Source organism: Populus trichocarpa, chromosome 11 (assembly GCF_000002775.5).
Source record: "Populus trichocarpa isolate Nisqually-1 chromosome 11, P.trichocarpa_v4.1, whole genome shotgun sequence".
Classification (NCBI taxonomy): domain Eukaryota; kingdom Viridiplantae; phylum Streptophyta; class Magnoliopsida; order Malpighiales; family Salicaceae; genus Populus; species Populus trichocarpa.
In genome coordinates this window covers 3,257,355-3,517,110 of record NC_037295.2, presented here as the reverse complement: position 1 = coordinate 3,517,110, position 259,756 = coordinate 3,257,355, and the positions used below count along the sequence as shown (strand labels likewise).

The 259,756-nt window shown below is 33.3% G+C and overlaps 27 protein-coding genes, 2 long non-coding RNA genes, 2 other non-coding genes and 1 pseudogene across 46 annotated transcripts; 18 read left to right on the top strand and 14 right to left on the bottom strand.

The window, feature by feature from the left end:
• Positions 1–1,340: 1,340 nt before the first annotated feature.
• On the bottom strand, positions 1,341–2,260 carry LOC7485581 (uncharacterized). The gene has a single exon (XM_002317198.4). It carries the CDS (start codon positions 2,110–2,112, stop codon positions 1,684–1,686), a length of 429 nt encoding a protein of 142 aa, XP_002317234.2. The 5' UTR covers positions 2,113–2,260; the 3' UTR covers positions 1,341–1,683.
• A 3,523-nt stretch (positions 2,261–5,783) lies between these two features.
• LOC7495258 (PAP-specific phosphatase HAL2-like) lies at positions 5,784–8,972 on the bottom strand. The gene is made up of 3 exons (XM_002317199.4): positions 8,277–8,972; positions 6,508–7,195; positions 5,784–6,348 (listed from the first exon to the last, which is right to left on the bottom strand). Exons 1-3 carry the CDS (start codon positions 8,683–8,685, stop codon positions 6,045–6,047), a joined length of 1,401 nt encoding a protein of 466 aa, XP_002317235.3. The 5' UTR covers positions 8,686–8,972; the 3' UTR covers positions 5,784–6,044.
• A 15,161-nt stretch (positions 8,973–24,133) lies between these two features.
• LOC18102975 (internal alternative NAD(P)H-ubiquinone oxidoreductase A1, mitochondrial) lies at positions 24,134–28,846 on the bottom strand. Of its 2 annotated transcripts, none has more exons than XM_006377243.3 (9): positions 28,457–28,846; positions 26,616–27,290; positions 26,274–26,487; positions 25,728–25,888; positions 25,564–25,629; positions 25,316–25,479; positions 25,111–25,225; positions 24,716–24,892; positions 24,134–24,538 (listed from the first exon to the last, which is right to left on the bottom strand). In XM_006377243.3, the coding sequence occupies exons 2-9, from the start codon at positions 27,201–27,203 to the stop codon at positions 24,383–24,385; spliced, it is 1,641 nt and encodes a 546-aa protein (XP_006377305.3). In that variant the 5' UTR covers positions 27,204–27,290; positions 28,457–28,846; the 3' UTR covers positions 24,134–24,382. The 2 variants fall into 2 exon arrangements, with proteins under 2 accessions (XP_006377305.3, XP_024436698.2); XM_024580930.2 differs by having other exon boundaries at positions 28,659–28,846.
• An 8,829-nt stretch (positions 28,847–37,675) lies between these two features.
• LOC7495260 (endonuclease 1) lies at positions 37,676–40,283 on the bottom strand. The gene is made up of 9 exons (XM_002317201.4): positions 40,141–40,283; positions 39,236–39,416; positions 39,059–39,151; positions 38,926–38,981; positions 38,757–38,840; positions 38,512–38,607; positions 38,351–38,415; positions 38,155–38,228; positions 37,676–38,028 (listed from the first exon to the last, which is right to left on the bottom strand). Exons 1-9 carry the CDS (start codon positions 40,273–40,275, stop codon positions 37,904–37,906), a joined length of 909 nt encoding a protein of 302 aa, XP_002317237.3. The 5' UTR covers positions 40,276–40,283; the 3' UTR covers positions 37,676–37,903.
• A 65-nt stretch (positions 40,284–40,348) lies between these two features.
• Positions 40,349–45,116, bottom strand: LOC7495261 (endonuclease 4). Of its 3 annotated transcripts, none has more exons than XM_002317202.4 (10): positions 45,109–45,116; positions 44,637–44,752; positions 43,695–43,869; positions 43,420–43,530; positions 43,257–43,312; positions 42,749–42,832; positions 42,110–42,202; positions 41,756–41,823; positions 41,394–41,467; positions 40,349–40,829 (listed from the first exon to the last, which is right to left on the bottom strand). In XM_002317202.4, the coding sequence occupies exons 2-10, from the start codon at positions 44,748–44,750 to the stop codon at positions 40,711–40,713; spliced, it is 894 nt and encodes a 297-aa protein (XP_002317238.3). In that variant the 5' UTR covers positions 44,751–44,752; positions 45,109–45,116; the 3' UTR covers positions 40,349–40,710. The 3 variants fall into 3 exon arrangements, with proteins under 3 accessions (XP_002317238.3, XP_024436917.2, XP_024436916.2); XM_024581149.2 differs by lacking the exon at positions 45,109–45,116 and adding an exon at positions 44,924–45,073; XM_024581148.2 differs by lacking the exon at positions 45,109–45,116 and adding an exon at positions 44,887–45,063.
• A 3,466-nt stretch (positions 45,117–48,582) lies between these two features.
• On the top strand, positions 48,583–52,583 carry LOC112323349 (uncharacterized). The gene is made up of 2 exons (XR_002976781.2): positions 48,583–50,380; positions 52,042–52,583. It is a non-coding gene; the product is annotated as an uncharacterized LOC112323349 (long non-coding RNA).
• LOC7495262 (beta-galactosidase 6) lies at positions 51,881–61,098 on the bottom strand. Of its 2 annotated transcripts, XM_024581146.2 has the most exons (20): positions 60,789–61,098; positions 60,604–60,692; positions 60,393–60,488; positions 60,047–60,159; positions 59,666–59,732; positions 59,464–59,556; positions 59,024–59,167; positions 58,809–58,897; positions 58,577–58,682; positions 58,362–58,449; positions 57,813–57,931; positions 57,046–57,210; positions 56,642–56,841; positions 56,182–56,276; positions 55,605–55,714; positions 54,800–54,907; positions 54,406–54,516; positions 53,585–53,796; positions 52,999–53,326; positions 51,881–52,250 (listed from the first exon to the last, which is right to left on the bottom strand). In XM_024581146.2, the coding sequence occupies exons 1-20, from the start codon at positions 60,796–60,798 to the stop codon at positions 52,140–52,142; spliced, it is 2,454 nt and encodes an 817-aa protein (XP_024436914.2). In that variant the 5' UTR covers positions 60,799–61,098; the 3' UTR covers positions 51,881–52,139. The 2 variants fall into 2 exon arrangements, with proteins under 2 accessions (XP_024436914.2, XP_002317239.2); XM_002317203.4 differs by having other exon boundaries at positions 60,604–61,098.
• A 3,615-nt stretch (positions 61,099–64,713) lies between these two features.
• LOC7495263 (uncharacterized) lies at positions 64,714–68,093 on the top strand. 2 transcript variants are annotated; one of them, XM_002316613.4, is made up of 5 exons: positions 64,714–64,884; positions 65,784–66,076; positions 66,169–66,291; positions 66,420–66,710; positions 67,672–68,093. In XM_002316613.4, the coding sequence occupies exons 2-5, from the start codon at positions 65,813–65,815 to the stop codon at positions 67,873–67,875; spliced, it is 882 nt and encodes a 293-aa protein (XP_002316649.3). In that variant the 5' UTR covers positions 64,714–64,884; positions 65,784–65,812; the 3' UTR covers positions 67,876–68,093. The 2 variants fall into 2 exon arrangements, with proteins under 2 accessions (XP_002316649.3, XP_024467562.2); XM_024611794.2 differs by lacking the exon at positions 64,714–64,884 and adding an exon at positions 64,939–64,960.
• Positions 68,094–71,732: 3,639 nt separating this feature from the next.
• On the top strand, positions 71,733–76,892 carry LOC7485584 (ADP-ribosylation factor GTPase-activating protein AGD5). 2 transcript variants are annotated; one of them, XM_002316614.4, is made up of 11 exons: positions 71,733–71,997; positions 73,000–73,058; positions 73,233–73,323; positions 73,468–73,522; positions 73,614–73,704; positions 73,788–74,067; positions 74,665–74,881; positions 74,991–75,130; positions 75,598–75,834; positions 75,915–75,973; positions 76,570–76,892. In XM_002316614.4, exons 1-11 carry the CDS (start codon positions 71,947–71,949, stop codon positions 76,718–76,720), a joined length of 1,431 nt encoding a protein of 476 aa, XP_002316650.3. In that variant the 5' UTR covers positions 71,733–71,946; the 3' UTR covers positions 76,721–76,892. The 2 variants fall into 2 exon arrangements, with proteins under 2 accessions (XP_002316650.3, XP_024437490.2); XM_024581722.2 differs by having other exon boundaries at positions 73,000–73,062.
• Positions 76,893–87,004: 10,112 nt separating this feature from the next.
• On the top strand, positions 87,005–88,856 carry LOC7485586 (uncharacterized). Its single transcript, XM_006377241.3, has 2 exons — positions 87,005–87,791; positions 88,206–88,856. Exons 1-2 carry the CDS (start codon positions 87,146–87,148, stop codon positions 88,622–88,624), a joined length of 1,065 nt encoding a protein of 354 aa, XP_006377303.2. The 5' UTR covers positions 87,005–87,145; the 3' UTR covers positions 88,625–88,856.
• Positions 88,857–89,305: 449 nt separating this feature from the next.
• On the bottom strand, positions 89,306–91,891 carry LOC7495264 (uncharacterized; annotated as a pseudogene).
• A 2,120-nt stretch (positions 91,892–94,011) lies between these two features.
• On the top strand, positions 94,012–95,877 carry LOC7495265 (vacuolar protein sorting-associated protein 28 homolog 1). 3 transcript variants are annotated; one of them, XM_024581708.2, is made up of 2 exons: positions 94,012–94,165; positions 94,883–95,877. In XM_024581708.2, exon 2 carries the CDS (start codon positions 95,011–95,013, stop codon positions 95,638–95,640), a length of 630 nt encoding a protein of 209 aa, XP_024437476.1. In that variant the 5' UTR covers positions 94,012–94,165; positions 94,883–95,010; the 3' UTR covers positions 95,641–95,877. The 3 variants fall into 3 exon arrangements, with proteins under 3 accessions (XP_024437476.1, XP_002316653.1, XP_024437477.1); XM_002316617.4 differs by having other exon boundaries at positions 94,022–94,161; XM_024581709.2 differs by having other exon boundaries at positions 94,113–94,283.
• A 697-nt stretch (positions 95,878–96,574) lies between these two features.
• Positions 96,575–98,804, bottom strand: LOC7485588 (syntaxin-124). The gene has a single exon (XM_002317205.3). The coding sequence runs from the start codon at positions 97,890–97,892 to the stop codon at positions 96,984–96,986; it is 909 nt and encodes a 302-aa protein (XP_002317241.1). The 5' UTR covers positions 97,893–98,804; the 3' UTR covers positions 96,575–96,983.
• Positions 98,805–98,891: 87 nt separating this feature from the next.
• LOC18102973 (B3 domain-containing protein Os07g0563300) lies at positions 98,892–108,254 on the bottom strand. The gene is made up of 14 exons (XM_024581707.2): positions 107,859–108,254; positions 106,813–106,894; positions 106,593–106,691; positions 106,028–106,343; positions 105,582–105,903; positions 105,227–105,323; positions 104,415–104,589; positions 104,022–104,101; positions 102,895–102,942; positions 102,545–102,802; positions 101,532–101,581; positions 100,772–100,885; positions 100,303–100,373; positions 98,892–100,057 (listed from the first exon to the last, which is right to left on the bottom strand). Exons 1-14 carry the CDS (start codon positions 108,062–108,064, stop codon positions 99,282–99,284), a joined length of 2,694 nt encoding a protein of 897 aa, XP_024437475.2. The 5' UTR covers positions 108,065–108,254; the 3' UTR covers positions 98,892–99,281.
• A 12,376-nt stretch (positions 108,255–120,630) lies between these two features.
• On the bottom strand, positions 120,631–125,460 carry LOC7495267 (sphingosine kinase 1). Of its 3 annotated transcripts, XM_002317207.4 has the most exons (10): positions 125,043–125,460; positions 124,833–124,955; positions 124,454–124,554; positions 124,240–124,312; positions 123,664–123,750; positions 123,465–123,542; positions 123,236–123,306; positions 122,337–122,633; positions 121,312–121,434; positions 120,631–121,017 (listed from the first exon to the last, which is right to left on the bottom strand). In XM_002317207.4, exons 1-10 carry the CDS (start codon positions 125,374–125,376, stop codon positions 120,820–120,822), a joined length of 1,485 nt encoding a protein of 494 aa, XP_002317243.1. In that variant the 5' UTR covers positions 125,377–125,460; the 3' UTR covers positions 120,631–120,819. The 3 variants fall into 3 exon arrangements, with proteins under 3 accessions (XP_002317243.1, XP_024467334.1, XP_052301661.1); XM_024611566.2 differs by lacking the exon at positions 125,043–125,460 and having other exon boundaries at positions 124,240–124,315; positions 124,833–124,861; XM_052445701.1 differs by lacking the exons at positions 124,454–124,554; positions 125,043–125,460 and having other exon boundaries at positions 124,833–124,958.
• A 3,165-nt stretch (positions 125,461–128,625) lies between these two features.
• Positions 128,626–131,567, top strand: LOC7495268 (ribosomal RNA-processing protein 17). Its single transcript, XM_002316618.4, has 4 exons — positions 128,626–128,846; positions 128,987–129,092; positions 130,601–130,712; positions 131,107–131,567. The coding sequence occupies exons 1-4, from the start codon at positions 128,725–128,727 to the stop codon at positions 131,355–131,357; spliced, it is 591 nt and encodes a 196-aa protein (XP_002316654.1). The 5' UTR covers positions 128,626–128,724; the 3' UTR covers positions 131,358–131,567.
• A 5,884-nt stretch (positions 131,568–137,451) lies between these two features.
• On the top strand, positions 137,452–141,603 carry LOC7485589 (calmodulin-binding protein 60 B). Its single transcript, XM_002316619.4, has 8 exons — positions 137,452–137,861; positions 138,299–138,374; positions 138,519–138,577; positions 138,749–139,242; positions 139,364–139,524; positions 139,604–139,807; positions 139,937–140,174; positions 140,418–141,603. The coding sequence occupies exons 1-8, from the start codon at positions 137,734–137,736 to the stop codon at positions 140,969–140,971; spliced, it is 1,914 nt and encodes a 637-aa protein (XP_002316655.1). The 5' UTR covers positions 137,452–137,733; the 3' UTR covers positions 140,972–141,603.
• Positions 141,604–142,138: 535 nt separating this feature from the next.
• Positions 142,139–145,923, top strand: LOC7485590 (calmodulin-binding protein 60 B). The gene is made up of 8 exons (XM_002316620.4): positions 142,139–142,359; positions 142,808–142,883; positions 143,040–143,098; positions 143,459–143,952; positions 144,071–144,231; positions 144,312–144,515; positions 144,680–144,917; positions 145,115–145,923. Exons 1-8 carry the CDS (start codon positions 142,238–142,240, stop codon positions 145,636–145,638), a joined length of 1,878 nt encoding a protein of 625 aa, XP_002316656.2. The 5' UTR covers positions 142,139–142,237; the 3' UTR covers positions 145,639–145,923.
• A 1,218-nt stretch (positions 145,924–147,141) lies between these two features.
• On the bottom strand, positions 147,142–147,213 carry TRNAD-GUC (transfer RNA aspartic acid (anticodon GUC)). Its single transcript has one exon. It is a non-coding gene; the product is annotated as a tRNA-Asp (tRNA).
• Positions 147,214–147,746: 533 nt separating this feature from the next.
• Positions 147,747–147,818, bottom strand: TRNAD-GUC (transfer RNA aspartic acid (anticodon GUC)). The gene has a single exon. It is a non-coding gene; the product is annotated as a tRNA-Asp (tRNA).
• A 1,676-nt stretch (positions 147,819–149,494) lies between these two features.
• On the top strand, positions 149,495–166,794 carry LOC7485591 (ABC transporter C family member 12). Of its 6 annotated transcripts, none has more exons than XM_024581410.2 (26): positions 149,495–150,019; positions 150,246–150,427; positions 151,153–151,192; positions 152,014–152,170; positions 152,347–152,461; positions 152,542–152,622; positions 153,281–153,305; positions 153,702–153,758; positions 154,111–154,176; positions 155,723–155,797; positions 155,966–156,073; positions 157,225–157,359; positions 159,202–159,308; positions 159,400–159,493; positions 160,169–160,336; positions 160,978–161,118; positions 161,382–161,582; positions 161,728–161,826; positions 161,913–162,065; positions 162,393–162,775; positions 163,367–163,547; positions 163,751–164,074; positions 164,605–165,361; positions 165,588–165,709; positions 166,084–166,326; positions 166,546–166,794. In XM_024581410.2, exons 1-26 carry the CDS (start codon positions 149,684–149,686, stop codon positions 166,696–166,698), a joined length of 4,503 nt encoding a protein of 1,500 aa, XP_024437178.2. In that variant the 5' UTR covers positions 149,495–149,683; the 3' UTR covers positions 166,699–166,794. The 6 variants fall into 6 exon arrangements, with proteins under 6 accessions (XP_024437178.2, XP_024437177.2, XP_024437176.2 ...); XM_024581409.2 differs by having other exon boundaries at positions 152,533–152,622; XM_024581408.2 differs by having other exon boundaries at positions 152,533–152,622; positions 153,702–153,791.
• A 1,213-nt stretch (positions 166,795–168,007) lies between these two features.
• LOC7485592 (uncharacterized) lies at positions 168,008–172,002 on the top strand. The gene is made up of 14 exons (XM_002316622.4): positions 168,008–168,270; positions 168,384–168,446; positions 168,552–168,607; positions 168,764–168,844; positions 168,942–169,015; positions 169,308–169,390; positions 169,531–169,637; positions 169,726–169,868; positions 169,948–169,995; positions 170,389–170,441; positions 170,805–170,889; positions 171,005–171,071; positions 171,176–171,286; positions 171,616–172,002. The coding sequence occupies exons 1-14, from the start codon at positions 168,074–168,076 to the stop codon at positions 171,738–171,740; spliced, it is 1,293 nt and encodes a 430-aa protein (XP_002316658.3). The 5' UTR covers positions 168,008–168,073; the 3' UTR covers positions 171,741–172,002.
• Positions 172,003–176,368: 4,366 nt separating this feature from the next.
• Positions 176,369–178,582, top strand: LOC7485593 (putative FBD-associated F-box protein At1g61330). The gene is made up of 3 exons (XM_002316623.4): positions 176,369–177,622; positions 177,743–177,907; positions 178,020–178,582. Exons 1-3 carry the CDS (start codon positions 176,651–176,653, stop codon positions 178,368–178,370), a joined length of 1,488 nt encoding a protein of 495 aa, XP_002316659.2. The 5' UTR covers positions 176,369–176,650; the 3' UTR covers positions 178,371–178,582.
• Positions 178,583–185,641: 7,059 nt separating this feature from the next.
• On the top strand, positions 185,642–187,091 carry LOC7485594 (F-box protein At1g61340). Its single transcript, XM_024611867.2, has 4 exons — positions 185,642–185,755; positions 185,872–186,180; positions 186,310–186,384; positions 186,483–187,091. Exons 2-4 carry the CDS (start codon positions 185,920–185,922, stop codon positions 186,714–186,716), a joined length of 570 nt encoding a protein of 189 aa, XP_024467635.2. The 5' UTR covers positions 185,642–185,755; positions 185,872–185,919; the 3' UTR covers positions 186,717–187,091.
• A 1,869-nt stretch (positions 187,092–188,960) lies between these two features.
• Positions 188,961–191,791, top strand: LOC127903961 (uncharacterized). The gene is made up of 3 exons (XR_008056751.1): positions 188,961–189,558; positions 189,647–190,601; positions 190,871–191,791. It is a non-coding gene; the product is annotated as an uncharacterized LOC127903961 (long non-coding RNA).
• Positions 191,792–193,732: 1,941 nt separating this feature from the next.
• LOC7485596 (uncharacterized) lies at positions 193,733–194,488 on the top strand. Its single transcript, XM_002316626.4, has one exon. The coding sequence runs from the start codon at positions 193,733–193,735 to the stop codon at positions 194,486–194,488; it is 756 nt and encodes a 251-aa protein (XP_002316662.4).
• A 4,216-nt stretch (positions 194,489–198,704) lies between these two features.
• On the top strand, positions 198,705–207,890 carry LOC7485597 (external alternative NAD(P)H-ubiquinone oxidoreductase B2, mitochondrial). Its single transcript, XM_002316627.4, has 10 exons — positions 198,705–199,100; positions 199,677–199,944; positions 200,152–200,358; positions 200,501–200,751; positions 201,086–201,308; positions 201,430–201,534; positions 206,464–206,736; positions 206,828–206,949; positions 207,253–207,372; positions 207,464–207,890. The coding sequence occupies exons 1-10, from the start codon at positions 199,012–199,014 to the stop codon at positions 207,549–207,551; spliced, it is 1,746 nt and encodes a 581-aa protein (XP_002316663.1). The 5' UTR covers positions 198,705–199,011; the 3' UTR covers positions 207,552–207,890.
• A 14,642-nt stretch (positions 207,891–222,532) lies between these two features.
• LOC7485598 (protein TRANSPORT INHIBITOR RESPONSE 1) lies at positions 222,533–228,788 on the top strand. The gene is made up of 4 exons (XM_002316628.4): positions 222,533–223,459; positions 225,444–225,936; positions 226,859–227,632; positions 228,072–228,788. Exons 1-3 carry the CDS (start codon positions 222,960–222,962, stop codon positions 227,621–227,623), a joined length of 1,758 nt encoding a protein of 585 aa, XP_002316664.3. The 5' UTR covers positions 222,533–222,959; the 3' UTR covers positions 227,624–227,632; positions 228,072–228,788.
• A 4,708-nt stretch (positions 228,789–233,496) lies between these two features.
• Positions 233,497–235,685, top strand: LOC7485599 (vacuolar protein 8). Its single transcript, XM_002316629.4, has one exon. The coding sequence runs from the start codon at positions 233,946–233,948 to the stop codon at positions 235,617–235,619; it is 1,674 nt and encodes a 557-aa protein (XP_002316665.1). The 5' UTR covers positions 233,497–233,945; the 3' UTR covers positions 235,620–235,685.
• Positions 235,686–242,103: 6,418 nt separating this feature from the next.
• On the bottom strand, positions 242,104–243,130 carry LOC7485600 (putative pectinesterase 52). Its single transcript, XM_052445398.1, has 3 exons — positions 242,954–243,130; positions 242,357–242,583; positions 242,104–242,263 (listed from the first exon to the last, which is right to left on the bottom strand). The coding sequence occupies exons 1-3, from the start codon at positions 243,128–243,130 to the stop codon at positions 242,104–242,106; spliced, it is 564 nt and encodes a 187-aa protein (XP_052301358.1).
• Positions 243,131–246,594: 3,464 nt separating this feature from the next.
• Positions 246,595–249,538, top strand: LOC7495269 (sugar carrier protein C). The gene is made up of 4 exons (XM_002316630.4): positions 246,595–246,946; positions 247,136–247,455; positions 248,120–248,749; positions 248,855–249,538. The coding sequence occupies exons 1-4, from the start codon at positions 246,814–246,816 to the stop codon at positions 249,335–249,337; spliced, it is 1,566 nt and encodes a 521-aa protein (XP_002316666.3). The 5' UTR covers positions 246,595–246,813; the 3' UTR covers positions 249,338–249,538.
• A 5,704-nt stretch (positions 249,539–255,242) lies between these two features.
• On the bottom strand, positions 255,243–258,544 carry LOC7495270 (vesicle-associated protein 4-2). Its single transcript, XM_002317210.4, has 7 exons — positions 258,030–258,544; positions 257,407–257,477; positions 256,924–257,005; positions 256,684–256,802; positions 255,904–255,981; positions 255,649–255,768; positions 255,243–255,573 (listed from the first exon to the last, which is right to left on the bottom strand). The coding sequence occupies exons 1-7, from the start codon at positions 258,370–258,372 to the stop codon at positions 255,514–255,516; spliced, it is 873 nt and encodes a 290-aa protein (XP_002317246.3). The 5' UTR covers positions 258,373–258,544; the 3' UTR covers positions 255,243–255,513.
• Positions 258,545–259,756: the final 1,212 nt, after the last annotated feature.

Sequence of the window (259,756 nt, the reverse complement as noted above, 5' to 3'; positions counted from 1 at the left end):
CGAACCACCTCTATTTACAAAAAATTTACATTAATTTTTGTTTTTTTTTTAAGAATTGCCATAGGTTGTTAAAAATATTTTTTTAACATAACATAAAAATACAATATAAATTTGAATTGTGAAATCATAAACAATTTTTTAACTAATTATATAATATTAATAATTCTAATCAAAAAATTAAATTACATTAAAATCTGATAAAATAAGTCAACAATATTATAATCAATAAGTGATCTAAATATAATGAGAGAGATAAATAGTATTAATTAATAAATTAATGATATGAAAAAATAAAAAGTCTCAAAATAAAATTTCTCAATACAGGGGAATCACTAAAAAGTAGAAAGTATACATAAACCTAGTGACAACCTAGTTGTTTCCATCACAATAAGTTTTGATAGACCCCTTTTAGATTGCAAACTAATGAGTTTAAATTAATTATAAATTTAATAATGAAATAAACCCTTAAATAATATCTAATACGCTAAAAAAAATTCAAATTAAAAATAATTATTTAAAATTAAATAAAAAAAAAGTCTTCATATTAACAATAAGAACATGTAGCTCGAATCTCTAATTTTTGTATATTCCTAACAAATTTAAGTTATGATTTCAAACATGTCGTTCTTTCTCAGATAAATTATTAAGATATATATTTGGAAGGTTTTATATATTTAGTTTCTATCCCAACTTTAATCGAAATAAAATTCTATCAGTAGCTCTAGATATATCACAATCAGTACATAAAGATATTGATAACATATTTAACAATATTAGTTTACTAAGTTTGACCCTTTAAATTATTATGTTCCTCAACTTCATTTGACTTAAAAATTTATTGTAATATATTTTCATGTATATAATATTTCTCTATAAAATTTTAATTTTATTCAATATATAATTTAAAAAATATACTCAATCTCACCAAACTAATTTATAAATATTTTAAAATTTAAACCTAACTTCGTTCATATCATAAATTTAATAAATTTGTAAAATTAAACTGAGTTTAAAAGTAAAATTTAATTTGACTAGTTTTAAGTTTTTAATAAGATACATAATTTAGATACATAATTTTATAAGTTAACTCAATTTTAACAACCTAGTTCATCATTTTTTTTACTTCGGTAAGAAATTAACCCAGAGCCTAGTTTACAGAAAAACAAAGCAAAGATTTGACGAGAGGAGTGGCCTCTGCAAACAACCAACATCTGCTACCACTTCTCTCTCTATTTAAAATCTTCTCAGAGCCAGAATGGCAGATGGAACGCAATGAAGAGCTCATATCTCTACCATGTAAAAGTCTCACGCGGCATGCCATCACCATACCTAGAAAGTCGTGCAGAAACTTATGCCTTTCATTAAATAAACGGACCCCATTACAGATACTCAAGACACCACCAAAATCTTTGCTAATTTTGGAAGTCGTGCAGAAATCCATGCCTTCCATTTAAACTGATACACAAGACACCACCAGCGCTCATGGACTAAATCCATCCAAAGATAGGGAGGATCAAGCAAAATCTTACGTCTCATAAACCCATATATATATCACTCCATGTTATTTAATATAAGTATATTCAACATAACACGCCATGGTTACATACTTGATCACTAATAATAATAGAACTATTACTGGCTACTGGCTGCCATGCCATAATCCATTTCTTCTTCAGCTTCCTCTTAGCAATAAGCAACACACTTCTTCTTACAGTCTATGGTGCACCCACCACCTCCTCCTCCTCCTCCATAACCCTTCCCTGACCGGCTATAGGAGGTGAAACACTTGGCAGGACATGTCAGCTTCTTCTTATAACACGGTCCTTTCTCTTTGCACACCACGCTGGGCTTTATAACGCCACCTTTAGAGCTCCCTCCCTTTGGACCACCAAACCCGCCTCCATACCCACCGCCAACGTTACCCCAACCATAATCAAACCCGGGTATACCGGATCCGGATCCAAAGACCCCACCGTCATTCCCGCTAGCTTTGTTGTTTTGGTTGATGGGTTTTCCTTTTGTGGACGTTTTTGGGTCGGGTCGGGTTTCTGTGAACAGTGAACATGAAACAAGCAAAAGAGCCAAAAGAAAGAAGATTGTTAAGGTTTTCATTTTTGCAAATGACAGGTTGTTTTTGAGAGTGTGATAAGGTGAGAAGAGAGCGCGAAGGAATATTTAAAGGTAAAGCATGCATTTATTAGGGGTGGAGGGTAGTTAAGAAGGAGAAGGCCTCCATGAGTCGAGTAGGTCGGCTGCAATTATGGCACTTGCATTTGTCATCTCTCAATGCTTGTGATATATAATGTTAATTTTTTAAAATTATTTTTTATTTAAAAATATATTAAAGTATTTTCTTTATATAATATATTATAATAATTATATTTTAAAAAAACACCAGAATTCATAGCTACAACACCACTCTTAATAGCTATAATTTTGATAGCTACAACACTGTTAAATGGAATGAATGTGGTGAACTTCCAATCTGCAAATTCATTGAAAAAAAAGACGAAGCTCACACGTAAAGATCGCAATCATAGATCGCATGCATTATCCATACACACTCCAATTCGGTGCACGAGTCCAGATAATGGATTAAGTCAAATGATGTGCACCTGGTCTATCATTGTATCACGCTGGATCCTGTGTATGAAATTGTTCAGGCATTAAATTGAAGGCTGCATTAGACCCACAGAGCCATAGATATTCAAAGTTTTAGCTCTTTTTTTTTCCGGAATTCGGGAAACGAGTCCAAGAAATGCGTCTACTTTTTGAAGAACAGTTTGATTTTGTATGTACTGCCAAGGCAGAAGATTAAGATACATAACCTGAGGACCCATGTAATACTGTGTCCATTAACTAGGGTATGCGTCAAGCAAGTAGCGAGACAAGAGAAGCTGGAGCATTTAAAGGGAGGGCCGACCACTGATCTAGTTTTGACGTCTTGATCAAATCCATACAGACATGCCTGTTAGTACTTAAATCACATCCTTCAATTTCTCTGCACATGAAACCTAACTACATTTACATCAATTTTGAACCAAGAACCAACCATCCTCCACTAGAAACTTCCCAGAGTCAAAATTTATTTTGCTTTAGATCTTGGCTGGGGCTGTTCTTGGCAATTAAGACACCATTGACTTCTGGCTTGATTGCTGCAGTTGATTTTACCAGTAGCCTTATTAATTATACTTGGTGGAAAAAATCAGCGGGCTTAAGGATCTCCTGTCCCATCTTATCACCGCCAGCCCACCTACTGGAGATTTGCATATATTGTTATATGGTATGTGTGATTTTTTTTTTTTTATTAAAATGGTGTCCGGTTAGTTAAATTAATTTTATTGATTTTAAAATTAATAATGATGTAAATCTTTAATGATTTAAAAATGACTCGAACTCATGATTATTAAAAAATAAACTCAAGATCTGATCAGTTAAGTTACATTTCAAGATCATGTAAATTTTTAATGATCTTGAAATGACTTGAACTCATAAACATTAAAAAAAACAAATTCAAGATCTGATCAGTTAAGATACACTTCAAAATTATGGTATGTTTGATTTGGTGTTGGTATTGCATGCCAAAACTATCAACTTCCCAAGCTGTGTCATGGTTCATATATGGTGAAATCACCTAACTTCCATTTTCATGACGTCGATAGCTTCTTCTTCTTCTTTTTTAAGCCCTTTTGCTTGGACAATTTCCATGGTGGGATACTGGACAATTCAAGGAAGAGTAACAAATGGGGTTGCTCATAGGCCTTTTCTGGAGGAAAATAACGGTCCCTAATTTGTCAAAACCAGTACCCAATCGTTCCTTTTTCCTGCCAATATTACAGGAAGGCAAGCACTAAAAATTGAAGAAATGTACAGAACTGGTTTCGTTTCTATCTAGCCAGCTCAGAGCCACTAATGGTCCTGCCCCACAAGATTGATTGTAAGATGATACAGAATGGACTGAAAGTCAATATTAGGATCCGAATTTAATAGGATCATGCTTTCTTTAAGGCCTGTTTTAGACTTCTTTTTTTTCTTTTTTTGGTAAAATAGTGACGTCGGTTTCATTTTAGTGCCAGGTATCAGACTAGCTACATCAGGGATAAATTTGTCAATTAGCATGTAAAATGCACGCAAATGACAAAATAACGTAAAGCAATTTTTATTGGTGGTAAAATAACATAATTTTGAATGTGATGGTTAAAAACCGCTATATAATTTTAATTGATATCGTGGTTTATAATAACAAAATTTATTTAAATTCAAGATTAACCAATAAATTTATTTATTAAACTAGTCGATCAGTTCGTAAGAAAAATCATAAAACTATCAAAATTATCAAAAGCAAAGCCCCAGGACGAGGTTCTTGAAATCTGAAGATCCGATGGTTGAAGTAGCAATTTCATTGCTATTTTTTCGAAAAAAACCTTTGGAAACCTCTTTAAAAACTTGAGCGCGATTCAATAGTTGAATAAAAAGTTATAACCCTTTTGAGTCATCATTCTGGTTTGCGCGTAACTAGACCTCTTCCCAGACCCAGATCTGTTTCATTAGCTCATAAATGCATATATTAGACCATTTATATGATCTGTCTGGGAGTAAATACTCATTTAGTTATAACAAACTCACACCTGATTGCTCAAAATTACCCGTGAAAACTACTGTATAAACAATAACTTTTTAAGATTTTAATTAAAATCTATTTTTTCATCTATAAATTGGACAAAGATGTATATTTTTACTCAAAATATATTTTAAAAAAAAATCATTAAATAATCAATTGATTATATAACTATATTTAACCGGCTAGTAGTCGTCATGATTAGAAATAGTAATATTCAGTTAAATATCGATAAAATAAAAATAAGACTATTTTACTAAAAAAAATAAAATTCAAATGATATTATACTGTGATAATAATAATAAAAAAAAAATCCGAGGATTCAAAAGCCTGAGTAGTTTTCCATTTTGGTGGACCAACACCCAATGGTGTGCTTTTACAGGACCTTCAGGCCAGACTGCGGGATCAAGAATTGCTTGGACTTGAATGCCTATTAAAATCAGCTATTAGTCATCGTGTAACAGTATAAAGCCTACTTCTGCAGGTTTGGCTCACAAAATAAATGGATTTGTAATTAATTATATTATCATCTAGGATTCATATCCAAACAGAAGAAGTATAACGCCTGTGTTGCTGAAAAATCCATTACCAATGTGAATTCCACTATTTTTTAAGATCTCTTCTGATTTCTGACCTCAAATGTTCAAGCAGTAGACCCATGTCAACGTGTTTGCCATCCTACATGGGCAGGACGAAGAGAGGAGTGGCAATAACACAGAGCAAGTAACCAAGTTGGTTTGAGTGGTGACAGATAACAGAGAGATGGTATTGGACTTTTAATCTTGTAAGATCTCAAAATCGGCTGAAACCAGCTACAACCTCATGCATGTCTAGGATTTCAGGGCCTTTTTTCTTTTTAGGTTTACACTTGAATTATATTATAGTGAATTGTCTTTGAAAGCTAACCATCTGGGCTTTGGCTCACTTTCCAGTTATATCTGCATATGCAACCCAGAGCCACAATTCAAAATGGGATGGCTATCTGCCCCTGGGCCTGGGAGGCTTTTGGTCTCCTAACGTTGTGAAAAACTAATAGATGTGGTTGCCCTTAATCATCCATGCAATTTGTATCCGGTTGCAAGTCACATGGGAGCTCACTGTATATTTTATCATGTTAGCTCGAACTGTGAGAAGTCAGGAAATTTTCATGTTAATGTTTCGAAAAGAACTTGAACACCATCATTTATTTATATTCTTGCAAATTGCTGACGGGAGCATAGATTTGAAAGCATTCTTTACAATGGAGGTTTTTGTTTTTTACCCTACAGTCTGCATACAGAACAGAACCTCACAAGGGCGTTACAGATGCTAGCTGGTCTCTATGATCCTTTATATAACAAGAATAGGAATGTTAATAAACCAATCATTTCCCCATCCTGTCTAGTAACCTTATTTGCATGTATTTATATCATATGCAACAAAAGCCTTACAAACTAGAGGAGTTCCAGCTAGCATCCACAGCCCTGATAATCTTTTCATGTAATTTGGCTCCAGCACAAGCAATTATTCCCCGATCAAGACCTTCCAAGTACATACCTTTTGAGAAGTCCAGTGGACGTCCTCCAGCATCAGTAACCACACCACCGGCCTCTTGAATGATAATAACACCGGCTGCATGATCCCAAATCTTCTCCTTGTAGCCAGCCCTGGCGAACTTCATGAAAATCTCAGCATCTCCACGAGCTATCGCGGCATATTTCACCATACTGTACACTCGCAATGGTTGTTTCCTGCATTAAGAAAATAATGCATGAACTCACATGTAGATTAAATCTCAATATTCAATGAAGAATTGAGGAAATTTAAAAGTCAAAGCTGAACTTTGCTATCATTTTCATGGATGGCAACAGAAAAATTTAAAGTAAAGGAGGAATTAAAAGCATATGCACCTAAGCCCAACGCTGTGAGCTAGTCCTGCTGTGAAGGAGTGGCTTGAATTTGCCTTCTCAACTGGTTCACAGAAGGTTGCCAGTGCTGGATTTTCAATAGTGGATACTTTGACTGGCGTTGCAGAGTTTGGCCACACTAGCTTCTTATGTCCTTGTATTAGAGGTTGCATCCAGGCTTCACCACTGCCTCTTCTTGTATAAATCACACAGCCTTTATCCCAAGATTCTGATGTTGGTGGGGTCAACTTAGAAATAATTCTATGATAGCGATGGTGATAACTGAGCCATTCTTTCCTCATTGGGTAGTTGGGGCAACCGAGAACTCCAAGAACAACTTCGCCATCCTCTATCAAAGCTAAAGCAACAGCATATTGATCTCCACGAACAAATCCCAATGTACCATCAACAGGGTCAAGTGCCCAAAACCTTCCATTAGGGCCCCCTGTTGAGTTGCAACGACTGATTGCTTCAAGAACCTCTGAACTGCCAAGGGATGTTCCTGGAGCTTTAAGACCAAAACGAGGTGCTTCAGCTAGACAATCATTCACAGTCTGAACTACAGCTTCTAATAGGCCAGCTGAATCAGCTTTGGAGAGATTCTGAACATCTTCCTCGGCAATAATCGCCACATTCCTACTCCCTAAGGTCTCAGACAGTATCCAGCTGACAGTAGCTTGGACGCTCCAATCTATTCACATGACAATACCAAAAGAAGCAGACAATTAGATCAAACCGCTGTTCAGTATCAGCTATATCAGAATAAAGAAAATCGACATGACTTGTATGTGTCAAAGAGTGACTGGGAAGCCACAGCAAAAGTGCATATTTACATGTACATATGCTTGTATTGTAGATAACTACAACAAGCTACAAAGATTTTCTACCTACAAGCCAGGGTTCTTAGGTGGGAAGAAAGATTCTGAAGATATATGGTATTTTAATCGGAGCCTTGTTGAACAGTAATTTTCTTTTCAAACATGACACCGAGTGGTTACTATCCTTTTGCAGAGGAAACAGGAACATTCTGGGATAAACAACAAGCCGAGGGTTTCAATGTTGCCTCTTTGAATAGTTTGCAAAGCAAAATCAAGCTTTCATTGTTTTTGCACCAAGATAGACTGCCTGTTTTGCAGGGAAAACAGTAAAATGCTTTCATTTATCTCTGGAAGGTATTAAAAGAAATCTTGGATGGATGGAAGATGCAGCTTATTGGCAGAAGATTTGCAACTTTTTGGGTACATAAAGCAAGAAAAACTGAGACCTGATCAACTGATTGGCAAATTCAGGGGAAGCCCACATTTCCAAGTTCCATGTGGCAGGCAGCAAACCAGCCCACGTTGAAGTCACTCATTTTAGCACCAACTTGAACTATTCTTATTGCTTCCCCCACCATATTTGGTGACATTCTACAGTTCTCCTTCCCACCCAAAATTAACAATAAGACAATAAGGAATAGCTATATGCTTATGTCACTTCACTATCAGCAACAAATGTCTCTTTCACATCATGATTGTAGCTCTATTATCACCACAATAAGTTAAGAAATAGATTAATCATAAACTAATTGCACATTATATATGAACAAATTGAATCACGGAGTCCAATTCTAAACTCAAATTCAGGATTCTGGAATCTGCTGTGAAGAAGCAAAATTCACCAGCCAATACTAATTCCAGACCAAAAGAAAATAATAATAATAAAAAAAACAAGAACCCATTTCACAAAACAAAACGATGAACAAACAGCCATGATACTAAATTAGTATATACCTGCAATAGTAACTGGAGAATTGTCATCCTTGGCTTGTACCTGACTAGTAGTTTTAGAAATCAAACTTTCCTGCACTTTCTGACAAAGAAAACAAGCCATCTGCACAGCCCTTACAGCAATATCCAATTCATTTGAATACTTTCCAGGTTCTAGAGTAGAAAAGCCCATGTCTTTAGTGTCCTCCATTACAAAAGAAGAAGAAGAAGAAGAAAGACAGTATCTTTGGCTGCTGTTTCTCTTGTTTAAAGAAAGGGAAGCAATGTAGAGAGAATTGTTTTGATGGGTTTTATTAATCAAGTTAAAAAAACCTCCTCTTCCTACATGGATTGTTGTTGTTGTAGCAGTAGTTTTTAGTCCTCCCAAGGTATGTGGGAATTTGGTAGCCAAGCTTGAGCAATTTAAAGGCATATCAGTTTTAATGGGTTTGATGACTCTGATACCACTCTCTCTCTCTCACTGTCTCCCAGTCTCTGTGGCTTTGTGGGATATGATTACGATGATAAATGCTCTGTGCAGCATGATATAAAAAAAGAGGAGGTTGGCTAAGAGAAGGTGACAAGCTGATAAAATTGACCCAGGCAGTCAGTCAAGCAGTTGGCTTGGCTTCCCAGATCTCTCTCTCATCTCTGGTACAGAACTAAAGATTTCGGAGAGTATTTGAGGCAATGATGAAGAGGTCTCCCATTATTTGGTACTGGTGGGTATTTTTATACTTTGATGATAAGGAAGTGTTTGGCTTTATATTAGTTTGTGTGGTTGTTGTTTGAAAAAATTGTTTCATAAAAATCATTTTTAATTAAGCTTGATTTTATAAAATAAATATTTAGTTAAAACTGTAATTTAAATTAAAGTTAAATAAAAAATTAATTTAGTATGTTTGGTTAAAAATGTCTTTTCATATTGAGGTTTGGTAATAAAATAACTAAAAAGAATATTTATTAATATTGTTGGTTTTTTAATTAAAATAAAAAGATTTAATTATTATTACATCATAAAATGAATAATTCTTTATGAAAAGATTGTTCTTTTATTATCTTATTAAATTATTTGTAATTCCATCGTGTATAAAATTCATCCGGGAAGTCCTGTGGGATCCATGATTTTCTAAGCGTGCAACAATATCAGGTAAAAAATCATCATGAACAAAATTGAGATTGTTATCAAATTATGCAAATGCCACATCTTCTTGTAATATCCTTTTAATGTAATTATATAGTGTCTATAATGCAACTACAATCTGAATTTGCGTTTTGTATAGATAAACAGACATGTTTTGTAAAATTCTCAACCTCTATTTCCATACTCCAAAAAAACATTTTATCACATTATATAGTACTGAGTGTGCATGATTAAATACTTTATCCCGACCTCTTGGTTGTCTACGACGTCTAAAATCTTGTAAGTGACACATCTAATCTTTATATAAATCTAAATACACATACTTATTAGGATATCTAACATCAACCAAATAATATTTACTTGCAATTAAAAACAACTTGCTAAAATTACCATAAAATCAGTAAATTAAAATGCATATTATTATCATTATATTAGATGTGGTTCAATTTCTATCATATAACTACATTATGATGATTTTGAAAATTTTATATTGCTATTATCAATAACCTTAAAAAAAGTATGTGTATCGTATGTATTGTTTTCTCATTCTGCCCAAATAATCGTGAACTGCAATTCAAAACTACAAACAACCATTATGTTTTATGTTGGTATATATTTTCTTTCAATAAATGAAATTTGATTTTTAGTTGATATGCAAGCATGCACATTGAAAACAAACAAAACTTTTACAAAATAACTAAGAAAAAAAAATAGAAATAAAAACAATGTGTACCAATTTTTTAAAAAATCATAAATTTGGATTGAAAGATGAAATTGAAAACCAATAAATATTTTTCAAAAGGACCAAGGAAGAAAAATTAGAAATAAAAAAGGACTAGGGTTTAAATAACAACAACAAAAAGGGGCTAAATTGTAATTTTTAGGGGATGAGAGAAAAAAAAAAAGGGAAAAAAAGAGAAATGTCCACGGGTGACAAAGGAGAGAACGCAGCGACTCTTCCAACGACACGATAAAATGATATTCTTGGCCACTAGGAGGTGCTCCATCAGTACGCGGACGCATCCCACGCGCTAGTGTGTGCCCCACACATGCCTATTCCTTTTTTTCTTTTTTTTATGTTTAGTCAAATACCAAATTTTCCGAGTTGCCACGGTAATAATAACATAAAAAAATCATTGTGAAAAGATAAAAAAAACTTTCATTACACCAATTTTATATTTTTTTCTTTTAAAGACATTTCGGTCGTTTCACTGTGCTTTTGATTTTTTATTATTTTTATATTTGATCAAATAGAAAACTATACCTCATCTTATATGATAATACCAAAAAAAACATTGTAAAAATACCAAACTGCCTCTTGATATCATTTTAAATTTTTTTGCATTTGAATATATTTTGATTATTTCATCATTTTTTTAAAATTTAAAAAGATTTATTTATTCCTAATTAATTTAATAATAACTAATAGAACTTATAAAAATACCCTAATGCTCCTAATAGTTAATTTTAAATTTTGTAGATATAAAAATCAAAATCATCATTACATTGTTAGTTAACTTAAAAATTGACTTGGGTCAACAATGAAGTGAGTTTAAAATTGTTTTTACATTATATTATTATTATTATTGGTTTTAAAAGGAAGTTTAGCTTTTGTTAGTATTTCTTATTTATTTTTTAATTTGATGAGACAATAATAATATCTTTTATATTAGTTTAATATTTGTTTTTAAAAAAACTTTATAGGATGACGGAAAATGATCTCAAGCTCGAGGAATTGGTTTGTGGTCATCCTTACGTAATATGAGAAGGAAAATTCCTAGTCTAGTGGAGTTCATGGCCATGAGCTTTGTATTTACAAACTAAATAAACAAAAAATAATAAATAAAATAAGAGAAAATAAGACTCTTCTTCCTCTCTTTTTTTTACAAAAGTTGTGGTTTTTAAAAGTTAAAAATTATAGTTTTTTTTTCTAAAAAATAACACATGGAAAAAAGTCACGATATTAACTTTTAAAATATTTAAAAATATTTTAAATTATTGCCGCAATCATAATCAATTATGAGTGATGGCTTATTGGAGAAAAATTACTAAATCTAACTTATCATCAACCCACGCCAACAAATGATGGGTGTCACTTAACTATATATGTTGAGTGGATTCAATTAATTAAGTTGAGCTTATCTAACTTTTTTTGTTGCTCTCTTTGAAGAACACTCCGTCGGCAAGCAACAATCACTAGGCAGCATGGAGAACTCAGTTGGCAAGCAACCATCACAAGGCAGCATCGAGCTATGGTGATGATTTGATTAAAAAAAAAAACACTTTTGTGGCCATTACTGATGAAATATCCTAGATTTCAATCTCTAGAGTCCCTCTTTGGTAATGTATTGATGCTATAAAATAATGTATTATTTGGAGAGCTTTGAAAACATATATATATTTTTTTTTAATTAATGTGAGTGTTCGGGTCAGCTTGCGTGCATTTCGACTAATCTCACGGGCCCTGAAGTTAACGATTATGTAAGCCTCCAGTGACTCTGAGGTTTGTGAGATTTAAATTGGTGACCTCTAAAAAGCAAACCTAAAGTCTGACCAGTTGAGCTGCACCCCTTAGAGTTAAGAGGAAACATATCTTGTATACCCAAGCCATGGTTAATGTTCTTGACATGTGAATTATTTTTTATATAGAGATGTGCATAAAAATATAAAATAAATATATTTAAGATAAAATTTTAAAATGAATTTATATATTTCTTATCTGTATTAATATTCCTCTATCCAGATAATAATCAGTTTTAAATACAGAAATCTAATATTAATTGCTTGTGTCGACAACATCTAGGTCATCAGTACCTTTATACATATGAGTTCATCAAGACGTTATACTGAGCTCATCGACACATTAATTATTATATGCATACAGAAACGTAACGCATAGGGTCATACAAAAAATCTTGGGAATGCTTGTGGGCATGTTCTCAAAGTGCTTCTACTTCTTGGATTCATCTAAATGATTCTTTCTTTAATCAGTATATATATTTTTATGTTCTAAAAGTGTTTTAAAAAAATAATTTTTTTTATATTTTTAGATTATTTTAATGTATTGATGTCAAAAATAATTTTTAAAATATATAAAAATATTATTTTAATAAATTTCCGGGCGAAAAACACATTGAAAAACAACTATTACCGACCACCAGCATATCTTTCCGTTAATTAGAATCACACATTCACACCATAATCAATCTATCTAAAACTTCGACATGATATGATATTTTATATCAATTGTCACAAATGGGTAGAACTCAATGTCATGGTTTTACACCCTTGGCTATATATGATGATTCCTTGCGCTGCCTGCTTTGATTGGGAAATGAACTGAGACGTTAACCGCTGCAGTTCACAAATGCGGTGGCATGGAATTTGTGTCAAAATAACAGTAGAATGTGTGTTGGCCATGTTCTTACTGTTCTTGGATCTATCAGGCCCTGCCCCATGGGAGAGTCTCGAACAAGACTCTTCACGGGACGTGTAAGCTGCCATCCTAATCGTCTTTACATTAACAGGAAATCTTGACGATCGTGTCTGTGAAGATCTTGACAAGGCCTTGTGAATTCGTTACCAGACGCTTTTAAAACAGTCGGGAGGTGCCTCTGCTCAGCCTTTCGTTTGCCTGACATCATGCATGGAGAGTGCGCGTCAAGATCTCTGGTATTTCACGATAGAATATTCTTCTGCAGAAGAGATAACGAAGAAGAAGATAGGAAATATATGATAATCTTAAAATGAATTAATATGTTTTCAAAATAAAAATACATGAAAACATGTACTTGTTTTGTTTCTATCTCTTTTATTTTATAGAACGCATCCAAGAGCAAAAACAATGGAATAACGATTTTTTTTATTATTATTTTTTATTAATATAGGTGTTCGGACTAATTTGCGTATATATCGACTAATCCCACGAGTTCTAAAGTTAACGACCATGTAAGCCTTTAATGATTATCATATTAACAATTATAGAGTTCAAATCTGAGTTTTTACTACTGCACCACCTACTAAATGATTGGATTCTATACAATCTCGCCTTATCTGTTAATCAATTGCCTTCTTTAAAAAACATAATAAATATTTTATTTTCATTCAATTTGGTTATGATTCCTGATAAACCAATGAAACGATCAGTGGATGAGTCGTCGTGGACTTGCTATTATTATTTTGTTAATCGCCATGGCTGCTGCTTCTTGCTTCTTCTCAGTCACCTGTATTGACCAAGAGATCAAATTAAATTGTTGTCGGTCAAAATATGAGAATATCATGATTCCATTATTATATACTCTTGTTCATCTTATTCATGGGCTTTTAAGAAAAAAAAGCCCATAAAAGGGTTGGGTACAAACTCATAAACTAGTTGTTATTTCAGCCCAAATGAGCTAGCCCAAATGCTTTCCATCTTTAAGATATTTAGTAAATTAAATATTAAAACTTGCCTAAGGTGATCACGAGATAGAACTTAGAAGGGTTACTGAGTTACATTGAATCTCTTAATTAGATCATATTAAAAAATACAAACATCTTTTTTTTTTATTGATTTTATATAACATTTGATAGTGAAACTTTTTTTTATAAAAAAATATTATTGATTAAATCAATTATATAAGAATGTTTTAATTTATATATTTAAATTAAAAAATATTATTGGGAAATTGTGTTTAGATGTTTTTAATTTTTTAAAAATATGAAATTGATGTTTTTAAAATATTTTTTGAATTAAAAAAATCTTAAAAAACAATTTAATATATTTTTAAATAAAAAATAATTTTAAAAAATATCTTTGCTGCAGAAATCTTGATCGTGATCTTGAAAAATCTCTCAACTTTTGAGAAGGTTGTAGCTTATCCTAGTTTACACTGACAAAGTTGTCAACATGGTCATGATTAATCATCCAAAAATATAAAATATAAAAAAGGGGAGCTGTGGATTGCTGAAAATGGTCTGCGGGGCGCGCACACAGTAACTTATCGACTACAGAAGTTATGCCATGTTCATAGCTGAAAAGCTCTAGTTGATGGCTTATGTTACATTCTACTCTTTCACATGCTGAAAAGCATGTAGTGCTTTTCTATCCATGATCCCTCGTACAATGAATGGTTCTCAAGTGCTTGAATCTGGGCTTTAGTAAGAAACTTTTCCAACTTATAATCATCACTGGAGATGTATATAGTAATTTTAAATCAAAATACTCGGTAACATTTAAAAGATATTAACGAAATGAATTTAAAAATACAAATTAAAGTCACAAATGGTGATAAGATCAAGAAATATATGTATCATCCAAAACTAATAACCGATTTACTTGCTTTTAGATGATGCGTATGATGCACTCTAGTTATTGTTAAAGATTTTTTTTGATATCGTTAAATTTGTCTTGTTGAGATTTTTTATTTTTTAGTTTAGCGTGAATGTCCGGGCCAGTTTGTGCGCATCTCGACTAATCCCACGAGCCCTGAAATTAACGACCATGTAAACTTTCAGTGGCCATCATATGAGCAACCACAAGGTTCGAACCTGAGACCACAGAAAAGCAAACCTCTTGGTCCCAAATTAACGTCTTATTGAGATCTTTTTAATTGTACTTTAGATATTGTTATCAAAGTTTATATCTACTTTAAGAATTTTATTTTTTTGTTTTTTTTATCTCATCGGGATTTGTAATAATTTATTTTAATTTTTTTTATTAATATAAATATTCAAACCAAATTCTACATATCTCAAATAATTTCACATACCCTTAAATCAACCAACGAACATATAAGCCTAGTGCAATTATTGGATTCATACAATGCTTTGGTGGACAAATAACTACAGTGAAACCTCATGGCTTAATATTTGAAAGAAAAAGTCTTGATTCAGTGTATTTCTTAACTCTTTCTCAGCACATTATTGCAAGTGTCAGCAAATGTATCGTCAGCCAATGCTCACCATTTTAAGGGAAAACTAGAAATACACCCTTCACTTATGAGGGAAGTTTCGATTCGGTCCCTTTTCTACGGATTGCACCAATACTACCCTCAACCCATCAAAATTGTGCCAATCTCTTCCCTCTATTAGCTGGGCGTTAATGTTTACTGTTAAAACATGCATAAAAATTCAATGAGTTAAACCTCCTCCAATTTTTATGATTGTTAATCTTTTAGTTTTGATTGCAATGTGTGTTAAAAATATTAATTCCTGATCTATATATATATATATATATAAAGCTTTTAAGACCATTATTGCTTTTTGGCAGTTGAAACATTTTTTTTTAAATAATTCTATTAGATAACATTGGAAAATTTTGAAAAATCCTTGTATTTTTAATATTGAAAATGTAACCCATTATAATTAGATCACTTTTAAAAAATCTTCGTATTTTTTCTCTTGGGCATGCCACCCATTACAATGAGACCACTTCTGAAAAATCCTCGTATTTTTCATACTATCGGGCAGGTCACCTGGAACAATTTGACCACTTTAAAAAAAATATTTGGATGGTTTTTCTTAACAAGTTAGGTCATCTTTTAAATGATTAATTTCTTGATTTCAACACTTTTAAAAAATCATCGTACTTTTTTTCTTGGGCATGTCACTCATTACAGTGAGATCATTTCTGAAAAATCCTCGTATTTTTCATACTATCGGGCATGTCACCTAAAATAATTTGACTACTTAAAAAAAAATATTTAGATAATTTTTCTTAATAAGTGAGGTCATCTTTTAAATGATTAATTTCTTAATTTCAACATCTTCATGTGAAGATCGTCTCTCAATCTACTATAATCCCAGTTTTCAAGATTCCTGAAGAAGCAAAAATTCTTTTTGTGGTCGCTCTTTATATCAAAATAAAAGATTTTAATTTTCAAAACTGTCTTTGCTTTTGGTTTTTTAACGAAATACATATTTATCTTGTATTCGTCAACAAACACAATGATGAAGTATAAAGTTGTGCCATGATGAATTTCATGGTGAAAACAAGACGGGAAATTAAAACTAAATAGTTGAAAAGGAGACAAGTGTAACAAAAATTTAATTAATCTCCATTGATGTAATCTGCAAGAGCAAATAAGCAATCGGGAAGAGAGAGAGGATGAACAATTAAGACAGTGACACTCTGGTGATGGCCACCAATGGCCACGATGGCTTCGAAGCCCTAGCCAATGCAAACAAAACACCAACGTGAACCATATGCAAACATGTCTTAAAAAATAATGTCATCTTGCACTAAAACCATTCAAGGCTCTTGCTTTACCAACATTATTATATAATAAAAAAAAAAGTAGCATCTTCTTGTATAATGACCATCCTGTCCCTGCCAAACCTTGCAGATTTTGTATAATTGTGATCTTAAGCATGGTCAAAATTGTGAACAAAGTAATGGGGAGTCTTTAGCTGTAGCAAATAGTAAAGGGCATTTTCACCAGACCAATCTCTATATAAACCAAACCGTCAAAGACTAAAAACTAAGCCAATCTCCAATTAAGCCAAGCACACTTTAATTACACTCCCAAGCCTCAACAACTTCTCTCTTCTTCTCTTACAGTTTCAATCTCTCAGGAGAAGAAGGAAGGCCTAGCATATAGAGATGGCAGCTAGTGGCAGGAGCGTGATGATCAATGGTGGAAGTTACTCACAACAGAGGTTCTATGGCCGTATGATCCCCAAGAGAGGTCAAGTTAAGGTGGCGATAGTACTGGGTTTGGCCCATACTTTTGCTGCAATTTTTTCTCCCCGCAAGACATGTGGTGCTTTCCGGCTAGCTCACTAGTCACTAGACCATGGAAGGCTCGGAAACTTGGCTCGAGTTCAGTGACTCGTTAGAAATGAACAAATTTTTTTTTTATCGTTTTTGTTCATGTATTCTATGAGGTTAATTACTAGTGTTTCTTCCATTGTACAGAGATTTTGTTCTACTAATTAATCTCAGATGAACTTCTTGAGTCTACTTTGATTCTTTAGTCTCTGATGTTGCTTTGTGATGGGCAAGATTTTGTAGCAAATCGTTAATTCCCATTATTAGCAAGTAATTAAATTTGTGGTTGAGAGATTTATTAATTTTGCCCAGATCAATGGTTCAACCAACGAGGGTGGAGTTTTCTTTGCATAAACAAGTCAAGACAATTTTGTGAACTTAAAATCTGTTGAGTAATTAATTATTATGGAAAGGTTATATTTGAGAACTTCACTCTTTTTTTTTTCTTTTTTTTTTAAGTTGATGAGTATGGAAGTTTTTGTTAAAATCAAAGTTATTAAACCCATTTTAATACTTTAATCACATGTTAATATATGTAAATAAAAAAGCATTGATGTTTCAATATTATTTTTTAAAATATATTTAAAAGTTAAATTGAGTTTTAAACATGTTATAAGTTGATTTTTCGATTGAATCGAGTTAACTTTCACTTGAAAAATAACATATTCATTTAAAAAAAACTAAAATTCAATTATATGTTTGTAGCTTTCTAATAAAAAATCTTATAATTACTTGGCCAATTAGGAACCCTGGATTCAGGTTTCGTTTTAAATTAAACTGTATAAAAGTTAATTTGATATAATTTAATCGAATTAGTAGATTAATTTGAACCTCTGTTAACCTGATTAAAACCCAATTTGATTTAAAAAAAAATCAAAACTATATCATTTTATTTGTTTTAAAATTTTTTAAATGATATTGTTTTGAACTATTTTAAATTGATTAGAATCAATTTAAATTAACTTAATCAACTCAAATTAACCTAATTAATTGATCATAGAAATGGATTGGATCATGACTCATATGGGGTTAAATAACTTTAACACGATGCCTAAAGGCTCCTGTATTATAAAATTTGAAGAAGACAAAATGTCAAGTAAATGTTAATGTCATACTTGAAATATCTACATAATCTATGAGGTGCCGATGCATAAACCTTGGAGGCTACTTGACCCATTAAGTTATTAAAACAGCAAATCATGATGTAAGCTCTTACCGAATGATCAAGAATAGTTATTCCTGCGTGCACAAAATTATCAATGCTTGATTTTCTAGGGTTCTGTCAAGCATGCTATAAAGTAAGCAGAAGATGCATCCCCTGATTTCAAACAAAGTATTTATCTCAATAAATTATTCAATTTCAAATCCCATCTGACTAGAACCAAATCTATTCCCTGCCCTAACAAAATCTGACACAATTAAAATAATTCTGTCCAAGAATTACAGGAAGTTCATTGAATCCAGAGGCCTTCTCCACTTGCAAGATTCAGATTCGATGAATGGTGTTAATTATACTAATTTAGTGTAGTACGCATTAGTTGTTTTTCTTTTTGTTTTTTTTATTGATGTGGGTGTTTGAGTTAGTTTATGCGCATCTCGACTAATCCTACGAGTGTTGAATTTAAGGACCATAGAAATCTCCAGTGACCCTAAGGTTTGTAAGACTTGAATTAATAATATTTATAGAACAAATCTAGAATCTAATTAATTAAATTAAACCACTGATATAGCTTATTTAATTTCTGTAAGCATGGCGGCCATGGACCTGGCATCGTCTTTTAAATATATTTCTTTTGGATTTCTTCGATTCTCCCTATGAAAAGAAATATGGTGCTGACCTTGAAATATTTCTTTCAATGAGAAAAATATTGACTGTGATAGCTTCCACGAATTAAATTATTGATCTGTGCTGAGAAAAGAAAAGAAAATATCCTTTATGTTCATGAAAGGTTGCCTGTGCGACGCGGCGGGTTGCCTTTTAAACATCAGAGAAGTTTTTTTGAAGTAGTTATTTAACGTAAATAAAAAGAACACATGCGGATGTTATTTTTTAAATATTAAAACAACTATATATAAATTCATGGATTCTGTTTGATTTAATTACTTTATTTTTTAAATTATATCTTTAATTAATCATATAATAATAAAGATAGAAGCTCTATAGTAAAGTTATTGAAGCTGCTTTTAAAAAAAAATATGATAAGCCATATAAAAATGTACTTTTTTAAATTGAGAGAACCTTATAAAAAATAAATTAACAACCATAAATTCATAAATCTTAATCGTCACAGTATTTGAAAGTTGACATTGAAAAGAAAAAAATTTAATGATTTAAGGCAAAAGAAGAAGAGTCTATTTGAGAGTGTGGTTGCGGTTATTTTTTAAAGTGTTTTTCACTCGGAAATGCATTAAAATGATATTTTTTTTATTTTTTAAAAATTAGTTTTGATATCAGCGCATCAAAATGATTTGAATAAACACTAAAAAAATATTAATTTGAAGCAAAGAAAAAAATTAAAAAAAATTAATTTTTTTTTAAAATGCTTTTAAAACACAAAAATAAACAGGGTCAAAGAAGAAAAAACAATTTTTAAAAAACAAAAGGGATGCTATTTTTTTAAACAAAATTATTTAATTTTTTAGCTTTTTTAAGTTCAAATCTTAATGTCACATGAAGATAATATATTGTTTTTTTTTTTCTAAATACATCAAATTAATATAGAATATGCGAAATTAAAATTATAAATTGATATAAAAATACGAATAAAAAAATAAATAAATAAAGAAAATTTGATAGAAGATATAAATCTATGTATTATTGAACGGGGCGTGGAATCAGCTTTGGAGAAAGAGAGAAGAAAAAAGAAAAAAGGCGACATGAAGCACCGTGGGACCCGGGGGACATGACAGCACGATGGCTTTTCATATCGTTTAAGCAACAACACAATGGGGCACGTGATTTTTATTATTCAACCTTAACTTTTGATCTTATCATCCTTCTTTTAACCCATACTTTATCCTTATTTTACGAAAACACCATCATCTTGTCCTCTCGGTTGTTTCTCTCTCCATGTTGAAGACGACAAACCTGCCATTAAATAATAATTAGTGTTCACCTAGAGTTTTTATCCTGTCGAGACTTGGGTTATCGGGTTTTACCCGGATTATCAGGTTTTAATTAAGTTATTAAATTAATTTTAATATTTTTATAAATTAAAATGACATTGTTTTGGTTAAAAAAAAAATAATCAACGGGTTACAACTGAGTCAACCCGTCGAATCATCCAAGTTTTTAACTTTTTTTATTTTTTTTTAAATTCAGCTTAATTTTAGTCTCGGATTAATCAAATCCAGGTCAATTCACGCATTTTAAAACTATGGTTCATTTTCAGGGATGAACCATTCGATTGTTAGATTTCAAAACATCTCCCTTGATTTACAAGCTAACTTCGAAACCTAACCAAACTATAAATTATTATCATCAAGTGAACTACCAATTTAGGCGATTGAATATTTCATTAAGAAAATTAGTCATATTCACTTAACAAGTTGTCGCTATTTTCTAATAAAGATAGATGCTGAAATCAAGGTTTAACCCATGATTGTTAATGCGTTTGGAAATGTAATATATAATGTTTTTAAAAAATAATTTTCAATTAAAATAATATTTTGTTATATGACCACATCATCAAAACTATAAAAAAACACTTTAAAAATTTAATTTAATATTTTTTAAATAAAATATAATTTAAAAAACAGTAGCTACCCTACCAAACATTAGTTGAATACAAAGGGTATTACTACTGGGATTGCTTGGAGAAGAATTATAACCAAAACTCTCATGGAAGAGGTATTTAGTATTAAAAAAATTGAAGAAAAATCCCAACTAAAACTCTCATACTATCTCTCTTGACTAGGTTAGATGGAATTTGAACAAATCAAGGTGTTATCTCTTTTTATTGATATGAACACTTAAAGCTCTTGAAGATGAATCTATAATTATGGTTGCATTTTAGATTCCAATATTAAAGTATTGTATTCAAATTCATTCAATCATTATCTTCAAATTAATTGACTAGAGTTATTTGGGACGGTGGTCAAGTTCATGGATTCAAACGAGGAAGACAATGGGCAAAGCTATGCAAACACACCCAAGCAAAACCAGCTGCTTTATAAGTCAACCCCCCCCCAAAAAAAAACATTAAGGCAATGTTTGATTATATGAATTAAAGTATTTTTTTAATGATTTTAATATATTGATATTAAAAAAATATATTTTTTAATTATTTGTTTTTGGTTAAAATACCATGCACCCCAGGTATTAACAAAAACACTAAGAATGTACAACTGGCACTATCAAGAATTGTACAACTGGCACTATCAAGGGATTCAAAAACAATGTCCATACCCTGTAATTTCATGCAATGACCAAGGGCATTAATCAACAAAAACCTTAATATAACCCCAGAGAGGTGACCTTCGATTCATCACGCAAACTCGAGCACTCTCACCTCTCGAACATTGGTTCTACCTCGACTGCTGCCTCTATTGCAAGAAAGGTTTGATCTTTCTCAAAGAAAGAAAGAACGATGGCAGGTGCCAGAAGGCTTATGAGCTACAACGGTGGGAAAGTTTCCAGGGGTTTTGTTAGCCGTCCGATTCCGAAGAGGGGGCAGCTTAAGGTGGCTATAGTGGTGGGGTTTGCTCACTGTTTTGCTTCTTTCTTCTCTCACAATACCAGTCGTCGAGCTGCTTCTCATATCTAAAAGGTTGGATGCCCCGAAACTGGTCTTCTGGATGATTTTTTTAGTCCCGAGTCAGGTAGAAGAAAAGATTGTACTTTATAGCTTTTATTTTTAGCTAAATTTTGTACTAATTTGACGCTTTGTACATAAAAGACTCGGATCTTTTTCATCTCTGCTTGTTGGATTTCTCTTCTTTTTAATGCTTCAGAAATTTTTCCCCACTTACTGTGTCGTCTCAGTGCTTAACTTGTACTAGTTGCTTTGAAGATGGTAACGATTTTGACTGTTCCTGCCATTTGGTGAGGGCTGGATTCATTGAATTGGATTAGTACATAAGTGATAGACGCCACAGTTTAGAGCTAAATTGAAAATCCAAACTATAATTACACACACAACAATTCCCACCTTCTATTTCCCTTCATACCACTTCACAACAGTGTTTTGAAGTGGGCAAATTTGTGGGGGCTGAGTTTGCTATTTATTCCCACTTAACCTTACTTTGATTCGCATCCTGGAAAGCCCACATCCGACTCTGATCTATAATGATCAAGTTGACAGCATGCATTATTTTGAGTTCCCGAATGATGCTTACTATATGGGTTGGAAGCTATAATTAAGATCACCGATTGATTTATTTATGGCAGAAGTTGAATGAAAAGGTTAAAAGAACCATGTTGCTTCAGGCACGGTAATTGATCCTGTTCTCGAATCTGCATCATCCATATTACTCAGCAATATCAACACAACCAGCCCGTTTAAGCTACCTGGGCAATGTCTCGAGCCTATCTTGCTTACAAAAGATTCCAAGTTTTCTGGTATATAGCAAGAGAAAAAACTAACCGGTATTTAAATTCATTCATTAATTAAGAGGTATTTTTCGTAGAAAAAGATCCAATTAGAGAACATAATCTTATTTTTCCAAAAGGCAATATGAATGGATGTTTTTCAATTGCATTTTCACCTGAAAAATAGCCATTGGACCGGGTTTAAAAATTATAGAATATATTATTATTGTGCTTGGTTGGGTTAATTTAGAATTGAGGTTGTCTAAAAATAAAACAATTGACAAACATTTACAAGATCAAATCAACAAAAAAAAAAAAAAGAAGAAGATTGAAAAAAAAAAGTATTATCGAGAATTTTTTAAGTCTAATTGAAATGATTGCAGAATTTAATTTGATTACGCAGGAACATGCTCGAAGAGTTTAATATGAAAAATCTGAAATCACTATTTAGGACACAACATGCAAAATAAATGGATAGAAATATTAGCATCTAATGTAAAAAATGCAATATTAAAAAAATTAAAAAAGTAAAATACTTTTCAATTATACTTAATTGTTTGTACCCGTGATAAGTCACCCAGATCAAACGACTCTTATTTTAAGATGTGTAGATACATCGGCAAATCTAAAAAAAATAAAGTAATTATTTTCTAGAGTTTTTGAATATACACGAGGGATGCTTAGATTTCTGTTAAAGAAAGTGAAATGGAAATAGAACTGGTATTTCATGAAAAACATACGATTCATAGAACTAGAAATTTTGATGACATTGTTGATGATCACATAGTATTAGCGGCTGAAGAATCTTTTCGAATTAATTATTGGTAAATCAAGTAATTTCTTCAATTCAAAATAAGTTTAAACAATTCACTGCATATACAAAGTTGTTCGGTTTTTTATTTGTTATGAGAAGTTAAAAAGTTTAAGGGTGGAAACGCGGTGCAAATCATGTTTCGTCAAATTTTGAATTTTGTTTTTGTTTAAAATGAATTTTTTTTTCAAGTTCTCAGATCGTTTTGATATGTTAATGTCAAAAATAATTTTTTTTTATTTTGATATATTTTTAAACAAAAAACTTATTTGCTACCGTAATCCCAAGTAAGTAATCCCAAGTAAGGATACTTTAAAAAAAAACATGTTTGGTTCTTGAAAATAGTTTGAAGTATGACATATATTCTGATATTAATGGTCTAGATGTGCTCTCAGAACTAAAAATGTTAAAAGAAATTTTACAAACAAAAACTAGTTCTGCACTTGAAATACTAGATTATATAATTAAATTAATTTTTTTTTTCCAAATACTTGTATTACTAATAGAATTTTATTGATAATACCTATAACAGTTACAACAGCTGAAAGAAGTTTTTGGAAATTAAAATTAATTAAATCTTATTTAAGAAGAACAATATTACAAGAAAAACTAGATGAATTAACTATATTACCTATAGATAAGGATCTATTAGTAAAGCTTGATTTTAAAAATTTGATCAGAAATATTATAGTTTCGCTCAAAACTCCATTCACCTTAAACATACTCAGAATATATGAACATTAAATTGAATAAAATCAAAGGAAATGAGAGGTTTTAAGGAAAAACATATAGAGAGCCTCAGCTAAAACAAATTTAAGAAACTCAACACTACGTCTCAGCAATGCCAGTGTTGAGTCTAGTCGTGTAAAACCACCGTATCCTATCCTATCCTATCCTATCCTATCCTGGAATTGTCTCTGCCAAAAACCAGGGTGGTTGCCCAGTTCACTGCCACGTAAAACCGGTTCCTCCAGCTGACCACACGCGTAAGGTAAGCTGAGCGCCAAATCAACCAGCTAACAAATCCAGCATGTGATAAACCTTTTGCATCCTGCCATAGATAAAACGAAGGTTTCATCAGCTGATGACAGAGGTAAAATTAGCTAGAAGAGAACTGCTAAGCAATAGAGGGCCACAAGTGGTCCAAATTTACAGGGGCGACTGTGCTTAGTGCCCATTTGCTCTGGAGGCATGGCAGTAAAAATTGTTTTGCAAGATCTCAGGGTACCTTGGATTGGCGTAGATCAACTAGCGCCTTGTAACGACCTACTGATGCCATGCTTCCAAGATGCTGGTAGACAAAAGGATCACCAAGAGGGATATCTTTTGCACTTAAAGCCTTGCCTCCATGCTTTCCAATCTTGTTAAACAGCTCCAAAAGATATTTCCCTTGCCTTTCTGCAACCTGCAAATGAATTGTGAATTTTATGAGCTTACAGCTGCTTGTCCTTGAGCAGCTTAATTCTGAATAACTACATAGAAAAGGGAAAAAAGAAACTGTCTCCTTAATTGCCCATTTCACAATCACCAAAAGTATGCAACGATTTTAGATTAGCTGGACTACTGTGACAAAACAGTGGAAGATGGATGTGTCAGAGAGGTAAACTAGCTAGAGGGTCTGACCTGAGCTAAAGCTGGAAGCACTGGTCTCCCTGAATTTTCAAGAAAACCAGCACAGTCTCCAAGTGCAAACACATCTTCTACAGACGGGACTCGCAACCATTCATCAATACCAATCCTGTGTCAATAAGATTAGTCAGCAAGACCTTCCAAATATAGGAATTGCAAGAAAGTAGAAAATTTTCAAATGAAATTGCTGTTTTAATACCTTCCACCAGGGGACTTGGGAAGGTCTAATGACTTCACAAACTGAGAGGGACCAACACCAGTAGACCAGACCAAAAGACCATAAGGAACATTAGTCCCGTCATTAAGAACTATGTTTTTGGGGTGCACCTCTTTCACTACTCCTCGCATAAAACCGACACCAGACTGAAAAAAACTCCAGAATGTCACAAGCAGTTCATAAGAGAAATTGTTCAACTACAAGAGAGACTCGAGTACAAACAAAATTACCTTGGTCAAATGATTTGTTGCATATTGCCGCAGGCTAACATCAAAGGATGACAGGATCTCATTTGCCTGTTTAAGAAAGGAAAAAAAGGCAAAACCAAAATGTTAGCAATTTAATATCTCTATGCAGAGTTATTTGTAAGCAAGTAAAGAAGCATGTACATTACCTCTATGAGGGTGACTTTAACATAATCCTTAACATGAGTATACCGGTCCCGAACATCTCTCATGATAAAATCACTCAATTCACCACTAAATTCCACACCAGTAGGACCACCTCCAATAACTACACAATGTAAAAGCCGTTTCTTTTCTTCTTCAGGTATGCCTGCAATAATATAACTGGAATAAGTCTTTCAATTTTTTTTTAAATGATGAATTAACAGCATGGAGCTGCCTGACTGAGCAAATAAGCCAACTTCAGACACAAAAGCAGAGCTTCTTTTTGCCTGGGAAGTTGGCTGGAATAGAACCATATCTAATGAGCATAAATCTAGATTCTCTTGTTAAAACCGGGAGCCAAAATTCAAGAAATGGTTCCCTGGAGTTGTTCTTGGATCAAAGAATGAGCAAATACTTAAAATATTGGACAAAAAGGAACAGCTTTGATCATTTCTTCTTCTTCTTCTTCTTCTTAATTCTATACAAACTCTGAACAAAGGCATCAGAGTTTGAAATGGAAAACAAACTTTATAATTAAAAGCAGAACTCACCTGGATTTTCAGAGAGCATAAGATTCAAGAGAAGCTTTTTCCTTATTTCTTGAGCGTGATTTACTTCTCTAAGAAAAAACGCATGTTCCTTTACCCCTTTGATACCAAAAGTCAGAGGCTCGGATCCAGCAGCAATGACAAGCTTGTCATATGCAACTTTAAACTGGTAAGGTTCATGTGGCAGTCCACCATTGCTGATTGTCTCACAGTACACCTGATCACATGAAAGTAACATCTAATTTAAGTACTTTCACATGGAAAGCAACTTACATTGGATTGGCAATTGCATATCCAATCAAAATACTATTTGAATTTGCATTAGAGGGAAAATGTAAGACTCACTTCATGCTTGTCTGTGTCAACGCCAAAACAGGAAGCCATATAAAAGTATGAGTCGGGACTTGTTGCCAACGCGGATTGTATCCGATTAACAGGCTCAACCACAGAGCGAAACTCAAGTGTTCCAACACAAGTTGAAGCCAGCAAAGGTGTGAACACCATGTGATTCCTTGGAGATACGCAAACAATGTCATAAATTTTGGTGTCAAGTCCTTTCATGAATCGACAAGCAGCCCATCCAGTACCAAGGACAACTACCCTTGGCTTTTCACCAGGCTTTGTTGCTTCAAGCCCTGGATACCTTGGTTCATCATATTCGGATTCTGACTCCTCCACAATCCTCTCTGCAGTTGCAGATTGATACCGTGGAGTTACCCTGATTCCCCTGCTCTGCATATTCACGTGATTAATCTTCCTGAAGCTGGAAATGTACGAAAAATCACTGGCAGCTTTGGCATTTTTAAGGGAAGGTAAGGGACCTCTATGGATAGATACTCCTTCACATAATAACACATCCCCTTCACTTGAGTAACTGCCAAAGGTACCTCCTGTTCTTCTCAAGCCACTTCTAGCAACCCTTGCAAATGCCATGTCAATAAAGTATCAGTCTAGAAACAAGAGCTGATACCCTCAACCACTCAATTCAAGATCAAATATAGGAACTTTTTCTTATTGAACCTGCAATAAAATTGAGAGAAATGAGCTAAGCAAACAGCACATATATGTGTATTCTTGAAGGAAGAGCTCAATGTACGTTTATATAGAGAAAGCCAATCCAAATACTCCAAATATTGTGGAGGCTAAAGACAACAGATACAACAAGTGGAGTTATGGTCTAAAAGGCATCTAGAAATTTGTTCTCCTTCGATAACGATCCTTTCCATGACTAGTTGACAAGAAAACAAAAGCCAAACTTAGCTTTCCTCATCATTTGATGGCATATACAAAGAGAAACCGTCTAGAGCAATTCTAAACGCAAACTAGCAGCACAATAAGCTGTCATTTCTCGCCTACAACTAAAACAAAGCACATTCTTATTTGTTAACTAGCTAGTTCTAGCTGCCAAATTAACACATGCTACAAATTAGTCCCAAAAAACTACAATCATCTAACTAAGCCTAGCTAATTAATGATTTCAATTATGCAACTTCACAACAGATCACTTCTTAACTTCTAAGGTTCGGAAGCAATTCCCCTTCATTTTGCAAGCTCTTAAACCAAAAGGCAGGAAATATAGTTCCCACCTGAAGAATGCACCATGGGTGAATTACATAACCCAAAAGGCCTAATTATCTTCTAATTTAGATGATAAATCCTCAGTAGCCCAAACTTGAATTATAATCATTCAAGGAACTCTACATTTCTACTTAAGATGGTAACTTCTCCCGATGCATAAAAACGCTTGAAGCAACCAAAGTGGGCGTTGATTTAGCACAAACACATAGATACAACATGATGGCATCGGTATCAGAATATTCGTTAATTTAAAACTAATCCATATTAATTTATTAAGCAGCAGCCATTTGAAGGTGGATTTTTTAATGATCAGTCACAAGATCGAATCACAAACATCAAAACATCAAAAAACTAATTTACAAAACATGTTTAAGCTACTAATTAAAACAACCACAAAAACTCATATAGAAATTTGAAACTTTAAGAGAAAAAAAGAATTGAACTTCCACAGATCTTGAAACAAAGTTAAGCACAAGAACTAAAACCCACCAATAGTAACGCATTCCTAACACAAGCAATGACGTATGCCATGATCAGTTACCATACTCAAAATAAACAAGGACCAAGAACAAAAATAGAAACATTAAAAAAGAGGAAAAAAACATTACTTTCTTAAAAAAAAACACAAACTTTTCTCGAGTTCTGGCTTGAACTGTACCCAAGATTTCTGTTTTCGTTTTTTAAGACAAAGTTGCTGTCTCTTTAGTAATAATGAAACACTAAACAAGAACCAACTTAACAACAAAAACAGATTTCAAGTGTTTTATGTCTTGTTTGAGGGAAGAGAAAGAGAGGAAGAAATCAACTCACGTCAAGGAATGTGTGTGGGAAGAGAGAGAAGAGAGGGCTAGAAGAAACTAAGGAGCCGACTTGAGTTGCAAGAAAAATGTATGACTATTATTTAAAACAGCAAAAGCGGAGTCCGAGGAAGGAAGCAAAGCCGAATCATCATGTCTTCTGTTTTCGTATATTCTTATTTTGTGCGCTGGTAACGAGCAACATAGAAAAAAAAAAACATCATGGAAATTGTTCGAGAAATGTTGCAACAGTAAAAAGAGAACGTTCTACAAAACGACTTGTTATTTGGCCCCTTTTTTTCGCGTTTTGGTGTGGTTCCCGTTTCGGAAGGACAATTACGTCCCTGCAGTTGTCTGCATGTGTTTCGTGTGGGTGGCTGAAGGGCATAGTTGTCAAACCAAACTTGAAAAAAAATCTAAATTATTTTTATTAAAAAAATATTATTTAATTAAAAAAATTAGATTTAATTGAGTCAGTGTGTTTAGATGCAGTTTGATTATTTTAATTAGATTCTTTTCAAGTTAATTATGTTTTACTAGTTTAATATATTTTTTAATTTAATTTTAATTACAAACCAAATTAGATTTTAAATAACAAGTTTCTCAGATTAATTTAGTATACTAGCTGAGTAAGTTTAACAATTAGAAATGTGTTTGAAATTATGATAAAAATTATTTTTTATTAGAAAATATGTAAAAATAATATTTTTTATATTTTTAAAAATTTATTTTTGATATTGATATATTAAAAAAAATTAAAAATACTGAAAAAAATCAATTTTTTTTTTAAAAAATCTAATTTGTTTTGAAAAAGACGACTGAACCGGGAAAAAAAAAACAACGTAAAGGGTGCGTAAAACCCTTGTTTGACTAAGGTTCAGAAAGGCTGTTAGCGAGAGTAGAGTTAATGGCGTACAGTTGGGTTGATGGTTTAAACCTCCAATCAAATCTTCCACTTTTTTGGAAATTGAAAACAAAGTCAATGGAAAGGAAACATATGATGGGGACCACAGCCCCCAAGAATCTGGAAGGGAGTTTTCGTGTAAAAGTGTTAGGCTCACGTGTCCAACAAGGTCTGCTTCCTTATTGGTCTTGATGCTGTCGCAGAGTAGTAGTAGTCTCCCATGATTCAGGATCAGGACTTGCAGCATCTTTGCTGATGCTGATTTTGATTTTTCAAACTGCGAATTAGCACCGTCAATTAGCAATACCACAGGTCACACGTTTTGAAATTGTCGGGCACTCTGGCAGGGAAATATCTCATATTCACCGTAACATGTTTATTTTTATATTTTAAAAATTTTTTAAAAAAATTAATTTTTTATATTTTAGATCGTTTTAATGTGCTGATATTAAATATAAATTTTAAAATTTTAAAAATATTATTTTTAAATAAAAAATATTTTAAAAAATAAACCCTAATATAATATTAACGTGCTAGTCACATGGCATTGGCTTGAGAGAGTAGAGAATGATGTATTGGCTTAAGTAAACCTAAATTGAACACGACCTAGAATAGTAGAAGCCTCCCATGCTCCAGGACTTGGCGGCATTCTTGCTGATGCTGATTTTGACTTTTCAAACTGTGAATTAGCACCGTCAATTAGCATGACCACAGGTCACACGTTTTCAACTGGCACTCTGGCCGGGAAATATCTCAGAAAGTCTGGTCAAATCCACTGTTGCGTGATTTTTTTTGTTTTTTTTTTAAATATATTTTTTTATCGTTTTGTATGTTAATATAAAAAATAAATTTAAAAATAATATTATTTTAAATAAAAATATCTTAAAAAACAAGAGATACTATAAGACCGAACACAAATCTTAACAAGCACATGTCATTTACTTGACGGAGTAGAGAATGATGCATGGCATAAGTAAACCTAACTTGAACACGACCACCTGGTGTGCCCTCCAGACACAGACAGACACAGGCGAAGTTTGTCTACCTGCCCAGTGCTAATTGGTTCGTTCTTTTTGAACCTTTGAAATTGTTCGATTACTGACTAGGTCCAGATAACACAAGTCTATTCATTTTCAAGAAGTGTATAAAATTTCACAATTTTCTCTCGGGAAGTATGTTTTTTGTTTTGTATTTTAAAAGTAATTTTAAAAAAATTAAATTTTTTTATTTTTTTTGTTTTAAATTAATATTTTTTTTGTTTTTAAATTATTTTAATGTCTTGATGTTAAAAATAATTTTTTAAAATAAAAAAAATTATTTTAATATATTTTCAAATAAAAAACAATCATAATTACAATTTCAAACATGCTATAAATCCTATGGTCAATGAGTTGTATAGGACTAGGATAGGTGTTTCTCAAGCTCCAAGAATTATCAAGAAAATCCTAAATCGAAAAAGTCTGGAATAGATTCTTAAATTCTATTATTATAATCTCTAATGAAAAATCTAAAAAAGAAATTAAAAGAAATTGTTTCGTGTCAAACTCTTCTATTTAAAAAGAACTCGTCTTAATTTGAGTTCAAGGTTAAAAAAAAAAAAATATTTAATTCCTAATGAATATATATTTTGATTATAGCATCATTATTGGCTTATGCATGTATTAAAATAGTTGAGACTTGCTTGTTCTCGAATCTGTATACCTCTTTTTAGTTGATAATCTTAGTGCTCCAACCTTTATATGGAGTGGAATCCTTAGATAATCTTCTTTCGCAGTAGATAATCTTCATATCAAAATACTAAAGTTGTTTGGTATTTGAGTTGTGAACCATAACACCTTGATTGGTAAAGAATTTTATTATTTAAATTTAGATTCTAATATAAAAGATTGATATCCATCACAGTGTGTTTCTATCATTTTCAATGTTTGGATTATAGTTTTAAAACATAGTTCGGTTTGGCAGATTGACCCGGGACTTGGCTGACCCGGGACTGGAACTGGGCCGAGTTTAAAAAAAAATAAAGGAAGTAAAAACCCGGGTAACCCAGCGAGTTGACCCGGTAAGATCCGGTTAAAAATCCAGTTGCAAACCGTTACTTATTTTTTTAAACTAAAACAATGTCATTTTAATTTATAAAAAAAAATAGAATTGACCCGGTGACTCAATTAAAATCTAATAACCTGAGCCTTGAGCACGGTCGATCACCAGACCGGATTTAAAAACTCTAGGTTGGATGCTCCTCCCCTTAGATTTGAGTTGTGAACCATAACACTTGGTTGGTAAATTTAGCTAGATTCTAACGTAAATATGGTGGGAATCCCTCTTTGAGTAGCATTGTGCCATTTTGGGAATTGGACACCTAGTACTTTATATGCCATCCTGGGGTATTTGAAGTGATTTATGTGCTTTTTAATTTATTTATTTTTATTTTCATGAAGAAGTTGAAATCTTAAATGAATTTTTTTCTTTGGTAGAAGAATCTTCATGATAGAACTTGTCAACAAGTAAGTATATATCTTTAACATTGAATAATTTATAGCTATTTCTAAGATGTAAAGTTGTGCTCAATTTAAGAAGCCCAATCGCCTGCTCATTGAATCTATTATTTAGCTCTTGCAATTGCTGATCAATGATAACTATAAATATATCAACTCGGTAGTGATACTCAACTGTTACTGTTTTTTTTTACGATGAGATCGTCCCACACTAGAAAAACAAGCATCCATATCAGGAACTTCAATGTCTTGATGCTTACAAAATGATGTCACTTCTTCTAAAAGAGTTTCCCAACCATCATCTCTTAACTTTTGAATTAAAGTCTTTGTGGTAACCACCAAATGTATAGCATTTAAAATGTCTTGAGATTTTTGTTGCAAGGCTTGACAAAGCACATCAGTAATTCCCAAAACATTCTTCATTATATGTAAGATGAATGCAAAATCAAATGATATTAGCAACTTAAATGAAAAGGTCGCATCACCACGTTAAGAATAAGTAGATCCATCTAAAACAATGTTTTCAAGAACCAAGCAAGTTGCCATATACATTTTTATCAAACTGCAAATTAATTTGAAGTGCGAACTCCATCTACTATCTCCAGGTCGTTGCAAACCACCTACTTGATTAACTCTTTTACCTGTTTCAATCTCACCAATATCTACTAGATGTTCAATTGTACCTGCTTGAAAAGCTCGTAATTCATCATTACGCTTGCAAGAAGCACTAACAATGTTTAATAATAAAAATCAAATTCTGAAAGAAAGTGTGAACATCATATATTTCTCTAGCTGCAGCAATAAGAGCCAATTATAATTTATGAGCTAAACAATGTAGATAATATGCATAAGGGCAATCATTAATGAATAAAGCTTGCAAACCATTCCACTCTCCACGCATATTACTAGCACCATCATACCCTTGGCCCTTAATATTTTGAACATCAAGATTGTGATGAGATAAAACAAAGGAAATCTCTTCTTTAAGAGTTGAAACAGTTGTATCTTTAACATGAACTATATCCAAAAATCGTTCTCGTATAAATCTACTTCTATCAACAAACCTAATAACAAGGGCCATTTGCTCTCTTCTGGATTCATCTCGAGCTTCATCAACAATTAAATAAAATCTTGCATCACCAATCTCATGACGAATTGAAGACTGAACATTTCTAACAAAGATATGTAAAATTTCTTTTGAATTTGATGTGAGGTGTATTTTGCATTTTGTGAAGCATTACCTAAAACAAGAGCTCCTACTTGCTCATTGTAAGATGCTAAAAGTTCTATCATTTCAAGAAAATTACCTCGGTTTTTTTATTCTGGACGTTCATCATGCCCTCTAAAAGCACATGCTTCAAATATGAGCCAACGAACAATATCTATTGAAGCTTTAATACGCAATCGATTATTTATAATTTCTTGAGTAGTTTGTCTCTTAACTACCTTCTCGATATGACATGACTGATTTTTTAAATTTTCCAAGCACCTGGTAGCAAATCTGTGAGCTGAATTTAGACATTTTCTCATATGAGTCAAAAAAGCACACCGTTCCCCATCATTAACTTTCTTCCAACAATTGAATCCTTTAACAGTAAATGTGTCTGATCCTAGCTTTCCAGATGACTTACTTGAAAATAGATAGTAAGGGAAACAAAATACAATATTTTTCTCTGAATATTCAAGCCATTGATAACTTTTGAATCAATGAGATTGAAACTGACGAGGATGTTTTTCATCAGTCAGCGGATATTTAGACATCAAAGGTTGATATGGCCCCAAATTAATATATACCCTTCGAATTTTATCTTGTTGACTAACCAGGTATTCCTAAATTTGAGGATGATTGTCTGGATCTCTAATTAAATGAGCAATGTTGATTTTAGTAAGAGGTGGTTCACTAGTCAATGCAGGTTCTTCGTAAACTGAAGTACATTGGTGCTGCTCAACCATAACTTCAACATTACACATTAGAGTTGTTTCACTAGGCTGTGAGTTATCAATATTTTTTCTCTTTTTCTCAAAAAAAGAATCAATTCTTCTTATTTTGTTCATGGTTCAACCTAAAATCAAAACATATATCGTGAGAAAAAATTGGTAATTTTGGTGGCTTTGCTAAAAACAAAACATAAAAAAAATTCAAGCATAATCAAAACAAACCTATAAAATATATCAAATTAGTTAGGAAAAAAAAACATCACTATAACAAGAATTCAAATTTTTTTTTGGTAAAACTAGCAGATCTGAGAAAACAAAAAGAAAAAATAGCAGAATTATATATATATATATAAAACATAATCAAATTCTTAACAAACATCCCAAAACAAAACACAAATAAATTTTAAATTTGGGTTATCATTAACCAATTACCTTGTTTTGTTGGATGAAAGATGAATTAATTGGTGGGTTTGCTGTCTGCTTTAGCTTTTCCACTTACTATTTGTAATCCTATGTCTATTTTTTAACTTTTATGTTACGGTTCTAAAAAGTAACGGCAAAGTCTTATAACTTTATGTTCTTCTTGCCACGTAAATAGAAGTTTTAAAGTGATCCTATATTCTTTAGCAAATATATTTACTATAGGAAGGGCCCACCTATTTAAAATAAAAAAACATTACATCTTCCCACGTTTAAACACTAGGTAATATAACAAATTGAAATGTTTTGCAAGGGCTCGTACCCCTGCTTGCTCTCCTTTAATTTCGCCCCTATTGGTGACATAGATGACAAGAAAAGCACTTCAGGCTATGTATTTATGATGGGGGCGTGAACAATTTCATGATCATTTAAAAAACAACCAATAATGACCTTATCTATCATAGAAGCTGAACTAGTGGTCATTACTTCATATGTCTCACAAGCAATTTGGTTAAAAAAGTTATTTAAGGTATTATATTTGAATAAAAAAGGTCATATTATTATGCATTTTGATAACATGTCCATTATAAAGCTTGCAAAGAATCTAATCTTTCATGGCAGAAGTAAACACAATGATGTACATTATCATTTTTTACATAATCTTTACAAAGAAAATGTAATAAATATGGTTCATTGTCAAAGTGAGGACCAAATCACTCAAGTCAGTAGTGTTTAAAAAGTTGAGAAGTATACTTGGAGTGATTACTATAAAATATATTTAGGAATTAGATGTTAATTTTACTAATTTAAGGGAGAGTGGTAAAAATAATATTACTGCTATGGTCAAGGAATGATAAACTATTCTTTATGAAGCAAACCAACTTTGTTGTTCTTGTGAAATCATTCTCCAGAAAACCTAATCTTTAAGAAGTTGTTTCTGTTTGTTTACTTGTTTTTAGAAACATATCAGTTTATTATATAATGTATTAGACTTGGGATAGTAACTTCTTATTTCCTAGTTTAAATTGCTTTCTTTATAAGCTTATGATGTCTATTTAATAGGTATCATTTATTTGAATAAGGTAAGAGATTTTTGAAGAAATCTGATCTGTTATTTCTGTAATACATTATTTTGAAATTTTACATTAACACTTTGTTATGTTAGCTTATTGTTGGCTTGATCATGATAAATTTGGAAGTGGAAAGGCCTGCGACATAGCAAAGTGTTTTATGTGGTAAATATTGAAAAAAATCCATTTATTTTAAACTTATTTTAACTAAATAATGTGTACGATGATAAGCATGATGATGATGATCATTGTTGATTATATATATCCACCACCCACGTCAACAATCGGGTTGTAAATGATTTTAAGTTAAATTTAACAATATTCATTACCTATTAAATAAAATAATTATCTAAAAAAACCCACACACTCAATAATATTCAAGTTTAGATTAAATTGTGCTTAGTTATTAAGTTAAAAAAAACTTAAATGTATGGGATGAGTACTATTAAGTCGACAATGTGCAGTCTCTCACATTTCAGTGTGAATATATTGTTCAATTATTTTTCTTTCAATTTGGTCCTTTAATTTATTTTTTTGTGTGATGACATCTTTTTTGGGCCAAATTCAAGGGTAGTTGAATCAAATTTCTTGACTAAAGATAAAACTAAAAGACAGGGAATCAAAGTAGAAAATGCACCATAAATGGATAATGATTTTAAAGTTTACACAAAAAGTTTAATTTAGCCCTCAATTTAGTTTTGGTATAAAATTTTATTTTTGTTATTTTTAGTTCTTTTGAGAAAGGAGAGAGAGAGGTCGTCAGATTTCTACGATAGAGAGAGAAAGATATTGTTTATACATATTTAGGCCACCAAAACAGTTGATATTTGTGTCAAATAGTTTCATTTGATGATGAGAGTTCATATTAGATGTTTTGTTATCTTTAAAGTTCATGAAAAATAAAACTGAGCTCGGGAAGATTTTTGTTTTTGGGTTGATTTCTGTTTTTTCGATGTTTTTTGGGTTTTTGTTTTAAGGTCATTAATAGATTTATCATGATTTCTAAGGTGTTTTCTATATGTTTTGGGTAAAAATTAGGTTGAAACTCAATTTTTTTGCTAAAAAACCTTAGGCTCTGATTTTTTGCCACCATAGTGGCCAAATCTAGATAAATCTGATGATGTGTTGTCTACCTCAGCAAGCAACATGTTTTCAATTTTTTTTAAAAAGAAATTGTGTCGTCCTCACTAGATGCAACAAAAAATGGATCCTAGTGTGCAAGCCTTAACAAAATGGGCCAAACAGACTGACCAAACCCAACAATGCTTGGCTTTTTGCTTTATTTATTTTTTATATTTTTTAGATTAATGTGTTTTTGTAATTATTCTTTTATTTATATTTAAATTAGAATCACTTCTTTCTTTTATTTTATTTGTAGAGCCTTTTTTAAATGATAGTTTTTTTATTTTGTATATATTTAATTTTTGAAGAGATTTTTCTTATTTATCTATAATTTGTTTTTTATCTTCTGTATAGGTAAACTTTATTTTTTCAAATATATATTATTTTAATTTTCAGATAGTATTTCTAATATGTTCAGCCTTGCATGATATTTTTTTTCCTTCTATTTTACTAAATCAATTTAATGCGTGTCTATTTGATTGAATAAAAAATTTAGCAAATATAACGAGGTAAATGTTCCGTCTTGTGAGATGAAATATCTTGATTTACATATATTTCTTGATTTTTTTAATTTTAGTTTTATTTATTTTTTAATACATATAATTATCGATATATTTGATCATATGTTATATAAATCTTTTAATTTTTTACAGAAACGCATTAGAAAAACCGATATATATAATTGTTTTTTTTTTTTTTGAAAAAAATATATAGCCCGCAACCAAACGTGTCACATGAGCTATAATGGGTTATAATGGGTGATATCCAACTAATTGACGAAAAGGCCCAGTCACTAATCACATCAACAGCACTCTACTCTGCTTGCAAGGGTGACCAGATCGGGGTAAGAAAATAATAGATTTGGGGTCAGAGTTGTAACTAATTAATGACTTCTCAATACTTGATCATGACCATCAAGTTATACCATGAACAGAACATTTGATTGGTAAAACAACGTAGTAAAATCTTTGTTTTTGTCCTGGAATCTTCAAGGAATTTAGGAAAAGCAATGAATGAACTTTGAGTTTTAAGATTATGCAGTGTACCAGCTAGGAAAAGGGAAAGGAAATTGAGAAGAATCTGAGAAGAGAACAGTTTTCACTTACTTTATCACGAATTACAAAATGACAGTAAATCTGGCTGTGGCTTTTATACAGCAGAGTTAAACCATAGCAGCCTAATTAACAACCTTATAAATTAAGACCAGGATCATACATATGACGCTTGTAGAGACATTAGTTACAGTAACAACAAATACTACAGTCGTTTCCAAGTCCTGTGCTGGTTAGTAGGGTTTTTTTTTTTTTTTTTATGTTGGTGATGCAAACCCTTCTTCGGGATCCCCAAAAATCCGATTCAAGAACATGGCTAAACGAACTCCACCTTGAGCAATGCGTTTCATGACAATTGGCATCCTCGAATCGAAGTAATCATCTATGATCATGCAACATATTTTCAAGTGTTAAACTTCAACCACACTCTTTAAATCTGAATATTTTGGATTTTATCAGATTAACATTAGTGTGCAATGTTGTCTTTAGGTGATATGTACGTACGTACCTGCTAGAGTTACACCTTCCTTGACGCCTTTGTAACCCCATTTGCAAGCCATGTTTATGCTCTCTGTGGCATACCTACACACGTAAAAGGCAAGCATGATTAACAAATCTAACTACGTAACCTAATGAGAAATCCCAGTTATTTACATGTTGTGTTTTGAAAGAAACATGTAGATGTCTAGAATTAGAGAACTCACTTGTCTGGACATGAAAGGAGATCATCACAATCTTTCCATGATGCTACATCGTCAAACCATATTCCCTGTGTAACATGGCAGCAATATATAACAGTTAGTTGAAGAGAACCAGATGTTTAATGTATACATGAAGGTGAAGTGAATAGGCTAATTGGTCTTACATCAGTGAAGTTCCCCTCTATGGCTTCTTGCAAGAGAACCATGTCATTGTCATAGAAATCTTTTAGAGCTGTAAGAATAATCTCCCTGTCCCATACCTAGATAAGCAAATTCAAATTCAGTCATTCATAAGAAGAAGGAAAAAGAAAAAGGACACTGCCCCTGCAATATTATTTGTACAGGAAAACTGCCACTGCAATACACAGGATAAGCTGAGGCTACAAGGATGGTCATTGATGGTACTCACATGGTGAAGATTAGATTTGTGCCTGAACCATCGCAGTTCAACGGTGTTTCCTCCTTCATCACTAGTGAATCCAACATGCATTGGCTGTAAAAACAAGAAGAAACTCATTGAATTATGATAAAAGAAAGATAAGACGTGCAGCACCGGAACTGTCTATATATATATATACCTGATGAATATCTCCCATGAAGTGGGACAAGAATAACAAGGCTTCTGTCAAATTATCTGCAAAGTTAATAAAACCATGTAAATCTCAGGACTCCAACAGTAAAATCATAATCCTGGAATGTGGAATTCCTTACATCGACGATCTGCAGTGCCGTCCCTATAGTGCAAAAGCTGAGAGGTAAAATTTTGGATGGCACCATCAACACAAGCATCTTTCACACAATCCCCTAACACAAAGTAACAAATTAGTTACAACAGTATACTAACGACTGAAAATAATAGTGATAATTATGAGGTACAAAATAGCTTACTCGAATAATCAAATGTGCAGGCTTTGTCTGGTGTGTCAATGAAGTGAAGTGGGCTAGTCCACCTGTATCTATACCAATGACGGATTTGGTCAGGCCATATGCAGAGTGCCGATAAGTCGCCATTGAGGTTGTGGGGCAACAAGTTTTCTACAGCATGTGCTGCCTCAGGCCCTAAAAGATTCTGCTAATTGAAAGGTGACTTTTAGTCATGAAAGTTCAGCTGTGAGTAAACAAGAGGACTCATAGTCTTGTTGCAAAATAAAAACGCATCTCCTGACCGTTTCTTTAAGGCACAGTAAGCTCGCTTATCCATCATGTAACAATTTTTTGATTTTTCATACTTTGATGTACCTTTCTTAAACGGGTATTGTGTGAGCTGAAAGACATTTGTAAATACCTTACGGTTTTATTTCAGGCAAGAAAGGCCATATTTAGGTCACTAACAAACACAATTTAAAACTTGTAAGAATTAACTAGTAAATGGGGGAAGCAAATTTCAGGACTGCAATCATGATTTCACGGGTTTGTTGCTTGAGCAAGCTAGCATTTAGGCGTATGATGCACAGCTCCCAGATGCCAGCCAATCTAACTGGTTAAGTCCCTATAATTCCGGCTCACAGGCCTTCATTGGATCCATTGTTCTGTGTTCAAGGTGGAAGAGGACCAAAATCACAAATAAACAGACTGTTGATATCCAGAAAATGGTTTGAATTAACACACGGGAAAGGGTAGAGAACTTGTAAGAATTATAGTAACAAATTCAATTTATTGGTTGTTATCTCATGATGATAAATATTCGCCTCTAATGATGATTTATCTTCCTTGATTTTTGATAGAATTTTAAACACATTTCACACCTAAGACCTTCGGACCTACTTCCTAGAAGAAAGGATACGATATATTACCTGTGCAATCCGACAAGTTATTATATGACCCTCCTTGCTCCATCCCAGAGCTCCTGGCAATGAAATGGAAGCTAAACCCGCAAAAAATATAAATGCAAGAGCACACAATCTCAGCAAACCTCTAATCCTATCCATATCTTTATTTTTTTCTCAGCTTGAACTGCTTGATGTTTTCTTCCTCCAATATCACAAAACATGAGAAACGAAATGAGCCACTAATTTGAGTTTTGGATACATATATAAAAAGCTTAGAAAAGGTTCGGTTACATTTACACAATAAAGAAAGAAGGGTTCTTATTGAGTACAAGCATTAAATTCCACTCTTGAGTACCCTTCAAGTTGACATTTTCCATGTGCAAGAAGGGCATATTCGGGAATATCCAAGACAATGCGTACCGCATAACAGGAATGAAATCAAGAATTGGTTTAAAAGATTAGTTCGGAGCTTGCTCAACAGAGCTGACAATGAGTAAAGTATTACGCATAAGGTAAGTTCGTGCTATATATAAATTGGAGCGGTGGTCCCCGCTCTGTGTAAGCAACTGAAGATGCTTCTTTCTCTCTTTATCTTCATGCTTGAGCAATTTTCACGTAAGAAGCAAAAATGCGGTTCAGGGTGGCAGCTAACCGAATGCCCCCTTGGGCTAGTCTCTTTTCCACAACGGGCAGCCGGGAAAGAAAGTAATCATCTGCAGCGCAAAAGATCAAGGATTAAAAACTATTCTTAACAGAGTGCGGCTGAAATTCAGGTAGTTTATGACGTGAGAAAACAGTCTATTTGTTAAAAAACTTGCTGGATTGAGTTTGCCGCAGTCCACATGCATAACATGCTGGATTGAACTGGGCATGTGCATGGTTAAATACATGAGAAGCATGGTCCAAACGTCCATACGATATTGTGTTGACTACAAAGACCTTTGCATTGTCCAATCAAATATTGGAAGGTCTGATTTTGCGGCTTTGAGCATAGAGATAAAATGATTCATGGGATAAAATGACACGTAAAAAAACACAAATATATAGCATTTTCAAGGTTAGTTGTGATAACAAAAATGGCATTTCCCCCCTTACTTGGAATAAAATAAAACCAATATCAACAACCTACAGGGCACGCTTTGCACCAGTAGGAAGCAGGCAAGACTCATGAGAATAAGCTTTACATGAGTCACATTTTAATCATATGCAAGGCTACCCTGATCTAGCTTCTGTAACAAGAATCTAAAATTTATTGATTGTTTGATTGAAGAGAATACCTTCCAGAGTGCTTCCAGGCGAGGCATTCTTGTATGCAAACTTGCATGCCAAACTAATGCTTTCAGAAGCATAGCTGCACAATTTGAAGGGAAAAGGATCAAGCCATTAGTTACCAACTCCTTGCAACTGATGGATGAAGTGAATTTATTCCCCGAATGCAATGAAAAACTTGCATCTTGAGCAATCAAGTCTAACTCTGTATGGGAGAATTGACATGCTTATGTGTTTCAGCAGTTTCAAACGAGTAAAGCTTTCACCATTCCGAAAATAGCCCTTTCAGTGCATGGTTGATTGCACTATTACAATTTACATGTCTGCCATTACGCAGATGAAGCATGCAAGGGAAAAGGAATATACTTACGGGTTTGGACAGACTGTGTGGTTGTGTGCACAATGCTCCCATAGTGGTTGTTGATTGGACCAATTTTCCTATCAACAATGAAATAAAGCAATCAAAAAAAGCTTCTCACTAAAAAAAATGGCAAATAAATAAAGCAAAAGCAAAATCCAAGAGCATGCACTCGCACAAAATAAAAATTTGTGAAGCAACAAATTCATATCCCCAAGTTATAACTTTCATGTGATTTATATAGAACAATTCAGAACAATAAAAGAAGCAGATATATCGAGTACTGTCCTTCAACACTACTGATACCAATGTACATACTATTTTCCAATTATAAATCAGAGAAATAGGTTAGAAGGAAAAGTATACTGTTATATTATTCTGAATGGCCCGTATCATGGTCGCAAGATCTGAACTGTAGAATGTCTTCAAGGCTGATTCAATAATCATGTTGTCCCATACCTGAGAGAGACAATAACAATATTGAAACTGATATAGGAGACTATATAATGCTAATGACATCCAAAAACACATGGGAAAGAGCATTTGTTGTTCCAGAAACATATAAACGATGACCATTATTTGGAAACCATATTTGGTGAAGAGAACAAAATGAGCATAAAAGAAGGTCATGTCAAAGTAATTTGATGGTCATTAAAGTCCACGATGCTTTTCTATTTAGATCAAAAGAAATCAGTTGCCTTGACTGCATTGCTATATATTGCTTGTTGACAGACCAACTTGGATACTCTCAAATTCTTGAGAACATGATGAATCATGTTTAAACTTGATTTTTTACATAGTTTTCAGATATATAATTAGCAAGGTACTTGAATTTATGCTAAAATATAATTATTGATTTGAATTTAAACACGATTCATCATGTTCTCAAGAACATGAGAGGATCCAAATCCATTCCATGCACATTAACTGTCTCAAAACATTCTCTTTGTTTATAAGGGAATCATCCTCCACGTGTGTAGATTAACACACTACAGAAAAGCTTACATGGTGCAGGTTTGACTTCCTACGGTACCAATGGACTTGTATTGTGTTTCCTCCCAAATCTCCAAGGAAACCTACATGCAGGGGCTGTCATCACAAAACAAGTTCTGAAATCAGGTCAGTAGACAAGTGAGTCAAGTTAAATGGCTCTGCAGCCAATAGATGAGCATTACTAAACATCATCACATATAAACCACAACAAATAAAGTATTTACTAATATCACAGAAGCACTCCAAAGGAGTAGAGACCCAAATAAGGCACTGTCCAGTTATGTACTAAAAAGAAAGCCTTCAGAAACAAATACTTCCTGTTCAATGATGACAGGTTTCTATTCCAAGGTTTCCTTTTAGTTCTTCAGCGTTGCATGTCCATAGAAGCAATTCCAGAGAAAGAATTTAAGATTTCTAATTATATATGCAGAACAATCCAGTTACCATGCTAATTAAGATTTAGCACCCTATGTGCTGTATTAAAGTTGTGAAGTCTTAGCAATAGGCAACAGGAGCAGACCTGGTGTACATCTCCAATAAAATGTGATAAAAACATAAGTGCCTCCGTCAAATTGTCTGCACAACCAACATAGGAATAGTCTGCATATCATACTTTGCAAAAGGAAATGTCATGATATATAGCACTTGCATGTGCCAAATTCAATGATATAATGCTTGCTTACAGTTTGACTCTGAATTGGAATTCTGATATAACGATAAAAGTTGGTTCGTGTAGTTATAAATTGCTCCAGTAACACATCTATCTTTACGTCCAGAAGAGTCATGACAATCCCCTGAAAGAAAGCTGGAGAACATTAAAAGGGCTAATATCTGTCTCTATATCCCAGCAAAGTGGAAAGCATGAATGCAACTCAACAAAAAAACTACCATTGAATTTACATAATAGTGCAAACAATATTTAGCTGAACCAAAGAATAGAAGGGGCAACCGAACTTACTAAAGTATTCATAGTTACACCTGAAATCTGGCGTATCAACATAGTGTAAAGCACTACTCCAGTGATAGTGGAATCGGATCTCATCAGGCCAAGAACAAACATTTGCAAGATCACCTTCAGCAGACTCTGGAAGCAATTCCTTCACTGCAGCTAGAGCTTCTGCAGTTAGATACCCCTAAAGAATCAAAAGTGCTTCATCAGATAGGATTAACAATTGCAATATTCCAGGCAGATTCTGGGCTAGACATTGCTCTACATGGTACTTATTATGTGGTTGCACATTCCCATTATGTACTTTCTATGGGAGCCCGTTTTGCTTTATTTGCAGGATTTTACTATTGGGTGGGTAAAATCACTCATTCAGTCATTATCTTCTAATCATTAACAAAGATACCCTAAAAATACTCACAAAACCTTGATCATTATCGTTGTCCACACATCTCTCGTTTAGATTTAAGTATTTGTGGTCCCACAATATGCGACCAGCAAATGCTAAAATGTATCAACAAGTTCAGGTATACTAGTAGTACTGGAGATTTTTCCTTAATCTCAAAACTCAAGAGTTCAGTTGAATTAAATCTCAATTAAAGTTGTCTAGGACGGGTGGATTAAATTACCAAAAAAACGACTCCTAAACAGGAGCATGTATGCAATCAAGGCTAGTCTAAAAGTCCAAGAAGAATTGGAATATTCGATGAAAGCAATACCAACAGTTAGTAAAACCAAACGTTTTCATTTTCTTAACAGCTATAATTCAAATTCTCAATCAGTCAATCACCCCACATCCAAAATGATAAAAAGAAAACTACCTAAGCAGACCTACAAGCATAGCAAGCAAATTAAGTGAACCCAACAAAGATCAAATTCTGATCACTGAGAGCCAAATACAAAATTGACAACTTAAAAAGTCCAAAATTATAAAGGATAAAGACCAAATCTCACCTCTGCAATTTTGCAAGTAGCATAATGACCTTCCTTTCCCCAACCAAGAATCCCAGTAACAAATTGAAGAAGAACAAGCGCCCTCACAGCCCACAACAGGCCAGACACCCCCATTTCTGTTCAGTCAATAAAGGGTGAGTTTCACTTTCAACTAAACCCCCTTGCTTGGTTTCTGAGAAAATGGAAGAAAGAAGACAGAACAAAAACGGTACAACATTTCAAGGGAAAAGAAACAGCTCAAGTGACCCACATGGATGAAGTTACGTAATACAGTGAAAATGACCCACATGGATTAAGTTGCGTGATTGAGAAGGGATACGGTGAAAGTTTCAAACTCTGAGATTAAAGTTTGTTTTCCTTTCTTTCTTTTTCTCTTGGCATTTTCTCGGAAACAAACAGAAACTAGTTTAAAAGATTAAGAAAAGGAAAATGAGGGAGATAAAAAGGGACTTTGTTTGTGCAACGAACTTACCTAACTGAGAAGTGTTGGAATATTGCCAATTATGTGGCTGCCATTGTCAAAGAAGATGGCTGCAATGGTGGGTTGTTGGTGGCAGCCAACAACCATTGTCTAATGTCAAAGTTTGGCAAGTTTGGCAGCCACCATTGTTGACAAAAGAGCTGGAGGAGCTGCCATGGATGCCTATAAATAGAGGCATATGTTAGAGAGCAAAATGAGAGAGTTAAGAGAAGGAAAGTAGAGCCAAAGATGTGAGAGATGTAGGAGAGAGTGGGCTGCCAAGGCAGCCAGCAGTAGCTGCCATTGCAACACTGAGAAGAGAGAAATAGAGTGAGGTTGAGAGTTGCCAAATAAGGGGATAATTCCTCCTCCTCTATTGTTGTAAATCTTGTACTCTCCCTATATAATGCAATGGCTTCTCCCGTGGATGTAGGCGGTTTGCCGAACCACGTTAAATATTGTGTCAGTGTGCTTAGCCTCCAATGGGCAAATATCAGAACATCACCGGTCGGAATTCCCTACAATTGGTATCAGAGCATATGGTTTGAAGTGGTGTTTGATTTTTGCTCAAAAATGAAAGTTGTCAAAATTATGTTTTGACCATACCACCGTGTAGAGGAGGAAGAGACGAAGCCACTGGTGAAAACGGCGTCAAAATCGGACGTCGGACATGGCCGCACTCTCCATCACTCTCCGGCAAGGCGTCTGCCCACGCGCCCCACGCGTCTTCTTCGCCCGGATGGGTTGACCCGACCCGAATACCAGTTGACCCGACCCACGTGACTGACTCGGATAAAGATGATGTCAGCATGTACAGTAGACATGCCAGGGATGACGTCATCCTGATGTAATTGTGACATCAGCATGTACAGTATCATGCCATGTCAGCGCCCAGTCAGCAGCCACGTCAGCACAGTGGGACCACCTGCCACGTCATCAGCCGCGAGCCGAGCTGAGTTAAGCCGAGCCGAATGGAGCCGAGCCGAGTTGGAGCCGAGCCGCGAGCCGAGGGATAGGATCCAGCGTAGCTGATCCTATGTGCAACTGGATCTGAGATTGAATCTGAGCCGTTTATCAGGCTAGAATTGTTTTGATCAAATCTTAGCCGTCTGAAATGCGATTTGGACGATTTCAGACTTGTTTCTAGCGAATTTGATCGTTCCGGATGCAATGGTGCGGTCCAATCTTTGAGATTTGAGACCAAAAATGGTAGTGGTGAATTATTGAAAGAGATTGCCCGATGAAGAGGCATCTGAAGGTCATCATGGTGGTCGATGGAGATGAAGAAGGAGAAAGTGCACATGTTTGCCCAATTACATGTGCTGAACTACTAAGTGGGGAGAAATTTTAATTGCCTTGAAGGAAGGCAAAATTAGGATACTCTGGACACCCGATCATGTGGACGATTTGAGGTGGAGAGTGGAAATTGATGAAGACCAATCTTGACGAATCTAAGAACTGGTAGTCTCGCCAGATGTTGAGAAATCAGGTATAAAACCGGAATACCCCAGATCACTTGTAAAGGAAAGCCGCAACAAAGCTAGCAAATGGTTGAATATACGAAAAGGCAGTACGGTGGATAGATACGTTCTAAGAAGTTCTGTCTAGGAGATTGGGTTTTAAGCGGGACCAGTGTGACCCCTCCAAATCTTTCCTGGGAACTTGCTTAGTTGAAGGATCATCCACACAGTACTATTTTTGTATATGTAACAGTTTGTAATGAAACTGTTGAAGACTAGCAAGATGACGGCACAAAGGAACAGTTGAGTTCCGTATGTTCAAGGATCTGATGGAGTGGTGATTTCTCCAAAGAAGTTAGATTCGATGACTGTAATTTCTCGAAGGGAGAATTGATGAAGACCCTGATAATGGAAGAGAAATACACAAGGAGATAAAGATTGGCACCCTATTTTGACTTGGATAAATGTTGTGACAGGATGAGCTGCTGTCAAACATAAAAGCAAAGAATAGGGAGAAATCTGGAGAACCGAAATTGCACGAGAGCACACGGAGATTGTGCAGGAGTACCCGAAGGATCCAACGAGGTACTGTAATGAGACAACAGGTGCAAGGAGAAGAAGTGTTCCCAGATGAAGCTCAGAGCAGAGACTGTGTGAAAAAGTTGTACAACAGGAAGTCTCTTGTGCTCTTGATAAAGGCAACAAGCGAGGACCTTTCCAATGCATGCAAGGATGGAAAGATGAGCTGTTGCAGAAGCACCTAATTAAGGGGGTGCGACCGCCGATGAAAGGCGAAGACACCAAAGAGAGTTGGTGTGGGTGGAGCTATCAAGCAGAAAGGCGTAGAAGCTCCAAACATAGAAATCGAGGTGGAGGATTGCGAGGAGTATAACGCAACTCTCTCTTTCTATGTGATCAGTGGCAGTGATCTCTCCCAAGTCCACATGGTGATAGAGAATCTTGGAGCCACTGGAGACATCCCCGATGAAGGAGGATGTGACCGCTTCATAACGGACGGAGACACCTCGGGCAGAAGGTGTAAGGACCATGATATGAGTCCATGTTCAGACCGTCTCATGACGACAGGCGGAGACACCTCCGATGGAAGGTGTGAGGACCATGACATGATTCCAAGTTCAGACCGTCTCATGATGACAGGCGGAGACACCTCGGATGGAAGGTGTGAGGACCATGATATGATTCCAAGTTCAGACCGTCTCATGACGACAGGCGGAGACACCTCGGATGGAAGGTGTAAGGACCATGATATGAGTCCATGTTCAGACCGTCTCATGACGACTGGCGGAGACACCTCCGATGGAAGGTGTGAGGACCATGACATGAGTCCAAGTTCAGACCGTCTCATGACGACAGGCGGAGACACCTCGGATGGAAGGTGTGAGGACCATGATATGAGTCCAAGTTCAGACCGTCTCATGACGATAGGCGGAGACACCTCGGATGGAAGGTGTGAGGGCCATGATAGGAGCCCAATTACAGAATGCCCCAGAGCCAATGTGATGGCTGGATATAAGTGGACAAGTGTATAGCCAATGAAGAGGCTATGATGAGTATGGAGACAAATGCAAGATTGATTTTCATGGATATTGCCCCCATGCTAAAGATCAATGAGCTAGAAGACATTTACCTTGGAAAATAAGTGGATGACTTGTGGAGCATTAAGACGCGACTGCTATGAAGAAGCAGAGGGCATGCGCAGGTTCCGAGAACAAGTTGACTCTTGTCAAGGTGGTGAGCTCGGTGAAGGCATTGTAATACTTAGAGTATCAAGACATATATGGATCAACCTTTAATGGGCTGCCCCCATGGTTTAAGGTGGAGAGCTACCTGGACTCTTGAGACTAAGAGCGGGAGACTCACGGAGAAGTTAGGCGTGGTTCCTAGGGAGGAACAGAGGGCAGACGCAACTCCGGGATGAGTAGACTCTTGGAAGAGTGGTGAGCTCGAGATCACATTAAAATACTCAATGACTGTCGCACTTGGAAATATCCGTTTGAGGGGGTGTTGTAAGCCTTAGTGTAAGGCTTGATAAATCATTCCGGGCCAAGCATGGTTGATATGCTTGAAGGGGGATGTTGTTCTAGAGACAAGCGTTAAACACTCTTCAGATGAGATATGACAAACCATCTGGTTGAAGTGATCATTTGGAGTGAGCAAAGGGGTGCTTGGATGACTCTGGCGATTGAAAGGTTTGGCAAGTACCTGGAAACTTGGCCAAAGACGCTCTCGGAATGGTAAGCTTCGAAGAGCTGCAGGATGCAAGCGTGTGCTGAAGAAGCAAGAGGACAATTGCCCACATAAATGGCAAAGGGGGTGATTGTTGGAATATTGCCAATTATGTGGCTGCCATTGTCAAAGAAGATGGCTGCAATGGTGGGTTGTTGGTGGCAGCCAACAACCATTGTCTAATGTCAAAGTTTGGCAAGTTTGGCAGCCACCATTGTTGACAAAAGAGCTGGAGGAGCTGCCATGGATGCCTATAAATAGAGGCATATGTTAGAGAGCAAAATGAGAGAGTTAAGAGAAGGAAAGTAGAGCCAAAGATGTGAGAGATGTAGGAGAGAGTGGGCTGCCAAGGCAGCCAGCAGTAGCTGCCATTGCAACACTGAGAAGAGAGAAATAGAGTGAGGTTGAGAGTTGCCAAATAAGGGGATAATTCCTCCTCCTCTATTGTTGTAAATCTTGTACTCTCCCTATATAATGCAATGGCTTCTCCCGTGGATGTAGGCGGTTTGCCGAACCACGTTAAATATTGTGTCAGTGTGCTTAGCCTCCAATGGGCAAATATCAGAACATCACCGGTCGGAATTCCCTACAAGAAGGTGATCAATCTGGGCCGGCCTGTGTTGTCCCAATTGCTTGCTTGGGATTATGATGCTTATATTTGATTTTGGATGGTTGCGGTAATATGAGTAACACTAGTTTCTAATGGGGTTGGTTTGGGGAAAGTTACACTATGGTATACTAAGTTTTAATTCTGTTCATTTTGATACATGGACATGTTAAGGCTGTGCCTTAACAAACAAGCAATTTTAGAGAAGAAATTCAGAAGAAGAAGAAGAAGAGATGTTTTATCATTCAAATACTTGCCTTCCATTCTTTACAACAGCTTATATACACCAAGATTCTAATTGACTTAACCACAGCAACTATACTAACTATCATCCTCACGTGTATACTTCTCTGCAGTTGCTTTCCACCCTTTATTCTCCTTATTATTCACATGCTTAGCCCTTTATTTATCACATATCAAATACTTCATTGATGATGTAAGCTGATCATAACAATACTTTTATCTTCAATAGTTTCTTATCCTCAAGAATCTATATTGAATTCTGGAAATCGTTTTGCCAATTCTTCCAGCTCTTCCTATGGCTCCTCTTGGAATATATTTGACCACTGTACCAGACTCATTATTATTGTCTTGTTACCTTTCTTCATCAATTTTCGATCTAGGATTGCTATTGGACTAAATTTGATTCTGCCCTCTTCATCAGTCATGGGATAGATTATAGGCGACCCCTCCAACCTTTTGCATGATCTTATAGGGACCATAAAACCTCGGGTTCCGCTTCTCATTCTTCCTTAGTGCCATACTCAACTGCTTACAAGGTTGAAGCTTTAAGCAGACCAAATCACCAACTTGAAACACCTTTTCAGTTCTGCCCTTATCAGCCATTTACTTCATTCTGTTTCTAGCCTTTTCTAATTATGACTGCAACCATCTATACATGTTCACCCTCCTTCGAATAACTTCATTCATAGCTGCTACTGGAGTTGGTGCAGACGGAGATACCTCTAAGGTAGGTTTCTATTGAGCTGAGTGATAGCTCGAATTGTACCACTATTGAGCTTGAGACAACCAATTATACCACTTGTTTGGATTATGCATGGTCGTACATCTTAGATAGGTTTCTAAGCACTGGTTAACCTTCTCTACCTGACTATTGATTTAAGGATGGAATGATGTGCTCATAAATAACCTCACTCTTAGTAGTTCGAATAGTTCTTTCCACAAAAGACTTGGGAAAACTTTGTCTCTATCAGTTGTCTACATGTTCCAAGAATAACTGAGCAATGTCTTGAGCTGTAAAAGGATGAGTTACAGCCAAGAAATGTTCATATTTTGTGAATCTATCAACAATTACCAGTATAGCATTCTTCCCTATTGACTCTGGCAATCTTTCCACGAAGTTCATTGTTATGTTCTTCCAAATACCTTCTGGTATAGGTAGCGGCTGCAGTAAACCAGGGTAGGGTACTCCTTCCATCTTAGCTTGTTTACGCACATCACAATCTTCCACAAATCCCTTAACTGAGGTTTTCATGCAAGGCTAGAAAAACATTGCTTTAAGCCTCTTGTATGAATTCTGTACACCTGCATTCCCTCCCACTTGAGAGTCATATGTTATACTTACTAGCTTCTCTCTCAGATTTCCTCTGCTACCAATCATAATTCTATTGTTATACCTCAAAACCTCTTCATCATATAAATATTATGGCTAGTTTTTCATGTTAATCAACTTTTTAGTCACAATCTTCTTGAATTGTTCATCATCTTTATATGATTCACTGACTTCATCAATCCTGTGAGAAGTACTCATCCCATCCATAGAGCTTTTGAAATTGCATACATAGAGCTTTTAAAAAATCATCCCATCCAATCAAGTACTCCCGCACCTAAGAGTCCTTCATACCACACCCCTGCCTTGCCATCCAAATAAAGAGAAGACATTTCAACCCACTGTTGAATTGGTATGAAGTTCATTTTGAAGAACTTCTTACATCTCCTTAACCAGCTTCTTGGACTATCTCCATAAAAGGACGTCAATGTGGGTCTCCTCTCTGTAATTCTTGATTTCCAGGATCATCTCTTCTCTGGTTAGTTCTTGTGCAAGGAATTATTCCACCGGTCTCCATGGTTCTTGGATGAGAAAGTATTCCACCAACCTCTAAATTGGTTCTACTTTTTTTTGTCAACTTCTTTGCCTTCTCCGAGAGTCTTGAGTGATGCCGAATTGCCTCTAAATTGCGTTGTTAGTAAAAAATAATCACTTTCCATCAATCGAGTACATGGATTTTAACGTTTCAGTATACCAATTTTTTATTATGCCAATCAAGCACGCTTTTGTTTAGAGAAATTCCCTATAAAATAATATTGTATAATTAGATTAAAAAATAAATATTTTTATTAAGTTGACAAAGAATTATTTTTCAAGTTGTAAGATTAAGTTCATCAAAGACAACGATGCAATCTAAAGTGTTAGATGAAAGTTGTATAAGAAAAGAAACAATAAACGAGGTAAAGATAAGCAATGAACTGAGTATTTGGTACCTTGAAGTTGTATAGTGTTTACATGGCGGCACATATGTGAACTTATATTGCTTGTTTGAGTTTTTAACAAATACAAGATAGTGAAGAAACTGACTGGCTGCTTGAAATGCTTATTTCTGAAATATGCAGGACAATCAAAATCACAGATTTGAAAGACAAGTCTGGAGAGCCAGAGTTGTTATTGGGAAGCCATTATAGTAATCGCCTCCGTCGGAGCAGCATTGGAATCATTCACTGCATAGAGCTTCAACCACGAAGCGTTTTACAACTCCAGGACAGGGGTCACCAAGTTTAGCTGCTGATATAGGAATTGAACATCTTTCATGGCCAATGCAAGCCTGTAATTATCATTCAAACGTGTAATAGATGAAGAGAAGCAGGAGGAAGGTGCTATGAGTAAGATACAACCATTGATGTAGGACAAATTTATTTCACAAGTCCAAAATAGGAAGGTGCTATGATTAATAGTAGAATAGTAACCAAATAACCAGCAATTGCATGGCTCAACGGAAATGGACTCTTAACTAAGAATACGTTGCTATAGAGAATTCCAAGAAGGCATTTGAAGGAAACAGTGACTCATTAAGCCTCAATCCTTCTAACCCCCAAAATAATATCCAGATTTCACATGATACGATAAATTTGATTGAATAAGAGAATGCGCTTAGCAACCCAGTTGTGTATACAATCATTTTATGAGATTGATATCAAATGCACTGTGATTGGAAAACCAAACCCGAGTATGTAACAATTTGGGAGTTGACAAGGCAAGATACAAAACCCAGGATTGTCTCTGTCAGAATGCCATTCTTCAACATTTAATGCAATGCGCAAGAATTGAAATTATCTTTCAGATAACATGCCTCTTAAGTCTTCAACACAATGAGGAGCCAATAGTGGCAATTACTGTTACGATAGCATCTGAAATATGTGACTCATGCAAGCCAAGATTAAATGCTTGGAGAACTGAGACAGAAACTAGACCCAGGTAGCAAACTTGGGGTCATCATAGAATTACACTCAACTCAGCAGGTCCATGTGAGATCCAAGAGTTTTAGATTATGCTGCGAAGTAAGTTTTTGTTACCTTCTTCACAATTGTTAACATGTCAGCATGACAATTCCCTGGAGTGAACGTTCCGCATTTTCCTTCAGGAGTTCCAAAGCTAGCAAAGTTGATACCAGCAATGTGCCATCCATGTTCACAGGTCAGCCGAACTTCTGGACTTTGAGACATGAACTCTAAGTTTGGTTTCCAGGAATCAGCTGGTGGAGGATCATCTTCTGATACAATAGAGCATATATCTTGGCCAGTTCGTGTGAGCAGAGAAATCTGTGAAGGGTCACCTCCAAGTTCTTCATGTAGGACCAGTAGGTTCTCACCAGGATGAACCCAAGTGCGTGGAATATGATACCTGAGCAATGATACCTCTTCTCGTTAAATAGGTTAGAGAGAAATGATAAATTACTTACAAATGATTTCATCATTTGTAATTATGTTTTAGTTATGATGTAACTTGCAAGTGCAATAAAATGAACATTAGATAAAATACATGGAAAAGCATTCGAAGAACAAAAGAATTGAACCTATGATCTTGGTTCTCATACAAGGAATTTATTTTGCTAGTCTTACTGTATTCATATAGAATAAACACTGTGAGTATTACACTTACAGTGTTTGAGCAGGTTGACCACATTTCTTTTGGCATTTAAATGAATTGTAAGCACCTCTGTAATCACAATTGTCGGTGCAACCGGCTGATGGTGATAGATAGGCGGACCAATATCGTCCTATGCTTTGCCCGTTAATCCATGCCTGGCCCTTCCCCATGCTTGCTAGATTCAAGGCTAGGGGACCGTTCCCTTCAGGAGCAAGGATAGTAGCCTAAGAATGAAAGCAAAAACCAAAATAAGGATGCAGTAGTCCGGTGGTGAACTCCTAGGAAAAAGTAACTTCAACAGGTGACTGGAGAGGAGCAGAGCCTGATTTGAAATATGTGCTTTATTTAACTGGCACCTTACAGTTCATTATCGATAGAACTGAACAAAAGTTGTAGCTTGTAAATTCAAGCTCATAATACATAAATTTCCCCTAGCCTGACTCAACTGTTTCACAATTTTTCTTCATCAATAATAGTTTCTCATCACATATCTACAACACAGAAACTTCATTTTCATGATGGGCAAATCAACAAAGTTTTCCAAGAAAAATGACAACGGCAATCTACTTAACAAGAACTGTCAAGGAGTTCAAACATCCATGAATGCTAAACCATAGAGGTGCTTGATATGTGAAAAAGAAGGGAATCATCAAACCTATAAAGCCATAAAAGGGATCGAGAAACAAGAATGATGGCTTAACTGCAGCCAGTGCTAAGTTTGAGAAATATAAGAGAAATCTTTCATCAACCAATTCTTGAAACATATGCATTATACACTTAATCATTAAAAATTAATGAACTAATACCTTTGACGGTTGAATGTATCCACTTACCTTGTACCATATCAAGCTCTTATTAACAGGTAGAGAAGTCCCCTGACTCCACAGTGAACTATTTGCAAGACTGACGTTATCCAGTCCAAGGTATTCCCCTTCAAGTCCCACCTGGAGAGGAGAAAATGTTTAGGGCAGCTAAAGTTGAAATCTTCTTGGTGATTAACAGGAGTGAAGTGTTCTCTTGCATGGAGGGTGGGGGAGTACAGTAATAGGCTGTTCTCAGCGCAAGGGCTTGGTATTTTAATTTCTTTTTCTCAGAAAAAAGACAGTTAACTTGTGATGTCTAGAAATTGAACTTCGTTTGGCAGAGCTTCAAATAGATAGATTACAGAAAACTCTATATAGGACAGAATCTTTCCAAGTCAAGCTGGTATATAAGATGTATTTTAACCTGGTAGGTCCATTTCCCGGAAGAGAGATCTTTCTTGCTCTTGTGCAAGTCAACAAGAAAAACAGAATGAATTCCAGCTCCTTGAACATCAAACCATGGTCCGTAGTTCTGATGCACAGAGAAAACATTAGAGATGCTAGTAACAAGCATCAAAGATAGCTTAAAATAACTAGAGACAGGTTTGTTGCTCCAAGGACCAGGTAGTTTAAATACACGAAGCATCGTATGCTACTAGAGGAGTAGCAAGAGCAGTGAGATTCTATGCATGTTTAAGTGGCTTGTATTGATACTTTGTTAAGAACGTGAAAAAAAAATCATCAATTAACAAAATGGCACACGGACCAGGAATGTAGAATTTTCCCTTGGATTATGAGGGAAAAGGAATGATTTATGAACAAGAGTTGACAAATAACATAAGCAAAAAAATAGTCAGTGAAATAACATAAGCTTAAGGCAGACACTTGAACAGGAAGCATGTGCACGTGCATCTACATGTTGTTATATTAAGGTTGGCAAACTCTTATAAAGCGAAGGAAATCTATGAGGGTAGGCCACCCGCATACAGACCACTAGCCAAGAGATTTTCAAATGGGTCATAGCAGGGCAGAAAGAAGAGCTAAATTGTCCAACACTCGTGGAGTTTATTCCTCGTATGGATTGGGGCAGGAAGACACTGCGAAAAAGTCCAATACTGATTTTGTGCCAATGCATATCGACTTGCAGAGAACATTTAAAACTGATCAGATGGTGCTTGTGTTCACACATCAGTACAATCTACTTGGAAAGTAAATGAATCTGTCATTACCTGTACACCAATCAGCATGCTTAAAACATCCAGTGTGTTATTCCCTTCTTCAAGACTAATTTCCCGAGTGAGTGAGAAGCTTGCATCGTCATGATTGCCATATCCGAAAGCTGAAGTGTATCCAATATGCAATGTGCACCACTTATCATAATAATTCATAGACACAATAGGCAAAGCAGCAACAAATAGCTTTGAAAATTATTTATTAGAATGGCTGATATTGTATCCGCAGGCAATTAGCTAAAATGGGAACCCTGTAATTCAAGATGATTCCATGTGAAATGATATCAATAGATAAGCAATCAGAGAAACTGAAGATGTAAGAATGCTGGCTGAAAATATGATGAAACAGCAGCTAAAAACAGATTAGAGTCATGAAAACTGAAGAAAAAGGGCAAAATGAAGCTTCCAATACAGAAACTAAAACCAATCAAGACAGAAGAAGACTTGCATCCTGAACAAATAATTTAAATCAGCTGGAAAAAAAATCCATAACAAAATCCCAACATGAATTAGCATCATAGAGACAAAAGTCATATATTGCAAAATCAAGTCAGATAGCCACTAGCAAACCTACCTACAAATCTCTTGTTAACAAAAACAAGTGCTGCATGCCCCAAACTCTCAATATTCAATAAGTGTTCTTTGTCTTGTCCAGCTTCCACATAAAGACTGCCAATATGGTGAAGCAAAGCCCGAAGGAGAAGGGAACCCAAAATTAAAGAGTCATGAGAAAAAGTAGGAGTTAGTTTGGGTAAAAGGTTCGTGAAAAAAGGCACCAATCTTCTTCAGAAAAGACTAAATACAGCATAGATTCAAATTATTTCTGAAAGGAAACAGAAACATATTTCAGAGGCCTGCTTAGTTTATTAAATCACTTTCCATCTGAACAAAAAACAAAAAGGTTGGTAGAAACATTTGATTTCGAAAAGAATAAATTTAACTGATCATCCAAGTTTTCCAAGTTAACTAGATGTAATCAATTACTCGTCCGCACAAGAACCAACAATATTAATGATGAAGGCCGAATGAATTACCTGGTTGAGTACCATAGAAAATCACTGGTATCTTTTGTTGTATTAATCTGCTCCAGTAAACCTGGCTTTGTAAAAGAGTTGTTACCCCAAATACCCACTTCCTCTTTATACCAACTCCATGGTGATGCCGCCACTAAATTTCCATCAACAGTGGTGGAGCGGGAAAACAAAGCATCTCCTATATGTCTTTGCGTAACAACCTTCAATACAAAGAAGGATGCGAGAAATGAATTGCTGCGTAATTTAAGCATGTCTTTTGCCTATAAATTTGTATGAATGATTGCTACACTTATCAATACAGTCACATAATCACCACGCAAGATTTTCATTTTCCTATGTACCAGCAAAAGAATTTTGTATTGAAGGTTGTAGTCTTTAGTCATTTATAATCTTTCGATGAGTACCTTAGCCGTGTTGAAAATGACATTCTTGCAATCTGCAAGTATGCTCACAGACCATGCAGGAAGAAAATACGTGTTGCCGTTAAATGTGACATTTGCATCTGAACCACTGTCATAATTGGCAAGAAAGGCTGCACAATCATTGGAATGCTTATAGTAGACATGTGCCTGATGAAACGAAAGAAAAGGGTCAGTGCAAAATGCAGGAAACCAATGAAGAAAGCTTATTAATGGCATCATATAGTGTGAGAATCTTAAAGCATGAGTTCCATAATGCAGTAGGGAAAGGCATGTAGAAAACATAAGCATGTCATTGCTAAAATTGCAATGGGAAGCACTAAAAGCAGGGTTTGTCAACAACTTATCAGCTTTAATATACGCAAATTACTTTATGTTCCTTAATCCTGAATCAAGGACAGCATCTTGGCAACAAAGATTATCCCAACAATGTCTTATATATTGTTTAGTCATCAAATTGACCGAAATATATCAGAAGCTGGTTTCCAAAGAAATGGAGACTTGTGTGGACAACACCAAGCCTGTCATCTAAAACAGTAGAGCATTAACAGAATATGAATTTTCAATGAGGTAGGTAACAAAAGCAGCCATTGGGGTCTATGGAATAAGAATTGAAACTAATTTTCTAAATTAGTGGCAGACAGAAATATATATATATATATATATCGGTGTAAACAAGCTAAATTCAGGGTTTTGAGAAGCTCTGATGATTCAATCTTGATGGAGAAGGTAATGTATCACATCCAGCATACCTCTAACTTGTTGCCTAGCTGCTGGTGAACTGGATCTGAGCTGACCAAATATTCTTCACACTGCTTTATTGCACTGTGCAAATCACGTAAGTGGCCCCACTTTGGCTGTCTAATAAAACCTGCATTAGATAAACAGCCACAAGGTATTCTGTATCAGTTTGAAACTACAGCTTTATCTCGGATAAATATTGCCTTGCAAAGCGCTAAAAAAATTTGATTCTGATATAATTAGACAAGAGATGTAATTAAAAGGATTCTTATCACTGACACAGGTCAACTGCAAAGTATATGCCAATTGACTTAATTCTATCCTAAAATGGTCAGAAACATCATGGTGATGATGCAGATTACAGTGAATTGAAAAGGGTGACCATGAAAATGATTATTGCACAGGACCAATGTATCACGTGTGCAAAGACAATGATAAGATTGCAGCTCAGCAGATTGATTTACTGGTTAAATGGAATAATTTACTTGGGGGTGCATGCATCGACTTAGGGATCTTTTTAAGCTGAGATAAATCAGTATATCCATTATCAAAAAGTTTACCATATTCATCTATCGGGGCATCGTAATCATAGCTTGTTGCAACCAAAGGACCTCCCGCAGTTCGTCCAAAGTTGGTTCCACCAAAATACTGCAAATAAATATCAGCACAGAGGAGAGAAATGGAAATGAGAGTTGCATAACTGTGTTATGACATTAGGTTCACTTATTCAATGTATAAAACAGAATAGGAGAAGCAGAACATGTTACGGCCTAACCATATAATAGTTTTGAAAAGAACCTCCATACTCAAAAAATCGTGCAACAGCAAATGCTAGGTCCTCAACAGGTCGATAAGGAACTGCATAGCCAAATGCAAGAAACCTGCAATATTGAATAGGACATAGGACATCTTATTCTTCAGACTTCTCTGATTAACCAGAACCTTGAATCATTCTTGATGTTCTCTCACAAGGAAACAATTAAGCTAAATCAGCTCTGGATTATTACCATCCACTATAGTTCTCAGTCCACATTTTTGGTTTGGAAGGGGAATTTGGGGTAAACTGGTCACAGTAAAATCCATTGCATGTGTTTATCTGCAATGAAATGATAAACACACGAGCAGGAACAAATAAAAAGCATGTTATAGTCCGAAGTTGCTATAAGCTGTTCAGAATACACCTGCAGAGAACAAAAGGGATTTGTTATCAAATTAATCATACAACTGGATCAGGAGCATCTTCTTGTACGCACATCACCCAAGGTACAGTTGTGTTTAGACTAATAGCAGTTTCTGCAGCCCATTTGACATATAATTCTCCACCAACCCCATATGCCCATTGAACATTTCCATATTCATTCTCAACCTGTTACAGCACACACAGGACATGAAATCAACAAGACTTTCTTGTTGCACAACATAATATAGTGCTGATTTCATAAACAGCAGTGGCTAACTTATATATATGTCAGAGCTTAACAATAGTGCATCCTGAAAGAATTTTCAAATAGCAACCAAGAAAAGATTAAGATCTAAGAAGTGTCAAAAATCTTCACACGCAGCAGGATAATCACAAAGACAGTACATGTCTTTTGTAGTATGAAAACTTATGATTGTAAATTTCTACTATTAATAAATAGAAATAGAATATTGGTCAACCACCTGAGCAAGAATGATTGGTCCTCCTTGTGATGCAAAAAGATTATCATCCTTCATTAGATCGACAATTTTTGTCAGAAAACTCTTCATTGCATTCTGCAGGGACAATGATGCATCATGTAACTTATAGGAAAAGATTAAACTAATCAGCAGCAATAACATTATTACTATTAAATGCATCATCATCATCAAGATAACAATGTACCTTAAATATATCATTACTTGTTCGAAACTGAACCCCAGGAATGAAATGTAACCAAAGTGGGAAACCCCTGTCATAATAAATTAAGGGAACTTAAAAATAATATTGATGCTAAACTAGAAAGAAACTGTCTGAATAATTTTGGAGCAGATTACTTATGATGATGTTTCTTGACAATTATCCTGTATCATGAGGAGCCTTATGGTCATTGTCTATGTAGTGCACAGACATTATGCAGCACATTGATGAAATGCAGCAGCACAAACACGCTTTCAAACTTTCTAATTTGTTAAAATAAATAACGAATAGGGAGGCATACAAAGTGTGGAAACAGAAAAGGAGGAGTGTTAAGACTGAAAGAGGGGAATTGAATCAGAAACAGACCCATAATTCCATTCAGCACAGGCATATGGGCCAATCCTCAGATGAACAAAAAGACCAGCTTCCTGAACCGTTTTCACAAACCGCACTAAATCAAACCGGCCTTCAAAGTAGTACTGTAAAAACCAAAGAAATCATCAACACCCCCGACAAATTAAGACAATAGAATCAATAACCAGTTGTCCCAAATTTCAAAACAATCAACAGGCACACAATTGCTACTAAACAAACACTGAAACATGCATGCAGACGACTGGCTAAAATCATCATTCTGTATAACCGATCACACTTCCTATCCATCTAATAATGCATTAAATTCACCATAAAAACACAAGGGCTAGCACATTACCTGTCCTCTCACAGGCTCATGATAGTTCCAAAACACATAAGTCTCAATCACATCCAGCCCCCCTTCCTTTGATTTCCTAATAATTTCTGGCCACACCTGAAATCCCGTCTCCAACAAACACAATCCATATTATCACACATTACAACGTCATATAACCAACGAAACCAATCAAAACAGAACACATGCAATTGAGATAATACCAAGAACCCACCTCAGGAGTGGTTCGAGGATAATGAATAGAACCAGACTGCAAAACCCTTCTCTTTCCATCAATCACCAGAGCTTTGTGATCATACGTCACTGTAACACACCACACTCTTTCAACCCAAACACATTGAAAAACTAAAACAACAAGCAAAACCAATGCTAAACAAGAATTCTTGCGTCCCATAATACCACTGGTCATAAAACTATGGAACTAGGAGAAGTGAACCACTTTTGCTCCTTAAAGTGATCGAGCAATGTAAAGAGGAACATTATAAAGAAAGGAAGATATAGATTCTGGGTTTTGTTTGTTTCCTTTCATTTGTTTGAATTGAGAAGGAGGAATAAGTAAAGAACGTTTTTTAAGGAGGAGAATCTTGTACGTTCATGATTATCCAAACGGCATTTACAAAGCTTTGTTTTGTCCAGCGATGATTGCGAAAGGAAGAGAGTTTTTTCGAAAGAGGATACAATGTGACGATAGAGAAATTGATGAGAAAGAGACATTTTGGAAGTTGTTGAGTGGTGAAATGCGAGATTGCCCTGTTTCTTGCTTTTGGCAGTTTCGATTGACGGTATGTTATAGCGCCAAAGGCTACGTGGGTTGTCCACCTTCATGATTGTTCAAAAAGTAAGGGGGTGTTTGGCGTATTCTAACTAGAGTTTTTAAAAATTTTGTCACGACTCGAATCTTGGATCCATGACCGGCACATAGCAAGGTTCTACTCCAAGGTTCCATACCTATGTGAACCCAAACTTACACACAAACTTATCCTAACTCAATCAGAGTTCAACGCAGCATTAACAACAAAATCAACTTCATAATATAATTGAATTGTCTTAATACAAAAGTTAATATAATTCATTTTTTTTTGAGCACTAACTAGACATAAAAGAAAGGTACAAAATACAACCAAAGAGCAGGTTCTGAAGGTCCAACAAAATGACCTGCTATCAAGCTATAAGCCTGAAAAGGATAAATAATGAGATGGTGAGTTCAACAACTCAGTGAGTAGATAACGTTCAATATACACACACGAGGTAATACAGCAATGAGAAATATATATACAAGTATGGCTCTAGGTTCTTATAGAAAGGTTTCTCAAATAGGCCATAACAAGAATATCATATGGTAAAGCTCGTCAGAAAATCAAAATGCAATGAGCATGAGGCTCCGTACTGTGGGATGATCAGTCCACACAAGTTGGTGACTCCCCCGACCAACTAGGGTTCAGATACGATGTGCACAAAGACTAACACTACCCTGTTAGCATGGGTATTCTGACTGACATACCATAGGTTCATAATCATAATCAAACAGACATATTCATATCTCAAGGCTCAACTCATGACATCAATCAAATGAGGAGCTATCAATTCAGAATTCAATTCAAAATATATACTGGTTCATATCAAGAATTCAGATTCAACAATTGATCATACTTTATCAAAACAAGGATAATAATCAACATATATATTATCAAGAAGCATGATCCAATTCATATTAACAAATCAAATATTTATAATATTTCTCATGCATATGGAAAATTATCCACTCACCTGACTCGAAAGCAACAAAACTCAAAGCTGATATCGAAGGAAATCCTACTGACGTCCCGCCGGTAGAATATCAGGATTATCTGAATATAAAGGAGACATATTCAAGAATGACTCAAAAGAATATATAACCTATTTAATACACTTATCTAAGGGTGTATTCCATAACCCTAAATGTTTTTGAACTAACTAGTTATCTTTCCTAAAAACCTAACATTTAACGGTTTTCCCGAAATCTAATCCATAATAAAAACAACTAATAAAATTGGCAATAATTCACTAAATAACCCTTAATTATTCATCAAACTAATCTGAAAAAGCTAATATTACAGCTAGGGACTAATCTGGGATTTATCATATTTTTAGGGCCAAATTGTAATTTGTCTAATTGGAGGACCAAACTGAAATTTATCATAAATCCATGAATATACTGAAATTCTGACCATAATTAGTCCTCATTTCTGTCCAGATCATCTCATTATACTCCAAGGACCATTCTGGAATTTTACCAAATTTTTAGGGTCAAATTGTAATTTTATCAAATTGGAGGACCAAATTGAAAGTGTTAAATTCTCTTATCTATACAATAATTCTGTCCATAATTCATATGTTATTCTGTTCAGATTCTCGGAATAGGCTCCAGGGACCAATCTGCAAATTTTCCAAAGTTTGGGGACTAAACTGTAATTTTCCAAAATTGAGGGACCAAACCGAAATTTTGTCATCTTCAACCTCCAACCCAGAATTTTTAACAGAAACCTACTGTTCTTGCCAAATTTCTAACTCAACATTCACCATTTACACAATTCATAACTCAAAATCATCACAATCTTCCATAATCAACTCATTAATCAATTACCCATAACAATCAACCTTATAACATTCAATTTAATTCATCAATTAAACCCAAAACACAAATTTTCAAAACCCTAACATTCATCAAAACTGAAATTAAAGTTCAATAATACACATTTATATACTTAACAACCTAAATCTTATCTTTAAACTTATTCTCTTCAACTCCCTTCTATTTCCCTTCTAATTTTCCTATTTTCTCTTCTTCTTCTTCTTTCTCCCTTCTCTCTCACGGTTTGCTCTCTCAAATATTCAGATCTCTTCTTTTGTTTTTTTTTTTTCTTCTATTTATATATATCATCTCTTTATACAATTACTACAATACCCCTCATTTAATTATACCCACTCTTTAAGCCACCAAGGACTTTGTTGTATTTTCCTAACTCTTTATATTCAAAACATTACAAATTTTGTCTCCAACCATGCAAAAGCCTCCCATGCACAAATATTCCCCGTACAAATCTCCATGCATTTTCTCTCCAGCCATCTCCACATGCAAATCTCTATACATTTTCTCTCCAACCTAGAATGCAACTATAGAATGTCGATACCAAGCATCATATTCCAATTATGGAAATAACATTTCCTAAATTTCTAATATTAGAGAATTCACATACTAAATATCATCATATTCAAATTAAAGAAATAACATTTTCAAAAAGGCAACATTTCCTAAATTTCTAATATAAAAGAATTTGGATGCTAAACCAAACATCATGGTATTCTAATCCACCACACTTGTGATGTGTCGGGTATGGGTCCGAGCTCTAACCATGGTTATAAATTTAACTTTGTGGTTTGTCGAAAGATTTTATAGTGTTAAGAAAATAATTAATAATATTTTATTAGTTATTTTTTAAATATACTTTAAAAAAAGATATAAAGAAGAAAGAGATTGTAAAATTCATAACTCACCAAAAATTATAAAAATATCTCAGTTTAAGATTTTTCTCTCCTACTTGTATCTATTTTTTTCTTTAAAATAAGCTAGAGAATAAATAATAGTATGTTACTAGTTACTTTCTAAGCGTCATAAAATCTCTCGTGATTTGTACTAAATTCTACTTTTTAATATCTTTTTTAATTAAAATAATATTATTTCAAAAAAATTAAATCATACCCTGGGTTGATCCCGAACCTGTGAATCAACTTATAAAATCCACCAAATCTGTGTTTTTAAATGTGTTTAAAACTATTTTTAAATGATTTTTAAAAGTGCGTTTAGCATGAAAAATATTAAATTAATATTTTTTAATGTTTTTAAATGGTTTTGATGCGATAATATTAAGAATAATTAAAAGAATATTTTAATATATTTTAAAACTAAAAAAATATTTTAAAATTTTTCATCACCTCAGTCCCAAATAAAATCTAAATTATGGCTCAACAACCATAGGTTGACTAACAGTTTCGTCTTGGACGATCCACCAGTCCTCTTTAATTCCCAGTTTCCTTTGAAACAGGTCCTTAGCCCTTCTTCACCACAGAAAGATAAAAACAAAAATAGTGAAAACGAAAGAAATCTTTCCCGTTTGTCCCTTTTATCGCAAATCAAATAAACAAGAGAACATGGACTCGCAGGCTGCTAGGTGTCGAGAACTGACTGGAGGCAAAATCTTGATCTTGATTGGCCTTATTTATTACTTCCCATCACGCTCTAAGTTGGTGAAATAATTAAAGAAACAAAACGTGGATTTTTTATAACCGGTCATGTGATCATTCGCTTGGAACAGTGATTTATGGTTTAGTTTAACTACAATCATTGTATCTTCAAAAATATATAGTGGGTTCTCTTACAGTATCCCAGAGAAGCAGGAAAAGAAGACGAAAAAACTCAATCAAGAAAATCTCAGTCTCACTTCATCTTCTTGGTCCTGTAAGTGTTTCTTTTTTCTACGTTAAAGAAACCTCACAAACTTTATATTGTTCAGTTGTCTTAAGATTACACTGAGGTTGGTATCTTCTTGAAATGGTTGCTTTAGTTCTTACTAGAATGTAGCTTATGGTTTGATTAAGAGGATTAGATTGCTGCGGCATCATGGGATTAATCAGTAGTTGCGCTTCATGACATTTTATACCTGCCATTATTGATGACCCTGAAAATGTTAACTTAAAAATGTTGATACATGTGCCTATTTGCATCTGCATATATGTGCATGCGTATGCATTACTGCCACAGTTATATATAGATTGATGAAGTTCCCAATATATCTCTGAATTCATTATCTCAAAAAGAACATACAAGTGAGCCAAACTTTGGTAATTGTGTTGGATTATTGCTTTGTTTTTTAAAGGATTTATTTTCGTGACGGGCTTCATTTGCTCCTAAAATTTTGTTCGTGTATTAGATAGCTGAATTTTTCTTCTGAAACTAGAGGATTGCATTTCGGTTGTGCCATCATTGGCAACTCTGTAACTGTTTACTGTAAATCTTGATACTTGTGTGCCTATTTACATGTGTATATATGCACGGATATGTATGTTACCCTAAGTTTGATGCATCAGTAAAGTTCACACATTTATCATCCACTGATATATATATCCTAAATTGATGTTTTCCAGTTGCAGATCTGAGTGTGCAGTATAGAGGAATAGTTGTTGATTGCTTCTGCTATCACCATTTGCCACCTTGCAATTGTTTAATTTAGAATTTAACTTATTGTTTCTCCTTTTATTATCTGACTTTGATCTGTTAAAGCAGCATTTGCTGCATTTATTCCTACCACTGAGAACTGGTAATAAAGGTTCTGATGATTTGCTGATGTTCTTTTGTAGATTTTTGCTTCTCAATTAGCTGTTTAATTATGGATTTCAGCAATATGGATCGTGGACAGATTACCCTATTAGGGTGCGCGTTCTGTGTGCTGCTTACACTGCTCTTTACAGTGCAGCTCCTATCTCAGCATCTGTTTTACTGGAAAAATCCAAAGGAACAGAAGGCCATAATAATTATTATCCTAATGGCTCCCATATATGCTGTTGATTCCTTTGTGGGTTTGTTGAATTTCCAGGGGAGTGAAGCATTCTTCACGTTTTTGGATTCAGTTAAGGAATGTTACGAGGCCTTGGTGAGTTTTCAATGCAATAATTGTGATTTAACTTTGTTTTGTGGCTCCTTTCGCTTATGACATCAGTTCTAGTTTCTCATTTCTACTTGCAGGTAATTGCCAAGTTCTTGTCATTGTTGTATAGTTACCTGAAAATATCCATTAGCAAAAATATTGTGCCTGATGAGGTCAAAGGAAGAGAAATTCACCATGCCTTCCCAATGACACTTTTTGTGGTATGGAAATGATTTCTGCAGATTCTTTCCCGTTTATAATTTATAATATATAACAGTTACATGAGAGGAATGCTACATTGACTTGTCTATCCAAGTTTTTAAGCACATTACGTTTTTATAAAATGCAGCCTCACACAGTGCGGCTAGACCACCGTAATTTAGTAGTGCTCAAACACTGGACATGGCAATTTGTCATCATTCGCCCAACATGTTCGATCTTGATGATAACTCTGCAAATGCTTGGCATTTACCCCAATTGGTTGAGTTGGACATTCACCATTATCCTCAACATTTCCGTTTCACTGGCTTTGTATTCTCTGCTACTGTTTTACCATGTTTTCGCAAAAGAGTTGGCACCACACAAGCCTCTTGCAAAGTTCTTATGCATCAAAGGGGTTGTCTTCTTTTGCTTTTGGCAGGTAAGTATCCTTCCCGTACTCATTCTGCTTCCTGTTCATCTTTTCTCTCTCCCTCCTGCTTTGATGTGCAAAGGGTGGGTGGGTGTTCTTAAGCCAAAGGTACAAACCAAGCCCTCAAGGGCTCCAAGGGCACAAAAGGAGACCTAACAACCTGAAGCAAACCAACCAAATCTCCCTCATCCCCGATAGGATAGACAAAAGGAGAATATCTAGGTTAATCCGATCAAAGGAATTTTACAATCTTTGAAGATTTTGGCACCTTGTGCAAATATCATTTTCACGACTTATTTAAGAAGAAAATAGGTGGGCCTCTGCAAGTCACTTAAAACAGAGCCATTCTAACGGGAAGCTACTCTATATGCTAGCTAAATCTTTTGCTTTGAGATGGTTCGGATTCAAGTTTTATTGGGATATTTGGTGTGAGTGGTTCAGATTTTAATTGGCTCGAATTTATCAGATTAGTGCTTTCGATATGGATAAGTTACTGAAAAAAGATGGCTGTGGCTTGTTTGCTTGTGCCTTTAAATTTGAGATCAGGGCCATGCATATTTGATTAAATTCCATTTGGAGATTCTTCAAAATCCTTGAAATAGAGCTGTGCAGCATACCTAATGCATTTTGTAGTTTGATGGGCCTATAGAATACCTTCGGGAAACTCATTGTAAATGCTTTTCAAATCACCGCTAATCATTTGGACTGTCTAATCAGAGTTCCAGAACTGAGGAAGTGGGTTAACTTGTTCTCTAGAACAGATCAGGAGGTTATAGCTGTGGCTATAAATGTCTAAATATATGTAGGTTTTTGTGTAGAATGTATGTGCATCTCCAGATCACAGAGGATTGCAACTTCCTTCTGCCTCTCCCTTTCCCTGCTTTATTCATGGTGTCCTTTCATCTGTGTTATTTAATATCACATGGATGCCATCACTTGTCCATGAAGGCCATTTTTTTACCATGTGCAGGGAATAGTGCTTGAGATGCTTGTTTCGATGGGCATCATTCGGCCTAATCATTTTTGGTTAGATGTGGAGCACCTTGAAGAAGCTTATCAGAATGTCTTGGTAATTTTGGAGATGGTTGTCTTCTCTGTTCTCCAACGGTATGCATACAATGTTGCACCTTATAGTGGAGAAGTTGATGCAAAGATGCTTAAGAAAAGAGAATGATATGACCGGAATTCTAGACCATGGAGGGGACATGGCACTACACATGCTAGGAAATGCACTTCCATAGGTCTGCTCTATACTTTTATGGAGTATGAGGTGTCTACCTTTGTTAATTCTATTGCGCCCTTTTTTCTCCCTTTTCTCTCATGGCAGTGTTGCTGTGTTGTCTATTATGGACAAATTTGCTCATTATCAGAAATAAAGTTCTCTTCTGCCTACCACATAAACTAATTCTAGTAAAACGTCGATATTGTATCTGGTCTCACATGCTTTCTTGGTTCTCTTTAATGCAATAAAACTTCGAGACAGTCTGCGAGTAGGTTTGTTTGAAAGCGAGGTTGACAACAGAGATGAAAATGGGCACTTTGATTTATTCAAACTTGTACTATAACAAATTCATTGGGCACCTGGGACTTGCCAGTTTATCTTAATTTCAATGATTGAGCTGTTGAAACTTTTCAGATAGTACAAGATTCTTAGCTGTAGACAGCTTTTCAAAACCAAAATTGGCTTTGATTTCTGAGCTAATACTGGTTGGAAACATTGTGAAGGATTTCTATTTGAGATTGTTGGCACCAAGACGAGCAGTTGGAAAAAGGCTACTGTTGGTCTTCTTCCTTATGAAGGACTTGAATCCTGCCTGCAATACTCGGCAAATATTGGATATAGAATTGCAGTTGAGCTTCCTGCACCATGTCTTGTGACAGACAATTAGACACTTCTTGGAGAACTCCGACCCCTCTTTTTTGGGTTCAGAAAGACAAAAATTACACCTGGAGCTCAAGAAACCTCCATTACAGTGTCATCTGACACAAGTCATCTAACAACTTCCATGGCGTTCAAATTGCCCATCAAGGTGGGGTTCTTCTGAACTTTCAAAGCATATTGTTTATACCATCCAATTATCACAGCACAGCTCTAGTTTTTTTCTCTCGTACAAGTTTTGTCTATGATTGAATATTCTAATCTGAATACTATGGAATGATTGTTCTGTTGAACCAGTACCGATAACATATTATTGTATTTGTAATTGAAGTCAATTCTGAAGTGGCATGATTCCTAACAGCTAGCGATGGTGGCCCAGATAAACCAATTGACTCATGCTCAAGTGTACATTATGCATATGTAAGCTCAAGCTTATCTTAATGAGGGTGGTTTAGTCTGGTTGAGCTTGTGATTTCAGGTCTAGTTGAAGCTGCCTTGACTAATGGCGAAGCCCTAGCTAGTGCTAAGAACATTATGCATCTCAATCATTTTCATTTTCTTCTGTGCTAATTGATGGTAGTTGAACAGAGGTAACAAAATCAAGAAAAAATGGTTTGATAAGGCCTGCGGGCATTGATGGGCAAATATTCAATCAACTTTTTGTGATTCTAAGTTTTGTCCATTTACAAGAACCTTTTTTTTTTCAATTTCTTCACACAGTAAGCTGTAACATACAAATGAAAATCCAGAATGTGATAGCTGACACTAAGATCTTTCTTTCGGCTTTGGGTTTTCAAGAACAGAGCTTGGAAGGGAGCCGGCATCTTGTCCACATAATTCACATTTGCATTATTAATGGAAAATCTAATTAGAATCCAATCAGTAGGATTTGATCTATCTAATGTCCATCAAGGGTTACAATATAATTCTGTAGATCATTAGAGAAAATGGACAATCGCAATTTGTCAAAAAGATGATGATTTCCACTCAACTTTGTGTTGAATGGCTACCAAGGTTGTGGTCCTAGTTGGAAAATAGTGTTTTTGGATTGGTTAGGCCTGTTTTCTTCGTATAAATGGTAGGCATATATGTCCACTCGAGGTTTTTTTTATTTTTAAAATAATATCATATCTTCTATTTTTCAAAGAGTATTTTAAATAGTTTTTTATTTAAAAAAAATATTAAATTAATATTTTTAGATATTTTATTATTATTTTAATATATTAATGTTAAAAATAAAAAAAAAATTATAAAAAAATATTTTAATATATTTTTAATTAAAAATAATTTTAAAAAACACTATACATCATAATAATAGCTATGATTCACCTCGTTTTGATTCTCCATGAGTATGGAGAAAGCTTGATATAATAATATAATGATAAGTTTAATTAAATGCTTAATTACATCTTCCATAATTCTTTCTTTATATTTGTCAATGTGAAGTTGAGAGATTAAGAAGGGTCTAGGCACACCAACCAGGGTAGTTCTTCACCATTCCTGGCATTGGTTTCAACTATCAACAATATTCTCCTACCATTTAATTTAAGTTGGAAAAAAACTAGAATGAAAGCAACCATGAGAAGTTGCTAAGCATGCGCATTCAAAATTTAAAAAAATTGAACACCTATGATTAGGTTGAAATATTTAAAACTCGGTTTTACTTTTAAGAAAAAAATTCTTCAAAACGACATGTTCTTTTATTAATTGGGTCAACTCATCCAACCTCTAACTCGTGTTTTGAGTCGGGTCATGAATCAAGCCAAATTTAATACATGTTTGATGTTATTATGTGTAGTGCTTTTTTAAACTGTTTTTCACTTGAAAATACATCAAAATAATTTTTTTTATTTTTAATAACAGAACATCAAAACCATCATAAAATACTAAAAAAATATCAATTTAATACTTTTTCAAACCAAATATATTTTTAAAATATATCCAAAAACAGTTTTAAGAACAAAAACAGATATTACCTTTAATAACTTTGATCTATGGATCAAAATGAATGATGCTAGGTAGCACCTCCAATCAATGGTGGGGAGAACTAACTCAATACTCCTAATTAAGAAATCAAATTTGATAAAGACTTTAATTTTTCTATTATCAAATAACATGAAAGACCATTATTTTGGAGAGGAGGAGGTTGCTTGCAAGCATGGTTCTTGATCTTTCATTTTGGGCTGTGGCCATGCTGCTATCCAAGAGGAAAATTAAGAAAATTAAAAGGCCAAAAAAATAAATAAAAAATAAATAAAAAGAGAGAGTAAGGATATGGCAATGAAAAAGAAGGAGGAAAAAAAAAATGAAAAACCCCTCCGTGGCGTCTCTTTCATTTTCAACGAGCAAGAATAATTGCGGCGTCAAATTGCCACCCACCCAAAGCTTGAACAAGCCACGTAAAAGAGAGCGGCCACCTCTTGGATAAAATTGTGTTTGGTCCTTTAACAATTGACGTTTTGTCAATTCACCTCCTTAAACCTCTCTACCTTTTGTCAAACTTAAGCCTTTCCTGACCGTTCTCATTTACTAAAAAAGTGTTTGAGAGTGTACTAGCGGCTGCTTTTCAAAGTGTTTTTCGCTGAAAAACACATTAAAATAATATTTTTTTATTTAAAAAAAAAATAATCTTTAATATCAGCGTATCAAAATAATCTGAAACCATAGAAAAAATTAATTTTAAATAAAAAAATTCTCAATTTTTCATAAAACATCATTTGAAACGCAATTTACTTATATAAGTATCAATATAAACTTGGTTAGGAATGGGTGGTGGGTTTTAGGTTTTTCATCCATATCCTATATTCATTGGGTTTGTTCTCGTTGAGTTCATTTGGTTTGGGGATTTTTAATTATTAGTTTTTCATAATTATAATATAATAATTAATAGATTATATAAAAATAAATATTAATTCATGTATATGTTAAATTTTAGCTAGCTCTAATGCGTAGTTGAATATAAATAATAAAAAAAAATCAAATAAAAACTATAAATTCATTGTAAATCATAAGTAAGGCCCACAACTTACAAGGGTCAAATTGTTAAGAAATAAAGTAGAAAGGCTGATTTAGAAACGTACTAGACATTGAGGGATTGTGTCCTCAAAAGTGGTTCGTTCCCATTTAACGCGTGCAAGGACACGCTGGTCTCCATTCAAAAACCGAAGCAAAGAGAAAGAGAGAGAAGATTCCCACTTTGGCTTCTCTTCTTCTTCTTCCATACCTTTTAACTTCCTTTCCCTGTACTGTCGGCCTTTGTTGGATTCTAAGCCGCCATACAAAGAAATTTTCAGTTTTTCTCTGAGAGAAAGAGAAGTATAAGTTTTTGTTTCATTAGAGAGAGAGAGGGAGAGAGAGTGCAAAAACATGAATGAGAAGGCTAATGTTTCGAAAGAACTTAATGCAAAGCACAGAAAGGTCTCTTCTTTAGTTTCTTTTCTCTCTGTGTTGATGTTTTGCTTCTTTTTCTTTGTTCGGTTTGGAATTATAAGCTGTTTCTTAGATAAAGTCTCTGTCTTGTATTTGTTTTTTGATTCATTTTAGTAAAAGTTCATTTGTTTTGCTTATGTTTCACTAGATCTTAGGTGTCTTGGTCAGTTACAGGAAAGGCATAGTTATATTTAATCTGTTTTTTTTCATTGCACTTGTCTGAAATTACGTTCTTCTTCCACAAGTTGAATTGGTTTTTCTTCAAATTATTAACATGGAATGGAATCTGTTTTGAGTTGTCTTGGTTTCTTTTGTATTTGGATTGTTTTTACATTGAATGTTTTGCTAATCATGTATGCTAAAAAATGAGCCTACAAAGGAAGAAACTTTTTTAAAATTCATAACATAGCTGTCGAAGGTTTCTGGTGGTGCGGAGGCTGACTAAAATTAAAGGGTCATGCTGTCTGTAACTAGACAAGTGTTGCTGAGTTGTTGGTTTTTGCACTGTGGATTTTGTGCAATTAACACCTGTGGGGCTGTGTTTCTTTTCTCTTTTTCATTTTTTGTTAGATATCATATCCATGTTGTGTAGTATTTGGAATTAGTTGTAGTTTGCTGTACAGTTGTAGACTCTTATTTTATTGAAGTTGTTAGTGTTCTATCCACCTGCCTCATGCCATTAGCATGGAAGTCAATGATAATTTTTACAAATTAAAATAGTTGATAAAAGTAAGATGCTTACAAATTAATAAAGTCAATGATAATTTTCGAAATATAATGTGGACTGTTCTCTGCAAAATCCAAAGCAAAGCTCTGCGATTGTTGCTTCAACTGTTCTTTCATAGCAGGCATTATGGCCTTACAGATAACTTTCTTGTAATTTCTAGTCTATATGATGTCATTAATTGATTGGATTAATTAACTCGGATTCTGTTTTCTTTAGCTTGTGATTTAAAATGAAATTCACTTTTGTGGTTATTTTGATTGCAGATACTGGAAAGCCTCCTTAAATTACCGGAGAATCGAGAGTGCGCTGACTGCAAAAGCAAGTAGGTATCTAAGCGCAATATATGTTGTGTATAAGAAATAATGCAGGTTTTCAAATTGCTGACCTTTTTCTTGTTACGCCAATGTTCCTATCAGTAACTGGCTTTTTAGTAGTTTACTGCAATGTATGGGTTTGAGGATTTATGATTTGCAATGCTGTCTCATTTTCTATACAGAGGGCCTAGATGGGCTAGTGTGAATCTAGGAATCTTCATATGCATGCAGTGTTCAGGTATCCATAGGAGTCTTGGAGTACACATATCAAAGGTGGAGCATTTTATTCCATTAAAATCATGTATATCTTCTTCTTTTTTCAAGTGAAGAGTGATGACCATCCCGAGATTCAGTTTGCAACTATTCGCACATTCATCTACAATGTGCTTATGCAGCTCCTTTATGACCCTGACACAGGTTAGATCAGCCACTTTAGACACATGGCTTCCAGAGCAGATTGCATTTATCCAATGTAAGCATGATTTTTAATTCTCTAAATTGTTTACCTTTTGATTTTTCCAAGTTGCATCTGAGATCAGGTTTTTGTTTCTTGTTTTCCACAGCTACGGGGAACGAGAGATCAAATAACTACTGGGAAGCAGAGTTGCCTCCTAATTATGACAGAGTTGGAATCGAGAATTTCATTCGAGCAAAGTATGACTTTGTCACACTGCTTTGTCCATATCATTAGTTTTCTACCTGATGTTGAACTTAAGGATGCTTATGTTATATGTTAGATATGAAGAGAAGAGATGGGTTCCTAGGGATGGAAAAGCCAAATCACCTTCGAGGGGGAGTGGAGAGGGGACCTCAATTTATAGACCAGAACCAAGAAGTAGTGGGCATGGCCGAATGAATGGCACTAACCATGGTTCTGAGGAGAGAAGAATTACTCGTCCACCCGTTACAAATGACAGTAGTCCTGCTTCGAGAAGTTCCACTCCGGCGCCTATTAAAGCTTCCACACCACTGCCTGTTAAAGCATCCACTCCAATGCCTGTTAAAGCATCTCAACCGGTAGATACATTTTTGCTTCCTCTTGCCTTTTTTTCGCATGCAACATTCCATTTCCCTTCTCCCTTCCAGTACCATTTTAATTTAAGTATATATATAACCAAACAAAGGAAAATCATAATACACAAATGTCAAAGTATTTATAGCGTGCATATATTTTGCTATGCATGTCCATACTGTTAAAAGTTTTGTACAATAATTAAAATCGATGCAAGTTGTTAAACTGGGGTTGCATTTCTTTTATTATTATTATTTGAGTGCTGAGAATGTAGGGACATTTTGCAGACGTATTGGGAAACAACTATTTTGTCCAATTTCTTGAGATCTCTTGAAAACATGAAAAGATAAAAAAAATTAGGAAGATAATTTGTATTGATTATCAACTGATTATTAGAGTTCTGAACAGTTGATACCATTTGGGGTTTAATTGAAGAACCATTTGATTGTTAGAGGTCTGACCAATCAATTGCAGTAGAGTTAGAGAGGAATGGCTTATCGTGCTTTTCCTTGTGTGTCATCATGTGTGTTTAACATGCATGGTAATGTGTTGCTTTGGCTGCTAGCCCTGCATACAACTAAACTAACAGACTGTGCAAACAGGTGGCACGTGATACCAAACCACAAGAACCTGTGCGGAAGTCAGAACCAGTAGCCCCAAAAGTTGAATTAGAAAAGAAGGAAGAAAGTGCAACCAAAGTTGTAACACCGCCAAAAGTTGATTATGCAACTGAACTTTTTAATTTGCTTTGCATGGATGATTCTAGGGGGAGTAATTCCACGACTCCTGCTCATGATATTGGATGGACCGGTTTAAAAGGTGAGTTTGTGCTCCTAATAATTTTATAAAAGAAATTATTGACATTGAGATGCTCTTTTCCCATTTTTTCCTGGTTTCCCAGTTCCATAATTGTCAAAGAATCTTGCAGCTGCTGAAGCAAAATCAACACCAGAGAGAAGTGGTACATCAAATTTTATTGAAAGCATGACACAACCAAACTCAACTTCACCTCCTTTAGAGAAACCCCTAAAGGATTCAAATAATGATCCTATGAACCTCTTCAACAAGGTATGTATTGTGAAAAAAATGCCTGCATTGAAAATTTTTAGAAGCATGATTAAATGTGGACAGGGTATTGTGGAAGAAAAAAGATTCAATTCAGTGATCATATGATAAAAAGTTGTGAAGAGCTGTGTGTGAGTGTGAGTGTCCATCACAAAGCTATCATGGCAGAGGATTATAAGCAACACTATTTTTTGGTCATCTATGGCATATATGTTAGCTTCCCAATTGGCTGTTCTGGCTAGAAATAGGGGTGAAGGTGTCTTTGTAATTTTTAGTTAAGACAGATCGCTAGTAAAGTTTCAGTGTCCATAGTTTTCTATCATATGATAAAATGGAGTATGGAAAGTGGCATTATGGCATCTTTGATGCACAACAGTCCATTTGTGCCATTTGTAATTTTCATCTAGTCCTTTTCTTGCGTAAAAGAGATTCATGTTCATCTTACCATTTTGTTTGTGGATTATGCACAGTCCAGTATGGTTTCTCCATTTTCCGTCCCTCAACAGCAACTTGCAATGTTATCCCAACAACAACAATTCCACATGACTGCTGCAGCAAGGACTGGTGGTGGATCCCAAACCGTTCCTGCCAATGCACATAGACCCATTTCCAATGGCATTCACTTACCTGCTCAGAATTGGGGAAGCTATGGCTATCAAGTTCCTGGGATGGTGATGCCAAGCACTTATCCACAGACATATATTCAGGTTGAGCTTTGAAGTGATTTCCCCATACCTTCTTATTTTAAAAGCTCAATCTCTCATCTATTATTGTTTTCTCGCACCAGATGGGAAGCGGCCAACAAACCTATTCAGCAGGGAATTCATTTAATTTTCCAATATCAAGGTAGACACTGAGGACTCCGGTGCGGGCATTTATTTATTGCTGAATTCTTTTTTAGTTTATAAATCCCAAGTATAGATCTTTCTGGGTTTGGTTCTTAGAACTTTATGTTTCCAAATTCAAGTTCCTAAGTTATTCTAAGTGATGAAATCAGCTAGTTCACAGTTTAGAGTTGACATAGTCAACACTGAGAGTGGTCAAAACCTGAAGCAAAACAATCATGTTGCAACAGAATGAGGGTTATGCCCCTCGGTTGAAATATCAGTGGCCCCATCTTTCATGGCTAAGAGATTGGAGAAGGAACACAACCTAATTCCCAACATGCGGTCTAGAATAGATTTTGGATTTGGTTACGAAGCATGCAATGCATTCCCTTGACTATCATAGCATTAAAATATGGCTGTAAAGTTACCTTTCGCAATTTGCCTGATGAAACTGGAAAGTCTTGAAAAACCTATCGTTGTAAAGCATAGATGTTGGCATTCTTTAATCTTTCATTCAAAGAAAATTGCCTGTTAAATGGGTCTGATACTTGCATGTTTTGTAAGGTCTGGTTTGCCTCGGACACTTGAAAATTAATTCTTGTGAATTATATGCAGTATGTATAGGCCAGGGTCAGTAGCTCCTATCAATGGCATGACAAACTCTAATCCAAGTATGCCTCCTCCAGCATTCCCTGTTGCTCCAACTCAGCCCGCAGGATATTTCGATCTCTCATCATTGGCACAAGGGATGTATACAAAGCGGTGATGGATTGCCTCCACATTCGTTCTCACATAAAATCTGTTAAATCATAGGAAAATTCTCTTTCGTATTACTTAGCATACTCTTCCAATTTCTTGTTGGGGGTCACTGCTTTGGTTTGTATTTATTTGTATTATTGTCATCATTGGTTTAGTAAAGTTGGTTTCATATTGAATAATTTGTTTTATGAATCTCCTGCCATTTCTTACATCGAGGTTCCAAAACTCCTGCAGTTGGTTATCATGCTCGGATTTGGAATCATAAAGTAACCTACGGACTTGCGTACATGCTTGAATGGCACTCAACTCTGACAGGAACTTGAGCTTTCGACTTTCTAGTCAGTTTCCAATTGGCTATGGAAACCTTTTTTATTCAGAAATAGAATATGAATTTACCAGAAAAGTGTCGGTCCTTTTTCTTTAAGTCTTCCATGCTGGTTCCTGAGCATGTATTCCATTTCCAATCTGAAACTTCGTTCTCAAGAAAGACCACTTCTTTGGCAAGCTCTGTAAGAGAGAAACAGAGAGTTTGACATGGGCTTCTGGGTCCATTTAACATGATGATCTCTGTCTCATTTCATCAATAGTTTCATCCATCTATCCCACAGCCCATTAGTCTAGTCCCACTAGTCTTGTTCTTCTTTCTCGTTTTCCACTCCATTTCCAGTTTTCCACGCAGTTTCCATCTCTCCTCGATTCAAGGAGCTTGACAAGTTATCTAGGGTTTACAAATTGTATCACTTCTCACATACAAACCGATCGACAATCTCTTCTGCCACACGGTATAGAGCCGAAAGCAGCACTCTCTTTTTCTTTTTTATCTTTCGGATCGCTGCATGACTGCATCTTTTTTTATCATGTAGATTACTGCTAAACATCTGAAGAGGTCATGGACATGCATCTCTTTAAATTCAGTACCATGCATGATCATGGTAATGAACGTTATATGGCAAAGAAATGTGTGACATAATGGGGCAAATAACACTACGAACATTTTCCCTTGAAGAAAACGAACTGCTGATTATAAAATCAGTTTTACCAGAATCTAGCCATGCCCACAACCTAATACATCACAATTTTTCAATTTTGCTGCATAAATTTGATTTGTTAGATGTTAAATCTTTTAGGTAAGTTGTTTATTATATAAGAATGCACAGATAAAAGAACACAAGAATTTCAGCTGTAGTAGTTAGCAAATCCTTGAATTTCTTGAAATTCTCAGCTAACCACATCTTCAACTAATCATCCAATTAATTAGGTAACCTAATGATATGTTAAGTAAAAAAATAACCTAGGATTTGACCCTAAATAAATGTACATGAAGAATGAAGAAGAAAGTTAAATAATCATCTTATCTTAAACGCTCTAACTATCTTGATTAATTGTCTTGAGTGAAAATTATTTGAATTTGAAATTTGTACTAACCCACCACTTTAACCTAGGATTTAACCTAAAATTTTGTATTTAATTTTATCAACTAGAATAAGAGTAGTGCGATTCAAACTCGTGATCATTTAGTTTTGTTATTATATTATTACTTAACGTGAATGATACCCTAAAATATAATTTATATTATTACTTAACGGAGAATATGTCTCTTGACTATTGTAATTTACCAAAATTATATTTACCAAAAAACATCATTATAAAACTCGATTTGATCTACAACTTGATTCAAGTTACGAATTGAACTAGTAAACTCTAAAATCATCGAGTTGGCCTATATTTATTAGGGTTGTTTTTAATAAAACAACATTTATTGGGATAAAAAGAAGAAGAAGAAGATAAAAATCGTATTATTTAGAATAAAAAATAAAAAAAATAAGTTAATTGAAACTTATTTGAATTTTTACCGATCATCCAACTACAAGCGAGTCAATCGAGTTTCATCGAGTGTACTTATGAAAAGATTCAAAACCAAAACTAACATGGCTTAATCATCAGATCCGGTTGGTTAACTAAACCAAGAAATATAAAAACTTTATATCTATAGGGGAAAAAAAGGGAAAAAAAAAGTGAAGGCAAAATTCCTCCTTGTAGAATATCCAGACAGCAACTAGGAACAAGATCGTATCCAGACAACCTCCCTCGAGAAGTTGGGTTTACAGCTGGCATCCACTCGAGAAAAGGGCGGTGCTTAGAGATTATAGATTTTGGACTTGACATTGAAAAAGCACCAAAACGTTTCGTTATCCTTATTTCTCTATTACGTCATCGTATCACTCGCTTTTGACCACTTAACCTCTCTTGTGTTTTCTTAACTAGATCGTCATCGTCCCCATTAATCCACAATTCATGGAGATTAACACCCAATCACAACAAGGTTCTAGCTGAGATAACTTCCCAAAACTAAATTAATTATGCTCTAACTATACCATTAACACCCTTCATTTTGTTAATGTTTAGTATCATGATGCAATAATATTTTAAAATTATTATTTTTAATATTAGTATATCAAAATTATTAAAACAATATTAAAATATATTTTTAAAATATACTCAAATACAGTTCCAAATAATTTTTATTATTATTATTAACATGGATGTCTGGATCACTTTGCGCGTACCTCAACTAATCACACGGGTCCTGAAGTTAACAACCATGTAAATCTCCAGTGGCCCTGAGGTTTATGAAACTCGAACTGATAATTTATAAAAAAAATAAAATTAAAACCTGATAAATTAATCTATAGCCTTCGTCTTTATGGTTACAGTTACAAATAATTTACTTATTTTTCAAGTTTTCATGGCTACGCTAAAATTAGAAAAAACAACTCCTATGATTTTATAAGCTAGTCAACCATATCCTTTTGAAGAAAAAGACTTGCTCTCTCCAACTTGATGGACCGACCATTCATTCATCTTCACCTTGTCCACACGGCCATGCCATGCTTGTCCAATGGCCTTCTGAAACAACATTAAATTAGATTTGAATGGATGGTTTTACATAAACTCACCATTGTTTTGTGTTTATTTTATTAATTTAATTTAAAAACATAATTATGAGATTTGAACTTCCAATTATTTAGTCATTAAGATGTTAATACCATGTTAAAGAAATATGTGATTTTATGTTTGATTTTATTAATTTATAAAAAATCAGGATAGTAAGATATTTGATCTTTTTATCTTAATACTATATTAAATAAATATTACTATCTAATTTAAAAATGAGGGATTGTATATTACTATCTAATTCAATTATTAGCTACCGATAAAGCTAATTTATCAGCTAGCACCCTGCTACTTAGGTTTTAAACATGATTATTCATGGAAATTCAAACCTAAAACCCAAGCCATGCAAGCTCTAGCTAGTTTGAAATGGTCATGATCGCCAGCTATGTCAAATGTCTATTAAATACACTGAAACTTTGATGCAAGTGCTAACCACATGCATTACAAGTGGCAACCTTAAATGCTTTCAAGTGTTCAAAACAAGTAGTGTCGATTTAAAGTGTTTTTCATTTAGAAATACATTAAAATAAAATTTTATTATTTTTAAAAAATTATTTTTAATACCAGCACATCAAAATAATATAAAAACATAAAAAAATTATTTTAAACAAATACTCTATTACACTATGAAAATTTTGTTTTTGCGTTGATAAAAGTATTTTTAAAAAGATTTAAATGTGTTTTTTAATTAATTTTTTATATTTTAGATTATTTTAATATATTAAAGTCAAAAAAAATAATTAAAAAAATTAAAAAATAATATTTTAATATATTTTAAAATTAAAAACATTTTAAAAACAAATCTTACTCCAAGTATATTACACAACACGAATATTCTAAACCCCAAGACGTGTAAGCATGCATGGCTTTCCGATTCTATATATATATATATATATATATATATATATATTTTTTTTTATTTTTTTTCTCAAGTCAATATTCTTCAACAATCCTGTAAGTAAAGTAATATGTTATGAGAAAATAATATAATATGCAATATTATAATAGCATTAGTGTTGCAAATCGCATCGTTTTACTATTATTATTATTAATAATAATTAATTAATCTTGTTTACGCTAAAACTATGATGCAAATGTGAGGTCATCATGAGATTATGTTTCTTACACCTTTTCAGTTTTTGGTCATATTGAATGGATGATATTCTTAGAACACTAATGACTTGGCCTAATTAAGTAGAAATTTAATAATTAATTGACAATTACAGAATTATAATGATTATGGGCATTGCATTTTGGAATCTTTCAAAGAAAATCTATAGCACCACCACCGTCCAATGTTTTGGTCACGTACGTGTGGAATTAATTACTTCACGAAGAAGGGCACGAGCAGCACTGTTATGAAGACCAAGCCGGCCCGGAGATTGACCTGTGTTAGGGCTCGGGTCAAGTCTCATGAAAAATAAAAAGAATTTTTTAATATAATCTAGTTAAAAACTCAAGAGTTGTAAGCACAGTCTTAAAAAAAATACTATAAGGTCATGTTTAATGTTGTATAGTTATTTTATTTTTATAAAACTATTATAATTTTAAAAGAAATTTCAGTATTAATATCGTCTCAATAATAAAAAAAAAATCTTCTTAAAGTTTTTTTTAAAATATTATATTTTTACTTTCAAGTTATCTTTAAATCTATTACATTGAATGATTCACTTTGTATCAACTACCACATAATTTAATTCAAAACTCGAGTTATATAAAAAATTAAATTAGTAAATTTCAAGATTAAATGTTTAATTAGATTTAATAATATTGTCAAAAATAAATTTATTATCTTAATATTTTTTTAAAAAATAAAAATAAAAATAAAAGTAATGTAAAATATATACGTATGAAATCAATTAGTGAGTGGAGGAATTCTACAATGGTATGTGAGAGCACAGGAAATTTCTGGGACAAGTAGACTGACAGGACGTTATTTCAGTTTTATTTAGCAGATCAAACATTGATTGCCTGGTCCTTTCAGTGGGACCTTCCCTGATCCTTTCAGTTTTTATTCACAGATAATTGCTTGCCATATTCCCGGCCATGGGCAATGAATATTGCTTAGATTTTCTTTCTTCCTGTGTTTGACGTCAGAGGTAATTCGATCCCTTTTTTCTGTGGATAGAATACGTTCCATGGAGCCTGAAAGTCCTGTTATAAAAATTACATTAAATAGTGAAAATAAAATTAGGGAAAATTTGTCTTTTTTTTAATTCTATATTACATGGAGGTAATTAGATTTTCTTATGTTTTATGGATTGTTATCTACCTTTTATTTTATTTTATTTATTATATGTTTCTAATCGTGGATGTTCGGGTTAATTTACGTTCATCTTAACTAATTCTCAAAAAGTTTAAAATTAACAATCATTCAAGCTTCTAGTAATTATAAGATTTTTTTTTTGTGTTAACCAAGGTATCCCAGGCTTCGCCCAGACTAATCACCGACCCGGATGGCAAGGTCTCCCCAAGCGTCCTTCTGCAGACGAAGAAGAGGGTCGAACCCCCAACTTCGTAAGCGACGAGAGCGTGCCTAACTGCTTCGCCGGGACCTCTTGGGTTAGTAATTATAAGATTTACGACCATCTTATTCTCTCTATTTTATTATTTTTGTAGGTAAGCAACTTGTTATCAAAATCTTGTCCTCTATAATGAAAATCGTGTGGAGTGAGGAGGAAACTGCCGATTATTAATAGAGACAAAATTCTTTATCCCTTTCAAGATTACATTTCATAACTTAAAGTTGCCCACCATTCATATACTGACATTTTAACCTGAATTAATAGAGGAAATCAATCATTTATCCTCTTGACTATATATTACATTCCATAACTCTTTTATCCTTGCCCACTATATATTATAGTCTATAGGCTTGAATATTGAGGAAATTATATTTTTAAATATTTTTATATCAAAAAACATTTTAAAAAATATTAATTTAATTTTTTCTAGCTAATCACGTGCACAAACACTAGCGCAGTAGTGGACAGTAGCTCTATCCGATTATGAAAGTCTTCATCCTTTCACGTGATTTAATATAATGATCAACCGACCATTTATCTCCACCTTATTATCGCTCCAAAAATTACGTGCCACACAATTCTTCACTCTGTGTGGTCCATCTTGTGCACCTAGCTAGGTCTAGCCATGAGGTATTTGTAAGGACGGTTTGTAATTTATTTTTTAAAGTATTTTTTATTTAAAAATATATTAAAATAATATATTTTTTTTTTTAATATGAACAAATCAAAATAATTTAAAATTAAAAAAAAAAAAAAATTAACTTTTTTGAAAAACACATTTAAAATAAAAATAAGCATGATATTAATTATCAGAAAAAACTATACATTAACAGCTTGAAAAGACCCAGAATTAAATGTGGATTTGGCTTCATTAAGGTGCATGTCATCATCAACAAGAATGTTCATATGTCTATTCTAGCTTAGGTGGCAAGAATAGGAAAACATGTATGGCAGAGGATACAATCAGACACCATCAATGGCTTCCAATCTTTTTGCTGGATCTGGAGGTTACATAAACAGCTGCCTCTGTTGATTATTGTTTGACTCGTGATTTAATTAATATATTATTTATTAAGTGTATTTGAAAGTGTGATAACAGTTTTTTTAACTGTATTTTACTTGAAATATATTAAAATAATTTTTTAAAAAAATATTATTTTTGATATCGGCATAATATAATGATCTGAAAATAAAAAAAAGTAATTTTAAATAAAAAAATAATTTTTTTAAAAATATTTTTAAAATACATAAACAAATGGCCTTAGTATAAAAGTGGAACCACACTATACGTGTATTTATGATAATCACGTGCATGATCATCTTTTAATGGTAGGTTAGGTCAAACATTTGCTTAGTTGACTTCAGGAGACTTGACCAGTAAGAATGGTCCACGCATATAGATATAGCATGGAGGGAAATCTGCTTACGAGGTTAGATCGTAATTAAGAAAGTAAAATTGAATTATATATGTTTTTTTTTTCTTGCTAGAGGTTGCGCTGGCGATAGATATTTTCCTTGAGCTAATCTTTAATCTATCAAGATGATGTATCTGTGAGATCAATGGGATTGATTGATTAATTAAGCATTTTTAATTAAGATGTATTAAAGAAAGAAATATATACCATGGAGCATACTTGATTTTTATAATTAAGTCCCTGACCAAACAAGGGGAATTCTTGAATCCAAAAAAAGAGAGAAGGGATTATTGAATATAAATATCATCTCATTTATTTATTATATATTTCTCTAGTAATAATTTTTTTATATTTTATTTTTGTATTGATCATTTGAATCGATTTTGTATGAGTAATAAGAATAATTAAAAATCCTTTTGGATGAAATGAGTTTTAGTAATTATTTTATCTGGTTTAATAAAAGTCTCAACATGACTTGAGTCTTGATTTCTAGATTTCTAGTAAACTTACCGAGACTAGTTGGATTTTTTTTTGTTCTTACCCGGATATTCTCACAGCCTTTTAAAGGGTGAGACTAGTTCCGTTCGGAGTTCGTGGCCGCTCCTCCCAATAAGTTCGTTTTCTGGGGATCGAACTTGTGTTCCCACCCTTATAGAGATATAGCAATGCCTTAACCACTAGACCAACACTTCATTGGTCAAGACTAGTTGGATTTAATAACTAAATTTATCGTTTAATTTTTACAAATCATATTGAATTTGATATTTCAATAATGTCATTTTTTAAAATTAGATTTATCTTAATTTTAAGATAATTATTCATAGTAAAATAAAATTTCAAAAAAACCAATATATAAATAATTGCATAAATGCATGTGGTGCATGTTTAGCATTTTCATGGTTGGTTTTACGTGGGGCTTCTGTTCTCTTCAACCAAATAAATGTTAGGTGCGCTCCTTGATGGGACAAAGAAACCATAGCTCAAATCGATTGATCCAGAAATGCAGGCAACCTAAGGTCACTGGGTCAATCATTATAGTCATTATATTAAAATAGCGTCTTTTTATTTTTTTGTCTTGGTAGGTACATGTTTCAACAGTTTTAATTAAAAACTCAATTTAAATTCTTGAATTTAGAGTTTTTTTTTATATATAAATTTCATATTATGTTTAATAGTTGTAGCTAAATTGCGCGTTTCAACTTGATTATTCAAAAGTTTTGAATTTCTTTAGTATTTTTGAATTATTTTGATGGACCGATGTTAAAAATAATTTTTAAAAATTTAAAATATATATTATTTTAATATATTTTCAGATAAAAAACACTTTAGAAAACAAATGCTACTATTTTCATAAAAAAAAACCACGTAAAAATAATTACTTTATAAGTTTAAATACTAATGAAATTTTTTTTGACCTTATTTATTTTTGTGATTAAAAATATTTTTGAAAAAAAATTGAAAAGTTTTTTTTGCTACAAATTAATATTTTTTAGTATTTTTAAATTATTTTAATGCGTTAATATTAAAAATAATTTTTAAAAAATAAAAAAATATTATTTTAATATATTTTTAAATAAAAAATATTTTAAAAAATAATTATAATCATATTTTCCGCAACCTTTTATTTTGTAGTTTGTACGGAGTACTAATTATGGTCGGTTGGGGGTGCACCCACCAAACTGTTGGTCACGTGCCAGGGGTGAGCCAGCCCGCACCCACTGGACTAGCGCCTCCGGGATCCTGGTACAGCCTGCGGGGGCAACGGTCACTAATATGACCGTTGAGGAAAGGCTCATTTAAATATTCAAATGTTTCTTCTGACCGCAGAAGGCTAAACCCCCACCTGAGCAATAATAAACTCAGAAATGCCTGAAACTAGCAGCGCTCTCTCTTTACATTCCCTAGAAAGATCAGAGCAGGATGAATCCAATTGGTATTTGGAAAGGAAGCCCACCTTGTTTAAGCATTTGCAATGCTCTGTATATAAATTATGGAGGAAGTAATTTAGGATATCTTAATTAATTAGATTCTGAATTTGTTATTTAGAAATTATTAGTTTGAATTTCATAAACTTCAGGCCATTAAAAACTTGCATGATTGTTAACTTCAAGACCGTGAAATTAGTCGAAATACGCATAAACTGGCCTGAACACCAACATTAATAAAAAAAAATGAAATAAATTTAAATTTATGTATTGATTTGGGCTTCTCACTTTCATGGGTCAAGCTATTTGAGATCATGAAAATTCAATATAATCTAAATTCATCTTACATTATAAATATAAAAGAATATGTGAAATAGATATATTATAAATATTTGAGTAATTTTATGGTGTCATGAAGTAACTAATTATATAATATTCTTATTAATTTTTATGTATCATGAGTTTTATTATATTTCTCCTGTTTATGTCTGTATTTTTTATTCAAAATGGATCCTCATTCTTGTGCACCCTAGAATTTTTCATGAAAATATAAATAACAAATTTTTAGTGTTATTTAAAAAAAATTAAGGTATACTTGAATATTCTTTTGTACATAGAAACTAAATTTTAAAATCTTCAATAAAGATATTATTATTATTATTATTATTATTATTTTTGGATCATGAGTTTTATTTTTTTCTCCTCTGTATATTTATTTTTTATTTTTAAGATGAGCTAATAAAATAACTGGTAAGATATCACTAGTTAATCTTCAAGCACCATAAAATTCTTTGAGTTTATTAGCGAGATATTAAGATTGAAATTTTTTGGCTGTAAATTTGAATTCGAATTAAGATTTGAAATTTTTACTTGAAAGTTTTATGTTTAAACTTAAAAAAAAAGGAATAAATTTTGCTTATTGTGAAAGTAAAGAAAGATATAATTTCTACTATTTTACCATCATTTAGTAGCTACTTTCCACTTTATTTTATTAGTTTTTTTAAAAAATAAACTTCCCACTTTGTTATTACTTTAACATGGAGATAATCACTGTGGTAAATTCTAGAATGAAATATATATATATATATATATATAAAAGAGAGACACACACCACTTTCCATGTCACACCTACCATAAACAACAAACATTAATAAATTTTCACATTTTACAATATCTCCACTGTTAATCAATTACCCTTAAACGCTACTTTATCCTTCTACTCTCTCTTCCCTAATCAATTCTTTCCCGTCAAGGGGGCCACCACAATATTCTAAAAAAGCACCATCGAAGAAGATCGATCAGTTAGGGGAACCTCCTTCCACCCCACACTCGCCTGGAAAAACCCACAAATCTCAACCGTCCAGATCCCCACTCCCTCAAAACCAACGCTCCGAAATGCATACCCTCTCTCTATATATGTACCCTCATTTCATCCTAACCTCACCCTCCATATCCCCCCCCCCCCCCCCCTCTCTCTATATATGTACCCTCATTTCATCCTAACCTCACCCTCATATCCCCCCCCACTCGCAGCCTCCCATGCTTAACACAACATCCAGCTCTTCAAATCCTTAACATTCAAGCCCAGGTAAGGTTTTCAAGGTTCAAAAACATGGGTTCTCTTTCACTTTCCTTAAAAGTTATATTACTTTCAACGAGTGTGTTGTTCTTGTCCTTGTGTCTCAAAATCTCTGTTCCATTAGTGCATGATTTCTCTGTAAATCAAGCTCCTCTTCTTTGGAGTTCAATCCTTTCTTGGCTTAAACCTCCTTATCTTTACGTTATCATAAACTGCATCATCATTACCATCGCTGCTTCCTCGCGTTTCCACCACAGCCACAGCTCAGCTAATAGCACTACTACTCACGATCAAATTGAGAAAATCCCAATGGATGAGTATCTTCATGATGAGATGAAGATTTCCACAGTGGAGATTCAGACTAGTCATTTTGGTGGCCTGGAATCGAGGGCTGAGATTGATTATCAGGACAGAGAAGAGGAACGAGAAGAAGCGGCTCATCATGAGCAAGTTGTTATTGAAGACAAGGGTATTGTTAACGCTGTCGCAGTGCTAGAGGATAGCAAAAACGAAACGGTTGATGATTTTGTGCTATCCAAGTCTACGTGGGTCCCGCCTTTTAAGAGGATTGATTCGTCGGAGAACAATCTGTTGCTGCCGGACAACCTTTCTCCTGTGGAGAAACCCCTGGTTTCTTCTAGGTTCGGTCACCGGAAATTTGTTAAAGCTAGCCCTGAAGGTACAGTACTATATATTCCACCATTCTTTTTATCATGACAAAAAAACTATTTTTGTTTGGTTCTATTTTCCAGGCAGATTTCCCGACCCGCACTGTATCTATTTTTTGGCCGGTTCGAAAAAAGCTCTTTGGTCGGCGTCGACCAGGCTTTTTCCGGCGCCGTTTTCTCATCTTCTTTTGAAGTTTGAATTTTAGGCGTCAACGCTGTCGTTTTTGCGTTACCAACTTTTTTAATTGATTTGATTTTTTGCAAGACAAAATAAAGTTCAAACATGGCGTCTGATTGACGCAACAGAATAAAATTCCCAAAAAGTCCTCGTATAGTATAAGTTTTACAATGTGCTATGAAAGCACAAAGAGCTTAATATGAAGGTTAAAATGGTCACTTGATTGATTTTACGATGCCTTCTTCAGGTGGAAGGGCGTTAAGGGTGGCAAAGCCAAAACGGCACGAGACATTGGAGAACACTTGGAAGACGATAACAGAGGGGCGTGCAATGCCGATAACAAGGCACGTGAAGAAATCGGAGACGTTCAAGGACACGTGGGAGAATCATGGGAGTCAGTTTAATACAAGTGTCGTGGACCCACATGAAGTGAAGAAATCAACGACGTTCAAGGACACGACCAATTATCAGCTGCCACTTGTCAACTCGTCCTCTCCTTCTTCGGGGAAATTAAGGAAAGAGCCTTCACTGAGTCAAGATGAGTTGAACCGGCGAGTTGAGGCTTTTATTAAGAAATTTAACGAGGAGATGAGGTTGCAAAGGCAAGAGTCATTGAATCAGTACAAGGAGATGACTAGCCGTGGAAGAAGGCATGGCATTAATTAATTTTTTTAAAAGTTGTGCTGTTTAATTACATGGTTTTGATGGGTTTGGATTAAATTAAAAATTTGAAGCTATAAAGAATTTGTTTTTTTTTTCAATTATTATTATTAGGTAGATCCCAAACACAGATGGGGTTAAGAAATTTATTTTGATTTATAGAAATGTGTAAAGGAAAAAAATTATAATTTTGTGTTCTTTCATTCGTGTTTAAATGAATTCTGGCTTTTTAGTATTATTATCTTTATTTTTCAGAATTGTTTTTTTTTTCCTTTAAACAAGAAATTGATGAAAAAGCTGAAAGCTATGACTTTGATGGTAGCTAGTAAAGGGTGGATGATGTTCACACATTGATCTGGTTTTGGGTTTCAGAAAGAAGAAAGATGGAAAGAATCTTTGAAGGTCTCAAAAACTTTTACAGGGAATTGGTCCATTTGCAAAGAGATGTCAGGTCATAATCTCTGCTAAAACCCACAAATTTGGAAATAAAAGTTAAGAAACATGACTTCTATAAAGCTAAAGCCTATCTCTTCTTCTTTTTTTGTGGATGAACATACTTAGACCAAGGCTCCAGGCCACCACTAAATTAGCAGCGGGGAGGGGGGTGGTGGTGGGAAGAGCACATTAGGGCCAAGCCAAAGCCTCGTAGAAGTTACAGCATAAACAAAAACAAGACGGGCCAACATCTTGAGCAGAAAGGCATATTCCATCAACAGAGCAATAGGCAACAGAATCAGCATGACAACAAGGAACCAGAATTGCAGAAATATTTCAGTCACACAAGTAATATGAAGATGTATAAGGACCTCATGAACCTGTAATGGTTTGAGGCAGCCGCACAAGATCAGAACTACCTCAAGCGTTACAGAATCTATAGCAGGACTCCTAAGAATTTTCACAACAATAAATAATAGATGATAAGAGCAGAAATATGTGATAGCAGACAAGAATCAGTAACTGAAACAACCGAACATGAATCTAGAGGGAAAAAAATAAAGCCCATACCATTTCAATAGCATGTTCGGACAACTCTCTCGCCAGCTCCAGTTTTGCCTTGCTAGATCTCTTCACAAACTTCGAGAGATATGTAACCCACATGTCTTTTACACGAGGATGCTTGAATATTCTGACTCCCCTTTCATATACCTTGAATGCATCTTCAAAGTATTTCTGTTCCTGAACAAGCCAATACAGCAAACAAATTGTCAATTCAAGTGGATAAAGGTGACAACTAAAAGGAACTTAAGTTTCATAACAGCAATTATAGAAGTCCATACTTGCAGAAGCCATGCATAATTGATGATGATTTGTGGGGTGGCTATTCGCACGTCTAGTATCCGTTCATATATGGCTCGAGTGGACTCCAAGTTACCCAGTCCTTCTTCCAAATCAACATAAAAAGCCAAGAGCCTTAAGGACTTGTGCACCTTCGTCAGAACCAGTTCATCCCCATCAGCAGCAACTGCAAGTTTATAACAGAAACCAGCAACTCAAGAGGTTAGCACCTAGTTCTCATCCCCCAAATAGAGACTATTCACAAAACAACTAAATTCATTCCACAAATGATTGAGTTCAGTTAAGAAATTTTCGACCCAACTTTAAAAGCTCTATGACTGTAAAGGGATTGCGAACCTCATAAATCTTATTAACCGAGCAACACAATTCACTCCACTTTCAGTAGACCATGTTGCCTAAAGAAAGAACTAACATGCCACCATAAAAGCAAATGACTACAGGTAAATAAGAGAATGACCCAGAAAGTTATGAAGGGTAAGGATTACCTCTCCGTTTGACCTCAACTGATGGCTCTGCCGTGGCCCGCCTCAACAGCTCCAGTGCACCTTTAAAATTCTGGTGTCTAATTTCCATTTCAGCCCACTCGCACCACGCACCAGCTAAATTATCCAGTATCCACTGTTTTGTAGTTCACTTGCACTGCCTTGTCAAAAATTACCCTTGCATTGACTGCTAGATCGTTGTGATCCTCATATAACTTAGCAGATGCAACCCACAAAGCATGAGGCTTCCCCACTGCTTTCATAGGATCAACAGTCCGCACAGCCTCGGTATAAGTCAATATCTGCTTATTTGGATTACCCTCAATAACAGCTTGACTCTCCTTTGCCATTGTTCCACATTATGTGGATTTTGTCGAAGAAGCACAGTACTGCTTGCTAATCCAGGCCGTCTATCCATTAGATACTCAAGGTGTGCTAACATCAAATCGACGTCGTTATCATCATCTAACCAAAAACCCATTAAGTAACTTCTTCTCAAACTTAGAACTCCAATTCCACAACCTCCCAACATCATCCGTAAGCTGTTACAATCCACACGAGGAGAATTCTGTTAGTAGTAGTTAGAAATGGCAGTTATATCAGTTACTAGCAGTTGTTAGGAGAGAATTAGTTAGATATACTAGTCAGCTTGTATGTAATGGATGAAAACCAATTTCATTCAATTGCATAATTCTCCCCTCTATTCTCTTCTGTTTCTCTCTATGTTCTCTTCTACCTCCTCCTCCTCTTCTTAAACATTGCTTGTTAAGGTGTGAGAACCTTAACATAAACTTCCTAATCCCACCCCTAATGATGGCATCCACATTCAACCCCAAAACCTCCTTCGCATGCCTAGTCGTCAAATCACACAATTCAAGCCACGAACTATGCTTCGTCTTCCCTTCAATGGAATAAAACTGATCATCATTCAACACCGACGCCAACCTCTCCGCGGCCTAATGCCAAAGCCCAGAATAGGATCCTCAATATTACTAGGGTCATACATCGAATACCTCCTATAACGCCTAAGAGAAGTCTCGATACGAAAACCATCTTGACTCACAAACCTCAAATACAACTCCCAAATCCTATCATGCTGCGTAACAGGCAAGGGACAAAGAGCCCTGTTAAAAACCCTCCTCGTCCTCGTCACTAAACCAATCAAACTCTGCAAATACATAATCCAAATCCTAGGCATCTTATGCATACTAACCAAAGCCCTCTCAAAAGTATTGTTCAGCGTTTCAAACCGGGGATGAGTATGGGAACATTGCGAACTGTATCGAGCCGCTCAACCAAATAAGCATGCCAGAGCTTGTAGCTTCCAGGCAATGCCTTGGGCCCGTTCGTAAATGATGAAACGTTTCTTGAAAGGAGATTCTCTTCTGGCTATCAAATAACGCCACCAGAGCTTTAAAGAAAACGAGTTTCTCAAGATTTCTTCTTCGTAGAGAAGATCATCATTCGAAGGGTACAGGTTCTTTTGAAATCGAAATTAGGGTTTTTTAAGGATTTACTTAGGATTACAGAAACAAAAACCTCAGATTCTTTTGGTTTGAAAGGAAGAAATACAGAGGAGGAGAGCATTTGCAGCGGTTAGTAGGAGCAGTCTCTCTCTTTTGACATATTTCCTACCGTTAACGGGAGCGAATTTATTAAGGATTTGTTTTTTCTTATTTCGAATCGGATTATGAATTAGTATGGGCTTTGGCCCCATTGTTTCACCAAAAGGATATTGTGGGCCGGGAGCCTGTGGTGAGTTTTTGGAGAATTAATTTCGGAAATTAATTTAACAATATGAGTTAACTGGGAGAAAATTAATTTAATAACATGATTTAATTGCGAAAAAATATATATGATACTTAAAAATTAATTAAAAAATATGACATAAAATTAAAAAATATTTTTTAAAGATTATTGAGGTATATTTTTATTACTTTTAATAGGATTTACCATGATTTTTTCTCTCTTTTATGTTTATCTCTTTTATGAAGTAATTCTTCATCATTTTTTTATTATGAAATAATTGAAAGAAAATAGTAGCAAATGAATATAAGGTTGAAATGTGATAGTTTTTTAATCAAAGGGATCAACTTGTTGGTTTCATAAAAACATAGGGACTTAGGTATTATTTACTCTTAATAATGTGAAATGTCATATAGAGTAAATGAAATAATTGTACAGAAAATATATTCTAAATATATATGCATATAATACTGATGTAAATATTTTAAATTGGTTTTTGAGTCATGATTGCAATATTTATTATTTATCGGATAAATTAATTATTAAAAAAAAAAACTGATTTATTTAGGTTTAGTTAATATCCAATAAATTCTAATTAAATTGTCATTTTTTACACTAGACTACTAGAGCTACTTTTAATCAGTATCTCAAGAAAGTTATAAAATACATTAAAAAAACACAAAATAAAATTTTCTTTTAAATAATTTTTAAATAAACTATATCCATTCAAAACACAAGAGAAATAAAAGCATTTTCCCTCTAATTATATTTTAATCGGAAGACAACAATTATTAGGGGTAATTATTTTTTATTTGGTTTGGTTTTTATATAAAAAAATAATCAAACTGATTTTTTAAATAAAAAAAAAACTAAAACCGGTTCAAACCGATTTGGCTCGATTTTTTCGATTTGACTTGGTTTTTTCGGTTTGGCTTGGTTTTTTTTAGTTTTGCTCAGTTTTTTTCTGGTTTAGGTTCAGTTCGGTTTGATTTTTTCGGTTTTAAACTTATAAAACTGAAACAAAACCAAACTGGTTGGTTTTTTTAAAATTTTTATCGATTTGATTGATTTTTTTTATAATTTGATTTTTATAATTATGTTTTTTATAATTTTCTTAACTTTTTTTAATTTTTCAATATTTTTACTCACCGCTGTCAACCATACAATAAAATAACGAACCCCTACAAAATGGACTTCCAATTTTCTGACAAGAAATCATTACGGGCCCACAATGACAAGCCTTGGAAACTGATAGCGATCAGGATCTATGATCAATCATAAACACACAAAGAGAATCAAACGGTGGAAAAAGGTTGGGAACTTAACGGAGATCCCCTGCCTTTCTCTCCGTCACTTTCTTTTGAGTTCTTGGCATGGGTTTCTTTTCTGGTCATCTCAACTGCTACACGTAGATGCCGTAAGCAGTAATTATATTATAACGTCCCACACGCAACCCTTCCCTCTTTCTCAAAATCACAAAAAGAATATAATGGTAAACTACAAACAAGTCCCCCGACTATATATTATTTCTTATAAAAGTCCACCAATAACTTTTTGCCTCAATTACATCCGCACCCATCCAACAACGAGTGTGATATTATTTATGTGAGTATTCTATCAATTTTATAATAATAAATACTTATTTAGAAGAGAGATTCACTAATATATTAATTTTAATATAAATTCATCTTTAGTCTTAAGGGTTAATTAAAGATTTTTTTTCATAAGAACAATTACAGCTACAATCACATTCATATTTCATGATTGGCTATGGCTAACCTCTAAACCAATCACATGCTAAGATGGTCATCAATTACAATACTTTTGAGGACCCGATTGAGAAAAAAAATTCTTTTAAGACTCATTCAAGATTCAGTCTATAATGTGGAGACTAACTTGAGGTTTGTCAAAACAAATTACAATTCTTTTCCTTTTCTTATAATTTTTCTCTCTGCAGAAAGTGAGAGAGAAAGAAAGAAAAGACCCTTCACGTTATTCAAAGCCGCGTTTCACTTCCCTGTAGGTACCCCTCCACTCTCTCTCACTCTGTATGTATATATATAATAAGTCTATTTGTCTGTTTCTGTGATTTAAAGCTTTAAACTTTGGTTGTTTCATTGCTTTTTTAACGATGATTTAAGGTAAAGTTTGAGCTTTCTTAGTGGTTTCTCTCATTTTATGTTCTGGGTTTTGATTTTGGTTTCTGGGCTTTCTTAATGGCTTGTGATTTCATGATCTGCTGTGCTTATATGGTGATTTTTTTGTTTGGTTTTTGGAAACTTGAGGAATCTTGAAAAGAGGGACTTTTTGCGTTTTCTTTATAATTGAAATGAAATTTTCTTGACTATTGTTTCAAGGGTGGTAGCATTATTATTAGTTCTCGGATGGTTAGGTAAGTAAAAGGGTGTGGTGGAAATGGGTTTTTTATGGTGATGAATTTTAAGTTTTATGATTTGGGTTTTTTTTAGCTTGTTGAAGTCTCTAGTCTTTTGTGTGTTCATTATTTCCTTCAAGCAAATTGCCTTGCTTGTTTAGGCATAGATGAGTGTTATTTTGAATGATTTGTTTTCGTTTCTAGAACCGCGCCATGGAAAGGACAATGTGTGTCCAGAATTTGTTTTATTGAACCGAAGAAAAGTAAAGGAGTCTATGTTGCTTTTAGACTCATGACTTCATGTGTTGCGTTTTAGATTCATGCGATTGATTATTTTTTTCTTATGTTGTGTATGATTGTTTGCAGTGAAGGTCAGTGCTCTTTGCGCGTGTCCCGTTCTCTTCTCCAGTCCTCCACAGATATCCTATTTATCCTACTTCGAAAGTGATTTTTTTTGTTTTTTGCGTCTTTAAGTCTATACTTTGTGTAACTAAATGGAGGTCAAGCTATGGAACGACAAGCGCGAGAGAGAAATGTATGATAATTTTGCTGAGCTATATGCTATAATCAAAGCCACGGAGAAGCTTGAAAAGGGTTATGTTCGTGACATTATATCCTCATCTCAGTATGAAACTGAGTGCCAGAAACTCATTGCCCATTTCAAAACTTTGGCTTCCACCTTTAAAGACACAGTCCCTAGCATTGAGCGCTTTGCAGATACATACAAGATGGACTGCCCAGCTGCCATTAACAGGCTTGTGACCTCGGGGGTGCCTGCCACGGTGGAACACCGTGCTGCTGCAGCTGCCTCATCTACCACCTCAGCTGCCGTTGTGGCAGAGTGTGTTCAGAACTTCATCACAGCTATGGATTCGCTGAAGTTGAATATGGTGGCAGTGGACCAGGTGCATCCTTTGCTTTCAGATCTCTCAGCTTCACTGAACAAGTTGAGTATTTTGCCACCTGACTTTGAGGGCAAGACAAAGATGAAAGAATGGATTTTGAGGTTGTCTAAGATGGGGGCAGCAGATGAGTTGACAGAGCAGCAGGCTCGGCAACTTCACTTTGATTTGGAGTCCTCATACAATTCATTTATGGCAGCTTTGCCTAGTGCTGGCACTTGATTGATATAAGTACTTGTATATTACTAAGCAGGTTCATTTGGTTTGGGTTATGCAATATATAGTTTCCTATCTGCTACTGCCGTGGCATAGCAGAATCTTGGGTGATGATGGAGCAGAAGAAATACTAATTTTGTAACTGCTTATACCTTTGAATGGTTTTCGAGCTGGAGAATGGTATTCTGTGCCCATTTTAAGGGAGTATTTGTTGTTATATATGAAAAATTGGTTTGTACTTAAGTTTGGTTTCTTAAATTGTGTATTCATTCATCTCCTGTTTGTGAAATGATCCATCTTCTAACTGAAATAGAGTTAAAATTGCTTGCATATCTGATGTAGCATACTAAAGCACTGCTGGATCATGAAATTCAATCTGATCAGCTTTATTTTGTTCTATTGAATCTGGTAAAAAAAAAAATTGATCCTATTGGGAGAGCGTTTGATTTTGAACAAGGTTGCGGTGTATTTATAGAATTGCAGGTCTATCATCAATAAGAAATCTGTTTTTCCAGCTTGTACTCGAGTCAGATAGGTACATGCCTAAATAGTCCATCAATTAATGTCTCTTCATTTGTAAAATGATGCAACTTTTTTCCTGGCAGTCATGCACTAGCTTTTCTCTAGTTGTTCAATAATTGATTTTGCTAAGCTGATAGTACCCCATTGGGACTCCCAGTTTGCCTCGTATGAATTAGGTTTCATGCATGGCCTAACTATATTAACTGCTCAGCAATACCAATAATTTCTCTTATGATAGTGAGATATCCAGAGTCATTTGTATGTTCATTCATGAAATGTTGAAAATCTTCTTGCTTCTGCAGAGATGCAGAGAAATTCACCCATTGATTGCAAGATTGATAGTTTTCTATTGCCATCTTCAAAAGAGAATTTTCTTTCATGTATAATGAATTAGAAGAAATAGAGGAGAAAACAAAACTAGTTGACAGGCATGCAATTTCTTTCAATGAGTCAAAAATTTGATATTACAATGACTTCATTTTTCTCTCGATGCATCTTCTTCTCCCCAGCAATTACACGTTCATTCCAATCAACTATCATGATTTCTGCCATGGCCTTCGTTTGGAATTTGCAGCAGAATTTCATGCAAACAATGCCAATTGCCTCTATTGGGGGTGCCAAACAAGAAATGTGTTTCTAGGATGCCTCGCAGAGGAGAAACTTACCAATCATCCTTGCTGTTGTGCTTATGCCGGAGATATCAAAATTGCTACCATTGGAAAATAAAACCAAGCTTTCCAAGATAATCTTACAACTAACAATTTTCGGTTGGGGTTAAATCAAATGTGTTTCTAGAGTTCAAAAAGAAATTCCGCCCCCTATTATTCCTACAAGAGAGCCAAGATCTGTGGTAAAAATGGTAGTAGCATGACAACAATGAGGACAACACCAGCTATGATGGCAATGCACGTCCACTTCCGAGAGCTCTTCTGATGTTCCCTGGCTTCCTGAAGCTGCTCAGTTCCTCGCCGCACGAACGAGCTGGCGTGAGCAACATGACTTTCAATATCATTCAGCTGGTGACCCTGAGCTTCCACAAGAGCAGCCATATCCAAGAATACCTGGTGAAGCTCAATCAAATTCTTCTCTATCTCCTTCACAGCATCATGTCTCTCTTGGATTTCTGATATTGTGTCAAGAATCTGGCCTCTTCCTTGTTCCTGAATTGCCTTTTGCATGAAACTTTCACTTTCACCACTGGATATCAAATTCTCAATCGTTTCGTCACTTGCTCTTTCTCCTGTGATTGTGAAATACCTGCGCTCCACAGTTTCCTTGTATTCAGCTGCCATTCTAGCTCTCAAGTCCTGAAAATTATCCATGAGATCCTTGAGCTTCTTTCCCAAACCACTAACCACAGATGTCCTGGTTCGATCCGTAGATGATCCTGGACCACACCCTGGAATATTGCGGTGAGCTGCATTGGATCGATCTAAGGCTTCGAGCTTTCCCTTGATGATTTTAACACGTTTCAGAACTTGTTCAACGTCCATGTCCATCCGCGAACGAAGATTTTTCATGGTCTTAGCATTGTGAACAGTCTTGCTTTCTTCATTGGCTTCTTGTAAACTCCTGTACAGCCTCTCAACAGTTTTCATATCTTCCTTAATATTTTCGACATCTTCAAAGAATCTGTCCAGATTCATACCCTCCTTCCCTGCCTCCATGTCATCAATTTGAGCCTGCTGCTTGAGGTCAGTGTACTTCTTGAACGAACTCGAGAACAAATCATTCATCTTGGAAGAATACAACAACCAATCCTATTCTTGGGCGGTTGTATTTCTTTTATGTTGGTGGGATTTCTGGAAAATGTTTATAAAGCGAGGATAAAACAATTCCTGTTCTTCTACAAATGCACTAGTTTTTTAGGGTTTTTTTTTTGTGTGATCATCTTCCAGTTCTTAATCTAGAGCCTAATGAGGAGGAAGGGGAAGGAAGAGGTGGCAAAAGCAAGAACTGACCAACAAAATTTTCTTTTATTTCTGGCTTGAGGTTATTATGAGATTAGGATTTAGGACCAACCAAGATTTGCCTGGAAGACCGTTTACAAAGTTCCCAAAGGTTGTCAAAAATATGTTACAAACGGTTTCCCCCCTCTTCTTTGGGAGCCATTATGGCTTTGCTGACTTGGTCTTCCTTTTCTTTAACCCTAACCACAAATCTAATAATAGAGATTGCACAAACCTACTTTGCTCCTCCTTCTAACTTTAGGGCATGCAAAACATGGTCAGGGAAACATTTTTTATGTCTCGAGAAACACTTGAAGGGGTTCGTTCATTCACTACCTTTTGATGCCTAAAGGAAATCTGGGATATGACTGCTGCTCATGCTCTGCCTACTTTTTTTTGGAGGAGAACATGGGAGGTGTCCTCAACAATATATACTAACCTCCAAGATTTTGAAGATCCTGGACATCTCAATAGATTCTTTCCAGAACATTTTTCAGTTTTTTCACTGGCAAGGAGAAAACAATAGCACCGAGATTACCTGTAAGATTAGTTGATGCGTCAGAAGACTTTGCCGCAGGCGTTTTAAAAAAAATTATCAAATTAATAACTTTTTAGTGCTTTAGATAATTTAGATATTTTAATATAAAAATAAATCATTTTAATATATTTTAAAATGAAAAACATTTTAATGCAAAGAATTAAAACAACCGTTAAATTTCAACCACGTAGAGCAAAAGGCTACTGTTGACTGAGCAAAAAATCCCCGAGTAGAAACCCAAACTAAAATTCACAAGAATGCAATTTTCTTTGGACTATGTGCGAAAAAGCACAAGCTTAATTCCATCCTCTGTGTTTCTGAATTAAGGGTAGCAGTGAGCTTCTAACAATAAACTACATAGCTGCAACCTCCTACCCACTTGATTGAATCATCAATCATCTTCTAAAAGCATGTCTGTGTCCAATTGTATTAGCATGGAGAAGAAGATATTATACAGCATGGACCAGAAAAAATATTGGTTCTCACCCATGTTACCGCTTTCCTACCCCTCTCTACTTTATGTACAGAACAACGGAGTTAAAATGCTGATGTGGACAAACATGCCACGAGAATATCCTCGCGTTCAATCACGGGGTCTTTCTTGGTTGATGGTCATGCACAGGAAAGGGCATTGTCTATCAGGTGGCTGGAGTGGATGCAGATTCAGATGCGATCAATGAAAAAGCTGAGGGGTGATCCTCGCTAACATCTTGATGGCTGCCACCAAGCATAATGCCACTACCGGCTTTTTCATCTGCCCCCCCACTTGATACCGAGTGATTACTGGCAGGGATATTATCACCATCTGAACTCAAGAATCTTTGCATCCTGAGGTATCTCTCAGAGGCATCTTGGAGCATCCTCATCATGCCTCCAGAATCCGAACCAGGTGATAACTCATCCTCCCTCTCTGGCTGGATATTCAGGTCTATTTGGCCTTTAAAAGGCGAAGTTGAGGATTTCATTCTGTTAGGATCATCATCGGAAACTTCACTGACTGCTTTTTTCTTGTTAGGACTGCCACTTGCACTTCCTGCATTGCTAGATGGTGAGGGGTCATCATCAAGCAACTTCTCAGCGGAAGACTCCTGCTGCTTCCGAGTAGTTTCTGCTTCTTTCTCTGATTGCTTCTTCTCTCGCTTCATCATTAAGGTCTTAAAACGGCGCTTCACTGTTTGGCAGACATTACATGTGCATGTCTGCTTGTGTTTGGGACCCTTCCCACTTGGGGGCTGAATGCACACGATGCAGGAGCAGCCTGGTCTGTGTCGGGGGTGCTTCGTGGTGGCCTGGGATGAAGCCAGAAGAGCCTCACCCTCTCCCAAAATAGCCAGGTTAGCAAGAGTGTCAAGGCCCCCCAAAGCTTCAACATTATCAATATCCTTCTTGGCAGCCTTCAATCTCTTGGAAGTGACTGTTGATTCACAAACATAACACCAGGTGCAAAATGGGCAGTTGGGAATCATCACATTTTGCACAAGAAATTCCATTTTAAAATCATTAAAATACACATAAACAGCATCTGCAAAAATTGTGTAACATGATAGTGGAACTAGGTGCCACACTTGAGAATAACTTAATTGCTCCGCGACCATGAATTGCTGAATTTTAAATATGGACAAAACAGCAAAAAGCAAAGTCACTGTAAGCAATTTATACCTAAATTACGGGATGGCAGTAGATTTTCAAGCTGCTCTGATGTCAAATCTTGAGCCGCCGAACATGATGATCTGGCAGCAGATGTAACCAAAAATGTTAAACAAAATGCAAGGAGCCTGCAATTAACATGTGCTCAGACAACATTCAACTTTCACATGTTGCCTTGTCCATTAGAGAGAACGGTGGGCACTGCCTACGTTCATTATTTACCATGGAAACAGCCAAACATTATGAGCTACTGGGAAAGAAATGCCAAAGTTAACCAAGCATGCACCACAGCTATAGTGAATTCTAGGACCTCAAATGCACGTTTGCATTTTGTAAAGAAATAGAATACACACAAATACATGCTTTGCACCACAGAATCATTTAAAAATCCCAGACTATATAACAGGCTCTCAGAGCATAAAACAACTACAGATAGAGGGGAAAACCCAAGCCTGAAGGAATAAATGGATTCACATTATACCTTTCAGAATCCCATGTGTTACCAGAACATGTCCATTTGGAGGGAAGAAGAACATTGAGAGGCAATTTTCGCCACTTAAGACAATCTTCGCATTGAACCCATTGAATCTTGTGACTGGCAGAAAACACATCATATTAGAATTATATTTCCTCAAGGAGATGAAAGAACATTGCAAATCTATTTTAGCATATGAAGCAGTTCTATAACAAGGAAAGTTTAGAAACAAAAAACAGAAAGTGCATATCAAGTCTGCATAACAGTCAACAGAGAGTAAACAATGCAGTAAAGCACCATTTTACCCGGGCTGAAAAAAGGAGGAAACGTAATAATATGGAAACATCATCCTAGGTTTATGTTCATTGTTCACTCAAATAGTGTGAACAGATTTACATACAAGCTTATAGGTTAGAGAGATCATATATTTCTCAAAGCACAACCAGCTAGTGTGAAATTTGAGCTGATTCAAATACATAGAAATTTATAGGACAGAGAATACTTTTCTGCTAGCACAGCCTGCAAGTGTGATACATGAATAGATTCTAATACACACACACTGACACCACAGATAGATGATATACTTCTAGAAAAAAACACTGAACCACTTAGATCTGCCATGAGAGATCTCGCCTGTCAGGTGGTTTACAAATATAGGTGTGGATAAATTTTTGGGAGACATTTGTGTGCCAAATCATGGTGAATTTAAGAAAACTAACAAAAAAGGTATAAGTGAAAGCTTGGGCATTCAGGATAAGCAATTTACCCCACATTATCCATTGCAAAAATTGTAGGTTTGCCGAGCACTGGTGCATCCTGTTACAGCAGTAACTAGTCAGAATCCATAAAAGTAGGACCTCCTTGCCAGGATAAATTTTAGCTAGCTAAGTTCAGAGCATAAAACATATAGGAAGAAAATGTATCAGAAACCCAAAAAAACCCTTCAATGCAAACTCATTAAATGATGTAATGCATAAGGATGAAAAACATCTTAAATGATGTTTAGTTAAAATCACAAGGAAAGATTGTTCTTCAATCAAACAACCAATTGTATCAGTAATAACAACACACACAAAATAAAAATAAAAAATCCCATGCATATGTGTAAGAGTTGGGCATTATTACACAATTGAAACAATCTTCCTCGGGGATTTCATATTCTTCTACACTTGAATGTGCCAGAACCTAAAATTCAATGACTAGAGAAGGCAAGTATCTACCAATAGAATAGCAACATGTGATTATTCCAGGGCCTTTTGCAGCACTGAACAATGTATACCCATTATCTCCCTAAATGGCCCTATGATGGGAAGAAATTTATCTCTGCGTTTTCTTTTCTTCTGCCACCAGCCAAGAGTTTTTGGCAGGGGAACCAAAATTCAAGGGGTTTCACCCTCGCCAGATTAGCAGCCACATTGTGATAAGTTGCTAATCACAGTGTACTACCAAAGTTCTGTACACGCTACTGTAACTATACTCCAAAGGGACAGCTAAATAAATAAACCAACAGTTAATGATATCAAAGTAATAAAAAACAAGCAGCCTTGACCTTCACAATGACTTAAACACAAGCAGAACAGAGGAACAAATGAAAAAGGGAATGCCAAACCAACAGTTAATGATATCAAAGTAATAAAAAACAAGCAGCCTTGACCTTCACAATGACTTAAACACAAGCAGAACAGAGGAACAAATGAAAAAGGGAATGCCAAGGGCGGCTAAAGACAGAGAAAACCCCTCATTGGCAGAAACTTATTTTGGGCAAGGAAACAATCAAACCTCATATTCCTCGAACTCAAATCCTTCAATCACCACAATACTGGGAACATGGTCAGGAGCAGGGCGGAGCAATCCTTGTGCTTCTTCCCATGTTAGCTTCAGTTCTATCATATCTTCATTTTCAATCCTTAAGCGCTTACTCTTAGAACCCAACGTGCTGCTCTTCCTCTTTTTGATTGAAGATTTTGCTTCAAGAACTTCTTTTGCTATGTAGCCTGATTTGTCAACTTTAGACCAAGGACTAGGACCCAATTCAGCCTGTTAGGTTAATGGAAAGCTCAGTGACCTTGTGTGTTAATTTGAAAAGGAAATAAAGCAATTCCACTAGTATAAGTTTTTGTGATACTAACATCTCCATTTGCAGAAACACCATCGCCAATCTGGCTAGTTTCATTGTCCTGTAAACATAACACATTTAAATTTATTTTGGACTAACTGTTAAAGCTGACAGCAAACTGAAAGGGCATCATTTGACAAACCACAAATTTTTACTTGATTTAACTAAAAGCAACAAACCAAATCTTGAAGCACATTGCAATCACTCTTATGAAACTATCTACCATCCTATTTTCAGGTTATCACTAGGCTTCGTCGGATGAAATGCCAGACATGAAACTGATGCAGGAGAAAGCACCCAGAGGGTCTTCATTGTTGAGAAGCATTTGATTTGAATTCTTTTACTGTTGGGATTGGTTGAATTGTCATTTAGTTTCATTAGTCAGTAGCTTTTGTTTATATATGTAAGTGTTGTTTGTGTGTTAGAGTGGTCTGGTTTGGTTAGCCACATGTCAGTGGTCACAACTGCCTCTGCAATTGTCGGGATTTGCTTATATATCCTGCAACAGCTAAGAAAGGAATCGACAAGAAGAATTTCATGAATGTGATGTGTGTTGTTTTCTTCTCGTCTTCTTTTTACAAACACCATAGCTGTCTTACCCTTTCACCATTGATCCATCACTGAGTTGGATTCAATTTGGTTTTCTTGATTTTTGCCACATATCAGAAACACAAATGAAGTTAGCCAGAAAAGAAAAAAAAATGAACTAAAAAACCCACTTTATCACACCTTAACCTTTTTCATGTAAAATGAATTACCATATAAATATTATTACCAGGCAACAAATTTACCATTCATCACACGGAATTTGATTGATACATGAACTTCAAGTTTTTAAAGACATGCCATGTAAAGTTCCATGCCTAGTTTTCAGATCAGGCTATGTTGCAATGAATTCAGAAGAAAGGATGGAGTTAATTAAGTATCAAACTAGGACTTAACTATTTCTTGTATTGGAATATAAATTCATTGATCATGATGAGGTACCAGAGAAGATTTCAAATCTCCAGGGTCACCCATTATAATTTTTTTCCAATGATACCTCATAGCATTCAGAAACACTATCCTTGCAAACATCTACATAAATATTGTTCGACCTCCAGCAACTTAAATGAATAATCTAGGAAAAGGAGGGCATACCTGATCAGATAGTGAAGCTGAGGATGCCTTTCTGAATCCCATAACCAATTTTCCTTCTGGCTCTAATCGACTAAACGTTACTGAGGAAACAAAATTAAATTTCAGATCCAAAACCATAAACCCTAAAACCATAATGCACTAGAGCGTAGGAAGAATTATAACTAAAATGAATTGAAAGGCATGAAACAAGAAAAAGAAAGATAAAAAACTATCAAGCAGCATTTAGACGTTTGACCAGATCCAAAGCCATGACATTGACAAATCAAGAAAACAGAAATAAACCAAGTCCAACTTAACTAGAGAGAAGAGAAATGAAGATACAACCCAGAAACAACATAAACCATTGCTGAATTAAGACTCTTCTGAACCATTCTTTTCACATAATTTGGTTACCTATATCGCCTGCTTGCAATTGCATGTTTTGTATGCAAGGAGTAACTCCCTCCAGAACATACATTCTGCTATTGTTGTTGGGCCAAAACCGAAATTGAAATATCCACTCTTTTCCTTTAGAATCTTGGACCCTGAGAGGTAGACCTTCAGGCTGCGAGATGGGTGGAAAATAGGCCTGTGTCAGAGGGAGTACAATGTTAGTATTTTACAATCATTGATGACACGTGTTTCCATGCAAAGGGAGAGAGTTCAATATTAAATCGGAGAAGAACTACTTAATGAAATTGAGAAGAGGAAATCATGAAATTCTATTACTCATACTGTGCGCCATTAAAGTGGTGTACAGTAACTAAAATTCCACTTGTAAACATGCCTAAACTCTTCAATACTACATGTAGAATCATCTTTCAACTGACAATGCTGGGACAAAACTCTGACGGAATAAGAGGACATGCAAGAGTACACAAGACTATAGTGGACTGCTGCTAGTATATGCTGCTGTCATCACAAGCAGTTTTGACTGTGAGCACAGTGCACATCAGGATTATTATCCATGAGAATCACAACCGGATTTCAAAGCTCCTCGGTCCATATAAAGAAAATAAGACCACAACTATAAAAGCAAATATCTATAATCCACATATATTGTCAAGGCTTTTCTTTGTATCATCACCTTGTTTATTCTTTTTTCTCATTTTTTTAAAGAAATCAAACAATAAATTCTTGGTTCCTCCAAAATCCAGTAAGCAAAGCTTTCAGAATAAAACCAATGAACAAAGTTAAAGGTCAAGCTGACAAACATGAATACCAACCTCTGCACATTTTTTTGGCAGCACCAGACGCCCAATTCGTCCAGCATCACTGGCACTCAGCATCTTCTCAAACAAAGGTTTGATAACAGAATTAGGGCTTAAATAGGGTTAAGGTTTCAGGATCCCTGATCATAAAGAGGACAGGAAAGATACATCATCAAGAAAGTATGGAGCAGACACATCTACAGAACCTAACCAATCTTCATAGTTCTGAAAACAAATACGGAGAAGAGTAGAGAATTGTCCTATTTATTATATATCTGCCTCAAAAAATATGTGAAAGATTATCTAAAATGATAATTGACTTTGCAAAAAAATTAAAATGAAGAGAATTCATTATTCATATAAAGGATACTTTCCAGATATCTGCTGTAGCTCTTCATCAGTAAACCTTGGCCAGTACCGAGGAAGTAACTGGCTTTTTCCACGGGCATCTATTCTAGGTCTTCCATTGCGTATCTGGCCATCAACTGATGAGTCAACTCCTTTATGTAAAGTCCCATGAACACGCTTAGCAAACAGAGGCAGAGGGGCTGGCAGTAAAGGATTTACAGAGCCCTCGATTTGACCTTTTAACTTGCTTGGAGATGCATAAGGTATTGTTATACCGAATTGTTGAGCAGATATATCCTCTCTTAAAGATGACAACATTTGTGGTTGCTCATCATCAATGATTCCTGCAACAAAAAATTCACATCCAGTTGTTTCTACTACACTCTCAAGCATGGCAGCATGAAAATGCCAAGTCATCATGCACTCCTTTCCTTGAAGCAGCATAAAATGCAGGTTAAGGATCTGTACCTGCATTCCCATTCTCAACTATATCCTGTAAGTGATTCCTCGGGCTTCCGTTGATAAATCTTTCAGGAAAATCCTCAAGTTTCCTTTTTTCTAGGGAAAGGGCAGAAAATCTTTCACCAGCATTGAGCCTGTCAACTTCATAAGGCATCCTCGGTTGCAATTCAGACTGGGTAGCAGAAGAATTGAACAAACTGGGTGCTTGACGCCATGGTACAGGACCTGACCCAGCTAATTGACTCCAACTCTTGACAGAAAGGTCTTTGAGTCTTTCAGGAAAAGGAGAATGATAAAATAGAGGCCAGGCAGGGTTTGGTGTCTGGAAAACAAAATTCAGGGCATAAATAAATCTATTATGCTTCAAATTCCACATTGGTAGAGGTTGTAGTCAGAAGAATTTGTGGATTACTCTCATACAATAGAAAAATTATAATGTGAAGGCAGTAGCAGGAGGAACATATTTTCCATTATCCAACTAGTGGCATGACAATCCTCTATTTGATCGAAGAAATCATAAATGGTCATAAAATGATTATGATTAAACAGTAAGAGATGAATCCATCCTTACCAGAACAAAACTTTTCCTTGCACATGCCATGCAAGCAATACCTCCAGCATCCAACAATGTAAATGCTTGAAGTGACACAATACATCCACAATGAACCCTCTGTGGTGGAAAATTAAACTGTGATGATTCATGCTAAAAGACATGGCAGATACATACCATCAACTTGATAACAAAATAAGCACAGAGGGCATATAAACAAACCAGAAGACTTTCATCATACCTTCCCACAAGACTCACAACTCCTCCAGCCACTGGCATTCGAGTGGAAAGTCTCACAGAACCTCCCCTCCTCATGAGCAGAACTAAAATAGAAGGTTCAGACAACCATTAAGTTAATAAAATAATAATGATAATATCAACAATAATGATATCGCAACCATGAAAAAGGATACTTGGTTAAGTATAACTAAGAACATGCCAGAAAATTGTCTTGATAAGCACCTGTTTGAAGTTTTATCAAAGGATTTCTTTCCTCTCCTCTACTCTCTAGAGGCAAAGCCAATTCAAGAAAACAAAAGGGACAAGAAATAAAATAAATTCCACTCATAGTAACCATTTATGGTCTCAACCCAAAGACAACACGCCAAACTTTCCGTTCCACGCCTTACCAAAACCATAGTCTGAGATTTTACCTGAGCCTTACTGATATATCACTCTCTCAAACCATTCTCCATAAAAACAATTCCCAAAATTTTCAAAAGTAAAAACAAAATACTAATTCCTTGATGGTTTTCTCTCACAACTGTAAGCTAGCCATTGCCAAAAAGACTAATAAAACACAATCATGAACAGCTAAATCACAGCCACACTCGTTGATTGCAAACTGCATTAAATTTAATTCCAAAAGAAAATAAAATCCGAAATAATACATATTCACCGAAACATAAAATGAGTGTGGCTGAATTTTACTCCTTTTGGTTACACATACACAGGGATGAAATTTGGATAAATAATAAAAACATAAATATTCCAAAATTACACGCAGAAACACTTAGTTAAAAAAAGATTAATTATTTTTAACGGTATTGAATTCTTTCCTATCCAGTTTACCCAAATTGACCTACGATTTGTTAGCTCCACACCAAAAACACCATAACCACTTGCTAAATTTAGTAACAAAAACACAAACACGGTCCACTACTCCTCCCAAGAAAAAAAAAAAAACCTCCAAAATTGAAATAAAAGAACCAACCCGAGTAATCAACTACTTTTTTTAGAAAATCCAAAATTGAAACAAAAGAAACGCAGTCATTGAGTGGAACTCACGCGCATCGATCGCAGAGGTCGGCAAAGTCACCGGACCGAAGCCTCCATCCTTTTCGAGATTTGAAGTCCGTACAATCGGAATTGAAACACTTCCTTGACAGCACCGTTGAAGAAGAAGAGCAACATGAAGTGTTGTTGTTGTTGTTATTCGTAGCAGTAGCAGTAGTTGAAGTAGCAGCAAGAGAGGAGGAGGAGGAGGAAGACATTGGAAAAAAAATAATATAATTATTTTGAAAGAGAGATTAAGGAGTAAGACATGACAATTATAAACCCTATGTTCTGAAAATTTCTAGGGCTGGAGTGTGATATGGAGAGGCTTTTGGAGGGAGGGAGGGAGGGGAAATGGGCGGCGCGTGGTGTTGTTTGTAAAGAGAGAGACTGCAAGGAATAATAAAAAGTGTGGGATTTTGGGTATTTATACATGCGAGTGGGCGTGGGTTTGGGATATTTGTTTTTGTCTTTTCTTTTGGCGTCGTCGTTTTTCTTAGCTTTGTTTTTTAATTAGTCCCTTTTTTAATTTTATTTCTTTCCTTATGTAAGGTTTTTTTTTTCCCTTGATTAATGTATTAGAACATAAAATAAGTATAGAAAGAACATGAATTTTTATATTTTAAAAATACAATAAGATAATAAAACATTACCTAATTATTATAAAAGAATTGCTGAAAGAGAACCCTAGAAGGTATAGCTTAACTGGTCAAGCTCTAAATTTACTCTCTACATGTCACCAGTTCGAGTCTCACAAACCTCAGGGTCATTGGAGATTTACATGGTCGTTAACTTCAAGGTCCATGAGATTAGTCAAGGTACGCGCAAGCTGACCCGGATATCCACGTTAATAAAAAAAAATGGTTGAAAGTAACACTCTTTTAACAAAAATATGTGGAAAATATACATATATATTTTTTTATTTTCTAATAATAAATGTATGCAATATATGGATGGCTACATGTAAAACATGGATGTGCTAGTTTTAATTTAATGCATGTTGGAATTTCCAATAAATGCGTGTGTGAAGTTGCAAGATGATCTTCGTCTAGGCTTTCATGCCTTTCCTTCCCCCTTTTTTTATTTCTTTCTCTATTTTTAGTTATAATTCCAACAAAAATGCATTAAAACAGTGTTTGAGAGTGTGGTAGTATTTTTTTCTCGAAAATATATTAAAATTATTTTTATTTTATTTTTAAAAATTATTTTTGATATCAACACATTAAAATGATCTGAAAACACCAAAAAAATATTAATTTGAAACAAATAAAAAAAATTATTTTTTTTCAAAAATATTTTTTAAATACAAAAATAAATAGGATCAGAACTTAGAGCACAAGCTCGATCAAGATGATACAGGTAAGCTCGATCAAGTTGATACGGGTAAGATGATATGAGTGTGTTTAGAAAGCTTCTAAGAAAATGAAAAACCATCAAAGATTTCTCTTCCAATTTCTCTTCCAAGTTGTCAATCAAACCTTGTTTTATTGAAGAGTGGTGGAGAAAATCTTAATTTCCCTCATAGAAAATTTTGATTATGTCGTCAATATTATTGAAGAGTCAATAGATATTACTCATCTCTTGATTTTATTTGTTTTTGCATTTTAAAAGTATTTTTAAAAAGGTTTGATAATTTTTTATTTTTTTCTTTGCTTCAAATTAATATTTTTTTGGTATTTTTAGATTATTTTAATGTGATGATGTCAAAAATAATTTTTAAAAAATAAAAAAATATTATTTTAATATATTTTCAAATAAAAAACACTTTAAAAAACAATCACAATCACATTTCCAAACACCTGCTAAGTTATCTGCAAGCCAAGAAACAAAGAATATCGAGAAGAAATGAAGCCTCCAGCAAAGATGATTTTTAGACACAGCACAAAAATAAATTTTCATCCAATAAAGGTGACAAAAAAATAAAAAATAAAAAATAAAAATCACGAGGCAATAATAAACAAGGTGACGTGACACAGATGACTCCAAGGAAGGAGAGAATAAAGGCAAGTTCTTTTTCTGGTGGCGTATGGAAAAGGACGGGTCACCAAGAGAAAGATCGTTGGCACAGGAAAAAACCTTGGTGCAAATTTTATAAGAAGTTTGGTCACACTGACCAAACCTGCAAATTCAAGCGTAACCAATAAAAAAAATTTATTAATTTTAAATTTTAATATTAAACTGTTTTTTTGAAGTGGAGTTTTATAATTTTTATTGATTTGTTTTTTATAAATTTATTGTGATGTTATAATCTAAATACTTATGGATTTAATATATTAATCTGAGTTAACTCGAGTTGTTTTTTAGATTATTTTTTTAATTTATTTTTTTCAATTTCATCTTTCAACATTAGATTGATTGAAAATTAAATTTCATAATTTTTTTTTATTTGTTTTCTATAGAGTTATCTTATTCTCATGATCAAGGTCACGGGTTTATCAGGTTAACTAGGGTTGCTTTTTAGGCTAGTTTTTCTAGTTGATTTTTTTTATTTCATCTTTTAACCCAGGTTGACCTAGTTTATTTTTTCATTCTTTTTAATCGATTTTTTTTCAATTTCACTATCCAACAACTCAATTTTTTTTTATGCAAACACTTCAATACTAGGTTGTTTGAGAATTAGGCTTTGTGATGTTTTTCAATTTGTTTTATGTGAAGTTATCTCAATCTCATAGATTTAGTATTTTTTTTCTTCTCAGCTTCAACCTTCAACATTAGATCCATTGAAAATGCTACTTCATAATTATTTTTTTTATATATAAAGGTATCTCGGTTTCATAGTTTAGGTTGCAGGTTTAACAAGTTAGCCAATGCTAACTTGGATTTTCTTTGTTCTTTTTAAATTATTTTTTTAGTTTCATTATTCAATATTGAGTTGGTTGAAAATTGGGCTTCATAATTTTTTGACTTGCTTTTTATTAAGTTATTTTAATCTTATAATCAGAGTCGCGGGTTTGACAAGTTAACACAGGCTGATTCAAGTAGTTTTTGTTTTTTTTTAATTTAATATTATTTTTTAATTTCTTCATTTAATATTGGATTGATTAAGAATTGACATTTATAATTTATTTTAATTTTAATTTTATAATGTTATCATAATCTATGATCTAGGTTATAGATTTGATAAGTTAACCCAAGTCGTCTCAATATTTAAAAAAAAATCATATAACTTATCACTTTATCAATACTTCAAAAAAAATATTATTCAATACATGTTATATTTTAAGTCCATAATTAATTTTTTTATTAAAAAATGCATTGATAATATTTGGATTTTTTCTACATAAAATTTAATCCGACCCCTAGGATATACCAAACCAATGATCTAATTAGTATAACAATTTCATAAATCAATCAAATGGTCGGATACGGACGAGGATCGATGGACCATTCCTCTTTTTGTTTTTTTTTTTTTTGTTTCTTTCCTAGGATAAGAACGATGTAGTGTGTGACTAGGGTAGAATTTGACCCTAAAAAGGCAACGCGGGCGAGTATTGATGGATGCTGTACTTGAGCGAGTAGCAGAGGAATACACACTCTGATGATTTCATGCATGGCCCGCCCGCGAGAGTCATGCAATCACGTAATGCCTAAGTTCTTAAGACACGGGCTTTTGCTTTTGCTGTGCTCCTTTTTCCTTCCCCTTTTCAAAGTTCGATTAAATTCAAACCAGGAAGGGAGGGAGGGAGGGTGGGTTTAGTTTCTGTGTTGTACTTCCTGTTCCGTTAAATCCGGTTAGCTAAAAAAATCTATTTGACTGTTTAGAATTATAGTTGCGATTGTTTAAAATAATTTTTACTTAAAAATATATTAAAATAATATTTTTTATTTTTAAAAAATTATTTTTGATATCAATATATCAAAACAATCTGAAAACATTAAAAAAATAGCAAAAAAAATTCAGAATTTAAAGGAATGCGGTTTACACCATGTTTCCAAACAAGCTATAAATCATAAGTTAGGTGAGTAAACTTAAATTAATTTAGATCAATTTAAAAAAATTAAAGCATCATTATTTTGAAAAGATATTTAAAAATATTTAATCAAGATCCAATCAATCAAGTTAAATTAAATCAATTTCAAACTGAATTTTTTTTAAAAATATAACTTGAATTAGGGTGAGCTCGTGAAAATTATACCGTGGGGGCCTATTTGGGAGTGTGGTTGCGGTTGTTTTTTAAAGTGTTTTTTGTGTCGAAATGCATCAAAATGATGTTTTTTTATTTTTTAAAAATTATTTTTTAAATCAACGCATCAAAACGATCCAAAACACACAAAAAAATTTAGAAAAAATTAATTAATTTTTTAGAGAACGTGATTTGCACCGCGTTCCCAAACGGTACCCTAGTAAATTATGAAACATTGAAATAATGAAAAATGGTACTATTTTCAATATTTGGGCCTGCCTTAATTGATTTTTGTCATGAATATGGAGGGTTTTTTTTCCATGTATAAACTTCTTCGAAATTAAAATTAAAATTAAAATTAAAATCCAAAAATGTTAGAAATGAAAAGGGATTATAACATTATTGTGATGAGATATTTGGTAAATGTTATAATCCTTCCACTAAAAAGGATTATAGCATTATTTCATTCGCATGTATATACATACATCTGCTAAATGTTAATACCTTCCATTTTCTTGCAGTTAAAAATAGAGATCCGATATAGAAATTTCTCAGGAAGATGAAAAAGTATCAATATTAGGTAAATGTGTTGGCATTTATTGTCATAAACAAATAGAGAAATTTTAATAGTTGTTGCAGTGGGATATTAATGGATACAGATAGGATAAAATGGAACAAGAAAATCCCCAAAATAAACCTAAAAATATTCCTCAAATAGGCCCATAAAACATTAGGCATGGGCTTAGAGAGAGGATTCGATGCGGTAGCCTAAGCCTAACTCCGCATGCACCCCCGAACCCTCGTGAGCTCAGGTTTAGTAGCGTGCCTAGATCCTAATTGCTTGGGTCCAGGCAGCGCGTCTAAACTCATTTTTCACATCTAATGAATTTGATTCGAATACTCGTCAAGGGTTTTTTTCAGGACCCCACACGAGTTTTTTGATATTTTATACTGATCCAATACATATTATTTTGAATAGAATACAACTCAAAATATTATAAAGGTAAAATTACACTTCAGCTCCACCTCTCCACGAAAGGATAAGATTCGTGGGTTATAAATACACCATGAATCATTTAAGTCAAATGTTCACAATCTCTTCATTCTCAATATTTTTAGAGTTTATCTCTCTAAAATATCACTGCACCACCTGCGACTACCAACTACCGGTTGTCTGGCTTACCAGGTACCACCTGCTACTATTACAGCTACCGGTCACCTGACTTATCATGAACCACATGCTATTACCACAGTTCTCGGTTACCATAGTTACCGATTGTCTGGCTTACCAGATATCACTTGCTACCACTTACCAACTTTCTGGGTTTTCTATATCAAGTCACCTTGACTACAGAGAATTGATCAGATTATTTGAACTAAAAGATAAGTTAAAATACCCAACACATCAGTTTTATATATATATATATATATATATATATATATATATATATATATATATATAATGATGCTAAAATGAAAAATATATATATAATGATGCTAAAATGATGATAAAATGTTGTGATAGCAATGGTGATGAGGTGAGGATGAAGATGGAGTAGTCGAGCTAATTAAAGGAGTGGATGTATAATTCTGACAGCGATGAAAATAATGGTGGGGTTGGCTATGGAGCTGTCAATGCTAATGGTTGCAGTCACGAAGATAGTGATATTAGTTATGACAATTAAAAATATTATGAATTAATTAATTAATGGTAATAAAATATTTTATGAAATTTAACTGAATTTAAAAATTAATTATTTTTTGTAAAATATAGAAAAAAATAAAAATAAAACTGAGAATGCATTTTTCTATAAAATACTGCCCGCAAAATAAATCTAAAGATTTTGCAGCACTCAAGGGTTTTGACAACAGCATCATGCATTCATCAATTCATATTAGGAGGTGGGGCTCGTAAAATGAAGGGTTCTCATGCTAGTGCATTAGAAAACGAATGAGAAGCTCTCAAGTTATTGATTTTGTACAGCGGGGTAACAATGATTCAAAGTGTTGTAGCGGTTATTTTTTAAAATATTTTTTATTTAGAAATATTACAAGAAAATTAATAAATACAAATGGACATATTGATGAAAATATTCTATTGATGAATTGCGGTGAATTTTTCTAATTGAATATTCTCTCACAGTAGCCATCAGTAAACACTAACGAAAATATCAGTGGGAAAGAAAAGAATTAAAAAAAAAAGATGAAAAAGTATTAATATTTAATTGTCCATTAATAAAAAAGCCCCAATATAAAATACAAGAATCCCTAAAATAAAAACAAACATGCACATTTATCTTCTTCTCTCCTTCTCCCAAATCTTCATCTTTCTTTTTCTTGTCTCTCTCCTTCTATCCTCGACCCCTTATCTTGTCTTCTTCTTTTTTCCGTGTACGTGTATGTTTTCTCCTCTCTTCTCCTTCTCCTCTTCAACCCATCCAAATCCTTTGACCCATCTGGAGAGTTGGAAAACATATGAATGCAAATGTCATTATTTCCATCCGTGATCACATCAGCAAGTTTCGTGTCGATGAACTGCGAGTATAAATACCAAAGAAAATTATATCAGTAAATCTAAAAACTATGGTAGTGAAATGCATGAAAAAAATATTTTTTTATTTTAAAAAAATTATTTTTAACATCAATATATCAAAACGATTCAAAAATATAAAAAAATAAATTCAAACAAAAATTATCAAAAATTCACAAAAAACAATTTCAATCACAAAAACAATCTGCCGCCATAATCTGTCTCCTTTAAGTAGAAGTGGGAAAAGATGCATGTATTGTTTTCAGGATCTTTCTTTTTCTTTGTGGGGGCACTAAAAAGAATGGTCAAGTTAAGCAAAGTATAACTTAAACGATAAGAAAGAAGTTAGAGTTTAAATTACCGTTCGAAATTGTAAAATACAAAATTTAAAAAAAATTAAATTCTAAAATCACAGCGTAACTATCGATGAATCATGATTTAAAAAAATAATAATCTTGAATAATTTGTGCTAAGAAATAACACATAAACTGTTTAAATAATAGCTAAAACCGACATGGTTAATAAAAGCTAAATCAAATAAAATCTAAAAACCTAATTAAAATAATAAATCCAGATTAAATAGAAAAATAAATAAGAATTTTCTAAAACACTAATTTCCAAGCCTAATTCAGCCTGTTTTAAAGTGTGGTTGCAGTTGATTTTCAAAGTATTTTTTACTTAGAAATGTATCAAGATAATTTTTTTTTATTTTTTTTATACTATTTTTAAAATCAATGCATCAAAATGATCTAAAAACATCAAAAAAAATTAATTTGAAGAAAAAAAATAAAAAATTAAATTAATTTTTTTTTAAAATATTTTTAAAACACAAAAACAAATAGTTATAAAATTAGATACGTAAAAGTTACTGTGAAAATAAAAAGTTATACATGTTACTTTTTTATTTTTTTAAAGAAACTCATTTGATTGGTTGGAATTTTTTTCTTGAAATGGACTTGTACGCGTCCTCCGTCATCAGAAAAAAAAAAAAAAAGTTTCCATTCCGACCGATTAAAGTGTATTTATGATAATGACCATCGGAAATTAAGATTGATATTGTAGTAAGTTGACTGTGTCCTCAAAAAATAAGGTACAGAAAAAAATAAGGTACAGCAGTTTAAGGTTTGGATCTCCTGCATGTTGCTCATGACAGAGTTATGAGTTTTAATTCGGGGAACAGATTAATGTATTAAATGAACTTAAACTTGAAATGTTATCTTTATTACTATAATTCAAAATTAATTTAAATAAAAAACAAGATGTGTAAATCGAAGTTTTGAACATTTTAATTACTCTACTGTATTTTCTTGAAACTCATATTTTAATTATTGGTAAATAATATTTTAATTACACGCTTGCGTCATCTTGTCTCGTGCTTGGCCCGGGCCTGAATTTATATTTATTGTAAATACTATTTTGAACTAAAAAGTTATTTACCATAAACAAAAAATAGGACTGGGCTCTAATCCATCTTCCAATTCATTGTTTTATGAATGTTAATAGTGTTTTTTAAAAGTTTTTTTTTTTTTTTTAATTTGAACTTTTTAACTTCTAGAATATACTATAAAAGTGGGTGTATAAAGCGTTTGAAAAAAGATTTTTTCTTTCTCTTTTCATGCTTTGGTTGTCTTTTTAAATTTAGAGCTTAGATTTATTTTACTAAAAGATATTTGAGTTATGTAGTATTTATTTTACAGTCTTTGTCTAGAAATATATATAAACTAAGATGGTGCGGGTGGTGTTGGAATCTTGAAAGGCATATTACAAGTATCCTAATTGCACAAATGATAAGTAATAAAGCCTTAAGAACAAAAGATTTATCATTGACAACAACAAAAATTTCATACTTTAAAGTATTTCAACAAGTATCATTTTTTGTTTTAATTTAAATATATATATTTTTATTATTAGTATGTATGCTAGAACTTTGAATTAATATCAATTGCAAGTTTGAATATATCTTTAAAGCATGTTTGCCATGTGTTTTTATTTTGTATGATTATAGATTTAAATTTATATGAACTTTAGACTTTCTATAATATTCTTATGTATGTCGTTTGCTAAACTAAACAATTTTGTTTAATTGTTTAAATTTTTTGTTTATAGATTAATTCGAGTCAATTCAAAATAACAATATTTTAAATTTTCTCTATAAAAATTAAAACGAAGTCATTTTGAATATTTTTTAAAAAAATAAACTAGAGTTTACCTATATTTTTATCTAAACAACTAAGATAATATTTGAAATTGTGGTAACAGTTATTTTTTAAAGAGTTTTTTGTTTTTAAATGCAGTAAAATAATATTTTATTATTATTTTTTATAACTCATTTTTACATTATTACATCTAAATGACCCTAAATTATTAAAAAATTAATTGAAATAAAAAAAACCTAGAAACTTTGAAAAAAGTTTTCTAGAAGCAAAAACAAACATAATTATTGATAAATTGAGTCAAAACTAAAATTTGTTGTCATTCACTTTCAATCCAATTCAATATAAAAGCTATCTCGTACAAAGTCTCAGACAATGGATCACCGTATTGACATGACAGCTGACCGAGTTTTTATAAAAATGGCATCGGCTGCTTTTCGAGCGAAGACAAAAGATTAGCGTCAAATGATGCGCGTACATTGGCGTGGAAATCGATCGTTTATTATCTCTCTCGAACTGAGTCTTTGCTGTCTTATCGTGGGGGGCCACACCTTTGGTTTTGATAATGAACAGCGGACATGGCTGCCTTGCTTCCTTCCTTCCTTCCTTCTCAGTTCTGAGGCCCATAGAGAAAAGCACTTCATTTCCTTGAAAAAGAAGAAGAAAAAACTCTCTTCGTGATCGAAACATGCTTGTGTTCTAGCCGAATCCCAGGTTTATGAAGTATCAATGCACATGAAGTGTGGTTGGGCCTTGGGGAAGTGTGTTTGTTCTTCCCTGTCATCATTCCTGGTTTGAGCTAGAGAAGATGGAGAAAGAAGCTTTTATTAATGCCCTCCTTTGATTCCTTCGTTGATTGTGGATATGTGGTTATTATGGTCATGGATGATGATGGTGAAAACCAAAATCAATGGCTAATCATCCTAATCGAATTGAATGATTAGGGTTTTTTTTTTTTTTTAAGAAATCATCATTGTTTAATTATGATTATAGTTTTAAATTATAATTGAAATCTAAAGATTGATATTTATCTAAATTAATGTTGGGTGATGATTATGAATTAATTAAATTAAATACTTAAAATAGTGGATTTGATATAAATTCAATAAGGATATTCATTTAAAGTTTAGTTTGGGAGCATGGTTGACCGAGTGGCTATCAAACAAACACTTACTTAAAATTTTATTTAAATGTTCAACGAATCAAATCTTATTGATGATTAAGTTAAATTGGTTTTCTTTTAGCAAAAAACAAAATATATTTTTAAGGAATTATAACTATTTTTATGCAAAATAAATATTTCAAACAAAAGGATATTTGATTATTGTTTCTTTTTAGTAGAAGACAGACAATTAATTTGCTGATAGAGATTTTGAGAGGTAGGGAGGGAAAGCTGAGGTTAGAACCCTAATTTATTATTCGGTTTTCACTGCTCATGGAAGGAAATGGGGGAGGGATTTGAGAGGGTTCAAAACCTTTTAACAATTCAAATTATGGTCTATAGCGGACTTAAGATTATAAAAAAAAAACACATAATCTTTACTTAGAGTTAAAACTAATCTATAATTTAATAATTAATCCTACCTCTTTTTTTTATTCTATCATTCTCTTCTTTTTTTCCCTTCCATTGTCTTGCATCTCATTGAAATGCAATCATTCCATGCCTTTACTTAGAGGGTAATTGACATTGCGTAGAGCTAATTTTAGAAATTTTAGAAAAATAAAAATATTTTTAAATTGTTTTGATGTATTAAAATTAAAAATATTATTTTAATATATTTTTAACTCGTTGGTTTTTACATAAAAAAAAAAAACTCTAATCATTTTACTCTATTTAAACCTCTTGATTTACTTGTCTTAGAATTTTAATATTCATTAGGTTTTTTATTATCTCTTTCTTTGACTATATAAATGTGAAATCTTTATCCATTTCCGGCTTATTTGAGAGTGTGATTACGGTTGCTTTTCAAAGCACTTTTCGTACCGAAATGCATTAAAATGATATTTTTTTTATTTTTAAAAAATTATTTTGAGATCAGCGCATCAAAACAATCTAAAATATATAAAAAAATTAATTTTTACAAAAAAAATTAAATTTTTTTGAAAACACAAGTACAACCACATTTCTAAACGCTCACTTCATAGTAAGAAAAGTTAGGTTCTAGAATTGCTAGTTTAATGTCAATTTTTTGTCTTTTATCAAAAATAATTTTTATTTTTTTATTACAACACTTTTTATTTTTTATTTTGTTCACAAAGTGAAAAAAAAAAACAACATAAAAAATGTTATTGGCAAGGACTTTTATGTCCATGTCTTTCAATCATTCATTATGGCATTTTGTGTGTTTTGCTTATTTATTTACTTATGTACCAATAAAAATATGCCACGTGTTCAAGGTGTGGCCCCCGAAGCTCCATCATGTCATACACAGCCGCTTCAATTAAAAATTTGATGCCCAAAAACTGCGATATCATATTCGATTCCAGTGATTAGTAATATTAATGATAATTAAAGGGTTATTTAATTGTTAGTTTCAGAATTTGGTAGAATTAGTTGAGATAGATATAAATAATTAGTATCTCTACATAAATAAATAAAAAAAAATTATGCCCAAACTCAACAGAAGGGTTATTTTTGCCTTGGAGCCACAAGCTCAAGGAGACGAATGTGTTTTTTCACATCACTAGATTTGATATGCCAAAATTGCAATAATTCAAGGACTAAAATGACATTAAACCTCCAGCTGCTCCATTGAAAATAATCTGATTAATGAAATTACATATTAATTAACTAATATTAATTTTAATTCTTTGAAGGTTAATTTGCTCTGACCTCCTGAGTTAGAATTTCATTAACATTTAAAATAGTATACTTATCAAGATCTCATAGAAATTACATTCAATTGATTCAAATTGATTCGAGAATGTTTATCATGATTTAATTAAAATAATAAAAATAAATTTAACTTTTCGATGTTAAAAATAAATTTTTTAAAATACAAAAATTATTTAAATGCATTTTCAAATAAAAACTATTTTGAAAAACAACTCTTTTATTTTTCTGTATTTTTAAATTGTTTTAATATACTGATTTTAAAAATAAATTTTAAAATATTAAACAATATATTATTTTAATATATTTTTAAATAAAAAATATTTTAAAAATAATTATTATCACAATACTAACCCATCCCAAAATAAACGTGAAATTAATCTTAATCTCCGGCATATGTTAGGTTCTGACTATGAGATATCAACAACCACTAGCAAACAAAATGCTCGACTCCCACTCAGACAAGAAAGATCCCAATCATAAGAAAGAAAGTCGGCCATCTCGTGGCTCATCTCACCAATCGCCATACTACTTTTCAATCACAAAAGTGCAGGTACAGGATACTGTTCTTCTTTTCCATACTCCCACTCAGACAAGAAAGATCACAGCCAGTCCACGATCCAATGTCATATGGGCATTATGTTTAGATTTTTTTGTTCGGGAACTCAAATTTAGCCTATAAAGTATTGTTTTATTGTCAATCAAGTCTCAAATCTTTTGATTTTATCAATTTTACCTAACCCTCCATCCATCAACTACCAGTGAGATTTAGAAGATTACTTTCAATCTACATGTAGTTTACACATGCTATTTAACTAAGAATTGAAGATAAGTAAATTAGTATCAATATACTACATATTTAGTGTCAAGATAATAAAACAGGAAAATCTTAAGCTCGAAAATATCCTTTATTTTATACTTTTGGATATATATTATGCTATTAGTTGGTGAGGAATTTAAGATTTTTAGAACTTAAAACTTCCTTTTCTTGTTAATTTATCCTTTAGAATAGATTGGGGTTTGTTTTGATGCTTAACTCTTAAAACTTTCCTCTTTTGTTGATTATTTCGATGCTTTGGTCATATACATGCGTTCAGATCAGACTAATATTTTAGTATTTTAACTGTTATATTTGAGATAAAAATGATAAGATCAAATGATTTAGAATAAAATTATGCATGAGGACTACATTTAGGGTTTTTTTTAGTACCGTTTGTCATTGCAGTACAACCGCAACTTTTATGGTAAAAAATGAATACACGAACCCTAGAAAGCTGCACCTTTGTGGTAAATATCAGATGGCCATGAAATGATACCCATGTTAAACTATGAACTATTGTTGTACAGGGCAAAATAGAGTGGCCAAACCTTGATCCATTGTTATTTGAAGCTTATCATATGTCATCAGCGTCTTCTGATCATGCTTGTATGTTCCATTTCCTCTGGCCAGGACCTCACCGTCTATGTCTATGATCCCTCCCCTGGTCGGGTCCTTGGTGCGCTGACCAGGCTCTAAAATGAATGCTTTCACCTGTAGTTTGTTTCAGAACACATGAATAGTATGGGGTTACTGAATTAAGTAGAGTACGCTAGTAAAAGTTGCGTGAAAGAAAAATATAGAATGACGGCATCAATACACATGACAATCTTCTGCCCCCATTGGAATGAGGATGGATGACGCATGTTTATGGCAAACATCATTTTCTCCTATAGACATGTCATCCGTCATGCAAGAGAAGAAAACGAAAAGTAATGTGCCATTTTTTTGACAATTAGCATAAAACAGCACGGGCGCAACATAATGGTACTCCTTTAGTCAACTAACCTTGAGATACATGACATGTGGTGATTTTACATGACCTCCATCGCTCAAATTGGTCATCAATGCTAGCAAGCCCAACTTCGGGCAATCCTTGATGAGGATCAGGTCCAAATTACCATCTGCGAACTGCACATTAACCAGGCATGTGAGAGGGAAACTGTCATTTGTGTCTAAAGAACAGGGCAAACAGCCAAACAATGAGAAAGCATCATTTAAATCTGTCTTCTCTTAAACTCCTTCGCAGATGGGGTTCAAGCAGCAGACCAAGAGCTATAACTATGCTCATTCATGATTGAAAACTGGAGTGGAAAAACAGAAGTGGCAGCATCCAAGCCGTTTATTGGCCATAAAACCAATTCTAAAAACATGTGACGCAACAAGAGAGTAATCTTAATGACCCTATAAAAGAAACAGATGAGAAGGAATGGTTTATAATGCTCAAAAATATGTCAAACAAAGCAGAGGTAGATCTCGTCCCAAATGACCAGGAATAGAAGAAACAAGAAATTGCACAGAATATACAGCCACTTAGCTTATTACTACAAATGATCCTATTTTAGATGGAAAGAGATACAGGTGAAAACATAGTGAAAGCAGCTGTTTTTTTTTTTCCTTTGCTAACACTTCATTTTGAGGGCTGACAATTTCTTATTGATGCTTTCAAACTTCTACGAATCTCTTTATCTTAGCTTTCTAATGATCACAAAGCACTACCATACCGCAATTCAACAGGTGAGATAACTGGAATTCAAGAAAACACATGCATACACAACATATGAATTTGGTTTCCCATGCACAATAAGAATGCAGGACCTGTATTTCTCCAATTTCCATGTATAGTATGTTTATGTTCATGTCATTTAGCAAAAGAGTTCCTAAATTCTGTTGTATTAAACTCCATGCAAATGCTAAAACATAGATGATTGTGTGTTGGTCTATGATATAAGAAAGAGAGCAAGAGGTGGAAAACAGGAGGGGAAGCATGCTATTACATTATGCATCACATGACAAGCACAAGATAGACAAACCTTGGCATCAGGTGCTGCCATTGTACCTTCACCACCCCAAGGGACATTATGAAGCCAGACTGATATAAACGGTCCATTAATAGTCCTCCACTCCAGATTTGTTAAGTCAACATCAGGTCCCTGGTAACTGTATTGTTCAGCCTTAACATGCTGCTCTTGGCCAGGATTGATACTACTCTGTGTGCTGGTAAATTCACCATTGTACCTGGTCGGCTCCCCATAAGCTTCGAAGCCAGGTGCAGGCACAAAAGATATGCGTCCACTGTATTGCCTCAGACATAACATTCGTTGAAGGCCCTGCACATGGAGGAGAGGAAAACAAAGTCCGACACTAATTAAATTTCTCACTACACTTGACATATTAGCCTTGATAAAATATATTTTCCTCTTCTTTAATAATATTTGACATGAGACAAAAATAACCTAAGGTATGCATGTTGATGCAGCCCATAACATCTTATTAGATAATATTATAAATAAAGCAATTCTATTGTGAGGTTGATAATTCTTAGGCTTCTGGCAAGAGAAAGCCACCAAGAACATTGTCATAATAATATCGAGCTATTTGTTGAAATGCTCTTTTGTTTTGATTTTTGGGATTGTTTCAGTTTCTCTTTGGAAGATGACTAATTCTCCATTTGTGCAACCCTCTTACCCTTCTCTTCTGATAAAATGTCTCTTTCTTCAATAAAAAAAAAGGGATCAGCTCTTACACAACAAATAAAAAACTACTCATTTGTTAATTTAATTTGAAAATATAAATTCTAGGCCCAAAACAATGCAATCATAATAAACTAGCAGACAAAAAAACATGCACATGCACATATCCATCAAAGTGCAAATGTAAATAACAAGATAGAACACTAGGAAAGGAAATATATACTATGAAAATAACATACATAGAAATCAAGACGGGCACTCCCCATCCACCGGTATTTCTCAGACTCAATGTCAATATCTGCCACTAAACCTGAAAGAAATAGAGCAGCTAGTAAAATTGATTAAATTACAGCTTGTTGTGAAGCAAAAGCCAATTACAGATGGCATTAAATTCCAAAGCATACTATTGGGAGCATAACAAAGTCATGATTCAACTCTAAACCAGTATTAATTGAATATTAACCATACCCCATGCAAACATCAAGACACTAAAGAATTTGGTATCTCCTTGCAAGATAGTAGCTACATCCAGTGAGCACTTATGGCCTGACAGCAAGTGAAAACATAAAACAGAAACTCATTGATCAATGAACTCCAATGAATGACAAAAGCAAAATTCTGCATATTTTAAACATGGAAAGCTTAAAGTTAAAAGGCTGTGTTCAACCTCGTATAATAGCAACCACAGCATTAGATGCTGTACATGGTTCACCAGCAGAATCCAGAGTAGACTTTACCATGCCATTTCCTGTACCTGCATCCAGATATAATTTGTGTTAATTATCAAAACCACAAATAAGGTACTGATCTATGCAATGCAAAATCCTGAACTGCAATTTAAAATATGGAATGAAAAGATCCAAAATAGGTTACAATCATAAAAAGAACATCTAGAAAGTTACAAATAATGTTGTGGAGAAAATTATACAGCCTGTACAGTATAGATTACACAAGACTTATACTTTTAGGGAGGCTTTGCTGGAGTCTGAATGCTCGGAGTTGCGTCAGCTTTGGAATTTTTGTACTCAATAGTTCAGACAACCAATTTAGAAATTTACACCTGGGTAACATTTATTAACAGGACAAACCAAGAGCCGCTAAAATTTAACAACTTAGTAGTTCATTGATAAAGAAATTTTACAATCAGTTCCCAAGGCACACCAACCATAACTGAACCTGTGATCTATGAACAGTTCATGGCAAACAAGAATTATGCACCAAGAAAGAAACAAGAACAACAAACCTGCAGGAACCGTTCCAAGAGGCATCTTTATTGCAGCATTCCAATCTTCTCTTTCTAAAAGTCCATTTACCACCTACTAAAAAGTACAGCACTGATAAGAAAGAAAGAAAAAACACAACAACATACCAGATACAAAAAGGGTCACCGTTTAGCAATAAAACAAAACGCAAACAACACATTTTAAACAATAACACAAAAACATAAGCCAGCTAACCTCAACGAGTATACCATCTCCACTGACACAAACAATACCATCATATTTCGTAAGGTCCATCGCGCGAACAACCTCCTTAGCATGGAGCTGATATTTAGTTTCTGACAACATAATCATCATCAATAACACAAACAAAAGCAAAACTTTTTACCAGGTAACGCCACATTCCACAAACACAAACCAGTAACGCAGACTATCGAGCTCATCCGTGGAACCCACTAATCGAGGCGCTACATTATTCATTTTATTGAAACAATACATTCACCACCATTCGATTTTAATTTAAAAAGAAGAAGAAGCTATACCTCTAGCATTACTCAATCAATCACAAACAAAAAACAAGGCATCAATAATAATCAATACACAGATAATTTTCTACCTTGAACTGTAATTTGGACATCAGCATCTTCAAGCAAAGGTTTAACCACATCAAAATATATCTTCAAAGCCGATTTCTTCCCTCCAAATGGATTGACAAATATAAACAACCTCTTCGGCCTCCCTATCATCACGCAAAAACAACAACGAAATCAATTAACTAATTATTATTAACTAATAATTAATTAAGAGACAGTTACTCATTAATTACCTAAAGAATTAATGTAATCACGGAGATGTTGACACCAAAGGTGCAGTGATTCATCACTTAACGGTTCAAAAACAAAATCCTTCCTCGCCAGAGCTCCTCCTCCTGCGGATGCGGAACAGAAGATTCCGTCTCGTTTTTCTGTAACTGCTTTGATTATTATTTTGGATCCTTGAATTGTGAATCCAAGCACCTCTTTTTCCACGGTCAGACTATGTTGACCTTTCTCCGTCGTCCACTGGAGCTTTCCTTCTGTTGTTAGAGTTAACGGGGTTAGATTTCCGTTGACCTTTACCTGGTCTGATATTATTAAGCTGTCTCCTTGTTGATTCTCCATATCTGACGTCTCCTTCTGTTTTCTTGTTTGGTTGTTTGGGGGATGGAAGCAAGCAAGCTGAGTGCGTTCTGACTGGGCTGGTTATTTTGTTGAGTATTATTACCGCAATGTTTTTGGACTGCAGCAGATTTTATTTTTTTATTTTTATTTAGAAATATATTAAAATATTATTTTTTTATTTTTTAAAAATTATTTTTATATCAATATATTTAAAAACATAAAAAAAATATTATCTCAAACTAAAAAAATTATTTTTTTTAAACAATATAGTTCAAATTCTATTTAAAACACCTCTAAATTATATTTTATTCCTGTTGTTTTCAAAAAATGATAACTTAATCTCTAAATCATATTTTAGTATATTCAGCAGAGTTGACCATCGATTATTATTTATTTATTGGTACATAAGAAATAGCTAGGAAAAAAATAATATTAGAAGCCCCTGATGCTCGGAGGATGAGGAGGAGAGTCTCGTGATAACTCCAAATTTAGCAACTTAATATAATGAGTATGATAATTTAAAAAACTATATCAAGATTATAAATAAATATTAAAAGGTAACTGTTGATATATTGATTAAGCTGTTTCGAAAGAAGAATGAAAGTTAATGTGCACCGAAACACATAATATTATTCACAACTAATGTGATATGGTACGTCATCACGGGTCAGATATTTTTATTTAATTAATTTATTGATTTTTGACTTTGTTAAATGAATTGATTGATTGTTTGGCTTGATTAGATAAATTGATCGACCGCTTGTTCATTCATTACGAACGTTTGGAAATTCTGCATGAATCGATTGATCGATTGACTTAACCAATCTGAATCAATTAACTACTTGAGTCATTGATGAGATTGTAACAACTATAAATGACCAGTTTTTGTTATATATATAACTTGTCTAATTATAAAATTGTAAATATAATCTAAACCTATATGATATACAAGCTATTCTAAGTTTAAAAACATATCGAAATCATTAATTATTGATTATATACTCAAATTAGTACTATTAAAACCTTTATATTCTAGCATATAATTATTTTATCTCATATTCACTACACTTAAACACCTTTAAATGCTATCTAGCGGGATATAAAGATATTAGAACATTAAATTGTATTATCCATTTTATTAAAAGAGTTAATTGTGATACCAAAATCATTATTGTAAACCTTAAAGAGTTGGGTAATACTATTAGCATTGGTTAGGTGCCTTTTTATTTTAAAATCTTTATCTAGTTGCTTCGCAGCGCATATCAATTTTCATTATAGCATTATTAAATTAAAAAATATTTTAAAAAACAAAGCAATTAAATTTAACTGGGTTCATAACTAGAATCGTGGGTTTGACATGTCAACCTAAGTTGATCCAAGACGTTGTTTTCTTAGTATATAGAAAGAAAGGGCTAGAACAACATGGTTTTGAATTTTCTTCTTAAATCAAACTAGGTTTTGACCTAATCATGTTTTTACCAGTTAGGTTGATTGGATCATATTAAGTCAATTTCTATTCGGTTTTATTTAAAACTCGAGTCGAGTCATCTTCATGTTAATCTATTGAGTTGAGCTGAGTTTAGCATCACTTTTAAAAAGTCTCCCAGATCAACGTGCTCGTGATGTATTATTTTTATATTATTTTAATATATTTGTGTTTAATTTATCAAATTATTATTATTTTTTAATCAAAACTTGGTTTTACTGTAATGATAAGCTGTTGTCTAAAAAATAAATATTATGGTAAAATAATTTGAAAACAACGGTGTGTGTTAATAAAGTAAAAAAAAGTATACCTATAAAGATGTCTTTCTTATTCTTATTTCAAATGGTCAAATGTTTTTATTTGTTTTTATTGCTTCTTATTTTTATTAAATAACAAACAAAAAAAACTAAGAAAAGGAGGAATCATATTAGCAAATTACTTTTTTTTATGGAATTTAATTTATTACCATTCTTATAAAAACAATTACCATATGATTAGATAAAAAAAAATAAAATGTTTCTCCTTATATGAGATTAGATATTTTAATTTATATATATCTTTAAATTTGATGACTTAATCTTTAATTAGTATTAACAATTCTTTTTAACATTTATTGACACGTATAGTTTTTATTTATTAAACATACAGTCATACACATTAGGTTTTTAGTTTATAATTAAATTTTTTTCGTAGTACAAGGAAACATTTATGGGCTTGGGGCCATCATTTATGGGCCTGGGAATTGTCTTGAAAGTCGGCTAGAATTTATTTCCACCACACACATTGAACTTTCTTTTGGGACCAAAAGGAGTTAATTTGATGGAAGGTGTGAGCCTCACATCTTTATTTTTCATAATAAATTATTATAACATCCATGTCATTTGCACATAATTGCTCGGATTTTTAATCATTTTATTTAATTTTTAATTTTTATTATTATACTAATCATTTTAGATTTGATAAAGGTCTCAATAGATGGATTACCTATTTGAGAAAAAGAAAAAATTAGGTTCTTTTAATAGAACTTTTTACAAATTGATGTAAGCTAGATTTCATTTTAAAAATATATTTGCTTGGATTTTGTTTTAAATTAAAAATTGAATTAAAATCCTTCTTTAATAAAAATTAAGAATTTATAATTTATTAGATTATAATTTATACTATCTTTTTTTTCTCTTAAAAGTCACTTCAAGTTTTTTTTAACCCATGCTTTCAGATTCAGATTATTTTTATTTAATCTTGAACCATGACCAAGAGTTAGAAACTATTTTTTGATATAAATAATTTATACCAACAAAACCTTAATGTAAAAAAAGTTAGTTAAATAAGTGTTTGTTTGATATTGAGATTGAATCTATTTATTTTTTGTTAAAATTTAAATTTATTTTACTTTAAATTAAATTTTTTAATGTTTTTGAATTGTTTTGACTTACTGATGTTAAAAATTAATTTTAAATAATAAATAAAAATTATTTTAATATATTTTTAAATAAAAAATACTTTAAAAAATAATTTTTTTCACACTTTCCAACCAATGCAAAAGAATTAATAAGCTGTTCTCTCAAGAAAATTTCTTGTAGGTCATCGAAGTTCATACCTTTCCTTCATGAAATAATGAAATAAAATAAAATAGATCTCTTTTCCTCCTTTTTTTTTCATTGAGTAAAAAAAACTACAATAAAGCCCATTCAAATGAATGGGCCCACAGAGATGATTAGGCCCAACGCTTCCAAACCGAGAAATGAAACCGCAGTCAACTTTAAACCCGAAACCAGTTTGATAAACCTCAAGCTCTCTCCATGTAAGTTCGAAACCCTAGATGGACCAGACAGACTCACCAAGAAAACAGCTTTGAAGCTACCATGAAAGGTGAAATTGAGGACAACGGAGCAATACAGATACCGCCAACTCGAGCTGGGCACATAAAGAAACGAGTTCTTAAGAACAAAGGTGTGTCTGTCTCTTTCAACGAGAAAGATCTCAGGTACTGCATACAATGTTTCTTCATATTTTTTTGTTGTTGTTGTTGTTACTTTGCTTATGTTGTGGTAATAATTCGAGAGAGTTATTGTTCAACATGGTTTGTTGATGGGATTAGTGAAATGGGATTTTGATTTTGTTAAGGGATTATGTTACTGGGTTTCATAAGAGGAAGAAGAAGAGGAGAAAGGAAGCAATTAAACAACAAGAGGTGAAGTTAAGGCACAAGCGTATCGCGGCACGCAAACAGGTTCTTAAAAGGATTCCAATTGATTGTTCTTTATTTTTCATGATAGCAAGTTGAATTGAAGGCATGGTAGACAAAATGAATGAATGGTCTCGTTTTGAAGGTGTTGGTATTTGTCATGTGACAATCTGTTTGTCTGTTTTTGGTAAGATTGAGTGGAAAGTTGAGTGCTGTATCATTCCTTGGACACATCCAATTCCTGAGTGGTTGTATTAGAGGTTGAGAACATGTTGTTTCTTTTGGCTACAATTTAGAGACAGAGGTGCCTCATTCTAGATATGGTTTTCTTTGAATGAGAATAATAAATAATGGGAAGACTGAAGGGTCCTCCATGATGTTTCTTCTTGTAAATAGGATGAGTTTCTAATTTGTCAGATAAGAAACCCTAGCCTGGTCGCTGGTGACCTGCATTTATGGTCAATCTGATATACAAACAAATACTTCTTTGAAAATACACAATAGGTCAGACAGGAAGCTGAAGTTCTTTATTTGTTTAGTATATGGAGAGCACTTTTCTGTTATTGTGGCATGTTTTCAGTTCCACAACCACCACAGCTTACCAAACTAGCATTCGCCCAACTGGTCATGAAGATATAGGGAGGAAAGTCTTCTATTAGAGATTGGTCTGGCACCTGTGAAATATTAAGAACAAACAAAACTCCGATCCTCTTACAATTCCAAAGAGGAAAAGATTTCTCAATTTCTGGTAATTAACACTGATGAGGATGATATATCCTATCTTGCTCTCTGTTCCTTGGAGCAGTGAGTGTTTTTGGATTCTTTTGTTCCTTGCATACCCTCATATAAGCTCAATGACACCTTTGACAGCTGAGTTTCAATTAGCATTTCATCTTAATCCTGAGCCCCCGTACTTTAGCAAGATGATTTGCCATCATTTGGTTCATCTAATGCACAGAATTGGTGCATACTACAGAGCTTGTCTTTTTCTCAAAAACTTCCCCAACACGAGTCCAACATGTGTGTGCTTGGTTTTATAGCCATTAACATGCTGACAAATGCCAACACATTACAAGAATTTATTTGGGTTGAGAGGCATCCTATTCTACTTTATGCGTTGATGGGTACTCCCTAACTTCTCTGTCCAATCAACGCGTGAGCAGCTGAGCTTTAGTAAAATGTCTAATCAGCAATCACCCTTATGCCAAGTTAGCAGTTTATGAAATGACAATAAATTAAGGGGAATGGACCTTTTGCTTTGCTAGGATGCAGTCTGTAAGGCAATGGTCCCTGCAACATTATAAGATGGACCCTGTTAATTACTGTAAACATAAGATTTTATTAACGATGCATTATTCTGTAATTTAAAATGTTTTGAATGCACGTAATGTGTTCTTGGCTTTGTGGTTTTTAAGAGAATTTTCAGTGGGATCTAGTGTCACCTTTTCTGGGACAGGGCTTGGTGCATATGGGCTATGACCTGAGAGGAAGTTGGGGAACTTCATTTCCTGAGTTTTGATTGTCCTGACTTTGCCACCTAACTTTTGTTGTAGAGGAAACTGGAAAAAGAACTTGCTTTAAATGGAGGAGCTCCACCAGCTGCTGATGAAAGCGATAACTATGGAGAAGATGATGAAGAAATTGAGCCAATTGCATCAATAAGTGGTATTTTCATAAACTTCCAGCTTATGTCAAGAGAAAAGCATGCTGCATGGAAACTATTGATTTACAAAGCCTTATGCTTATGCATCTTCAGATTTAACCTCCCTTTGGGGCTAACTTTTCTGGTTCTGGGGGTAATTTTGGTTTATAGAAATGGTTGGTAACCATTCCAATGGATCACAATCACTCCCTTCATGATGGTTTCTTCTGTGATCATCGCACACAGCCAATCCAATGCAATAGTAGCATGAGATGATTGTTGCTTGAGGTTACTTCTAACCATATAGTATGTTTAGAGTGCTTGCAACATAGGAGCGTGTCGTTTCTCCATCTATTTCTGCTATAGCTAAAGCACTATAATCATTAATTTGGTTTTGGGATTTGTTTGTGGCAAAAGGGACAACAAAGTACGACAATGGGGACATGCAAGTTACTGTGACCACCAGCGAGATTTCGCGTGAAGACGAGGATGGCCATAGTGAAAAGACACAAGTGACAGTGCCAAGGTTGAATGAAGCTGATAAATCGCACAAGTTATCCGTGAGCAAAAAGAATTCATTCAAGAAAGTTTTGAAACACAAATCACGGTCAAAGCCACAAAACAAAAGGGACAGAAAGAAGGGAAAGACGAATACCAAGAAGCGGTAGTTTATACTTTATAGTCTATCTTCTTGCGAATCATGGGTTCAAACTGTGCTTTCTATTATTAAAATACAGTCTAACAGAGGCCAATTGCTGAGACGTTATGTTAGTCCATGTAGAAAATTGGTTCTTTTCAGCATTTTGTATTGTGAAAGATATCAGAGATTTTTGGTGGCAGTTCTATCATATCAAAGATTTTTGGTGGCAGTTCTATCATTGAAGCCTTTCTATCTACCCTCCTTTGTTTTCACTCAAAATTTAATGGCCAACAGAAATGATGGCTTGGGTAGAGTACATCTGTTCTTGTGTAGTTTTCCGTCGGTGGTTATGCTCGTGTACCATGTTGTTCTATTCGAATTTTACCACTGTGCTGCTGTCTGATGGCGACATCATAGCTACAATTGTATGATAAATTTAGCGACGAGACTAGTTTGGTGGGAATTGGGAAGAGTTTCCTTTTCTGGTGGGGTTGGCTGTGTGATTTGAAACTTTCTGATGACAAGGTTACACTGAGAAATCCTCCTTTTTTTATGTTTTTATTTTCTCAACGAGAGAACTAGTCAATAAAAAGGCAATTATAGACACCTTTGGAGATTTAAAATGGATCTTCTAGCATGATTGCATGATCATTTTGGGTTTATACAAGGTAAATACATGACAAAGAACTCTAATATAATATCAAAGCTGGTTTGAAGACATCGGAATTGTGTTTAAGAATATACCAATTACCACCTCATTTCTTTCTCGATCTTGTGCGAAATTATTCACAACACTAGAAGTTATATTCTCTCTTTCTTCACATAAAATTAAAATTTATGAATAATCTTCACAATAAATCTTATATTTATGTAATTACAAGTAATGCAATTTCTAATACATCCAAACAATTTCATATGACAACTTTTTGGATCAAAAGGCACGAGAGAGTTAGAATTTGTGTCTTTTTTTAGCCTTTGGACACTTGCAAATGAAGAAACAAGAGAATGATAACTTTTGTTTTGGGTACTTTTTAAAATGTGTTAACTTTGAAAAAAAATATCAAATTGATATTTTTTTTAGTTTTTTTTTGTGATTTTAATGTATTGGTGTTAAAAATAAAAATAATCTGAAAAAATTATTTTAATATATTTTAAAATAAAAAAATATTTTTTAAAAACATCTACTGCACAATACCTTATATAAACAAAAAGAAAAGAGAAAGAGGAATTGGTGGACCCTTTCTTGTCATGAGTCATTAGATTAGCAATGTATGATTAGATTAGATTGACCTCAATGCTCACACTTAGTCATGAGGCTGGATTTTTTTGTGTAAAAAAATAATGTTTAGGTATTGAAATGAGATGACAAAAAAGAATAAAAAACTAGTCATGACAAACCTTTAACCATGCTAATTAAGGTTGAGTTAAGCCAAATCCGCGATCCATATCATGTGATTGAAATAACATGATAAAAAAATAAATATAATTATAAAGCTTCTTTAGAAAAAAAAAACTTGTGATAATTTTTTAAACTCGTAACCCGAGTCATTAAACTGAAAACACCTAATCTAGAAAAACCATGAAGTACAATTCTCAAACAATAAAATATTGAATGATGAGATTGAAAAAAAAAATTTAATTATACAATTTTTTTTTAAAAAATAGTAATTAAAAGAATGAGTATCAAAATTAAAATACAAAATAAATTCTATATATAATTGAAAGGTGAAATTAAGAAAAAAAAACCAATTTAGTAAAAGGATGAAAGAAAATTAAAAAGAACGATGATCAAAATTGACATGAAAAATAAAAACAATGTTGTAATTAAATGGTGAAATTAAAAAGAATAACAACTTTTACAAAAGGGTCAGGAAAAAAATTTAAAATCAAAATAATAAGGATCAAATTGGAAAATATAATACCATCAATTTGAAATTGAAGGATTAAATTGAAAAATACGAAAACTTTTACAAAAGGCCAAGGAAAAAAATTAAAAATTCAAAGAATGAGGACCACATTGGAGAATAAAATGTTTGGCAAATTGGGATTGAAGGATGAAATTGAAAACAAATAAAACTTCTATAAAAAACAAAGATAAAAAAATAAAAATTAAAAGAATAAGGATTTAAGTTGAAATACCAATAATTAAAAGGGTTAAACTATAAGTTTTTGGGAGGAAAAAAAGAAAAGAAAGGGAAAAAGGGAAGGTCAATTGGTACCACAACGTACCACCACTGGGGACACTCATAATATCATCAAGAAAAGGGCACGATGGTGATTTCATCCAGATAATAGAAAGGTGTTTTTGGATGTCAGAAGGACGCTTCCCATGGGCACCAACGTTTTCTTGTTTTTTATTTAGCTAGATACAAAATTTCTCCTAAGTTGAATTTATAATTACCAAAAAACCTTAATGAAAAAACAAAACCGCCCCTTGACCTTAAGTTTAAATTTTTTGGCTTCAAGAGTATTTTTATCATTTTACCGTGTATTTTTATTATTTAACATTTTTTTTATATTTGTAAAAATACCAAATTGCCTCTTAACTTAAATTATAATAACCAAAACACCATTGTGAAAATACAAAAACATCCCTTCACGCTAGGTTTAATTTTTATGCTTTCAAGTGTGTTTTGATCGTTTTACTGTGCACTCAATATGAAAAAAGACTTAAAATTCATTTGGTATTGTGGTAGCAATTGTTTTTGAAAGAGTCTTTTTTCTTAGAAATGCATCGAAATAATATATTTTTATATTTTTAAAATTTATTTTTCATACCCGCACATCAAAGTGATTTGAAAACACAAAAAAAAAAAAATTTGAAGCGAAGAAAAAAATAAAAAAATTTATTTTTTTTCAAAAACGTTTTTGAAACATAAAAATAAATGGACTTTTAGTTTTTACTGATCAATTTGAAAATGACAAATGAACCATGTGAAAAGACTTCAATGCCCTTGTAAATCAATGTAATTTTTTTGGGTGAAGGGGTAATAAAAACAATTACACTATTTTTAAGTGAATGGTGTACATGTCTTTATAGCTTTAAGGGTATTTGAGAGTCTGGTAGTGGTTGCTTTTTTAAAGTGTTTTTTGTTTAGAAATACATCCAAATAATTATTTATTTATTTTTTAAAATTTATTTTTAACATCATTACATCAAAACGATTTGAAAATATAAAAAAATTAATTTTGACTAACCTATGTTTAGGCTGCAATCCTAAACGAGGGCTTTATCTCCAACACCGCCATTTAATTGAATCAATCTAGCCCAAATTGAGTTTCTCGTTGACTTACCACACTAAACCGGTTTAATAACTACGCATTAAACCCAACAAATAATTAATTTAATATAAAACCTAAAATGTGTGAGGTTTTCCCTATAGGATATGATGAAAGACTCTTTTAATTGTAGTAGTGCATTTATTATTTTGGTCTTTAAAGTGTTTTTCCATTTTAGTCGATAACTTTTTTTTCGAGATATTATTTTTACATTGTATTGAATGAGAATTGGACTTGATAATTTATTTTGATTTGTTTTCTATAGGATTATTGCGGTGTCCAAAAAAGTCCTAACATTATGTTGTTGTTCGACTTTACAAGAAAAATCAGTTTTATTGCTTGTAAAAAATTGAAACTAATGGATCAAAATTGACAATGAAACAAAAATAAAATCTTTTTTTTCCAACACCATTCACGGGGTAGTTTTTTCAGTAATTGTTTCCTCTAGAGTTTTGTAAATCTCATTTTTCATTCCTTTAGTTTGAAACTTTTATTTTTTTAATTCAAAACTTTATTTTGTTCATATTTTAGTCTATAAATTCAAGAAAGGTTAGATATAATTGTTGGAAAACGATGGAGAAGAGATAAAATTGTTAGTTATTCACACTCCAACAATAAAAGAAAATGATCTTGATATCAATTAGTTTTATTGGATGAGATGAGTTTTAATTAGGTGTTTTTGACCCCTAATATCACTGGAAAAAGTTTATAGTGGCTTGGAATTGTTTTTTTTTTTCAAGTTGATTTTCTATTTTTTATCAATTAAATGATGTTTTTAGATTAGATATGAGTTTATTGAGGTTCACGATGTATTTCTTTATGTGTTTTCAAGTGGAAAAGGAGTTGAAAATAGGTTTTTTTGGAATTGTTTTTTCTTTTCGAGTTGATTTTCTATTTTTCATCAATTAAATGATTTTTTTAGATTAGATATGAGTTTATTGAGGTTCACGATGTATTTCTCATGTGTTTTCAAGTGGAAAAGGAGTTGAAATAAGCTTTTTTTTAAATCAAATGTATGATATATCCACTAAGATGGAGAAAGTTGAACAAGTAAAAGACACGCCACATACTTTTTAAAAATAAAAATAAAATAAATAGATGATGTGGTGTCCTCCCATTTCAAGTAAAATAAAAATATAATAATGGATAGGCATACGATCATTAACTTTTTTTTAATGGGCTTGGTGTGCTGGCTCACTTTGGCCCGTGTACTTAACCTTTTTTTATCTTTTTTAATTACAATTTTCCAGGATGAATTAATCAAAGATTTATTTTATATTAGTTTATTAAATATCACTTGGTTTTTGGTTTGTTTTTAAATAAAGTTATGGCATGCTTTTTGTAAAATTAGCTAATGCTCTTTGACATTTTATTTTGAATTTGTTTTCAATAGTTTTTCTATGCATGTCAACTTTTATTGTTGTATGATCAAATAAAAAATATATATTGTTTTAAAATTATTACATCTAATTAGGTTCATGACTGAGTTGTGGTTTAACTTGAGTTAATTTAAGTCGATTCAAAATATGATTTCCTCATTATATAAAAGAAAGTGTTAAGATGACATTGTATTAAATTTTTTTTGGGTTTAATCAAGTTGCATCTGAACCCGTTAGGTTAATCGAGTCATATTAGATTAGTTTTCACTTAATTTATTTTGAAACCCGAGCTAGGCAAGGGGCAAATCTCTTTTAATATGAATTTTGGTTGGTTTTGGTTTTTATTAAATAAATAACATAAATAATTTTTTTTTGTAGAAAAAAAAATATTAATAAGAAAATGAGGAATTGCACTAACAATATATTTTTTTAAGTGAAATTTTAACTATTACACTTCTTATAAGATAAATTATTCCCATATAATTAAATAAAAAAATAAATTCAAGGCTCTATACAGTACAAGATTAACTATCTTAATTTGCATATATTTCTCAATTTCTTTACTTAGCCTTTAATTTGCATTCAAAACCTTTTCTTAACATTTATTTGCATATTTAATTCTCAATTTGTTTTTATTAAATATGCATATTAAATTTAAATTTCACAATATTTTTTATATTACTAAAAAACATATTAAATGTCAATATTCTTTTTCACTTTTAAAAAACCTCTTGATAGAACCATGGAGAAGCACGTGACAATCAACTAGTATACATTATTAATTTGTTTTTGCATTTCAAGTTATATTTTAATTTTTTTTCGCTTGAAAAAATTGAATTAATATTTTTTAGATTTATTTAATAATTATAATTTAATGATATAAAAAATAAAAAATATATTATTTTAATAAAATTTTAATTAAAAAATATTTTTAAAAGATATCTAACTGAATTATCAAACACACAGTATTAATAAACACACGTAGCGTGGGAGTGGGACTCACGGCAAGAGGGATTCACTTTCCCTTTTCGCTTTCATGACATTTATTCGCCATCACTGTAAATAAGCTGACTTGTCAATTAAAAAGTCAAACTAAATATATGTCCTTAAATTATATACCACGTCTCAACTTAGTTCTCCAAGTTTCTAGTTTAACAATTGTACCCTCCAACTACTTTCAACTCAAGTATGATTTTTCAAGGTATGTTTGGGGGTGGAAGGAGACAATAGGGGATAAGAGATTCAGGAAGAAATTAAATTTATTAATTTTTTTTGATTTTGTTTTAAGTTTTACTTCAGAGAAGCAAAATGAAATAAAGTATATTCGACACCTAGAGGGTGAAATTGTTAAATAAGAAACATGGAGGATTGGGTTGAAAATTCACCATTAGTTAGAGGACACATATGGAGTCTCTTAAAACCATGGAGAAAAAGCAACAAAACCAAACCAACGAAACACAAACACACCTTCACTCTCAGTTCAACGAAGATTCGCAGACACTTCGAGGAAACTTCACAGATTCGTCCCTAAAATTCAGAATTTTCGATCGAACTCACCATTATTCCACTTTCCCGCCCCCTTTCTATCCCATCTTTTCTCCTCTCTCTGTAAAAGAAAACAAAAGCTTGGTGGGGTTTCTGTTATTCTCTCTCTTTTACACAGAATACAGAAACAAATCTCTGTGTGGCAAAGGTAGTTTCTTGCTGCTTGTAAGTAGTGAAAGACAAGGTTGGAAATTTCTGAAGATGCAAACGAGGTATGTGGATAGATCGAATAGTATGGCGGCGGCGCCTGCCAGAGAGAAGAGAGGACTTGACTCAAGCACTGGTGGTGATGAAGGCCAGCCTGAAAGAAAAAGGCCTGCTTTAGCTAGGTAAAAAAATAACTTATTTTTTCGTTTTTTGAGTGAGATTTATAATATATTTGCTTTCATTTTTGTTTTTAATTTCAGTTACTGATTTTTTGAATTAATGTTAGTTATGAATCTTTTACTTTGTGTCTTTTAAGTCAAAGGGAGTCTTTGCTTCTAGTAACCTACACAAACTAGAAGATATAAATTTATGGTTGAAAAAAGAATTTTTGGTTTTCTTTCCTTCCTTTTTTTATGTGATTTGTGAAGAGCATCAAGTAGAAAGCAAAAAATATTAATTTTTCTTGCTTGGTATTTGTATGAAATACGCCTTCTATTTTGTTTGAGGGAAATGAAATGAAGGTCATTTAAGTGTGTTGTTGGGCTTGAAATTGTTAACTGGTTGAAACTTGAAATCCCTGTTGAAATTTGTCTCAAAAAGTTTTTGAATTTTCTTGCAGTGTAATTGTTGAAGCTCTGAAGGTGGATAGCTTGCAGAGGCTTTGCTCGTCATTGGAGCCTATTCTTCGGCGCGTTGTAAGATAATTTGTTCCTTTTCTATTTTGGTTACCATCTTTGAAGAATTCAGGATGTTGTATGGCTGGCTCCGTGTGTATCTGTGAGTGTTTTCTATATATTTTTGGAAAATTATTTATTTTTTGAAGTGTTCAATGCAAACAGGTTAGTGAAGAAGTAGAGCGTGCTTTAGCAAAAATTGGCCCTGCCAAGCTTACTGGACGGTAAGTAATGTTTTGTTGTCTCTCTTCAGTGTGCTGGTGCCCATATAAGGTTGCATTTTCACATTCAATTATTTTAGAACCACATCATCTGATAATCTGTTGAAAGAGCACGAGATTTTGCATTAGGCACTAAATTGGCATTATTTCTAATGCCAATTGAATGGAATGCAGGTCATCTCCTAAATGTATAGAAGGGCCTGGTGGAAGAAACTTGCAGTTGCACTTTAGGTCCAGGTTATCCCTCCCTCTGTTTACGGGCGGGAAAGTAGAAGGGGAGCAGGGTGCTGCTATCCATATTGTGTTGATTGATGGAAACACAGGCCATGTTGTCACTTCTGGTCCAGAATCCTCAGTAAAGCTGGATGTTATTGTGCTTGAAGGTGATTTCAACAATGAAGATGATGATAATTGGACTCAAGAGGAATTTGAGTCTCATGTGGTTAAAGAACGTGAGGGCAAGAGACCACTTCTAACTGGGGATCTGCAAGTGACACTGAAAGAAGGTGTTGGAACTCTAGGCGAGCTGATATTTACTGACAACTCAAGCTGGATAAGGAGCAGGAAATTCAGGCTGGGGCTGAAGGTTGCCTCAGGCTGCTGTGAAGACATTCGCATTCGTGAAGCAAAAACAGATGCCTTCACCGTTAAGGATCACCGTGGAGAATGTAAGTCCATAATTAGAACCAGAACTTCATATTTCATTTGTGTGCATGTGTGTAACTGCAGTAGTACATGCTTGTCTTATTCTGTCTAAAATATACTAAATCTGCCATTTTCCCCTTGCAGTATACAAGAAGCACTATCCACCAGCATTAAATGATGATGTTTGGAGATTGGAAAAGATTGGAAAAGATGGATCATTTCACAAGAGGCTGACCAAAGCTGGAATATATTCAGTTGAAGACTTCCTACGCCTAGTAGTTCGAGACCCACAGAGGTTGCGAACTGTAAGTAGGCTGTTTGGTTGTCGAATTATATTTCAAATTTCATTTTTTTGTACTTATTCTTCTCTTCCATTTACTCTAGATTCTTGGGAGTGGCATGTCAAATAAAATGTGGGATAGTCTTGTTGAGCATGCAAAGACATGTGTTTTGAGCGGGAAACATTATATCTACTATCCTGAGGATGCGAAGAATGTCGGCATTGTTTTTAACAATATCTATGAATTTAGTGGCTTAATTGCCAATGGAGAGTACTACTCATCTGGCTCTCTTTCTGACAATCAGAAGGTAAGAAATCTTGGATTATTGATTGGTTTGTTCCATGATGGATTTTTTGTTGCGTCCATCTGAAAATTAGGAAAAAGAAAACAATAAAGATGAACTCTTAGAAATTTGTGATTGGTTTGGTTCTTGCAGGTCTATGTTGATAGCTTGGTGAAGAAGGCATATGATAATTGGATGCATGTTATAGAGTATGATGGCAAATCCCTTCTAGATTTCAAGCAGAATCAGGGCATAGTTGCTTCACAAAATGATGTCCCATCTAGTCAACAAGAGTTTTTGAACTCATATGATCATCAGGTTACTTTACCAATCATGTCAGTTCCAGTCCCTTCAGAGCAGCCTGTTATGGACTCAGGTCCCATTGTTGGAGGTACGCTTTTGACGTTCAGAACAATCATAATGCACATGAATAGAATAGAAGTAAAAGTAGGAGAATTGTTGGAATGCTGTACAGTTGCTGTTACTTGTTTAAACTTAAACCACGAGGAAGTGTTTCTTTCATGAAAGTCCTCCTGTTTGTTTAGAGGTTTTGTATTTCCTTGTTAGTACTAAGCTACATCATATATTTGGTTGCTGGCTCTTTAAATGCTCACTCATAGCACTCTCTCTCTAGGTTATAACAATGATATGGCTGCGAGGTTCTCAATACATTCACAGAATGGAAATCTCAACACCCCATTTCAATTCGATGCCGCTTCAATAACCTTACAGAATCCTATGGTCAATACTTCACAGCAAATCCAGGTTCCAGGAACTGACAATTTACTAGCTCTTGCCCCCCCACAGTCTTCTATGTCAGGCTTTCAGAGTTTTGGCACATTGAATCTTAATTCATACGGGGGAACTGAGGACTACTTTTCAGAGGAGGAGATTCGTACAAGAAGTCATGAGATGCTTGAAAATGAAGATATGCAAAATCTTCTTCGTGGATTTCACATGGGAGGCCAGGGTCCCTCCTCCTTCAATGTCACTGAAGATGGTTATCCTTACTCATCATACATGCCATGCCCATCTCCAAGCTACTGCTTTGAAGATGATCCATCTCGTTCATCAGGCAAAGCTGTTGTCGGATGGCTGAAGCTCAAGGCGGCCCTGAGATGGGGCATCTTTGTGAGGAAGAAGGCTGCTGAGAGGCGAGCACAGCTCGTCGAGTTAGATGATTCTTAGATAGCCTGTAAGGCAATGTTGATCTGGTTTTGGAGCTAACAGGCTTCCTGCTCAATTCCTAACTAACTAGAGCAGGCACTGCTGTTTTGGACACGTTTTCCTAGGTAGTTTGCTTGAGGTTCCGCTGCTCTTAGACATTAAACTAGATTTCCAAGGATCTGTGTTTGTATAGTCCTTTTACTGCCCAGTAAGCCAATATCCTCCATCAACAGCTGTTCTGCAGTTGCTTCCCTTCCAGCATTCGTGAATTCTGAAGGTTGACTGATTTGAGCGGTTTGCGTTGAAGATATTTTTGGATGGCGGAGCCTTCTAATACTTTAGGCAATGCACTACCGATACTGAGAATTCAGCACGGACCCTCTCCGTTTCTGTTAGGAAGTAAATAGAACAGGACCGGATGCTGATTGAATCACCTACGCATCTGGCTAGTGGGATTTTTATCGTATTTAGTGTGTTTTTGTTTATACAGGGTCAGAAAAATCATGCAGCATATTTTTCTTGTTCCTTTGTAACGTTAAAAATAATTGTTAGTGCTAGTGATGAAGCTGCCAGATCACAACCTCAATTCAGGCCTAAACTGTTGTAATTTATTCGACATCATGAAATAAAATCGGTATTTTGTTGGATGATCATCGCCTATCTTATGATATGATTTTGTTTCTACCACACTTGCCAAACCTGGATTGACTCGATTCATAGGCCAATCAACAGGATGAGTTCGAAAGTTAACTCGGTATAAATTAGTTAAAAATGTGTATTAACTTATAATTTAGTCAAAATTTCCTGTTGACTTTGTCAAAGTTTGCTACATACAAGTGTTTAGTTGCCAAAGTTTGCTAAATGACAAGTGTTTAGTTTGGTATCATTTCCATTCTCAAACTTTGTAAATTATCAGTGAAAGGATCAAAGGCTGTCTCCAATTGCAGAACACCATCATATATGAATGATAGTAGCTAGTAAAACAATGGTCAACAAGAGCCAAAGGGTTAATTTATAAGTTTTAAAACATAAAGGACTAATTTTTAATCCATTGAAAATACAGGGACTAAATAAAATGATTCACTACAGAAAACTCTGTTAATCTTAGGGAGATGACTGTAATGTCTAAAAAGATAAGGTGCAAAGTGTAATTATGCTAAAAAGAGTACTGGAGGTAATTAAGTCCAAAATATCTTGTTTAGAAAACAAAACAATCTCGGATTGGCTTGAGCTTAGTTCTTACTGTTTCTGAGTGAAAGGGAAGGTGGGTAATGCAAAACGCGGTAAATGGAGAGATCGGATAGCATGGAGGCGGTGCTGGCAGCGGCTGCGAGGGGGAAGAGAGTTCTTGATTCAAGCTCTGGTCATGATGAAGGGCAGCCTGATAGAAAAAGACCTGCTTTAGCTAGGTCAAAATCTTAACTTTTTTCCTCCTTCTTTTCAATTTTTGAAAGTGAGATTTGAAATATAGTATTTTCTTAGATTTTTGTTTTTTAATTTGAGTTACTAATTGTTCAGTTAATGGTAGTTTGGCAGTTATGAATCTTTGACTTTAGGTCTTCAAGTCAAGTGAGTTTTTTGCTTGTAGGAATCTACAGAGACTAGAAATTATGAATTTTATTATTTAAGAGATTGCATTTTAAGAAAGTAGCTGTGTTTTTTTTCCTAGAATGTTAGGTAGAAAGCCAAAAATAGTAGGTTTTTAGAATCGGATTGGTTCAAATTTGTTTGAAGAGAATGAAATGAAGGTAATTTCTTAAGTATAAATTGTGGTTTTTATGGGTTTGAAGTTGTTAATTGGTTGAAACTTGAAAACCCACTTGAAATTTGTCTAAAAGTTTTTGAAATTTGTTGCAGTGTGATTGTTGAAGCTCTAAAAGTGGATAGTTTGCAGAGACTTTGCTCGTCGTTGGAGCCTATCCTTCGCAGAGTGGTAAGATAATCTTATGCTCCTTGTCTGTTTTACTACCCTCCTTGAATGATTTATGTTTCTGTTGTTTATTTTATAGGATCCTGAAAGATCAATTTGATTATACATTAATCTTTTGGAAAATCTTTAAAATTTTCTGACATATTCAATGTTTAACAGGTTAGTGAAGAAGTGGAGCGGGCTTTAGCGAAACTGGGACCTGCCAAGCTTAATGGACGGTATGCAGTGTTTCTTTTCTCCTCTTGTAAATAATGCTCAAAAGGAACCTTTAGCCTTCAATGTGCTGGGGTATAAATGAAGTTGGATGTTTCCATTCACATTCAATCATTAGGTATTTGGCCCACCTTAAAATTTTTTGCAAGAGAAATAGATTTTTCATTAAGCTTTAAATTAGCGTTGTAAATTTACACTTGAGGTTATCCCTAAAAGATTTATGCATAACGGGATGGATTCCATTACATCCATGCCCGTTCCACCTTTACAAGTGATCAATTGTCTAGGAATTGGAGGGAGCTTCAGATTCTTGTTTACATGATTTAGAGAGAATTATGGTGCTTCTAATGGTCAAGACAATGCAGGTCTTCTCCTAAACAAATAGAAGGGCCTGATGGAAGAAACTTGCAGTTGCACTTCAGGTCCAGAGTGTCCCTCCCTCTCTTTACGGGTGGTAAAGTAGAAGGGGAGCAGGGTGCTGCTATCCATATTGTGTTGATTGATGCAAACACGGGCTGTGCTGTCACATCTGGTCCGGAGTCCTCGGTAAAACTAGACCTTATTGTGCTTGAAGGTGATTTCAATGATGAAGATGATGATAATTGGACACAAGAGAAATTTGAGTCTCATGTGGTTAAAGAACGTGAGGGCAAGAGACCACTTCTAACTGGGGATCTGCAAGTGACACTGAAACAAGGTGTTGGAACTCTAGGCGAGCTTACTTTTACTGATAACTCAAGCTGGACAAGGAGCAGGAAGTTCAGGCTAGGGCTGAAGGTTGCCTCTGGCTATTGTGAAGGCATTCGCATTCGTGAAGCAAAAACCGACGCCATCACTGTTAAGGATCACCGGGGAGAATGTAAGCTCATGAATATAACCAGAATTTCAGATTCCATTCTGTGTGTGCATGTAACTGGCAGTATGTGCATGTGTTGTTCTGTCTGACAGATGTTAAATCTGTATTTGTTGCCCCACAGTATACAAGAAGCATTATCCACCTACATTAAATGATGAGGTTTGGAGATTGGAAAAGATTGGAAAAGATGGATCATTTCACAAGAGGCTGAATAAAGCTGGAATACATACAGTTGAAGACTTCCTACGCTTAATAGTCAGAGACGCACAGGGGTTGCGGACTGTAAGTATGCAGTTTGGTTGTCAAATTATTTTCTAATTCACATCTAGTTTATAGCTATTCTTCTTTTCTTGTTATTGCAGACTCTTGGAAGTGGCATGTCAAATAAAATGTGGGATAGTCTTGTTGAGCATGCAAAGACGTGTGTTCTGAGCGGGAAACTTTATATCTACTATCCTGATGATGCAAAGAATGTTGGTGTTGTTTTTAACAATATCTATGAATTAAGTGGCTTAATTTCTAATGGGCAGTTCTACTCAGCTGATTCTCTACCTGACAATCAGAAGGTAAGAAATCCAGGATTATTGATTGGCTAGTTCAATGTTAGAATTGTTGTCGTATCCCCCATGCATTTGAATGCAATTTTGGTTTGCATTTCATCTGAAAACCAAGAAATAGAAAATAACAAGGATGTGCACTTAGAAATTTTTGAATGGCATGGTTCTTCCAGATCTATGTGGACAGCTTGGTGAAGAAGGCATATGATAATTGGATGCATGTTATAGAGTATGATGGCAATTCCCTTCTAGACTTCAAGCAGCATCAGGGTGTAGCTGCTTCTCAAAATGATGTTCCATCTGGTCACCAAGACTTTTTGAACCCATATGATCATCAGGATAGTTTACCGACCATTTCAGTTCCGGTTCCTTCTGAGCAGCCTGTTGTGCACTCAAGCCCAGCTATTGGAGGTACCCTTCTGAAGTTCAAAACAATCATAATATTTTAATTGTGTTTCAGTTGCTTGTTGAAAGCATCAATAAGTTTTTCTTTCATAAAGTCCTGCTGTTTGTTTAAGGCTCTTTGTATTTCCTTTGTTAGGACTATACTTCTTCATAGGTTTTGTTAATGACTTTGTGATACTCTCTCTCTCTCTCTCCCCCTCTAGGCTATACTGATGGTACGGTTGCTAGATTCTCAATAGATCCACAGAATGGAAGTCTCAACACCCCCTTTCAATTCGATGCCATACAGAATCCTCTGGGAACTAACAATTTACTTGCTCTTGGCCCGCCACAATCTTCTACCCCAGGCTCTCAGGGTTTTTGCGCATCGAATCTTAATTTACACAGAGGAAAGGATGACTTCTTCTCAGAGGAGGAGATTCGTACGAGAAGTCATGACATGCTTGAAAATGAAGACATGCAACAACTTCTTCGCATATTTAATATGGGAGGCCAGGGTCTCTCCTCCAATAGTGTCACCGAAGATGGGTATCCTTACTCATCATACATGCCATCCCCATCCCAATCCCCATCCCCGAATTACAGCCTCAGTGATAATCCATCTCGTTCATCAGGCAAAGCTGTTGTCGGATGGCTCAAGCTCAAGGCAGCCCTAAGATGGGGCATATTTGTGAGGAAGAAGGCTGCTGAGAGGAGGGCACAGCTCGTCGAGTTAGATGATTCATAGATAGCCTCTGAGGAAGAAGGCTGCTAAGTTCCTTGCTAACTGGAGTAGGCACTGTCATTTTGGACTCGTTTACTGGCTAGGATCTTTTCGTTCAAGGTGCGAGAATCTCTCCATTTGTACAGAAAGCTACTAGGTTTTATCTCTTTTAATGTTTAGTGTGTGTTGCTTGTATAGGTCAACAAAAACAAACAGCGTGCATTTGTTATACCTTTGTAACATTAAAATTTAACTTTCAGTTGCTAGTGATGGAATCTTGCCAGATCAAAACCCCAATTTAGGCTGAAATTTTTTGTTATTATTTTTTAATTGAAGTAGTGTTCATGCCATGAAATAATACGACTTCGTTCATCGCCATTTGCCAGAGGAAGAGTTGGTCTATTCGAAGCAACAACAATTTCAATCCGCGGATACTTTATTCCTTTTGAGGGATTTCCATTTGAGCCCAGATGAATGGCCATCATGAAGGAATGCTCATGATAAAAAGTTTGGGTGATCAATCAAATATGAAATAAAATTGACTGGGAATTACAAAATTTATGTTCGGATCAAACATGAAACAAAACCAGTCAAATTCATAGAACATATTTGTTCTTAGCAACAGTTATTCTGTGCTGGGAACTTCTTATTCGCATTGTTTGGGAACGTGGTTCAAATCGTATTTTACTAAAAATTTGTTTTTTTTTTTATTTTTACATTGTTTTGACGTGTTAATGTCAAAAATAATTTTAAAAAATAAAAAATATATTGCTTTGATACATTTCCAAGCAAAAAACACTTTAAACCTAACCGCTACTAAATTTCCAAACACAATCTTCATTTTTCTTGAGGGTGTGGACTATGAGAACACTTAGAATATGTTTGGCAGTGTGATAGCGGTTGCTTTTCAAATAACTTTTCGTGCCGAAATGCATGCCAATGATGTTTTTTTATTTTTTTAAAATCATTTTTGACATCAGCATATCAAAACGATCTAAAACATACAAACCATATTACATTTTAACAAAAAAAAATTGAATTTTTTGAAAACACGGTACAGGTGCAGTATTGTGGTAGTTTTTATTTTTCATTGATGATTAAAAAAAAATTATTTGATTAGCTAAATTGCTTTTATTTTTTATAAGTATAATTGTATTTCAAATTTTAATGATTTCATTCATGAAAATTTATTTTTTATTTATTTTACATGTAAAAATCAATTTTTAAATCACAACTAATTTTTTTTTTAAAAAAAACCACAAAAGTAACGACAAAACTAGGGGAGATAGTCCATAATATCTGGCAATTGAATCGATGGAGTAAAATCTTGGAATCTTCAGTTACCATTGAGAGGATTCCATTCTGCGATTTTGACCTGCGAAGCTACTGGTCCGTCGAATTGCGAGGGAGAGGAGTGGTAGTAGTGAACAGAAACAGAGGAGGGCGGGCTTTCTGGAAGTTTTAATTTAATTCATTAACTGATTAAAATTGGCGGAATAATTAAGAATTGAAAATAAAAAATAAGAGCGCCGTTGCCGGGGATCGAACCCGGGTCACCCGCGTGACAGGCGGGAATACTTACCACTATACTACAACGACTTAGTTGCCAGTATTTGACATTTTAAATACTTGTAAAACGACAAAACAAACCGAGCATCAGTTCAAAAGCCTCTATTATTTTTTGGTAATTTCAACAAAGAAAATATCCAGCACTGAAACAAAGTTCTGTTTGAAATGATTTTTGCAAGTTGATTTTGGTTACTTTTTAGCTTTTATTTATAAAATAGATATAAACATGTTTAATTTGTGATAAATAATTATTTACTCAAATAAAAATGTGTTAAAATTTTGATTTAATCTAAAATTTAAATTTTTAACTTTAACTCATGGATTCTAAATTATTTTACATGTTTTATTTATATAAAAAAACTGACTTCAGTAGTTTTTACTAATCCAAAGTCATTTTAATTTACTTTTATCATAAATTATTTATATAAAAAATAATAATTCTTTTTTCCTGTTTTTAATCAACAACTGTAAAGATAATGGGGATTTGCTGGGTTAACGGATTCTAAATCCAAGTAATCAAAATGGAAGATGAATGTAATAAACAAAAGAAGAAAAAATAAGAGCGCCGTTGCCGGGGATCGAACCCGGGTCACCCGCGTGACAGGCGGGAATACTCACCACTATACTACAACGACGTAGCTGTAATGTCAGAGAATGATAAAATATCTAACTACATTGTATTAACATTTTTGACAAAACAATACATGTATGATTGAATGTGTTCGGGTACCCATCAAGGGACCTTTTTCTTTTGAAGAAATTCACTGGAGGGACTGATTAGAATTCAAAGGAGTGTTTGGTGTCTAGTATTTTTTAAAATGGTTTCTGGTTTAAAATATATAAAAATAATTATTTTTATTAATATATTGAAACCATTAGAAAATAGTAAAAAAATATTAATTTAATATTTTTTTTAAGCCGTAAAAACATTTAAAAAACATTTTAGGGTGTAAAGTACTTTTCAAAATAGTTTTTCGCTTGAAAATGTATTAAAATAAATTTGCTGCTTCTCGTGGGGATTTCTAATGAATAGTGGAGCATGGCTCCACTGTCGCACTGTTTACTAAAGTGAACAGTGCGAATGAATTTTAATTCATTCACACTCTTTATGTGAATAGTTTTTTTTTCTCGAAAAACCGGTGCAGTTAATTGATTTCATTCACACTGTTCACATGAACGTGAACAACAATTTTTTTTAAAAAAAATAGTTTAAGGTGAATTAAATTTACTCGTACTGTAATCTCAATTTTATTCCTGATAATATTTTACCTAATTTTGTAGTTATTGTTGGATGAATTTTGTATGTAATGGAATTGTAGATAGTTTAATGGAACAATAAATTTTTTTTATATATAAAATATGATTTATTTCATGATGTAATAACAATAGTTAAATCTACAATATTTAAATTAAAAACCATAAATATTAATATATATTTTTTAAAATTATTTTATAACTTCAATTTCAAAAGTATTCTTAACCAAACACATTAAACTACCTTTTATTCAACCACAATTTTAACCAAACATATATTTTTCCAACCCAACCTCAACTACAAGTACTTTTTATAAAACAATTTTTTTCAAATTACAATCACAACAGCTACTGCAATACCAAATACACTACCAAGTAATAATGATTGTTTTTTAAAATATTTTTTATTTAAAAATATATTAAAATAATATTTTTTTAAAAAAATTATTTTTAATATCAGTATATTAAAACAATTTAAGAAACTACTAAAAAAATATTAATTTTAAATAAAGCAAAAAGAAGATACTAAAATAATTCCTTATCTTCCAAGACTAAATAATAATAATAATAAAAAACCATTAAAAAATGACAAATTAAGTCCTTAAAGTCAAGAATAACAAATTTTCATAAATAGATACTAATATAATTCAACTATTTATAATAAAATTAAAATTACTATATGGTTCTTAGATTAAATACCATGATTGTTTACCTTTTAAGAATAATAAAATAATTGTACTGTTATTAAAAAATAAAAGAATAAATTAACTACACACACCAATCACACCTTTTAAATAAAGCTTTAAAAGTTAAATAAAAAAAAAAAACTTTGAAAGTTAAATAATGAAAGGTAAAACAATAATTTCACTGATATACGTAATGATTGCTATCGTTGATTTTCGTTCTCCTTACTTGTCTTTTGTAATTGCATGAAAAACTCCACACTCCTACTCCTAGTCCTAGTTTATGTTTCTAAAGTTCAATGAAAAACTCAAGTATCTTTGACTCTTCAAAATACCTACAGTAGCATCTGAACCAGTAAGTTGACCCTTCTTTCATTAAACTATCCATGTTGTTTTTGATTTCTTTCAGTAGCCTATATACCTTGCTATTCTTCTTAGCTTTGTGTTCTGTTGCTACTGCTCATTTTGTTGTGTTTTTCTTCTTCTTTTCTTCTCCTCTCTCTGTTTAATCAAATAAGGTAAGAATTAAGCGGTTTTGATTTGTGTAGGGGCGGTGGGGAAAGATGGGTTTGGAGGCATTGGTTTGGTATTGTCGACCTGTGCCAAATGGGGTTTGGGCAACAAAAGTGGATAATGCATTTGGTGCTTACACACCCTGTGTTGTTGACTCCCTAGTCATTTGCATTTCTCATCTGGTTCTTCTTGGCCTTTGTTTGTATCGAATATGGTTGATTACTGACAAAAATTCCAAAGCTCAACACTATTGTCTCAGGACAAATTACTATAATTACTCGTTGGGATTGCTGGCTGCTTATTGCACAGTCCAGCCTTTATTCAGGTTGTTTATGAATGTTTCAATCTTCAATCTGGATGGGCAGACTGCTCTCGCTCCCTTTGAGGTACACGAGTAAGGTTTCTCATTAATGTTTCTGTCAAAGATAAAACTTCACTTCTAATCTTGTATTTGCTACTTTTCTTTCTTTTGCCTTGTTCTTTCTCTTTTTAAATAAATCTGTATTTAACTTGTTCAATTGGAAGATTACATGCTTATATCTTTAGATAATTGTTTGTGCTGGAACACTGGCTTCGTAGTATAATGCTAAGTAGATTTTCTGTCCTTTACAGATGGTCTCCTTGATTGTTGAGGCCCTTTCCTGGTGCTCCACTCTTATTATGATTGGTTTGGAAACAAGAATATACATTCAACAGTTTCGATGGTATGTGCGGTTTGGAGTCATTTATGTGTTGGTAGGGGAAGCGGCAATGCTCAATCTCATTCTGTCAGTGAGTGATAATTACGACAGTAGGTTAGTCATTCTTCCATTCCCTCATCAAATTAACTCAACCAAGTTCTATTTTTTGGTATTTTCCCTGAGGTTGTAGTGTCATTTAATTTGAGTATTTTTGTTTCTGTGCTAGAGCCCCATCTTCTTCTGCGTTATTAAGGTGTTTGACATAATTATGTTTATCAAGAGAAGAGGCAAGCTATACATTGTACTGTTGAATGGAGAACCATTTCTTTGGTTTTACAATTGTAATTACTTAGTTTATAAAATATGTGTTGCTAAATCGAATAGTAGCCTTCAAGGGAAATAAACAAAAATTACAGTAATGATGACCATAATGACAATCTGTGCTGCCAAACTTCTTACAGTAGAGATTAGGAAAGAAAAAAAATTAAAAACTGAATTTTTGAACAAGAATAGATGTCCTGGCATCTTATTTTATAAAATGGATTGAAATTGCTCGAGAGCGTGTGTGTGTGTGGGAATACATGTCACAATTCAGGCTAAAAAATTGGCAGAAATAAACTATTTTATGGGAACTGGTACTACAGCTGTACAAGCCTCAGCAAGCATGTTTTTAGCATATATGCAATTTGCGATGAGGTTGGATTGGCTGGAGTAAGATAATTTCATGGTTATTTTTTTATAAGAATGCATGCAACATTAACAAAGCTATTCTCTGGAGTTCATATCCTCTTGATATATGTTGGGGGCAGCACTAAGTTACAGTTCTTTTACAAATGCAGATTTATATTCTATATGTATTTGAGCACAGTTTTCTGCCAGGTTCGGAGCCTTCTTTTATTTCTCATGTAATATAAACAATATAGACTCTATCAACTCTTCTAATATTCTCATCTTTCTTCTTGCTACTTTAACCTATCATCCATTCAATGGTCTTCAGAATAGGGCTGGTAAATGCTCATGCTAAGGGGGACATCTCTAGCTCTTTAAAAGTAACTTGCCTTGGTCTTGGAACTTGGAAGACACTACAACTTGAGAGCCTAGCCTGGCTTGCCTTATACACCAAATCAACAACATTTTTAAATGTAGCACCCGATAAGGAATTTCTATGTACATTTTTGGGAGATTTTTAAAATTTTGGAGTTTGTAAGAATGACATGAAAGCTGCAGTTGTTTTGGCTGTGTTGATACTCATCAACATAGCTTTGTCCGGTTTCTCTTCTGTTGGTAAATGTGGGGAGTGGACAGCCATGGATGTTGGCATCTTTAGATCATAGAATTGAGCCTGTTGAAACTTTTAGTCATATCCAGATGCTAAAGTAGCCAATAGATACAATTTCTTTCTCAAACTGCCTGACAGTCTCTTAACTCTTTGATTGAATTGTTTCAACTTTTGTTCTATAGGTCACTGCACATCTTGTGGTCTAACTACAACACAACAGAGGACTTTCTAGGGACTCTAGAATTTTGAATGTTACAGATTGATACTGAGATGATCGAGTTGTTTAGAGTATACCAACATTAACAATAATTCTTGGCATAGAAGTTAAATCTTGTTTCATTAGCTTGAAAAATTTCCTAATCATTCCCAAATATTACACACACCTCAATTATATCTTGCTGAGTGGTTACTTTTGTTGCAGGTTTTGTTTGGGATACATCTACTTGTTTATATTCCCAATTTGGATCCTTGTTCAGATTATGTTATGATGGAACCTGAGTCTCCTGATAATAGTGCATATGAAGCACTTCCTGGAAGAGAGCAAATATGTCCCGAGAGGAATGCCACCTTATTTTCTAGTAAGTAGTTCATTGTTTACTGTTCTCAATGCTGAGAGACTTGAGAAATCTTGGTTCTATTTCTCAAGCAGTTGTTTAAGACAGTAAAAAGTAATGAACTTGGCTAGGGGTCAAAAGTGTGGTTTCAGTTATAGCTAAGTTGGTTTTCTGTATATTGATTCTTTGCCCTCTGCAAGGAATATTTTATTGGTGGTTGACTCCACTCATGAAGCAAGCCCATAAAAGACCTATTAGTGAAAAGGATGTTTGGAAGCTAGACACATGGGACCAGACTGAGACATCGATGAACAAGTATGCGCCACCTTCTTCTTTTTCCATAGTCTCAGGTCAACCTCTTATCCCTTTTTCATAAATGTTTTCAGCTCTTGCAGGTTCCAGACTTGTTGGGTTGAAGAATCTCAAAGGCCAAAGCCATGTCTTTTAAGAGCACTAAACAATAGTCTAGGGGGAAGGTATCAGTTGAATTATATTCTCATGTTGTTTCATTCCCTTTCATTTTGATACTCATTGGACTTCAAACATACCCAATGATGGGCTTATAGTAGTGGCCTATCCTTCCTAACACCTCCAGAAATATAAGTTCTTTTGATCGAAATCCTTGAATATTTCTTTCTCTCTCTTTTTTTCCAACTCTTAAACTAGAAAGTGTTTGATTTAGACCCCTTGTGTTAGCTTTCATCCATTTGTCTATCAAATGACACTTGAGTTACATTTGTTTTCCTATAAGTTCAAATGTCACAAAAGAAAATGAAAAAAAAAAAAATCATCAAGAAATTATTAGCCTCCACCAACATTATGATCAAAATATCATCAAGAACTCAACCCTTGATATTTTTTATGATTTTCTTGATGCTTTTTTTGGTGATTTTTGAGAAAAATATGGGGCTTGCATGTCATATTTAACAACTAAAAATATAAGATGAGAAATATGAATCAAAACAAGCTACACTTTAGGGGTTCAAACCTGTAAAGCATATCAGGGGTGTCGTAAAAAATACTTACTATACATGAGATGTTTGTACGGCTTGGCTTCTTGTAACAAAGATTTTCTTTTACTATTGCTTGTATCCATCTCAATTTATTTGTTTCTCATCTTTACATTTTCTGTAGGTTTTGGTTAGGAGGATTTTTTAAGGTACGTTTTCCTTGGATTGTTGTTAATTTGCTCTAACTTGTTGAAATTCTTGATAAGTTATCGTTCTTACTTCTGCTATATTGTAGTTTGAAATCGGCGAACCTGGAAGCTTGATTTTTTTTAGTTCTATTTTCTAAATTTCATGTTGTGCTATTATTGCTCTTGATACATGATCTATAGTGAAATTCTAGCCTCTCAACTATTATATTGCAGGGAATACTCAGATTTAACATTTATTAGTTGTGTACCATGCATTATTTTTTCTGCTATTATCCTAATTTCAATTCAAACTGATGTTCGAGACTGAAACACAACAAAGTGGACTTTAGGAACTCTCTACTAATGGCATAAGCCATGAGGTGCTTATACCGTTTTTATTTTTGTTTTAACCTGTAGATTGGCTATGATCTTTCTGAATTTGTGGGACCTGTTGTATTGAGCCACCTCCTGCAGGTTCATTCCTTTATTGGCATTAACTTATTCTATGTAATGTTCTGTTTTGCTGTTAGCTAGAGTTGCATGTTTTGTAAGAATTTATTAAGGTATCATATAAAAGGGTTTTGACGATGCTAATAATTTATATGCTTTTGTGCATTTGTAAATAAGAGCCGATGGGATAGTTAATCCTCCATGAACACCAAATGTCTCTCAACATCTAGTCTATTTTTCATATGATACAAGAATTGATCTATTAATTAACATTTTTCCTATGATAGAAATAGTTCAATTGATTAGCTCAAATTTGATATGAAGTACCACTCAAAACTCCTTCACCTTGGGCTTTTACTGCAAAATGTGTATGTAGTCGATGCAACGAGGAGATCCAGCCTGGATCGGTTATGTCTATGCCTTCGTAATTTTCCTTGGGATGGTATGAATTCTATCTCAGCTATTCTCTGGAATTCATTTCTATTAAGAAACAAACTGAACACGCCCCTCTCACTCCATCTATTTTAATTATCTTTCTGTATAATGTTATTTCTTTTTATTTCCATAGTGTTATCTTTCGTCATACATAATCTATTCCATATATATATATATATATATATATATATATATATATATATATATATTAGCATTCAAGCAACTTTGTTTGTATATTTCATTGTTGAATCACACATCTTTGGGTGCCTTTTATTTGGGCATGGATCTAGTAGGTAGAACAATGTTATAATCATCTAATCACTATGGATGATAAATTCAGCCTTTAGCGCTTGCAAAATGTTGAAACCACAGGTTACACCTGTATTAGGCATTCGTTGATAATGGGACTGGCTTATTGTGAAAGTTGTGATCATAATCATCTCTTTGTCATTCATTTTTCTTATTTAGTAGTCTTAGTAAGAAATTATATCAATTTAGACTCAAGTATTTTTGGAGAATTTGTATTCCTTCCATGGAATGCTACATGACTGCAAGTATATAAATATAGAGTTTAGCTCATTTTGAAGTAAAACTATCATCAATCAATGACATAAATCACATCAATCATCCCTTGAACATTAACTTTATATTAGCTTTTATCATTGTATTTTTATTGTTTGCTTGATTACTTTTCCTTAATTTACCTCTTTTTTGTTGCTTTATTTCAATCTTCTCTCTTTTTTGTAACTGAGCATCAACAACTCACATGATCTGGATAATGTTGCCTATTTATGGAGTCTAAAAACTTAGGAAGCTTTAGCCACTTGTGCTTTCTATTAAAACAAAGATCCTAAGGAATATAGCATAAATAACTGCTGTAATATAATGAGATATTCATTTTTTTTTTGTATTATTATTAATCTCGATGTTTTCATTAATATTCAAATTTCTTTGATAACACATTTTATTATTGATATCAAGATATGGGACTTCATTGACCGTGAAGAAAATCTATATTTCTTTTCAAATGCTTAGAAGATAAATTCACATCAGATTTAGGTAAGTATATGTAAAGCAAATTTATCAAAATGAGAAAAATATAAATGAAGTAGGAAAAAAGGATGTGTAATGTGATTAACTCATCTGTGATAGTAGAATTTCCAAGTTCAAATTGTTATGGTACCTTTTACCTCCCTCCCAATTTAAGGGCTTAAACAAGCCAAGATATATATGTTACGGCCAATCTTGCTTACACAATGGAAAGAGCTATTGGTTTTAGTAATGCATGGCTTGATTGGTCTATGCTTACTTTTGTGACTTCTTTTCAAGCAATTCTTCATGTTCCTAAACCAACTTTATTTGTATGTTGCTAGAGTATGTGGCTAGCCACTTCCTTTATTCCCCAAACCTTGTTTCTTTAAGCTTGGCTAATTTTATTATGTTATGGATATTGATTCTGGAACCTACACTATATGCTCCATCTTTACATTATTTAAGCAATGAGTTTTATTTACCTTTGGTTATGGATTGATTGGTTGATTTACTTGGTTCAGTTGTTTAGTGCGCTATGCGAATCTCGGTATTACCAGAATGTTCTGCGTGTTGGTTTTCGGTTGCGGTCAACTTTGGTAAAACTATATCTTAAACAATATTTAGATGTCTGTGAGCTTGTTTTTGAAATATCTCCTTCAACATTGCTTATCTTTGGAATTGTGGCCACTTGCCCACTCTAAATCCGAACTCTACTGTTTTTGAGCAAGTTAACTATTTTCATATCAGCCTTTTTTCATTTACAGGTGGCTGGTATATTTCGTAAATCCTTGAAACTAACTCATGAGGGTCAAAAGAACTTTCCATCAGGGAAGATAACAAATATGATCACAACAGATGCTGATGTACTTCAGGTATGCTTTGAATAAACAACTATTAATGTCCTTTTAGTAATTCATCTCTTGAAAAAAAGAGAATTAGTTATTCATGTTTACTTGAAACATGATACAATTATATGAATGCATGGAATATTTATCTTATATTATAGATACTTACTATAAAACTATTTAGAAGTGAATGATCCATATGTTAGTCACACATAAAAAAAAAAATATAAGATACTTTCTAGTCTCATTTTTACCAAAATCCAAAATTAATTGCTTTGCTAAAAGAAGCTTACAATGATTTTATCTTTTTTCTTATTTTTATTTTTATGGATAATTGAATATGTTCTTATATAATTTGGTAAGTCTTAATTACGTTCTTACATTCTAATTATTTTATTGTGAAGAATCTTAATGGTCGAGAAACTTTGAAATTTTTTTATATCTTAAACAATTTAAAAAATTGTAATCTTTTATCTAAAAAGTAATTTTTAATTTCAAAAAAATTATAAAAAATCTAAATGGATAAGAATTTTCAATTTTTTTTATTTCTTAAATATTCAATTTTTTTTATTTGTTAAGATTTTTCAAGGTAGGTGGGAGGTATCATTGATCGATTTGTTCTTAAATCTTGGATTTGAGTGTTCCACGTAACAAATAATTACTAGGGAAGAGGGAGGAAACCATTTGAAATAACTAATTTTCTAAAAGGAATGTAATTATTTTATCTTAGTTGAACATTTCATATATTAATAACCAATACCATTATTCTAATCTCTCTTAATCTTTTATTTTTCCGCTAAAGTCAACTAGGTCATTAATTTTTTTTCAAAATAATATTTTTTGAGAAGTTATATAATTGGAAGTCTCAACCATATCTCAACACTTCTAATCATGTTTATTCTGTCCTTGTATAATTGTGTTGTTCAATGTTAGTTTTGGAAGGAGAAATACACTTTTATCAATTTGAACCTAAAAAACTGATAATTGAATATATTAGAGAATGTGATACTATACAAGATATGATATACATAATTAGAAATATAGGGACGGTATTGGAGACCTATTTAATTATATAAGGGGACATTGAGCCGTTTATCCTTCTTGACTTTTACATTTCCTGTCCAATATTTTTATTCTTTTCTCATTGTATATAAATGCACCACCATTGCTTCTTATAGCAAATATGCCTACTACTTCATGGATTGTGGTCCGCGCCATTTTGCATCACCATGTCCATGGTTCTCCTTTACCAGCAATTAGGTGTTGCTTCACTTTTTGGTTCGCTAGTGCTTGTTATCATGGTCCCTACACAAGTAAGAAATATTCTTCCCTTTGCTAAACTTGGTGCTATAGTTTTATAACCAACATCTGTAGTGTCTTAATTTCATAGTTTATAACATGCAACTTGTGCGAAATTCCTATACGGGTATAATAGGGATACAACAAGTGTCCCTCAACCCCGAACTAGTTAGGGTTGACTATATAGATGTTTTTCCATCATTTAGCTCGATCATAACTAATTTAATACCAATAAAAAATAAATTTTACAAGAACTCCAAAATGCTTATTGATGTGGTCATATGCTTATCTAAAGTTTGGTCTTGACCTCCAGAGACCCGTAATGCAAGTGAAAAAATATAAAAGATAAATTATATGATAAAATTTATATGATACGTGAACTTGAAATTGCATTGTAAATAACTTGTGTATCTACCCTAAGGATAGTTGTTAGAGAATAATATAAATTACATATTGAGACCTCACCTAACAACTTAAGCTTTTAGGATAAGATGATTATTTGATATGGTATCAAGGTGTAGTGTGTGCCTATGTAAGTTTCAAGTCTGAAGAGCTTTCACTTAAAGGGGTGTGTTAGAGAATAATATAAATTATATCTTGGAACTTCACCTAACAATTTAAGTTTTTTGACAGTAGTGTAGGTTATCATACACAACTAATAAGGATCTGGCTTTGGTACCGTGGTAAAATATAAAAAATACAAATTATAAGGATATAATTTATATTATAAGACAAAGTGAAACAACGAGGGACTATATATTGAACAACTTTTGCATCTACTCTGATGGTGGTGTGGGTTTATTTATATGTAACCTATACACTTAAATAAAAAAATACATTCACAATCCCATAGATTGAGCTTCAAGTCAATAATATAGTTATTACATAATATTCTAGCATAAACGCATAAGATTCTAACAACAAGAATTCTCTAAGGCCCCAATATAGACTAGAGAGAACCCTCTAATGGTTAATTTGGTTGATAGTTATCACCTCTAGTGTGCATAAGGTTCTCCTTATATATCAAGGTTTATTTGCAATAAACTTTAGGTAAATCAATGGCTTAGCTCCTAAGCTATGAAAGTACTAGGGCTAGAATGTTCTTGAATGGCCCTTTGGTTTGCCATTGGTCAAATACCATTTGGGAAGGTACATTTTATTCCACATCACATAATTTTCTTGCTATTCACACATAATATGAAACTCAAAAACAATGTTGTTCTCCCACTCTCCATAACTTAGTTCTTGAAGACAGGACTTGCCAACATTGGAACTTTGAAGAGAGGGAAAAAAGGTGTTTGCAATGAGTATCAATTTTTCTTCTGGATGTTATTTTTAATGCATAGGCTTCTTTACTTTTTGTGTCCTTTGCACTTGATTACAAAAGGTCAAGGAGTGCATTCGGGTATGAAGCAATATGTTATTTTGGGCATAATGTTGTAAGTTAACTAATATGTTTGGTAATATTACTGTGATTTGCGCTTCAAGTTTTTGTGTTCTGTGTCTGAAAAGATATTTTGAGTCAAAATATGCAATCAAATGTTAGAAAATTAACTCCTGCAAAAGTTACAAATTTTAGTTAAAATCCCTACATGGTTGTGTATTAGAGTTGAACTAGTTTCAATCAAATAATTTTTTGGACAACTTGCAATATGAGAAGGTTGAAAAGTAACTTAAATCATGTGATAGGAAACACACGTGATATGCTTCGAGTTGTTGTATCAAGTCATTAGATTTTAGAAGGATCTTAATTACTTATATAGCTTGATAGATTTCTGCATTTATATTAGGTATCTGACCTTTTTTTTTATTGCATCAATATCAATTCTCATTCTCTTGATCTTTTTGTGTGATAGGCAATCTTGTTGAACAGAATGACACGACTAACTAAGGAAGGATTGCATAGGACAGACAAAAGAGTCAGCCTCATGAATGAAATCTTGGCTGCCATGGACACTGTGAAGTATGGTTTAAGTTTAAGAAGAATTGCTCTTATATTTTTAATTTCATTCCATTTAAAGTGATTGTTTTGACAGTACACTGAAATATTTCAGATGTTATGCATGGGAGAAGAGCTTTCAATTTAGGGTTCAAAGTGTGCGGAATGATGAGCTGTCCTTGTTTCGCAGTGCCCAATTACTATTTGCTGTATGGGACACACTATATATATTGGAATTTATTTTTTTGCTTCTTCCCTTTTAAGAACATGCCTAAAGCATGATGCTTCAGTGGTTCCATTTAAATTAACATTCATAATAAAATTTAGAAAATTGTAAAATTGATCTAACTACTAAGTATGGTTTGTCCTGTGTTTGAACAATTGCTAAAAATTACATTACATCATACATCCCACCACCTGTAGAGTCATGTATACTTATGTGTTATGATAAATATGTGAACTTTTTTTTTTCTTGTGAAAAAGAAAAGCTTGTATACTTTGTTTAGACTCATAGTGAACATGTAGCTATATATGTATACTGATAAAATCTATCTCCTAACAATGCTTCTGACATGTATGTTATCATTTGCTTGCTCCTCTAATGTGTAAATATGGATTCCAGTTACTCTAGTGTGGTAGAATCATAATGGTTTGCTCCTCGAATGTGTAAATAAGCATATTAGTTTATGTAATCTGGTAATGATTCACAAAGGAGACACAATAACTAAACACTTAAAAGGGCATGATTCGTGACTTTTTTGTTGCACAAGTGATCTTCATCCTCCACATGCAGATGCAATCAGAGGCAATTTTGCCATATTGCTATTACTTAATGTATGGCATCCTTGCATGTGCATTGGCTGACTATTTCCCTTTTATTGCAGTTCAACAGTTTTATGGTGAATAGCATTCCAGTTGTTGTGACACTTGTTTCATTCGGCACATTCACCTTGCTTGGTGGAGACTTGACCCCTGCAAAGGCTTTTACATCACTTTCTTTGTTTCAAGTGTTAAGATACCCTCTAAACATGCTTCCTAACTTACTGAGCCAGGTTCTGTAATTTTTCTATTTCACTAATTATATTGCTTGATAATATTCAAATTTCATTGATGTTATCAATGTTGCTTTTGATTTTAACTGATTCCAAGAAAAGAAAAGAAATTGTCATGCATTTTTTTCATTAGTCTTTATAATTTCACGTCACAAATGGTCTAAAGTACAAGCCTTCTCCAGAAAGCATGAATTTGTTCCTTTTTTCGAAAACTTCAGAATTTTGTTTTTAACTTACTAGGATTATTACTAGGAACCCTTGTAAAAAAAACTTCTTGCCAACAAAATACTTTTGTCTCTATAAAATTCCAAAATAAAATGTTTCTTACCAAAATATTTGGTTGTGTTTTTTTGTAGAAGATTTCTTTCACAGAAGGTTTTTACTAATTATGCCAAAACTGAACTGGACAGGTATAAAACACAGTTCTGAACAAAAAAGTACTAGCTTTATATATTTTCTTGCATGATTCTATCTAAAGACAAATTTTCCATGTTCTTCATTGAATCTGTGCATGTGCTTACAAGAAAATTCTTGTCATATTGTAATTAATGTTGTAGTTAAGATCCTACCCTGCATTCATGCACGAGTGCTCTTATTGGTTCTATTCTTTCTTAGATGTCTAATAGTAACTTGTTTTGTAGGTTGTAAATGCAAATATATCATTGCAACGCTTGGAGGAACTGTTTCTAGCTGAAGAGAGAATTTTAGCACCAAATCCACCTCTTGAACCAGGAATTCCAGCTATCTCAATTGAAAATGGGAACTTTTCATGGGATTTAAAGGTTACCTTCTAAAGCTTAAGCATCTAAGAAATTGGTCTTGTGGTTGGAGGGTAGTTTCATATGAAATTTGTTTGAAATTCTTGTATTTGCATTTGATTGGAATTCTGTATTCTAAACATAGTTGCTTTACAAATTATACTAAAAACATTGTTAGGCAGTGGTGATGGTAAAAACATCATGTTATTCTTGTAGTCAACTTATTGATGTTAATTCTCAGACATTCTTCCTATCCAAGCAATCTTAAAATCTCATCCTTTCTCCAGCTAGAAAATCCAACGTTGACAAATATCAAATTAAACATACAAGTTGGCAGCTTAGTCGCAATCGTTGGTGGGACTGGAGAAGGAAAAACATCACTTATATCAGCAATGCTTGGAGAGCTGCCTCCTATGGAAGATGCATGTGTTGTTATAAGAGGGACTGTTGCATATGCTCCTCAAGTTCCATGGATCTTCAATGCTACTGTGAGTTACAGCTTATTCTACTTTGTTGGAATTATTTTGTCTCTGATCTAATTATTTAATATTTTGTATCTTTGTCGCTTCTCTGGTATTCTCCGGTTTGCTTCAATGGGGTGCACATTCCTGACATAGAAAATCCATCTTACAGGTTCGTGACAACATATTATTTGGGTCAAAATATGAACCTTCACGATATGGGAAAGCTATTGATGTAACTGCATTACAACATGATCTTGACTTATTTGCAGTTAAGCGAATTCCTTTCTCTCTCCCAAATGCTTCTGTTTAATTCAAAATATCTCTTACATCATTAGCTCATAATTGTTTATTCAGGGCCATGACCTCACTGAGATAGGTGAAAGAGGAGTCAATATTAGTGGTGGGCAGAAGCAAAGAATTTCCATGGCCAGGGCTTTCTACTCCAATTCAGATATATACATATTCGATGACCCTTTAAGTGCTTTAGATGCTCACGTTGCCCGACAGGTATTAGGCCATGTTAAACAGTATAAGTTCATATCAAAGTTAATTTGATAACTAGTGCTACTTGCTTAATTTATAGTGATGTTGATATGGTTTGCAGTGATGAGAAGCTCTTTATTATTAAGCTTATATTATACGAAATGAACATTCTGTAACTTCATTCCGAGAATGTTATTTCTTGAAGACCATGATAAGAGCTGGAGAGAATTTCTTCATGTTTCCTTTTCATATTACTCTAGTGTTTTATGACAATCACTAACTTTACACAGAAACTCTAAAAGTGAGCTTCCTCTTAAGCTAAACATTAGACTAATCTCAAATTATTTACAGGTCTTTAACAGTTGTATTAAAGAAGGGTTGCAAGGAAAAACCAGGGTTCTTGTGACAAACCAGCTACATTTCCTTCCACAAGTGGAAAAAATTATTCTTCTCAGTGAAGGTATGATTAAAGAGGAGGGAACCTTCGAGGAACTCTTTAAAAACAGCGAACTATTCCAGAAGCTGATGGAAAATGCAGGGAAAATGGAAGAGCAAGTGAAAGAAAAGGAGAAAAGTGACAATTTGGACCACAAAAGCTCAAAAGCAGAAGCTAATTGGGAAAATGAGTTGCCACAAAAGGCAGCCTCTACAATGAAAGGGAAAGAAGGGAAGTCTATTCTCATCAAGCAAGAAGAACGAGAAAGAGGTGTTGTCAGTTGGAATGTTTTGATAAGGTAATATAGGGGGCTTATTTAAGATTCTTGCTATATAATAATAATTGTAATTTGTTTTTGGTAATTCCTAACAATGCCTTATGATAAAGACCCTTTTCTGAGTCCATCCTATGGATGTTTATATGTTGCTCACAACACCACAAAATAAAAATCGAGTTCATGGGCGAAGCCCTCTTTGATTTACCAAGGAAACATCAATGCAAGTCAAATTGAAAACATATTTCCAGATCTTTAACTTTCATGCCACAATTGTGGCCAAGGTAGCACCAGATGACCTGAAGACCAGTGATGCTCAAATATTCATCTTTTGTATGCAAAATCATTTTACACCAGTTGGATACCAACTACTTACTGTAGATGTTCCCATGTTATTCAAAGTCTTTGTAGTTTTAACTTTTAAGCACCCCAGTATGATTTGGCTGGACATGTAGTTGAGCCTTCACTATGCATGAAGGCTGGAACTACTGGTAGTAACATTGTCTGATTACTGATGACCATTCTGATATGTGGATACATTATTATATCCTAGTTTTTCAAAGAGAAACTTGTTGTGCTTGTACTTGACACATACAGTTTGATATTCATATGCAGGTACAACAACGCATTAGGAGGTGTATGGGTGGTTTCAATACTTTTTCTGTGCTACTTATTAACTGAAGTTTTTCGAGTTTCAAGAAGTACATGGTTGAGTTTTTGGACAAATCAAAGCACTTTGGAGAGTTATAGGCCAGGATACTTCATTTTCGTGTATGGACTTCTATCATTTGGTCAGGTCTGTTTGCAACCTGTGATTGACATCAATATCTTAGAGGCCCAGCATTTTGTATGATCTTAGCAGGAAAAAGAAAGAAATAAGTGAATCCATTCTGCTTTTGTTTCATTTACAGTTGTTTTGAACATAGTAGTGAGAGAAAATTTAGAATTTATGCAATTGCTATGGTCTTTGTGGTCTTACTTCATGTATTTCTGGTTCAGGTGACTGTGACACTAGCAAACTCTTATTGGTTAATCAGTTCAAGTCTTCATGCGTCCAAAAGACTTCATGATGCCATGCTAGATTCCATCCTACGAACTCCAATGCTATTCTTCCACACCAACCCAACTGGGAGGATAATCAATAGGTTTGCGAAGGATGTAGGTGAAATAGATCGTAACGTTGCCAATTCTGCCAACAATTTTCTAAACCTAGCTTGGCAGTTGCTTTCAACTTTTGTGCTGATAGGCACTGTGAGCACAATATCATTGTGGGCCATAATGCCACTTCTGATCTTATTTTATTCAGCCTATCTATATTATCAGGTATGTTGGGAAATCCCTAGTTATTTTGTTTTTTGGAAATTGTTATGGGTTTTGCAAAGAATGTAACTTTAGTATTTTGGTTGGGATGCTCTATGAGGTGGTTTCTTCGAAGTATCATTTTCTTGTTGTTTTTACCACTTTCACATGTAAAGAGTAATCTTTTAGATAAGCCCACTCAGGTCTTAAATAAGTCAAATGCATGTCTCTTCAAATTTAGAGTAACCTTAGACCACTGTCTGTTAGGAGATGAACTCTATAAAAGGTAACCCTATGGATTTTGTTTGGGAGAAAAGACATGTTAATTTAAAACATGGGTAAGCATCCTAAAATCCAATAGGAACCCATTTTGTTGGACATATGCTTTGCGCTCTGGGCTTCCATGCTGCCTGTCAAGAGATATACTCAACATGTAGTTTCTGCAAGCATATGTTTTCTGCTGATGTTGAATTAACATATTTATGTTAGAAATTTTCTCATCATCATTGTATGTACACGCTCTAATAACGTTGCTGATGCATTGTGTTGTACAGAATACATCCCGTGAAGTGAAACGTCTGGATTCCATCACCAGGTCTCCAGTTTATGCACAGTTTGGAGAAGCATTAAATGGTTTGTCAAGTATTCGTGCTTATAAAGCATATGATTGGATGTCCATCATCAATGGGAAGTATATGGACAATAATATTAGATTTAGTCTCGTAACTATTAGTTCAGATGGTTGGCTTGCCATAAGGTTGGTAACTTTAGGAGGGATGATGATTTGGTTGATAGCGTCATTTTCAGTTTTGGGGAATGGAAGAACTGAAAATCATGTGGGATTTGCATCTATAATGGGTCTACTTCTTAGTTACACTTCGAACATCACTGATTTGTTGAGTAATGTTCTAAGACAAGCTAGTAAAGCTGAAAATAGCTTAAACTCTGTTGAGCGTGTTTCCACATATATAGATTTACCCTCCGAAGCTCCAGCCATAGACAAGAACAATCGTCCTCCTTCTTCTTGGCCTTTGTCAGGATTAATTAAATTTACGGATGTTGTTCTACGTTACAGGCCCGAGCTTCCTCCAGTCTTACATGGTTTGTCCTTTGCAGTCTCACCAAGTGAAAAGCTAGGAATAGTCGGAAGAACTGGAGCTGGGAAATCTAGCATGTTAAATGCATTGTTCCGTATCGTAGAACTGGAAAGAGGAGAAATCACCATTGATGGTTGTGACATTACTAAGTTCGGACTGACAGATTTGAGGAGAGCTCTCAGTATCATACCACAATCACCAGTTCTCTTCTCAGGTACTTGTCAAGAGAAACTGAAAACTGGATTTTGGTAGTTCAATTTCATTTACTTTCAGATGAGTAGAGATAATTTATGCTTTTACTCTCTTTTATTTTCTCTTTCCACTTGACAGCTTGCTAATCTATAACTTGAGATTTGGTCCAGAAACCATTGCCCAGTTTAAGCCATTTTATGGATTATTTTCAACACATGTCATTGTAATTGTCACCCATTTTCTTATAGGGACTGTGCGATTTAATCTTGATCCATTCAGTGAACACAATGATGCTGACCTATGGAAGGCTTTAGAGAGGGCACATTTGAAGGATGCTGTTAGAAATAGTTCTTTTGGTCTGGATGCTCAGGTATGATCTTGAAATTTCTTTATCAAACTATCTTCTGCCAGTGAATACTAATCTGTCAAAATGTTTTTGTAATATATATATATATATATATATAGCATTTTATATTATTTAAAAACCATTGAATGTGTAACAAAAACTAATATTAAGCTCTTGTGGTTGAAAATACCCCTTTAGGGCAAACATTCTGTAAAACATATGGCATCGTGTTTGATTAAAGCTGATTTGAAGTCAATGAACTGTTTTTGATTCATAATGTTTATTTAAAGCTGATTTGAAGTCAATGACTGTTTTTGATTCATAATTTTGCAGATGCAATATTAAGTTTGATTATAGTGTAATGCAAACTGTAAAGTTATTTTTTTTTGTGTGTCAAGGTTTTTGGAGGGGAGAGTTTTAGTGTTGGACAGAGGCAACTACTAAGTCTCGCTCGAGCACTGCTGCGGAGATCTAAGATTCTTGTTCTTGATGAAGCTACTTCTTCTGTTGATGTTAGAATTGATGCTCTTATCCAGAAAACCATCCGAGAAGAATTCAGATCCTGCACAATGCTAATTATCGCTCATAGACTAAATACCATTATTGACTGTGACAGAATTCTTGTGCTTGAGGCTGGTCAGGTATGCTCTCAAATTTAGTTTCCAGAACTTGTTTCCTACTCGCTAGGAAATTTGAGTTTATTGAACACATTCCTGAAAATTTGATGTCCATAAGAAGTAGCTGGAATCATCAAGAACGTTTATGCTAACTAACTTCAACTTCATTCTCAATTTTCATGATTCTGACATCTTTTATAGTGATTCTTTATTCAACTCATGGTTGAATCTTTGATCTTTCAGGTTTTAGAACATTCTACCCCAGAGGAACTGCTATCGAACGAAGGAAGCGCATTCTCTAGGATGGTTCAAAGTACAGGACCAGCAAATGCACAGTACTTGCATAGCCTGGTGTTTGAAAGCAAAGAGAACAAGTTAATGTTTATACATTCCTGATAATGTCAAACAATCTTACTTTTGTTTAATTATTCTATTCCTTTTGTTTGTTGTATATTGATTTTAATTATCTATTTATTTGTCGTGTCTTATGCATCTTGCTTTAATTTCATGGATTAGGGGTGTTGATGGTGACTGAGGGGGCCAAAAACCAAGAACGGGTTTTATTTTGTTACGCAAATATATATATATATATTTTTTTTTATCTATATTCAATCTCTTAGTCCCGACATAGGGGAAAAAGAATACGACTCGATTCAAAAATAAGTCAACCTAAAATAATCATTTTGATTTTTAAATAAAATAATAATGTTTAGACCAAAAAAAAATTTAAAATGAATTTTTATTAATGGTTTGTTTTTATGTTACAATCTGTTTTTTAATGTTTTTTAAATTATTTTTTATTTAAAAAATATTAAAATAATTTTTTTAAATGATTTTGATGTCATTTGTTAAAAATAAAAAAATATAATAAATTTATTTTAATATTTTTAATTAAAAAATATCATATATCACATCAATACAAGATACTTAAACTAGCATGTTCTCTATCCTTAATAAAATCTTCAAACTTTTAGATACTTTGTGTAAATGCAAATTACCTCAAGGGATTGTAATTAACACCACTCAAATTTTCTGGGGGCTGAAATTGCAAAACCTAAAAAATAAAACAATAAAAAAATAGTAATTGTACTTGTGTTGAAATCAATTTGATAAATTATTTTACATGAAAATTTTTGGTCAAAACATGTTTATAAAATTTATTTTGTTCAAACTAATTGGATTAAATTATAAAATGAATATCAATTAATTTTTCTAAATTTTTTTAATTAATAAAAATATGAGATTTTATTTCAACAAAATAAAATTTCTAAAAAAATGTTTAAGGAATAATTTTAATATTTCAGTGACTTACTGTTTTCGAAAAAAATTATCTACAAATTTTAAATCTTTTTATTCCTTAAACATTTCAAAATTTAATTTTTTTTAATCAAAAGTTTTATTTTTTATTTATCAAACAATCATCATGACCCAGTAATATAAAATATTATTTATTAGAATTTTGAAAACTTTATTTTTAAGATTATCAATGTTTTGAATTCCTAAACATCTTTAAAAAAAATTGTTTTTGAAAAAAAAAACAATTTTTTTTATTGCTTAAGCATTTCCAAAATTTTAATCGATATTCATTGATGCAATTTAGTCCAATTTAATTGGATTGACTAAATCTTGCAAATACATTGTAAATTTTGATCAAATATATTTTTTTCATCTTATTTGCTGCGGTGGTACAAATATAAGGGTGATTTTGAGGTTTTCCAACAGAAACCTCAAATAAACCCTTGTTCTGTTTTGTCGTTGGTCGCCAGAAACCATGGAAGAGGAAGCAGACCAAGAACATGAACATGAACATGAACAAGAACAAGAGCAAGAACACATTTCACCCACCGCAACCACTCAACAAGACTACACATGGCCTGTAATTAGATATAATTTGCCCCCACAAAGAACCCATCATTTCTTTAAACAATTCAGGACAAGCCCTAACAATTTCCTGAAAGGCATTAAATGGTAACGGCCCATCTCTTCATTTTTCTTTGTTTTCTTATATATGTCTCTGACTCTCTGTTTATACTTCTCTATTGGGTGTCTGAAAGTCTGGTTCTTTTTTGGTTTTCTTTAAGGTCTCCTGACGGGTCTTGTTTTTTAACAAGTTCCGAGGACAATACCTTGCATTCGTTCTCATTGTAAGTTTTTAAGATCACATGATTGATTAATTTGAGGCTAATGATTCATGATTGGAAATTAATGTTCCATTTTTAATGGTAATCTGGTGCTTTGTTGTGTATTAGACCAGATAATGGTAGTGGCAGTGATGCTGATGGGTGCTGTTTAGCTATTGATGAAGGTGATTTTTTGAGTTTAGAGTTACAAATTGAGCATATTTTAAAGGCAGTAGGGAATACCCACTTTTTTTCCCCGCATGGTTGATGTTGCTAAACTTCACAGCTTTTGCGATGTTATATAATTGATTTCAAGATTTTTTTTTTCTTGTTCTTGTTAGATTCATATGATGCAAGTCTTATTGTGAAGGAAGGGGAGTCTGTCTATGACTACTGTTGGTATCCTTATATGACTGCTTCAGGTGCTAACATGGGATTATCTTGTTGGATTGTCATTTTATTTTTTTTTAGCTCCTAATGTAAAAAGGTGTAAATTGGATATATTGCTTGGCTTTTCAGATCCTGTTAGCTGTGTATTTGCTACTACAACTCGTGACCATCCAATTCATCTTTGGGATGCTACATCTGGCCTGGTACTGGTTATCTATTTCTATGTGTGTGTTTTATTTATGTTCCTCAGATTAGATAAATGGTTATTTAGACTCTAGATTTTTTAAAATAAAATTTGAAAATTGCCTTGTAGTATAAACAAAGGTGAGGGCTTTATGAGTCTTTGCATGTTTTGGGCATAATTGAACCAGAAATTTTGATATACTATACATGCTTATGTGAAAGATGTTGTTACAGCCTTCGTTCTTTCATTTTTTTGGGTCCAGTTCTTGTTTATGCTAGTATGACCACTGATCATGTATGCTAAAATTGCAGCTGCGCTGCACATATCGTGCTTATGATGCTGTGGATGAAATAACTGCTGCCATTTCAATTGCATTTAACCCAGCTGGAACTAAGTAAGAACATTCATTTTGAAAGGCTTATTAATTGCTCAACTAGAGTTTAGATTTGAGGTTGGCATTGTCTGTTTTGTACAAAATAGTTCAGAATATAGCTACGTTCAACACTAATTTACTTGATTCTTGCTGTCTGGTAGGATATTTGCTGGATACAATAAATCTATCAGAGTCTTTGATATACATCGTCCTGGTAGAGATTTTGCACAGTATTCGACTATTCAAGGAAATAAAGAAGGACAAACAGGTTGATCTCTGCCTAGACTACTCAAATAAGCAATAGATAATCAATAAATGATGAAGCATTTTATCCTTGATTTGTTTGTTGTCTACAGGTATAATATCTGCAGTTGCCTTTTCTCCAACTCACACTGGAATGCTAGCTACTGGTTCTTACAGCCAGACAACTGCAATCTATAGGGAAGACAATATGGAACTCTTGTACGTTTTACATGGCCAAGAAGGTGGGATTACACATGTAAGTGAGCATTTATTTTTATTACCTCGACTTTGATTGTGCTATCAATGAATTAAAGGTAAAATGCTTTCTCTCTCAGGTCCAGTTCTCAAAGGATGGAAACTATCTTTATACTGGAGGCAGGAAGGTAAATTGTTGTGCATATATGCTTTGTATTGCAACTCAAGTTCATGCTATTTTCTTCTTCATTTTTCTCTATATATATCTTTGAAATTACAAATTCTAAAAGTACATTCACTCCTTCCATGTGTACCCTATTCCTGCACCCATCTTTCCTTCACTCTATTCTCTGCTTTCAGTGTTTCCAATGTGAGCTACAGAAAAGCTGCTCCCTTTATGTGCAATTTATCTGTTAACTTATGGTGATCTTTCTGTTATACCACCTCTCGTGAACTAGGCTGTTTCAAATATGCTATATCATATAGGAGATTGATAGCAAAACATACATATTTTTTGTCTGATATGTGCTTGTGGTTATACTATCTATGCAATTGACACATCGTTCCCATATTCTTCTTAGGACCCCTATATCTTGTGCTGGGATATACGGAAAGCTGTTGAAGTCGTGTACAAGTAAGTGTTTATCTGATTGGGACTTTTTCTTTCTTGTGGAAAAAGGTAATGTCTGGTATTATTTATATTTTCAAAGACATTAATCATAAATTCCTCTCAAAATCCATTTGAAGAACTGAGCAGGCTTCTAGATTCCAGCAACTTTGTTTGCTAGTCATTTTTGTTCTTTTTGATTATTTTCTTAACCATCTTCACATAAGTTGAATGAGTCAAGTGGCACTGTCCGGTCACTTGCATATTTTATTTCTCTGTAATTTAGATTCCTGGTAAGGTATTTTGCAGATTTTTACGAAGCAATTTTTTTACAAGACATTTATAACAGTATATATGTGTCTCATTTTCAAATGTGTTCTGTGTTATTAGATTGTATAGATCCTCAGAATACACCAACCAGCGGATATTTTTTGATATTGAGCCCCTTGGCCGACATCTTGCAACAGGTGGTCAGGTATGATTCAAGATTTCATTCTATCCATGGTGGAGTAAAAGGATGTAGTGGTACCAATAACCAGTAATTAGATCTTCGAATGTCTGGTGCTCATTTTCCCCATTTCTGCCTCTAGGATGGTTTGGTTCATATATATGATCTACAAAATGGGCAGTGGATTTCTGGATTTCAGGCTGCAACAGGTATGCGTATGCCATATCCATTTAAGTGGTCAGTATTTTTCTTTTGAAAATAAGCAAAGCGTCTCCTACTTCTAATCATTTTTTCTATTCCATGCACAATGCAGACACGGTTAATGGTTTCGCTTTCCACCCATTCCTTCCTATGGCAGTCTCTTCATCAGGGCACCGAAGATTTAAAGTTCCTGATGGCTGTGATGAGAATTTGCCTTTGACTGGTAACTATATTGAACCTGATGCCTTAAAAGTATTCATTTAGGCAAACTTTTAAACACTATCCGTCCTATGCCAGTCTTGTTTTATGTGCATTTGCTGCATTCTATTAACCTGATATGAGATTTTCCAGCTGAAATATGATATGAGATTTCCTAGGCTTCCTTTTAAGTTTTAACTAAAACTATTAACCTCCCGACAAGGAAATTATCAAATTGGTGTGGTTGGTCTTTCAGGTTAAACCAGTGGGTAAAGATAGTTTGCCACAATATTTCTAGTTGATGTATTTTACAAGGTTATATCTTATCCATCCATGATTTTGTGTTTTATGTAGGTTATGAGAACTGTGCCTCCGTGTGGAATTTCTCCTGTGCTGCTTCAATGGAAGAAGATGGCATCAACATCGATGGTGGTGATTTTACTCAATCTGAAAATGAAATCCTCCACCAGGATCCTTGAGTCACTCCTCGATGGCCTTATGCCCATACATCTCATCTTAACATGGAAGTAAATCGTAGAGACAAGCAACATTCGCCTGAATATTGTACCTTCTACCATTAAATAGGAGCAGAGAGACGTTTACATTCTAGAGCTGAATTTGGACTAATGTGATGCGCAGTGTTCATTCTAGCAACTAAGAATTGGTGAAGATATTACAAGAAGGTGAAGTTACTGCGTTTGTAACCGAGTCATTACAGAAAACAAAAGGGATTCTGGTCAACAGAGTGCAAGTGGAGTGTCATAGACCTTCACAGAAATCAATTGAATGGTCTCCTCTAGAAAACATTGCGAGTTGAGGTCAAAATATAAGATATAAACCAGTGCTATCACAATCAAACCAGCAGTTTGATCAAAAGACCAGTGAATTGACGACTCACTGGTCTGAATTGATCGAACCCAGACTAGCAAATTGATAATTGCATGGTCTGGATTAGAGGTATGTGATTGATCTGACCAAATGTAGATGTGAGAACCAGATGATTGGACCCATTAAATTCATTCAAGATATAATTTATAATTTGTCATATGTTGCTTAATGAGAAATAATAAAAGGAGAAAATTAATTATTTTTTCCTAGGTATTGAACCCCAAAAGTCATGCATAAAGATAAAGGCCTTATGCCAACAAACCATACATTAATTGGTTTTTTTTCTTTTTTAAATAATAATTTAAGTCAGTATTTTATTGTACCTCTTGTTTTGTTTTTTTTTCTTTGATTTTTTTTATTAATATATTTTTTTTTAATTTCAACTTTCAACATTGAATTTATTTTTTATTAAGTTGTTCCACTCTTATGACATGAGTTGCGGGTTAACTTGGTTGATTTTTTTTTTCAATTAACATTTTTTCCTTCAAATTTCATCCTTTAAGAATTAAGTTTTATTATTTATTTTAGTTTATTTTTTATTAGGTTATTTTGGCTTTATAATTTAAAAATAGTGCTTAGAGAGTTAACTCATGTTGTTTTTTGTGTCTTTTTAATTAATTGTTTCTTTAATTTTATCATTCAAGATTTGGTCGGTTAAGAATTGAGCTTCATAATCTGTTTTGATTTGTTTTCTATACGGATATTTTATCTTTCATGATCAGGGTTACGAGTTTTAGCAGGTTAACCTAGGTTAAATCAGATTGTTTTTTTTTCTAAGAGGTTATCTCGGTCTTATTATCCGAGTCATCGGTCCTTCAACATTTGATTTATTTTTTATTGGGTTGTCCTCATCTCATGAAACAGAGTTGCGAGTTTGACGTGTTAACCCAGTTGACTCATATTTGTTTTCTTTTTTTTATTGATTTTCTCTTACTTTTATAACCCGGGTTGACTTAAGTTGTTTTTTTGTGTTATTTTCTTAATTGATTTTTTTTATATGAATTTCATCATTCAACATTGGATCTGACATGGTTGGTTGAGAATTAAGTTTCATAATTTATTTTGATTTATTTTTTATAGGGCTATTTCGATTTCATGATCAGGATCACGAGTTTAGCAAGTTAATTCAGGTTAAATTATGTCATGTTTTCAATTTTATTTCTACGAGATTATCTTAGTTTTATGACATGGGTCATGATTTTGGCAAATTAACTCAAGTTGTTTTTTATGTTTTTTTTTTTTAATTTCATCTTTAACATTGAGCTGATTAGAAATTGGATTTCGTAATTTGTTTCAATTTGCTTTCTATAGGTCCTTTTTTAAATGATTTTTTTTAATTTCATTATTCAACATTAGGTTAATTAAGAATTGAGCTTCATAATTTGTTTTGATTTTCTTTCTATGTGTTTATCATAGTCTCATAACTTAAGTTGCGGATTTGACATGTTAATCTGATTTGATCCAAGACAATCCAATATATTCTCATCTTAATATAAAAGAAGATGTCATATTAAAAAATTTTCTGAGTCAAAATACGTTTTCACAAGTCGTTCAGGTAACTTCTGGAGCTGCAATGTGAATCGGGTCATATTAGATCAACTTTAAAAAAAATATTAACAATATCTAAATGTTTTTTTATATTTAAAGAAATATTGATTTGACCTAGCATAACATGAATTAATGATTTAGTGTTCATTTTAGATATATCAATATATTTGTGAAATAATAAATTTTGTCTAACACGTGGGTAATAATTTATAAATTGGAATAGAACTCTCTGATGCATAGGATAATAATAAATGTGTTTTCCTTTAATGGAAATAAGTTGATTTTTCGGAAGGTGTAACCTTTTTTCACAAGTTTTTTTTTTTTTTTTTTTTTTTTTTTTTTTTTTTTGAAGGCTATCATGTTTTGGCAATTTTTAACAAAAGGATTTTTTTCAGGGCTATCATTTTTAGGCCATTGTTTCTGATCACTAATCATCCAAACCTACATAAACCTCTTTAATTAAAAATTTAGATAGTAAAATGTATTGGTAACAATAGATATTAAATGTTTTTTGTTTAACCAAAATAACCCTTTAATTTTCCCAATGTGAAAAGTTTTTAAATAATTATCTAGTTTTATTTATTTCTTTTAATTATCATAGTTATTGTTATTATACATATGCAGAGTTTGTGTGTGTTAAGTATGGAAAATAATTTTCACTTGGACTATTATAATTAGTATTATTAAGAGATAATGACAAATAAAGATAATAATTAAACTTTGATGAGATGATAAAAATTGGTAAAATTACATTTTTCTCTCTTTTTATTATGAAAAAGCTTTTGGTTATGTTCACTAACATAAAATAATTTTTCTTTTTCTAATAGAAAATTCTTTTTCTAATAGAAAATTAGAAAATGTTTTCATTTATTAAAAATAAAAACAATTTTTTACACTAAAAAAATAATCAAAATTACAATTATTTTTAATAAAAATCAAAACCATATTTTATAATAGTCATTAATATTTTTTATTTGTGATAATCTAATTACAAAATATTAATTTTATCTCATTCAAATTAAAAATTATCATGAAAAAGTTATATTATTAACTCAAAAAAAAACCTTTATATGAAATTTATAATAAAAATTAAGTTTATAACACTAACTAAATATAAGAAATAAAAATATAACATTTGTAATCTCTTACATTGCTAAAAAATACTTGTATATAAAAAAATTGTATTGATCATTTTTTATTTGAAAAAAAAAGCGAAAAACTTGATTGAAAAACCGCAAATTAAGAACTTTCGAAATGTTTTATTTTAAATTCGGTATAAATTTGAAAATTTTCTTGATGGAGAAATATTACATTTGAATAGGAAGTTCCTATTTTTCTTTCTCTAACTCTAGGTTTATATATATATATATATATATATATATATATATATATATATATATATATATATATTCGGAGTATATATTATTTTGTTTGTGAATAGATTTTTTTTTTCCATATTTTTGTTTCTATTTACGATAACTATTTATCCTTATTTATATACATATCATAATTATCAATATATTGTGATTTTCATTATCTAAAAAAACTCATCTCTAAAAAGGGAATATATAGAGTAATTAATTTGATTATATATAGAACTTTTAATCTCGATGCTAACTAGCAGGTTCTTGCCACTTAGCAGGTTGCTAGTTTACATTTGCCTTATGCAGGCCTTTTGTCTTGCGTTTTCATATATTAAAAAGATCAATTGAAAATGACAGAGGCTAGCTAGTGAAGCAAACGATCTTCGGAAATATTGGATCAAAGCCAAGAATCGAGGTCTGGAGTGTGTGGATCAATCAGACTAGTAAAAAAGCTTAAGGTGTTCAAGATTTAGCGCTGAGAATGCAGATTACTCAACACAAATGCACAGACCTTTCGCATCCTTCGTATCCTTTTCAATATATATGTGTGGATGGCTGAGGAGATTATCGTGTATTGTATAGAGGAATTTATACTGCCCTAGTGCATGAACTTAGAACCTTATATTAGCATGAAATTAACCATGGCTACTGTACTGTGATACGTTGCCACTTTGGTGGCTTGAAAAACAACAGAAAACATGAGGACTGTGATATTTGAATCTCCAACTACAAGAAATACAGAAGCGAGCCTAATTAATAAAGTAAGAAATACAGAAGCAAGCCTAATTAATAGAGTTGAGCAGCTTAACCTAATGACCTGAGACCTTAGCAGATTCAACCTGCTGCTTTATTTATATGTGTCCTTAAAGATTTCCATTCGGAAAGTTAAGTGTTTACCATAAATATTCTTCACCAAAAAGAAATTTTGCCAGCACAGATCATAAATGCTTCTCCTTCTTTCATTGTTCAGAAGCTTGGGACAAGAAAAGAAAAACAACAATTAGTGGTTATCGTGAACTGTTGTATGTGCGCTTGCGTGTGAATATATATATTTGTTTTATAAAACCTAACTTGATTTATTAAGAAGTGAATTAAAAAATAATGAATTGTAAAGATAATGTTAGAAGTTTTATGATTGATTTTATTTTTTTTATAATAAATCAAGCTGAATTTGAGTTGTTCATGGTTTCATCATAGAATGATCCTATATTCAAAAGTAACTTGGAAGCCATTAATACTTCCTTGAAGAATGAGTCTAAAATGTGAGGAAAAATTCATAATTTTGCGTCACTTCCAAGTTCTACACGCGGAAAACGACTCCTAATTAAGATTTTATTGTATGCTGACCCGGTAACCTAATATAGTATCACAGCCACATCAGTGCTGTGATCTACTTAGTTGCCTACATCAGCGTGTTTCAAGAGACCGAAAGGGCGAGCTAACGTAGAAGCCAAGGCCTCTGAACAGAAAAACAAATTCAAAAACAATTACAAAAGCTTGGTGCAAATTCTCTTATAATTTCTCTGCTTATTTAACATTTATAGCCATCACAGCAACAAGAAAGTTCAAGGTAGAAAGGGTTTCTCTCAATGGCTTCACCAGAAAGAGAGAGCCAAACATTCTTACAGATTTCACGTAAGAGACTAAAGAGGCAGTATCATTCTAGTTATCATCATCTCGATCATGCTAACACTAGTTTTACTCACGTTGATCATAGTGTTGATCTTCCTGATGATGTTCTTGATATGATTTTCTCTTTCTTGCCTATCAAAAAAGCTATGCAGATTGGAATTCTATCGACGAGATTCAAGAATTCTTGGAACTTCAATCGTAGATTAGACTTTGATAATGATTTTGCAAGGGGTCGTAGTCCTGAAGATTTTAAATCTATAGTTAATAAGGTTTTTGATCGCCATGCAGGCTCGAGAATTTTAAGTTTTCGATTATGTTTTGATCCAAACAGAGAGGAATTATTGGTCGAGAAGTGGATCAGGAAATCCATTGAAAAGGGTGTTGAAGAACTCGATTTGGAATTTTATCAAAGCGGAAATGTTTTTGAAGGAAGATGGCCTTTTAAACTCAATTCTGATGTTTATGAAGCTGAGTCCTTGAAGATTTTGAAGCTTACTTTGTGTCAACTTGATCTTCCACCAAAGTTGAAAGGTCTGCATGTTTTGAACACTCTTGTTCTCAGAAAGATCATCATAACCCCAACATTGATAGATACTTTATTTCAGAATTGCTTCTTCCTTGAGACTCTAGATTTAGCACATTGTCATAGGATTTTTCATTTGAAAATCTTTGCCCAAAAGACGTTTAAGGTGTTAAAGGTCGGAGATTGCCAGGAGATTCTGAGGATTTACATTGATGCACCAAATCTACGTTCATTCCACTATTGTGGACATGTTTGTTTTATCAAATTTAACAGCGTCCCTCAATTGAAAGATGTGATGCTCAGTTTCAGACCTTCAAAGGGCTTTACAGAGACTTTTCGAGTGAGAAATCTTGTCTATGATCTCCACCCTATTCAAGTTCTCACCACTACTAGTACTTTTCTTGAGGTATGTTTCCATGCATGTCTTTTTTATTGTCTGATCATATATTTTCTATCCCGTTCTTCTTTTTGAGCGGTATATAATATTGCTGGTATATTAACTTGATGTTATGGTTTACATATTCAGGGCCTGTCTCCAAAGTTTATTGGAGGAAAACTGAGGGAGATGCAATTCTTTTTTGGGAATTTGAAAGAATTTCATTTGATCATGGAAGGCGCAATTTACTGTAATCCTTATGATATTATTTCTTTCCTGAAGCATTGCCCTAGCCTGGAGAAGATATTCATCGATGTGAGTTGAGTTCTCGTCTTGGTCGATTGTATTAACACCAATCACAACCTTTTTGGAATATATTAACAGAACTAATCACTATAATTTGATGGTTGATAATAAATCTTTGCAGCTCAAAGATTTTTGCTTCGTACGTGGGCCGTATTGGGAATTGCATAATCGACAATCTTTCCAGAAATACAGCGCATCCTTTGACTGCCTGAAGTTCATCAAACTGCCAGGATTTAAGTTTCAGAAAGATGAACTAATGCTGGTGAAGTTTTTCCTGGAGAGGGCAATTTTCCTGGAGAAACTAGTGCTGGTCACTCCCAAGTCTAGACATGCCAGAGTTCTTACACCGAATTTACAAGCGTATTATCAATATCTGCAGTCTTGGAAAGCATCTCCAGGAGCCCAAATAGCTGTGTTTGAGCACTTGAATGACACTTCTGTTTGTCCAATGCACTCAAAGACCTGGTACTAGTCGAGAAGGATTGGCCTTAAGAGATTTTGAAGCTAAAAAATGCACTTCAGATCGCAGTCTTAGACCAAATAATGTAGGATTTTCAGGTGCCTTGTCAATTTTTAAGTTAGGGGGGAAATGAAAGCTCAACAGCAGAGGTTATATCATAGTTTAATTATAGGTTTATATATTGAGATGGTAATTAATTTATATATTGGAAAGACATTGGTATTTATATTTTCTCAACAATATATATAATTGCGTTTCTCAATAAGAATTTCTTTTCTCTAGTAGTAAATGTGAAAAAAAAGTGATTTAGATTTCTAAAAACTTAATTTTAATATCAAGGTCTTCATCTTGATGAGAAGAATTTAATAAAAGTGATTTAGATTTCTAATAATTCTAGAAAAAGTATATTGGAGTTTGAAATTTTTGATTTTATTTTATTTTAAGTTTTTGGGATAATAAAATGTGTTTTGCCCTTGAAAATAGGGTTGTTAATGTTTTAAAGTTTTTTTTAAGTATTTTTAATTGAAAAAATATTGAAAATTAAGTTTTTTGAGTTTGAAAACTCAAACCCTAATTTTTCAATTACTAGAGTCGAATTTTGGTGATTAAAAATTTATATTAATAAACATATTTAGATATACAAAATGTCATTCACTTTCTTTAAAAAAAAAAAAAAAAAACAAAGATAAGTGCTCCTAGTTTCTTTATAAAAGCCCATGCACCTCTAGTTTTTTTTTAAAGGTTAGCCAAGCAAGCTTGACCTGCAAACCTGGTCATATCTGAGCCATTACTTAAATGTATCTTGAATTAATGTTTTTAGATTATCTTATTTTTTATATATATTTTAAAATAATATTTTTTATTTAGATATATAATAACTGTGATATTAAAAAAAAATATTTAATTGTGTCATGCTTTTTAAATGAGATTAAAGGTTTTTGAGGTAATGTATTTTCATTTTTGTTTTTGAATGATTAGGTATGAATAAGGTTTAAAAAAAATTGCACAAGAATTTTCAATGAAAAGAAAATATATATTTTGTTGTTTTTTTATTGTTTCAAAAAACTAATTATTCTTTTGTTCGAAACATTATTTTTCATTTTCTGGTTTAAAATTTCTTTACAGATCTTGGCAGGTTTTTACTTGAAAAATCATATTTCTGATAAAAAAAAAACATGATTTTTGCCGGGCTATAAAATAAAAAAAATGAATAAAATATTTGCTTTTGTAAGAAACCAAATATTTTATAATTTTTAAATCAATTAAAAAATATCAAAATAATATTTCTATATTTTATGTGTCATGCATGATTAAAAATCAAATTTGATAAAGCCATGTTAAAAATTTATTAAATTTTTTTAAGAATAAATAAAATCTGAATTGAATTCGAACATACCATTTATTATTAGGATTAATATCTTTTTATCATATACATAATAATTGAAAATAAATTTATTAAAATCCAAATAAAAATTATCATTATATTAAAGAACCATGTCACAACTAAACAACCCTAATGAATATAGTAAAAAAAACATTGGAGTGCAGAAAAGAAAAGATAAGGCCCAGTGCCTGGCCCTTCTTTATTTGTCTTGGTTTGGGCTCTTCTTTTAAGGAGAAAGAAGAGGAATAAATCAATAGCTAAGTATAACTACAGATATGCCCCTGACATATAATAGAGTTTTCAATATTACCCTTTATCAATTGATCATATCAATTATACCCTTAATGTTATCTCATATTTCAATGCTATTTTTTCCTTGTAATCATTTAAAAAAATCCCATTAAATGCATGTGCAAAGAATTTAACAGAACAAAATAGCAAAATACTTAATAAAAATAAAATTTGCATATATAATAAAACAATATAGGAAAACAACGAGACAGAGAGGGAAGAATTTAGAAATCAAGATAAAATTAAAAGCTGAGATTAAAATCTTTTTATTTTTTATTTTTGTGTTTTAAGTTTTTCACTTCTCTCTTTTCTCCTTCTCCTCTACGTGTCATTTTTTCCCACGTATTCTATCATTTACATATTTTTTTTCTTTAATAATGTTTTCTTGAAAATGATAGATTTGTAGTTACTTATAATTTTTAATTTGTTAGCGTCATTTATTTATTTTAATTTGGCGGTATCTTTAGACTAGCTTTCCCAGATGGAGAATAAATGATAGATTTGTAGTTAATTATAATTTTTAATTTGTTAGCGTCATTTATTTATTTATTTATTTATTTTAATTTGGCGGTATCTCTAGACTAGCTTTCCCAAATGGAGAATAAATCAATTTCTTATTCCAAATCTAGACGAAACCTTACTTTTACTTTCAATTAATGAAAGGGTATGGTCAATTAATCGATGATCGTTTGTGTTTGTAATCATTGCTATGATTCTCTTGACCAAGCTCACTTGACTTCGCTATTAATCATGGCCTTAGCTTCATTAAATTTTGTAAAAAAGAAATAAAAAGTCATTATATTATAATATTCAACTTTAATTTTAAAAAATAGTTAAGAAACTCAATGATAATTGTGGGTAAATTAAGTTAACTTAAATTAATTTAAGATTTTTTTTAAAAAAATAATATGGTTTTTATACTTGAGTTTTTTATTCTAGTGATCAAAGTTTTAAATTGATTGAATTGGGTTACAAGCATTGGCAAATATATATATATATATATATATATATATATATATATATATAATAGCAAACTTAAAAAAAAAACAAGTAATATATTGGATGAAGATATAAAATTAAAAATGAAACGGTCTTGAGTTAAAGGCGAAAATGGAAATTTTGATAGCTTTGTGGTGGGTGGAGGGAGGGAGAACGGTGGTCGGAGAGTATGAACTCAGTCAAATTTGAAACAATCTCCAACTTAATAATCACAATGTGGATAAACATGACTAATTCAATGAATAAAGTTTATTTTGTTCTAGAAACATTATGTGCTTTTAGGAGTCAAAGTATCATCATCATAGAGAGAGTGCATCACGCACTTGATATTGTTGCGTTTACATCCAATATTTAAAAGCAAAATTAAAGGGTGTTTGAAAAATATTGCTTATCCACGTCTATTTTACTGTGAATTATTATAGCAAAATTAAATGGTGTGGAGAAAATTAACTGTGGATTATAATTGTAAAAGTGATTCATAATTTTTTTTTATTTTGATTTTTTGTTTTCTGTTTTATTTTGGTCACTCAATGTTTTTTTTCCTTGATATTTTTCTAAGAAGTTGTGTTTATTTGAAATTGAACTTTGTAGTTTGTTTTCTCTACCTGAATTATGAGATCTAGACGTGTTGGGAAAAAAATTCATCACTTGATTGATTGTTTAATTTGAAAAAATTAAATGAAAGTTTATTAATTTAAAATAATTAAAATTACGAGGATAGAATTTAAACAATAGACAAGCATTTAATCATTTTTCTTTAAAGAATAAAGAACTAAATTACACCAGCAGTGAAAAGATCCACCCTAATTTTTTTGGTCACTCATTTTGCTTTTCAATTTAATCTCTTAAAATCGAAAAATCGAGTTTATTTGGGATTGAACTTAACAATAATTTTTTATTGCCTGAAAAATATGAGGGAAGTATTGTTTATCCATGCTCATTTCATCCCAGTAGTGTGACACGTGTTGTTAGTGGAAGAGTGTGAGAGCTCATTTTTCTTTTTCTTTTTTTTTTCTTCTCCTCCCCTTGATTCTTGTATCCATTCTCTCCAAAATAGCAAAGGGTTTCTAGCGTTTTATTTTTATATCAAATTTAATCCTTATTCTTTTTATTGTTATTTATTTTGTTTTAGATCTTTTTTTTAGTTTATTTTTTTTTCAATTTCATCCATCATCATTGGGTTGATTGAGAATTGAGTTTCATGAATTTTTTTTTTCTATGGGGTAATCCTAACCTCATGACTCGGTTCATGAGTTTAGAAGGTGAGCCCAGGTTGACTTCATTTTTTTTTAGGTCATTTTTTAAAGTTGATTTTTTCCCGATTTTATCCTTTAACATTGAGTTAGTTGGGGATTGAGCTTCGTAATTCCTTTTTATTTTATTTTATATGGGGTTATCTCAATCTTATGACCTGGATCGCGGATTTGATGAGTTAACTCGGGTTGACTCTTTTTTTATTTTTATTTTTAATCAAATATTTTTCCAATTTCATCCTTAAACGTTAGGTTAGTTTGAGAATTGAGCTTCTTAATTCTTTTCAATTTGCTTTCTTCAAGGTTATCCTTATCTGAAAACCCGATTCCTTTTTTTCAATTTGCTTTCTTTTCAATTGAGTTAACCCGGGTTGACTTTTTTTTTTTATTTAGTCATTCAACAATGGGTTGATTGAGAGATGAACTACGTAATATTTTTCAATATGCTTTTTATGGAATCATTTTATTCTCATGACTCGAATGGAGGGTTTAATGAGTTTACTTAATTAACTAAGCTATTTTTTTTAAAATTGAATATTTTTTTTTATTTTTATCATTTATCATTTTTGTTTATTAGGAATTATACTTTTTAATTTGTTTCGCTTCGTTTTCATGAGATTATTATGATTTTATGATCCAAGTCGTAGGTTATGCAGGTTAGTCAGGATAGATCTTGACTCTTGATCGATTTGATATTTTATAAAAATACTTTTAACTTAAAATTATATTAAAATAATTTTTTATATTTTTAATATGAGCACATCAAAATAATTAAAAAACATTAAAAATATTAATTTAATAAATTTTCAAATATATCATATTGTTAAAACACAACTACTTCCAAACGATCATTAAAGTCATCATTTCTAAACTAGATTAGCGTCGGATCACGCCTAGCCTTGAGTCAATTAAAGGAGTCAAACTCTTTAAACCTATCAAAAGTCCATAGATCTAATGACACACAAAAGAGCAGGGGATCATCATCATTGATTAGAATCGAACCCCATTCACACTCTCTCACTTGAAACCTTCTATTAAATGATTTACGGAAGAACAATATTAGAATAGAGGCTTACCCAAAAACTTCAACTCATCTAGTTATGATGGTTAAGAAACTTCTGAGAGTTTATTCAGATGTTGTTGTTTTTTTTTATATAAATAGCTTGATTTTTCCATGTATTACTGTTTGCATGTCATTGTTGGATTACTCATAATTATATATATAAAAATAAAATAAAAATTTACTCATGCTAATCTTGATAATGTAGTAAACGTGTGTTTGATATTCTGATAGTTTTTTAGATTATGATTTAAAAAAAAATTAAAAAATCTAGTTGTGATTTTTAAAAATATATATTAGTTAAAATTACGATGGAATGAATTTTTCTATACAAAATAAATAGATAAAATATGTTATTTTAACTTCTATAAAATCAAGATTTAAAGTGAAATTATGTAAGAGATCGAATGTAAAAAAGCAATTTCAATACCAAACTTATCTTAGGGTGTGGTTAGGATGGAGGTGTGGTTGAGCTTTTTAGGTGGAACCCATAAAATACATGTATTTTTAGCATTTGGTGAGTTATGGTTTGTTAAGGTACAATCTTTTAAAGCACAAACCACACCTTTAAAAGCTAAAAATACATGTTTTTTATGTGGGCACCACCAAAAAAAGCCAAAGCCACCTCCAAAACAAACACTCTTTGTTTGTTTTTATAATTGAAATTACTTTTCATGATATTTTGAATTTTTTTATTAGAAATTAATTTTTTTGTGTTTTTATATCATTTTGATGTGCTGATTTTAAAAATAATTTTTAAAAATAAAAAAAAAAACATTAATTTTCAAGAGAAAAAAAAAACTTTACAAAATAACTATTACCATACTTCCTGAATTATACTTATATATATAAAAAATACTTACCCCACCTCAGCACACCTCTAGCCTAGAAACTACCTTAAATGAACAACTTTCTACCAGATTGTGTCCTAACAAAAAGCCATAGTATTGACGTGTTGTTGACTCGATAGATTGCTATCGAGCAAAACCTGCAACTGACCAACCGCAACCAGCCGCTTTCTAGAATCTTCAGTAAAAAAAAACCATTGGCCACCACCACCTCAACTCCCTTCTCATGTGTACATCCACACTATATCCCCACCCCCAATCAGTAACATCCCAATGGCCAATACATCACCCGCATCACCAATCCAATGATATATCGCCACGTTGTGGAGGAGCCCGAAATAAGAATATCACAGACACGACAGATGTCAGTTTAGACAAATGTCGAGCACAGTAGAAAACAAAAAAAGGCCACGTCATCGATAAGAGACTGAACTGTTGCTTCCTGAATCCACTCGTTGCTTGCCACGTGTTCCTATCTAACGGCTAGTTTCTCTTTAACCGCCAAAAGGATTAGTCCAGTAATATTTTTTAAAAAACAAACCCACGTGGAGGATAAAAAATACCGGGGCAGCTAAAAGCATGCCCTCCACGCATGGATAAGGTTTCAATTTAGTCCTATTTCTTCTAATTACATCAATACTACCCTCCATCTATCCTCATTGTGGTAACATTTCCCCTTCCCCAAAGAATCATTAAATTTACTTAATGCACTCACATTTGACCTTCTGAGTTTTATCCTTCCAAGAAAAATGATCATTAATACCTTTAGCATCAAAAATAAAATTCAATTTTTCATATTTAATTTTAAATATTTTTAATACAAAATAAATTTTGCAAGAAGAAAAATAAAAATAACATGAAAATGTTTTATTGAACAGATTCATCAAAGAATCCCATCCATTAAATGGTGTGAACTCATTATTCTATGTACGAGAGAGATTCTTTGATAAATTATATTGAAATAATATTTTTTTTATAAAAATAATATTATTCTTAATATATATATATATATATATATATATATATATATATATATATAATAAAACCATGGGAAGAATGACATGCATAAAAACAATGGAGGGACTAAAAAAATTAAATATAGTTCGATAGTGATTTCTTATAATTTGTCTAAAAAGTTTTAGACTTTCAAAAATTGTATTTTATCACTGTTTAAGATTATCATGATAATTGTTTTTTAAATTTTTTTTGTTTAGAAAAGTATTAAAATAATATTTTTAATTTTTAATTATTTTATACAGCAAATTAAAACAATTTAAAAACAATAAAAATAAATAAATTTTAACAATAAATTGAAACTCACTTCCAAATATTTCTTAACCGCCTATGTATTAAACATTTTTTTTTTCATCGCTACACCTCGATTAAAAGAAAAATAAAATAAAAAGGGAATCTTTTTGACTATATAAGCTAAGCAAAGCTTTATCATTTTATTTTGCAAGGCAAGCCAAACTTGTTTCCCATCAAAGAGTCCCACACTTTCTATATCTTTCATACCCAGAGGATTTAGGGTTTTGTATCTCATCTCCATTCCTTAGCAAAAGGTTTGTCTCTCTATCTTTTCAAGTTTTGCTTGATATTTTCTAGATTTCTTTTGCCTTATAGTTAAAGGGTTTTGTAATTAAGCCTAAACTAACCATTGTATTTTTGTTGTTTGCAGATTTAGTGAAAAAGACTTGGTGATTTAAAGAAGTGAAATCTTGGAAAGATGGCATTGGGGAAGAATTGTATTTCAATGAAGGCAAAGAGTGTTAGTGGTGATGCTTTAGTGAGTGGAGAAGAAGAGGGGTTAGGCTTGAAGTTTGTTAGGTCATATTCGTTTGGAAGGAAAAGGGTTTTGAGCAGTAATAATATTCTTAACGATGAAGATCTGTTGAATCTTGACTCCACTTTTATTTCCTCGTTGAAGAGGCTTCGCAGTTTAAAGCCTGAGAAGTCTAATCTTGAAAGCCTGCCTCAAGATATTTTGGTAAGTTATACTACTTTTATACAATCCCAGTTTAAAAGTTCTTGACTTGAGTGATTTTGTTTTGGGTTTTTGAAATTGAAGAGTTTTAGAATTTTAGTTATTGAAAGTTTCTATTTTTGGGTTTTGCAGATCAGGGTTTTGTGTGGTGTGGATCATGATGATTTGAAGCAGCTTTTTCATGTCTCTAAAGTGATTAGAGAAGCTGTAAGTGTGCTAAATCTAGATTTTTTTTCTTGATTTGATTAGCTATTAGCTTTTTTTTAGATATTGATTCAGATTTTTGGGTTCTTTTGTGTTTACAGACTTTGATTGCAAAAGAATGGCATTTTGCCTATAGCACACCAAGAAAAACTCAAGCTTTCCGAACTCGAATTGATTTTGGGAATCCAAGTGGATTAGATGAAATTGAAGCTCCAAATGCGCCAAAGCAGCGAAGGTCTTACAAGTCGCTGTTAAATCGGAAGAGTATTGCTGATGTATCGGTGGCATTGTTTGCTTCACCGAAGAAGGGGCTATTCATGGAAACAGAGATATGAGAAGCAGGGGTTTTGTAAATATAAGTTAAATAGTAGATTAAATTATTGCTGTAGATAAAGAGTAAAAGGGTTTGGAGATTTGGATTGATCAAATCTCATTTTGGGTTCTGTACATGGCAATAATCTTCACAGGTTACACTTTGACACGGGCCGTTTTAGATTCTTCAACTGCTTTCATTGAAGACAGGATTTTTGGCTTGTTATGTTTCTCTTTGATTTATTAGCAGCATGTAAATTAGGGAGAGAATTTGGGATATTTATTTGAGGGGAAATCTTAGCCCTTCTATTCGGTATAAAGGATGAGAATTTTTGTGTACATTTGCGTACCTCCTTGTTATCTTTTAATAAAATAAAGATGGAATATTTCCTCATTAATTCTTTGTTTATATGGATGAGCAAAATTGAGACTGTTTTATGATCTGCTTCTATGTGTGGTATTCATAAGACCTATAAGTTATAACTGGCATTAATGTATCGAAAGCAGTTATGTGAAAGCAAAACTAGCATAATTTTAGCATTGACAGGTGCGGAGATTGAGGTAGCAGAAGATCACCCCCTGGCATTTAGGAGACAGCATGTTGGGGCAGAAGTTTGGGGACAGTTTCTTTTGAGTCTGTGGGGGAAATCTAGACAGGGACAGCTGTTGGTGTGGGGAAGTTTCTGACTTGCAAACGTGGTTAATGTTTGGTGGATGCCATGGAAAAGGCAATGCCAGCTGTGCTCAACTTAAATCAAGGAAGCAATAGATTTCAGCTGTGAAAGGGGGATAATAAACTGAATCAACTTGTATCCTATGTTTTCAATGATTAAGCTATTTCCATGTTAGGATCATGGTAATCATTTATTTTCAGCAATCCAAAAAACACTTATCCTACTGTGATGCCAGGCTTTGGTCTTCATTGTCTTGCCCTTCTACGCAAAATTACTCTCCTCAGCTCTCTCTCTTACTCTGTCGCCACTTGCCACTTACCTGGATCACAATGGAGGAAAGTTGTGATGGCTTTTGACCTTTTCTTTGGGGCACTGGATTATGTGCGTTGAAATGGGGTTTGGGGTTAAGACAGATATTTTCACTGAAAAGGCTAACTTTTCATATGGGAATTTTCAAAGAGTGGCTAGAACAATCCTTAATCCTTCTCCATGGACTTGAATATTTTACTATTTTATAATTTGTGGCAGAGAATTTTTGTGGTGGGATTTACGAATGTGGTGGGTTCTGTTGCCTTCATGTTAATTTTTGTGGTGGGATTTGGTCGGTCTAATGGCTAATATGTTTGGTTTTTGTTTCAATTGTAAATAGGATTTAGTAAGGCCTCCGGCTCTAATTCAAGTTATTGAAATTTGTTATGGAGCACAATGATGTTGAAAAGATCAGTATCAGATTTCTGTAATTCAGTGTGTGTAAGTATACATGTCATAATAAGCTACTTTACTTGGCTTCTGCTTGAATGAAACAACTATTGTAGGCTTTCCTGGCTTGGGTGCTTAAATACTCTTTTCCTCGTACTTGAAGATTGTGAGAGACCATATACGTGGTTTTCAGTTCATTGAAGAATTTTTTTTGTGAATTTGTAGATTTTCTTTCCTAGCCTTCACAATGACAGAAAAGGCCATGCTCAAACTTTAACATTAAGGCTGTGGCATGAACTTTGAAGGTATAACAAGATAAAATTTGTGGAATAACCATAGCCATCTACCTTTTTGTTTGCTTGGTACCAAGTTTTTCTTGATATAATATAGTTTTTAAGAGAATCCTCATTGCTTCAGATATGCTATATACAATGATGATTTTTTAGGGATGTTTGTATCCTTTTTCTGAATTCAATGATTGCTGCTATGGTTGCTTTAGTGGTGGATCAGTTTGTGGATAACAAATGGCATTGAAATCCAACAACAACAAGCTATCTTCCAAGTTCCAGGTAGACAACAATAACAAGCAGCATGGAAAGCCATTAGCAGGTTGATATGGAAGTACAATGTGGGCTGGAAGAAAAAAAAAACAAAGTAGTGCTTATTTTTTAGGGATTTCAAACAATTTCCTAAGTGTTTAAACTGTTGAGATGCTAAAATGTCTGCTGACAAGAGAATATTGTACCAAGGATTTCTCATAATGACCAACAACGGGCAATTTCTGCGAAACATGCATAAAAGATTGAGTTGTGAGGCAGGGTAAAGAGAAGATTTTTATGTCTATAATACCGGAAGTTTTTTAGCCAAAGAATCTTAAACCCTAAAAGATTTAGATGTTACTTGAATATTAAAGATATGATGATTTTGGAGGAAGAATTAGCTAAAAGATCATTACAGCATTATTTTATTCTACTCAACCTGCAATATCTGAACAATATTGACTATTGTCTTGTGAAATTAAGAGAAAGTGTTGTAGAAAGAAAAATATGGAAGATATCCCCATGACCAGCAGAATGTTTGTTGCTTAGGCATTTTTAGGGGAGATGATGCTGTGGGAAACCTAGGGGAGACTATGCATAGCTTTGGGTTTGGAGGCACAGGGAAATTCTCTAGTGCTGGAATATTATCAGGTTATTGTGAGAAGTTTGGGGTTGAAGATACAATCATGTGCTGTGTTGATCTTGAAAGTAAACCGTTGGCTTTTGTATAGGACTCTCCCAAAACTGAAAATGGTTGGGATTTGCAAAGGGCTTTGATGCTGGCCCAGCGAGTCTTCAACAGGTGGATTCTCCGGTGAAAGAGCTTCAATGTGAGTCAGCTCTATTTCCTCGTGTTCTATCGTGGTTTAGTTGCAGTTCAGTGCTGAAGATGGCCTCCTTCCTACTTATTGAAGAAGGCTGCAAGTCCTGGTTCAGATGAACTTTATGATCAGGTAGGCACTTGGAAAGCATAAATGACGCGTATCCCTTTTATACACTGTTTGAGCATAATGTGGCTGATAGGTTTGACTATTTTGTAAGGTCATTTTTGTTGAACTCGGTTGAAGGGATCAGTCAGAGATACATTTGGAGAAAATGAAGCGTGCTTTAAAGACTGAATCTCTGCCTTGTTCTCGGCAGCCTTTGATGGAGTTATATGCTAGCCCGCCTCTGGAAAATCAAGGAGCTTTACCCGGTTATTGTATTATCTTTTTCAATCCATTTATTCTCATGCCATATATATAAGGTCCTGATGGTTTTTCCATTTGATTTAGTTGGTAGCAGATCCAGGAAAATTTCTCATCCACCTCCTCTGCCATTGAATTATAGCAACCAAAATGCCAACCCGCCACTCCTCCACCATTGAATTATGGCTACCAAAGCACCAACCCACCTCCTCTGCCATTGAATTTCGGCTACCAAAGTACCAACTATCTTCCTCAATCATTAAATGATGGATCTGTTTCTAGTTTGCCTCTGTAAGGAAGCTTTAGCACTGCTAACTTCTTAAGGGACGAAGATTTTGTCTTGTCCATTCATTGATTGACTGCTACCAGAGTATATACATTGATAAGTAGTGGCTAATGTGTTAACAACACACACAATATATCAGGGATTTGGATCTTCTTAGGGGGCATATCAAAGCTATCAAGCTCCTACACCTAGAGCTTCTGTTCCTCGGAGCACTAATGAAAGTTCTGTACCAAGAAATAACATTGGTTCCTCTGGGAGCTATGGTGTCATTTCTGGTGGTAGAGCTGACTCTTTCCAGAACTATGGATTTGTTGATCCATATGGCAGAGCAAACTCTGATGGTGAGAATACTGCCGTTGGTGGTGCTGCTACTTCCGACCCCTACTGGAGCAATATGGAAGAACCCTCCCATAAGGGAGCCAAAAGGACTTCTTCATTTACATACAGTAATATTGGATGTCACCCTACCAGCCTGCAGGCTCCAAGTTTATCGACATATTTTCCCAGTCCTTCTCTTCATACGGTAACTATTTTGACACTTTATTTGGCATATGCATGTGCATATAGATCTGTTCAAGAGAGTATGTAGCTTGAACAACTGAAGAAGCTACTGCCTTGTGAATTACAACCCAGCCATGCTACCTTCAATATTGTATTGGTAGCCGTATGAGGATAGTTGGATAGTATTTGAAGCTACCTCAATCTCAATCTATGACTTTAGATACATGTCAACAAGTATAAGTTCAAGAAAAAGTTAGCATTGTCTTTTAATTGGTTTCTTTGTTACTTCAGGTTTTCTTCATCGATCTCCTCGCTTTCCATTATCTGCAATATCTCCGACTCCATCACCAAGGCCCCCATATGCAAATCTTGCTGCTGGCATGCAGCATTCTGTAAGATACAACCCTAGCTCCTCCTCCGAGATATTACTGATCACCGTATAGGCTTGCCGTCATTTCTCAAGACTTTGGAGATCACACTTCCACACTTAAGACTAGAAATCGAGAAGGCCAAGTTCCGGTCCATGTTAAACTGCAGAAATTTTGTATACATGGAATTAATGAGTACCGTTCAAAGGCCCCCTTCAAAAATTTTGTAAATACTACTGCTAACTATAAGATTTTGTTAACTTCATGTGAGACTATGATTGGGATCAAAGTTCTGTGAAACATCCATGTAAAATCTTTCACTTGACTAGATGTAGTTATATAAGAGTTTAGGTCTTAATTAGTGAGTTGGCTGCTAGCTGCAAGTTTTCGAAGAACTGCGTGTAATATCTAACAGAGAAATTACGAAACCACAGAACTAGAAGGAAAGGTTGAGGTCCCATATGTTTTGCACCTGATCTCCAGACCATGTGATAAGCATCTCTAAAGCTGCATATTCCTTGTCGCCAATCCATGCTTTGAACCCCACCATAAACCCTCGATGTTCTTTCAAGTTCCAATCATTTCTTTCCATTATTTTCTTAGAAGTCAAGTTAGGGTTTTAAGTGGACCAAATGCCACCTACAAGTATGACAGTAGAGAGAGAGAGAGAGAGAGAGAGAGATTTCTATTCGTTTCAGTATCAGACCAAACCAGGAGGCTTGCAGAACCTAAAAGCTTCGCATTTTGCTTCTTTTTTCTTTTCTAGTTTACTCTTTCTTCGAGTAGCTTTTCATTGATCAATAAAATGCTTTTCTTGATGGGGACATCTTACCTTTAATGGAGATCACCACACATCCCATGCCTGTTGGTTGAATTGCATTTCCTTTCAACCTAGAGCTAGTTTGAAAGCTACACCAAACTGTATTTTGTGTCAACTTTAATTAATCAATACAAATAATAATTTTACAAGAATCTCACTAAAAACTTTCTTAATATACTGGATAAGAATAATTTCTAATTTCTAATTAAATAATAACCGTAAAAGTTATCACAGACACAAGTTTTATTTTAACCTATCACCACATGCATGCATGGTAACCCCTCTAGATTTGTGGCATAGCTTTTCTCTTGTGTTCACATCGAGCGAGCCATGGGCTGTATACTCTTATGTTTCTGTTAATTTGCTTACCCTCGATCGATCTCTCTTCATTCCCTGCAACGTTTTCTTCTTATGGATACAGTACTCAAATATTATAAGTTTTAGGTGTTGCATGCGGACCACTAGACCATAAAGGCCTAAAATCCTTGATAATTAGAACAACTCGATCACCTCATTAAAGCAGAACTAGATGTTCGGTTGTGCATCAAACGTCAGAGTAATAACTCAAATGGAATATTATTTCATCAGCAAAAACAGTTTATTATCTTATTAACACTTAAATTGTATGCATGGTTTTTCATCATACGATCGATTCGTACGTGATGGTGGTCAAATTCCTTTTCTATGGCCATTTAGTTATTATAATGTAATGCTCTAAAACTATATATAGCCAATTAGGAGCCACTTTACAGCCAAAATTAAAGAATTGTTTTGAAAGCTTCACTTCCAAGGAAACTGACAGCTTCTCATGGACTGTTCGCTCGAAAACCATGCGTAGACAATTCATCGAGGGATAACAGGGATGTCCACGCTTGAAAAGTCCTCCGCCTCTTGTCTATAGTGGCAAAAGGAAAAGAAATTTTACCGACATTACTAGACTACAAATGCCATCTCACGCAGAAAAAGGAGATTGATACCTCTATATATGGCCATGAAAGAAAGAAAGAAAGAAAGAAAGATCATAACCTAGGAAACAATTTTGTTCATGGTGAATATATGGTGGTAGAAAAAGGAAGAAATTATTCTCTCAAAGATAATTGTGCCCTTGAAAATAATTTAATGCCCACCATGCATCACAAAAACGTTTTTCAGCCAACTTTGTCCCAAATGTCCATTGATATGTTTTACTAGCACACCAATCGACCTTTTTGTTTCCTTATGTCATTGTTAGACCTTTTGCACTCAACCAAGAACTTATAGTAGTAGTATATCAAAAGGCATTTACTTTCCAAGTCAATTTTCTCTCTTCTAAAAAAATCTGATAATTGAAGCGTTACCTTGAAGTGAGAATGAAAGGTGGGGAGGGTTTTGGTTCATGAACTCATTAAGAACTAATCCAACAATCATAGAAACAAAGGACTCGATAAAATCAAGTTGAGTTTGATCTTCAATCTCTTGAAAAGTGTGCTTAAAAAACCTAGAATCAAGATCAATTGAAAAGTAGAAAATCCAAGAATGCAACAATACAAGGAGAGATTTTACTTTTTTATATACTTTTCAATTAAGGGTGAAATTTAACTTGATTATTTGCGTAAGGAATTAAGGATTACAAAATATATAGAAATAAAAGTCAAGGGATCAAAACAAACAAACATTAGAGTAAAGGGATCAAATTCACCATGGAAGATGGAATCCCCTTTAATATATTCCATGCCTCTCTCTTACGCATCCCCCCAGGCCTATAAACCCCGCAAAGCAATCTCCTTTAAGCCCCACTTTTCTTTCTCTTGCATGCCTTGTAGAATTCGTTGACTCTCAAATGGGTTTTAAATTCTTGTCCAAAATCTCAACTCCTAGCCTTCACTAATCCAAATTCTCTACTTTTCTTCTTTCTTTATGGAAGAAAATGAAAACCTTTCATGGGAATTGAATTCAAATACCATCTCATTTCTCATCATTGAAATCATGACTTCCATTAATCTTTCTTTTAATCCTCTCTTCTCTTGCATTATCACTCTCTACACTCTAATTCTCTTATACTTTCCTCAAGCACTTAAACTCTCAATCTCTCCAATTCTGACGATTACTTTAACTATCTTGCTCTTTGTTTTACGTCTTGGTGCAATTCAAAGACATCAACTTTCAGTCACAGAAAGCGATAAAGCCATTCAAATCAAGCAAGACAAAGGCACCCATTTTGGTGAAGCTTCAAGTTCTAGCTTTTTGACTCATGTAGACAAATGGGTTGCTTCCCAGAGTGCCGATCCGGGTCGCTTTGACCCGGATCCGAACCTGGATTTTGAAGTGTCGTTTGTTGAATGGGATGTTAGAGCTCCATTGAAGGTTATAAATGAGGAATATGAAGGAGAAGAAGGGGAGGATCCAAATGAGAAGGATGCAGGTCAGGATCCGACCCGGTTTGGTGGTTTGGAAAGGTATCCGTCTTTGGCTATGTGCTATCCGGAAACGGATTCGGATTCGGATTCTGAAGGTGGGTTTTCAGTTGCCGGAGAGTGGGACTCGCTGGAGAGGTTTTGCTTCAAATGGGAAGAGGAAGATAGAGAAGGGTTATTGATAGAGATAGCACTTGATAGTGATAATAAGGAGGATACGGGTCCGGATTTGGATACGGGTTCGAATTTTCATGTGGAAGAGGATAATTTGATAGAGATTGACATATCTCCGGCCAAAAACGACAAGATGTTTCCCGGTGAAGTGTGATTAATAAGTGCTTAAAGTGGATTTAAGGAGATAATCAGAGGGTTAGGTTCTCTCAATTTGGATTAATTGAAGGTGATAATGAGAGGCAATTTTTTCGGGTTTGGAGTCTTGTTTTTTTTTTTTTCGGTTTTTAGATATTTGTGCAGTTAATCAATCGCTAAATCCAAGGATTTACTTGAGTTGACATGACTAATATAGCACTATATGGATTTCCTTTGGAAAAAGGGTCATTAAATATTTTGTTAGAGTGGGAAAGGTTTTTGGGTCCAAAAGTGCACCTTGATAAAGGGAATGATGTACCACACAAAGTTGAACAATGAATAATGTATGAACATGGGAATGATAGAGAGATGGCATAGAAATGGTGGGGATAGTCTACCGATTTGGTGACCAACTAATGTCTATGTGAAGCTAATTGGTATGGTACTCATTTATTGATCTTGTTTGATTTAATGTAATGAGAATTATAGAGTGATTAAAAAGAAAAAAATGCAGAAAAGTTTGGTTGGACCGGCCAACATATCTCTTTAGAGAATGCTTACCTTTCACGTCAATCACTTTCAAGCGTTGATCATTCCCGTCAATAATAAAACAACAAACAACTTATTTTTTTAGATTATCTAAAAGGAAAAATAATTATTCTTCATTATTACTTTATTCTTTACGAGGTAAGCTTATATGACCGAGCAAGATGTATAAATACCCCCATGTACTCCAGGCAAACAAATTAATTTGGCAATTCAATGATAATACTACAATAAAATCATACACAATATTAACTCTCATAATTTTCCATTCTCTTGGTTATACTTTTATTCCCTCTTGAAATTTAAAAACTCAAGTATCATTTGCAGTGATTACCAAGTCCATAGACAAATCTCATATTTAGCCTTAAACACTTCAATTTAAGACAACTATAAAATGCACAAATTCAATCTAAAAATTTTACAACTTCATCGTAGAGTAATTACATATTCATGTTTTGTAGTTTGTTTGCCTTGATTTTTGTTTTCTTGTTTGGTTTTCTTTTGATTTTTTAGAAGAAAGCCATTGATATGAATAATGTTTCTGATTTGTGCAGCGTTGATGTCAATTATGGAATTGGAATTGTAACTAATTGGGCCCTGTTTATACAAGATAGCAATTGGCCCCGTTTATTTCCTTTAATTCTTGTATGGAAAATGATTTATGAATACAACAGATTAAATTTCAACGTTTTGTTGTATTATAAAAAAATAAGTTGAAAATCATTTTTATTTTTATATGTTTGAATGTGTCATTGAAAAACAACATTAAAAGTTATTTTTTTCTCTCGTAAAAGAACTTCTAAATAAATCATGAGTAGTGTAGTTTAACTAGTCAGATCTTGAATTTGCTTTTAAGAAATTACCAGTTCGAGTGATACAAATCTCAGAGTCAATGAAGGTTTACATGGTCATTAGCTTCAGAACCTCAAAGAATTAGTCGAGTTAGTGTAAATTGTCAAAGCATGCTTAATGACTTTTTTTACTCAAAGCTTGGCATGGGTTAAGTTTTTTTTAATCTATTCGGATGTTAAACTGATTAAATGTAGATAACTTAAAAGATTAATTCATGACTCGGTTGATCAACAAACCCAATTAAAATTTTATCAAGTTAATTTCAATGATTTTTTTCTTAGTTTTTTGTTTAAAAAACCATTTTTTAAAATTTTGTATCCAAAATAACATCATTTTTTTTATAAAAAAGTAAAACATATTATTGAAACAATATTATTTTAAAGTTAATCCAGAATTATCTAACAACCCAACTTTTAATTAAAACTTGAAATATTTTTTGTTTCAAATTAATTTTTTTAGTATTTTTATATCGTTTTGATATATTAATATTAAAAAAATATTTTAATATATTTTTAAATAAAAAATATTTAAAAAAACAATCACTACTATATTCTCAAACACTCCCTTAAAGTTTATTTGTTTAAAACACAAACAAGCACATTCTTACAAGTTCATCCAAATCCAATAGTTTATGTATCTTCTTGTCCCTTGAATTCTATATATTCTTTTGCAAGAGTTCATGTATTCATAAATTTATAAAAATAACTTCAAATCGCACCAATTCCAACATATGAAATAACTAGTTATTAAAAAAATATTTAGAAATACAGTTGAAACTGTATTTTTAAAAAATTAATTTTTTTTATTTAAATTTTTTTTTTCCGTTCTGTTTTCTTCTTATCTTATATGGAAGAGGAGGATTATTTTTACCTAAAGGGAAATGTAATAAAATTAGCAAAATTATCACATCAAAGCATGATTTTTCGATGTAATGATTTTTACCTAAAGAGAAATATAATAAAATTTACCCCAAACCATTCTAAAAAGAAATCATTATTTTTTTTTATTAAAATAAAAAACTTCTCGATTTAATCGAATTTGACTGATCTAACTTATTTAAATATATCAATTTTTTACAATTCAATGTATTTTTATATAACTTGAAACCTATAAAATTAACCTCTTGGGTGAATTTTTTGAATTAACCTATAAAGAGGCTTCAATGTATTGGTTAAATGGCAAAAATTTACCAGATTGATTAATTGACATAACTGTCAATTTTCGGTATATTGTTTTTTGAAATGTCATCTTTTATAAATTAAATTTAAATATATAGCAATGACCTTATTTTTCTTATAAAACAAAAATCTTGTCATGTCATTTTTAGGTGAGTGGAAGACCATACTAAAACGATCTAAACATATACGGTGTCATTTTTATTACCTGATAATAATGGTTTGATTAATTTTTCTTAGCATAAATATCGAACACAATTTATTGCTATTAATTTATTTTATAATTTTTAGAATCAAGGTGTGTAGACATGTTCCAACAGACGAATTCGTTTTTATCTACAGTTACAGGTAGGATCCAATTATAAATTTACTTAACCATTGATGTGTTTGGAATTCTCGTTATGGTTGCTTTTTAAAATGTTTTTTATTTAAAAATACATCAAAATAATATTATTTTTTAAAAAAAAAAAATTATTTTTAAGATCAGCACATCAAAATAATTTAAAAACACTAAAAAAATATTAATTTAAAACAAAAAAAAATAAAAAATTTTCAAAAACACTTTTGAAACATAAAAACAAACAGGACCTTGTCCCCTTTTTTTTTTTGTTTTTTGTGTTAGTAACCTTACCCAATTTAAGTATTATAATCTTTATTGTGATCATTTTTTTTATTTTAAGAAAAAAATTTAAAAATAAAAATCAATTTTCAAAATCTTTAAAAACCAAGAAAAATGGTTTTTAAAATGGTGTGAGTGATTTTTGGCTTTGCTTCTTTTCAATAAAAAAAAAATCAAATAAAAAAGTTTTTAGTTTATATTTTTAATAAGTAAAATAAAAACCTACAAATAATACTTAACCATTGCTAAATTATTCACCAGATAAATGTTTCCTAATAAAATAAAATAAATAAAATAAAATTTCCCTCATACATGTATGTTATATAAATTAAAAAAAAATATACAGTTAAATTAATGTTTCATAGTACATCATGGTCAAACCACTACGCTAGCTGGTCAAACCAAGCGAAACACAATAATAAAAGTGTTTTTTAAAAGATTTTTGAGTTTTTTTAAAATTTTTAAATAATTTTGATATGTTAATATCAAAAATAAAATTTAAAAAATAAAAAAATATATTATTTTAATATATTTTTAAAAGATAATTACTTTAAAAAACATCAGTTATCATAATCACAAACATTATCAAAGATGAGAACACAATGTTTCACAAAAATTTATTTATTTATTTGCTTAAAATTAATTTTTTATATATTTTTTAGATTATTTTGATATGTTTGATGTTAAAAATAGTTTTTTTTAAAAAAATATTATTTTAAAATGTTTTTTAGGGCCTATTTGTTTTTGCGTTTCAAAAGTGTTTTTGAAAAAATTTAAAATTTAATTTTTTTTATTTGTTTCAAATTAATATTTTTTGATATTTTTAAATTATTTTGATGCAATAATATTAAAAATTATTTTTTAAAAAATAAAAATATATATTATTTTGATATATTTTCAAACAAAATCACTTTAAAAATCACTTTAAAAATTAATCATTATCGAAATCCAAACAAACCCTTAAAAGAACACAGCCGCCGCTCCACCAAATTGCAACGTGTCCAGCTGCTTAACTAAAAACAACAAATTTCAAGTTATTCGCTACCGCTAAGCACGTGCCTGCCGCCTTTTCCTTCCCCTCCATGACAATCAACCGAAAAAAAAACCCCGAAAAGAAACATCTCGCCACCAACTTACAGACAACGCAAACAGTAACGCTTCCATCTCCTCTCCTGTCCTCTACTACCTTCTCGGGCTCTTTACATTTCTTCCTCTTCAAGCTACCAACACTGCATCTCTCTCTCACACTCTCTCTAAATCCTTTTGAAAGACTTTCTCTGTTTACCTGTAATTAAAAAGCGCCGACACTGTTTGGTCTTCACAAATTTAGAGAACCTATAGTCGGTGAAAATGAACAGTTTGAGTTTGTTTAAGAGAGCTTCTAGATGTTTCGATGACTATCCTTCTCTCGCTAAACTCGTTGTCATTTGCACCATCAGGTAATATTTCTCGCTCCAAATTTCTCTTCTTCAGTTCGATTAATTATGTTTGAACGATACTTTTTTCTTCCTATTTTTGGAATTTTTTTATTTTTTAAATTTATTTTTTTCTTGATTGATTGCTGAGTGTGTGAATGGAGGAGATGCAGTTTTGCTTTTACGGTTGGTTGTTTGTGTGTGTTAATTAGGTGATTAGTAGTTTGGTAATTCTGCGATTAGCATTATTAGATCACGTTTTTGTTGCGGTTAGATGTGTTCTTTTTTTGCTTCCAATTTTGTTGGATGTTTCTAGGATTAGATAATTCAGTTTAACTCTATTATTGCTGCTAGCTACAATAGAGATCGACTCTGTTTTCCTCTGTTCTAATAATGAAACAGTATAAATAGTAATATCTTAATATTTTTTTCCATTAAAAATAGTGCTCGTTAATGGTATTTGATCATGTTCTTGTTTGTTGTTGTTAGAATTATCGGGTTTTTTTTTAATTTTAGATTTTAGTATTTCAGTTAATATTTATTTATTTAATCAGAGTTTCTTGGTGATTGTTATTTATCATGTGATTGATTGAATTGCAGTGGTGGATGCTATGTAGCTTACGCAGATGCAAATGGAACAGGTAGTGCACCGCCAGTTTTGGAGGAGATCAAGAAAAAGAAGGTGGTGGTGCTTGGAACTGGTTGGGCAGGAACCAGTTTCTTGAAGAAACTTAACAATCCCTCATATGATGTTCAGGTGATATCGCCTCGCAACTACTTTGCATTCACTCCTTTGTTACCAAGTGTTACATGTGGTACGGTGGAGGCTCGCAGCATTGTCGAACCAATTCGTAGCATTGTCAGGAAGGTAATGAGAAATGGAGTGTTCAGAATCATGAGCTTTGACTTTGGGCAGTCTTGTGAATAAATAAATCTTGTCTGTTCATCATGTGTGGGTCATATGATGTATAGGATTTATGTAGGTGATTGTGCATAGAACTTCACTTTAGAAAGAATAGATTTTGGATATGAGGTAATGCAGTAACCAGCCCTTGTTTGTTTCTTCCTCTCGCAGAAAAGTATTGACATTAGGTACTGGGAAGCTGAATGTTTCAAGATTGAAGCAGAAAATAAGAAAGTTCATTGTCGACCTAATTCAGAATCCAGTAAGAATGGAAAAGAAGAATTTGTTGTGGATTATGACTATCTTATTATAGCCATGGGAGCTCGTCCGAACACATTCAACACACCTGGTGTAGTTGAGAACTGCAATTTCCTAAAGGTAACCTCCTCAGAATTTCAGTGCATGCTATCCTTATCAATTTCATTGTCTGGAAAATTTTGAAGAGATAGGAAATCGGGAATTGAGTTGCTTGATGCACATGCACGGTTAAATTGTACAAGGAAATGGATTTCTTCTGCAGGAAGTTGAAGATGCTCAGCAGATCCGTCAATCTGTTATCAACTCATTTGAGAAGGCAAGCTTGCCGACTTTTAGTGATGAAGAAAGGAAGAGAATACTTCATTTTGTAGTTGTTGGTGGTGGACCAACAGGAGTGGAGTTTGCTGCAGAGCTTCATGATTTTGTCAATGAGGATTTAGTCAAACTGTATCCAGCAGCCAAAGATTTTGTAAAAATAACACTACTTGAAGCATCAGATCATATTTTGAACATGTAAGTACCTGCCTTCTGCTCATGATGATTGATACCTCACTGGTTTGGTTTCTGGTATTAACTTTAAATGGAATGAACGCTAGTATTTGTTAAATATAATTAAGATGTCCTGCAGTTCACTTTGATTAAGTTGATTTTTGATTTGCAAATAGTTCAGAAATATTACAGTAGCAATCTAAACCAGACTTTAGGAACTGTTTAACATATGCAGGCAAGACTTAATATGTTAAGCTTGTTAATTGGGTTCAATACTTAATGCATAATCACGTACAGTTGCATATACTTGAAGAGTTCTAATAGATGAACTCATGCTGTTGGGGGTTCTTGTATGCAGGTTTGACAAAAGAATCACAGGTTTTGCGGAAGAGAAGTTCCAAAGAGATGGCATTGATGTGAAGTTAGGGTCGATGGTTGTGAAAGTATCTGATAAAGAAATCTCTACTAAAGTAAGAGGGAATGATGGTGAAATTACTACTATACCATATGGAATGGTCGTCTGGTCAACTGGAAATGGAACTCATCCTGTCATAAAGGATTTTATGCAGCAAATTGGTCAGGTGTGTTTCTGGCTTATAAAAATAGATTTATTTATTTCAGGGTCTCCAACATATCTTCTGTGAGATTTCATTCAAAATGAGCACTCTTAATTGAAAAAAAAATTTGTTCCTGTGAACACAGAGTAATAGGCGTGCTTTAGCAACTGACGAATGGTTGCGAGTTGAGGGATGTAGTACTATATATGCACTTGGTGATTGTGCAACAGTTAACCAGCGCAAAGTCATGGTATTGTTCTCATTACTTTTCTGTTATAATTGCACGCATGACATCACCTGTTTTATTATATTTTTGTCGAGTTTATATGTTCCTCTTTATTGAGACTAAAAAGGAAGTTTTTACCTCTCTATTAGACTCTCTCGCACATTAAGTAGATAACTTTTATACCGATAAACATACAAAACTGTTCATTCTTACAGTGAACAACAAAAATGTTCTTTTTTAACTAATATTGTTATGGTATGTGGCTCATATTGAGTGAAACGCGTATATAGAGAAAGCTAGTTATTGCCTGCTAGGGACGGTTGATAGGTTAGAGGTGTAGGGACAATACCCCACGACACTGTAAAGGAGTATTGTTGGATCTATTACCTCTTGTACGACTAGAGTTTACTATAAATTCATATGATGTAACCCTAACTTCATGCATAGTGAAAATTCAGGTCCTCGCTTATGTGGATGTAGCCACATTACCGAGTTTGGTATATATGCGTTTTTCTTTTTTTTATTATTTGTACTATTCATCATTATTGTCTTGTATCACAATAATTGGTATCGGAGTTTGGTTCACGATGTCAGGGATTTCTTCTGCAAAATTCAACATGGTCAAGTTCGATGGATCTGGTAATTTCATATTATGGAAAAAGAGGTGAAGGATTTGTTAGTGTAACAGGGCATGGTGAAGGTTATACGGAAAGCAACTAGAAGGCATGTATGCATAGATTGGAAGGAATTGGAAATGAGGGTTGTGGCAACTATCAGGCTTTGTCTGTCGATGATGTGATGTATCATGTTATGGATGAGGAATCACCAACAACAGTTTGGTTGAAATTAGAAAGGCGGTATATGTCTAAATCGTTGACGAACAAGCTTTATCTTAAGCAGAAATTATATGGTCTTAAGATGTCAGAGGTCACAAATTTGAATCAACATATCAACTTGTTCAACCATATCGTTAGTGATTTGAGGTGAGTTGATGTGAAGTTCGACGACGAAGATAAGGCGTTGATTTTACTGAATTCTTTACTTGTTTCTCCTACATATGAAAATTTGGTTACAACTTTGATGTGTGGGGGGTGGGGGAGAAACTCTCGAATTTAAGGAAATCACAAGTGCCTTATTAGGTTTTAATATGAGAAAGAAAGCTGGTGATGAGAATTTATAAGGTGAAGGGCTTATGGTGAGGAGTAATCAAGAACGTGAGAGAAACAAGTCCCAGAACGGATTGAGTAGCAACAAAACTCGGTCTAAATCCAGGAAAAGGAAGGACATAAAGTGTTATAAGTGCTGGAAAAACAGGCATATAAAACAAAAATGTCCAAAGAAAAATAAGAGAGATACAAAGAATAAAGAGGGTTTATCAAAGTCTGTGAATGTAGTGGAAGAAGAAGACTTAAAGAGTGGTGACAAGGATATGTTTTATGTTTCATCCAGTTCAGATCATCTTACAGACTCATGGATACTAGATTCAACATGCTCTTATCACATGACACCCAATAAAAATTGGTTTGACACCTACAGGTTAGTTAATTTTGGTTCTATTCTGAGAGGTAACGATGCTTCATGCAAAGTTGCTGGAATGGGGAATATAAAAATTAAAATGTTTGATGGTGTTATTAGAATATTGTGTGATGTTAGATATATACTATATTTGAGGAAGAATTTGATTTCATTGGACATTTTAGATCGTAATGGTTTTAGTTTCAAGTCTGAAAGTGGAGTAATGAAGGTGAATAAAGGTGTTATGACAATGATGAAAAGGAAGAAATTAGTAGGAAAATTTATAGACTGATAGGTATCATAGTTGTAGGTGGTGCTGTAGCCGCATAATCTGAGTCAGATAGCACAGTCTTGTGGCATGTACGGTTAGGTCATATGGGTGAGTGTGGGATGATGAAGCTTTATAAGAAAAATCTATTGAAGAATGTCAAAACATGCAAGCTTGGTTTTTGCAAGTATTATGTTTTTGGAAAATAGAATAAGGTGCAGTTTAAGACAACCACACACAAGACAAAGGGGACTCTTGATTATATTCATACAGATATTTAGGGTATAATAAGGGTAGCATCATGGGAAGGACATGTATTTTGTGATTTTTATTGATGACTCACGAAAGGTTTAGGTGTACTTCACACAACACAAGTCAGAAATGTTTTTCAAGTTCAAGGTGTGAAAAGTTGAAGTAGAAAACCAGACAAGAAGGAAGATCAAATGCCTCGGGTCAGAAAATGGTATTGAGTACACAGATTCAAAGTTTATGGAGTTGTGTGAGCAACATTGGATCAAGAAACATTTCACAGTACGCAAAACAGCACAACAAAACGATGTAGCGGAAAGGATGAACGGAATAATAACTAAAAAAGTAAGGTGTCTTAGACTGAATGTAGGTTTGTAAAGAACTTTTAGACAAAAACACTGGATATGACATATTTCTTGATTAACAGATCACCTAGGGCATCACTAGATGGAAAAGTAGCAGAAGAGGTATTGACAAACAATAAAATTGACTATTCTGGTTTGAGAGTGTTTGGATGTCTAGTCTATGTGCATGTTTCTAGTGATAAGAGGTTGAAGCTTGATCCAAAGTCTAGACAACGTGTTTTTTTATATATATAAAAAAGGAGTGAAAGGCTTCAAGCTCTGGGATCTAAAGGAAAACAAGATAGTGATTAGTAAAGATGCAATTTTTTATGAAAAAACCTTGTTGCAACAAACTTAGGAAGAGAAGAAACAGGTGCTAGAAAATTGCGACACCAATAAACATGAGGTGCAAATGGAGCTAGAGACTCATGATAGAGAATTCAGTGCTCAGAATGCAGGAAGTTCTAGTTTAGAAGATCAGAAGCATGATAGTATAACTACAAACAAGCCTAGACGCATTATTAGGCCACCTACTAGGTATGGTTTTGAAGATTTGGTTTCTTATGCACTCATTACTAGTAGCGGAGATCCTACTATGTTTCAGGAGGCATGACATAACTAAGAGAAAAGTAGATGGATGGGTGTTATAGAGGAAACAATATGGTAGTCATGGAAGTTAGTGGAGCTTCTAAAGAGGAAGAGGGCGATGGAATGTATATGAGTGTATAAAAAGAAAGAAGCAGCATCAGAAAATGAGGGTGAGAAGTTTAGAGCTCGTCAGGATTACTCACAAAGAAAAGTGCTTGACTATGATAAGATATATTTGCTTATGATCAAATACACTTCCATCAAGATAGTGTTGGGTTTGGTAGCACATTTTGATATGCAATTGGAGTAGATGGATGTCAAGACAACTTTTGTCTGTGGTGATTTAAAGGAGCAAATTTACATGGTACAGCCAGAGGAGTTTTGCATTTGGACAAGAACACTTGGTCTGTAAATTAGTGAAATCACTTTATGGACTGAAGCAATCTCCTACATAATCTGGATTGACTACAAAAGATGTGAGTATAATCTGGATTTACTCGTGTAAATCAGGACAGAGTTTCCTAGAGATTATGGTTATCTCAGCGTAACTATGTTGAGAAAGTGTTGGAAAGGTTTAACATGGATAATGCAAAACCAATGAGTATAACTTTGACGAATCATTTTAGATTATCTATTGATCAGCGCTTGAAGACAGATGATGTGGAGCAAGACATGCCAAAGGTCACATGTGTCAGTGTAGTGAGGTGATTGATGTTTGTTATGGTTTGTACAAGACCAGATTTGGCATAAGCAATTAATGTGGTAAGCAAGTTTCTATCAAATCCAGGACAACAACATTAAGATGTAGTCAAGTGGAGCTTCAGATACTTTAGGGGCACTACAGACTATGGTATCATTTTAGCAAATAGTAGAGTGATCCTTTAGTTGTGGGATATATGGATGCAAACTATGTAGAGGACTTAAATAACAGGAAATTTACCAAATGTTATGTATTCACTATTGTGGGGGGGCTATTTGTTGGAGGTCCATGGTTCAGTTTCTAATTGCATTACTACTACTAAGTCAGAATATGTGGTAGTGGTCGAGGCTACCAAGGAAGCCTTATGGCTTATAGTGTTAGTTAAGGAGCTGCGTATTTAGAAATGTGGGGTTTATTTATGTTGTGACAATCAAAATGTTATTAACTTGACAAAGAACAAAGTGTATCGTGTAAGAACCAAGCAGGTTTCATATAATCATGGAATTGGTTTCTTTTGGTGAACTATTGATTGAGAAAGTTCATAATTCTAAGAATGTAGCAAACATGTCGATAAAGCTTGTTAGCACAGTTAAGTCTAAGCATTGTTTGGACTTGATTAATATCTCCAGGTGCTAGATAGGAGATGCCTCAACGTGGAGTTCCAAGTTATGTTCTCTCTTCTCTCCCGAAAGGTGGAGATTGTTGTAGTATATAGCTCATATTGAATGGAATACATATATAGAGAATGTTGTTTGATGCGTTGGGATGTAATTCATTGCCAAGGATGATTAATAGGTTAGGGGGTGTGGTGGTAACACCCTCAAGATACGATAAAGAAGTATTATTGAGATTTTCTAATACCTTTTGTTCGGCTAGGGTTTGCTATAAATTCATATGTTGTAACCTTAACTTCATGCATGGTGACAATCTAGTTCCTCGCTCGTGTAAATATAAGCATATTGTCGAACCTCATGTATTTTTTTTTTCCGTGCACGTAGCACAAGTATGCACTTGAAATTCTTCATGTCATCAAACACACATTGCACATTGAAATCATATCTGTAAACTCATAATGGCGTAGCTGAAAACTATTGGTATATATTTGTTGTTATGGCTACTGTTAATAGCTTCTAAATGAATAATCCATGCATGATGATGTATGACATACACCAGATATACAAAGAGTGTTGATTGATGTGAAAATAATATTTGATGTCAATATTACATCGAGAATTTAATCACCTAGTCTGTTGATGTATGTTCTCTTTCTTGTACTTCCATGCTTGTAGGAAGATATTGCAGCAATATTTAAGAAGGCAGACAAGGACAATTCTGGAACTCTCACAGTAAAAGAATTTCGAGAAGTCATTAAAGACATTTGTGAAAGATATCCTCAGGTGGAGCTATATTTGAAGAACAAGAAGATGCGTGACCTTGTTGATCTCTTGAAGATGGCTAAAGGGGATGTTGCAAAAGAAGCAATTGAACTGAATATTGAAGAATTTAAGAAAGCCCTTTCAGAAGTTGATTCCCAGATGAAGAATCTTCCAGCAACAGCTCAGGTCTTGTGTTGATTTGTGGTTCTACTTTCTGTGAATTTTCATTCTCTAAGAGATATCTCCTAATTATCTATTTTCATTTGTCTGGATTCAGGTTGCGGCTCAGCAAGGCACTTATCTTGCTAATTGCTTCAACCGTATGGAAGAGGCTGAAAAAAACCCTGAAGGTCCTATCAGGTTCAGGGAAGAAGGGCGCCATCGCTTCCATCCCTTTAGGTACATCTTAAATCTTGTTTGAATTTGATATAGTAGGATTATGTTATGACAGCTATTTCTCCCACGATCTTTTTACTGATGCTTAGCATTCCTCCACCATCCATGATGCATCTTTTCTCAATCAAAACATATAGTTTCCTCCCTGCATATCTTCTTCAGAGTTAGCTGTTTAACTTGGACATCTATGGAGTCAAGTTACAGACCACTTTTTGAATGCCAGACTTGAAGCATGTAGATCTCTACTTTGAGACTTGCAAGCAGTTAGGATCTCAATCATTTTCTTTATGGTGTATATTGATTTAGATACAAGCATTTAGGGCAATTTGCTCCATTGGGAGGAGAACAAACAGCAGCACAGCTTCCTGGTGATTGGGTTTCAATCGGTCAAAGCTCTCAATGGCTTTGGTATTCTGTTTATGCAAGGTACTGACCTTCTCCTTGGCTTCAAACTCTCTTAGAGATTTCAAATTGACTAGCTATATACTAATATGTTTTCGGTCTGTGTCTCATTCAGCAAGCTAGTCAGTTGGCGCACCAGGGTGTTGGTGATTTCAGATTGGACAAGGCGTTTCGTCTTTGGAAGGGATTCCAGTGGCATTTGAGCAGCTATCAGCAGGTCGCAAGGTATCCATTTGGCAGAATTATAGTGCATACTTTGTTAACCCCACTTTGGCAGTGCTGGAAAATTTGCTTTCATATCATCTTTCATTAACCAGTTTTGTTGAATAAACAAACCCACAAATCACGGTAGTTTACCATATATTAAATCTGGAAAGGTGAATTTGTATATTTTACGTGCTAATGGTCAGGATAATTACCCTTCGTGGTGCACAGTTTTCGCATTAGGACCTTGTGCCGCTTTTTGCAGCTAAACATCACTTGGAGATAGAGATGCACGAATTTTTTTTTGGCTGATACCAAATTCTCTGCTCTTCTTTTTATGTTCTTTGTTTATAGTTACACTGTACTGTTAGCCCTTGTTTTTTCAAGCTCAGAAACCACTTTATCCAGCCTTTTAGTGAAATTTTTTGTACGTGCTGTGTGCTGTGTGCTGTGTGCTGGCATGCAACACCATCTTCCAGGCATTTTACTAGGAAGAAAATGGTAACAAAGTAGGCCAGCCATGGCCCACCATGGTCTAGTTTAATTTAGTTTGATCAAAATAGGGCTACCTCAATAAGTCATCTGGGTTTTGCATATTTTTAGTTTCTCAACATAGAGCTAGATGGGCCTGAAATTTTATCAAGCAACTTATTCTAAAGTTTTGAGGGTTTAGGAAATCTTTGTTTAGTGAATAAGCGTTCAATCCCTGATCCGCATAATATTAGAAATTAATAAAGTTTAATGATATCTTCACCCATTAAATTCCCCTAAAAGTCGTCAACAGGCACAAGTTTAAATTGCTCTTTTTTTTTCTTTTTTTTTTTTTGATTTACGTGGGTGTTCGGGTCAACTTGCGCGCAACACGACTAATCCCATGGCCCACTGAACACCATGCAAACCCAGAGGGCATGTAAGACACCGCGGGGGTGAAAGGCGTGCACATAAGGGCTCGAACCCAGGAGCAGCGGAAGGAGACAAGCCCTTCCCACCGCCAGGCCAAGACCCTCAGTGCAAGTTTAAATTACTCTTGATCTTATAGATGTTTGCATATTACAAACGATTGGTGTTTATTTGATTATTTTTTTTTTCAGAATTTGGTAGGTGAAAAAATACTCTTTTATTTTTTAAAAAAAAGGTAAAATCTTGGTGAGCTACGTACCAGAAGAGGCACCCGCAAGTGATACAGTGTGGCCTTGGGCTGTGAATTTACCATTTAATCCAGTAAGTAAATGATTGTTTTGAAATAAATTTTTATACTTTCGCAATGAAGTACATTGCTAAAAAAAAGTGATAAAATAACATAGTATAAAAAATATTTGAAAAAATAACATAGTTTAGAGAGTCACGAGATGATATTTGCGAGTTGTGAGCTCCAAGTATCATCTATGATTTTTTCAAATTGCAAAAATTTAAAAGGCACAGGATTTAATAAGGAGAGATGAGAGAGAGAGAAGAAAAAATTTCGAAGACGCATTAAAACTCCGATGATGACACTATCGGTATGGTTGGAAAGATATCAATAAGACGAATACAGCAACACCAAGAAAGGTCACCAACAGTGACCAAAATAGGCCATACAAACGGTTCAAAGACAAGTGAGCCTCGACACTTTTGGAAAGCTCGTATGGTCCACTCCGTTCATGGTTTGTGACCTTTTGTGGTGTTGTTAGACTTGTTTCATCGAGATCTTTCCAACGTTACTGGTAATGTCATCATCAGAGCTTTATTGTGCTTCCAAGGTTTTTTTTTTTTTTTTTGTCGCTCTTCTCTTTCTTCACAAATTATAAGGAAGAGGAAAAAAAATGATCCAAACCCCTCCAGAGTAGAACCACCTTAAATTTAGTATCTTGTCGTTTGATTGGATTACCTTACTTCAATCTAGGAAACTGGCTGGTTAGAGCTGGGCCGACACAATGTTATAAATGACATTAGGAATCTTGGGCTGTGAAGCTTTGAATGGCCCTTTTCCTTTCTTGGTGGTCATTTCGGACATGAAGTATCCCACTCGTCATCTCTCATTTGGTGGAGCATCTCAACCTCAAGGAAATCTAGCGGAACACGTTTTGGGTTTCAATTCTTACCTAGGCGGTGTGACTGTACTCTTGCGTAGGATCTACTCCAAATTCCTGTGGTGTAACTCTGTTTCAAAAGAAAAACATAAAGTAGTGGGAGCAATTCGATAAACTCTCTGCTTAATCCTGTTTATTCTTTTATTTTTAAAAATTTTAAATTTTTTTTATTTTTTTCTTTGCTTCAAATTAATATTTTTTAATATTTTCAGATCTTTTTGAGGTACTGATATCAAAAATAATTTTTTTAAAATAAAATAATTTTATTTTAATATATTTTCAAGAGAAAAACACTTTAAAAAATAACCACTGACACAATCTGAAACATCCCTTAACCTTTTTAATTCACTATAAAGCAGTGGCATACCCCCACTCTTTTTTATTTTTCTTTTTTTCATCAGAGTCAGTTAAGGTCTTACAAAATATTTTTCACGGCAAGACAATTCTTGCAAAATCTTCTTTCTTTTCCCTTTTCAGGAGTGTGTTTTTTTGCCCACTATTCGTCACTCACAAAACTGCATCACCATTTCGTTTCTTACACAAAATCTGGGTTGATCCTACCTTCCCCGCCCCAGATGCACCGATCGCAGACCTAGAAGAAACTGGGCAAAACTGTGGCAAACGCCATTAAGGTTTCACATTCGTTACAAAATCATTATCGGCAGTGATTAAGAGAGATTAGACGGGAGGAGTCTGAGAAGAACAAGATTATCTAACAAATTGGCCCCATTTTAGCCTACAGCTAAACCGCCACGTGTAGAATCCCCAACTGGTTGTCTTGTACTGCTGTAGTAGACAATGTACATAGATTGGACAATGATGTGGACATTGAAAAAAGGAGATGATTGGTATAACATGGGGTTCTTAATCTCAGGGAGACAAAAAGGGTAGGGGTCTATTCTGTTACTAGAAGATAATTAAAGACCCTTTGTTCTTATAGAGAAGGAAGGGAGGAATAGGATTAGCTTTCCTATAATTGTGCATAGCCTCTAGCTTTTTGGTTGACAGGACTGGCCTTTCTTCTCATCTCCCGTCCTCGAGAGTGGAAGGCGATGAGGGTAAGAGAGGGGTATTTTTTTTTTTTAGTTTAACGTGGGTGTTCGGGCCAGTTTATACGCACCTCGACTAATCTCACGGGCCCTGAAGTTAACGACCATGTAAGCCTCCAATGGCCATCATATGAGTAACCACAAGGCTTGAACCTGAGACTACAGAAGGAGCAAACCTCTTTGTCTCAAACTCTTACCACTAAATCACCACCTAGATGGTTAAAGAGCCTTGTTTTGAGTCAAGATTGATTGCGTTGTTCGGTGAATATTACGAGTTTAATCAAAGTAATATTATACTTCACTTAATTTATTTTCTTGATAGTTCTATGATCTAAGGGTCCTTTAGTAAATTAATATCTTTTTTACTATCATTTAATTTTATCAAAAAGATAAATTTTGGCTGTCCATTTTAACTCTCAATTATAGTTACGATTTCAGGAATTTGAGATTATCATAGTAATTATTTTCTAAAGTATTATTACTCTGAAATATATTAAAATAATATTTTTTAATTTTAAAAATTAATTTTAATATCAGCACATCAAAACAATTTGAAAGCACAAAAAAAAAACTAATTTGAAGTAAATAAAAAAAATTAATTTTTTTCAAAAATATTTTTGAAACACAAAAATAAACATGGTCTAAATTAACTTCAATGTTATTGTAGGAGTAATGGTAATAACAACAACAACAACAACAACAATAATAATAATAAAACCATAGAGGATGAAATGTTATCTTACCGTGTGTTTAATGTTTTTAAATCAACACATCAAAATCATAAAAAAATATTAATTTAATATTTTTTTAAAAGTAGATATATTTTAAAAAAAGTTCTAAAAATAAAAACTATTTTCCTTTGGAATATATCCAATAACACCTAGTTGACAACTATTTTCCATTGAAGTATATTTTGCTTGCAAGCAAGCACAACCTAATTTAACAAAACCATCCTTCCTTGGCTCCTCAAAAACCTCACCCAAAATACTTTCTTTTATTGCAATCCCAACCTCCAATTTGTTTTTTTTTTGCTAAAAAGGAAAATCCTCTCAAAGTGGGTTGTGAGTTATGATTCTCCTTTTGAGAAAATATAGGCAGAATGTTAAAGGGCTTACAAAGTCGTCTAATAAAGGCAATTAAGTTAATGACACTTTATTATTAATGCTAAAATATATGCAAATGACCTTTTCAAGAGTCAGTAATGGTGCCTTGCACATGCATCCCATGGTGGTGCTGGTGGCTGTAGATCTTTCAGGCTCAGAACCACCAATCAGGTGGCCGTAGAGCATGATCAACTCCACAACTATCTCAGCACTTTCCATTTTAAATTGAGGATTAAGGGCAAAATACAAGTTGGGAGCTTGTGTTTTCTGTGACCTAACCATCACCATTCCCCCATACTTTTGTATAATATTCTTGAATCACCATCACCATACCCACCATGAACAAGGGACCCACTAATCAGGGAAATGGGCGTCATGGCCCACAAGCCTCTCCTCCACATGAGCACACAGTTGATCTGCCATTGTTGCATTTATTTGAAGCTCTGTCCCCTGATAATTAATTTATTCAAAAACCGACGTGGAAGCTTCACCTCTGTAAGCTCGATGACCCACAGGCCACTCTTGTTGAAAGGAAGATGGTTGGTAAAAGAATATGCATAGATATTATTAATACATGGTATACGTCCATTTTATGATTGGACTCAAGTCTAACATTGAATGTATGGTGTATTACATGGTGGATTTTAAGTGTGTTAGCGGTTATTTTTTAAAATAATTTTTATTTGAAAAAATATTTTAAAAAATTAATTTAATATTTTTTAAGAGAAAAAATAATTTAAAAAGCACCAAAATTAATGTTATATATATATATATATTATTTCTTCCTTCACCCGAACACGTGGCATTTATCAGCATAGAAGGTCAACCAATGGCATTTATATACAGAACTAAGACAGTAAGTAATATTCTTTTTCCAGAACAGATCAAGCTTAAATTACCTCCAACGAATAAATTCACATTAAAAAAAACTATACAAAAACAGGAGGCCCACGTGTCTCCAGCTGAACTGGATGAGAGATTGACTTGCCAGCTGTTTCTTAGCAGAAGAAGCTGGTTTCATTCATTTTTAAACGGTAAGATGTTATTAACATGTTAATTATTCCATGATTATCTTTAATTGTAGAGATTCCATAACATTAGATTAGTTGTGATGTAAAGAAAAAATCTCAAAATCCTTTTAAACTTGAAATTTATATAAATTTATACTATTTTGCGTTTATTTTTATCAAATAAAATAAAGATAGTGAGATTTAAGCTCGTGATCGCTTGATTAATAAAGCTCTGATACCATGTTAAAAACTTATTTTTATTTAAAAGTTTAAAATTTTAAATGAAATCATAATATATGATTTATATAATTTTATGACATATAGATAAATGCTTTATTTTTCCTTGCCACAAACCCACGTGATTATGATTTGTGTTAGATTAATCTTATAATACCGTGTTTTGATAAACTTGCTAAGAAGGTGTTTGGATTCTCGATTTAACTAGAGTTTTTTGAAAAATTATATTTTTTTATTTAAAATTAATTTTTTTATTTTTTTATCATTTTAATGTGCTGATGTGAAAAATATATTTTTAAAAATAAAAAATATATTTTAAAAAATAATTATTATTAATATCATAAATACCCCTAATTCAATGTCAATGAACAACATCATTAATTTGCTTTCCAAGCCCAAGACGTCTATTAAGACAACAATTTTTCTTTTTCTTTTTGTCTAAAATTGGATGCACAGAGAGGCTAAGATCACAAGAAGTTGTAGGTATTTTACACCATTATGCTAAATTATTGTCACAATCAAGTTTTAAAATATATTTAGGGTTGGTTTGATGGTTAAAGATTTAAAAAGGTATATTAATTTTCTTGACTTTCTAGCTTTGATTCTTGGAAATGATATTTAAATTTTTTTTATTGAGCTTCTTAAAATACACCAAGATAATGATGGAAATGCATTCTTAAAATTATTTGTGAAAAAAAATTAATTTTAATTAATATATAAAATATATAAAAATACCCTTTATTATCAAATCATACCATACTTGAGAAACTTGAGAATTTTCTTTTACTATCAAACTTCAAGATCATTTATTTTTTATATTTATTTGTGATCTATTATATTTTTTTTATTAATATGGGTATTCGAGTCAGCTTGCATACGCATCGACTAATTCTACATCCTCTGGAATTAATAAAAATATAAATCTTTTTTATTATTTTTTAATCCTACTAATTATAGTGCAAATGGCATGTCCTTATACTTGATTAATATTTTTATTTGTTTTTTTCCTATACTTTAAGAACATCACCATGTCAATCATCTCGTGTTTTTTTTATTAATTTTATTTTTAGATTAACATGGGTATTTAGGTCAACTTGCATACACCTCGATTAATCTCACTGGCCCTGAAGTTAACAACCATGTAAATCTTTAGTGGTCCTAAGATTTATGAGACTCTAACTGGTTATTTCTAAAGAACAAATTTAAAACCTAACCAGTTAAGATATACTGTTTAAATTTTTTTTATTTTAATTTTAGCTCTCAGAAAAGTGTAAATTTTATCAATAGATTTAATATATTTTTACCATTAGTTCTTTCTTGGGTACTGAAACCATACATCATGATACTATCCTTACCCTTTCTTCTTCACATGTGTCCAATCATGAATCAAAGGTAGAGGGTCAAATCTGTCCATGCAAAACAAAAAATCAAGGCCCTTATTCTTCTCAAATATTGCGAAAGTACCTGGACCCCCAGCATGCAAAAAAGCTCACCGTATTCAAGGTGGTTGCCTTCCCTTCTTCTACGCTGACAAAAGCTGAAGCTTTCACCTGGCGGCAGAGCAGCAGCAGCAGCGGCTCCACCTGTCCTTTTTGGCTGATTGAGATAGTGAGCTCTTTTTACCAGTGATCTTTTACAAAGTGAGAGCTGACAAGACTAGTGGCACTGAAGTAAATAAACCCAACTGCAGACCCAGTTGTGGGATCCTCTTTTGTACTCCTAGTTCATCATGGGTAACGGAATATAACTGCCAGACATCTACATTTGCTTCTACTTTAAAATGACATTTTACCCACCTTTTTAGGGGATGAAGATGGGCAATTTGGTCATTGGATAATTGTGATGTGGTTTTCCAAGAAAAGTGAATTGTCAACGAAATCATTAATGGCAGCGAGATGACATGTCATGTCCTTTAAAGATATGATCAGGTGGTTTTTTTTTTAATCTTTAAAGGTTTTTTCCCCCTCAAATTTTACCTTAACAAATTGAAATTTGGGTAGAAAACTGGTATTTAATGCATAGGTTGATTTTAGCTGGTTTGGAAAACCTTTAAATTTTTATAAAAAAATTATGTTTTAAATTTTTTTTGAAAAGTTGATATTAAAAATAATTTTTTAAAAAATAATAAAAATATTATTTTAAAATACTTTTAATAAAAATTATTTTAAAAAATAATCATCACCGTAATACCAAACTAGCTCATCAAAATCTAGAAATCTTGAATCCAACTAAAGTCAAGATTTTTAGTTGAATTACATTAAACATATGATGAAATTCTGTTGATCCCTTCAAAATATTAGTAATCTAATTGATTTAGACAAATCTATGAGAAAATAAAAAAGGAGCGTATTGTTAATAAAAATAGCTGACCCGATAATTTACAAGATGACTTAGAATATGATTGGGAACGCGGTGCAAATCATGTTCTTAAAAAATTTAAAATTTTTTATATTTTTTTTTGCTAAAATTTAATATGTTTTGTATATTTTAGATCGTTTTGATGTGTTAATGTCAAAAATAATTTTTAAAAAATAAAAAAAATCATTGACATGCATTTCGGTACGAAAAGTTATTCGAAAACTAACCACAACATCAAAAAGTTAATAAGTCGGCGATCTATATTCTTTTTCAAATCATTCCCCAACTCTAGCATGACAAACCATGGTTCAAGGTGAGATCTTCAGCATCTAATCACAGACAAACAAGTTAGGACATAACTACCAAGCTTTAGCAGTACGAACACAGTGTTGTTGAGCCATTTTTGGAATACCTAATGACCTATTTTAGCTTGGACTTTTGGAGGGGAAGGTTGGATTGGTGATGAATGAAAACGAAAGTTGTAGCTGATAAAATTCCTTGTGTGATAAGTGCTTTTGAATGCAAAAAAGCTACATATTTATTTCTACTTGTTTGGTTTTACCTGTTTGTATAGGGTTATTTCTCTCGCAACATTAGGCATTGTTTGGGAACGCAATGATCTAAAAAATAATTTTTTAAAAATAAACAAATATTATTTTGATACATTTGGGTATGAAAAATATTTTAAAAAATAACTGCAACCATACTCTCAAACAGGCACGGATTGAAGAAAAAAAGAAAACAAAACTCACTATATTTTATAAATTTCTTTGAATTAAATATGTGTGAGTTGATCAATAAAAAATACAAAAAGAGAGACGGCATAGTGAATTGAGAAAGAAAATCCACTGAAAAATCTCCATCTATAAGAATTTTTAAACAATTTCATCTATAAATTTTTTCATAATTAGTAATTAAAACGCCGAAACAAATAATAAAAACAATTCGCTAAGTTCAAATCTAATGATCCAATAAACAATTTTATTTATTTTAACTAGGATAAATGCTGCCATGAGGTCAACATCAATATTTTTTTAAAAAAAACTTTATTTTAAATTATTGGTCCACGTTACGCTTTTTTTTAACTTAAAAAATATTTATGAATGAATAATGTATTTTATAATAGAAAAAAATTTAAAACATGTAAAAATAATTTGATGTGACTTGGTCGACTTATGAGTCTAAAGATAACTTGAATGACTATTAAAAATATGGTTTGACAAAAAAAATCAAGATAATATTTTTTTTAAAAAAATATTGAAATGATAACATATTAGATCAGCATGGATCAACCTGGATCATGAAATCGCAATAACTTCATATAAAGTAAATTGAAACAAATTATTAATCTAATATTGAATGATAAAATTAAAAAAAAATAATTAAAACAAGAACAAAAAAAAATGATTCAAGTCAACTCGGATTAATTAACCAAACTCGTGACCAGGGTTATGACTGAGATAACCTCATAAAAAGCAAATTGAAACAAATTATAAAATCTAATTCTCAATTAATCTAATGTTGTATGATGAAATTAAAAATAATAATTAAAAAGGGAAGCAGAAAAATAACACAAGTCAATCAGGTTAACTCACCAAAACCACGGTGTAGATTATGAGACCATAATAATCTTATAGAAAGCAGATTGAAATAAATTATAAAATATAATTTCCAATCAACCCAATATTAAAGTATGAAATAAAAAAAAATTTAACTAAAAATAACCAAAAAAAATCAAAGTTAAATGGATTAACTTGTCAAACATATCAGCTGAATCATGTCATTAGAATAATCCCATAAAAAATAATAAAATATAACTATAAAATTCAATCATTTACAGATTTAATATTAGATAATAAAATTAAAGAAAAGTTGTTTTTTTTTAAGACACGGTTTCAGTAAACATTGTTGTGGTAGGAAGTGAACAACACCGTCCTTTGTTAGTGGTTGTAATAATAATAATAATAATAATAATAATAATAATGGGTAGAAGTGAGAATAAAAGGAAGCTGATAAGAATTCCCCGGAATGATTAGATGCACGAGGCAGTAAAAGTGGTCCTCACCATATGATCAGTACGGTTTCAACATTTTTACCAACCGCCCGCAAGCCTCCGACCCCACTCTATTCTACACCGCATGCGTAATACGCACCCTAAACATCCATTGTGTTTACGTGTCGGGATCTCAGTGGATATGCCCATTTCATGCCATGCCACGGGTTAGGTGCTGTGGGGTTCTCTCATTTTCTTCTCTGCCATGTCCGTGTCAGCTTCAGCTAAGCCACGTAGACATGGGGCATATTATGTACCGTATCATTTAATACATGGGGCATATATATATATATATATATAACCGAAATTTCTAGAGTCTTCTACAAACAACAATCACAATACTCGTCTCATCATTCTAATTTTCATCACTCAACAATAATATTAACTTCTTATTTTTTGTAGTGTTTAGCATTATAATATTTCTATAGAATAAATATTTAAAACTAATTAGTTCACCACTTACATAATTTTCTTTTGAAAATAAATATGTTTAAATAAATATACAACAAAACTATAAACTAACTTAATAAGGAAAATTTTCTAAAATTACATCTTTAATGAAAGATAATTTAGATATTTCAATTTTTAAACACAAAAGTATATAATAACAAGATATTAATTCTTCCAAATATATCATTTACTTAAGAAAAAGGAGACCTAAGACTTGGGAAAGAGAATATAAAGTGAAAAAAATACCCCAAGTTGTTTTTAGATTCAGGTACGAGATTTAAATTTTGACGATGATTTTTTTTTAGGAGGGAAAATATAAAAACCTGGTTAAAATATAACTTGAGTGAAAATAAAAATAAATTTATTTTATTAATCCAAAAATAAATACAAGATAGAGTAAATAAAATAATTCTAAGAAATGTGAGGAGGATGAAATTGAATAAAAGAAAAGGTGTTATGTTATAAAATTATAAAAAATATGATTAGTAGGGTAAAAAGAAAAATATAAAAAAATATAAAGGGTCAGCATACAAATAGAACACAAATTGAACTATAAATAACCCATTTCTTCTTTTCTTTGCTAACGGTTTGAATAGAGAGAGAGAGGTTTTAATTGATTTTTCTACTTAATTGATTGTAAAATACATTTAAAGAGTTGTCCTAAAGGTGATTAAACCTAGTTAGTTAATCAAGAGAGATGATTTTAGTGTTGGAGGGTTGTTTTGAAGAAAATTATGAGCTAGGGTTTAAAAGAGAAGGAAAAGAGAAATCAGGTTTTTCTTGCAACCATTCCTTAAATCATTATTCAACTCATATAATAAGTTTCAAAGTGATTAATTGTTATTATTATGTGTTTTAAAGAAGAAATTCAATTGTTGTTATTATGCAAAATTTGGGATTTGTAGTATTAATCACTTAAATGATGCAAATTATGATTGAACCATGTTTAAAACTATGAATTATGATTAAGTAATTATCTAGTTTCTCCATAACACTTTGATCATCGAAATTTTCTTATTCCTTATTTCATTTTCACTATAATCTAACACATTCCCAGTTTCATTTCTAGTATTAAATCTTCATTAATTTTTAGAGGAACTTGAGGTAGGACTCGAGATGGATCCACTTCAACCCTTCTTAACAGAGAGAGGCATGGAACATGTCATGGATCTTGGCCAGATATGAAGACAAGACCAATCCTTTCGGTGACTTTAAAAGGCTGAATATATCTTGGCGCTAATTTTCCTTTCATACCAAATTTTAACATTTGTTTCCACGGGGTAACCTTCAAAAATACTTTATCACTAATAGCAAATTCTAAAGGTCTCCTCATGTTATCTGCATAACTCTTTTGCCTATCTTGAATCATTTTCATCCTATCTTTTATGATTTTTATCTTTTCTGAGGTAACCTGTACCAGTTTTGGCCCAATTAGCTGCCTATCCCCCACCTCTTCCTAGCACACTAGCATTCGATATCTTTTACCATATAAGACTTTATAGGGAGTCATTCTGGTTTGGTAGCTATTGTTGTAGGTGAACTCCACTAACAACAGATGATCTTCCCAACTTCCTCCGAACTCCAATATACAAACTCTTAACAAGTCTTATAATATATGAATGGTTCTCTCAGATTGACCATTAATCTAATAATGAAAAGTTGTGCTTAGATTCAATCTTGTTCCTAAAGCTTACTGAACACTTGGCCACAAACAGGAGGTAAAACTATGGTATCGGTCTGAAACTATTGACACATGCATTCTGTGTAACCTCACAACTTCATTCGTATATAATTTTTCCATTGAGTTTGTCATTCTTATTGGCAAAAAAAAGTGTAGATTTGGTCAATCGGTCGACGATGACCCAAACAACATCACCTTTTTCCTTTAGGTAATCTCGATATAAAGTCTATCGTGATGTTTTCCCATTTTCACTCGGGTATCAGTAGTGGTTGCAAAACCCTGGCTAGTTACTAGTGTTTCACTTTTACCTGTTGATAGATCCTACAATTTTCCATATATTCAATTACCTCTTTCTTCATATTCGACCACCGATAAAATTCTTAAAAATCTGGGTATATTTTAGAACTCACAGGGTGCGTTGTGAGCCTCAATTCATGGGCCTCTTGTAAAATTTCCTTTTTCAATGTTTCATCACCTAACAAGTATATTCGTCTTTTGAGGACTATCATTCCATCTTTTAGAATGTGGTATGACGTCTCAACTCCTAACTTCACTTTGTCTTTTATCCTACTAACCTCGACATCTTTTTGTTGAGCCTCAAGCACTCTATCCCGGAGCATCGTCCATACTCTTAACTGATCTATCAAAGACTCTCTTGGCTCCGCCTCTATTTAAACATCGATCTTTCTCAACTTTAATAATTCCCTTTCATCCTACTTATCTTACTGAGCTTTTACTACTTTATTTTTGCAACTAAGAGCGTTTGCGATAAATTTTTCTTTCCCTGAATGGTATTTCATTACACAATCATAATCCTTGCATAATTCCACCTAACATCTTTGCCGCATATTCAATTCCTTCTAAGTTATCAGATATCTCAAGCTCTTATGATCCGTAAATATCTAAACTCGAGACCCATATAAATAGTGCCTCCAAACTCTCAAAGCAAACACTACAACAACTAATTCTAAATCATACACCGAGTAATTGATCTCATGGGCCTTTAACTATCTTGAGGCGTAAGCAACCACTTTATCGTATTACATCAATACACAACCTAAACTCTTCTTCGATGCATCACTTTAAACCATTAATCCATTTGTTCTTGAAGGAAGTGTTAATATAGGTGTAGTAGTAAGTTTTTTTTTTTTTTTAACTCCTGAAAGCTTTCTTTACACTCTTTTATCCATTTCCAATTTGCCTCATTCTGGGTTAGTCAGGTCATGAGAATAACTATGGTGGAGAACCCTTAGATAAAATTTTGATAACTCTCTGTTAATCCAAGGAAATTATGAATCTCAGTCACATTTATAGGTCTTTTCCATTTCAATACTGCCTTAACTTTTCTAGGATTCACTGATATTCTTTTAGTCGATATAACATGTCCAAGTAAAATCACTTCTTTCAACCAGAACTCACATTTGCTAAGTTTGGCATGCAACCGATGCTCCCTCAATGTCAATAATACTTGCCTCAAATGTCATTCATGCTTCAAGTACGAGTTTACATAAACCAAGATGTTATCTATGAATACCACTACAAACTTATCTAAGTATGGTCGAAAGACCTAATTCATCAAGTCTATAAACACTGCCAGTGTGTTTGTTAACCCAAATGACATTACCAAGAACTCGCAATGCCTATAACGAGTTCTGAATGCGGTATTAGCTACATACATATAATTGATTCTCAACTGATAGTATCCTGATATTAGGTTTATTTTTTAAAACACTATGGCCCTCTTAAGTTGATCAAACAAATTATCTATCTGCGGAAACATATATTTGTTCTTCACTGTTACCCTGTTCAACTGTTTATAATCTATACAGAGTCTAAGTGTTTCATCGTTTTTGTTTACAAACAACATTGGAGCTCCCTGGGGTGAATTACTCGGACGTATGAATCATTTATCTAATAATTCATGTAATTGAATCTCCAGCTCTACTAACTCGGTTGGCACCATCTGATACAATGATTGGGCTATCAGAGACATACCGAATAACACATCAATAATGACTTCTACTTCCTTCTCTAGAGGTATTCCCGACAACTTATCCGAGAATACATTGGGAAATTCTCTCATTATTGGAACATTCAACAATTGAATTTCTCCCCCTTTTATCTCTAAAACATACTCAAGGTAAGCTTTGTACCACTTCTTCATCATCTTCTTTATGGTCATAGCCGGGATAATACAATGTTCCTACCATCGAGTCCTTGGAGAGTTACTGTTTTCACGAAAAAGTCCATCCGAGCCTTATTCATACTGAGGCAATCCATACCTAGGATGACGTTAAAGTCATGTAACTCTGGTGGTAATAAATCCACTCTTAACTCACACTCATTTATGTTAACCCGAACCTCTTATACATGTAATCAATATTCATAGTTTCACCTAATAGAGTGTTTATAACAAACCCATTATCTATTCTACAAGGATTTTTTTTCCACCTTTCCTATAAGTTTACTCGTAACAAATGAGTGTGTGGCTTATGGATCAAATAATACATGAACAAACATGAAATTTAACTGTAATGTAAATGGAAAAATCTTAGGGCTTGTTTGTTTTTGCGTTTTAAAAAGTGTTTTAGAAAAAAATTAATTTTTTTTTTATTTTTTTTGTTTCAAATTAATATTTATTTGGTGTTTTCATATCATTTTGATGTGTTAATGTCTAAAATAATTTTTAAAATATATAAAAAATATTATTTAAAAATATTTTTATATAAAAAATATTTTAAAAAATAATATCTATAACTCTTCCAAACACGTAGTTGATAACTTGAAATAGTTGAAATCTTACTTTGATTTACAAGAAAGAGAAAATCTTGAAAAATACAAAACAAAGAAAAAGAATACCAAGTGGTTAAAATAAATCACAATAATAATTAATAGTATTAAGTAATGAATAATTATATAATCTTTTATCTCTCCAATGATAAATTGTTTTATGTTATATTTCTCTCCTCCCTGTACTTTGTATGCTTTTCCTATTATATTACACCACACCTCTCTGTTTGTTTTCTTGCTTGGCCCTTCAACCTCCTCCTCCTCTCCTTAACCAAAGGAAGAAACCCCTTAACCAAAGGAAGAAAGAAAGAGAGCAGAGACCAACCTGAGAGTGATTCCAAATTCTCCACTTCACAACTTCTGCATTTCACTTCAGATTTTGCAGAAACGTTAGTTTTCTTCTCATCTCCAATTTTTCGAAAACCAAAATGGGATTTTTATGAAGTTCTCTCAAGAAAAATCACTTCAGATTTTGCAGAAACGTTACTTTTCTTTATTTTTCAAATTCTAAAATGGGTTTTGCTGAAAATAATCTATAGTATTCATCTTAAGCATGAAAAGTTTTTCACCTTCCTAAATACTGAGAAAGTTTGAGTTTTTTACTTTGATGGATTCGAATCCAAAGATGAGAAAGGAATTTCTTGACTCAACAAGATCATCTCTATTTCCAGATGAAGTACTGGAACGAGTTCTTTCACTCTTGAAATCACACAAAGATCGTAGCGCAGTCTCTTTAGTATGCAAGGATTGGTACAACGCAGAAAGCTGGTCAAGAACTCATGTTTTTATAGGAAACTGTTATTCAGTCTCTCCTGAAATTGTCGCACGTAGATTCCCAAGAATTAAGAGTGTGACTCTCAAAGGGAAGCCGAGATTTTCTGATTTTAATCTGGTCCCTGAAAACTGGGGAGCTGATGTTCATCCTTGGTTTGTAGTTTTTGCTGCAAAGTATCCCTTTTTGGAAGAGTTAAGGCTTAAGAGAATGGCTGTTAGCGATGAAAGTTTGGAGTTTTTGGCTCTTAATTTTCCTAATTTCAAGGTTCTTTCTCTTTTGAGCTGTGATGGGTTTAGTACTGATGGGCTTGCTGCTATTGCCACTCATTGCAAGTAAGGATTTTGTCAGTTACTTACATTGCTTGTTTGTCTTAAAATCTTGTGTTTTTGTTGTTTTATCCGTTCCTGTCCTGGGTTAGATCTAAAACAAGTAGTGAGTGATTGATTCAGTTTTAGATCAAGTAATAAACTTTCTGTGTTTTTTTGGTTTTTGATTAATGGGTTTTGAATTAACCTGGCTGTTTCTGGTTATGCTTGTTGGTGACTGGTTGAAGAGTTTAAACAGTAAAAGAAGTGGTTCTACTGTTGTTTGTTTACTTTCTTTTTCTAATTTATGTTTTCTTTTTCTTGATGTGACTTCTGACCTATTAATGATGATTTAATGGATCATGGCATGTAATTGATGTCATTCTCCGCAAAGAAAAATAAAACCCTTTTTCTAATCTACTGTGGAAATTGTAATTTTTTATGTGTTACATTTTCTGGACTGTGCGGTCAAATATTTCATGGACGATAGTGTTGCTAACTGGCGGGGGTTTGATAAATAGATACAATTAATCATTGTGTTCTAGGTTGGGTGCTTGCTAGCTTAGATGGTGAAGTTATTTGTTGCTGTGTCAAGTAACCTGAGATCGGATTGTACTCAACATGACTTGGGAGGATCAAGGGAGGAGGAGAGTTATCCTGTTGGTTAAACAAAAAAAGGGAAAAAAGAAATAAGAAGAAAAGTATAGTTGTTACAAACTCAATGTTTTTCCACAATTATCACTGATACATTTCAGGTTTCTCGAGTCTCATAACTGGTTTTGCTGTCCATGAGTTCTTTGTATTTCGTTAAATTCTTAATAGATCTAATGATTAATCAGAAATATATTGGGAAGCTGCAAGGCAAATGCATTTGTCTTTGGATGGGAAGAATTTACCTGAAAAGTAGTTTTATGTAAATAGAAGTTGGTTCTGCTTTTTCATCTCTTTTGTCCTGTGCTTTGTTTCTCTTTTCTTGATGTGACATTTTACCTGTTAGATGTGCATTTACTTGATGTCATAGTATTGTTGTCAACTTGTAGCCCCCCTGCTCAAATGCACCTTTTTTACGGGTTGTTGGTTTAGATAGTGATGACCATGGAAAATGCTGAATGGTTGTCAAGATACTACAATGTTTTCTGGGTGGTACTGATACATCATCCATCTTTGGTTTTGCCCCATCGTCTAGTTAAATTATTATGTCTGTCAATATCTGCTTGGGCTCAGATGCTTTGTAATTAGAAAGGAGGGGGGAATAAATGAAAAGGCCGTGTCCAGAATATTGGCATAAAAGAATTTTGGATTTTATGCAACTATGGAGTTTGTGGGTTTCATTCACTGAACCTTAAGCCCTGTTGATCCACACTTATTTGCTATCTGTGATTTAGCCTGTTATTTGATTGATGGTGCTCCTGGAAGTGGTTTCTTTCATGAGAATCATATCAAAGGAGTCCAGTGGAGATGTGCTGGAAACTCGACTTTAACTTGAGAAATGGAGATGTAGTAATATTGATTATAGCAAAGGTTGAAATTCCTAAAAAATTATGTCCCTATAACAATATATAATTATGCACCATGCTTTTGTAGTGAGCACTTGATATAACTAGCACATTATGTGATGATGTATCCTTTTCCTAGCCAATTTTTATAAATTATTTCATCGATCTGGTTTCACTGTGCTGTTTTGCATATTTGATTAGTTGGCCATCAGGTATAGCTGCAACTATTATCCTTCAACGTATTCATCTTAGTTTACTGTAACGTGAAACCTTATCTTGTACTTGCATGGGTTAAAAAGGTACGTCTAATGATGGGAAAAAAGTGTTTTACTGTATATGCAACTGCTATTTTTTTTTCCCTTTCTTGATGTTACTGAGCATTCTTTTGCTGGTTAATAAACCCTTAATTTTGTGATTTATGATTTCTATTGTGCTTTGGACGACTATATGTTATATCTGTTGTTATATTATTTTTCACTTGCTTAAGAAAACTTTTGACTTCTTTCTTGTTGCAGGAATTTGACTCAGCTTGATATACAAGAGAATGGCATTGATGACAAGAGTGGCAACTGGTTAAGCTGCTTCCCTGAAAACTTCACATCATTGGAAGTACTAAACTTTGCCAACTTGAACACTGATGTCAATTTTGATGCACTTGAGAGGCTTGTAAGTCGGTGCAAATCACTGAAGGTTCTGAAGGCCAACAAAAGTATTTCCTTGGAACAACTACAAAGGCTGCTGGTTTGTGCTCCACAGTTAACAGAGCTTGGTACTGGTTCATTCATGCCAGAGCTTACAGCTCGCCAGTACGCTGAGCTTGGAAGTTCATTTAACCAGCTGAAGAATTTAAATACCCTTTCTGGTTTATGGGAGGCAACAGCACCATACTTACCAGTTCTCTATCCTGCCTGTACAAACTTGACTTTCTTAAACTTGAGCTATGCCTTTCTGCAAAGTATTGAACTTGCGAGTCTTCTTTGTCAATGTCCACGTCTTCGACGCCTCTGGGTATGGATCTTTGTTTTTCTTAATCTTTCCCATCAGTTTCATTCTTGGAAACCAATCAATTAACTTTTACATGAATAATTTATTTAATCATCTTCACTTACAAGTTTTTCATGGCATAGAGCCTTAGATTTCTGACTTTATTGTTCAACTTTACTTAAATGATATACTTTCTCTGGTTAATTAATAACACTGATATATTTAGACTCCTTTTGCACAATGGATATTATCAAACTCTCAACCTTTAATTTCTGATATTTTGTTCGTTAATTTGCTCAGAATTGATTCATCTGATGCTCCTTTTGTTTCAAATGTGTTGTGTGGTATAAAAATTCTGATTTTGTATTTTTCCTGTATAATGTTACTATTTATATTGAACAGTTTTATACATCAAGTTGCCTATGTTTATATTCACCATCTACTTTAATAATGACTGCATATGTATGGATAGTTGTATTCTTTGCATTAACATGACATACACTCAATTATTGGATCAGGATATTCTTGAGTATCTTTGATACAAGGAAGAATGTTTCACAAATTTGTGATAGAGAAAAAGAAAATGTGGCTGTGCATGAGTTTCTCCCTTTGTTTAAATTAATTCACAGAGCTGCTAAGGCTATCATGAAATTAAGCAATAAAGAGAACTTGTCATAGAGTTATGGGAGGACCTGATCCCCATACAATAAAATAGCATGTGGAGCCTAAACACAGGGTTCTAGTGCTAAGAGGCAAATCTTCAAATGTTAGAAAGTCAGAGGGCAACATTTCGAATCAAATAGGGTAGCACCCTTTCATTTGCAGCCCCCAACAAAAAAAAGAAAAAAAGAAGCTCAACTGTCAATTGCAGTTGATCACACCAAAACATGGAGTCCTAGTCTCTAGATGATTGACTTTTGGAGACTTATTCATATCATTAATGCAGGTCTTGGACACTGTGGGGGACAAAGGTTTAGAGGCTGTTGGATCTAACTGTCCATTGCTTGAGGAGCTCCGTGTCTTCCCTGCAGATCCCTTTGATGAGGAAGTTATCCATGGGGTGACTGAAGCTGGGTTTCTTGCTGTGTCTTACGGATGTCGGAGACTCCACTATGTTCTCTACTTTTGCAGGCAGATGACTAATGCTGCAGTAGCCACCATTGTGCAGAACTGCCCAGATTTCACCCACTTCCGTCTCTGCATAATGAATCCAGGCCAACCAGATTACTTGACAAACGAACCCATGGATGAAGCTTTTGGGGCGGTAGTGAGGACATGCACTAAACTACAGAGGCTTTCTGTTTCAGGTCTCTTGACTGACCTGACATTCGAGTATATTGGGCAGTATGCCAAAAATCTGGAAACTCTGTCAGTGGCTTTTGCTGGCAGTAGTGATAGGGGGATGCAGTGCATGCTGGAAGGTTGTCCAAAGTTGAGGAAACTTGAGATAAGGGACTGCCCATTTGGAAATGCAGCACTTCTTTCAGGTTTGGAGAAATACGAGTCAATGAGGTCACTTTGGATGTCAGCCTGCAATGTGACAATGAATGGCTGTCGGGTATTGGCAAGGGAGATGCCCAGATTGAATGTAGAGGTAATGAAAGAGGATGGGAGTGATGATTCTCAGGCTGATAAAGTTTATGTTTATCGTTCTGTTGTGGGACCAAGAAGAGATGCCCCGCCTTGTGTACTGACTCTCTCAGGTTTATAAAATATGCAGGTAATCTCTCTCTCTCTCTCTCACACACACACAAAAAAGAAGAAAGAAGAAGGAATTCAACTATATAGTGTGCTAGTGGCACCGTTGGCTACTGATGTGCCTCCTTTCTTTCAGTAGGTTGAGGTCCCATTTGATGGCTTTTTTTTTGCATTTTGATCAGAAATAGTGATGTCTTGCTCCTGAATCTGGTTGAGTGAAACTATTTACCTGGAAATTGTTGCTTAATTCTTGACTAATGTGGTATTGTTATGTATGTTGGTAAAAACCTTTTCCTCCCATATCAATGATCCTGTGCGGTAGGGTCACTGGTGTACGTGGTGTTAAGTTTCTGTTATTCTTCTTCCATCAACTTATCAGGGTTCTGAATTTTCTAGAGTTTTTGCATTCTTGAAGCTCTGTTGTGTCAATAATCTCACTGGCCATTTCTGTATCATCACAGGATCTCGTTCAGACAACATGACAAGCCACAGCATGCAGGGATTAGGATGCAGTTCATGCAGCTGAATGACTTGGATGGTTAACAAGAAGAGGATGGACATCATTGAAACTTGGAAGCTAAATATACTACATACAAACCTTATGCATCAATAATCTCCATGGCTGCATGCAAGTTCTCTTTATCTACTTGATATCCTGAAGAGCGAGTTTACTAGGTTTCCTATGCAGAAGTGGATGAAGCAGCCGTTGTAATGGGTCGCTAACGAACCAAAATCCATCCCCACTATGCAATGCCATCTTGGCCCTGTCAAAGTCCTGCAAAAACAGGAAGCACCAGGACATATCACGTTTTCAAATTTGCTTTCCTCAATTATTCGATTCCCAATATCATCTAGTTATGTTCAGGAGGTTACCTTTATGAAGCGGGCAATATCTGTAGACTCGGTGACATCAAATATATCGAGGGCCCTTGCTAAGTGCTTCCTGCTGCATGGTTTGAAGCATGTCCACGTCGCCAACAATGGCTTTTGCCTTCTAACATGGTTGAATGATGTTCATACTTGGGATGTAATTCAAGCCTGAAATTGGGCTTCATTCAGGCAGGACTGGACTGAGATGGGCTGGATTTAGCAGGCTAAGTAACATACTCGTGGTAAATGCCCGGGAACATTGTGTCTCACGGACCCTAATTTACAAGCGAGCTTGTTTTCGTTTATAACCTGTATTTTTATTTTATTTTTATGAATTGATTTTTCAAAAAAAAATTTGGATGATTTTAATGTAAAAAATATTTTTTAAAAATTATATTTTTTAAATATATTTTTAATTAATTTTTTTTTAAAATATTCGACTTACGCATACCAAACAATCAATTGGTATATGCTAGCCAGTGTGCATGCACAATGCTATAAGATAGTATTTGAAATCTAATTTTATGGCAGCTAAAATAGTTATTTAAAAGAAAGATAGTGATTTAAATTTTAAAGAAAAAATATATTTTGCTAGAACACATTTAATTTTTTGTAATGATGGAATCATCTTTTTTATTAGTAGCATGTCTTTAAATAAAAATTAAAGAAAATTAAAATAAATATTAGTAAAAATATCAATAATTAAAACCAAGGAGAAAAAAAAATGCATCTCTTCGATTGAAACTCCTTTTTTTATTCATGTATTTTTTATTTTGATAAAAATATTTTTTGATTAGAAATATCTTTTTTAAATAAATAATTATTATAATTTGTAAAGCAAGTTTCGAAAAAAAAAAACCCATGACTTGATAATTTTTACATGATCGTAAGAAAAAAAATAATCTACAAAATTATAAAAAAAACTATAATAGAAAAATAATAAAATAAATATTTTATTCTCATTGAAAACAATTTTAAAAAATGTTCTTAGAAACAATTATATACTGGCCTGACAAGAAATCCATGCACAATCTTGAATGTTTTGATAGCAATTCAAGACTTCTATGGCTCAATTGTCTTATAATTTCTTTGCTGTTGCGAATTTGGTACAGAGCCAATTCATGCAACTTGCGCGCCACTGTGCTCTTATGAAATTGATCACACTGTGTTTAATTAAGATCTCGTGCTCTTATGAAGCTCCTTTCAGCCATTAACATTCTGGCAAGCTGTCTCGTTCAAGCAAGAAGCTAATGATAGCCATATCAGTCTTCTGGCCAAGATTTATTTCCATGCTTGATGCCATGAGGTCACGTCATTTTCTTGCTGGGGCAGGCTGTAAGAAACAAGCCACTCCATCAGTCTTTTTCGTAATTAACAGTACAGATAGTGAAAGCTAGCTGATCGAGCTCTAAGATTTTCATCATCATGAGAGAGATTTGCAAACCACAAACCTCAAGCTTTTTGCAGTTAGAAACCATTCCTGATTTGTGTGTGAAAAAGAGAAAGTGTAGAGCTGAGAAATTGAAACTCAGTGATACGATACAATCTACACATAGAAGGATCTCTCAGAAGTTTTGGATTGATCAATTATAAGATGAAGGATAAAAAAACTGAAAAATACATTCAGTGAATTATGTAGAGTATTTGAGTTGAGATAAATTTTAAGGAGGCAATATCTTCAATTCAACAAGTGATGATAAAAGGAATAGTTAATATGACTTTATCTCAGGGGCGAGTAAAAAAATTAAAAAACTGATTAAACTAGAAGAAAATAACTGAAAAATCGAACCGTGAAAAAAAAAACGATTAGAATTTTGAAAAAACTGACTGGTTCGGTTTTATAAGCCTGAAACCAAAAAAACCAAATCGAACAGAAAAAAACCGAACCAAACTGAGCCAAAACCGAGCCAAATCAGAAAAACCGAGCCAAACCCGTTTCAACTGTTTTTTTCTAAAAAAACCGAATCGAACCGAACCGAAACCGGTCGGTTTAAACCGGTTTTAGTTTTTTTTTTGTTTTTTTCGGTTTGGTTACTTTTTTTTTATAAAAACCGAATCGAACTGAAAATGATCATCCCTACTTTAACTATATTGTTAAGAACTATCATTTAAATGAATTTGAAAAATTTAAAGAATTTAGAAGGTTATTTGCTATTTATTGAATATGCATATAATATAAATGTCCATACTACTACTAATTATTCTCATTTTGAAATTATTTATGATTTTGATTTTAATAATTATTAGTGTATATGTGGAGTTTTTGCTCATACTTTTTTATTTTTTATTGAACTAGTTTAATTTATTAAAGAATTGATCAAATTTTATAGTTTTATTATTATGTCAAGATCAAAGCTTGAATTTAGTTATTTTAAAGAGGAGTGATTTGATTATAGATTTTTAAATCTTTATATCACAAGGTTCGCAACATTTAGTAAATCCCAATATGTTCATAAAAACTTACTTGTAGTCGGTGATTAACAAGGCTAATCACATTGTACACGTGTTAGCTTTGCTTTCACTTTGAGTTGCGTTATTTATTCTTACATAAAGTAAAGAAAAGAAAAGGAGTTGTCAATGGCTTTGGCATGAATGTCTAGTTAGCTAAACCACCACATAACCACTAGACTTTTTAAAGAGTTAGCTCCACGGTTGTAGTGCTTAAAACTTCTTAGTCAAATGGAAGGGGTCCGACCGTCCGAGGAAAAGATTAGGACTGTATTATTTTGGGAAGGCCATTTTCAGTGCTAATGGCTTGATTTAGCGGACCACATCAAGGTCCAGACACAGATTTTTAAATCTTAATATTAATATAGTTTTAGGTTAAGTACTCAACACCCACATAAACCAAGAAACTTAAGCAATGCTTTATACAATGCATCCTCCTTAATTAGAGGGTTTTGTCTCTAAATTGTCCTGTTTGATTATTGAAGTTCTTGAGAGATTAATTTAAAATCTTGGATCTTTAACCTCATTGTTAGGGCCATTTTGTTGTTTTTATCACTAATGTAGATGAACTTAAAAAAAATTTGATGTGTGTATCTTTCTCTTCGAAGCCAAGGTAAATTGTACCTAGCTATGCTAGCTTGTGTGTTAAATTTCACTTCTTTTCCACTCAAAGTTCTGTCTAAAGATACCACTCTTTGCTTTGGCACACAAATCCCATTTGCACCTAACATAGCAATAGTGCATTAATCAACCAAAACACCATTGCTTCGAGGGCTCGCGCTAGCTAGGCTCACAAGAGCCCTATAATGTCCAACAATAACTTATAGCATCTTCCAGCTAACAAAAAAAGTGACCAGCTAGCACTAGTCAATGATCGTCCTATGATCTGTTTGAATTCTGAAAAACTAAAGTGTAAATTATACAGATTAATGTAAATACAATGAAGACCCACCACCATGTGCAGGTCAAATTATACTGTGAATTGATGAAGGCAACGAACATCTTCTTATGGAGTCACTCAGGCAGCACATTGGCCTACAAACAGAGAGTCAAATTCTGAAGACAGTCAAGAAAGGATCAAGGCCTTCTTTTGCCACGTGAAAAACTTTTTCGGAGAGATTAAAAACTAGAGCCAATACATCCAAAACACTCCGCATAAATCATACTCAATTGTGGAAAGTTAAATGTAAAATAATGGATCCGTGACAAGAAAAACAGTGGATAATCTTGTCATGCATTAAGACAGGATCTGTACAACATTAGACACCTAATCATGTCATGGGTCAATTTGTTCACTTGTCATCTTCCTGGTTTTTTAATGTGCATGATCCTCGAGCTTTCTTTGAAAAACTCCCATCAATCCCTCTAAAGCTTGTCCCTCAAGTTAATTTGCGTAAAGGGAAATATCCTTTGCGTTTTCTTTAGCAATATTGATGTGGACTAGAGTAGCTCTTGGCCCTTTTCCTTAGCTCCTCTCACCATCAATCCCTCACACAAAAGATTAGAAAAGAACACTAGCTAGCACCTTTCTCTCTCGATGGTTTTATTTGTAGCTTCATCTCCATTTCGTCTTGGAAAGGTGGCTGCTAGCTCAAGTCATCCACCATAGGGCTTCACATGGTGGGGTGGGGTGTTTGTTATCTCCATTCTTGGAGAAATGAGAGCTTCTCCTTTTCTTCTTTTCACCTAATATCGAAGGTGATGTCCATGTTAAGAGCTGTGGTCCATAAGGTTTTTGTTTTCTCTCACCATTGTCTCTTCCCTTTGCTATCAAGAGCAAGTTGGAGGGTTAGGAGTAAATTTAATTAGCTCCTCTCCTAATCATGGATATAAATAAACCGAAACTCTCTCCATGGATGAAATTTGGGAGAAGCAAGCCAAAATATTACCGAAAATACTTTAATTTCTTCTTTCTAAATAGTGAGAAAATCTCACCATCATCATTATTTTTTTAAATAATTTTATGAATTAATACCCCAACTCTCCAAATTGAAATCTCTAGAATATATACTGTATGGTGGGGTGGAAAGCAGCGGTTAAATAATTAATATAACCTATGCTATAAAGTGCAAGAAAAGAATAATTAAGAAATACACGTGTGATGTATTATTGTCTTGCATTTACCACACTTTATTATATATATATCTCCACATAGGCGAAGAGAATCAAGAACCGATGAAATAATAAATATGGGAAGAGCTAACGAGTGTTCTTGAAACACATGCTAAGCATCATCTGTGTATATGAATTAAATCTCATTAATTTATTGTTGATTATTTTAAAGAATAAAAATCAAATGTTCAAATAAAAATAAATGGTATTAATGAAATATATGGTAATGTTTTTAAATGTATTTTTTTTAAATAAACATATTAATATCATCAAATAACTCTTAACAAATATATCGAAAACACCAATTAAAATAACAGTTGAAATAAAATTATATTTAATAATAAGTTACAAGATAAAATAGTTTTTTTTTTTATCATATTTGGTTTACAATGAATTAAACATAATAAAACAACTTTATAAATATACCTAATTTTTTTTAGAATTAAGAAAAGATGAAACCTCTCCACCTCTGTCCTTGGCATAACCCACCAATGGAAGTAACTAACTCACCCTCTGACCATCTCCCATTTCTGATATCTCTCCCCAACTTCCAACAGACTCCACAGTCAACACAGCAGAAACCCCATTTCCCCCCTCTAAAATGACAAAATGCCCTTCCAACCTTGATGACAGTCATGTAATTTGCTAATGAACAACCAAAGCATCTAGTTAGCAACACAATTCAGTTTCAACTTCACAACTTTAAGTCGGAAGATAGACAGCTAGATAGCATTGCTACATGGAGAGATATGCAGGCTCACACTCTATCTATCTCTATCTTAAAAAAGATTTCACCGCTTAGATTCCTCCCTTGATAGGTAGATTCCAAATGGGGTTGTTGCAAAATCATTGATAAACAAAAAACTTGGGAAAAGAAGGTTCAAAAACAAGACCAGATCTTTCCAATGTGCAGTCTCAGGCAAGCTATTGAGGTTATTTCTTCTTTGATCTCCTACTCTCATCCAATTAAAGTTTTTGTCGTGAAATGGCAACTGATTAGAAACAAGCTAGAAGAGCTATGCTCAAGCCTAACTGCCCTAGAGAATTGTGATTCAATCCAGAATCCGATACTTTCAGGCATGATATCTGCTATCCTAGCCTCTGCTAGTGACTGCTATGATCTTGCTAGAAGATGTGTGGATCTTTCGTACAGTGGCAAGCTCTTGATGCAGAGTGATTTGGATGTAATGGTTGCAAAGTTTGAGAGACATGTAAAGAATCTATTTGGGATTTGTACTGCAGGCATTTTGACTCAGGGTTTTGCCATTGTTGTGTCGAGGCCTGGTGTCAATGCTCGCAAAGATGATATGAGGTTTTACTTTAGAGATCTGTTGACAAGAATGAAAATTGGTGACTTGGAAATGAAGAGACAGGCTTTGCTCAATTTGTATGATGTTGTTGTTGAAGATGATAAGTATGTGAAGATACTTGTCGAAGTTGGTGACATAGTGAATATACTGGTTAGTCTTCTTGATTCAGTGGAATTGGAAATTCAACAAGAGGCTGCAAAGGTCGTGTCAGTGATTTCGGGCTTTGATTCCTACAAATCTGTTTTGATTGGAGCTGGGATTATAGGGCCTTTGATCAGGGTTTTGGAGAGTGGCAGTGAAATAAGCAAGGAGGGTGCTGCAAGAAGCTTGCAAAAATTAACTGAGAATTCTGATAATGCTTGGTCAGTTTCAGCTTATGGGGGTGTGACAGCTCTATTGAAAATATGTACTAGTGCTGATTCTAGAACAGCACTTGTTTGCCCTGCTTGTGGGGTATTGAGAAATCTTGTTGGTGTTGATGAGATAAAGAGATTTATGATTGAAGAAGGTGCAGTGCCCACATTAATCAAGCTGGCAAGATCAAAAGATGAAGCTGTGCAGATAAGTTCGATCGAGTTCCTTCAAAATATTGCATCTGTAGACGAATCAGTGAGGCAATTGGTGGTCAGAGAAGGTGGAATTCGGGCATTAGTACGCGTTTTTGATCCGAAAAGCGCATGTACTTCAAAATCTCGAGAGATGGCATTATGGGCAATTGAGAATCTATGTTTCTCTTCAGCTGGTTATATCATTATGTTGATGAATTATGGTTTTATGGATCAGCTTCTTTTCTTTCTTCGAAATGGAGATGTTTCGGTTCAAGAATTGGCACTGAAAGCAGCATTTAGGCTCTGTGGAAAATCAGAGGAAACTAAAAAGGCAATGGGGGATGCTGGATTTATGTCAGAGCTTGTTAAGTTTCTTGATGCAAAATCATTTGAAGTTAGAGAAATGGCAGCTGTGGCACTCTCCAGCTTAGTTTCTGTGCCTAAAAACCGTAAAAGATTCGTGCAGGACGATCGCAATGTGGGCTTTCTTCTTCAATTGCTTGACCAAGAAGAGGCAAATTCAGGTAGCAAAAAGTTACTGATCTCTATATTATTGTCCTTAACAAGTTGCAATAGTGGAAGAAAAAAGATTGCCAGTTCTGGTTATTTGAAGAACATAGAAAAACTTGCAGAAGCTGAAGTTTCTGATGCTAAAAGACTTGTCAGGAAGCTCTCCACAAATAGATTCCGTAGCATATTAAATGTAATCTGGCATTCTTGATTGTGATTCTCTTTCTTTCACTGTATATCTAAAAGAGTGGTTTCAAAGTTTTTTCTTCTTCTCTTAGTTCTTAATCTCATTTACAAGTCTTCATCTCTGTTTCTTTTATCTGCAAAAACAGCTTTAGAGCAGCTTATAAATATTCTGGCATTGTTGATTTGCAGTCACAGTTGATATTAATTGAATAAAATATTAAAAACAGGATGTAATTACAGTTATTTAAGATATAGAAATGATATCTACGTTATAATTGTTTTTGTAAGCATTTGTGATGAAGCACACATGGGAATGGCAGGAAACCCAGAGAGGCATTGAACAGTTCCTATCAAATTTCGTCCATCTAACCATGATGGACACCAAAGACAGTGATGGATGAATTGCTCGACTTATTTGCGTTTGCCTTTTCCCATCCCTTTCTTGTTATGGCACTTTCGTATGAAAAGACATTTTATAATGTTTTGAGCTTATGCGAGTTAGTTTCAAGGGACCATACGACGCAGATATTGAACTATTATTTTGTTATTTTTATTTTATTTTATATATATATATATATATATATATATATATATATAATTTTAAATTGTTTTGCTATCTTGATGTAAAAAATAAAAAAATAAAAATTATTTTAATATATTTTTAAACTAAAAATACTTTAAAAAATAATTTCCATTACTTTTACAAATATTCTTAAATGTAGTTTAAGTGTTAGGTTATCTTTAGTACAAATGACACCACCTTAACTGCTATAGACAGTTTGAGTTACAAAAATGTTGATTTCTATCGATTTGTTTAAACGTATGTTTGAGCAAGTTTCAAATTATGGTAGTGATTACAATTTAAAATATTTTTTTTGTTTAAAAATATTTTAAAATAATTTTTTTAAAAAATTATTTTTGAGATAAGTACATCAAAACGATCTGAAAACATAAATAAATAAATTTTAACAAAAAAATAATTAAATTTTAAAGGAACACGGTTTCAACAGCGTTCTCACACTCTAAAAATGTTTGGAAGTGTGATAATGGCTGCTTTTCAAAGTGTTTTTTTATTAGAAAATACATCAAAATAATTTTTTTATTTTTAATATGCAAATATTAAAATAATCTAATATAAAAGATATTAATTTAAAATAAATAAAAAAATTTCAAAACCTATCCTACCCTCTACTTGGAACGCAATGTTGGGATAACAAAACTTTGTAGTTTGATAGTAAAAGATGAGGACGACGGAAACCTTGTTTGAATCCATGGCAGGTTGTTGCTTATCGTTAGTATTGGGAATCAAAACATTGAATTTCATAAGCTCCACACTCTACTATGGAATGAATTTTCTTGTGGGTGTGAAAAAAAGTATCATTTGTAGACATGAACAGTCTTGTCTTCCACATCTCAAAGCAACCCAACCATCGTTGAGGCATAAATTTTGATGATTCTCTGGGCAGCGAAGCAATGTCTGATGGCTTTGTCTAATTAGGAAGTTAGGGAAGATGGTCCAGATGGGATTGATTTAAGTCGGGCCTTTTTGAAAGTGAAATGGACTGGTCCGACAGCAAACCTAGGACTTCGTGTCTTGACTGCCTTCCATCGTTTAGATGAGACTTCCGCTCCCTTTAGGAGTGTGTATTACTGTGTGGTTAAATTATAGTTATAAAATCATGGTTAAGAAAGATTTTTAGTTTTTTTTCAAATTTAAAAAACGACAACAATACCAAACATATACTTAACCTCTATTAATAAGGATCAAACTAAACAAGTGCTCGTGATTTTATTTACTTCTTTATTTACTTTTTATAAATATAAATGAGTATATAGATAAAGACTAGTTGGGTATCAACACTATGCTGTGAGTTTTTTTTTTTTATAAAAAAAATGATGTCAGGGAGTATAAACATATTTTAAAGAAGAAAAATAAATTTATGATTAAATTATAGACTAAACTGGATAAAATAATTAAGTTGATTTTATTTTAATTGGATGATAAATAATAATAATAATAAAAAATAGATCAAATAAAAAAAACATAAGTTTTGATAACCAAGATGGACCAAGGAGTACATTATCGACGTGAAATACAAATTCAAATTTGGAGATTTAATAATAGATGTATGGAGGATTATTGTTAGTGAATTGTCTATAAATTCAAGATCGATATATTGAATTCTTAGAATTGAGAATAAATGAAGCTATTGTTATGCTCAATTACTAATAAGTTCTTGTTTGAGTAGATAATCAATCGATCAGTATGATGAAAAGAGTTACAAAGGCCAGATTGTAAGAATATAGAACTAGAAAAGATGAATACTATGATGGTATATTATGCATGATGTAAAGAGAAATTAAGACATAGTATTTAAATGAAATGAAAATATAGTATAGATGGAATATAGTTTGAGAGGATCGCAAGTGATACAATTGTTTCTAAAGTTGATAGAAATTAATATTATGGTAATGGGTATGTATGTATGTATGTATGTATGTATATGTATTGTTATGTTGTGTTTATTTTTTATTTTTTTTAAGTTGATGAAGGTTCTAGATCTATTTAGTATGTTTAAATAAATATACTATGAGAAATTGATAAGTGAGAAAAGAGTGACGACCCTTTCTTTATTTTGATGTAAAAAATGGTATTAATGAGTGGAGAATTCAATGATATAGAATTGTATATATATTTTGTGTACAAGTATATTCAAATGGAATAGTTAATGTTTATGGGGTGAGAGGAATGCTTGAGTCAACCTATGAATATGGATTGCATGGGTAGTTATATTTAGGGTTATTGTTATTATTTGCAGGTATTTTAAAAGCAGGATAAAATTTTGGAAAACTCTGCTAAAATTTTGTTAGAATTGGATAATCCTTTACTTTAATAATAATAAAAAAAAATCCCTCACAAGATTGATATTTATGCATGCAAAATTTGTATTATGTATGATGAATGAGAGTGTCATTGAATGAGGAAAAAATTATCCTATTTACACATTTTGCTGTTAATAAATGATTAAAGATGTATTTAAATTTTTGAGTCGTTACATCTTAAGATTTTATTGTTCATCTCTTGGTGCAAATGTTGTTTACGATAAACTTCTTAAGATTCTAACAATACCTCTTTAGTCTGGATGCACTTATAAACAACGTCTTTGCCTCGAAGTTGATGAACTCAATAATTTCTCAACAAAATGAACCTAAGCTTCAAATTTAAGAGAAATATAAAAGCTAAAAAAATAAGGAGAAAAACACCAAAATTTAAGGTAAGGAAGAGTATGTAAAATAATAATAAAAATACTCTCTTGAACTCTTCATTTATCCTTTTTTATAGTTGATTCTGGAAGCTAAAAAGTTATGAATTCTTATATTAACCATAATTAATTTTTAAATTATCAACTTTTGATTAACTACGGTAAATCCATAATAAAAACTAAACATTATGGTTATAAAACAAATGTCTTTTGAGTTGAAAAAACCTGTTAAGGTTCTATTGAAAAAACACAGGAAAAACTGATTAGATTTTTTCTTTTATGGGTTGGACAAAATAGTGGGTTCGGGTGGAAGAAATAATTTTTCATAGACAAAATCCAAGCCCAACTTTTTTTTCTGAACACAAAAAAATATATTTAGAAATTGCTAATATATCTTCTAGCAGAAAAAAACCATGTGGAAAACAATTTGATGTGACTCGTTTGACTTGGTGATTTCAAGAATAACCTGAATAATTGGCAAAAACATAGTTTGACCGAAAAAAATTCAAGATTATATATTTTTTTAAAAACAATATTGAGATAATAACATATTGGATAGATCTGAGTCAACCTTCTAAATTCACGACTTGGGTTATGAAACCATGATAACCCTATAAAAAAAATTAAAATAAATTATGAACCCTAATTTCCAATCAACCTAATGTTGAAAGATGAAATTGAAAAAAAAATTAAGATAAGGACATAAAAAACAACTAAAGTCAACTCAGGTTAACTCGACAAACCCGTAACCTGGGTCTTGAGACTATGATAACCTCATAGAAATTAAACCGAAACAAATTATGAAGCCTAATCTCTAATCAATCCAATATTGTAGGATGCAATTGAAAAAAAGACCTAAAAAAATAACCCGAGTCAACCGGATTAACCCTCCAAACTCACAACCAATTTCATAAGATCATGATAACTTTATAGAAAGTAAATTGAAATTTTTTTAAAAAACTTAATTCCCAACCAACCAAATATTGAAGTATGAAACTAGAAAAAAAAAGCCAATTAAAAAGGAAAAAAAACATGAGTTAGCTCGCAAAACTCGCGCTTCAGGTCATGATATTAAATAAAACAACCTAATTTAAAAGATAAAATAAAAAAAACAAAATAAAAAAAGTTAGATTGTTTAAGGTTGAAATTGAAAAAAAAAAATACACACCAAAATGTAAAAAAAAAAAAAACACAAAGCACTATACTTTGTTCGTGTGGCTACAATAATATTGTTGTTGTGAATAGCTTTTAATTATGTACTCCTCTAACAAATGATAAGAAATTGATGATTATTTAATGATAAAAAGATGAAATTGAAGAGAACAAGATTCAATAACAAAAAGAAAACAGAGCATTGTGTCACTCCATAGTATTTCTGTCTAAAAGCTACAGGTAAAATCTTAGTGTTTGTCTGTTAATAATAATGTTAATGGTAAATATGTAATCCTCCAACGTTAATCAATCAATTGCCTAAGGATCTTGTTCTTCGCATCAGCTGTTGCTGATAGATTAAGATTGTGTTTATTTTTCTGTTTGAAATTTTTTTTTTATTTTAAATTAATATTTTTTAATGTTTTCAGATCATTTTAATATTCAAATATCAAAAAATATTTTTTAAAATTAAAAAAAATATTTTTTAAAATATTTTTAAATAAAAAATAATTTTAAAAACATTTTAAAATAAGTTAGCACTGGTTGTCAAATTAAAACAACAAACAGGGAAAGGTGAAAGTGAGTTGTCTATGGCCGCATTCCACGAATTCTCTATAGCATTAGTTGCCAAACTTATTTTTTTCTTGGTTTTGGTATACAATATTCTGCACCATCATTGATGTTCTTTCCAAGATTTTCCTTGCTAATAATGTTCTTAATGTGCTATTATCCTTAAACTGGTAACATGCTTTTGTCCTATGCTAGCTGTTTAGTGCATGAGTCCAATATTTTTTGTTGTTCAACGCTTACTTTAGGATTTAAAGCTGTATCAAAGCAGTTGCATGAATAAAGCTACTGGATTGCCGTCCTTGACATCAATACCCCAATTGTATTTCTGATGCATAATCCTGGAACTCAGTTTGGGTTCTGTGGCTTGTGCTCTATTGCATTGGAGGCCTTCTGGAGCATCAAGGTTAGGCTGCTGTATACCTTTGCTGTGTGAGTAAAGAGTGATAGTATAATATTGGATTTAGTTAATTCTACATGCATTTTAATTGTGTTACTGAAGAGATAAGCTTACTCGTTTATTTGCACTTGATTTTTCTAAAATTAAAAAATCTTTAGGGTCTACTTGGTGACCCCTAGGCCTATGAAACAATCCTTTTCATCCAGCAATTTTTATTTTTTTGTAAGCGTTTGTGATGAAGGACACGGGAATGACAAGAAACCCAGAGAGGCATGTGAACAGTTCCTATCGAGTTTCGTCCATCTAACCATGATGGACAGATTGCTTGACTTATTCGCTTCTGTCTTTTCCCATCCCTTTCTTGCTATGGCACTTTCGTGTTAAAAAAACATTTTATAATGTTTTGAGCTTATGCTAAAAAAAGACAATTCAGTTTTAAATGTGGTTTAAGGGTCCAAGTTATCTCTTTTGTGCAGATGACACCACCTTGACTGCTGGAGACAGTTAGGGTTACAGAATTGTTGATTTCTATCAATTTGCTTAGCTGAAATATCAGGCAGACATGACGATGATGTTGGTCCCATGTCTTAATGGGAAAGGACTTTACAGTTGTAGTGTATGCGTACTTATTTTGGGATAGCAAAACTTTGCTTGCTTGATAGTAAGAGATGTGGACCACTGAAACCTTGTTTGATCCTTGGCAGGTTGATGCTTATTGTTAGTATTGTGAATCAAAACATAAATTTCATATGCTCCACACTCTGCTATTGAATGAATTTTCCTGTGGGTGTTAAAAAAAATATCGATATGAAATAAAGGTGTTTACAGTCCGATTCAAGTCAAAATATTTAGTCAAATTAAAAGTCGTAAGTTCTTGAAAATATAACCTAGATCAAATAAAAAATTAGTTCTATTCGGTCAAAATTACACACTAGTTAAATTAAAAGTTGTCATTTTTTTATTAATTATATATTATTTAATTTGAGAAATACTAGTAGAGGGGTATTAGATATCTATAAATATGCTGATAAAAAAATTTCTATCACCAAAACTATTAAATTAAGTAGTGATGATTGCATGCCATTCTAGCGATAAGAATTACAAAGAAAACAGTTCTATAACAATGATCAAAGAGGGAGATTGGCAAGCCAGCCATCTTGGTCAATGAAGGATGACTTCGAAAATTGATTGATCTGTTGCGCATCAAGCTTCTTCTCCCATGGCACACGCTTTGAAATGTCTGATCCTCGTCCTTTACAATTAACCTCCGCATAGGTAAAATCACGCCTTGAAAAACAGAAAATTGAAATCAGAGTAAACATAAAGAAAATCATGCAAAATAGGAAGTCATGGACAGGTCTTGAATTCTGCATAACTTACTCATGTCCCTGATAATGCCAAGGACTCCAGCCTGCAGGCTCAACCACTTGAGATAAATATACTACTGTTGAATATGGCCTGAAAGCCCTCCCAAGGTAAGCTCTAACACCCTCAAGTCCAGAAACAGTGCAACGGCTATATAAATACGAAACCACTGGTATATCGTTAGGAAACTCCTTGGCTCGAGCTGTTATAAATCCTCCAGTGGTAACATTTCTTGAACATTTCTGCATCAATCATAAGATATATTTTACTACAGAAAAATAGATGCTAATTAATCATGTCTATAACATATTGAAGTGATCTGTGGATTCTTTTTAATTGATTAGATGCTTTTTTGCATTATATATGGTACTATAAGATATATTAGTGCACAATCCACTACAAAGTATATAGTTTAGTGGCATCATATGCACATCAAAGCATTAAAAAATAAATTATTAGGCAGGAGTTTTTTCATCAGGAACCATTAATAACTTAGAAAATGATTTTCATGCATAATTAATCAATTTGGCGTAGAAATTAAGATTAATACATGACAAATCTTCATTACCTCGTAAAAAAATTGGCTAGCACCATATATAAGATCTACTCCACCTTCAATGTAGCAATCGGAGAAGTGATGGCGGTCGGAGGCATCCCACAATATATCTTGAACCCCAAAAAATGCACAAAAAATGCACAATCATAGAAAGCAGACTTATCACCATAAATTCGTGCTGAAAGTGCTGGTTTGGCACCAGGTACCTTAATTCCTTTGTAGGTATTTTGCATCAACTTTCCGGTTAAATGAAATTGGAATTATTAATAAACATGCAGGAATTAACCAAAGCTAAACTTGGGTTGAAAAATAATGTAGATAAGGTATTCTTAATAATGTAATAATGTATTTGTCTTTCTCATTAAAAAACTTAAAACGGGCTAATGGGGGTATTAATATCTTTTTATATAGCCCATTGGTCATTACCAAATTAATCAAGGGAAAATATATTTTTTTATTATTTCAAAAGCATATTGAAAAGACCAAAATATCTTTAAAAGTAAAAAAATTCAATACTAGCATCAAAGGGTAATTTGGTATTTTTAAAATGAATTTTTTGTTATTATCATGTAAGATGAGGGGAATTTTCACATTTGGCCAAATATAAAAATTGAAAAAAAAAACATGAATCGATAATTTTTATGCTAATGTATAAAAAAAAATATAAGAATAATAAATTTTAGAAAATATATAAAAAAATATACAATAAAAAAATAGAAAAATAGATATTTTATTTGCATTGAGTGTTCATGAGCAAAATTAAAAAAAAATATTCATATTAGGTTTATATATAATTATTTAGAAAGTAATTGTTAATTTTACAATAAAATACTCTAATATTATTTGAAAACTATGGCTTGATTGGTTAATTATTTAAATATTATTTTAATTAATTTTTTTTAAAGATAATTTTATTATAAAATGTAAGAAAACAAATCAAATAAAATAAATAAGAGTTATTTAGAAAAAAAAAACAAAAACAAAAAGCCAAGTGCATGTAGGTTGAAAGGATGAGTCTAGACACCTCACCTAAATTTAAAAGGTAATGTATGCTCGGCCCTGGGAGGCCAAGTATGCTTGTTTATTTTTTTTAAGGATGAACAACATGTCGTTTGCTCCTATATTTTTTTAAATAAAATTAGAATAGATAATATATCATCTACTTGAAACATCTTTCAATAATCGGAGGTGGCTCTGATGACCAAAAATTAAAGTCGATGTTTTTGGACCACTTTTATTGACTTATCCTCTTAAATATTAATCTATAAATATCAAAATTGTAGTAATTGATGGTCGTAATTTAGTCATCTAAGAGCTTTCTTATTATCTTTCTCTTTCATTGACTTTCTTTCTCCTTTCATAATAGCTAGAGATTGAAATGCAAAATAAATAAGATTTTATAATTGAAATGTAAAAATTAAAAAGAATAGGCACCAATTATGCAAAATATTGAACTTGAGGGACCAAATTGATCTTTTCTATCTTTTGAACAGTGTAAGTAGAAAGAGGTCTTATTTTTTCTTATTTTAGTTTTGATTCCTGGTCTTTTAATTTTTTTAGTAAGAACCTTAAATTATTTTTTTATAAAATCAATCTTTAATTTAATATCAGACTATTTTATCACATATGAAGTACGCTAGAACATGCAAATCATAACATATCTTAACATATAAAACCATGCAAACATAACTTGTAAAGAGAAAATTGAAATGAAATAAAGTTTAATAATTAAAAAATTTAGGGATCTAAAAGAAAAATATAGTTATGAACAATGATATGAACATATTAATGTGGGGGTATTAAATAATAGATTTATGGTAAGAACACATTTAAAAACAATTAGCACAATAATTAAAAATATTGGCAAATAGCACAATTTAAAAAAAAATTAGCGAAATAACACAGTTTATACATGTCACAATTGAAAAACATGATGTTTATAGATTATCAATATTTAGAATAGCGACTTAAAAAAAAATATGAAATGGGTAGGAGAGAGGAGAGGAAAAAAATATTCAAAAAACACATCAAAGCTCCGATTACGACATCATTAGTACCATCGAAAAGATCTTGACAAGACAAATCCAACGACACCAAAAAAGACCCTCGAAAGTGACCAGAGTAGGCCATACTTGCTGCCAAAGGCAAGTGAGCCACCGCCACCTTTAGGCGTCAAGTGTAGCATACTCAGGTCATCATTGATGTCCTTTCTTAGTGTTGTTAGATTTGTTTTGTTTAAATTTTTTTTATGGTATTAGTGGTATTATAATCGAAGTTTCAATGTGCCTTTAAAGTCTACTTTTTATTTGTTTTTCCTTTCTCCTGCTCATTTCAATTTTTTTAAAATGTTGTTATTTTAAATAACAAGTTATAAATATTATGTTTTTTAATCGCAATATGTACAAACCATGTTAATTTTCATTTCTTTTCAAATCGTGTTATTTCATATATATATATATATATATATATATAAAAGTTGAAAATAGCCATGAAAACAACATGACTTTTAATTGTATTGAAAAATAGGCTCTGGTAAGATCATCGGATGGTCTTTGCAGCAAAAGAAAAGGATGGATAGATTTGCTATGGCTCTGTGGAGTCAGATAATCATCCTGTTGTCAGAAATAGCAATATTTCATTTCAGGAACTTTTCTTTCTTTCTTTTTTTGTGGTCAGGAACTGCTTTCAGTCATCACTGTATTCCTTTACTTGAGGAAATTTGACATCATAACTCTTGTGGAAGACATCATTTCCCATCACACTCCATTAACTTGAAGACATAAACACCCCTTGTAATCCCCTCGAACAACATAATTGCCACCACTTTTAGCCAAGACCCATTATCATACTTGTGTATAAGACCGGAGATAGGGTCTTTTCAATGATGAAACGGTCTCGTTTAGAAAAAAAAAATATTAGGTTTATCCAGTCGGACCGGATTATATCTTATAACTAGATTTATTACATATTAATTTATATCCTTTAATTATTAAAAAAAAAAACCATGATAGAGTGTGTAAAATCTAGGTATCACATGGTATATAACTTTTCTGTAAAGTTCTTAAAATTCACGTTTTTTCCACTTTATATTTCAGAAAAAGTCTGGCCGAACACCATTATCCAAGTATTGATAAGGTTAATCAGGTGAATAGGCAAATATTTGTTGACTCAGCATGATGACTATATATATTTTCTGATATGCAAATTAATTTTTCTGAAACAATCTTCACCCAATTCTTCTCTTCTCTTCCGTATAGTTTCAGTGAATAATATAATAAAAAGAAACTTATTTGTTTAAGAGAGTATTACACATTTGGGCACGTAAGTATCAAATCAGGCTATAAAAAATAAAAATAAAAAATAAATTAAAAATCTCAAATTTTGATTTTATGTTTTTGTATGGAACAAGGCCATGCAGCCTTTACTCACGCATCCACTTGTCGCACTTGTATTATAGACAAACGAGTCGAATTGACAACATTATTAAATAAGATTTTATGAATCATTTATTTGTTAATGGAATAATAATAATTTCAATTTCAATTTTTTATATATATGCACCAAGAATGTCCCCACCTACGAGTAATTTTATAATAATAAATACAAATTAATAAATACTCTAGCTTATATTTTTAGACCTTACTCTATTTATCTCTTATAATCTTATCTTCACAATGTTCACCCATTTTTAAAAAAATATTAATGAACTTGATTCATAAATAAGAAATTAGTTTTCGACAGTTCAATAATAATTCTCTTTAATGAAAACAATTTGGCAATTTCTATCTATAAATAGACTGGCCAAGCTTGTCTAAAACCTGTCTTCTTCTTCTTGTTTTTTTTTCCTCTTAAACAATAGCTACCATTTCTTTGATCTTCTTATATCATTTTCTTGGTGCAATTGAAACAAGCAAAAATGCCTGCAGCAGGGATAGCTGTTGGTGACAACAAAAGGGAATATCCAGGCAACCTTACTCCTTTTGTCACTGTAACATGTGTTGTTGCAGCCATGGGTGGCTTGATCTTTGGTTACGATATTGGGATTTCTGGTAATTCTTTTTACATCAAGTTTAATGCTTTGAAACTTGATTTTGGCATATGGATTTCTTTCAAAATATAGTCACGAACTTTGAAGAATGCTTTTCTTGAATGTATTGTCCACAAATATTACTCTCAAGAATGTTTCTTTTTTGATATAAATATTGATGATTTTGTTAAGTGAATTTGTGATTTTGCAGGTGGAGTTACGTCCATGCCATCATTCTTGAGGAAGTTTTTTCCATCTGTTTACCGTAAACAGCAAGACTCCATTACAAACAAGTACTGCCAATATGATAGTCAAACACTAACCATGTTCACTTCTTCTCTGTATTTGGCTGCTTTATTGGCATCACTTGTGGCATCCATAGTCACTCGTAAATATGGAAGGAAACTCTCCATGTTGTTTGGAGGTCTTCTCTTCTGTGCTGGCGCCATCATCAATGGTTTTGCTCAAGCTGTATGGATGTTGATTCTTGGTAGAATCTTGCTTGGTTTTGGTATAGGCTTTGCCAATCAGGTATTCTTAATGTCTTTTTTGTCTCTCTCTTTTTTATGATTCTCGTTTTGATTTTTAGTTGCTAGTGATTGTGGGGTTGTTTTGTTCGGGATTATTTATTAACTTTTTGTGTTTTAGCATTAGAGAAGCAAAAATAGAAGGTGCTGCATGTTTTATTTTTTCTGTACATGATTTCATTGTTTTCAATGGAATCTTTCTGGGTTTTGAGTGCTGAAGCATGTCATCTTTGTTTTCTTGTATGTTGTTGAGTTGTTTCTGATCCGGATATGGGCTTGTAGTCCTTTTTAAGTTAAACAAGATTCAATGCTTTGTTTGGTTCCTGAGAAAAAAAGTAGGGAAAGAGTTAAAAGGAAAAGAAAAAAGGTGATTCCAATTTCCGCTAATGTAGCAAATAGCAATACAAGTGAAAGAATTCGACTGAATGATAAGAAATTAGACAAAGTGAGGTACTTTGTTATTTTATTATCTTTTGGAAGTCACGGTTGCCTTGTTTTTCTTTTGCATGACATCTCTGACACCTTTTCTCCACAAAAAGTTAACTTGTTGACGCTACAGCTTTGAACCGAAAAGTTGCAACTTGATAGCGGCTTAATTGTTAATCTAAGCAATAGAAAACAGGGTGATCAGAGATTTAATGGTTTTGATTTTTTGCTTGTGATTACAGTCTGTGCCACTCTACCTCTCAGAGATGGCTCCGTACAAGTACAGAGGTGCACTCAACATTGGTTTTCAATTATCAATCACAGCTGGTATCCTGATTGCCAATGTATTAAACTATTTCTTTGTTAAAATCCATGGTGGTTGGGGATGGAGATTGAGTTTGGGTGGTGCTATGGTTCCTGCACTCATAATCACAGTTGGATCATTAGTCCTTCCTGACACTCCAAACTCTATGATCGAACGTGGCCAGCATGATGAGGCTAGAGAAAAATTGAAAAGAGTTCGTGGTGTTGATGATGTTGATGAGGAGTTTAATGACCTTGTTGCTGCTAGTGAAGCTTCAAAGAAAGTTGAACATTCATGGAAAAATTTGTTGCAAAGAAAGTATAGGCCTCACGTAGCTATGGCTGTAATGATTCCATTCTTTCAGCAACTTACTGGCATCAATGTCATTATGTTTTACGCTCCTGTTTTGTTCAACACGATTGGTTTTGGTAATGACGCTGCGCTCATGTCCGCTGTGATCACCGGTATTGTTAATGTTGTTGCTACCATGGTTTCTATCTACGGTGTTGATAAGTGGGGAAGAAGGTTTCTCTTCCTTGAAGGTGGCTGTCAGATGTTGATATGCCAGGTAATTGACTTGTTTACGCAAGAAATTAACTTTTTTCGTGCTGTTGTCTTGTAACTTTGTAGCTCTTAACACCCTTTTTTTAAAAAAACTTTTGTCAATGTCCAGATAGCTGTAGCAGCTTGTATTGGTGCCAAGTTTGGAATTGATGGGAACCCTGGTGAATTGCCCAAGTGGTATGCTATTGTTGTGGTGCTTTTCTTCTGCGTTTACGTTGCTGGATTTTCCTGGTCTTGGGGTCCTCTTGGTTGGTTGGTGCCAAGTGAAATCTTCCCATTGGAAATCCGATCAGCTGCACAAAGTGTCACCGTGTCTGTCAACATGCTTTTCACATTCATAATTGCCCAAGTTTTTCTAACAATGCTTTGCCACTTGAAGTTTGGGATCTTCCTCTTCTTTGCATTCTTTGTGGTGCTGATGTCCATCTTTATCTACTACTTCTTGCCTGAGACTAAGGGCATTCCCATTGAAGAGATGGGACAAGTATGGACGACACACTGGTTCTGGTCAAGATTTGTTACTGATGAAGATTATCCCAAGGGAGGAGGCTATGAGATGACCAAAGGAGGACAAGGCCCGAAGAGTGTGTAGTATAATTAAACTTGGGCTGGATCAGTTAGTTGTCTCTTTTGGTTTTTGGTAGCAGTGCATGCCCTACTGCTTTCATGTCATAAATTATATGAAATAGCTCTGAGATTTGTCCCGAAATGACGAGTGTCCAGAGCTTTATGTAGTCAACAGAAATTCCAGTGCATCGATAAGAATCTATTATGTGGAAATATTATTAATTAAGACCAAGTTTAGTGCACAAATAATTTCTTCCCCTTCATGCAGTGATTCTTATTTTACAAATAATTGCTTAATTTACTGATGTGCATGCACGAAGGGCGAACAAGAAGAACCCTTTTCCTAGCTAGCATCTAATTTTATGGTGTTTGCTTAATTCATCACTGCCTCAATGAATTAGATGGAACAATTCACATCTCATGATGTGTTGTTCTTGGCTGATTATCCATTCACACTATATATCATGCATACATCTTCAGCCGATTTTTTTGAATATTTTGAATATTTTTTTTGGCTTCACCTGGCTTTAAAGAAGGTAGGTCATATGTAAAGAAACGACTAGCGAATATTAAAAATTTAAAACCAAAACAAAGAAACAATACAAAATTCTGCTTCATATGTTACATTCTATACATATTACTTGTTGTTTTTATTAATTTCGATTAGGATATGCTAACTTGAAGTCACTCGAATGATTAATAACTCGTAGTCTAATTGACATTGCTAATTAACTAAAAAAAAGTTAAATTTATTATTTTGATTAATCATTTTATTTTATTTTTTCAAAATTATCATTTGAATATAAAAAAAAATATTGATTTGGAATAAATCCATATTAATCTCATGAATTGATTTAGCGAACCAACAATTCAAGATTTAAACCAAGTCGGACTGAAGTAAGATATCAGAACTATAATTTTAAGGGGTGTAGCTTAACTGGTCAAGTTCTGACTTTGCTTTTTAGAGGTCACCAGTTCGAGTCTCGTAAATCTTAGGGTTATTAGAGGTTTATATAATCGTTAGGACCCATGAAATTAGTTGAGATGCGCGCGCGCGCGTGTGTGTGTGTATATATATATATATATATATATATATATATATAAGTACTATGTTTCTGAGTGTCCTTGTCTATCTTCGAGAATTTTGCAAAGCCATGCACCTTTCATAGTTACCTAAGCTAGACAAGAAGTTAACGAGTGTGGCGATTGTTGATGCCTATGATTGTCCAGCGCGCTCATGGAGAATCTCTTACAGTCAAGCCATATCTCCTTGACAAAATCTATTGGATATTACGTGAGCAAATTTGGGAAGATTATGTTTGCTTAACTTGTATAATTATTTCTAATCTGGCCATAATTTTATCAAGATTAACCCCATTGTCCAGCGCAAAAGGGATAATGCAGAGTCATGATTATGCTCGTCCTCTTCCTGATTGCTTGTCAATGCCATGAAAACCATTGATGCCCATTGTTGAGTTAAATAGAGGGCACATCGCATGATGGATGGATATTGACTCTAAATAGTGTTTTAAGCTACCACTGAGATGGGTCCAAACGCAGTGGTGATGACTTTTACTCCAAAATCCCCTTACTTTATCAAGGGCAATCTTTAAAAACTGGATGCCAAGGTTTTTTTTTTCCTGTTTTTTTCAATAGATTTCCCCGTCTGTTCACTGATAAAAATTGAAGGGCAAACCTCAAATAACTCCTCTAACTGTAGAGGGATTCTCAATTGAGTCCCCAGATATATTTTTCTTATCTCATTCAAGTCTTGAAGAGCCCTTGAAACTCTCAATGATTCCCTCAACTGAGATTCGATTTATTGTTCTGAATTGATTTGAGGTTTGCCCATTATCGAACCTCTCACCTACCTTCAAAATAAATGATGATTTCACAGTTGATAAGCCCATCTGGGTTCGATAAATTGGCCTTGAAGAACTTGAAACTCGAAACCCAATCCAAAATGGGTTCTTAATTAATTATAGCCACGATTGATTTATTATTAATGATCGCCACAACATAGATAATGGAGAGCATATATGCAGGTGGGCAGGATGGGTGGCACTTCACCTCAAATGAATGGATCAAATATTGCCAAAATTCACGACTTTACTGCAAGTGGAGAATCGAGTTTCACATGCCTTATGAGTAGCATTTTTTCCTTTTCTCATCAATAACATCTTTCGGTGATAAGCGCAACGGTGAATTGAATCAATATTTGTACCGAATGGATAACATCTTTCAAGGAAAAGGGAGACATTACAATGAATTTGGTTTGGTCACGGTCTTGCAATGAAACAAAAGGAGAATCGCATGACTAGCTGGTCTTTTATTGTACTAGGGCACCTTTGCCTCTTCTTCTCCAATATCCCTCTACGGATATGTTTTTGGATAGGAAGATAATGGATAAGTGCATTTAGTTCCAGTGCTCCCTTGTCCTTCTCACTGTCTCCCTCGATTTGAGATGATGAGAAAGCAAACTTGGGAATCATGTGCCATGTCTTTTTACAAATGCTAGTCCTCGTATCAGCTCAAAAATGTATTTGTTCTTCATCTTGTTATTTAAAAAGGGATTTTAAAGAACAAGATCTATACTCATTTTTTGCAGCGCCATCACAGCATAAACATGAATTTCATTGACTTTTATGTTTTTATTACGGTGCACCGCAAAAACAAGCAGGATTTAATCTTAGTGTTGATAATTATTTCAAACTCTTTTTTTAATAGATATGTGGTTGTAAATCTTGAAAAACCTTACATTTTAGTCTAAAAACTTTGAAACTTTTTCTCTATACCTTTCAATTTTTTATGCTTTAATTTCACCCCAAAATCACTTTTTTTCCCCCATCAATTCTAGATTTCTGCGCCTTCCACCCCTGGTTGTGGTATGCAAGAATGATGTCCCACACAGGCACCTATTTTGGCATTGGATGCGACCCAGATGTGCTTTATCTTATTAATTATATATTTCATGGAGGGAATAATGTGTTGATATTTTTTTCTATCGTGCTTAGCTTACATTCCTTCGAAAGCGATTAATAATGTCTCCCATACATACATGGATGTGATCTTGTGTACTGTTGCTAGCTGAGTCCAATTTTTCTGTCTTGCTCAGGAAAATAAAAATCTGAGTGAAGATTCGCCTTGTTCTTATTAATTATACATGATTGAATGCTTGGATAAAGTTTACCGGCCATAAAGATTTGATTCAACGTATAGGTCTCTAGAGCCGGTTTAAGGTGAATGACTCTTCAGCAAGAATATTTTAAAATATTTAAGAAATATTTTTATTAATATTTTTTATATATATCTTCAAGTGAAGTTTATTTTTGAGTTTTTTTTTTTATCAAATGAAATCTTGATCGTACAAATAACTCTTAGCTTAAACCGGATATGTCTGTATGTGCCATGCCAGGGGTAATGAAGCTCACATTCTACCTGTTATTTGCTCATGATCCGGAATAAATAAGACCATGGCTCTATCATTTTTCATTTATCTTTACACGTTATTCATTCCCACCACCAAGGTTTAATGTGCATGGCCTTTTTATAGGGCATTTATGGAGGTTTTGGAGCTTTATGAACGAAGACATGTTACTCACAACAATCTTTGTTCTCATAACACGCCGTTGCCGTTGTTTTTAAAAATATTGTTCTTAAGAAGAGAGGTATTATCACCAGCCGTGATAGTTAGCTCCTGTTAACTAGATTAGATCACAGTTTTAAGAAAGATTTTAAGGGAAAAAAGGAAGGAAAGAAAAGAAGTTAGATTAATAAATGGTCTGAAAAATCTACTTCAATTAATACAGCTATATATGGGGCTGTTCATGTATCTCTGGACTGTTTGATCTAGAGTACTGCTGGTCCGTCGCTGGTCATATTTGTTCATATTAGATCAATCATTTGAAACTTTTTCTGCTTTTCTCTATTCAGAAGATTGAAATTCACAGAACTTTTACATGCTAGTACTGATGGACTTGCTTTCATGTTGCCTTTCTTTAGAGATTTTAAGCACAAATCTTTGCAACAATATACTAACTCATCAGGAGTCAAGAATCTCTCCTGAACCATGAAGCCACTGACTACAATATTGGCAACAAAGACTAGCAAAAACTCAACTAACTAGCAACCTTGTGTCCAGCAATTCAAGTACATCACTCTCTGAAAGGAATCTTCAGCCTGTTTTCTCTTGCTCTCTCCATCACGGCCCCCATTACCACCAGAGAAATAGCTTTTCTTCCTGGAACTCCATGATCGAAACGTTGAGTTTGATTTAGAACCATGACTAGGCTGGCCTTCAACCCCTGCCAAACTAGCTTCCATGCAGTTCCTGCTAGAATAACTCATCTTTCTTGAACTCTCTTTGCTCTCAATGAAGTAGTACTAATTCCCGCCTGTGACAATCGTTTTTTCTCTTTACAAAAGTGAAGGATTAGCATGCCTGTGTATATAAGGAGTGACTGAATGGTGTGGGATGGCCAAAGAGGCGGTTTTGCAGATACAATGGAAGCAAATCCAGAAGCGGAAGCCATGGTTTTATTGAATTTCCATTTGCGGGGGGGTCCTTTGTGATGTCGAAAGAATGCCGGGGAAAATCTTATCCGCCAAAAAAACGTGGCGATTCTTGCATGTGACAACAAAGGAAAACAAGTCGGCTAGAAAATATTTAAGAATAATATAAATTACATATTAAAAATTTAAACTTTTTGGTTAAAATAATTTTTTTGATATTGATAACTAAAAGGTTATGAGTTTAAGTTTTACTATTTCTATTTATTTGATAAAAATTAAACATAAAATAATATGAATCTATGTAAATTTTAAATTCAAAAGGTTTTCACTTAAAAAAATATATTAAAGAATAATATAAATTATATCTTAAAATTTTATCTAAAAACTTAAATTTTTAAATAAAATGATTCTGCGACGCGAATACACTCAAAACTTCTTGTCAGCAGATGGTGCTCGATTAACTTTCAGTTCAAACGTTGCTCTCAGTATTCACTGCTAGCTCTTGAACCATTAGAGCTGGATATTGTGATCCAGCATTTAGGGGATTAAACTGCAAGAACATGGAGATTTTTCACTCACTGTTTATGGGACTGTGGACAGATTATTTTGGCTTTACGGAAATTAACTTTTATCATTTACACCACCAGGTAAACCTCTCCGCTTTGCTTAAAACAGGTCATTCATGCTGAAGATTAACGAGGTTCAAGCATATAATAATTTGATTAATTTGATTACTGAGTTCCTCGTCATACAGTAAATTACTCCTTAGTTGCCAGACTCGTGTAGGTTGAGCAAGTTATATATATATATATATATATATTCAAAATGGTATTTTAGAAAGAAAATAACTAAATTGGTAACAGCGCAGCACCTTATTAATGGACAGTTAGCGATTGATTTATAAATAGAAATAAAAACATAGAGACGCAATATAGGACTTCTTAAACCCGAGGGACTGATTAATTATTTTGCTAAAACCACAGGGACTAGATAAATAATTTACTACCTGAGATAGTGATAATTATTACTTTTCAAAGTAATTTTTGTTTAAGTATTTTTTATTAGTAAATGTATTAAAACATTTTTAAAATTTATTTTTAATATTAATATATCAAAATAATTTAAAATATTAAAAAACCGAAATTTTTAAAAATTCCGAGACGATGGTGGAGCAGCTAGAATTCAGAAAGGGCAAAGGACGCTTGCAAACAGCTCATAGTTTGGACACCCAGATTAGGGCATCAGGTTTTGCTGTCCTTCCCGGGTCATGTCACAGGCTGCTCATGGGCCAATGTATTCACAGCACATACTAACAGCAATGGAGTACCATGGAAGAGTGCCAATGAAATGACACAGAATAAATCAGCAAATGGGATCTGATTTTCCTCCATATCAACAAAATCACAAGTATAATGCGCTTTACTTTGGGTAAAGATCAGTTATTTCTGAAATAGGAAAACAAAATCACAAGTATATACAGGCAGATGGAGAACGAAAAAGTTTTAGTACCTCAAATCACAGAATTCACTTCCCAGTTTCTCTTTACACACCATGTTGAAGTTTTCCTACATGATTTTCTGAATACAATATCCTTTGCATTACACGAAAAGGGTGGAGGAATTTACTGAATGGTGGATTGTATAAATTCCATTCATCATACACAAATGCACCTTGAAGATCACTGCCACTCTATACTGAGTCTACTCCTTCACCCTGCTGCCGAGCAAGGTATCTTTCTCTTCGCTCTTTCTGTACAAAAGGAATGGACAAAGATTAGGGAATTTCACAGGGAAAGTTTGGAAAGCACAACACCGGACAACTCACCCATTCATCTATAACTAGTCCTTCACCGATAATCCTTGGGCCTGCATCTTCTGGAGGCTTCTTGCGTGCCTCAACAGCTGCATCAGCATCAGCCAATTGGCGCTTCAACTTTTCCAAAGCCTGTAATTGTATGAATTGTATGTCATTTGCCAAACATAGGAGAACGGAGGTAACATATGAGAAAACAGAAAACGATGGATCCTAAAGCACAGATTAATTTGATTCCATGATTATTGACATGTTATTGATACTTACAGGACTAGGACGCTCCGGATCGAGAAAAATAACCCGCAATATTTGCTCTATTGCTACCTGATCTTTCTGCTCATCAAACTGTAGAGACAAAGCATCTAAAGTCACTTCATAAAGTTGCAACAGGAGATTCAAACATGAAAATAAAGTTTCAAATAGACCATAAAGCAGTTTGTAAAGATATTCCAAGTGTCCATCCAACAAAAGCAGCCAGCCACACAAGATGTAATTGAATCTGAAATCTATCATAGTTATTCTGCAAGGAAAACAGGCACAGATTCTCCAGAATCAACAAGTGAAAATGATGGCATCTGGCTTTCAACACAAGATGCCACATCCCATTACTTGTAAGCTGTGTCAGTGCACTTCACAGAATTACATTACAGTGAGCAGCCTGGCCAAAGCCAGATAACATCTTTATATCAGAAAAGCCCCTAAGAAAGATGAAACCAAATGAAATGAACGTGCAGCCCTTGGAAACATCAAAACAAGCAGTAACAACGATGCCTAAGATATCTATCTGTCTCATTGTGCCTATTGACCTCCTCAGAAACCAAGATACTTGCCTGTTTTTATGAAGAATTTGCAATATGACATAACGCTCACCCCAAGCAGAACATGTTTCAGGCCCAAATATATCAAAATAAATGAATGGGACCAAGATCATTTATCACTAAGACTATTGTTGACCAACGTAGATTCACATTAGAACACTAAAATCAATGGGGGAAAAATAAAAAATAAAAAAGAAGAAGAAGAAGATAAAGGAACCATTCTACACACCAGCTCAGGTACATAGTCCATAACCCCTTTCACCTTCAGGCTCATGATTTTAAATTTAACCTTGCTCTTCTGTTCCATTGGTTTCTCATTATTTTCTGGCAGCTCAACAAACTTGAAGACTGACATTGAAAATCAAGAAGATAATTTTGTAAGAATAGAGTGGAAAGACACATAAAATAGCTAAGATACATTCTCTCCTCAAAGCACAATAATATGAACAGAGAATGCAACAATTATTACCTGTAGCAATGATACTTTCCCCAGGTGCAAGAATAGCCCCAGGAGGACGCATGAAACAGCTTTTCGGTGCAGTTGTTTGAAACTAAATCATGAAAAAACAAAAACAACTCGTTACAAAATCCAGTCATTCACCTGATACAATAACAAAAAACATCAAGCACAACAAGAAACAAAGTAATCTAGAACGAAACGTGTGTGTACATACATCTATAACGTACATACATCTATAACCTACACATCTAGACTATGAACCCTAGTTATAAGACCTAGCCTGGCAGATCAACCTGTTGACCCCAGGCTTGACCCAGGCCATTCGTTTTTCTTAAAATAACATCGTTTTGGTTTTTTATATAAAAAAAAAGCCTGGGTTGACCAGGTGAACCCACCCGACACGAGCCCTCCTTGGGCAGGGTTGACTGCCGGATCAAGTCTTATAACTATGCTATGAACCACAAAAACAAGGAAGAAAAATTTTAAATGTACCTTAAACGCTACATGTGACTTGCTAGTGTTTTTAATCCTGATGGCACTCCGGACCTGCTTGCCAGGTTCATCTAAAAAAGAGCACGCAAAACAAACATAATTAAAACATTAATCAGAGTAACAGCATCAGAAAATCAGGAACACAATTGGAAACAAACAAAAGCAAATAGTTCCCAAAACGAATGCAGTTGTAAATATAACAATGATCCCCAATTGAAAATTACTGATTCTCTATGTGATTCAATGAGTCAGGGCATTGATTATAAGGAATTTCTTTAAAATACAACATCCTAATTAATCATCATTAAATTACATTGATCATTTGACTGCATGAATTTTGAAGTAACAAGCTAGTGAAGATCGTAACTTTCGAGCTTTCTCTTCTTAATATTTCAATTTTATTTAAGTAAAGAAAAGAAAGCATCTGGGAAATTATTATTTTTTTTACTTTTTTTTTATTTGAAGAAATTAAAGTCAATTACGTGCGGTGACTTTGAGTTTTAACCAAATTCATCCTTGTTAATAAGGACAACGAAGGAGAAACTTAATTATCTCAATTTTTCTTCAAAATTAGCAATTTAAGTTCGTTCTAAAAATTAAGAGAGAGAGAGAGAGAGACTTACAAGGAAAGTAAAGCTTAGAAGCTGGATCGAGTTTAAGACGACGACGAGTAGGCAAAAGCGATCTAGCAACAGAAGAGACAGAATTGGAAGGGTGAGGAGGATTAGAAGATCCTTCAATTTGCGAGTTGTGCTGGTGGTTATGGTGGTGATGGTGGTGCTGGTGCTGCTGCTGCTGCATCATCATAGTTGGAGTGGTAGCAGTGGTAGTAGAAGAAGAAGAGGGTGTCGTGTTCGCGTCGCTTCCTCCTAAAAACGGCAGTTTAAAAAGTCCCCAAACTTTGTTATTGTTATTGTTATTGTTGTTCGTAATATCGGCGGGTGATCTCTGGTCCGCTATGACCATATTAGATCATCAGGAACGGGGTAATTTTTGCGGGGCTTCGAGACTCAGTTTTGGTGGTGTTTTCTTCTTTGAAAGACATGGGGAGAGAGGGGGAGAGAGAGAGGGAGAGTTGAAGGTGAGGAGTAATGGTGGATTTGGAGAGGGGATTTAATTGTGTTTGATTATTTGGGTTCATGTCCAAGTCTTCTTCTTCTTCTTTTTTTTTAAAAAAAGAAGAAAATAGCTTAATAAATAAGTAATATATATATAGACGCGCTTAAGAAAAGGAAAAATCCATGGTGCTTCACCGTTCATGTCACAAAAAGGATTGGAAAAGTCCATGCTGTGTTTATTGTTCATGTTAAGGATTGGGAAATTTCATGGTGCTTAAGCTTCATTATTATATAAATACTAAAATAACAAGAAAATATTATGAATTTTTTTAATTATGTATATGTAAGCAGTGAAGCATCTCCCGTTTTTTTTTTTTAATTCCATTTTTTCCGAATTTATTTTCTTCACATATACTCTATCCTAGAAGCATTGGAGAAGTTGATGGTAATTTTTTATTCAAACTTTTTTTTAATTCTACTTTTTAATTTTTTTTAATTTTATATTTCAATATTTTATTGATTTTCAATTGTAATTTTATTACTTTAGTATTTTATTAATTTTAAATTAGTTATCATAATTTATTTTAATTTACTTTTTATAAGATTGTTACACTCTTAAAAAAAATATCATGTCATTTAATTAGTGATAAATATAATCTTGATATTGGATGTGAATCCAGCGGTTAAATCTTTTACAAGAAAAAATATAGATTTTAGTTTTTAGTTATCAAGTTTTGCTATTTTCTTCATTCTAAAATGAATAATCATGTCTTATTTTAAAAAAAAAATTTAGTGTAAATGATTTTTCTTTTAGTTGAATATTAAAAAAAATAATAAAAAATTGTTAAAGAGGAAAAAAAAAAGAAGTAAAGACTTCAAATTCGCACATGAGGTTCCACATAATTTTCCTTACAAAATTCTCTCAAACACATTTAATGAATATTTTGGTATTATAGTATATATGTTTTTTAAAAATATTTTTTATTTAAAAATATATTAGAATACTTTTTTTAGTTTTTAAAATTTTAATATTACTAAAATAAAATTATCGGAAAGTATTAAAAGAATTAAATTAATATTTTTTAAACAAAATATATTTTAAAATTATACACGCACACATCTATCAACAAGGGAGCTCTTTTCCTCCTTTGAACGTTATGAACGATGAGACTTTGGAAGAAGGAAGCTTCGATTTTTGGCCCACTCGCTAGCCTCCAATCTCCGTTGATTGATGCTAGAAACAATTTTGCTTTTTTTTTTTTTTTTTTTTTTGTTAAACTTGGCGTTGACGT

Excerpts from the sequence above, each read along its gene's own strand:
- LOC7485581 (XM_002317198.4), bottom strand. The coding sequence starts at position 2,112 with ATGAAAACCTTAACAATCTTCTTTCTTTTGGCTCTTTTGCTTGTTTCA.
- LOC7495258 (XM_002317199.4), bottom strand. The coding sequence starts at position 8,685 with ATGCCTTTAAATTGCTCAAGCTTGGCTACCAAATTCCCACATACCTTG. Across the intron at positions 7,196-8,276 it reads TTCTCCAGTTACTATTGCAG|ATTGGAGCGTCCAAGCTACT; the intron begins GTATATACTAAT and ends TCATGTGAATAG. Across the intron at positions 6,349-6,507 it reads GCTCACAGCGTTGGGCTTAG|GAAACAACCATTGCGAGTGT; the intron begins GTGCATATGCTT and ends TTCTTAATGCAG.
- LOC18102975 (XM_006377243.3), bottom strand. The coding sequence starts at position 27,203 with ATGGCATTTGCAAGGGTTGCTAGAAGTGGCTTGAGAAGAACAGGAGGT. Across the intron at positions 25,630-25,727 it reads TTAAAGTCACCCTCATAGAG|GCAAATGAGATCCTGTCATC; the intron begins GTAATGTACATG and ends TTTCTTAAACAG. Across the intron at positions 24,539-24,715 it reads TTGATCTACGCCAATCCAAG|GATGCAAAAGGTTTATCACA; the intron begins GTACCCTGAGAT and ends TATCTATGGCAG.
- LOC7495260 (XM_002317201.4), bottom strand. The coding sequence starts at position 40,275 with ATGGATAGGATTAGAGGTTTGCTGAGATTGTGTGCTCTTGCATTTATA. Across the intron at positions 38,608-38,756 it reads ACAAATCTAATCTTCACCAT|GTATGGGACAGGGAGATTAT; the intron begins GTGAGTACCATC and ends TTGCTTATCTAG. Across the intron at positions 38,029-38,154 it reads GGAAGGTGTAACTCTAGCAG|ATGATTACTTCGATTCGAGG; the intron begins GTACGTACGTAC and ends GCATGATCATAG.
- LOC7495261 (XM_002317202.4), bottom strand. The coding sequence starts at position 44,750 with ATGGGGGTGTCTGGCCTGTTGTGGGCTGTGAGGGCGCTTGTTCTTCTT. Across the intron at positions 43,313-43,419 it reads TTCCAATTCAGAGTCAAACT|ACAATTTGACGGAGGCACTT; the intron begins GTAAGCAAGCAT and ends TTGGTTGTGCAG. Across the intron at positions 40,830-41,393 it reads GCCTGGAAGCACTCTGGAAG|ATGATTACTTTCTTTCCCGG; the intron begins GTATTCTCTTCA and ends TTTGCGCTGCAG.
- LOC7495262 (XM_002317203.4), bottom strand. The coding sequence starts at position 60,798 with ATGACCAGTGGTATTATGGGACGCAAGAATTCTTGTTTAGCATTGGTT. Across the intron at positions 60,489-60,603 it reads ATCCTCGAACCACTCCTGAG|GTGTGGCCAGAAATTATTAG; the intron begins GTGGGTTCTTGG and ends ACGGGATTTCAG. Across the intron at positions 59,733-60,046 it reads TGTGCTGAATGGAATTATGG|GGGTTTCCCACTTTGGTTAC; the intron begins GTCTGTTTCTGA and ends TTATTATGACAG.
- LOC7495263 (XM_002316613.4), top strand. The coding sequence starts at position 65,813 with ATGGATTTCAGCAATATGGATCGTGGACAGATTACCCTATTAGGGTGC. Across the intron at positions 66,292-66,419 it reads TCCCAATGACACTTTTTGTG|CCTCACACAGTGCGGCTAGA; the intron begins GTATGGAAATGA and ends TATAAAATGCAG. Across the intron at positions 66,711-67,671 it reads TCTTCTTTTGCTTTTGGCAG|GGAATAGTGCTTGAGATGCT; the intron begins GTAAGTATCCTT and ends TACCATGTGCAG.
- LOC7485584 (XM_002316614.4), top strand. The coding sequence starts at position 71,947 with ATGAATGAGAAGGCTAATGTTTCGAAAGAACTTAATGCAAAGCACAGA. Across the intron at positions 74,068-74,664 it reads CTGTTAAAGCATCTCAACCG|GTGGCACGTGATACCAAACC; the intron begins GTAGATACATTT and ends CTGTGCAAACAG. Across the intron at positions 75,835-75,914 it reads ATCCACAGACATATATTCAG|ATGGGAAGCGGCCAACAAAC; the intron begins GTTGAGCTTTGA and ends TTCTCGCACCAG.
- LOC7485586 (XM_006377241.3), top strand. The coding sequence starts at position 87,146 with ATGGGTTCTCTTTCACTTTCCTTAAAAGTTATATTACTTTCAACGAGT. Across the intron at positions 87,792-88,205 it reads TGTTAAAGCTAGCCCTGAAG|GTGGAAGGGCGTTAAGGGTG; the intron begins GTACAGTACTAT and ends TGCCTTCTTCAG.
- LOC7495265 (XM_024581708.2), top strand. The coding sequence starts at position 95,011 with ATGGAGGTCAAGCTATGGAACGACAAGCGCGAGAGAGAAATGTATGAT.
- LOC7485588 (XM_002317205.3), bottom strand. The coding sequence starts at position 97,892 with ATGAATGATTTGTTCTCGAGTTCGTTCAAGAAGTACACTGACCTCAAG.
- LOC18102973 (XM_024581707.2), bottom strand. The coding sequence starts at position 108,064 with ATGTCTTCCTCCTCCTCCTCCTCTCTTGCTGCTACTTCAACTACTGCT. Across the intron at positions 106,692-106,812 it reads GTTGTGAGTCTTGTGGGAAG|AGGGTTCATTGTGGATGTAT; the intron begins GTATGATGAAAG and ends TTTCCACCACAG. Across the intron at positions 102,803-102,894 it reads GTGTTTCTGCAAATGGAGAT|GCTGAATTGGGTCCTAGTCC; the intron begins GTTAGTATCACA and ends TTAACCTAACAG.
- LOC7495267 (XM_002317207.4), bottom strand. The coding sequence starts at position 125,376 with ATGGAGAATCAACAAGGAGACAGCTTAATAATATCAGACCAGGTAAAG. Across the intron at positions 121,435-122,336 it reads TGGCAGCACCTGATGCCAAG|TTCGCAGATGGTAATTTGGA; the intron begins GTTTGTCTATCT and ends GTTAATGTGCAG. Across the intron at positions 121,018-121,311 it reads CACATGTCATGTATCTCAAG|GTGAAAGCATTCATTTTAGA; the intron begins GTTAGTTGACTA and ends AACAAACTACAG.
- LOC7495268 (XM_002316618.4), top strand. The coding sequence starts at position 128,725 with ATGAAAGGTGAAATTGAGGACAACGGAGCAATACAGATACCGCCAACT. Across the intron at positions 128,847-128,986 it reads TTCAACGAGAAAGATCTCAG|GGATTATGTTACTGGGTTTC; the intron begins GTACTGCATACA and ends GATTTTGTTAAG. Across the intron at positions 129,093-130,600 it reads GTATCGCGGCACGCAAACAG|AGGAAACTGGAAAAAGAACT; the intron begins GTTCTTAAAAGG and ends CTTTTGTTGTAG.
- LOC7485589 (XM_002316619.4), top strand. The coding sequence starts at position 137,734 with ATGCAAACGAGGTATGTGGATAGATCGAATAGTATGGCGGCGGCGCCT. Across the intron at positions 139,243-139,363 it reads TAAGGATCACCGTGGAGAAT|TATACAAGAAGCACTATCCA; the intron begins GTAAGTCCATAA and ends TTCCCCTTGCAG. Across the intron at positions 139,808-139,936 it reads CTCTTTCTGACAATCAGAAG|GTCTATGTTGATAGCTTGGT; the intron begins GTAAGAAATCTT and ends TGGTTCTTGCAG.
- LOC7485590 (XM_002316620.4), top strand. The coding sequence starts at position 142,238 with ATGGAGAGATCGGATAGCATGGAGGCGGTGCTGGCAGCGGCTGCGAGG. Across the intron at positions 143,953-144,070 it reads TAAGGATCACCGGGGAGAAT|TATACAAGAAGCATTATCCA; the intron begins GTAAGCTCATGA and ends GTTGCCCCACAG. Across the intron at positions 144,232-144,311 it reads ACGCACAGGGGTTGCGGACT|ACTCTTGGAAGTGGCATGTC; the intron begins GTAAGTATGCAG and ends TTGTTATTGCAG.
- LOC7485591 (XM_024581408.2), top strand. The coding sequence starts at position 149,684 with ATGGGTTTGGAGGCATTGGTTTGGTATTGTCGACCTGTGCCAAATGGG. Across the intron at positions 161,827-161,912 it reads ATGATCTTGACTTATTTGCA|GGCCATGACCTCACTGAGAT; the intron begins GTTAAGCGAATT and ends TTGTTTATTCAG. Across the intron at positions 165,362-165,587 it reads ATCACCAGTTCTCTTCTCAG|GGACTGTGCGATTTAATCTT; the intron begins GTACTTGTCAAG and ends ATTTTCTTATAG.
- LOC7485592 (XM_002316622.4), top strand. The coding sequence starts at position 168,074 with ATGGAAGAGGAAGCAGACCAAGAACATGAACATGAACATGAACAAGAA. Across the intron at positions 168,447-168,551 it reads ACCTTGCATTCGTTCTCATT|ACCAGATAATGGTAGTGGCA; the intron begins GTAAGTTTTTAA and ends GTTGTGTATTAG. Across the intron at positions 168,608-168,763 it reads CTGTTTAGCTATTGATGAAG|ATTCATATGATGCAAGTCTT; the intron begins GTGATTTTTTGA and ends TGTTCTTGTTAG.
- LOC7485593 (XM_002316623.4), top strand. The coding sequence starts at position 176,651 with ATGGCTTCACCAGAAAGAGAGAGCCAAACATTCTTACAGATTTCACGT. Across the intron at positions 177,623-177,742 it reads CTACTAGTACTTTTCTTGAG|GGCCTGTCTCCAAAGTTTAT; the intron begins GTATGTTTCCAT and ends TTACATATTCAG. Across the intron at positions 177,908-178,019 it reads TGGAGAAGATATTCATCGAT|CTCAAAGATTTTTGCTTCGT; the intron begins GTGAGTTGAGTT and ends AAATCTTTGCAG.
- LOC7485594 (XM_024611867.2), top strand. The coding sequence starts at position 185,920 with ATGGCATTGGGGAAGAATTGTATTTCAATGAAGGCAAAGAGTGTTAGT. Across the intron at positions 186,181-186,309 it reads GCCTGCCTCAAGATATTTTG|ATCAGGGTTTTGTGTGGTGT; the intron begins GTAAGTTATACT and ends TGGGTTTTGCAG. Across the intron at positions 186,385-186,482 it reads CTAAAGTGATTAGAGAAGCT|ACTTTGATTGCAAAAGAATG; the intron begins GTAAGTGTGCTA and ends TTGTGTTTACAG.
- LOC7485596 (XM_002316626.4), top strand. The coding sequence starts at position 193,733 with ATGACTTCCATTAATCTTTCTTTTAATCCTCTCTTCTCTTGCATTATC.
- LOC7485597 (XM_002316627.4), top strand. The coding sequence starts at position 199,012 with ATGAACAGTTTGAGTTTGTTTAAGAGAGCTTCTAGATGTTTCGATGAC. Across the intron at positions 199,101-199,676 it reads GTTGTCATTTGCACCATCAG|TGGTGGATGCTATGTAGCTT; the intron begins GTAATATTTCTC and ends ATTGAATTGCAG. Across the intron at positions 199,945-200,151 it reads TTCGTAGCATTGTCAGGAAG|AAAAGTATTGACATTAGGTA; the intron begins GTAATGAGAAAT and ends TTCCTCTCGCAG.
- LOC7485598 (XM_002316628.4), top strand. The coding sequence starts at position 222,960 with ATGGATTCGAATCCAAAGATGAGAAAGGAATTTCTTGACTCAACAAGA. Across the intron at positions 223,460-225,443 it reads GCTATTGCCACTCATTGCAA|GAATTTGACTCAGCTTGATA; the intron begins GTAAGGATTTTG and ends TTCTTGTTGCAG. Across the intron at positions 225,937-226,858 it reads CACGTCTTCGACGCCTCTGG|GTCTTGGACACTGTGGGGGA; the intron begins GTATGGATCTTT and ends TCATTAATGCAG.
- LOC7485599 (XM_002316629.4), top strand. The coding sequence starts at position 233,946 with ATGTGCAGTCTCAGGCAAGCTATTGAGGTTATTTCTTCTTTGATCTCC.
- LOC7485600 (XM_052445398.1), bottom strand. The coding sequence starts at position 243,130 with ATGCAAAATACCTACAAAGGAATTAAGGTACCTGGTGCCAAACCAGCA. Across the intron at positions 242,584-242,953 it reads CTCCGATTGCTACATTGAAG|AAATGTTCAAGAAATGTTAC; the intron begins GTGGAGTAGATC and ends TGATTGATGCAG. Across the intron at positions 242,264-242,356 it reads TGGCATTATCAGGGACATGA|GCGTGATTTTACCTATGCGG; the intron begins GTAAGTTATGCA and ends CTGTTTTTCAAG.
- LOC7495269 (XM_002316630.4), top strand. The coding sequence starts at position 246,814 with ATGCCTGCAGCAGGGATAGCTGTTGGTGACAACAAAAGGGAATATCCA. Across the intron at positions 246,947-247,135 it reads TTACGATATTGGGATTTCTG|GTGGAGTTACGTCCATGCCA; the intron begins GTAATTCTTTTT and ends GTGATTTTGCAG. Across the intron at positions 247,456-248,119 it reads GTATAGGCTTTGCCAATCAG|TCTGTGCCACTCTACCTCTC; the intron begins GTATTCTTAATG and ends TTGTGATTACAG.
- LOC7495270 (XM_002317210.4), bottom strand. The coding sequence starts at position 258,372 with ATGGTCATAGCGGACCAGAGATCACCCGCCGATATTACGAACAACAAT. Across the intron at positions 255,982-256,683 it reads TGGACTATGTACCTGAGCTG|TTTGATGAGCAGAAAGATCA; the intron begins GTGTGTAGAATG and ends TTGTCTCTACAG. Across the intron at positions 255,574-255,648 it reads GACTAGTTATAGATGAATGG|AAAGAGCGAAGAGAAAGATA; the intron begins GTGAGTTGTCCG and ends CCTTTTGTACAG.